Source organism: Lepisosteus platostomus, chromosome 19, assembly GCF_059453375.1.
Source record: "Lepisosteus platostomus isolate fLepPlt1 chromosome 19, fLepPlt1.hap1, whole genome shotgun sequence".
NCBI classification, from domain to species: domain Eukaryota; kingdom Metazoa; phylum Chordata; class Actinopteri; order Semionotiformes; family Lepisosteidae; genus Lepisosteus; species Lepisosteus platostomus.
The window spans coordinates 17375966-17613407 of record NC_142629.1 but is presented as its reverse complement, the minus strand read 5'-3'; the positions used below and the strand labels follow the sequence as shown (position 1 = coordinate 17613407).

General features: G+C 43.1%; 10 protein-coding genes and 9 long non-coding RNA genes across 49 annotated transcripts; 12 read left to right on the top strand and 7 right to left on the bottom strand.

Moving 5' to 3' along the window:
• Window positions 1–427: 427 nt before the first annotated feature.
• get4 (guided entry of tail-anchored proteins factor 4) lies at window positions 428–8858 on the top strand. The gene is made up of 9 exons (XM_088612525.1): window positions 428–616; window positions 3123–3201; window positions 3975–4056; window positions 4742–4891; window positions 5542–5680; window positions 6192–6332; window positions 6706–6781; window positions 7646–7718; window positions 8298–8858. The coding sequence occupies exons 1-9, from the start codon at window positions 474–476 to the stop codon at window positions 8381–8383; spliced, it is 969 nt and encodes a 322-aa protein (XP_088468651.1). The 5' UTR covers window positions 428–473; the 3' UTR covers window positions 8384–8858.
• A 7211-nt stretch (window positions 8859–16069) lies between these two features.
• LOC148645309 (alpha-1-acid glycoprotein 1) lies at window positions 16070–19795 on the top strand. The gene is made up of 6 exons (XM_088612609.1): window positions 16070–16371; window positions 16940–17079; window positions 17498–17565; window positions 18173–18280; window positions 18779–18877; window positions 19678–19795. The coding sequence occupies exons 1-6, from the start codon at window positions 16261–16263 to the stop codon at window positions 19746–19748; spliced, it is 597 nt and encodes a 198-aa protein (XP_088468735.1). The 5' UTR covers window positions 16070–16260; the 3' UTR covers window positions 19749–19795.
• Window positions 19796–22743: 2948 nt separating this feature from the next.
• On the top strand, window positions 22744–30206 carry LOC148645308 (hatching enzyme 1.2-like). The gene is made up of 12 exons (XM_088612608.1): window positions 22744–23167; window positions 23546–23647; window positions 24333–24578; window positions 24716–24752; window positions 25382–25432; window positions 26001–26156; window positions 26393–26510; window positions 27531–27709; window positions 28273–28354; window positions 28938–29065; window positions 29200–29322; window positions 30095–30206. Exons 3-12 carry the CDS (start codon window positions 24513–24515, stop codon window positions 30121–30123), a joined length of 969 nt encoding a protein of 322 aa, XP_088468734.1. The 5' UTR covers window positions 22744–23167; window positions 23546–23647; window positions 24333–24512; the 3' UTR covers window positions 30124–30206.
• Window positions 30207–31917: 1711 nt separating this feature from the next.
• Window positions 31918–33087, bottom strand: LOC148645307 (uncharacterized). Of its 2 annotated transcripts, none has more exons than XR_015928278.1 (3): window positions 32888–33087; window positions 32481–32583; window positions 31918–32292 (listed from the first exon to the last, which is right to left on the bottom strand). It is a non-coding gene; the product is annotated as an uncharacterized LOC148645307 (long non-coding RNA). The 2 variants fall into 2 exon arrangements; XR_015928277.1 differs by having other exon boundaries at window positions 31918–32295; window positions 32888–33086.
• Window positions 33088–33244: 157 nt separating this feature from the next.
• LOC148645306 (uncharacterized) lies at window positions 33245–36672 on the top strand. 2 transcript variants are annotated; one of them, XR_015928285.1, is made up of 4 exons: window positions 33245–35419; window positions 35612–35644; window positions 35800–35850; window positions 36390–36672. It is a non-coding gene; the product is annotated as an uncharacterized LOC148645306 (long non-coding RNA). The 2 variants fall into 2 exon arrangements; XR_015928284.1 differs by having other exon boundaries at window positions 33245–35644.
• Window positions 36673–37381: 709 nt separating this feature from the next.
• LOC148645296 (uncharacterized) lies at window positions 37382–161227 on the bottom strand. Of its 15 annotated transcripts, none has more exons than XR_015928259.1 (16): window positions 161155–161227; window positions 159941–160138; window positions 158567–159400; window positions 155479–155541; window positions 153162–153230; window positions 151881–151997; window positions 146247–149120; window positions 146014–146163; window positions 143930–144017; window positions 142831–142907; window positions 141077–141231; window positions 139008–140189; window positions 136417–136572; window positions 136199–136279; window positions 135927–135983; window positions 135011–135419 (listed from the first exon to the last, which is right to left on the bottom strand). XR_015928259.1 is itself a non-coding variant. In XM_088612389.1 (7 exons), exons 2-7 carry the CDS (start codon window positions 160136–160138, stop codon window positions 149276–149278), a joined length of 1296 nt encoding a protein of 431 aa, XP_088468515.1. In that variant the 5' UTR covers window positions 161155–161227; the 3' UTR covers window positions 149238–149275. The 15 variants fall into 15 exon arrangements, 3 of the variants coding, with proteins under 3 accessions (XP_088468515.1, XP_088468514.1, XP_088468513.1); XR_015928261.1 differs by having other exon boundaries at window positions 146014–146072; XR_015928258.1 differs by having other exon boundaries at window positions 146014–146354; window positions 146862–149120.
• Window positions 52306–57634, top strand: LOC148645305 (hatching enzyme 1.2-like). Its single transcript, XM_088612604.1, has 10 exons — window positions 52306–52659; window positions 52811–52847; window positions 53432–53482; window positions 53933–54088; window positions 54407–54524; window positions 55554–55732; window positions 56292–56373; window positions 56848–56975; window positions 57100–57222; window positions 57472–57634. Exons 1-10 carry the CDS (start codon window positions 52594–52596, stop codon window positions 57498–57500), a joined length of 969 nt encoding a protein of 322 aa, XP_088468730.1. The 5' UTR covers window positions 52306–52593; the 3' UTR covers window positions 57501–57634.
• LOC148645304 (uncharacterized) lies at window positions 57972–59777 on the top strand. Its single transcript, XR_015928380.1, has 3 exons — window positions 57972–58305; window positions 58607–58679; window positions 58798–59777. It is a non-coding gene; the product is annotated as an uncharacterized LOC148645304 (long non-coding RNA).
• LOC148645303 (uncharacterized) lies at window positions 59534–60343 on the bottom strand. The gene is made up of 3 exons (XR_015928379.1): window positions 60172–60343; window positions 59771–59873; window positions 59534–59585 (listed from the first exon to the last, which is right to left on the bottom strand). It is a non-coding gene; the product is annotated as an uncharacterized LOC148645303 (long non-coding RNA).
• Window positions 63166–64663, top strand: LOC148645302 (uncharacterized). The gene is made up of 3 exons (XR_015928460.1): window positions 63166–63630; window positions 63786–63836; window positions 64381–64663. It is a non-coding gene; the product is annotated as an uncharacterized LOC148645302 (long non-coding RNA).
• On the bottom strand, window positions 65374–83044 carry gde1 (glycerophosphodiester phosphodiesterase 1). 6 transcript variants are annotated; one of them, XR_015928274.1, is made up of 10 exons: window positions 82445–83044; window positions 78230–78405; window positions 76681–76786; window positions 75747–75839; window positions 74935–75146; window positions 73940–74351; window positions 66721–66880; window positions 66507–66587; window positions 66263–66315; window positions 65374–65798 (listed from the first exon to the last, which is right to left on the bottom strand). XR_015928274.1 is itself a non-coding variant. In XM_088612392.1 (6 exons), the coding sequence occupies exons 1-6, from the start codon at window positions 82709–82711 to the stop codon at window positions 74204–74206; spliced, it is 1002 nt and encodes a 333-aa protein (XP_088468518.1). In that variant the 5' UTR covers window positions 82712–82980; the 3' UTR covers window positions 68368–74203. The 6 variants fall into 6 exon arrangements, 1 of the variants encoding a protein (XP_088468518.1); XR_015928271.1 differs by having other exon boundaries at window positions 66725–66880; XR_015928275.1 differs by having other exon boundaries at window positions 66745–66880.
• On the top strand, window positions 84775–103762 carry ccp110 (centriolar coiled-coil protein 110). 5 transcript variants are annotated; one of them, XM_088612384.1, is made up of 16 exons: window positions 84775–84997; window positions 85702–85802; window positions 86064–86227; window positions 87308–87460; window positions 91163–91291; window positions 92998–94120; window positions 94835–94962; window positions 95455–95614; window positions 95988–96097; window positions 96700–96816; window positions 97313–97414; window positions 97705–97821; window positions 98116–98192; window positions 99715–99780; window positions 100322–100381; window positions 100840–103762. In XM_088612384.1, exons 4-16 carry the CDS (start codon window positions 87323–87325, stop codon window positions 100913–100915), a joined length of 2403 nt encoding a protein of 800 aa, XP_088468510.1. In that variant the 5' UTR covers window positions 84775–84997; window positions 85702–85802; window positions 86064–86227; window positions 87308–87322; the 3' UTR covers window positions 100916–103762. The 5 variants fall into 5 exon arrangements, with proteins under 5 accessions (XP_088468510.1, XP_088468509.1, XP_088468508.1 ...); XM_088612383.1 differs by lacking the exon at window positions 86064–86227; XM_088612382.1 differs by lacking the exons at window positions 85702–85802; window positions 86064–86227.
• Window positions 104390–124391, top strand: vps35l (VPS35 endosomal protein sorting factor like). The gene is made up of 30 exons (XM_088612423.1): window positions 104390–104535; window positions 106034–106133; window positions 106380–106547; window positions 106691–106813; window positions 107357–107381; window positions 109123–109199; window positions 109647–109775; window positions 110134–110218; window positions 110719–110775; window positions 110877–110973; window positions 111637–111684; window positions 112289–112382; window positions 112999–113199; window positions 113324–113370; window positions 113642–113753; window positions 114169–114285; window positions 114684–114737; window positions 114944–115024; window positions 115265–115327; window positions 115566–115651; window positions 116684–116764; window positions 117571–117634; window positions 117733–117831; window positions 118419–118496; window positions 118730–118844; window positions 119642–119781; window positions 120608–120773; window positions 121280–121398; window positions 122225–122371; window positions 123635–124391. Exons 1-30 carry the CDS (start codon window positions 104519–104521, stop codon window positions 123731–123733), a joined length of 2889 nt encoding a protein of 962 aa, XP_088468549.1. The 5' UTR covers window positions 104390–104518; the 3' UTR covers window positions 123734–124391.
• On the bottom strand, window positions 128641–129886 carry LOC148645298 (uncharacterized). The gene is made up of 3 exons (XR_015928397.1): window positions 129679–129886; window positions 129101–129219; window positions 128641–128803 (listed from the first exon to the last, which is right to left on the bottom strand). It is a non-coding gene; the product is annotated as an uncharacterized LOC148645298 (long non-coding RNA).
• Window positions 132631–134301, top strand: LOC148645297 (uncharacterized). The gene is made up of 3 exons (XR_015928377.1): window positions 132631–133268; window positions 133424–133474; window positions 134019–134301. It is a non-coding gene; the product is annotated as an uncharacterized LOC148645297 (long non-coding RNA).
• Window positions 161225–189091, top strand: iqck (IQ motif containing K). The gene is made up of 9 exons (XM_088612393.1): window positions 161225–161347; window positions 162129–162256; window positions 164515–164647; window positions 167053–167150; window positions 170368–170420; window positions 171006–171083; window positions 171818–171902; window positions 182763–182877; window positions 187684–189091. The coding sequence occupies exons 1-9, from the start codon at window positions 161296–161298 to the stop codon at window positions 187845–187847; spliced, it is 906 nt and encodes a 301-aa protein (XP_088468519.1). The 5' UTR covers window positions 161225–161295; the 3' UTR covers window positions 187848–189091.
• A 1910-nt stretch (window positions 189092–191001) lies between these two features.
• gprc5bb (G protein-coupled receptor, class C, group 5, member Bb) lies at window positions 191002–223247 on the bottom strand. 2 transcript variants are annotated; one of them, XM_088612391.1, is made up of 5 exons: window positions 222399–223247; window positions 207537–207710; window positions 205617–206643; window positions 202476–202588; window positions 191002–200280 (listed from the first exon to the last, which is right to left on the bottom strand). In XM_088612391.1, the coding sequence occupies exons 3-5, from the start codon at window positions 206638–206640 to the stop codon at window positions 200236–200238; spliced, it is 1182 nt and encodes a 393-aa protein (XP_088468517.1). In that variant the 5' UTR covers window positions 206641–206643; window positions 207537–207710; window positions 222399–223247; the 3' UTR covers window positions 191002–200235. The 2 variants fall into 2 exon arrangements, with proteins under 2 accessions (XP_088468517.1, XP_088468516.1); XM_088612390.1 differs by lacking the exon at window positions 207537–207710 and having other exon boundaries at window positions 222399–223246.
• On the top strand, window positions 221473–228284 carry LOC148645293 (uncharacterized). Of its 5 annotated transcripts, none has more exons than XR_015928282.1 (7): window positions 221473–221596; window positions 221911–222003; window positions 225674–225772; window positions 226965–227115; window positions 227255–227341; window positions 227509–227560; window positions 228038–228284. It is a non-coding gene; the product is annotated as an uncharacterized LOC148645293 (long non-coding RNA). The 5 variants fall into 5 exon arrangements; XR_015928281.1 differs by having other exon boundaries at window positions 221911–222107; XR_015928283.1 differs by lacking the exons at window positions 221473–221596; window positions 221911–222003 and adding an exon at window positions 223537–224774.
• Window positions 228285–228991: 707 nt separating this feature from the next.
• LOC148645292 (uncharacterized) lies at window positions 228992–230904 on the bottom strand. Its single transcript, XR_015928551.1, has 3 exons — window positions 230035–230904; window positions 229829–229879; window positions 228992–229274 (listed from the first exon to the last, which is right to left on the bottom strand). It is a non-coding gene; the product is annotated as an uncharacterized LOC148645292 (long non-coding RNA).
• Window positions 230905–237442: the final 6538 nt, after the last annotated feature.

The following is a 237442-nucleotide window of genomic DNA, read 5'->3' as shown; positions in this document are numbered from 1 at the left end:
TTTAAAGACATTGAAAGTCCACTAAATTCCGTTAGTAACCCTAATCCCTTAGTTTAGGGTAAGTAAATAACAGCCCTAAATAACAGAATTGAGAATAGACCCCCCAGTGTTGTGCAATTACAAATTATAGTTGTCTTTGCATAAAAATGCACGATAGCTTAATTCTTTGGGGTTTTGAAGTGTCTTAACATTATGTACAGCTCAACAGTTGAGCAAAAAAAAAAATGACTTCAGTTAACGTGAGCATTAGTTGCTCAAGTACCAAACCGAAAATGCAAATGGGTTTGAAATTGCTAGGGGCAGAGCGCTACCTTCACACTGGTCGATAATATTTATCGCCCACCTCCCTAACTTTGACCCTACACGTGTATCAAGCCTCACTCCCCACTACGGAAGCCCGGGTGTGCCAGTTCCGTTTTGTCGTTTTCTTTTTTGTTGCTGCTGCGATCAGCCCAACCGACTGGGAACCGACAATGATGTCTGAGCAGGAGGCTGTGAAATGCTCAAGTGCCCGAAACCGAGGAGGTGTACAGAGGGTAGAAGGCAAACTTCGGGCCAGTGTGGAAAAGGGGGATTACTATGAAGCCCATCAAATGTATCGTACTTTATTCTTTAGGTAAGTGTCAGCCATGTGCACAAAAAATAAAAAAGTGTTGTAAAATACAATACAGACAAGCGTTGAAGGCCTTGGTTTCCAGATCTTTCTTTCAACCTAACAATCCCCTTTATGCTCCTCCTACCTCCCCGTGTGATTGGTTAGTCGTGGGTGCGGATCCGGTTCTTGAGGTCGGTTCTGATCTCTGATTGGGCGAGACTCATGTTCATCAACTGATAGCTGTCATCTAGGTTGGTTTTGCAGACTAACATTAAGGAAGGGAAAGGGCTTTTTTTTAAGTCAACGCTGCTATTTTGTATTATCATCCCGCAGTCACAAATTATATTTTTAAATCGCAGGCACGCTATTGTTGTTGTTTCCTTCGTTTTGAATCTTGTGGTTTGGTCGGTTGTGTAGTGATCTCGGAATTGCGACCGACACACAAGTCTCCAGCAGAGATAAAAACCCCCCAGCAGCAAAGTAAACCGCAAAAGACATAAAAAATAATAAACGAGGAAAATTGAGGAGAATAGATCTATAAATATTAAGATCAGCGGGCAAAACTAAAAGAAAAACCGTATGCTGACAAGCTGCAGATTGCGATGCAGAAGCAACACTGTAATCCCGTTGTGCTCGGTCTAATACAGGGAGTATTGATGTATTCAGTGTAACTGATTCTTCTGACACATTAAAACACCGAAAACAGAGCCCCCTTTTCTGAGTGCTCATCCTAGATTACTGCGGGCACCAACGAGTCACCTGTGTGCGGTTACTAAAAACGGGCCTACAATATACCAGGGGAATAAGGCATCTAGGCAACAAAAAAAAAAAGTTATAGTTGCAAAGATAAGACATTTAGCAGAAAATTAAGGATCCAGGTTTGTGACTTTTGTCAAACAGAACGTTAAAACCGAAAGGCTTGTTGTTGTAACGCTGCAAAGGGCTGGATTAGCAAGCCTGAATAATTATGTAACTGTATCCTACTGCAATGCTGTGGATCAGGGGTGCCCAGCCAGGGTGCAGAGTCTCAGTCCACTTAGGGTGCCTGCAAGTTATTGATCAGCTAAGCAACTAATCACTTTCGATAAATAAAGAGATCTCTGGTCATCAAGGGGTGAAGGGCACTCTAAGAGTCTGGTCCCAGATGATCCCAGATGATCTTTAAATTGCATTGTGAATCAAATCACTTGCTTATCTGATCACATTGAAATTGCTCCAAGCCTTTAGAAATTGATAACCTATAAAATCTGCTGGTTTGGGGCTCTACGGGACCAGGGTTCGAGACCATTGTAAGGTGCATCCTGACAGTTCATTAGACTGCTATGATATCTATTCTGTGAAAGGAAAGGGGCTTTTTTCATTGTACACCTTTATATATATAACAGTAGTTTACTATAGAGATTAGCATGATTAAGAATTCCAATGTACATGTACATATAGCAGGGAACTCCTCTACTCTACTATAGTAATAGTATTTTGCTATATATTAGTAAAATGGCTGTTGTTGTTTTTTTTTTTTAATACAGCCATGCAGTCTGTATGATGATTTCAATGTTGGTTGCCTAAGAATAAGTGCTCAAGAATATTGGACTCAATATTTGTCACGCTAATTGGAAACTTAATTTTATCCCTGCTGATTAGGACGTCCTTCGTATTTTCACTAGTTTGGCTGACAGAGTTGGCAATTAATGTGAATCTTTATCCTACAGAAGCTGTGAGATTCACCTCCTGCTGGTGCGTGTGTTTGGTGGTTTTGTGTGGTTTTGAACAGGTGGTCTGTGAATCTTGACTGCCTTAGGTAACCTAGTCTAATGCTGAATTCCTGTCATAATTACTGATGTTCGTCGTTCTGGAAGTTCTCCAACAAATGCAAAAGTATACATCTGCTCGATTATGTAGGTTAAGATCAGACCAAAAAAATGTGCTTGTCTACAATAACGGGCAGAAGGACAGCATAATTAACATCATTTTGCATCAATTCAGATTGCATTATGGTTTTAGATTAAGGATAGTGGTAATTGTTTAACACACTAGCACTCACAGAAATGTTTTCTAGGAGTTAATCTTTTTGCCTAATGTGTCCTTATCTGTCTGCTTTTAGTTTTTGGTCCAAATTGTAATCGGAGCAATGTAGTATTTGTATTCTGCACATTAAGTCATTGCAGAGTGTGGGGAAGAAGAGCAATTAAAAAAAATCTGTAATGTACACAATCTACTAAACTCTCTACAGGTTGGGCTAGGCTAAAAAATGGAGAACATAATGACAGGACTGGCGTACTCCACATCCTCAAGCTTCATAAACGAATGCTTCTCTGGTTGTTACTTAAAACTCTGGAGGGCAGAGCCCTGGGCTTGGGCACTGGAGGACTCTGTCCAATATACGATAACAGTGTCATAGTAATGAGCAACTGACTAAATGTTGACAAATGTTGTCCGTTTACATAAATTGTACATTTAAGACTAAATTATGGTGATTGGCATCATGTAAATATTTCTGATACACTCATTTTATTTTTCCTCCATGCAGGTATATGTCACAAGGCAAACATGCAGAAGCGAGAGAGCTAATGTATTCAGGAGCCTTGCTCTTCTTCAGTTATAACCAGGTACTTAGCTACAGAGGTTTGCTCAGTTCTTGTTCATTGCTTTACCTCCTGTAGTATTCTGTCCACCTGCTGCTTCCCAAGGTGCCAAGCTACACTGTCATTGGTTCTTGATCAGTGTTGTTTTACGGGGCTCTGTATTGACCCTTGGATGACAGACTGAAGAAGAGGTTGGGGATTGTTGGAAATTGAGGGTAAAGTCAGCTCTTATGTCCCTTAAAATTGGTCCTTACAGGGCAGTGCTTTCTAGTTTTGCAGGGTGGGTCTTAAATTGTGTTCCAGTATCTTTAACTGAGGAGTCTCAACATAAAGCCAGCCCCTAGAGGACTGAAGGGCACTTGATCCCAGATGAGCTGTAAATTGAAATTGTTCCAAGTCTTGGAAATGATTTAACAGTGACCTAATAAGGGTAGCTTTTTCCAAAAGAAATGTGTTTTTAACCTCTATGCATGTAAATTGTGGAATTTAAAGTAATTATTTTGATGCAAAGTCTCTTATGATAGCTGAATTTGTGTCAACGAGTGGGAACATAGGAGATGGTAAAACAGTGGGTTACTGCTTCATGCCATTCTGAAGGAACTGAGTTTGGCAGCAGTGCAGGTGCAAATATGAGCAGTTTATACCATCTGCGTGGTCCCAGGCTCCTCGGAATAAAATGGCTCACTGCTGCAGAGGATCCTCCAACCACTTGTAATTTTTCATTGTGTTCTGGAGCTGCGGGGGTAGCAGATTTCCAGGAAGATCATGCAGTTGTATTTCTTTATTTCCATCCACAGCAAAACAGCGCAGCAGACCTCTCAATGCTGGTGTTGGAATCACTGGAAAAATCAGACACAAAGGTAGCAGATGAAATTTTAGGTGAGTGGAGCTAGTTCTGTCTGACTTCTTAAATTATCTGAAATTAAGAATCCCAGTATGTTTTGTATTCAAGCATAGAACATATTTGTTTATTATCAGTGTAAGACTTTCACTGGCATCTTGACGTTTTTTCCCCCGATGAACAGTTAACATGGTCTTCACTGTCTGTATAACTGTCTGACAGTACTGTTGCCACACAGTAGCCGGATCTGGTCAGACCTCTGGGGACAAGCAGGCACTGTGGTGGGAGACTGCTGAGGAAAACTTTGTTGTTGCTCTAAGAGGTGTTGGTAAACCTAGAGTAGGGTTGTTAACCCCCATGTCCTGACTAAATTAGACTCTGATTTGCACAGTCTTGCATACCTGATTGGTCAGGAAGGATGAAAGCTTGGTTTAAGAGTACCAGCCAGCCACGTTTTCAGTGTGGCAAGAATTAACCAGAGAGGCAATAAAGGTTGAAGCCAGGAGGGCTGTGTGGCAAAGGTACAGAATGGCCTGACTGTAGTCTTCATTATTCTCATACTGCGTGAGCCTGCGAGGAATGTAGACCGACACAATGAGCTGACAGGGTCAGCAGCTAATTTTTCCCAATCATAGCAATGCAATATAATAATTACAAAAATGAGTTTCAGGATGTAGCGGTTTCCCCGCCGGACATTGGCATAATATTGTGTTGGCTTTGCAGAGCACTTGGCGAAGCTGTTCAGCCTGATGGACCCGAACTCCCCAGAGCGAGTGGCGTTCGTGTCCAGAGCCCTGAAGTGGTCCAGCGGCGGGTCTGGCAAGCTGGGGCATCCCAGGCTGCACCAGCTGCTCGCTGTCACGCTGTGGAAAGGTAGTGCCAAGACACAGCCCGGACGCCGGCTTCTGAAAGAGACATCCTCTTCCAGATTTCAGTAGGCTGTAAAGGCACAGGCTTTATAGCAGCCAGAAAGCACTTTATTGAAGAAAGTTTTGCATAACATGTACAATAATACTTTTCTGAATTCACTACCCAAATGATCATGTATGCAGGTCATGTCTTAAGTGGAATTCACTGTACTGCTGCTATTGTCAGAATTCTTTGAAAATTATTTAAAGGTCATAAAGAATCCATTTGTGATTGCATTTTTCCTAGACCTCATTCACAGCTTCATTACTTTGCAGTCCTTTCTTTGAAAGAAATACCAGTTAAAGATGGTATTTATTTCCATTTCTAACTGAAATTTCAGAGGCCAATATTTAAAAAGGATATTGCATCACGACCCAACCACAGCTTGATCACAATGATCTAAATGGCATTATGAGGTTTTACAGCATTAAAGAAATAACACTGTCATTTTTCTTCACAGTGGCTTCGCAAGCCACCCAGAATACGTATGGTCTCTGTCGTTGCTTTTTTCCCCCATTTCTTAATTGTTCCGTCTGAATCGGCATTCCAACCGGCAACTACCGTACGATATAAATACCAGTCTTGGGGTTTATGCGTTTTGTTTTTCTGCGCAGAACAAAACTACAGCGAATCCCGCTACCACTTCCTGCACTCCTCTGACGGCGAGGGCTGTGCCAAGATGCTGGTGGAGTACTCGGCGTCGCGGGGGTATCGCAGCGAGGTGGACATGTTCGTGGCCCAGGCCGTCTTACAGTGAGCTCCTCCCCCGAGCCCCGTCGTCCGCGCCGCCGTGGCGTCAGGATTGGAGATCCGTCGGGTTTAATTGACTTCTGAACCCGAAGTGGGAAACTGCTTTCTCCTCAGGCCTGCTTTCACCGTGGATTAGGGTCTTATCAGTAATTCAGAGGAATGGCTTAAGTCTCGAATTGCATTGGTAGCACAGTGTCAAGCAGGAGATACTTTGTTCAGTAAAATATCCGACAGTATTTACTGGAGGTTTTATACACCTGCGTCAATCTTAAGTATTTTTTATATGTAATTAAATGCGAAAAGCTAAATGGGAAAAAGTCAAATAAAATAAAGCAGATACTTTGTTGGCAGTAAATTTAAAGTCGGTATAGAGTGGGAATCTGACATTTTGGTAGTACCATGCAGAGCTTAGATATGGAACATGCTAAAGAACATCTTTACCTTTACAAAAATGGCTGTTTGCTCTTGTTACATTGCTATAAAAGTGAATGTTCTGTTTTTTTGTACCCCTCAGGTTTTTGTGTTTAAAAAATAAAAGCAGCGCCTCTGTGGTCTTCACCACATACACACAGAAACACCCTTCAATAGAGAGGGGCCCTCCCTTTGTACAGCCCTTGTTAAATTTCATCTGGTTCCTGTTACTCGCAGTGGATGGGTAAGTCCACTCTGACATGAGCCCTCTTTTACAATAATATAAAACATGAGACCACTAATGTAATCTGCTTCTTATATGCCAGATATGAATCCCCCTACAGAAGCAGCGACGAATTTTGGAAGAGCTGTTTGGGTTTGCAGTTTGCTTTTGTTGTCTTCTCTGTTAAGAATCAACTGTTTTCAGAGCTGTCACTGCAACACATCCGTCTTGCATCTGAACATAAAAGACCCTAAACTTGTCCAAATATGGCATATTGTCTCACAGTGAATGCTGATTCTCACTGGGGGTGAAAGTCGGTTGTAGAATTGTAGTGTATGAAGATTGATTTGATATCATTTACATTGAAAAAGCTTGTGTTCTGTCTCTGTTCCAGGGGTAAGCTAACCGTTTTTACAGTGTTATGTGAACAGTATCAGCCATCATTGAAAAGGGATCCTATGTACAATGAGGTATGGCACTGGATTTTTTGGCTATGATTCCTGAAAAACATGTATATTGCTTTCAGTTATTTAAAATCACCATTATTATGATTTATGCAGTATATATCATTATTACATGATGCCTAATGAGACAACTGAATGGTATGCTATTAGAATAAAAAAAGGTGAAGGATATTCTAAATTGCTAAACACTCACATTTAAGATAAACAGGTTAGAAAAGTAAATTAACAAACCTTATATAGAGTATGTAAGAGGGTGATCTTTATACTATTTTGTATAAAAATGTAAATAAAAAGACAGACTGCTTATGGCACAATTCAAAATAATAATATAAATATAACTTCAGGTACCAGTTGGGTTGTAATCGCTTGTGTGGCATATACATCCATGAAATACTAATTCTAAACTTTTTACAAGACAAACATCTACAAGCAAAGTACAATGAAGTTTTGAAATAAATCTACAGAAGTCTATAACGTAATATATAATATACTTTTTTATTTTCTCACATATAAAAGCTCATTTAAATGATGTTTCTTAAGGATTCACTGCCACCCGGTACTTGCTTTAAAATCTGGTCGATTTCCAAAGTGATTTTTACATTTCTCTGTCTTTGCTCACAGTATTGAACCAGAATGGAATGACTGCATGCCATTCCTGCACACTCAAGGAATTAAATCAGTTTAATTGTCTTTATCCCTGGATTTTGTGTTGACTTGAACAGCCATCTTTGGCATCAAACATCAGTGGGAAGCATTTTACAATCCATATCACACTGTAACTGGGCAAAACAGCAGTTCCAATTAATAACATGCTGTTGTTGACAACTGAATAACTTTATTTTGTTTTTGAATTTCTTGCCTTTATTACAGTATCTTGACCGAATAGGACAGCTCTTCTTCGGAGTTCCTCCCAAGCAGTCGTCATCATATGGTGGATTGTTAGGTAAGGGAGTCCCTCTGTAGAATGGGATTTGGGGATGCGCTAGGTAGAGGTGGTGAGGAAACGTTTAACTTTGTTCATTTTCTCAAACTTTATAAAACAGTTTGTATATTGCATGTGCAAATAATCCATATAATCAAAAAAAGGATCTCATTACTGGTACTGTAAAATGATGTGCTTGTGTTAGTTTCGTTTGTCATAAAATTATTGTTTGGTTTCAGTTTTTCACATGACAGCTTGAATAGTCCTTTTAGGTTACAGTATGATGAAGAAAAAAAGGGACAACAGATCCAAATGTTAACTTTCAAAGAAAAGGCAGTTAGACAGTTGTCATTCTTTGTGCAGAGCCATTGATATTGGCACGCTTTAGTCATTTTTATTAGTTTAAGTTCACAAAGACTAATTAATGATTGATTACAGCTGATCAATCAGGATGGACACTTAATAAATAAACACTTAGGACTGAGGGTCCCAGATATGACTGCCGATAGAGAGTGTATGAAGTCAGAAATGAAATACATTGTGCGACTGACCGAAAGTCTTGAGTATTGACCTCAAATTCTTCCATTTCCCTTCTTCCAGGTAACCTGCTCAACAGCTTGATGGGGGCTGGAGAGGAGGAAGGGGATGAAGCCCAGGAGGACAGCAGCCCTATTGAGCTGGACTAAAGCAGGGCTGTGCTGGAGGGGTTAAGGCTGCATGGATCAGACAGGTTACTCTAATAAAAACAAGGCCATTCCAGGCTGGCTTCACTGCATCTGGAAGAAAGGACTGGTGTTTTTGTTTTTTTAGCTTGTGGGCTCGAATGACTGGCAGTTAGTGTATCTGGGACTTGGACACCTGACATGAGAGGAAAACTGCATAAATAAAAAATCATCGGGGGGAGATGTTGGTGGTGGGTCTCCCTTCACAATCTGGAAAAAAAAATTGTCGGTTTATGTTATTTTGCGTGTGGAAGAGAACACCTGTACACATACAGACCTGACGTTTCTGCAGTTCTATTTTAGGACTGATCTACAGTTGGGGTTTGCTCATATGAAAAAGCTTAAATGTTTTTGGAATCCCATAGATCCACAGGCTGATTGTGAAGTCGGCCTTTGTTTTGCAAAAACTATTCTGTTGCAATAAAGAGTTTGGGTGTGATTGTGGTGAAAGTACAATTATCTTGAACTTAGTGGCACTGCTAGATGTTTGGTTACTTTAAAAAAATATATCTTTTTGAGTACGTTTGTTCTGGTAGATGATCCAGTGAAATGAGGTTTTGAAAAATTCTGACAGCACAGCAGAAATTTCAATACTGATTTGTCTTTATTTATAACTGTTCTTTTAAAATCACTGTCCTCGTGATGTGAGGAAAAGGTCTGTGTTTTCAACAGATAAATCATTCGTCCTGCTCCTTTAATTTGGAAATGGCGTCTGTTTTTTTCTAAACCCAGCCAGTTCGTAGTCGGAATTGTGGCTGTAATTCTGCGCTGCTCCGGTATTACACTGTACACTGTACATCCACCCGACTGGAGGCACGTCTCTTGTAGACACTGAGGTGGCTGTGTTGCTGGAAGCTGACATGGCCCTCTCCAGCCCCAGCTAACATCCACTCTGACCCATACCTACTGTGCCACAGAAGGCTCGTGAGTTCACCCAGGCTTGAGCTGGCAGTGCCTGGGTCGTTGTCCTCCACCTGTGCTCTGAGCAAGCAGCTTTGTTGATCAGGGCCCCAGTGACAAAGAAAAACTGTTTAGTTCACATTCATCAATGACGTTGCTTGGCAGTGATGTTTCTTTATCCAACACGTTTCTGCACTTTCATTTTACATGCTGATCTCTGACACCTGAATGATAATTCACATGTATAATTCATTCATGTAGGCTACAAAACTGGCAGTACTTTTTAGTCTATAAGATGTGGTAGCCTTATACTGTATATGTTAGGTGTAAAATACTGCCAAAACTTTTGGTTTGAAATCAAAGGTATATTTTCCTTTTCACTGTTAATGTGTGCATATACTACTCTAAAATCTATTTGTATAAAAGCACTGGGGCCAGGATTTTCACACTGGTAAAATTATTAGAAAACTCCATTACACGCATTATTTTGATTTGTCATGCATGGCATCCAATCACTGAAAGCTGACATCTTGAAAGATTATAAAGAAAATACATTTTATTAACTGGACAGTTCTGTTCATGACTCCATTATGTCACACTTGACATCAGTTTTAAAACCATATGAGAAAAGCCTCCTTTAACTACAAATAGTAGTAATAAATTAAATGTGTAACATTATTGAAAAGCATAATAAATCATAAATACAGGTATCTAGGATATCTGCACAGCGTTTTGAACACATTTGAGTGACTAACAGTATGTGCAGGATCCTACTAATGACTTTCTAACTTCCTTACAAATTAATTGAAATTGGTTAGGGTCATTTGAATTATTGATTTTTCTTTAGATCAAGTATCTTACTGGCATTCCTTTTGAGAAGAAATCATTTGAAAGCTTTATTTTTTAATGGAACCTGAGTTTGAGGAGTTGTACAGTAAGTTTAAGTATGTCATAGAGTTGCAATGCGTCAAACACAAGTTGCATTCAATGTTGAATGTTCTAATATCCTGTGTGGTGTTGGGAAAATCGAAGGCCCCTTTCTGATCGCAGTGTTATATTGACTTAAAACAACCAAGCCTGCCAAAAGACACACTAGAGTTGTTTAAAAATGATCCCGAAAATAATCTGTTCCCAAATCTACGCGTTGCGATGAGTTTAATGACCATTTTTGTTGAAAAGGTGGCCCTTTTTGAGCCATGTCTGCGACCAAGCGTTCACAATGCGAACACGAAATCGGCTCTGGCCCTGCCGACAGCACTGTCCTCTGCAGGGAGCCCTGAGCTGAAGCATCTCCCATTCTTACTGTGACAGTATCACTGACGTCGAGCCTTGACAGGCTGTTACTACATGTTTGCATTTAAGGACGGTAAACTTTTTTTTTTTCAACTATTGAAAACACTACATCGCATTCTCGTCACTGGAAACAAAGAATAAACTATTTCGTTTCACCCTCTCGCCTCCCCCAAGGTGCCAGTGACATACGCTCCAATAATTGGTGTCAAATCAAATATTTCTTCTGCTACTGCGTAGGCGTTACGATACAGTGTTTGACCATTTTAAAGGATAACTGGGCTACTCCTGTCTGATAGTGTGCTCCTTTTTTGATAGTGTCAAGCCATCTTCTAGCCAGTTTGAACATTGTTTTCTAAACAGGACGTACTCCAGTTTAATGCTGTACCCCCAAAAAGTGAAATACGTACCTTATGGAGAGATTTCAAATAATTGTCTGTTTTGTGTGCTTCCTTATCCAGTGTCATATTTGCGAATCATCATGTCATCATGCAGTAGTTTCGAAGATACATGTGCCAGTGCATGTGTGACGAGCAATACAGTCAAGTGTCTGACTGCTATGAGACATCGATACTCCACATCACCTGTTGTCTGGTGGCTTCAGCCATAGCTTTTCCTGCTGATCTTTAAGAGAATCAAATACATACCCTGTGAGTGTGTACTGTAGAATGTCAGACTTAAGTTCTGTTTCAGTTTTCCCTGAATATGATCTTTATTTGGCCCTACGCCTTGCAGCTATTTTTTTGCTTTCAGAAGACACCGTGATTAAACAATATATACTTTTTTGGTTTTTCCAAGAGGAATTGTTCTTTTTTCTTAAACACTAGTTAATGAACTTACTCTGTAAAGCAGACCATCGTATTTTGAACATGGACTAGGCTTAAATTATTTTTTAATCTGCTGTAATACCAACCAGTGTGTGGCGTGAACAGGTGACAGGAAATCTTTTATATGTTTTCAAAAGCAGTGTTCATATTTATAACTGGCTTACGTTTAAATCCATTTTTTTTGTTGTTTAATATTCTATTAAACTCCTATTTTGTCTAAACTGTCAAAAGATTTTTTTCGTGCTTATGTTTTATATACGTGCTGCAAAATTGAGAGCCTTAGAAAAGGAAAATAAAGATGGAAATATGACTTTTCTGAGGATTATCATTTCATTACATCCATCCATTTTCTGAAGCACTAAAGCACCTGGAGGAAACTCATGTGAACACAGGGAGAAAATATAAACTCCACACAGACAGCACCCCATGTCCAGAATTGAACCCAGGGCCTCAGTAATTGAACCCCAGTGGGGGACAGTAATGCTAACCACTGCACCATTTATTTATACTATCCATTTATTTAAAAATGTGCATACAAAGATTTCAAAACGTTGAATCCTAATAAGCTCAAAAAGACATCTCATAGTTTTGCACACCTGGCGGTATTTTCATGCATTTAGTATCAAGAGAAAACATTGATGTCCTCCTTTCCTTATAGCAAGAAAGAAATCTCCAGCTTGATTTAGCAGAGTCGAGTGCTTTACTGAGAGGGGTCCAGCACCAGGCTCAGGGGGACCTCTTGGTCTTCAGACCCCACTGGAAGGTTGCTGAGGTTGAGTGAGACCAGCTCTGGTGTGTGCTGGGCCCAGCTGCGCTGTCGGGGGGCTCTCCATCCAGCCCAAGCAGAGAGAAGTCCAAGCTGCTCCTGCAGAACCAGAACGTCTGGCAGTCCAGTCCACCTCCAGGCCTGTGAGGTCTCCCCAGGGGGGGACTGGAGTGGGGTGGTGTACTCCTGCTACTTCCGTTATTTGCCCCTTTTAAATTTTAAACCGTGTATTTTTTTCGGCAGAAAGAAGGAAAAATAATTTAAAAGAGTAGAAATACACATTCTATACACATTCATTGTGTGGAAATTCTATAATAATAATAATAATAATAATAATAATTATTATTATTATTATTATTATTACTATTATTATTACATTTATAATAATAATAATTATTATTATTATTATAAATATAAGTAATTATTATTATTATATTTATTATAATAATAGTAATTATTATTATTATCATTATTATTATTGTTATTATTTTATTCAATAATATTTAATATTTAGACAATTAAATCGTTAACTGCTCGGCAGTTGGTTCGTCAGCCCGGGATTTCACGTGGATAGCAGTGGGAAATGACTCGTGTGGCAATCCTAACTGCAGTCAGGTGACGGGCATTCCTGAAGGACTATAAATGAGCAGATCAGGCCGTGCACTAGCAGCCTGCGTCTGGGCTTGGTAAGGTAATAGGTTCCCTCTCTCGGCTGCTGCCGTGTCAGCGACGCTGAAAAAGCTGAAGGTTTCTTTTTCTTCCTCGGCTGCGTCTTACTGGCCGAACGGGATCGGCCGGGATAAAATAGGGTTGTTCGAGTAGCAATGCATCCGTTTGCGTTAGGAAACCATGTGAGATCGAGGTCTCGATTGCATGAGGAATAAGGAGAAAACGGCAGACCAATGAGGGACGGAAATCTCTCCCGGTGTATTGAAGCCAGAGTTCTCTCCCTGAGAGATCCAGCAGTAGGGGAGTTTGTGGGCTCTGCGGTTCTTTTTAAAAACGCCTTCAGTAAAGAAAGCAATTCTGGTAGCTTTCCTTTTGACTGATCGAGTCGGGCATGTTCTGATTTGCCGTTCCCGAGCTCAGAGGATGAAAGGAAGGATTCCTCAATTTCTTTAGGGTTTCTAAGCTGTTAAGCATAGAAAAGCTACTGTCATTTTATAATGTAACGACGCTTGAATCGGTCTTCAATCTCGACCAGCGTTTGAATGCGAATGTCCAACAAGACGAGCTTGATCTACCCTCATTAAAGGGGGTATCGCTGGTCGTAGAAAGCTTGTGTTTTGGTGTAGAATTAAACGATTTGAGTCGTTTGGAGTAAAGTGCAATACATTTGAGAATACCAGCTTGAATGCTGTAGGTTAATTCAGCTCAAACATGATCTTGTCAATTCAACTTTATTTGTCATACTTACACGGGTGCATAGTATAGTGAAAAGTGTTTCTCATTAGTCACTCGGGTGCAGTTTATAAATAGAACAGATTACAAGACAATAGTAACACAATAATAGTGTAATAACATAACTGTGCAAATATGCAAACAGAAAAAAGAATACAACAGGACAAAAACAGTGCAAAAATAATATGGTGGTTGATAAATATTACATTACAATTTTGGCTTACATTCAGTTGTGGTGTGTGTAGTGGTGTTGGAGTACAGTCATTGTGGGTACAGGAAGAAGTGAGGAGAGATCAGAGTATGATGGGAGGGAGTGGGGGCGTCACCGGCTTGAGGGCTCAGTCTTATCAGTCTGTTACACAGTGTGAACCATCGCAACAGGAGCTACAAAACCCATCAGGCAGAGGGAGGAGAATTTGTCACTTTTTAGTATGTATTACTTTAATCAATGTCTTTTTTTTCTTTCTATTTATGGACCCCAAACTGGAAACAATTTTGATCAATCCAGGTCAGCACTGCTATCCTCATCACTAACAGTTTTATTCTGTACATGGTTTCTCCTTTATTGAAACATGTACTGTACATTTTGGGCAGTTTTCTCACTAACCTAGGGTGAACACAAGAGCTCACAGATGCAGATTCCTAACAGTACACAACCTTATCACATACCCTAATATATCCATGATACTCAATTAATGAATGTTCCCCAACTTATGCAAGGACAGCGGCAATAGACTATTTTATGTGTTTTAGTATGTTTAGCTCATCACAGGCCTGTAGTTCACTTGTCTTTTGTTTTTTTTCCTCATTTGTCCTCTCTCGTAGACAGTCAATCACTGCCTTTATCCTCTGTTTGGACAGTCTCTGTAACCTAAAGACAGGATCAATACTTCAGCATGATTGAAGTATTTACATTTAAAATTCCTTAGTAGCACCACTTACGGGCACTGGAGAGGCAGAAATCTGGAAAACTGGGAGAAGGACAGTGATCCAGGCGAGAAGCTCTATGTCTGAACGGATCGGAGCAGCAGTGAAGGTGCTGGGGTGAGAGTTCAGCAGCAGTCTGGCTGGAGGTGAGAGCTGGAGGTGTCCAGTGTCCCAGGGTGAGAAGTGAAACCCCTTATAGAGCCCCAGAGAGCCCCAGTTTCGTCACCTCTGGCTTTTGTGCCTGGGAATGGGAATACTGACCTGGTAGGAAAAACAGGAATGGTTAAAACATGTAGGAATGCAGGCAGGTGACAATTCGCACCACAGTTCTAAAAGATCGACCATGGATCCTTTCACAGCTCTTGAGAAATGTGATTTGGGTTCCATCTCTAAATATGAAGCCTGTAGGAAAAAAAAATACATTGGTGGCTACTGCCCACTACTTCAACAAACTTCTCAAAGTGCAGACATTTCATGTCTGTGGAAAAAATATCAAAGTTTGTAAAACCAACTTTGTGTGATGCTTTCCCTGAAATAGTTTTACTGAAAGAAGTTAGACTTTTTTTTTGGTATAAATGAACATCTTTAATTGACTGAAATGAGTCTCTAATATGGTTTCCCCCACAAACGTGTTGTAAACGTCTCCTCATGTCCTGCTCTTTAACTTTTCAAGCAAGGTGGATAAACTTGTTTGAGAGAAGATAAAAGTTAGGCCTTAGTTTAAACAGATTCTCTACTGTCATTTCATTAATACTCACTGATGTTCATGCTATCAAACTGATTAAATCATTTCTGCAAATCTTTGGAAGGTTCATTATTCATTTAAATGCAGGTAACTAAAAACAACTGACATAATTGACAATGTATTCTTATTGTTGAAATTATACCCTTTAGTTAAATTCATCACAATCTCAATACTAACACAATATTTTTTAAATGGTCTTCCAGTCAGTTTTAGCCTTTACCTGCACTTATAGAGAACCTTTAAAATCCTGTTCTCTCTCAATGCTGTGGAATTATGTGTCCAAGTGGCTGCCTTGCTTTCTCACTGCATGAGGACTGACCCTGAAACAACCCCATGCTTGGACCAGGTGCAGCCAGTTAGCCATTGTATTGACACCTGAGAAGAATGAGTGTGTCCTCAGCACTGGGTTCAGCGATTCCTCAATGCAGCTTCTTTAGCAGCTTTGAAATGTAGAAATGCATCCTATTTTCTTAAACTGAGAGAGAAGAGAGAAGAAAAACCTCTCTAGAGAGAACTCAAGCCTTCCTTGAGAGTAGGGAAGAGATGTTTTGCTCAGGAAATTGTGTAAGGCCTCTAGTTACGACAAAAACAAACGTTTGCCTTTTTCTTTGAACTTTTCAGTCAGTCCAAAATTTGAACGTTTCTTTCAGGAAACCGTAACTTATAAAATAATGGTCAAAACTGTCCTTGGTTTCTCAATAACTGGCACGAGGGGCTACTGTTTGTTTAGGAGATAATGTGTACACATGGGAATTTTTCTTTTGGAGACACTCTGGTGCTTGTTTTAAAACTTTCTCAAAACGGCACTCCCAAAGTGAGTTCACATTGGAATTTTCTATCATAAGATCCAGTTTCTGGTAAAAAATGAGGATTGCAGCAACAAGGGATTTCTGGAACCACTTGCAACAACCTTGAAACGAGAGTATAAAAGGGTTTCCTACGTCCGTTTCCAGCACCACAACGGATACTACTCACTCTCGAAGCCATGGTGTTGCTGTACTTTGCTGCCGTTTTCAGCATAGCGGCTCTGAGCTCTGCAGCCCCTCTGCAGTGTGAGGGGACAGTGAAGCCCTTGATAATCGAGGATCCCACTGAGGTGAGCTACTGGAGTAGATGTAGAGAGACTGAGATGTTCCATCATATTAGACCTGTTGCTTGGGATTAATGGAACAAATGATGCTGTTAGCTCAAGCTTTGAACAATAATTGTGTGATATCAATTTTCAACTGTTAATTTAAAAATTTTGAATGAAAGCAGAATACAGTACATTTTGATGAGCTGTAGACCTGCATGCAAACCTCAATTTAAAATTCCCTCTCTAACACTTTGTTAAATTTTATAACATTCTTTTCTCCAATAATAGGTTTTATTTAGTGCTTTAAATCCAAATATGAAATGTATGACTTATTGTTTTATTTAGGCTGATGTTTCAGTCAATGTTTTGAAAAAAGGATAATGTCCCAACTACAGCAGAACATTAATTCACAAGTCAGGCCTCAAAGGAAATCCTATTAAATATTGACAAAAAATCACAGAGACTTGCTGGACAACTGTTAAAATAAAGTTTTACATAACATGCTTTGTAGGTCAGGGTGTAATGTAATAACTTAGAATTGACTGTCTTATACCAAGTACTATTTCTTTTTTTTTTTGCCTGCACACAGATCTTTGGAAAATGGTTTCTGCTTGCAGCAGCTACAGATTATAAGGTCTACCAGGACATGCTGAAGGACCTGCAGAGCTCCTGGATAGAGTTCTCACCTTTAACTGCCAATACAACGGTTTTGAATCAGGGTTACAAGATGTAAGTAGGTTTGCACTGTCCACTGTAAATGTTTTATGATGACTTGCCAGAGGCACAGGCTGGGCTTTATTCATATGGCATATGGCATAGTATGTCACTCTACAACTCTAGAGTTCTGGGTTTGATTCCATTTTGGGGAGTCTGTGTAACTTATATATATATGTGCCTCATGTTGGCATGGCTGTCCTGAGCGAACTCTTTTCCACCCCCCAGAGACGTGCAGGTTAGACTTGATTAGCTATTCATAATTTCCCTCCCTATCCAGAAGGAGGGTTCAAGCAGAAGGTAGTGGGTTTTTCCTAGTACAAGCTGGACTGAGTAAAAGGCTCTAGAGGAATAAAGGTGCACAGGTGTTCTATGCATGCTCTGTACAGGTGTATGCTGTTCAATCTAAACAGTTCTTATTTTCTGATTACAGGAACACGTGCATTTGGACATCTACAGTTATGAACATGATAAACAACAGTGGGGTTCTAACCTTGGAATGTATGTACTACCTGTTTGCAAATATTCTGGGGGGAGAGGAGATATTAAGCATTAAGTCCTAGTTAACAGAATTACTTCTATCCCACTACAGTTCTTTACAGACCGTACACTTCCTAAAAAATATATAAATATTCTAATAGCAAGAAGAATGTCACAAAAACTAGGTCAGAGTGTGTGTGTATATATATAAATAAAAAGTGGTCTTCTAAAGTATGTTGCAGCTTCTTCACTTATCTCCCTGGAGGCGTTCACCATCTTTAACATAAATCATGGGATTTCCAAAGAAACCAACAGCAAGCATCAGTAACGAGGGGCCGAATTAAATGATTCTCTTTAGGGAAAGAGAATAGCAGGGATTCCTAGTAATGGCCCTCGTTATGCCTGTCATTTAATGACAAATAAGCCTGTTGGGGAAAAACTCACACAGCTCCCTCTCCTCCCAAATAAATGAATATAGTTTGTTGTAAATGTACTTGGAATACCAGAGTAATCTTCTCACTTACTCCAGGTTTCAAAATGCTTTTTTATGTGATTGTTAAAGGACAGGTTGTTCATGGGGGGGGGATTTTAATGGAAAGTAAAATCCTTTGTTCTGATTTTGTTGAAGTGCTTGGCAACACCACTGGCACAGTCATGGAGACCTGCCCCGAGTGCCTGCTGCTGGACCTCACCAGCAGAGAGGGAGAGCACCTGGCTCACTCCTTCTATATCTTTGGTAAGTTCTCCCATCGTTTCATCACGGATAATGTGTTACTGTACAAAACCCTGACTAGAATAAGACAGCAGTGAAATTGTGGAAGGCCTCCTCATGTGCCCAAGTAGGCGTCCACTACCAAGAGGCAAAACCACTGTCTCACGGAAGTGCCTTTAGTGCAGGAGAAGACTAGATGGGTCAAATGGCCTCCTCTCGTCATCTGTCTGATATTTAGTTTTGCCCAATGATCTCAGCCTGGCTTCTTTCCAGGAACTATAGGATATCGGCTCAAAGGTTGTAACTCTTTGGGTAAAGAAAAAGCAGATGTTCTCGGGTTTTAACTCCACTTCAATTTTACTTAAAACCAAAGCTGGGCATAAATGTACGCGAGCCATTATAATGCTCTTGTTATGCTCCTACAAATTACAGAGTTGCGAAATTATCTTCTGGTTACCTCTGCATAAGCTTGCTTTGTGTTAATAATATGGTTAGATATTTATAATGTGTATTTTTTTTTAGCTAGATCCCGAGAGCTTCGTTTAGAATACAGAGAAGAGTACCTGAAGCAGTTGTATTGCCTGGGACTACCTCCTCCAACTTACGTTGACCTAGACAAAGGTGAGTTTTCACTACTGGCACTACTATACACAGGGTGGCTCAGTGGTGAGTAGTGTTGCCATGCAGCACTGGGGCCCCAGGTTCGATTCCAGACCTGGGGTGTTACCTGCTTGGAGTTTGTGTGTTCTCCCCGGTTTCCTCTCGGCGCTCTGGTCTCTACCAGTTTCCTGGTAGGCTAATTGGCCTCTGGGGGAAAAATTGGCCCTACTGTATGTACAGTATGAATGCATGCATTTCTGTGTCTAACTTGCAAGGGACTGGTGTTCTGTCCATAGTGTATCCTGTTTGTTGAGATAGGCTCCAGTTCCCCTGCAACCTAGAATTGGGGAAAAAGGTCAGCAAATGAAGGTATTGACTGTTATACACTACTCGGTACTATAGTTGAGAAGTGCATACTGTATAATGGACAGAATTTGAGTTAGAGCCCTGTGAACTGTCCTTACAGGGACAACATTCCCTTGAGAATTATTTTTAATCTCTTGCAAGAGCAGGGACTGAGTCAGACCTTGGTAATGCTCTCAAACAAGGTGCTCGTGATTTGTAACCCCTACTGGACCAGAAGGCACTGAAACCCTCAGGTACCTCAATCTAAGGGGTACTAATATGGTGTACTATTCCACATCTATCATCATACAATATGTTCATTCTTACTCAGTATACAACTACAGACAGTATTTTAGTAGTATAGTGCTTCTTTCACAGCCACCTGTCTTTAGTAAGCTGTTACTCACACAGATGAATGTTGTAATTTTGTTAAATTCACTTTAACTGAAATGACCACTTTTTGTTCTCTTCCCCAGAGCTATGTCCTTACAACGAGAAAAACGCTTCATCCACGGATGTCTCAAAAACTGGACAAAGATTAACTTAAACTCTGTAAAACCTTCCTAGCTACACAAATAAACAATACAAACAGGTCTCATCTGCTAATGTTTTGTAAGTGACGGGTGATCCTTTTCGTGCCATTTAACATTTACACATACGCAAACCTGTTCTCTTAACTGCACTGTGTGAGGTCATTTCCTCTTTAAATGCTGTTGAAGCAGTGTTACCACGAGAGCTTTACCAAGAGATGCCTGCTTTGTGCTACACAAAAGGAAACACTTCCCTAAACCTATTTGGAATTGAAACTTTAAGTAAAACCTGTAATTGGAGAAGAAAAGTATAAAATTGAACAAAGCATTAGAGAGGGTGTTTTAAATTGAGTCTAAACCTTAGCCTACAGTATACTGCTCAATTAAAATGCCTAAAAAAATTACCAGTTGAAAATTGAATACTGCACATATTTACTGTTCAAAGCTCAAGCTCACAACATTGTTCCATTTAACTTCAGTATCTCTACATCTGCTTCAGCAGCTCACCTCAGTGGGGTCCTTGATTATCAAGGGCTTCACTGTCCCCTCACACTGCAGAGGGGCTGCAGAGCTCAGAGCCGCTATGCTGAGTGAGTAGTCTCCGTTGTGGTGCTGGAAACGGACGTAGGAAGCCCTTTTAGACTCTCGTTTCAAGGTGTTGCAAGTGGTTCCAGAAATCCCTTGTTGCGGCAATCCTCAGTTTTACCAGAATCGGTATCTATCTTGTGATAGAAAATTCCATTGTGAACTCGGTTGCCTTTTTTTACAGATTATTTCTGTCAGTGACAGTGTTTCCCAGTAAAGAACCAAATGGCAGGGCAAAATTAAAAACAAATCTATTTTGAGTTTGGGAGTGCTATTTAGAGATAAAGTTTTAAAACAAGCACCCGACTGTCTCCAAAAGAAAAAATCCCATGTGTACACATTAAGTCCTAAACAAACAGTAGCACCTCATGCCAGTTATTGTGAAACCAAGAACAGTTTTGACCATTATTTTATCAGTAACGGTTTCCTAAAAGAAATGTTCAACTTTTGGACTGATTGAAAAGTTCAAAGAAAAAGGCAAACGTTTGTTTTTGTCGTAACTAGAGGTCTTACACCATTTCCTGAGCAAAACATCTCTTCTCTACTCTCAAGACAGGCTTGAGCTCTCTCCAGAGAAGTTTTTCTTCTCTTCTCTGTTGTCCGTTTTAGTGTCAGTCCAGGCAAACTCCAACTGGCCCAGTCAATCAATATAAATGTGAGATCGCAGGAAAGTGAAATCAATGCAGCAGCGAGGCGAGAAGTAAAGGCTGTAGAAATACAAGGGCCTCTGGGTGAGGTGACTGAGATATAAGGTGTGGAGCTGAGAAAGAGTGACTCCTCACTTCTGAAGGACAGAACTGGCTTCACGATATTGTCTGTGATACAGCTCGTGAAAGCCAGTCTAAAAAAGGATATGAGGTTTCTGACTACTGATCTGAATCTGGTATTTAAAGTTTGAGGAATAAAACGTACACAACTATGTAGCAAAGCTGCGTCTGTCTTATGATACTTCTATCTGGTTTCCAATTGTAGGCGTTTTCAAATGGAAACACATTCTGCATCTGATTCCCTGAACTGAGTAGGCTCTCGTGTATTGGGCTTGCAGTAGAGGATTATTGGTGACAAGCACCAGAAGGATTGTGGATACTCTCGAACCTGGGACAACTGGCCAGTCTGTCTCAACAGACCTCTCCCCTTAAAGAAACAGTTGTGACTGTGCAGCTCAAGCTTGTTTGGATCAGAAAATAAATTAGATGCAGAGAAAGCACAAAGGCCCATATAAGAGGCCTTGTGTCCAGAGCAGAACCAGACCAGTGCTCTACAACTGCAGCTACACAAGCTTCCTCCAGGCCAGATACAGACACGGTCTCCCGTACAACTCTATTTAAGTCTGTTTCACTCGCACACAGAACACAAGAAAGAGTCCCAGCTCTCTAGTAAATGGGAACTAAAAGGGATGGCAGTATAAAATGCTACTTTATATTTTTGAAGGCTTTTCACATCAGTTTGAGCCTCATAATGTAACTAACCAGCCGACCAGAGGTTTAGTCCTGTGAAGGTCCTGTCCACTTCACCACAGCAGTACGTTGTAATCTGGTCTTCATGGTATTTTCTTTCATTTTGGAATGTCGTGGGAACTGCAGTAGGGTCACACCTGCTGAAGCTCTTGTTTAACTACAGTGTCACTGTTTATATTGCTAAGTGATTAGTTCAGATATGCATCAGAGGTCATCAGGAATAGAAATCAGCAGGTGTCAGGGTTCCAAGACTTAGAACTGAGAGCAGTCTGGATGATTGTGCCCTGAGCTCTGTACATGAGCAAACTGTAATTAACCAGCTACCCAACTACAGTAATCATAGCCCAACTGGTCTTCTACACAAGAGGAACAATGGCCTCATGACCTTATCCGTCAGGTCATTGTTTCTAAACTACTTTTCAAAAATGGTCAATTTTACGATAGTGACCACACCCCTTCACTCAGGCTGTACATTCTGCTGTATCTCAAATCTGCATCATGTGTTGTTACTGGAATGTCCTGATTACCTCAGACTGGTCACACCTGCCAAAGCTCTTTACAAATGACACTTTTAAACAGGTTCCACTGTCCTGCACTAATACAGTACAATGTGCGTGAGTTCATGTCCATCTTGTATTCTTACTGCTGCCAAGGCAATGTATTCTAATTTAGAGGTACAGCATATATTATAAGTAGATTCAAAACTCCCCCAAAAACTCTCTCACAAAGATGAAGCAGAAAAAGGGACCATTTTGTCCAGATTTACAGAAATGTTTCAGAGTATTTGACTCAAATGCCTTCACTGTTTCTTCTGCACAAGGTGAAAAACATACTGTGAAAATATTGGGACAGTGAGGTAAAATTTGACATTTTTGCCATATAATAATGATAATTTTAAGGAAAAAATATGAAGCAAAAGTACAAAATTGTAGCTCTAGGTATTATTTTGTATACATGTTAATCCATGTTAGAGCAATGTTATTTGTTGTGTTCAGTCAGGTGAGCATAATTACTGGGACAAATGGCTGTCAGCTGTTTCTAATAACTCAGGGGTTTAATATTGCATGATTTGGCAAAATTTGGAAGAGCTGTGAGTATTTAGTCTTGTTTTCAAGCTTTGGAGTTTATTTTTGAATCTACCCCTTGAGTTAAGGCAGGAGATAAGAAGATAAGAGCTGTCTGTGATGAAAGAGCTAGCAAACGTGAAGATAAGAGCAAAGTAAATTCCAATTGCAGAGAGATTGGGCATTGCAAAATCAGTGATACAGAACATTTTGAAAAATAAAAACTGCTGAAGCAGTAAGCAATTAGTAAAGCCCAGATCATCCAAGGAAGATGACAGCAGTTGGTGACAGAATAATCATTTGAACTGTGAAGGCAAATAGTTCAGGGTTGTAAGTATTTTGTCTGACTATGACAATAAAAAACAAAGATTAAGTAGAAAATGGGAACATTTTGTTTTGTTATGATTTACATAAGTTTTTCACAGTATTTGACTCAAATGCTTTCACTGTTTCTTCTGCACAAGGTAAAAAACATACAGTGACAAGTAAAAAAATTGGGACTGAGGTGAAATTTCACATTTTTGCTGTATACTAATGAAAACTATTTATGCAAAAATACAGTGATTTATTTCTTGATACTATTTTGCATACATGTTAATCTGTGTTAAAACAAAGTCATGTGTTGTGTTCAGTCAGGTGAGCATGAGTCCTGGGACAAATGGCTGTAATAAAAGAGCTGTGATACATAGTCTTGGTTTTTGGTTTCAGTCCTTGAAGATAATTTTTGAATCTGCCTCTTGAGTTAAGAAAAGAGAAGACAAGATGACAACTAGAGAGCTGTCCATCACAAAGAAGGTAACATGTGCGAAGGTAAGAGCCAGTTAGAACCATTGCAGTGGGTTTGGGCACCAAAAGGTCAACGATACAGAACATTTTGAAAAAGAAAAACTACTGGAGGAGTCGGCAATCAGTAAAGACCAGGTCATCCAAGGACGTTGATGAGAGAATAATCAATAGAACTGTAAAGAAAAACATTTTTTTGCTAACATGGTTTCTAGTGCAGTAACTGCTAATTGCCTTTTAATGGAGGTGTGTGGCTGTGGATATTGGTGTCTTGGGATAAAGTGCTTATGAATGTTTATGGGTAAGTCAACACAGAAAAGGATATTCAATTTTCTTGTAGCACCAACCATGTCCCTTCTTCAAGTTCTCAGACTCATACAAAGATTTCTACAAAAACATTTTTGCAGTATTATTTCAATATTTTTCTTTGAACATAGCCAGAGATGCTATTTGGCTGAATATTTACAGTAGAGGACAGAGGCAGAACAAAATAAGGCAGCCATCTTGCACTTGTGTGTTGCTATCTGTACATTAGTATGCAGATGTGTTAGTCTAAAACATTAGTTGCTTTGGAACTTTACATAGTATTGGTTAAGGATGACTTGGGTTGTGATTTTGATAGGGAAGAGCTTGCAGTCTGGACTGGCATTACAAAGTGACAAGCCTGCATTCCTGCATCTCATCAATTCACCATTCCTGTTTTTCCTACCAGGTCAGTATTCCCATTCCCAGGCACAAAAGCCAGAGGTGACGCAACTGGGGCTCTCTGGGGTTATATAAGGGCTTTCACTTCTCACCCTGGGGCACTGGACACCTCCAGCTCTCACCTCCAGCCAGAGTGCTGCTGAACTCTCATCCCAGCACCTTCACTGCTGCTCAGATCCTTTTAGACATGGAGCTCCTCGCCTGGATCACTGTCCTTCTCCCAGTTTTCCAGATTTCTGCCTCTCCAGTGCTGGTAGGTGGGGCTACTTGGGAATTTTAAATGTAAATCCTTCTCCAATCATGTTGAAGTATTGCTCCTGTTATTGGGATATTGGAGACTTTGTAAAAGCCATGATACTCATCTCTTATTTGTTTTGTAATGTCTTTTAGGTTACAGAGAGAGTCCAAACAACAGAGGATCAAGGTGGTGAGTGACAATGTCTTAGAGAAAGAGAACAAATGAGAATAAACAACAAAGACAAGTGAACTACAGGCCTGTGATGAACTAAACATACCGAACACATAACATATTAGTCTATTGCAGCTGTCCTTGCATAAGTTGGGGAACATTCATTAATTGAGTATCATGGGTATATAAGGGTATGTGATAAGGTTGTGTACTGGAGTGTTAGGAATCTGCATCTGTGAGCTCTTGTGTTCACACTAGGTTATTGTGAACACTGCACAAGTGTACGTTTCAATAAAGGTTTATACTGTACATGGTTTCTCCTTTGTTAGATGAGGATAGCAGTGCTGACCTGGATTGATCAAAATTGTTTCCAGTTTTGGGTCCATAAATAGAAAGAAAAAAATGACATATTGATTAAAGTAATACATACTAAAAAATGACCAATTCTCCCCTCTCTGCCTGGTGGGTTTTGTCATTTTGTTGTGATGGTTCACACTGTATAAAACACTGACAAGATCATGTCTGAGCTGAATTAACCTACAGCATTCAAGCTGATATTCTCAAGTGTATTGCACTTTACTCCAAACAATTTCTCTACACTCCACCTCTTCGGAATTAACTAATGTTTTTGTGCCCTGTTGTCTCAGGCGATGAAGTTTCTGCCATGGAAGTGATTATTAATGTCAACTCTGTGGAAAGTAAGTGTCATTCATTATTCTCAAGTGTCAGCTGGCCTCCCAGAAGGACAGGATGAAGCAAGTAGTTTTAAGAGACAGTCACTGCTTTAGAATATTGTCCACTTAAGAACGTTTTTCCCCCAAGTTGCCCAACAACTGAAGATGGAATGAAAAACTCTGTCAATGCTTTGCTAAAGTGATTTAATGGATGTATTAATTAAATGGCATTTTAGATGGTAGACTTACAGGGATATGCGACTTTAAAGCACCTCATATCAGGTACTTTTACTTACTCAGTCTGGCGGCACTTAATTGCTTAAATGTGACTTAAATGGCAAAAACTAGTGCATGTTAAAATGCTCTCATGAAGAGAAGACCACCAATATTGAAAAAGTAAAGACAAACAAATTAAAATTTAACAACTGGTTCTGATGCCTGTAGCAAATACACGGCAGTTTCAGTTGTGTAAAAATGCACATATTATATCTCATTTCTTTAACTTCAAAGGAATGGTCAAATGACAGGAAACCTCAGTCTCTAATTAAATTGAGAGAATTTAATGGACTCTTCCTTCTGTTTTTTGTTCCAGCAATGCCCTTCACATCACGCCACTCCATCAGATTTACAGATATTGCCTACTCCAACCAGAGGAGCGCTCTGATCTGTCCCAGAGGTCGACAGTGCTTCTGGCCCAAGTCCTCTGATGGAGCTGTGTACATACCATACGTCATAGACCCAGTATTCTGTGAGTACACCTTTACATATCAATTTCAAACTTTTCATTCAGACGAGGTACAGTCCAGTCTTACACAGTACCTCATCTCCTTTGAGGAATTTAAATCCCATTTCCAAATAGCTTTGTGCCCTTGTGTTAGTTATGAATCTGAAATGACTATACACAGTGATACATTAGCATAATCAGTCTTATGATTCTTTCAAGGAAAAATGACCAGGACTTATTTTTCCCCTTTTATTCCACAGCTGTTCCTCAAAGAGTACAGATCAATCAAGCCCTGTCTGCGATCTCCACTGTCACCTGTATCGTCTTCACTCCCCGATCCAGAGAGAGAGATTACTTAAACTTCCGCTCCCTCGATGGGTGAGTTCAATATTATACAGAATCCTTTAGTCAAATTCACAGCAGAGCAGAGAAGGTGGCTCTGAGGTTGGAACTCCAAAATTTACTGAAGATGTTTTTTTATAAAACATTTGCCCATCCTATTTAAACAGGAAAAGCTCCCTACAAGTGGGAAAATGCATATAACCACTCTCTTCATTAAGACTTCAATTTCAGGCATTGTAATAGCAAAGTTCTTTGTTGTTCATAGACAAGCAATCACCTAAACCTCTAAGTGAAGAAATAATACTTTTACGCCAATGTTTATAGATGCACGGCATGAAAATTTAAAATTGTTTAAATTTTATTTCAGATTTTGCATTGCTTTTTTATGCAGCTATTTGTTTTTAAGCTAAATGTTGATTCTGGCTGGTCTGCGTTTTGTAATACAAATCTTGAGCGGTAGCAAGGGATAAATGTTAACACCTGGAAAAGACTTCCATAGTAAATGTAAGACTTCCATGGTAAATGTAGTGTATCGGTCAATATAGTGTTTAATGATTGATGCACAGGTGTCGAGTTCTTGAATTTTGGATGATTCTGATCAATGTGAATTAAATTTTTTTGACAAGCTTGGTTTCTTCTCCCCAAAACTAAAGGCATTGATAAAACTGGTGATGCTCATAACATACAGTAACCTGTATAAGACTTTGAAGGTTTTGCACTGCAGAGTATATTGAACAAAAAACATTATATTATAAAAGCTTAACTCCTGTCCTGAGACCACAGAACCCCAATCAGTGGTGTAAAATGTTGTCTTTAAGAAGTGCAAGGATACAAAAGTTCAGAGCTTTTTTTTGGGGGGGGGACAGTTTCTAAGAAGTCACTTAATAAATATGTTTTTCTGGTACGTTACTGTCAAATGAGATCTGCTGCTATTTTGTGTCACTGCTGTGGGACCAGTGATCTAACAGAGGATCCAGATGAGCACAGGAGCGTACATTGTCTTTTCATGTTGCAAAACACTGATTTCTGGTCTGTTGTGTGTCTTTGGTTTGGAAGCTGTTGGTCTTCCCTTGGACGCACAGGAGGGCAACAGGACATCTCACTGTCCAGGACTGGCTGCGTGCAGAAAAACATCATCAGCCATGAGATGATGCATGCCCTGGGCTTCATCCATGAGCACAACCGGGGCGACAGAGACAGCTACATCAAGGTCCTGTGGGATAACATCACGCCAGGTGTGGAGCACTTACTGTCAGGGGTCGGTTACTCAGGAAGATAATTAAAAAGCTAATTTGTGCATAAAAGATGCAATAGGTCCAATTTTTCTTAAGGACATTTAGCTAGCTGTATCAGAATTTCCTTAAGAAAAACATGTTTTGACGTGTTTTTAACACAGTAAGAGCAGCACTACGAAGGCTGGACCTACTGTAGATTATATTGGTCTGGTATTGGATTGGACCACACCTATTGAGGTTGAACATAATTTTGAAGTTTTCTTTTGATCTCCTTTGGGATTTTTATATGAACCTCTTTATCTTAAGGTTTTTGCAGACGCCTCCCTCCAAGGTTCCTGTTTTCCTGAGTAGGAAAACTGAGAAAATGTCTGTTGGCAACATAATCATGACTAGTTAGGATGAAGACAAAGCTGTGTCTTGAAACAGAGGAGCAACATTCGTATCTGCTGTCCTTTGACCAGTTTTCTCTTTGGTGCTGGGGAGCCTTTAAACCAAATAAAACCTGACCCATTGAGAGGCTGTAACTTACTGCAAACTAAATTAAATGTTTTCTGTTCCGCAAGGTTTTGAAAGTGACTTTGTTAAGAGAGTCACCAATAACCTGGGCACTCCTTATGACTATGACTCAATTCTGCATTACAAATCGTAAGTGAAATATTCAGTTTCTTCTCTTTGGGAAATGAGATGAAGGAATCTCACATGTTAAACAGAACTTTCTTCTTGTTGAAGAAAACAGGCAGTGTAAAAGCTGAATGTGATCAATGATGAAATGTCTTTACAACATCTGTCATCTTCACCAGGAGCCCTTACTGATCTTGCATTTGTTCTATAGGGAGAGGTTTTCTTGACTGTTATGTGTTTAGATCTTATGATCCTTTTCTGAAAGGAGAAGAGCATATTCTCTTCCTCAGTGTAACAGTAAGCACTTTACATGTACACAGTCTCTAAAAAATAATCTCAACTGATTTTAATATGTTCATTATTTATTAAATAATGGGTTTTCATGTATTGGTTTTGCAAACCCCAGTAGATTCTTCTTGAATAAGCACAGTGATTTGTTGATTAAACCTTATAACATAAGGGCTCTTATCTTCTCATCTTTTGGGTATTTCTCAGAAAGGAAAACATGGTTCCACTTGTTCCACTGGTGTTACATTGAGCTGTTTACAGTCAGAAACATTGATCTATGATAAAGCTGAAAAATAATAAAGACTTTTTTTCATTTCAGGGGATTTTTTGCTAAACACAGTGGTTTGAAAACACTGGTACCTATTCCGGACAGCAACAGGAAAATAGGTCAGAGCAGCTGGCTGACCACTACGGATATCCTGAAGATCAACAGACTTTATGAGTGCAGTAAGTCTCTTTTCAGACTCCATTCACTGGTTTTCCCTTCCTTTCACATACCAGGTACTGAACCAGGGCTTCAGGATTTGTCTCCTGGGTGGTCATTTCAAGGCTTAATCTGTTCCTTTCCCCCATTTCATCAGAAGGAGAATCTAAGAGCTGGGCTTCCACAAAAACCCCTACAACCAAGACAACTGGAACAACCAGAAGAGCCACTCGTCCTGTTGTTGGCCCCACCATTGAGCCCAACACCCCCACAGGAACAGGTAGATCTGCTTCTTCTGAATGCTTGGCAGTAGAACGCACAGCCCACTCCCTAATACTCGGTTACACTAGTCACCTTTTTGACATTGAAACAGATTTCATTATTTCCCAAATCCATATATTTCTTTACCACTTTAGAGTGAAGTTATCAGGAATCTGTGACACAAGGTGCATAACAGTTAGAAATAGAATCAGTGGGCTGGTAGACAACCGCGTGAACCAGACAATAGGCTTGCTGGGAGCCTTTCAGGATGCAGGAACAGTGTTTCTCCTGCAGTAGACTTGGAGCTTCTTAAAGGCACAGTGGACTCAGCACATGGCAAATGTCCACCAGCTTGACAGTGGGCATTTCTGAGGGGTGCCCACTACTGGCTCAGGGGTCAGGGGGTAGAGCTTATGCCTTAAATAGCCATTGGAAATTGAAGTAATACAAAAAAAAAAATTCAAATGAAATCAGAGCATATGAAAAACTGAAGATTATACACCTGAATTCAGTTTGCATGTTCCCAGGGTACAGCAGGAGAATCTGACAGTTGAATGGAAGAATTGACAAATGTTTAGATAGTTCAGCAGAATATGAAAATGAAAGGATATTACTTCTGAAGGTTATCTTCATTCTATAGAAAATGATATTGTGACAAAACAGTTGTGTACTAATGCATACAGTTCTGTCATCTTCATGATTTGTATCTTTCATTGTCAATTCAGTGTGAAACCCAATGGCTTTGACTGAGAAACTCCAGGTTTTTCATTCACTCTTGTTCCCTTTTTCAGGTCAGCCTGGGGAAATGAACAGAAAATGACCTGCTCTCTCATGAAGAGGACCCTGCTCCACACTCAGCTTCCGGACACAAGGCAGCTCTCACCGCCAAGAACTAAAGATATTTGTAGGGTGTAAATATTCCTCGTTGTGAAATAAACATTAGCCATGTACAAATCAAGTATCTTTCATTGTTCTGTACCTTCAATTCCTCACACTAGAACTCCACAGGGATTCAGGTGCACTGAAGTACTAACATTGTCATTATATTACAGAGTGTGAATATCTTACAGTATAAATTGCAATGCTCATTTTACATCAGGCTTGTTATTTCAGTTCAGTCCTATAATTGAAGGTTTTACTTTTACCCTAAAATTAAACCATTATAATTCTTAATATAAGTAAATTGTTAGGGGGGAATAATCTAATGGTGAAATATGGAGCTGGATAATTTCGATGGAGCGTTGGTACAGCAGGTGCCGAAGGGGGTGGAGCTCATCCTCCTGAGGCAGTTCCTTCAGCGGGAGAGGGGAGAGAGAGCCGACAGCATCTACAGTGCAGTAAGTGTAGTGTACCTGGCTGTATAAATCTCTGGGAAATGATGTTTAATCGTGTGGAGTCACATGCAACGAATTTTCGGCTTTAGCAGGCGGTTGCGGGCTAGTTAATACGGTACAATCTGGATTTAATCTCCAGCTCTGAGCTCAGCTGCAACTGAGAAACGTGCGGAATTAAGCTGGAGCCCAGCTGAACTTGTGCTCAGTGCGGCGCTGAGCGCTCAGCATCGCCGTTGTTCTGATTAGCACGAACTGCAGCTCTGAATCAGAACACTTCAACTCATCCCAGCAGTAAGTTCATATGTAGACCGTGATTACTTTGTTTCGTGTCAGTATACAACTGAAGAGAGGCATTTGATGTACCAGATAAGGGTACGTATTAACCAACGATAATAGCAAATAGGCACGAAGCTGTAGGTTGGTTTATGAACATGTGTCCTATAATAGAAGCATTTATTTCCTGGGATAAATGATATGAATTCATAGGGAGAGCCTTCTGACTAGTAAGCGAGCAGATGGCTGTTTTGATTTTATGTATAAGTAACATTTGTGTGCAATGATGGAAATGTACGTGTTGTAATTTCAGGGGCTACATTTGTTGCACCTCCTTTAAGAGTCAGTGGTTGTGAACGTTCTCCGTTAGAGGCATGTTAAGCGATGACTGACAGGGGCATGTACTACAGTTCTTACAGCCTAATGGCGCTCACTGAAGTTGCTCCCCCTTCAAACCCATCGTATTCGTTTGTGCGGCTGGAAGTGGCGGTTGTGTTGCTTAGATTTCCGAGCTGTATCACTTTATTTCTGCGGAAGAATCCCACCGCCAACGGCGCAGGAGAACTGAACCGCTGTGACTCGTTATTGCTCCATTGCAACAAAAACGGTACGGTTAGGAGCTCCCGTCAGTAATAAGAGAACAGCTTACCCTACTAGTCCCACGTCACTAGTGGGTGACTTGTGTAACCTAACTCATTTGACTTTTCAGAATGAAGTCTGGTGACGCCTACACTGGTCTTGCAGAAAAGGCATCTTCATAGGGTTGATGTTGCAAGGATAAGGCTATGGCTATTTTCATCTGTGCATTACCAATGTCAACAGCAGAACAGAAACCACTTTGGTTAGTGCTTACCTGCACATGCATCCCCAACTTTCCCCTCATTAAATGGGGGAACGTTTTCCTTCACATGGCATTGTTGCCCACGAAATCCTTCTCCCCAAGGCATGGTTATCAAGGACTGTCCTCCGACTGAACCACATCCACCCCAACAGTTCGTAGAAATTAATTACGTCCAGTGACACCTTGACTTTATTGCTCAGACAATAGTTACAGAATCATGACAGGTCAGAGGATCACCATACACACCATCTTTGTCCCACATTACTGGAGCATGTCCCATTCCTGTTGGCGAGCTTCTGCCACCCATCTCTATTCTTCCCCATGTGATCAACAGGGCTCCTTTTTCGGCCAAGGTTACATGAAGTCCTGAGTTTGCTGGTCATTGTAGCATGGTCTCAATAACAGTTCAATAATATTCCCCCTCAGGCCACTCTGACTCCTTCTTCAAGCTTGGAGAGCATGAGCTGCTCAACCTTAGCCAGATCATGAGCCGCCGTGGGAAGTCCTCCATATCTTCCCACTGACTTGTCCCAGTAAGGTACTGCTGCAAGAAAGCAACAAGACTAGATTGTTACCGATTTTTATCCAGAGTACCATCCAATTTCAACAGCCGAGGCAAGTACAGCAGTGCCCCAACTGGGCTCTCTCCTCACTGGCTATGCAGCAGGATAAAGCTGGGTTTGTGTCCTAAAGTCAAACACACTGGGCTCTTCCTAGTATACAGCTTACCTCAAGAGCTGAAAGACAGTCCTTTGGAATGGGATGTTTGTGGAATCTCACTTTGCCACAACAGCATGCTGTCAAGATGGGATGGGTTTTCCGGGCATCCTGCCTTTAAAGACAGATCAATTAACTTTAATTGTGCAGAGGGTTTCATAGTCCTGTGCTTAAGGACATACTGCCTCCAGAGGAAGTAAAGAGCAGCCAGCTAACCCCTCATCTATAGCACATCAAGCAATGAGGAAAAACTGCACTTGACACAGGTAATACCCTGAACATGTCCTACATTCAGCATCACCAACTAGGAATTCCACAGTGGCAGTTCACTCAACTTCAACTCACCCATGAGCTGGCTCAAACATCCTTTTCATACACCATCTCACATGTGGCTCCCCCTACTGGACAGCATTACTTACTGCATTTCCAAGCTACAGCTCAGCTTGTCAAGTCCCACAGAGGATCAACTAACTGGCTTCAGGAACAGTGTGCTGGTTGAGTTTTCCAAGCCACTAACATTTCACTCTTCTCACCAAACAGCTCCCAGTATTCTAGAAACAGGAATATTGGCAACACAGCTCACAATGAAAATTCTCATGTTCATCTTCTACTGAAGGTATAATGTAGAAGTGTTTCTCCCAGGCTTCACTTTTATAAGCCTCTTTGTTAATTATGGGGGTTTGGCTAAATCCATGGGAACCAATCCCAAAAGCCCTAAAATCCTCATGTGGAATGGCCAGGTGTGTCCAGCTCGATACTGCACACCTGCTTCCAGATCCCTGCCTGCTCAGAAGCCATCTTGGCTCAGAAACACCACAGCCTGGGCTTAAGCCAAAATGGAAGGTGCCTACAGAAGCCTTCAAGGACACTATGACATTGCTTTAATACATTTTCCCTGAACATTCAGTGTGTTCTTTTTAAACCCTTCAGCACAGCACACCTCAATCTATTTCAGAAATAGATTAAGAGAGAAAGAGAATGATTTGATTATGGTTTATACAGTTTTTACCTTTATACATATACAGATTTGTGATTTATAACCCTTACACATTCGTTTCAGTGCCCAATATTATTTCTCTTCCTATGTCAGAACACTTGTTGATGCCTGCTATGATTGGAATGGTGCTCTCAGTCGATGTATCGCAAAGGAGAAAGTCAGTGTCCCAGACCCATTATAAAAACATGCTTTGCTAATAGAGTCCTCTGTATTTAAAACAATAACAATGTTTGATGAGAATGTTGTAATTTTAGTTAACTAAGGAGATTGAGGCATTACTTTGAGAGACAGAATTCCTTCCAGTACTTTAGATGCCCTGTATTGGCTGATGTTTTATTAACTGATTTTTCATGTTGAACAGCCTCCTTCTGTTTTCACGGAGAACTGGACTGGTGCTTTGGAAAGTCGACATTTAAACAAACTAGCAGGGTGACTTTTTTCAATCATGACCTGAGCCTGAAATAACATTTTATTTGTTTCTGCTTAGGGTCTCCTCATGTACTCAGACAACCCCATATATGAGTTTCTCATTTTACTCTCATGATTTCTGTAAACCTCTTTTTAGCCCTATAAATGTGGCGTCACCACTGTTTCCTCCTGGTCTTCCCTTCTTAGGCACCTGGAAACCCAGGGGTTTGGCTGGTCATGAGAGATGTGACGACGTGACGAGCCTAAGGCATGGTCTCAGAGCAGATCGGAGAGGACCGAGAGTCCAGGGGCTGGAGGTCCAGACATGTCCTCCACATGTCCAGGGTCTCCAGATGAGTGGGCTGTGATCATCACCACTCTTGGGGGAGAGTGTGTGTAAAGAAAGAAAAACTGGGAAGACCCTTCCCCAGCAGGCTGTGAGGGGTGTCTGGAGAGTCAGTTCTGCCTGTTGGTGTCCATAGTGGCAGCCACTACCCTCATGGCCTCACACACCTCTTCAGCCAGCTTTCCTTGACTGAGTTCTTCCTCCCTGCTGCTTTCACCAGCTCCCAGAGTCTGCGCCTGAGCTCTCGCAGTACTTGGGAGTCTTGTCCTGGACACCATTTGGCTCTGGTGCTGATCCTGCTCTAGACCTCCTTAGGAAATGGTTCATCTCCTGCCAGGTAGGCTCCGACTCTTCAAAAGCACTGGTGGGGTTACTCTGAGGCTGAGAATTTTGAGTTTATTGGAATATAACATGTACTGTACCTCAGTACACTGCACTAGTGTTATGCTAATGAGTCAAGTAGTTGCTGCAGTTAACCAGTTAAAAAAATTGCATGTAAAGTAGTATTTACAACTTTGACATGACCCAAGGGAAACGTGAAAGGATGCCATGGGGAACTGTATTTAAAAGTTCTTTACACAAAGAGTTGTGGGAGAATGGTACAGGCGATCCAGACATTTTTTTAAATCAACATACTGTTTTCTTTCGAGCAATGGCTGCATGAGATTATCCAATCAAACTGATATCAGTAACCAAAAGGGCTACATGGATCAAATACTGTCCTCTTATTTGAACTTTCTCATGTTCCTGTAACTTATTACATGAACACATCAGCTGCATGACTAATAAGAAGTAGAAAGGTGGTAAATTGAGTGCATGATAAATGTTTACACATGTAAAATCTGACATCTTGGTGCAGAGTTTAGATCAGGTTATAGCACAGTGAGTGTCCAAGACCCCACAGCTCTCCTGCATGTTTCTAAATCCTTTCATTCACATTCCTGTGGCTCTCAAACACTAATAGGGATTTCATGCACTAACTGTGATTACTCAGATGGCCATGGGAAAAAGGATATTGAAACTTGTAACTCATGGGGGCTTCTGTAAACATGCTCGATATCTTTAATAAGTTTTCACGTGGAGCCAAGAAAAAAGCTGCCTGTAACGTCAGTCTGTAGCCACGCCCACTCGAATGACATCTCTCGCAGGCCACGCCCCGCGCACCTGTGCGCCAGGTTCTGCTGGAGAGAGCGGAGCTGAGTGCGTTTGTTCCGCGTCTTTTATGGTTATTTTTTATTTTTCCTTTATTTTAATATAGATAAAATTTAACGTATGTAATTATGTAGTCTAAACCTCTCAGGAAAAATTGATACAAATCTCTCTTGCAACGAATACTTGTTAGTTTAGATGGTCTTTAAAATCTAAATTCCGTATTTGTGTGTCTTCAGGCAGGACATGTTTGGCTCAGCTGCTGCAATTATCCAAGTAAGTATAAACGTTATACTAATTTCTTTACACGTATCTTTTTTAAATGTTTTCTGCGCTATCTAGCCTGGTGAAAACGCTATTTGCTACTAAGAAACCTTGGTTTAAATTATCTTTAAATAATCGTCTAAATACGTGTGTTCTTGTGTTTCCAGTTTGGTTTCTTCGGGCAGGACATGCTTGGCTCAGCTACTGGAATTACCGATGTAAGTATAAAACTTTTTATTCGTTTACACGTATCATTTTGAAGTATCTCCCGAGAATTGTTGTTGGAAATGTGATGCACCTTGTCAAAAAAAGACTCAAACTAGGAGATACTTGATTTCTCCCCGGCAGAAATGGTTTTGACCCGACAACATTGTAGGCCTGCTGTTTATAGAAACCGTTTTCTGCGTCTAATAGAATATTCAGAAACCGTTTAGGCTTTCGAATTGCATCACAAAACGACGGAGCCTATAACGATATGGATGAATAGTTTGTGTTAACTAAATTGTTTCAGAAAAAGAATGCGAGTCTGCAATCGACACCCCGTAGCTGTATTGTGCTTTGGGTATTCACACTTGAAATGTAACTGCTTCAATACCCTCTTTGAACAGGAGCATTTTCAGTTACACCAGACTAAGCGCTTTATTCTTGTAAATGTTCTGAACGTGTCCGTTCAATACAGAAGCTCGGTCTAACTAGCTGGGATCATTTCGAGATTGTTTGTAACCGAAAGTTAATACTGATTTTTGTTTTATTGCAGGAAATGCAACGAAGTTCCAGTCTTCATTCCGGTCGCTGCCTCGACTGATAACTCGGAGAAACAGTAACGTGCTGTGTGTTTCTGTATCTTAACTTGTAGTTGTTTGCAAATGTTTTCTTACTCTGTTGACTTGTAACAGTATTTTGCGTTAATGTAGCCGTGCTTTGACACTTTGTAATTGAAATGCATGTTCATTTTCACTTTGAATCCTGTGCATCCGACGTATTGTAATGCTTTGTTTTGTATGCTATTTTCGCTCAATAAATTGTTGATTGAACCTTGATTTTGTTCTTTGATTTCTTGTGCAGAGTTCTGTACCCCCTTGGCCCTGAAAAACCCCGGTGTTGGTGAGTTTTTTGGCGGAGAGATTTTGCTTACAGTTTGTGGCCGCAAGGGGACGCCCTATCGCTTTTTGACTTAAAAAGGTCAAAGGCTACCCCCTTTTTAAGCGTGTCCAGATTTTCCCGCCAAAAAACTTAGTATCTGGGGTTTCTCTCGGGGTCTGGTAGCAATCAAGCCGAGCCTCGCCCACCCCCCCTCATTGGAGAGGGGTAGGCGGGGGCTGGCTGATTGACCGCAGCTCTAGCCAGGCCCACTCGCTCCCGGCAGGAGAGGATGGCAGGTTGGTGGTGGCTTTGGTCCCTGCAGAGAGGCAGGTCTCCTGGGGTGTGGACTTAGAAAGCTGTCAGTTGCAAGCTGTGACTGATAGGCTGAGTCCGCCCTGGGTGCCTCCTCTCTCTCGGGCCGAGGCCATCTCCAGCCTGCCTTCCCCTCCTGCTGGGAGCGAGGGGGCTTGGCTAGAGCTATCCTCCCTTCTCCTCCCCCCAGGGCTAGACCCACGCTCCCTCCTAGGGACCCTATTCCCCCCCAGACTATCTAAAAAGGCGGGCGTCCTCGCACTTTTCCAGGTCAGTGCGATGGGTTGTCGCCTTGCGGTGCGTGGCGCACGCGCAAGACAACACTTCACACCTTCGAAAATACAGGACAATGCAGACAATGAAACGAGAGTTTTTATTGCAGAATTCAAAGCACATACAACAGCAGCAGTCAACAGAAAACATGCAGGTCAAGAATAAAATACAGCACTGAATCGGGACATTACAGATCAAGCCACTGGTAACAAAAATCAAATGTAACAAAAAGCACACATTGTTGAGAAGAACTTGGCCAACGCTCGTCGAGTTGCTGGAGTGGAGCTGGAAAGGAGATCGCCGGAGCGCAGAGAACCAGGAGCCGCAGAACTGAAGGCAAAAGAAAAAGGATCAAGTTAACAGGATATCGGACTTGCAGAATCGATTTACTTAACGTTCTGAAGTCTACTAACTGTTTAAATAAAATGCGCGAATAAAGATATATAAAAACACAAATTGAACAAATTGAAATCACCAATACATCTCAGTCCTACGTTTTCGTTACTAAGAAAATACGTTCAGCCACATTGAAATTCGATGCTACAATACAAGACCAGGTAACACAGCGTGTATAATATTCAAATAAACTCTGCTTTGAAAACCATCGATAAAATGTGTCGGCATTATCCATCTTTACCCAGTGAATTCAATAAATGAATAAAAGTATCATAAAAAAAGAACCAGTGCCTTAGCGTTTCTTTTTCTATTCAACAAAAACACAACAAAACAAAAATAAGTTCTATAGTTAGTATAAACCCGTTCTGAGGTTAAAATGTTGGAAATGCGCATTGTCTTTCATATACTATTTAAATAGTAGAGTGCAAACCAGGAATAGAACTGACCTTGGAAAAAACACTTTTTCATAACTGAAGCCACGTTTCTGATATATTTTGTCACCTGGAGATATAAAAAACAAACGAATTAGTAAATTAAACCTTTACAATATTTTATCATTTCGGAGTGGAAAGCGTTATTATAGCCCGAATCCGACAAGCGGAGATTTCACAGCTGCTGACTTTAGAAAGCAAATGTTTGAAGATTAAATAAAACCCCTTTTTCGTTAAAAGAAACACACATTGTCTTACAAAACATACTTACATGAAAGGTAGTATAAGAACGCTGAATGCAGACTTTTAAAACTTCGAGAGCACGCTCAAATGGACAGAACACTCATTTCGGCGTCCTAAAACACAAATTAAACAAAAACAAATGCAATTAACAAATGATGCAAGGGCAATACATTTTATCAAGCCTTCTACAAAGTGAAATTTGAGTTTTTGTATTTAAATTAAGAAAATGCGACATTAAACGCAAACGGACCTCACGCCGCAGAAACTCACCCCGCCGCCATCTTGCCGGGCGCACCTGTGGAACAGGTGGACGGGGCGTGTCCGCTGAGGAAGGTCACTCTGGGGGCGGGCTCGGCTCCTGAATGACAGCTGTGCGCTCGGTTACAAGGGCTCAACACTCACGGTACTGAAGATAAATAGAAACCTGAACTCACCAAATCACACATAAAGTATATAACGGCTAAGAATTTTCATAGAACCTAACACAGTGACATTCTCCTACAAAACTGTTCGCCCGACTCGTTTAGCTTGCGGCCAGCTGGTCGAATCAAGAGAAATGTACTGGAGAGAGACCCCTGTCGCTCCTAGTTAGGACTGCACCTCTCTTTCACTGCCAGTGCCACACCTGCCCTGCAGGTGTCTCAGTGGTATAAGGGGCTGCTTTTTCGAATTGAATTCCGATCTATGCATTTATAAAGGACTTAAACCCCCCATTTTCCCTGTTTTGGAAGGCCCCGAAAATGGAGCCCCCCAAAACGGCCGGCGTGGTAGAGAACAGCCACTCCGACAAACTCACCCCGACAGCATGAGAGCTTCACCCGGGGATTAGGTCTCAGACCGGGAATTAGGTCTCAGACTGACGGGGAGGCTCGGGGCTCGACTTTAACTCACACGACTCTCCGGGAGTCGATCTGCTCTCTGAACTTTAGAAGTGTCCGATGGTTCAGCCCGCGGAGCCACCAGGCCGGCCATGCAGAAAACCGGCCATGTACATCTCTTATTCAGACTAAAATCAAGTCATAGTTCCGAGATGAGGCGGTTCCCCAGTCTTATCTCTCATCAAGCATTAATTTATTTTTTAAACAAAATGTCTTTAATGATTCTAAAGACAACTTTAAAAAAACTACATGGACGATTACATTGGTTTACATGTTTTGTACTCCAGCTGGTGTCCGGGCAGAATATCCCTTTAGTTCCTTAAGAACAGTAGGTGTCTCGACATAGTATATTTATATTTCCATGGGCGTTTGACAAGGTTCCACATAGAACTTTAAAGATTAAAGATTTGAAAATAAAAAGCCATGCATGTAACTAGAAAGTGAACTGGTGTATTCATTGAAAACAGAACAGTGACAAGGATGTAAAAGTTAGTTTTGCAATCAATGGGGCATCACATCGCTTCTTATTATTACTATGAGAGACGCTATTATTTCATGTACTATAATACGTGAAAGTTATGGTAGTCAAGTGCACAGTGCAGGTAATGAAAGTGTTGTTTAGGAATATCCGACAACTGACAATAAACTAGTGGAAGCAGAGTGCGACAGGTGTTTAGGAGATTTGTATTAACTCATAAGTGTAATCTCTAAGAGACGCAAATTAATTTTGATTACTTTAAAAAGGCATTAAAAATCTATACCGTATTATACACTGTATACACAGGTTCTACAGTTAAAAGGGAACCACGGTCAGTGAGTGACGTACACTACAGTAATCACAGTACAGTAATCACAGGTGAGACTGACTGTCAAACACTAACAGTATAATTCTTACTGCTTGACCCAAAGCTAAAAGACGGGAATTCTGAAACTGTTTCTCGTGTAAGGGTGTAGCTACCTTCTAACCTTTTACTATTGATGTTAGATGGGGATGAATATTGTATTTTGAATTAAACTGCAAACAAATCCTAAATCCTCAATTAAAGTTTTAATAAGGTTATTTCATCAGCGGTGTAGTTAAAAGTATGGAACGGGATTAACTCCAGTTACTTGTGTCGGAAAGACTGGGGGATCCATGTCAACTCCAGGATCCAGTCCATGTTTTACACATTTCTAATTAATTAACAGTCCAGAGCCAGGTGTGATTAATCTTTATCCGCCTTCAATTAGTCTCCCTTAAAAATTGTTCTGGCAGCAGTATTGCGTCTTTGTCCTTAAATACCGGCTTTGCACCGATCGCTTTATTTGGGTAGCAGAATGTTTAACAAGTTTTCTTCCTTTTTAGATGGGAAAAGTTCAAAATGAAACAAGAAAAGGCATCAGAGCTTCAAAATAATTAAGAAGGCGACAAGTAACTGCATTTTTAAAAAAGGTTTGCTGGCTTTCAAAGAGACGTTGAACTCAAACTAAACCAGTAACTTTCTTATCTTTTAACAGGCGAAATGGAACGGATCGTTGTTGCTACTATTTAAAATGGCTACCTGTATCTTTAATGCTTGCTCAGGTCTGTTAGTGGTGTTCCAGCAGGTGTCTTATTCCCTAGTTCCTCCTCTCCAGCTCCCCGGCCTTCCTGTCCTCTACAACAGCCTGGACGCCGAAACGCAGAGCTCCCGTGTGGCGTGAAACTGGACAGATGAGCGGTCAGTTTGAAGGTGAGAATCCAACCGGTCTGCACTCTGCTTGCAGAGCCTCTTGCTTTCGGGTTTAAAGAAAGAGCTTTGTGTTTTAGTCGGAGAAATCCCAGGACTAATTGACTTTTCTCAGTATGGCAAAGCAGTAGATTGTGAAGAAGCCCACAGCTGCGCTCACTTAATCTGAGGGTGGGGGAAATACCACAGGGAAATGGTCAGTACGGGTAAAACACGGTTTCGCTCCGTTGAACACCTCCCTGCTAATAAACCTTATTTTTGCTTTCCAAATGTGCTGTTAACTGTGTAGGTTAAGGCGAGAGGCAGAACTTGCGACTACATGTATTAAAAACGCTTTTTCTCAACTGTTCGAGCAGCCGGATTCGCCTTGCGGACCCAGGTGCCCACCGTCTCTCCGGCCGGCTGTCCTGACTGGAGCGTTTCCTCTCCCGGGGCTCCAGACTGCGGACCGGCGGAGCGTCTGGACAACAGCCGCCCGGGTTACGACTGTACGGTTTCTTTTTGTTCAATTTTTGCAATAAACTGGTGTCCTTGGATTGTTTTCTTAAACCAAATTGTTTGGGTATCTTGGTGGGGTCACTTTTTATGTAGGCAGAGAGCATTTTAACAGGGTATTATTCTCCCGTTTGTTTAACGAGCTTACATGCGTTTCCTTTGCCCGTGCAGGCTGCTCGGGGTGCCTGTTAGTCATGAATTTAGGGTGCTTCATGGCAGTTGTTGTACAACTCCAGCTGTTGCTTGAATGTGCACAAGCAACTGGGTGATGGGACACCTCCTATTGCTAAAATAGTTCTTTAGTGATGCTTGCACTTTCTTAATATCACAGCCCCCTCTAAATGACTATTGCTCTTGTCCAGACTGGGTCCAGCACTAATAAGGATCTGGAAGAGCAGCTCTAGTCCTGGCAGGTTCAGCTCAGTCTAGTCCTGCTTGCAGCTTGACTCCTGAGAAATGGAAGACTTGAGAGAATCCCATGTTTTTTACAATGGGTTTTGTGTAGACATTTCATGTAATTGGCAAGAATTGAAAGAGAATGTCAACCCATCAGAGAGGTTTAATGTGCTTTCCTGGGGCTGAGCACATGATCAGGAAAACAATCACAGTCCTGAATGAGCAGAGCAGCCCTGCCCTCTGAAAGAGCATTATAGTTAATTAACACCTGTCTGGTGCTATAACACACCATTCCATATTTATGGAGGCATTTTGAGGACAGACTAAAGAACAAAAGATTAAGATACACATATTTAAAGGAAGAAACACTCAAACTCTAAAAAATATGTAACTAGCAGTCAGTGACAGAGAAAATAAACACTTTCAACATTTGAGGAATTAACTTTTAATCTGCAGGAAACAGAATCTGTTTTGACAGCTCTTCAACATATTTACAGTTTACTACTTTTAGACAAAAACATATCAAATGTAAATCAATCTTAATGTCTATCCAGGTCGCTGAGAGATCTGTTTAGTCCCCACAGCATAGACATAATGAAAGGAACTGGAAGTTTACTCAGAAAAAGACATTTCATAAGGTAATCCATTCTTTGTGTGCTTACAAAGTTAGTTTACATTTCCTTTTTTTTTCACAAAACACTAAACTATCAACTGATTCCTTGAAAAACAAGGGAAATGAAGAGATTCAACATTTGTTACTCAAAGTGCAGAGCTATTTACTGAAAACAGAAAATGTGTATCAAGTGATAAAATGATCACTCTATTATTTTGTTTTCATATCAACATTTCTTAATATAATTAGGAATGTGATATCTTTTAAACCCCTGAATGACAAAACCCTGCATCATAACTCCCTATTAATGATGTAAGAGCTTGCTGTTCAGAATGACCTCTCATGCAGGTGAGGCTGCAGACTGTGTTGAGTGTCCAGGTGTCCTCGTGATCCCCCCAGCTCAAGGACTCAGGGGAAAGGCCTGTGATCATCAGCACTGTTGAGAGTTGAGAAATACAATCAGAAATCACTGAAGATATAATCATTCTTCCCTCAACAAATATGAAAACAGATTTCACTATGAAACAAGACTACTTACTGTAGAACCAAACTGCTACAGTATGTAACCATTTCATGTCTGTTTGGTGTATATATAATTGATATGGAAAATCATTATGAGCCTAAAAATCAGTCAGTTTCACACAAGTAAAGGTTAACCTGCCCAACACCCCTTTGTGTTACTCAGATAGTTACTGGCCTTCCCAAAGCTAGTTTTACAGTACCCCAGGGCACTAATATATACTGGGGCTTTGGTATGGAAATTATGGGCCACAGGGAAGAGTGCCACCTACTTGTACACTGTTTAAAAACATGTGAACAACAAAACACACCTTTTCCTGAAATCTTAGGAAGTCGCTAAAATAAAATAAACACAAATCAATCCCTTCAGTTACAGAAGACCTTAAGATCAGCTGTGCTGATGAAGTACTGTTCACCCCACAGGAGAACAGGACACTTCACCCACAGGAGAGCCCTTCCTCCAGCCTCAGGGGTGACCTGTCGCAGCTGCTCACTCTCCACAGACCAGCTGGAGGAGTGAGAACAGGCAGAGAGCGAATTCAACAGGAGACTCTGGGAGGCCAGACTGTTGCTGAGAAAATAAGAAAGTGAAAGTCATGTCAGGCTTTCTATTCAAAATCGAAAAGCTAGACTTCAGATTGAAACACGTTGCTCTTAGGTAGGAAATATTCCATGTAAACTAAATGACAGTGTGATGCCGTGGGGGTTTCAGTCATCTGTCGGGTCGATCAGAACCAGACCAGAACACACCTTAGGCAAATAACAGTTAAAAACACAGGTCTACCCTGATCAAATAAAACAAACAAACACTGAGGAACTTGTCTCCAAAACACCCTGGAGAACAAATAATGTACCCATATGAAAAACTAAATTTCTTCTCAAAGTAAAAAATAAATCTTTCCATGTTCTCCCTCAAAAATTGATCCAATTATGTCTTCTCACCCGTACAAAACAAACCTCCCTCCTTGAATTCAAAAAGTAACTGTGTGCTTGTTAAGCCCATTTTAACTTTCCCTTTTTTCTCTTTCAGTCCCTTCTAAAGACTATTATGACTTCACTGAATGAATTAACCTTTATTGCCTCTAAGAGAATTTGTCTTGCACATCAAGAGCTCATAAACCTATAGCCAATAAACTGTAATGTAACTGTAATGTACAATGTAACTGGACAGAAATATTTGAACTTAACAGGTTATAGATGTTTAAGATATAGTTATGCAGATGTCTTCCACAAACTCAGAACTGTATATCCCTCCAGTGGCTTTTGGAATAATTTAGAAAGTACAGGACTAAGCTCTTCATGACTTTTTCATTACTGCAAAGTATTGCCTTCCAGATTTTCCAGGCACGTTCATTTTTGAGTCCTTAAAACACAAAAAACACGCACTCCACTTGTTTAGATGTTACAGTAGTAGGTTCTCCTGGTTCTCAGTTCATTTCCCGGGGGTGGTGCTGAAGCAAGCACACATTACTTAGGGGCACCTGGCCAATCATGGTTAAGATCCTACACCACGCCTCCTGTACATTATTTCTATTCATTAGTTTCTCCACCTTGGACTTGTAATCTCTTTTAGCCTGTTTCAATTCTTCCTATATCTTCCTCTGAATCACTTTCCCCTCTCAATCTATCACAGCTTTGAATTCCTGCTCTTTCTTTTTGGATTAGATCAGATGTTGGTGGTTCGATATGAACTTTACAGGCATTCTTAATGTTACCATAACAGGGATCTAACGTTCTAGAACCTCTTGTGTAGCCTTTTACAGACTGATCATCATTAGGGAGAACTGACTTAAGCAAACAGCCATTGAAATCTCCCTAAATTAAGTTCTGAGGCAGTTTTATAATCGGCATCAGGAGAAATCTACAGAGGAGTTGCAAACGCCTGCCCAAACTCCCATGGCAGGTAGCGAGGTCATAAAGAAACAGACAGGAGTCCTCGATCTGGTGAGTTAAAGGATTGTAGATCTGTCTGTTTTTTACTTTTTTATCTTATACTATCTGTTCTTGATTATTTCTTTACCTTTTGCTTTTTCTCTCTTCTTCCCCAGCCCTTTCTTTGTTTTGCTATGGTTTATTTAATACAAAGTCTTTGTTTTCCTGTTGTCTTCCAACATGTTCCCTATGTCCTTTTCCAAATGGGAAATCATGTACTCACCATATCCAGTCAGCTGTAGTTTGTGTGCAGCTTGGCTTCAGTTTCTACTCTGTCATCTCTGGGTTTGATTTATGTGGCCTGTGGGTACGAGTTCTCCTCTGTTTCGTTCCACTTCTACCATCATTGCGGTGCTTTATGTTGCAGTACTTCAGTTCCACGATCTTAATGAGATCAAAAGTCTGAGTGAAATCTTAAATTACCTCCCATTCAGTGCAGTGCCCGTGGTGGCATCACAAAAGTTATACAAACAGAAATTCGTAGTTCAAAACATAGTGATGTGATAACGAACATCAAAAGTTTATCTTCCATGAATAAACATTTTACAAGAACATTCATACATTCTTCCAATGAAGCAGGCGGACAGAGTGATACTTAGAGAATCCAGTTTACGTCCAGACACTACTGGAGGACAGGTGCACACATGATTACGACAGAGACAAGTATACACGAGGGAAGAGATGGTATTTTACAAAGCGCTTTACATTTGACAGGTGCTTTGTGCAAAAGAGCCTGTACTGTAAAACACAGGCTGTGCGCCGGCAGAGCAGAGATACTCCTACCTGCATTGTGGCAGCTGTGTCCTCCAACGAGCTCAGTGTGCAGGATCTCTCCTTCCCAGAAGAAGAAGCCTTCAGGTCTAAAATAATCCAATTGAAACTGGAGAGAGTCCTTTCATTAGCAAATGAACACTAACGTGTTTCTTTTTCTCTCATCAGAAAGTCAGCACTGTCACAGATATAGGGATTCCTAAATTCTTTCATCTCTCGTCTCACACACTCATGGTGCAAACTTGGCATTCTGCTGATACTCCCCTGTATCAGGAAGTCAGAGTTTTCTTCATGTTGTGTCTTGTGTTTGAATGAAGATGTAAATATGATTCAGAGGATAGAAAATTCCCTTCTATTTAATTTATACAACTGTGTCTTCCTGTAATCCTACCAGTTCTGTACTTTTAAGAACTTCAAACATATCCGGTTTCTGAGAGGAGTGTTTGAAGATCGTCATCTAGAAAACGATCTGATTGGCTTCTCAGCTCCCCACGTCTGGCCAACAGGAATTGAATAGATGCCTCCCCTTATTGACCAATAATAATGCTTGCAATAGAAGCAGCTCCCCAGTATAATAACCAAGTAATTATATGCCTGCCCCCACGTCCCCTCCACAATGCCAAAGTAGCTATACAAAATAACTGAGGTAGAATGGTAACTGTGCCCTGTACCCATATTAAATAAATCAACAAAAGATGCTCTCTCACTGCACTGTAGTAACAAAACCCAATATGCTCTAGATTAAGCAGAGACTGTCTCAACCCCATTTTGTGGGAGGCTGAGCTCTGCAGGTTCCATACTTGCCTAGTAAAAGGTCAGTTAAGGACTTGGACCAACCCTCCAGGTGACGTACAATTCTGAAGGAGTCACAACAAAATGAGAACCCTTAAAGGAGCTCCTGTCAGTGAGTGATCAATTAACTTTACTGCACTCTCGCCCCAGTGCTCCTGGGTAAATAGTGGAGGACCTGTAAGACCACTTCAATTGGTGTTTCAGGATGAGGTCTATAGATGCCTTCTTCTGCAGTTGCACAGATAAAAAAGGCAGAGACTTGCTTTACAGCTGTGACAACTGAAGCTCCTTGGTTAGTGCAAGGTACCATTCATCTCTTAAAACTGAACAGTACATGAGAAGATACAGCAATTTCCCTCCACTTTGCATTGTAGTCCAATGAAAGCTACCCCTGAATGTATTGATCTTCAGTTTCAATAAAGCATCGGGGACTAACCATTGGCACCAGTACGGAGGACAGAGTTCAAAGTTAATGGCTGTACAGGAGACTTCCACTGACACCTTGGCTTTATTGTACAGACATGACATAGATGTGACAAGAGCAGGCTCAAGGACATGACAGAAGGTCAGAGGAGCCCCATACAAACCACAGATCTTGGTTCCACATCACAGATGCAGTGCTGAAGATCTCCCCTTCCTGTTCAAGAGCTTCAGTTGCCAGTCTCTGTTATTCCCAGGGCAGAAGAAAAAGGCTTCCCAGCACACCTCTCCATTCTTCCCATGTGATCAACAGGGCTCTTTTCAGAAGTGGGGAAAAAAAATAAAATACCAAGAGCACACCTCTCCTGCACCCCTTGAAAGGAAAGCTAGCATGACCACGTCCTGACACCACACACTGGACACTCGTACCCAGGCCTGTCACACATTGGACTCCCAAGCATGGAGAGCATGCTCAACCTCACCCAGATCATAACCATCGTTGAAGGATGGTTTCCATCACTGTCCAGTGGAGATACTGCTGTGAGGAAGCAGCCTTTAGCACAAAAGGACCTACAGGATGGATCAATGCAAGGTACTGTACGAACCCATGAAGACTCAATTGTGCAGAGGGTCAGTCCTGTGCTGAAGGACCTACTGCCTCCAGAGGCAGTGCAGCTAGCTAACCCTCATCTAGAGCAAGTCTAGAAAAAACAGAAACACCAATGTGGAAAAACTTGTTTTTGCATGGAACACCCTGAACAGCTCCTGCTCAGTGCTGCTGAATGTAGTTCTGCAATGCCAATTTACTCCTCAGCATCAGCATAGCTTATCCATGAGCTGGCACACACACTTCTTTTACACAAAATCCCAGCACATGTGGTACTCCCACATGACAGCATCACTTACTGCATTTCCAAGCCACAGCTCAGCTTGACAAGTCCCACAGAGGGGCAACTGGCGTCAGAAAAAGATCTGGTTGAATTTTCCAAACCACTGACATCTTGCTCCTCTCACCAAACATATCTGAGTATCCCAGAGCCACAGGAACATTGGCAAAACTCACACTGAATAATTCTAATGATCCTCTCCAATTCAAAGCACAATATAAATGCTTTCCTTCCAAACTTCACTTTTATAACCCTCTTCATTAATTACAGGGGCTGGGCTAATTCCATGGGAACCTATCCCAAAAGCCCTACAATCCTCATGTGGAATGGCCAGGTGTGTCCAGCTCGATAATGCACACCTGCTTCCAGATCCCTGCCTGCTCAGAAGCCATCTTGGCTCAGAGAAACACCACAACCTGGGCTTGAGCCAAAATGCAAGGTGCCTATAGAAGCCTTCTAGGGACACTATGACGTTGCTTTAATCAATTTTCCTTGAACGTTATTAGTTCCTAAACATTTCACCATACCTCAATCTGTTTCGGAAATCGTCGAGTAGAGAAAGATAAGCTCCACTGAGGGTGGAGGTAGTTAGCATTGGTGACTGGGCGCAGGAATGGTGTGCTGTCAGCTGTCTGTGCAGAGCCTACTGTAGGACACGACAGTGAGGCACTGAGAGGTTGTGTGGTTCTAACATGAGTGTGTCAAGGCTCAGCCTGACACTGAGGAGCTGGAGACTGGGTGTAATGAGTGAGCTGAGTCTGAGTGTGAGAGTGAGACTCTGGAGACTCTGGTTTGTGTGAGACCCGGCCCGGAGGTGTCAGGAGATGATGTCAGTGGCTGGAGGAAGCCAAGTCGGCCTTCCATTAAGGCAAAGAAGGCGATAGAGCAGCTCTGGTCAAACTGGATTGATCAAGTCAAAGGCGTTTCACTGCTTCTCCCTGAAAAGGACTAGCCAGAGGGTGAGAGCTGGTGGTGAAGCTCATTGAGCTCAGGACACCACGAGTGAAGTCAGCATTGTGAGGGGCCTAGGGCTTGATCTCAGAGGAGATCAGAGAGGAGAGAGGCATCAGCGACAGAGTAGACTCTGAGCCTAAGTTGTCCATAGTGGCAGCCACTACCCCCATGGCCTCACACACCTCTTTGCAATCATCCAGCTTTCCTTGACTGAGTTCTACCTCCCTGCTGCTTTCACCAGCTCCCAGAGTCTGCTCCTGAGCCTCTCGCTGAACTTGGGAGACTTCTACTGGACAGCATTTGGCTCTGGTGCTGATCCTGCTCAAGAGCTTTTTAGGAAATGGTTCATCTCCTGCCAGGTAGGCTCCGACTCTTCACAAGCACTGGTGGGTCTGTCTGGTTTAACGAGTGAAGCCGTCGTCTCCAGCTCCTCCTGGTCTCTGAGGTTGCAGTATAACCTTTTATCCATATATAATGCTTAGGGAATGGTCTAAAGTTTAGAATTGGGGTTGCACTGAGGCTGAGAAATTTGAGTTTTTTTTAATATAACATATACTTCAGTACAGTGCTCTAGTTTGATGCTAATGAGTGAAGTAGTTGCTGCAGTTAACCATTTAAAATAAATTTGAGTTGCAGTCATACAACGTGGACTACTTTGACATGAACCAAGTGAAATGTGAATGGATGAGGAAGTGTATTTATATGTTCTTTATGCAAAGAGTTGTGGGAGATTGGCACAGGCAATCCAGACATTTTGTTGAAACCAACAGCCTCTTTACTTTCGAGGAACGGCTCCATGAGATTATATAATCAAACTGATATCAGTAACCAAAAGGGCTACATGGATCAAATACTGTCCTCTTATTTGAACTTTCTCATGTTCTTGTAACTTATTACATGAACACATCAGCTGCATGACTAATAAGAAGTAGAAAGGTGGTAAATTGAGTGCATGATAAATGTTTACACATGTAAAATCTGACATCTTGGTTCAGAGTTTAGATCAGGTTATAGCACAGTGAGTGTCCTAGACCCCACAGCTCGCCTGCGTGTTTCTAAATCCTTTCATTCACATTCCTGTGGCTCTCAAACACTAATAGGGATTTCATGCACTAACTGTGATTACTCAGATGGCCATGGGAAAAAGTATATTGAAACTTGTAACTCATGGGGGCTTCTGTAAACAGGCTCGATATCTTTAATACGTTTTCAGGTGGAGCCAAGAAAAAAAACTGCCTGTCACGTCAGTCTGAAGCTCTTGTTTAACTACAGTGTCACTGTTTATATTGCTAAGTGATTAGTTCAGATATGCATCAGAGGTCATCAGGAATAGAAATCAGCAGGTGTAAGGGTTCCAAGACTTAAAACTGAGAGCAGTCTGGATGATTGTGCCCTGAGCTCTGTACATGAGCAAACTGTAATTAACCAGCTACCCAACTACAGTAATCATAGCCCAACTGGTCTTCTACACAAGAGGAACAATGGCCTCATGACCTTATCCGTCAGGTCATTGTTTCTAAACTACTTTTCAAAAATGGTCAATTTTACGATAGTGACCACAGCCCTTCACTCAGGCTGTACATTCTGCTGTATCTCAAATCTGCATCATGTGCTGTTACTGGAATGTCCTGATTACCTCAGACTGGTCACACCTGCCAAAGCTCTTTACAAATGACACTTTTAAACAGGTTCCACTGTCCTGCACTAATACAGTACAATGTGCGTGAGTTCATGTCCATCTTGTATTCTTACTGCTGCCAAGGCAATGTATTCTAATTAAGAGGTACAGCATATATTATAAGTAGATTCAAAACTCCCCCAAAAACTCTCTCACAAAGATGAAGCAGAAAAAGGGACCATTTTGTCCAGATTTACATAAATGTTTCAGAGTATTTGACTCAAATGCCTTCACTGTTTCTTCTGCACAAGGTGAAAAACATACTGTGAAAATATTGGGACAGTGAGGTAAAATTAGGCATTTTTGCCATATAATAATGGACATTTTAAGGAAAAAAGATTAATGTGAAGCAAAAGTACAAAATTGTAGTTCTAGGTATTATTTTGTATACATGTTAATCCATGTTAGAGCAATGTTATTTGTTGGTTTCAGTTAGGTGAGCATAATTACTGGGACAAATGGCTGTCAGCTGTTTCTAATAACTCAGGGGTTTAATATTGCATGATTTGGCAAAATTTGGAAGAGCTGTGAGTATTTAGTCTTGTTTTCAAGCTTTGGAGTTTATTTTTGAATCTACCCCTTGAGTTAAGGCAGAAGATAATAAGGTAAGAGCTGTCTGTGATGAAAGAGCTAGCAAACGTGAAGATAAGAGCAAAGTAAATTCCAATTGCAGAGAGATTGGGCATTGCAAAATCAGTGATACAGAACATTTTGAAAAATAAAAACTGCTGAAGCAGTAAGCAATTAGTAAAGCCCAGATCATCCAAGGAAGATGACAGCAGTTGGTGACAGAATAATCATTTGAACTGTGAAGGCAAATAGTTCAGGGTTGTAAGTATTTTATCTATGACAATAAAAAAACAAAGATTAAGTAGAAAATGGGAACATTTTGTTTTATTATGATTTACACAAGTTTTTCACAGTATTTGACTCAAATGCTTTCACTGTTTCTTCTGCACAAGGTAAAAAACATACAGTGACAAGTAAAAATATTGGGACTGAGGTGAAATTTCACATTTTTGCTGTATACTAATGAAAACTATTTATGCAAAAACACAGTAATTTATTTCTTGATACTATTTTGCATACATGTTAATCTGTGTTAAAACAAAGTCATGTGTTGTGTTCAGTCAGGTGAGCACGAGTACTGGGACAAGTGGCTGTAATAAAAGAGCTGTGATACATAGTCTTGGTTTCAGTCCTTGAAGATAATTTTTGAATCTGCCTCTTGAGTTAAGAAAAGAGAAGACAAGATGACAACTAGAGAGCTGTCCATCACAAAGAAGGTAACGTGTGAAGGTAAGAGCCAGTTAGAACCATTGCAGTGGGTTTGGGCACCAAAAGCTCAACGATACAGAACATTTTGAAAAAGAAAAACTACTGGAGGAGTCGGCAATCAGTAAAGACCAGGTCATCCAAGGACGTTGATGAGAGAATAATCAATAGAACTGTAAAGAAAAACATTTTTTTGCTAACATGGTTTCTAGTGCAGTAACTGCTAATTGCCTTTTAATGGAGGTGTGTGGCTGTGGATATTGGTGTCTTGGGATAAAGTGCTTATGAATGTTTATGGGTAAGTCAACACAGAAAAGGATATTCAATTTTCTTGTAGCTTTTACATCAAGACCACCAACCATGTCCCTTCTTCAAGTTCTCAGACTCATACAAAGATTTCTAAAAAAACATCTTTGCAGTATTATTTCAATATTTTTCTTTGAACATAGCCAGAGATGCTATTTGGCTGAATATTTACAGTAGAGGACAGAGGCAGAACAAAATAAGGCAGCCATCTTGCACTTGTGTGTTGCTATCTGTACATTAGTATGCAGATGTGTTGGTCTAAAACATTAGTTGCTTTGGAACTTTACATAGTATTGGTTAAGGATGACTTGGGTTGTGATTTTGATAGGGAAGAGCTTGCAGTCTGGACTGGCATTACAAAGTGACAAGCCTGCATTCCTGCATCTCATCAATTCACCATTCCTGTTTTTCCTACCAGGTCAGTATTCCCATTCCCAGGCACAAAAGCCAGAGGTGACGCAACTGGGGCTCTCTGGGGCTCTATAAGGGGTTTCACTTCTCACCCTGGGACACTGGACACCTCCAGCTCTCACCTCCAGCCAGACTGCTGCTGAACTCTCATCCCAGCACCTTCACTGCTGCTCAGATCCTTTTAGACATGGAGCTCCTCGCCTGGATCACTGTCCTTCTCCCAGTTTTCCAGATTTCTGCCTCTCCAGTGCTGGTAGGTGGGGCTACTTTAGAAACTTAAATGTAAATCCTTCTCCAATCATGTTGAATTATTGCACCAGTTATTGGGATATTTTAGGGGGTATTGAAGTCTTTGTAAAAGCCGTGATATTCATTTCTAATTTGTGTTTTGTAATGTCTCTTAGGTTACAGAGAGAGTCCAAACAACAGAGGATCAAGGTGGTGAGTGACAATGTCTTAGAGAAAGAGGACAAATGAGAAAAAACAACAAAGACAAGTGAACTACAGGCCTGTGATGAGCTAAACATACCGAACACATAACATATTAGTCTATTGCAGCTGTCCTTGAATAAGTTGGGGAACATTCATTAATTGAGTATCATGGGTATATGATAAGGTTGTGTATTGGAGTGTTAGGAGTCTTCATCTGTGAGCTCTACAGTACACGTTTCAATATAGGTTTATACTGTACATGGTTTGTTAGTGATGAGGGTAGAAGTGCTGACCTGGATTTATCAAAAATTGTTTCTAGTTTCGGGTCCATAAATAGAAAGAAAAAAATAACATATTGATTAAAGTAGTACATTCTAAAAAGTGACCAATTCTCCCCTCTCTGTCTGGTGGGTTATGTCACTCTTGTTGTGATGGTCCACACTGTATAACAGACTGACAAGATCATGTCTGAGCTGACTTAACCTACAGCATTCAAGCTGATATTCTCAAGTGTATTGCACTTTACTCCAAACAGTTTCTCTACACTCCACCTCTTCGGAATAAACTAATGTTTTTGTGCCCTGTTGTCTCAGGTGATGAAGTTTCTGCCATGGAAGTGATTATTAATGTCAACTCTGTGGAAAGTAAGTGTCATTCATTATTCAAGTGAGCTGGCCTCCCAGAAGGACAGGATGAAGCAAGTAGTTTTAAGAGACAGTCACTGCTTTAGAATATTGTCCAATTAATAAGAAATAAGTTTTTAAAGTTGCCCCATAACTTAAGATGAAGTGAAAAACTTCATGTCAATGCTAAAGTGATTTATTGGATGTACTCATTAAATGATACTTTAGATGGTAGACGTTCAGGGATATGTGACTTTAAAACACCTGCCACAGATTATTATGCACATTTAAATTAACCTACAGTACGAGCATCTCATATTGGGTACTTTTACTTAGACTTAGTCGCGTTGCACTTCAGTTGTGTATAAATGATCATATTATACTGAAGCTCACTTTCTTCAGCTTCAAAGGAACGGTCTCTTATTAAATTGAGAGAATTTAATGGACTCTTCCTTCTGTTTTTTGTTCCAGCAATGCCCTTCACATCAAGCCACTCCATCAAATTTACAGATATTGCCTACTCCAACCAGAGGAGCGCTCTGATCTGCCCCAGGGGTCGACAGTGCTTCTGGCCCAAGTCCTCTGATGGAGCTGTATACATACCATACGTCATAGACCCAGAATTCTGTGAGTACACTTTCACCTCTGTATATGTCAATCCCAAGCTCTTCCTTGTAATGTGTTGCAGAAAATTGAGGTTTTGTTATGTTGGATTCAAAATAAACAGAAAGTGCACAACACAAAAGTAAATAAAAACTTCCACCACATCTGCTGTCAAGTTTGAATCCTGTTTCAAAAGAGCTTTACACCTTTTTGTGTTAGTTATGAATCTGAAATATGACTATGTAGAGTGACATTAGTACAGTCAAACATCAATCAAACATCTTTTGATTCTTGCAAATGCAAAATTATGACCGGGAATAGTTTTTTCCTTTTATTCTCCAGCTGTTCCGCAAAGAGTACAGATCAATCAAGCCCTGTCTGCGATCTCCACTGTCACCTGTATCGTCTTCACTCCCCGATCCAGAGAGAGAGATTACTTAAACTTCCGCTCCCTCGATGGGTGAGTTCAATATTATACAGAATCCTTTAGTCAAATTCACAGCAGAGCAGAGAAGGGTGGCTCTGAGGTTGGAACTCCAAAATGTACTGAAGACATTTTTTTTTAAAACATTTGCCCAACCTTTCTGAACAGGGAAATATCCCTATAAGTGGGAAAATGCATATAGCCTTCACTCTGTTCGTTAAGACAGTGCAATTTCAGGCATTTTCTTAGCAAAGTCCTTTGTGGTTCATACACAAGTAATGATCTACACCTATAAATTCAGCTATACCTCTAGACCACAAAATGTTTATCTGCAGGATAAATGTACTTTTTAAACTGTTTAAATTATTTTCAGTTAGTTCTTGATTTAATTTTTTATGCATATAGTGATTTTGTAGCTATTTCTTTTTAAGCTAAATGTTGATTCTGGATGGTCTGCATTTTCTAATGCAAATCTTGAGCTGTAGTAAGCGATAAATGTTAACACCTGAAAAAGACTTCAATATGTTATGGAAGATGTAGTGGATCGGCCAGTGTAGTGTTTCATGATTGATAAACTGATGTAGAGTACCATGATTTTTTTAATGATTCTGATCAATGTGAATCAGAGATTGTTGAATGACAAGCTTTGTGTCTTCTCCCCAAGACTAAGTAAAAGTATTGATAAAACTGATGATGCTCATAATATTCAATAACCTGTATAAGAGGTTGAAGGTTCTTACACTGCAGTATTGAACAAAATCCATTATAATATAGTCTAACTATTGTCCAGAGACCACAAAACCCAAAAAGTGGTTTAGAATCTTATCTTCAGGAAGTGCAAGGATACAAATATTCAGAGCATCTATTTCTGGAAATTTCTAAGAAGTCACTTAATAAATATGTTTTTCTGGTACGTTACTGTCAAATGAGATCTGCTGCTATTTTGTGTCACTGCTGTGGGACCAGTGATCTAACAGAGGATCCAGATGGGCACAGGAGCTTATGTGGTCTTTTCATGTTGCAAAACACTGATTTCTGGTCTGCTGTGTGTCTTTGGTTTGGAAGCTGTTGGTCTTTCTTTGGCCACAAAGGAGGGAAACAGGACATCTCACTGTCCAGGACTGGCTGTGTGCAGAAAAACATCATCAGCCATGAGGTGATGCACGCCCTGGGCTTCCACCATGAGCACAACCGGGGCGACAGAGACAGCTACATCAAGGTCCTGTGGAATAATATCAGGCCAGGTGTGGAGCACTTAGTGTCAGGGAACAGTTACTCAGGAAGATAATTGAAGAAGCTAATTTGTGCATAAAAGATGTAATAGGAGCAATATTACTTAAGTAAAGTTAGCTAGCCTAGCTACTTTAGAATTTACTCAGGAAAAACATGTTATGACATATGCTTTCTGCAGCACTACAAAGACTGTACCCAGATTATATTGGCTTGGTATTGGATTGGACCAGACATATTGAGGTTCAACATAATTTTGAGCTTCTCTTTTAATTCATGTTGTAATTTTGATCTAAACCTCTGAATCCAGATATATTTGCAGACACATCCCTCTCTAGTTCTTGTTTTCTTGAGTTGGAAAACTGAAACTGTTGTCTGTTGGCAACGTAATCTTGACTAGTGAGGATGAAAACAAAGCTGTGTCTTGAAACAAAGGAGCAACATTCAAATCTGCTGTCCTCTGACCAGTTTTCTCTTTGGACCTGTGGAGCCTTAGACTTCAAACCAAATAAAACCCTGACCCGTTGAGTGGCTGTAACCTATTGCAAACTAAATGCTTTTCTGTTTTACAAGGTTTCGAAGATCAGTTTGTAAAAAGAGTCACCAATAACCTGGGCACTCCTTATGACTATGACTCAATTCTTCATTACAAATCGTGAGTGAAATGTTCAGTATCTTCTTATTGGGAAATGAAATGAGGGAATCTCACATGTTATTCAGAATGTGCAGAAAGCTTCCTGTGTTGAAGAAAACAGGCAGCGTAAAAGCTGAATGTGATCAATGATTAAATGTCTTTACAACATCTGTCATATTCACCAGGAGCCTTTACTGATCTTGCATTCTTTCTATAGGGAGAGTTTTCCTTTGTTATGTATGTTTAGATCTTATGATCCTTTTCTGAAAGGAGAAGAGCATATTCTCTACCACAGTGTAACAGTAATCACTTTACATGTACACAGTCTCTAAAAAAAGAATCTCAACTGATTTGAATATTCTCATCTTTTGGGTATTTCTCAGAAAGGAAAACATGGTTCCACTTGTTCCACTACTGTTACATTGAGCTGTTTACAATCTGAAACATTGATCTATGATAAAGCTGAAAAATAATAAAGACTTTTTTTCATTTCAGGGGATTTTTTGCTAAACACAGTGGTTTGAAAACACTGGTACCCATTCCGGACAACAACAGGAAAATAGGTCAGGGCAGCTGGCTGACCAAAACGGATATCCTGAAGATCAACAGACTTTATGAGTGTAGTAAGTCTCTTTTCAGACTCCATTTACTGGTTTTCCCTTCCTTTCACATACCAGTTCCTGAACCAGGGCTTCAGGATTTGTCTCCTTCAAGGCTTAATCTCTTCCTTTTCCCCCATTTCATCAGAAGGAGAATCTAAGAGCAGGGCTTCCACCCAAACCCCTACAACCAAGACAACTGGAACAACCAGAAGAGCCACTCGTCCTGTTGTTGGCCCCACCATTGAGCACAACACCCCCACAGGAACAGGTAGATCTGCTTCTTCTGAACGCTTGGCAGTAGAACGCACAGCCCGCTTTCTGGAAAATGAAAGGATATTACTTCTGAAGGTTATCTTCATTCTATAGAAAATGATATTGTGACAAAACAGTTGTGTACTAATGCATACAGTTCTGTCATCTTCATGATTTGTATCTTTCATTGTCAATTCAGTGTGAAACCCAATGGCTTTGACTGAGAAACTCCAGGTTTTTCATTCACTCTTGTTCCCCTTTCCAGGTCAGCCTGGGGAAATGAACAGAAAATGACCTGCTCTCTCATGAAGAGGACCCTGCTCCACACTCAGCTTCCGGACACAAGGCAGCTCTCACCGCCAAGAACTAAAGATATTTGTAGGGTGTAAATATTCCTTGTTGTGAAATAAACATTAACCATGCACAAATCAAGTATCTTTCATTGTTCTGTACCTTCAATTCCTCACACTAGAACCCCACAGGGATTCAGGTGCACTGAAGTACTAACATTGTCATTATATTACAGAGTGTGAATATCTTACAGTATAAATTGCGATGCTCATTTTACATCAGGCTTGTTATTTCAGTTCAGTCCTATAATTGAAGGTTTTACTTTTACCCTAAATTTAAACCATTATAATTCTTAATATAAGTAAATTGTTAGGGGGGAATAATCTAATGGTGAAATATGGAGCTGGATAATTTCGATGGAGTGTTGGTACAGTAGGTGCCGAAGGGGGTGGAGCTCATCCTCTTGAGGCAGTTCCTTCAGCGGGAGAGGGGAGAGAGAGCCGACAGCATCTACAGTGCAGTAAGTGTAGTGTACCTGGCTGTATAAATCTCTGGAGAAACGTTGTTTAATCGTGTGGAGTCATATGCAACGAATTTTCGGCTTTAGCAGGCGGTTGCGGGCTAGTTAATACGGTACAATCTGGATTTCATCTCCACCTCTGAGCTCAGCTGCAACGAGAAACGTGCGGAATGAAGCTGGAGCCCAGCTGAACTTGTGCTCAGTGCGGCGCTGAGCGCTCAGCATCGCCGTTGTTCCGATTAGCACGAACTGCAGCTCTGAATCAGAACATTTCAACTCATCCCAGCAGTAAGTTCATATGTAGACCGTGATTACTTTGTTTCGTGTTAGTATGCAACTGAAGAGAGGCATTTGATAAAAATGTACCAGATAGGGGTACGTATTAACTAACGATAATAGCAAATAGGCACGAAGCTGGAGGTTGGCGTTTGAACATGTGCCCTATAATAGAAGCATTTATTTCCTGGGATAAATGATATGAATTCATAGGGAGAGCCTTCTGACTAGCAAGCGAGCAGATCGCCGTTTTGATTTTATGTATAAGTAACATTTGTGTGCAATGATGGAAATGTACGTGTTGTAATTTCAGGGGCTACATTTGTTGCACCTCCTTTAAGAGTCAGTGGTTGTGGACGTTCTCGATTAGAGGCACCGAGTTACAGGTATGTTGAGCGATGACTGACAGAGGCATGTCCTACAGTTCTTACAACCTAATGGCGCTCACTGAAGTTGCTCCCCCTTCAAACCCATCGTATTGGTTTGTGCGGTTGTGTTGCTTAGATTTCCGAGCTGTATCACTTTATTTCTGCGGAAGAATCCCACCGCCAACGGCGCAGGAAAACTGAACCGCTGTGACTCGTTATTGCTCCATTGCAACAAAAACGTTACGGTAAGGAGCTCCCGTCAGTAATAAGACAACTTACCCTACTACTCCCAGGTAACTAGTGGGTGACCTGTGTAACCTAACTCTTGACATTTTTGCAGAACAAAATCTGGTGATGCCTATTCTGGTCGTGCAGTAATAGACCAGAATACCTGTACATTCATCCCCAACCTTCCCCTCATTAAATGGGGGGAACGTTTTCCTTCACATGGCATTATTGCCCAAGAAATCCTACTCCCCATGGCATGGTTATCAAGGACTGTCCTCCAACTGAACCACATCCACCCCAACAGTTCGTAGAAATTAATTACGTCCAGTGACACCTTGACTTTATTGCTCAGACAATAGTTACAGAATCATGACAGGTCAGAGGATCACCATACACACCATCTTTGTCCCACATTACTGGAGCATGTCCCATTCCTGTTGGAGAGCTTCAGCCACCCATCTCTCTTCTTCCCCATGTGATCAACAGGGCTCCTTTTTCAGCCAAGGTTACATGAAGTCCTGAGTTTGCTGGTCATTGTAGCATGGTCTCAATAACAGTTCAATAACATTCCCCCTCAGGCCACTCCGACTCCTTCTCCAAGCTTGGAGAGCATGAGCTGCTCAACCTTACCCAGATCATGAGCTGCCATGGGAAGTCCTCCATATCTTCCCACTGACTTGTCCAGGTAAGGTACTGCTGCAAGAAAGCAACAAGACTAGATTGTTACCGATTTTTATCCAGAGTACCATCCAATTTCAACAGCTGAGGCAAGTACAGCAGTGCCCCAACTGGGCTCTCTCCTCACTGGCTATGCAGCAGGATAAAGCTGGGTTTGTGTCCTAAAGTCAAACACACTGGGCTCTTCCTGGTATACAGCTTACCTCAAGAGCTGAAAGACAGTCCTTTGGTATGGGATGCTTGTGGAATCTCACTTTGCCACAACAGCATGCCGTTAAGATGGGATGGGTTTTCTGGGCATCCTGCCTTTAAGACAGGACAATTAACTTTAATTGTGCAGAGGGTTTCATAGTCCTGTGCTTAAGGACATACTGCCTCCAGAGGAAGTAAAGAGCAGCCAGCTAACCCCTCATCTATAGCACATCAAGCAATGAGGAAAAACTGCTATTGACACAGGTAATACCCTGAACATGTCCTACATTCAGCATCACCAACTAGGAATTCCACAGTGGCAGTTCACTCAACTTACCCATGAGCTGGCTCAAACATCCTTTTCATACACCATCCTCACATGTGGCTCCCCCTACTGGACAGCATTACTTACTGCATTTCCAAGCCACAGCTCAGCTTGGCAAGTCCCAAAGAGAATCAACTAACTGGCTTCAGGAACAGTGTGCTGGTTGAGTTTTCCAAGCCACTGACATTTCACTCTTCTCACCAAACACCTCCCAGTATTCTAGAAACAGGAACATTGGCAACAAAGCTCACAATGAAGATTCTCATGTTCCTTTTCTACTGAAGATACAATGTAGAAGTGTTTCTCCCAGGCTTCACTTTTATAAGCCTCTTCATTAATTACAGGGGTTTGGCTAAATCCATGGGAACCAATCCCAAAAGGCCTAAAATCCTCATGTGGAGTGGCCAGGTGTGTCCAGCTCGATAGTGCACACCTGCTTCCAGATCCCGCCTGCTCAGAAGCCATCTTGGCTCAGAAACACCACAGCCTGGGCTTGAGCCAAAATGGAAGGTGCCTACAGAAGCCTTCTAGGGACACTATGATGTTGCTTTAATACATTTTCCCTGAACATTCAGTGTGTTCCTTTTAAACCCTTCAGCACAGCATACCTCAATCTATTTCAGAAATAGATTAAGAAAGAAAGAAAATGATTTGATTATAGCTTATATATATATTCCTTTTTTTGTGGTTTTAGCACATCAATATTAGCACTCAATATTATTTGTCGATGCCTGCTATGATTGGAATGGTGTTCTCAGTTGATGTATCACAAAGGAGAAAGACAGTTATAAAAAAATGCTTTGCTAATAGAATCCCCTGTATTAAAACAATAACAATGTTTGATGAGTGTTGTAATTTTAGTTAACTAAGGAGATTGAGGCATTGCTTTGAGAGACAGAATTCCTTCCAGTATTTTAGATGCCCTGTATTGGCTGATGATTTGTAACTGATTTTCCTGTTGAACAGCCTCCTTCCCTTTTCACTGAGTCTGGTCTTGGTCTGGTGGTTTGGTAAGTAGACATTTAAATAAACTAGCAGGGCAACATTTTTTAATTATCTGTAGAGTCTGAAATAGCATGTTATTTGTTTCTGCTTATGGTTTTGGTTTTTCCCTCATGTACTCAAACAACTCCATCACCTCTGGGTTTTCATTTTCATCCCTTGATATCTGTAAATCCTTTCTTCTCTTACAAATGTGTCATCATCAGTTTCCTCCTGGCCTGCCCTTCTTAGACACAACCCATTATTAATTAATTAATTATTATTAATGAACTGCTCTTACTGCTTCTACCATTTTGAAAAATCCAGGGATGGGAAATGGACCATAAACATCTTCCTCCACAATGGTCACATATCTCCTCTCAGGAGGACCAGAAACTCTCATCAGATGTCTTGTTAGTGTAATCCCTGCCAGAAGACAATTTTCAATAAACGAACACAGGAGTGTGAAGTCATATAACCCTCATTTTTCATTTTTCATATAACCCTCTGAGATTCATTTGATTGTTTATGTTCTTTTTCAAATCTGCCCATTTGTCCCAACAGGTTGCTTTAGTTTCCCAAAGCTCGTTCCTTGTCATCCAGATCCATCTGGATACTGCACTTACTTGCTTACTGACCTTGGCCACTGACTTTTTCTCTGCTGCTTGTTTGACACCAAGCAGCCCCAGGTCTCTCCAAAGTGACTGTCCTGCAAATCCCCTACAGCTGGGAGACTCTATTCTCTCATCTGTTCCGCTGACACTCAAGGGGGAGGGACTGAGCTCATGTGCCTCCTCTATTCTCTTCCCCAGGGCCCTGTCAGTTCAGTGAGGGCTCCCTGCTTTGTGTCTCTAACCCAAAGGACGATGTCTAGCCTTAGCTAGATCTAAACATAGATCTGTGAGCTCCCCTTTATTTTGCTTTGCACTTATTATGATCTTAGAAATGATGCCAGCATGTTCCAGGAAGGCAGACACTTCTGAAACTCCACCCTTTTGAACAGATGTATCGATAAAATTGTTGTTCAACATGAACCTAGTCAGCCTACTTGCTAAAATTGCAAAACCAATTTGACTTTCCACATTGAGAACTGAAATGTTTTGGAGTTGCTTGAGATTTGTTGAGTTATGCTCTTTGGTAAGAAGCTCATGTGGTGTCATACTGCTTTGCAAGAAAGCAGAGTTCTCTAAAAAGGATTTCAGGTTACTATGCGACCAGAGCTCAAGAGCATAGGGAAGCTTAGGAGATTCAGCTGGAGGATGATTATAAGGTCAGGATAAAAACTTCCCTGGGAGAACTGAAGCCAGGCCATCAGCAGTGAGTCAGTAGCAGACAGGAGGAGATGTGAGGTCAGGTCTCCCGTTAACATGAAGGCTGAGGCAAGGCAGTGAGAGGCGCTGGATCGACCTCCTCTTTTGTAAACTGCAGCTTTCCTGATCTTTCCTCCATATAGTTTAGTGCTTAGGGTAAGGCTTAAAGCTTAGAATCGGGGTTGGGTTGGGAAATCTGAGTTTATTTGAATGTAAAATGTACTTCAGTATACATGTCGTTCACAAGTGTTGAAAACTATGCTAACTAGTTAAGAAGTTGCTATAGATAACCAGTTAAAAGATTAAGTTGCAGTGATTCAGTGTGAACTACTTTGACGTGATCCAAGGGAAACATGAAAGGATGTCAAGGGGAAGTACATTGAAATGTTCTTTACACAAAGAGTTGTGGGAGAATGGCACAGGTGATCCAGCCACTTTGTTTAATCCAACAGTCTGACTTCTTCTGAGCAATAGCTGTGTGAGATTATTAAATCAAACTGATACCAGTAACTAAAAGGACTACATTGATAGAATATTATTTGGACTTTCTCATGTTCTTTTAACTTCTTAAATGAGCACATCAGCTGAATGATTAATGAGTACAAAGGTGGTACATTGAGTGCATGATAAACGTTTACAGAATATAAATATGACTATGACTTCTTGGTGCAGACTTAAGATAGATCAGGTTATAGAACAGTATGCGTCCTGCAAAGAACTTTAGACCCCACAGCTCGCCTACATATTGCTCAATTCTTTCATTCATATTCCTGTGGCTCTCAAACACTAATAATGATTTAATGCATTAACTCGGATTACTCAGCTGGCCATGGGAAAAAAACGGATTTTGAAACTTGTAACTCATGGGGGCTTCTGTAAACATGCTCGATATCTTTAATAAGTTTTCACGTGGAGCCTAGAAAAAAACTGCCTGCACCGTCAGACTGTGGCCACGCCCACTCGAATGACATCTCTCGCAGGCCACGCCCCGCGCACCTGTGCGCCAGCTTCTGCTGGAGAGAGCGGAGCTGAGTGCGTTTGTTCCGCGTCTTTTATGGTTATTTTTTATTTTTCCTTTATTTTAATATAGATAAAATTTAACGTATGTAATTATGTAGTCTAAACCTCTCAGGAAAAATTGATACAAATCTCTTGCAACGAATACTTGTTAGTTTAGATGGTCTTTAAAATCTAAATTCTGTTATTGTGTGTCCTCAGGCAGGACATGTTTGGCTCAGCTGCTGCAATTATCCAAGTAAGTATAAATGTTTTACTCATTTCTTTACACGTATCTTTTTTAAATGTTTTCTGCGCTATCTAGCCTGGTGAAAACGCTATTTGCTACTAAGAAACCTTGGTTTAAATTATCTTTAAATAATCGTCTAAATACTTGTGGTCTTGTGTTTCCAGTTTGGTGTCTTCGGGCAGGACGGTCTTGGCTCAGATGGTGGGATTATCGATGTAAGTATAAACCTTTTTACTCGTTTACACGTATCATTTTGAACTACATTAGATAATGTATCTCCCGAAAATGCAGAAATGGTTTTGACCCGACAATATTGTAGGCCTGCTGTTTATAGAACTCGTTTTTTGCTAAACTACGACCAATTTCGGTTTTCTTTCTGCGTATAGTAGATTATTCAGAAACCGTTTTGGCTTCCAAATTGCACAACAATTAAAACAACGGAGCCTATAAAGATATGGATTAATTTTGTGTGTTAAATTAATTGTTGCAGAAAACAAATATGCTCATCAAAATGGAAAACGTTAAAGAGCACATTAGTAGTGGTAGTTCCTAATCGACACACTCTAGCTGTATTTTTTCAGTATTCACGCTTTAAATGTAACTGTTACACCAGGCTAATCGCTTTATTGCATCTGTAAATCTTTTTAAACTGTTTCATCTTTTGAACGTAAGAATCGATTCAGAATATCTATCTTTCTGGGATAATTTCGAGATCCTGTTTGTAACCGAAAATTAATTCTGATTTTTGTTGTTTTGCAGGAAATGCAACGAAGTTCCAGTCTTTTTTCCGGTCGCTGCCTCGACTGATAACTCGGAGAAACAGTAACGTGCTGTGTGTTTCTGTATCTTAACTTGTAGTTGTTTGCAAATGTTTTCTTACTCTGTTGACTTGTAACACTATTTAGCGTTAATGTAGCCGTGCTTTGACACTTTGTAATTGAAATGCATGTTTATTTCCACTTTGAAGCCTGTGCATCCGACGTATTGTAATGCTTTGTTTTGTATGCAATTTTCGCTCAATAAATTGTTGATTGAACCTTGATTTTGTTCTTTGATTTCTTGTGCAGAGTTCTGTACCCCCTTGGCCCTGAAAAACCCCGGTGTTGGTGAGTTTTTTGGCGGAGAGATTTTGCTTACAGTTGGTGGCCGCAAGGGGACCCCCTATCGCTTTTTGACTTAAAAAGGTCAAAGGCTACCCCCTTTTTAAGCGTGTCCAGATTTTCCCGCCAAAAAACTTAGTATCTGGGGTTTTTCTCGGGGTCTGGTAGCAATCAAGCCGAGCCTCGCCCACCCCCCCTCATTGGAGAGGGGTAGGCGGGGGCTGGCTGATTGACCGCAGCTCTAGCCAGGCCCACTCGCTCCCGGCAGGAGAGGATGGCAGGTTGGTGGTGGCTTTGGTCCCTGCAGGGAGGCAGGTCTCCTGGGGTGTGGACTTAGAAAGCTGTCAGTTGCAAGCTGTGACTGATAGGCTGAGTCCGCCCTGGGTGCCTCCTCTCTCTCGGGCCGAGGCCATCTCCAGCCTGCCTTCCCCTCCTGCTGGGAGTGAGGGGGCTTGGCTAGAGCTATCCTCCACTCTCCTCCCCCCAGGGCTAGACCCACGCTCCCTCCTAGGGACCCTATTCCCCCCCAGACTATCTAAAAAGGCGGGCGTCCTCGCACTTTTCCAGGTCAGTGCGATGGGGTGTCGCCTTGCGGTGCGTGGCGCACGCTGCAAGACAACACTTCACACCTTCGAAAATACAGGACAATGCAGACAATGAAACGAGAGTTTTTATTTCAGAATTCACAGCAAATACAATAGCAGCAGTCAACAGAAAACATGCAGCTCAAGAATAAAATACAGCACTGAATCGGGACATTACAGATCAAGCCACTGGTAACAAAAATCAAATGTAACAAAAAGCACACATTGTCGAGAATAAATTGCTGGAGATTGTCAGAGCGCAGAGAATCAGGAGCCACAGCACATACAATAGCAGCAGTCAACAGGAAACATGCAGGTTAACAATAACATAAATCGGTATACAAAGGGTACACTACAGATCAAGCCACCGATATCAAAATAAAATCCAAGGAAAAGCACACATTGTCGAGAAGAACCTGCCAACGCTCGTCGAGTTGCTGGAGTGGAGCTGGAAAGGAGATCGTCGGAGCGCAGAGAACCAGGAGCCGCAGAACTGAAGGCAAAAGAAAAAGGAGCAAGTTAACAGGATAGCGGACTTGCAGAATCGATTCACTTGAAGTTCTGAAGTCTATTAACTGTTTAAATAAAATGGCGAAATAAAAAATATAAGAACACTCAACCAATAAACCATCGAGAATCACCAATACATCTCAGTCCTACTACTCCAATATTTAGAAAATACATTCGGCCACACACCTACAGCGTGTATATAATTCGAATAAACTCTGCTTTAAAACCATCGATAAAATGTGTTGGTATTGTACATCTTTACCCAATGAATTCTAAAGATGAATAAAAGTAGCATAAAAAAGAACCAGCGCCTTAGAGTTTACTCCACAAAAGCACCATGAAACGAAAAGAAATTATCAAGTTGGTATAAAACTGTTCTTTTGTTAAAATGCTGGGAAATACGTGTTGTTTTATCGAGTGTTAGCGGAAGTTAGGAATAGAACTTACCTTGGAAAAAACACTTTTATAAGAGGTCCGTTCTTGAAATCCTTTTTAATCACCTGGAGAAATAAAGAAAAACGAATCAGTCAATTACAACATTTTATCATTTCTGAGCGGTAAGCGTTATTACAGCCCGAATCCGAAAAGGAGAGATTACACAGCTACTGACTTTAGGAAGTAAATGTTTGCAGATAAAATACAGTCTTTTTTCGTTAGAAGAAACAGACCTTATCTTACAAAACATACTTACATGAAAGGTAGTATAAGAACGCCGAATGCAGACTTTTAAAACTTCGAGAGCACGCTCAAACAGAACACTCATTTCGGCGTCCTAAAACACAAATTAAACAAAAACAAATTGAATTAACAAAAGTTGCAACAACAATACATTTTGTCTAGCTTTCCTCAAAGTGAAATTTGATTTTTTGCATTTAAAATAAGAAAATTAGAAATAAAACGCAAACGCACCTCACGCCGCAGAAACTCACCCCGCCGCCATCTTGCCGGGCGCACCTGTGGAACAGGTTGACGGGGCGTGTCCGCTGAGGAAGGTCACTCTGGGGGCGGGCTCGGCTCCTGAATGACAGCTGTGCGTTTGGTTACAAGGGCTCAACACTCACGGTACTGAAGATAAATAGAAACCTGAACTCACCAAATCATACATAAAGTATGTAACGGCTGAAGATTTTCAGACAACCTTATACAGTGACATTCTCCTACAAAACTGTTCGCCCGACCCGTTTAGCTTGCGGCCAGCTGGTCGAATCAAGAGAAATGTGCTGGAGAGAGACCCCTGTCGCTCCTAGTTAGGACTGCACCTCTCTTTCACTGCCAGTGCCACACCTGTCCTGCAGGTGTCTCAGTGGTATAAGGGGCTGCTTTTTAGAATTGAATTCCGATCTATGCATTTATAAAGGTCTTAAACCCCCCATTTTCCCTGTTTTGGAAGGCCCCGAAAATGGAGCCCCCCAAAACGGCCGGCGTGGTAGAGAACAGCCACTTCGACAAACTCACCCCGACAGCATGAGAGCTTCACCGAGTTTTTTCACGGGGCTTAGGTCTCAGACTGCCGGGGAGGCTCGGGGCTCGACTTCAACTCACAAGACTCTCCGGGAGTCGATCTGCTCTCTGAACTTTAGACGTGTCCGATGGTTCAGCCCGCGGAGCCACCAGGCCGGCCATGCAGAATACCGGCCATGTACATCTCTTATTCAGACTAAAGCCAAGTCACAGCCCCGAGACGAGGCGGTTTCCACTGTTTGCCCGCTAATCAAACGTTAAATTAAGGCTACTGATACGCCCTTGTAATGCGCTTTTCTAGCCTTTTTTGTGATTGTTCATCTTTTCGATTGACAGTAAAAAATAAAGCATCAAAATATGCAGTAGACTTGGGGGAGTCTGTGTCTGCTTTGCAACCCAGCTGATGTCTGAACAGAGTATCTCTTTAGTTCCTCTATACCAGTAGGTGTCAATTTCCACGGGAGTTCGACAAGGTTCCACATAGAAGATTAAATATTTAATAATGAAAAGCGATGCATGTAAATGGAATGTCAACCGGTGTATGCACAGAAAACAAAGTGATCGGGATTAATAACTAGTTTTGCAATCAATGGAGCATCACTTCGCTCCTTATTATTAGTATTAGAAAAGCTTTTATTTAATATACTGTAAAAGTCAAAATGTAGTCAAATGAACAGAGGGGGAAGGCGACAATGTCTTTGAGTATCAGTCGGCTGGCAAAGAACTAGTGGAAGGTATTTAGGAGTTGTATATTTTATATTTCTAAGAGAGAGATGCAAATTCATTTTGATTAATTTAAAAAGTAATTAAAATTCAATATCGTGTTATACTGTACACCGGTACACAGGTTATACAGTGAAAAGGTTTGGGTAACCACTGTAAATAAGTGATGTACAGTACAGAAATCATAGGTGAGATTGAGCGCAAACAGTACAATTCTTACTTCTTGACCCAAACTTAAAAGGCATTCCATTCTCAAACTGTTTCTGGAGCAACATTGACACTAATTTCTAACCTTATCCTCTTCCTGACCTGAATCCCTGGGGATGAATAAAGTATGTTGAATTAAACCGAATTGAAAACACAACTCCTTTTTTTAATGTTGTTATTTTTCATTTTAATGTTCAAATAAAATTTCAAGAAGGTTACTATATCAATACTTCAATACAAAGACATGGATAATGTGATCTATGTTCAATCATTTTATGTGAAAATAACATTTTCAAACACTCGCGAGGTCTGCATGTGTGAGACGATAAGAGTTTCCAAAGTTGTTTTGGAGATGTGTTATTAACTTCCCAAGTCAACTCAGTACATAGTGCCCCCTTACAAAACAATTTCCAGGTTATTTTACACGTCTCCGAATCTGCTTTGCATAAAATAGTATAGCAATGGTCTTGGACTACAAGAAGTTGCTAATTCTATTTTCGAAAGACGAGACGAATCTTTAAACGTCCATTGACATACTTTAAAACGGACACAATGAAAAACGAATTACTTCTGGTCTAAAAAAAAACTTGACACAGCAACGAAGTATTCAAACGTGCTAATTAAAGCCTTTTTTTAAGTCGTTTGCTAATATTCGCTTTTTGAGGCTAAACCCGCAACTCGTGATTACGGTATGATGACGGAACCAAACTCGAGTTTCCCGTTCACACCAACCACTCATGCTGAATGCAAAATCAACCACTCCCCGACAAACAGAGAAACAAAATTGTAGACATACAGTACTTATCCTTGCACCAGCAAGTGCTTGAACTTTCCATACAGCGTTACTAGCGGTGACTACCCGAAAAAGAAAGGCGCTATACAGTATCTCGGGAACGAAAGCAGCTGTGAAGCTACTTTCAACACAGACTGCACAAACGCAGCCCTAATGAATGCGTTTGATCGTCTGTGTGGGGGAAGCAACTTCACAGAGCTAAAGAAAGATCTATTTTTTGCGAGAATCAGCCTGAAACTCACTTTACAACCAATTTTTCACCTCAGCTTAAGTCTTTCAACGACGTTTAATGTTTAGAACCATAACATCCCTCGCCCCCCACCTTCTTATCTCACGACGAAACCTTTTTCAACTCGTTTTTGAAATTTGTGTATTCTGCTTCTTAATTATCTTTGTATTTTGTATCCAATGTGCAATTAGCTTAAAGTAAATGAATTGGTTTTGGAATAGAAACAGTGTCACAACAGTGATGAGGACACGCACTCGAAAAATCGTCTATCAGGAGGCGCAGTCGAGATAAGAATGTGTTTTTTTTTCCACCCTGACGCAGAGACCCCCATCCTTCCAAACTATATCATGATGGTAGCAGCTTCATGCAATATAAAGTTCCAAATAAACCAACCGCAGCCTCCTTATTATTTTTCAGTTACAGCCATGAGTTAAAAACTAGTCTGATGGTATTTACAGATATAAAATGTTCTTTCGATGAATGGACTTTAGTCTACTACCATTTCCAATAACTTAGCAAGAATAAACCAATTAAGTATTGGGCCTAGCGTTACATGCACCAAATCAACAAGAACTTGCGACTATACATTTCCTCTCCATTTATTTTTTTTTTGCGGTGCAAAGATCCTCAGGTTTGATTGGCAAACAACGTCCAGTTCCATTTCGCGGTGATCTCTGAACCCCGCCCTGAAAGAACCATGTTTACCAGGACAGACAGAAACACTGGCAAGTAACCAAAGTTACTTAGATTCCCTCTCATCTCCACTTGCTCTTTGCTTTGAGTGATAGCTGAGAATAATAAGTGAACAGAAAAGAGTGCATTGGTTCTTGTTATTTTTTCCAGAATCCAAAGCAGTAATTTACGTTACATCTATCAATATAGTGTCTTGATCTAGAATATTTTCTAGGGCTTAAGGCTGTTTTAATGATATATTCTCAATGAAATACTGTTTGAGACAAGGAGTTGAAAGAAAATCAGAACTGCCACACTGACTGCGCCTTGGATGGACTGGCGAAAAATAATGTAATCGTCTGTTGTCCTGTCCTGTCACAGATTTGAACGCATTCGGTGGATTCCAGTGCTGGATTAACCTCTGCTTCTTCCTCTCGCAGGCCAGATGCAAACACAGATCTCCCCTGTAAACCCCAGTATTCAGAACATTTACTGTCCTCCTCTGAGATTTAAGGGAGTCCAGGTGAGATATTTTGGGTTATAAGCTTTCCCCCCTGAATTCATTATGGCAAAAGTCTCCAAACCTCGTCCTGGAGAGACACGCATACCTGCCACCACAATTCCAGCCTTAATTGAATTTGCAAGTCGCTTCTGTTCGTTTTTCCTGTGAAACGCGCCCGTTAAAGGGCCATTTCCAACATGTTCAAGAGTGGAAGGAGATGCAACTGTTTCTATTACGAAGTCAGTTAGAGGTTCAGTTGTGTAAGTCAGGGCTGGGCTGGAACAAAGCCCAGCAGAAGCATGAGCCTCCAGCCCCCCGACCGACAGGATGTGAAAGACACCAGCTCTATTCTGAGAGGGTGTTCTCCTTTCTCAGGGTACGGGCACCACAGGGTGACATAATATGGAGAGCACAAGTGATGGGAGGGAATATGAACACCAGTGTGATAAGAGAGACTGAAACAGTTCTCCGTTTAAGCACCCAGAATGTTTCTAGTGTGCCAGAGTAACAAAAGTACCCTTGAAAAGAAGGGGCGTGTGAGACTGGCTACTGTTCTTATCAATGCCAGGAGAGGAAATCGAGCGATTTTGCCTTAACCCACACATCTTACCACAGCACACGACTCAATGGGTGGGCTGCGGCTCAGCACAAGCTAAACACAAGCCTGCAGTCTGTGAGAATGCTGACGAACACGAGAGTCAAAACTGTCTTTTGGGACATCAGATGCAAATGGGAAATATCTCGGGCTGATCTCACTCTGTTGATCTCTTCCGGGGAATCCGGTTTTGTCCGAAAGACCCTCTTGGCAACACTGCAGAAGTTGTTTTGACCTGCTTAACAAACGGGGTAAAACAGTTGATTTAAATACATGCTCATTATGAATGAAAATCGAGACTTGGGATGCACAATTCCTATTGTCCTTCTATGTATCCTGATTTATACTGATTAATGCATCCTTGATTATACTTCTGTAAATTGGTGAAAACTGAAAATAAAGAAAGCTTAGGTCAGCAGTTTCAATATTTCTCACATACTCCATACATTTGAGCCTTAAGAGGTCAGTCATTCATCACTGAGTCAACCTAATCTAATTACCATTAATAAGAAAAAAAATTAACTTAATAAATTGCTCTCAATATTTATATCTGAAGATCATTACAGATCGTAGATGAAATGGGCTTTGCAGCTCTTGGGTTCAATTGCAGGTGGGGACACCTTCTGTCTGTTCTCAGTGTGTTCATATAGCTTACGGCACAGATGTCACTAGAAAAGTCTTCTTCTGAAACTGAGCTTTTAAGACATAACACTTGCCACAGATGGATGTTTTCTGCAACTCTTTTTTTCTTGAATGTTATATAAAAACCTGTACATTTCATAAGCAAGAATAAGATGCAGTGAAAAAAAGTCTGGGCTTGAGGACTATAGAGTACAAATCTGTCATGTTTTAATCAATGGTTATGACACGAATTAATGGCACTCAACACTTGGAACAAATGTATATTTTTGTGATTCATTTATTAGGTTATTGCTGGTGTGTAGTAATCTAGATTCTGCCTTAGTCAGTACTGCTGATGAAGTTGTTCCCGTGTTAGAAACCACAAGATTTGTTTTTAAAATAAGGTGAAAAGTCCCTCGTCCAACGTCACACATAGCTCAAACAGATGTCTGTCTGAACACCAGTACAGTACAGTTCCCCAATTGTAAACAGGCAGGTGGTCGCTAAGGCCACCTTAACAAGGTTTGTTTCTCAACTATTTTCGAGTTATGCTCCTCGGGCCCAGAATACTCTTTCTAATAAACCCAGACATTAACCCTAGATTTCATCCTTCATTCACAAAATGAGAGGTATCTCTACTCATGGCAGCTGCTTTTTGCTAGGGACCATTCTGTCTGCATGACTGATGTAGAAATGAAATCGAGCCATCTCAGATTTTCTTTCTGAATAAAATCAAACGGCAGAACTCGTTCCTATTAGTAACAGATTAACACATCTCTGGGAGCTCCAGTTTCCTCCCACAGTCCACAGACAAACTGGCAGGTTCACTGGCTTCTGTACAAATGGCCCTGGTGTGTGTGTGTGCCTGTCTGTGTCTGTGCCCTGTGATGGACTTGCCAGAATAGGCTCTGGCTCTCCTGCGTCTCTGTATTGGATCAAGTGGTTAGAAGGCGGATGGATTAGATTTGAATCGAAGAACAGCCTTCCTTATTTGACCAAATTGGGTCTCGCAATAAAATCAGTAATTTTACTCTGTTTTCTATATTTTAAAGCATCATGAGGTCATCGAACCCCAGGCAATACTCTAGCTAATCTCCTGGTAAGGAAAGTGTGTCACCCAACAAGTCCTGAAGCATCTGTGGGGATTAGTACACTGAACAACATAAAATTCCTGAAGATTGCATCACGGAAATGGAGAACAGACCTTTTTAGTCTACAATTTCAATGTACATAATGGGAGTGAAACTACAGTATAAGCTTGACCGGAACACTTAATGCCTGAAAAACTACATTTTTCCTCAGAAAGCCATCAACAGCTGGTGTGAGACAACAGCTTTTAATGCCAGGGTCACTGCTTTGCTTACATGTTGAAATGCACATTTACCACATTTATGGTCATCCTCGCCGAGATTCAACTACGCTGGCAACCTAAGAAGTTGTGACAAGTATTTCCACCTAATTAAATACAAAAGAGACATATTTAAGTTGCAGTGTAGTCTTGGAGATCACGGTCCTGCTAGCAACGTGTTGAGGATGTCTGTCTTTTGAAGGGACACACGGGAACCTTCCTCATTCTCTTGGGCCATGACCTGAAGAAGCCATGGCCAGTCAGCTCATTCAGGGGATTATTGGCGCAGGTTCTCGGGGGGCATTTAAGAGCTCCGGTGAAGACTGTGCTGCCCCTGAACGTCGTAGACAGAAGTAACTTTGTTTTGTTAAGTTCGCTGTAGAAACGTTTTGAAAATACAGCTGCGAGCTGGATATGCGTGCCAGCAGGGGTCGCGTCTTCGGACAAACCTCCTCGAACACAAACACAAAACGCGTTCGACAGCGAATAACCCCCTCTCCCACGTTTCCTCACTGGTCACCCTCCCTCTGCAGCCACACATTTACAGCACCAGGGCAGTAGCTCAGAGTGAATGAAACTCTCAGAGCCCCCGGCTCGCACATACAGCGCCGAGAAGGGAGTGGGCGGACCTCGCAGATCTTTTCAAACACACCGCGTGTCTTTCTTCCGAAGGAGGGGGCCAGGGCAGGATGTCAAAAGAGTTTTTCAACGACCACCACCGGCCGCGTGGGAGGGCTTGCGTCCTGTGTGTGGGACGTCACCGCGGAAACCGGAGATGCTGGGGGCTGCGCTCAGGGGGCCGATTTCATAAACCCCAGAGCCATGACCCCACACCCCCAAAAAAACACCTACTGGACTGGGCAGCCGCAAACGCCTGGGACTCGGCTGGGAAGTGTTTTGTTCTCTTCCTCTGCCTGTCCAAATCAGGGTCAATTTTTGCTTCCTAACCCTCATAAAGCCCCGTCCCCAGTACCTTAGTGCACGGTCACTGATTCTGCCTGTGCTTGACGGGGGGACGTCTCGGGGTCCTTGGTCATGAAGAAAGGTTATATACAAGACATAGGAGGCCATGTGGCCACGGGGCATCTTGGGAAGGTTGGGACCAGGGGTCTCGCTCACTCTCGGTCCTTCGATGAGCAGGCTGGGGGGAGAGGTAAGGCCGCGTGCCTCGGTGATGGAGGTCAAGTCCAATGGTAGCGGTCCGCCAGCCGCCGGCTCAGGGCTGCCGCTGTAGTGCTCAGTAGTGGGGCTCGCAGTCCTCCACCAGGCTGTCTGTGATGTAGCCGATCCCCAGCAGCTCCTGGTAATACTGCTTCTCGGCCGAGGTGTTGATGGTCCAGCCCACCACCTCGACGCCCCGCTCGGCCCAGTACTGCACGTAGTCCCTGCCGGGGAAGAGGGCGACGCGCCCGGGGTTAGACACCATCGTTTCCTGTGTGCTTCCCCTGGCCAGTACTCAAACCTCCCTCACCAGCTTGGCGCTGAGCCCTACGTATGAGCAGAGAACGACAAGCGCAGCACAGCTGCAACTCCGATCGGAGCCCCACATATTATCATTCTGAATCTTACTGTGTTCCAGCTTACTAGGGGTACGACTGAGTGCACACTCCACTTCACTGCCACAGAACGTAGGAATGGTCTCTGAAACACTGCCCACTCAACAGAACACGGGATTTAATGTCTCCGTGAACTGTGATACTCTGGACCCCCCACATCTTGACAAATACATCCGTTATTCCCCAAAGTGGCTTTTACAGAACAGATTCCAGTCACAGATACTCTAAAGGAACAGGAGTCTCTGCGCTACAGTGGCAGGTCGGCTGCTCAGCTCTGCAGGTAAAGGGGTCAAAGAGGTCAGCGAAACAGGCTAACGGCTGGCGTGACGCCCTTCGCCCACGGCCTGCGAGTCTTTCTTCCGTGGACCGGGGGGAGTGCAGAGCAGGCCTGTACCCCGGCCCCCGTACTCACGGCGAGATGAAGTTCTTCTGCATGAGGAAGGCCGACACCCCGCACAGGTGCCACAGCAGCTGGTGGTGGCTCCAGTCCAGCAGCACGTCCAGCAGCTGGAACCAGTGGTGCTTCCAGGGGGAGGAGAAGCGCGGCGCGCCGTCGCCCCAGCGGCTGAGACTCCAGGGCCGGTGGGTCAGGGCGGTCAGCACCTCGGGGTCGGCCTGCCGCATCTGCAACAGCCCAGCAGCCCGCGGTAAGGAACCGCGGGAGAGAGAGAGCACAGCCTTCCCCCCTAAACGGGTCCTGAACCCAGTGTCTGTGCCACTTCCTGTGCTCCTGGAGGTGACTGAACAGGCCGCCGTGTTCGATTATGAGCAGTTGCCACAGGGCACATCACTGGCCTGCGGTCACCTGCACATGAAAGCTCCGACACACACAGCATGGATGTGTACGGTAGTGGAGGATCGGAGAATTAACTTTGCAAAAATCGTAGGGTGCTTCTCTGAGGTTCATGCAATAAGTAAGAAACCTTTCTTTCACGTGGAGACGAAACAAACCCTGCCAGAAAACTTCATGTCAATGTCTTGGGGGGCCACATTTGTGGGTAATGAGCTAGAAACTAAGAATATGAAAAAGACGGGCGTAACTGAGACCCAGCGATTACACGTTTCTTGGGCCCAATCTGTTTTCTGAGTGAAGGCCTGTACTACCCGCTAGCCCACTGGAAAACCTACAGCCAAGACTCCAGGTGGAATATTCCTTTACTGAGCTTTATGAAAACAGGTAAGCAATGCATTACAGTACAAATAAATGACCATGTCAATCTGTACCTTGTAGATGACCTTTGGCTCAAAGGAACAGACAATGCTGGTGTTGTAGAGCACAGGATATTCTTTGTAGATTTCCTTCAGTGCTGCAGCAGCCTGAAATTGCAGGGCAAGGTTAAAATGTCACTAAAGTTAACCAGAAGTGCTTAGCCTGTCCTTCCTTTAATCTCCTAAATCCAGTGATTGTGTGTTCCCTGCAGATTGCTCAGCCAGGAAGTCTTCAGTATCTGCCCCTGAAATCTGAGCCTCTACTAAGATACAACAGGATTTCTAAATCAGGCTTTCCACCTACTAGTTCAAGTAGGGAGCTGCGTCAGCATGCGTAGGCTGCAAAGGAGCAAGTAAAGGTTCATTCCTGCTGAAAAGAGAAGAAAAAAACCCAACAACGTCACCTGAAGAAGGCTCCATTAGCCAACATTTTGTGTTTCTTTTCTTCTTTATTCAGCATGGAATAAACTTTTACTTGTGCCTTTTCACCTACTAATTCTGGCATTGGGGGTATACTGTAATTTAGGCATCAGCTAACGTTTAGAGTACTATTTTTGAAATGATTAGGTAAAACCTGCGTTTTCACCCTGCAGTGCGATTGAGCTGCAGAGGTCCGAGAAGAATCCCAGATTAATTTCACAGAGGGCCTGCTCACTAAAGCAGACCAAATAAGCTCAGTGCTTTTTCTCTCCCTGGAAGTCAGGGTGCCAGTTCTGGTACTGTACGTGCCACCCATGAGGTCCGATTGAGCTCCGGTGGCACCAGAACGCACTGTGCTCTTGGCGCAGTTCACCAGCCCCGATTGCAGGTTAAGCGTGGGGTGGCTCAGTTAACCTGTGGCTTGGAGAACACCACCCAGCCTGTGCAGAAGAGCGACTTCAAGCCCTGGCTAACAGGAAAACCTTTATCCTTCGATAGCTTGTCTCTTGCCCGTGAGCTGCTGCCACACCTGGTCTGCATGGCCCTTGACGTCGAAGTAGATGGTGAGCTCGTTCTTGGTGCACTCCTCCACCGCCTCCTTCAGCGTGGGCACCCTCTCGCCCCGGAACCTGTCCCTGTAACCAGGCACACGCCAGCTGCCGTCACACTTCACCATAACCGCTGCATCTCCAGGACTGGTTCAAACCCGGCGGGTGACGCGGACGTTGCCGACAAGCACAGAGTAGTACACGCAGGTAGCAAAAGCAAACTACAGATACAAACTGGGACACGCTGAGCTTGAAGAGGCTACTTATGATAAACATTTACATCTTCTAGACACTGCGGGGAGGCACTTAAATTGACAAACGTTGCCAGGATCTGTAGTTATTCTGTCAAAACTGTAGTGTAATTTGAATCCAAGGGTGTCATGTCAGGCCAGCACAGTGGATCTGTGGTAAGCATTGCTCAGGGGCCCAGGGTTCGATTTCTGGGGTGCTGTCTTTGTGGAGTTTGTACAGTATGCTCCCCCCCATGTTTGCTTGGGTTTCCTCCGGTTTTTTCCCCACAGTCCAAAGACTTCCTGGTAGGTTAACTGGCTGCTGAGCACTTGCAGACAAACACACCAGGGCCAATTTTCCCGGCAAGCAACTAACCTGCCAGTATGTCTTCGGACTGCGGGAACACACCCAGTTGAACCCAGGGAGAATACATTCTCCCCACAGATGGCACCCAGGTCCAGAACTGAACCCAGGGGCTCAGCGATGTTAACCACTGTGCCACTGAGCTGCCCTATTGAACAACAGTACATTCAATTTACCAATCATCATTTTTTATATTATGGTCTATCTGTGAAACCCAGGTGAGGAACAAATCAATCGGAAGTACTGCAAGTTGGCTGTCTGAATGCGATACTGGCCTGGTGGAAACACTGTCTTTCCTTCTAGTGTCGTGACAGAGTGGTCTGGGCCACATATAGTGACTGTTACAGTGCAACTGCCATGCGATTTGTGTATTTCGAGGTTAGAAAGAATGAGCAAACTGTACTGTAAACGGTACACAGCGACGTGTAAAACATCACAATTGACTTTACAAAATAGTCTGGTGAAATGTTGCAGCCCTATGACACTGTAAACCAGCAGGCATGTGAAGACATCTCTTTTAATCCCAATAGAAATATTGCTCTCGACTTCCAGACAGTTTTGCAGACAAATAGTTCTTAACTTGTTCACTCTGCATGCGGATCACGTGGGAACTTTCCTGCGGTGAACTGTCTGCTGCACAACCTGTGCTTATTCACTCGCACAGCACAACACATCAGTCATCACAGGGACTAGTGAGCAGGAAGGGCCGCGTCACGTCACAGTGCTCGTGAGCTCTCGCTCCCGCCCAGGGCAAGACCGGCGGTTTGCCACAGCATGGCGACTTACAGTCCCTCCACGCAGTTCACGGTTTTGCGCTTGGTCCGAAATTTGCTAAACATTTTCTACGCCGTCCGCGAGTCCATCTGGTTTCCGAGACGGAACGGCAGGACCGCGGTTCCGCTTTGACCGCGGCTGTTCCCGGCGCGCTCGGCCTACCTGAGCCGGTGCTTGGCGGCGGCGTCCAGCCTGCGCACGTCGGCGTAGCGCAGCCGGCTGAGCGGCCCGCTGCCGTTCGTGGTGCGGTCCACCGTCTCGTCGTGCATCAGGATGGGGACGCCGTCGGCCGTGAACTCCAGGTCCAGCTCCACGCCGGTGGCGCCGTTCTCGCGAGCCTGGAGCGGGAGAGAGAGGGAGACGCGGGTCGCGGCCTCTGACAGATACCGCGAGAGAAATGACACTGAGCCCGTCCCCAGGTCTTCACCCTGTTAAACTCACACCTTCTAGACTCAGACACGAACAAGGTGATTTGTGTGCCGCCGGTCGGGCCGGAAGAGAAACTCTGCCATGTTGTTTCTATAGACTGATGGAAAAAAGCAACGCGGCATTTTCTGGAATGAGAACACTATAGTTTTAGCTTATGTACTTCCACAAAAAGTTGTCATTTTGTTTTAAGCCCCCTGACCAGCAGTACAGCTTGTGCAGTGAGGCACTGCAACTTGCCAATCACACGAAAGCTCGTTCGGTGCACTTTTACCCAACGAGGTCCAGGTGGAACAATGTCTGATCAGGTCACCTTTAAAAAGGCCTTAATTCAGAGCTCAGGTCACTGCAAGAAAAAAGCCACAGTTTTCTGTGCATCCCATAATGTCTTGAATGTCACTAGAAGCAAGGGAGAGGGCCATTGGCATTCTGCAGGCTGGTATGTCATGTGCCAGCGTTGCCAGACACTATGGAGTGAGCCGCTCCACTGTGTCCCGACTGCAGAGGAGGTTTCAGCAGACCGGCAGGACAGATGACCGTCCAAGATCCGGTCGCCCTTGAGTGACCACACCAGAGCAGGACCGACACATCAGACTGGTCCACCTGAGAGATCGTTTCAGATCTGCCACGCGTACTGCTGCTGAAGCTGCCGGCAGACAATGCCTGCATCAGTGACAGAGAGGCTCCATGCTGCTGGCCTTAGAGCAGGGCGACCTGTCAGGGGCCCTCTGCTCACACCTCCTAGACGTCACACCCGACTGGCTTGGGCCAGACAGGGGCTGCGATGGACTCGTCAGCAGTGGCATCAGGTCCTCTTCACAGATGAGTCACTCTTCAGCCTGTCCCACACAGACAGGAGGGCCAGAGTGTGGAGTAGGAGGTGTTGCGTTTCTTTTTTCCATCAGTATATATACAAAGTTGTTCAGACTTGCAAAACTTTACAATCTTTAAGTGTTTTTAAACATGAATGTTAGATTTAAAAGGAGTTTCATGTTATGTTTGCTTGGCTAGAAGTAATTTGGAAACAGAACCTTGGTGTATAACTAATCTGTTGGTAAACCTGGCTAGATATCACATTCACAAAGCACTGATTAACCTACAGGTCTGTCTTTGGCCTGTGGGAGGAAACTGGAGCAGCAAGAGGAAACCCATGTAAACACAGGGAGAACATACAGTACACACTCCAAAGTCCATGCAGATCAAATCCAGGGCCCCATTCTGCTCAAATACTGACAAAATATAAATTAACTCAATTGCCTAGCCAAAAATAAGTAGCTTGAAATACTAATAATTCAATTAAAGAGAGAACTACACGAGCCAGCTTTTTAAAATTACAAGCACCTACTCTAACAGTGAACTTGGTGTGACCACATTATTTCTGTATTATTTATGTCATGGCCTTTGTGTGCTCATCTTTTGTTTTCTCCGATTTTGCTTTAAATGTTACAGATTCACACCTAATCGAGAGGAGGCGTGGTCTGTGTGTTCCATTAGAATGGGAGAGGCTGACCTTCACTATATAAGATCCGCCAAAGCGCATGAAACAGCTTTGTGCTCTCACACAGGCTGTTTCCTATGGTTTGGCTGCCTTGTCTTGGTCATGGACTGTTTTTTATATGTTCATTGTGCTTTTTGGGTTTGTTTTTTGTTTTGTATGGAAGTTAGCTTGTTTTATGTGAATAGGGGAGTGTGAGTAGTCAGAGGGTCTGAGGAAAACTTGTTTTGGATAAGTTTTTTTTGGGGTGGGGGGTCCTAAGTTCAGTGTGTTGGAGTATATTTGGATAGCGTAGTATCCTGTTTGGAGAAAAATGAAGAAAAGGGCCTGTTTCGTTTGTAAAGCTATTTTATGTTGAGGCTTTAGTTATGTATGATCTTGTAACAAACCCGGGGCTTAGGCCATAACATGCGGGAGTTCGTCCGGGTTACCGAAGTTAGTTTGCTGTGCCGGTATTTTGGAATGCCGTATATTTCCAATCAGGCGTAACCTGTACTGCCCGGAAGGCTGAACTTAAAGCTCAAATAGTTACTGTATTTCTCTGGTTAAACGTAAGTTACTTGTTTTTGATCCATCATCGCCTGTTAAATTGTCTAGCGACGGTTTTCGAATGAAACAACTGGAGGTCGAGTTAATAATGAAGGCGCTAGATGGAAACGAAACGGTTGGAGAAAATCGCTACGATTGGAAGAGGTAGCGCTGGAAGCGAGCAAAATGTGAGCTACTCCGTCTGGTGGGTTTGGTGTAGGCCGGGATATTCGTCTGGTTTCACCGAGAGGTGGATCAATATTTTGCTTACTTGAAGCGTGTAGCTACTTCGCATGAATGGGCAAAGCTTGGTCTTTACTCCCAGAGTGTGCTTGGTAGAATCAGAGACGCTTATTCCTCTTTAACTATGGATCACAGTCCTGGCATGTGAAGTGGTTATAAAATACCATTGAGCGGACATATAAGCTGGTTCCTCAAGCTTATCGGGCAGCGTTTTCGGCGATGCAAGAGGGGAGACGGCAAGATGAATGTAGAAGTTGCACAAGAAACTGTTCGGTAAGTGGTGTGCTTTGTTGCAGGTAAAAGCTGTTGATACCGCTTGTGCAGTTTAAGAACTGCGTACCTCGGGAGACTGGCACGTATTTAAACGAGGGAAAAGGAGCTGCGGGTTTCAAAAGTTGCTGTTTTGGCCAACGAGTTATTTTCGACTCGTAGAAACGCATGTATTTAAGGTGAGGCTCCTGCGAAGCTCAGGTTTGCATGGTGCAGCGGAGGTACAACCGACTGGTTCTGCAGTTGCTGTAGAACATCCTGTTCGTTAGTCTAATGAGCATCAGAGGAAACTTCCTTGCAATTATTCGGTTATTAGAGAAACGCTTTCTTTTTTTTTTGCTTCATTATTTTGAGGTTTAGGTTTCTGGACCTTCACCTTGGATATCTGCCGCTGAACATAACCCACTAGTAGCGTCTCCACCGAAACAGGAAGAAATTGAAATCGGAGACTAACGCGAAGGAGTTTTACAAGCGTCTTGTCTTGATATCCGACATGTCCGAGGAGGAGACGATGTTGGGGCAGGTGCTTTGTCTCGAGTGTAAGTGTGTTTTTATTATTTTAAAAAGTTCACAGATTTAGGTAAATATAACTTGGAGGGTACTTTTTATGTTTTGAAAGTGTGGGAATGTCCTTTACGTGCTCATTTTCCTCTGCTTTTTGTACAGGTGGAGGGGAGGTCTGTCGGGTCTCCTCAGTCTCGCACAGGGCTTGACTGCTTGTGCTCACTACCGGACGGGCTCGCAAAGGCCTGCGTTTTGTATGTTAAACTGTTTCATGTTTTTATTCCAACAAACTGGTCTTGGGCCGTAACAAGTCTAGTTGCTCCAAAGCAGTTCCCCCCCCACAGAGATCAAGCTTAAACCACTTCTCCACACTAAGGTTTTAATCCCGTGGGTCATTGCGGCCCTATTTAGTCCCCTTTTCACTCAAAGTGCTTAAGTGAAGTGCCCAGGTAGTGGGGAAACGACCCTTGTTTGTCATTTAATGCATCAGACAATTTAAACTAGGCCATTCCTAGGCAGGATGCCGCCGCCTTGCGGCCGCAGGTGGGGATGCACTATGCTCTTTCACGCTCTCCTCGTACAGCACAGTCTGCTTGGGTTTCCAATCCGAGCTCTTTCGTATCTGGATCTAACACTACTGTTACTAACGGCACGCATGAGGTTCCTCTAGTGAATGATGTGAAGTGTTGTGTAAGTCCGGTCTGCTGTCCCCCCTCATTAAAGATCTGGAAATTTCGCATCTGTTTCCCTTTCCTTGGGGCGAGCATGCGTCGTGTCAGGCGGTGGACGCGTTCAAAACACCCGGTCCACACACAAATTAAAACCCTCCGTTTTGTTCCGCGGTCGAGAGAAGGGGTGGGGGAAGACAGAGTGGGCGCCGGGGTTTGTCCATGCTGAAAGCGGGGACTCACCTTCCGGATAGCGGCCAGGGTGTTCTCCGGAGCGTCATGGCCCCCGCCGCGGTGCGCCACCACGGCCACGCCGCCGCCGGCCGCCCGTCGGTCGGGGCGCAGCACCCTCTGGGCCCGGCTCGCCGGCACCGGCGGGTACCGGAACAGGACCAGGAAGAGGTAGAGAGCCGCCGTCCCGCCGGTGGAGCACAGCGGGCTCCGGGTGCCCAGCAGCAGCACGAAGAAAACGACGGAGAAGAAGGCTAGCCCATCTCCTAGCTGCAGCATTGTGGCGGACCCGTGTGTGTGTGACGATCCGGCTACCGCCGAGGCACGGCTCCGTGTGCCGGCGCTGTCAGCTGGGGGTGGCGGTCGGGACCCGGCGCTAACAGCGCTCTTGTGCCTGGCCGTCCAGCCCAGCGCGCAAGCGTCCTCTCCGCCCGGGGGAGTGGGCAGGGCCGGGCCCGCAGGACCCGACCAATAACAGCGCAAGGCGCACTTACCCCCGGCGGGGCTGGGAGACCCGGCCGGCGGGGGGCCTCGCCCGCGCAGGGGGGTAGGGTGCTCGGCCGCCTTGACCCTTGACTGTATTGCAAGCCAGTCGTTTTGTCTAGGTGAGAATGAATATTAATTTAGATGCTGGAGGGGATTTGTTAGATTCACCTACTCCCCCCTTCCCAGTACCATTGTCACTGGCGCTAGCTGCAGAAATCGAAAATAAACCTTCAGTCGGATTTTATGAAGTGGTAAATGGTTCATACAGGGAAGTTAAACCATCCAAACTGGACGCTGTTTGTATTACTGAGACATTTTTCTGGGCCACGCCCAAAATCTAGTCCACGAAATAACTCCGCTCGATGAAATAGAAACCCCCAAACAATATAGTGTATAATCGTTCCCTCAATGAAGGAGTACTTTTCCGGATACTGAAGATATCGAGTCCGTTTTTGAATATTGATTTATTGCTGACAATTCAGCTTGTTCAAAATTAAAGGAATAACTGAAACTGGTGCTTTATTGTACTGATTTAGTCCCAGAAAATGACAGTGGACATAAACGATGAGCTGGAAAAGCCTGCCGTGAACTTTAATGACGTTAATAAAACAGTTTAACATTTATTTGCTGTAAACGTGTTTGATTCTCAAAAAGACGACAAAGCTGTGCCCATTTTACTAGAGCAGGCCAGTTTGTAAGAGGACGGCTTTATCAGCTGATCTGCATTAGAGGATAATTAAAGCTGCTGTTATCTGGACATAGTCTCACGGAGTGGTAATTAATTAATTAGGTGATTGGTGAAGGGTTTAGAGGTCACATTCTCACAGGGGGATCAATCAGTACTGGTTGGTGTATATAGCGCTCAGAGGGGGGAGTGGCAGAGTGTGTGTATTTGTGTTAGGAGTCTCCTCAGCTGTTCTGCCTGAGAGCTGCTTGTGAGTTTTGAAAGCGTTTGGACCCTTTGAGCTGCCTACCAGGAGCTGGGGCTTGTTGCAGTGGACTACAATTGTTAACCGCTGTTGAGAGTTGTCAACTCTCTAAAAGTAGACTGCATTGTAAAGGCTGTCCAGAGCTTCTTTGTAAAGCTCTGTTGTTTGGGGGTGTCAGAAAAGCAGCCCACTTAATAAAGTAAGACTTCAATCCGTGATGGCTGTGCATGTGTGTGTTTTACTTGCAGTTGCTTTTCGCACGAGGGACGTGCTCATCCTTCACCTCCCAGCAGAGAGCAGTTCTGAAGCGAGGCCTCTGAGAATGATTTAAATGATGGAGGTGGATTTGCTTGTTGTGCCTGATGTTTGCTGTGGGTGAGGGATGTGAAGATGGTTGTAAATGTTTTATCCTCAAAGGTGGCTCATGTTTAAGTGCTGAAAAGCTAAGGGGAAAAACTATCTGAAAAAGGCTTGAAAATGGATGTGCTAATGTGCCTTGGGTCCAATGCCAGACCTGGGATGCTGTCTGTGTGGAGTTTGTATGTTCTGCCTGTGTTCACCTGGGTTTCCTTTAGGTGCTCTGGTTGCCTCCCTCAGCCCAGAGCCACTGGCAGGTTAATTAACTTTTGGGAAAGTTGGCCCAGGTGTGGGTGTCTACAGGTCTGCCCTACAATGGACTGGTGCTACCTTGAATACATAAGGATAAGAAAGTGGGTGGATATTTGTTCGATAAAATGACGGTGCAGCTGCCGGAGAAAGATTGTCCCCTGCCTCATAAACCTAACAGATTCACACAGAACTGTACCAAGTGTTAAAAGTTCCTCTGGTGCTCAGTGGACGTGTGAAGAGGGGATGTCGGTGCATCTGCTGTTGCCCTTTACACAGTGAGTCGGCTTTTCACGGCCTCCCGGCAGTGGGCGGGGCTTAGGGGTTGCTAGGAGGCGCTGTTGCCGCCGGAAGATGGCGGCTGCTAGGGAGAGGCGGGCGTTGGTGTTTTATGCTAGAAACCGACAAAAATAACCATGTTGACGAAACCACCGTATTCGTGCACACGTAGTATAACCGATTTACGATCTCACCGACGGCATTTCTGTGAAATTTAAGGAAAAGTAGGCCCGTTTCTTCGTTTTGCGTGTCATTTGGACGTGAGGTAAGGAGGGGGCTTTCTCATGATGAACTGTCACAATCATTACAGCAAGTTCATTATAGCGGGGTGTTTATAGCTGGGCTGGTTGCCGTTGGTTAACAGCACCACTTATTTCGTTATAAGATAGTTTTCAGTCTTTGATAATCCTAGACTCTTCACGTGTACAGCATTTCGTACAGTGGCGAAAAAATGATAAATTTTGCGATTCCAGTACGGTTTTATGCGGAGAATGGTTATTACCGTATTTATACGATTTAGTATACAGTTTAAAAAGCCCTCGGATATTTTATGACAGTATAAAGTTGTTTTTCATTTATCGTTTATCTTAAAAGGCACGGAAGAATACAGCAGGATAGGAGAAAGACTGTATTTAACGAGCTCAGCCGTTGCGGGTGGAAACGCGTTAGGAGTCGGAACTGCTGGGGCATTATGGTCCAGGAGACATTTCTGGAAAACTGTGTTTTGTTTTAACAAGTCAGAAGAGGAAACATGGGTTGCTACACAGTAAATAAAAAAAGAAATGCACTAAACCACAGGTTTGCCCCCATAAATTTGTTAATTAATTTGGAGTGAAAGGTTATAGCGTGAGTCTGGGTTGTGTCAGAGAAATTGCAATGGTCAGGCAAATATAATCTGTGTACCTAATAAATAGTTTTTTGCAATAATAATTAGTCGTTTTCTTAATGAGTACATTCATTTACTCACAGCCTTTGGTTTGAAAATACTTGTTCCTCTGAAGAGTTGGCCCGTGATCGTATTTTACTCATTACCTTCCTATCTTGGCTGGGTTTTTCTGAGGTAAAGATTGGTAGGTAGAACATTTAATTTGATTCAAAAGGCTTGAAAAACGTTTGACAGAGGAAATCAGTGTTAATTTGACTACTTTACTGTTAGTACCTATTATTTACCACCTTAATCTCTACCCTACTCTTTTTTTAAAAAAAAGCTAAAATATGTACTGTATGTACTGTACCTGTACTTTTCTTAGAGGCATGTGAACTGTTTACAGATGTATCCGTTTAAAGATACCTACTGTATAATCAGATTTTACCTGTCTAATTCATCACAGCTCCTTGGGAATGACAACAGTTATTGGAAACTTTTCCCATTTGAAGGATAAATACCCTCTCATTTATGACCAAATAAGTCTACAGACTCTGGCTGACTACGAGGACCACGCGAAATGTTTTTTTTTAAAGATTTTTTTTTAAATTTGAGTTCACCTTGGAGAAGGTATTAGCACCACTTGCTCTTCATGCAGACGTTTATATAGATTTTTTGCCATACATAGCGGTCAGCATTGCTGCCTCGCAGCTCCGGAGGCCTGGGTTCAATTCCTGCCCCGGGGGCGCTGTCTGTGTGGAGTTTGCATGTTCTCCCCATGTCCATGTGGGTGTCCCCTGGGAGCTCTGGTTTCCTCCCGCTGTCCAAAGACGTGCTGATAGGATAACTGGCTTCTGTGACGCAGCGGGTCCTGGTGTGACTGTCTGTCCTGCGATGGCCTGCCGCCCTGTCCAGCGCGTCCCCTGACTTGCGCCCGTTGCTTGCTGGGAATTTGGAAGAAGTAGTTAGAAGATGGGTGGTTGGATAAGTTGCCATATTATTAGTCTGTATGGTTGTGTGCAGAATGGTAACGGGTGTATTAAATGTTTTAGCGAGGTTTTCTTCGTTGGCCTGTCGGAGGTGGCCGTGGATGGACCCCCTGCTCTTGCACTTCTGACTGAAAGGAAAATGACCGCCTGGTGTCTTTGAAAGGGGGGTCAGTTGAGAAGGTGGGGCTGCTTTGTGAAGCTGCTGTTCGCATTGGCTGTTCCCTGCAGACACTGCCACGAGCGATGACTTCATTCTCCCTGGGAAAAGGAGTTTGCTGGGAATCCAGCCTTGTTCAGGGGCTGTGTTACAGTCAAGTCAGGAGCTTGTTACTGGGTAACGAATCAGACTCCCTTTCAGTGTGCATTTTGTCTATTTAGAAGTTTGTGGCTACAAAGACAATCTTAGGTAAAGGAAATTTCAAGTTTGTGCCCTTACATTTGGTAAATGGTCATATGTAGATAGGTGACTTTAAAAATGTTTTCTTTTTTGTTTCTTCGTTGCAGTTTTTGTTCTGATGAAGCTGCCTGCAACTTTTGTTACGCAAAATGAATGCCGGTGCTCTGCAGCGGGTGTCATGTTTGTTCCTGGGCCTCTGCAGCTTGGCATTCTTGTCCAGTGAAAGACATATGAAGCACTACAGCCTGGTGCTTGCTTTGCTGTGCTTTGCTGTGCTGTCAGGAGAGAATGAACATGGCTGTCCCCTGTGTTGCGTCTCTGCAGTTTGCCTGCGCGGGGATGGAGAACTACGAGGACTTCTGCACACGCAGCTTGGCACACCTGCAGGCGCAGGGGCAGACCCACGGCGTGGCCACCCACCAGCAGGGGGAGCTCTCCATCATCCAGTTCCATGGAATGCCAGTACTGTCACCTCTGGTAGGGAAAGCAAAATGTCACATATAAAGACATCTGTCTTATTTACTGGGTTGCTGGTGGTTCCAGAAACACATCCAGCCTGTTCTCTTAGGGATCCGCTTCGACCCCATTGCTTGGTGGTTTGTTCCACACAGTTGCAATCAGTAGAATGCAGAGACGCTAGCCTAGTCACCATCGTAATAATTCCTTGCTTATGTCAGACTCTTTTCACCCTTAAGGATCCCAAGCTTTTTTGCACATAAAAGGGGACCCACTTCATCCATCATTGGCGTACAGCACCTGCCTGGGTGACCAGCATGCCCAGTACATAACATAAATCCAGACTAAGTCTCGTCTACGTCTACAGCTGGTTGCTCCGATCTGCGATGCAGCCAATCAAAGCTTTAAAAAATATTTAGACTGAACAATATATTTTGCTGAAGGATGTAGTATATTGAAGAAACCTAGACAGAAAGTGATGTAAGGTGTGATGGCCAGGCTGGAAAACTGCTGCTAATGTCCTGAAAATGCTCCTTAAAGTATCTTGGCCTTCAGCTTTTCAGTTTGTGTTTATTTCTAGCAGGGATTTTTATCAATAAAGCATAACGCATCTTCTGAACAAATGTCTGTGAGGTGTCCTTGCTGTTTTATTTGATTAGACAGAGCTGCCCATTCCAGATTGCTTTTAGGTTCTATAGCGGATGACTGGCTGTTGTAAAACGTCAGTAGAGTATTGCTACAATGTGGTCTAAGGAGCAGGGCCGCTCAGTCAAGCGGCGTTTTTTTTTCTGTGTTATTGTTGATGTCACTAAGTAATTGTAGCTGGAATGATCTGGCTGCAGTCTCTGGTCACATCAGCGTGTGGCCTGCGACTGTGTTTGGATTTCAATGTGCATGGTAACCAAGGGGAATACGCTGGGGGTGGTTGCTGTTTACAGTAGTAGTAATAGCGTATGCTCCATGTGCTTAAACATTTGCACTCGGAGACGGGAGGGCTCGTTTCTGTCACCGGCGTCAGCATCCAAAAGGAACGGAAGAATTACAGGACGCTGGCTCAGATTAAACTGTGATTTGCTTTCTGGAAGCGGGAAGAGTACAGGAGGTAATTTACACTGTTAGAAGGATTGCTTATACCGTGGGACAGGATACACAAACCACATTTCTGGAAGATTTCGGAGTGCTGTATTTGCAATGTAATACTTAAGTTTGTAAAACAATATTCTTGTGCATCAAGCTATAGACACCTAGTTTGACATCTGTTATCCTGTACATTGTAGATCTTTTTGATCACTGTGTGTTTCTTCCAGAAGAGAAAACATTTCTAAGAGAATCACTACAAGCTGAATAGTGTGCTCTTAAACCCTCAGTGATATAGTGCTTTAGAATATGGTGTACATGTCTATTTAACTGTGAATTAAAAGAAATTCATTTTCTTTTATAAGTTATTGGAGGAGTAAAGTCGTTTGGTGCAATTAAGCTTAAATACATCTACTGCATATACTGTACATGGTTATCAAGTTTAGAATCAGGTCAGTATATCTTTTCTGTCTGTAGATCTAACCTATATATTATGGCTTTATTGGTCAGTTGAACACAATACTCTTGGGATCAGATGTTGAATAAAAATGTATGTTTCTTTTGGAATTATGTAATTATAGTGTCTAGAATTATCTAACATTTAAATACTTACATTCCAATGTTATCCAATGATGTGGACTATGGACATTGGAAAGGGGTGTGTGTTCATCTATACCTCCAAGTCAGACCCATTTATGGCTTATCATGAGTTCTTCTTCATAGAGAAGAATGGAGCTAGGAGGGAGCTGAGGATAGTGTCAAGTTATTTATTGTAAATTAACTAGAATGGAAATGAACAAACTGAGCTGCATCTGTAACAGTCAAGGAATTAATTTAAGAAAACGTGTAACCTTCTAAATGCTAGGCTGAATGTCTAATTTATATGGCCTTTGATGTCCAGTTTAATACAGTTTACAATACTGAATGCAGTACTTCCTTAAGGCATTTGATCGAGTGTCTGTGTTTGTAGAAATACTGTTATCTTTGTCTGGCAATGTTAGACTGTAAAGAAGGTCAGGTGAAACAAATGACCTAGGGTAGCTATATATGACAAAGAGATCATTTGACTTGATTATTTACCTAGCTTTTTTATAGAAAGGGAAAAAAAGCATGACCTATTAATGAGTAGTTTATGATGATGTTATGGAGGTTCTCTTTTTGATTTTACATTGTGATTTTCATAACAAGGGTGTAAATAAAAAGAATCACACAGTGGATTTTAGAGGACACCTGTGAGAAATTGTTCCCACTCCACAGTTTATACTCGGTTTGTGTCAATTTGCTTCTTTCGTGCGATGCTCAGAAATGTAATTTTTAGGATAAAATGATGTGGCAGGAAATATGAGGATACAACACTGAGATTTTTATTCAGGAAAATCTCAACCAAGCAACAGAATGACACAAATACGTGACTAGAAGAACTCATGCTTGTGGTCATCGCATTCAGCTCCCTTACATTGCAGGCTAATTTAATTTGCCATATACTTCTGAAAGTTGCAGAGCTATAAAGCAGAGTTCCTCTTTCCTCAGGTCTGTCACAGCACAGTTCTCAGAATCACAGCCCCAGCTCGTTGCTTGAATCTTCCCTTTTCACCCTGAGCTGTGGCACATAGTCCGAAAGTGTCTTTTTAGCTGTTCAATCCAATTCCAAACTGATGGATTTTACTGGTTACGTGTAGATCATGGTTAAGTTGAAAATCCAAGGGATTGTTTGATATAGTGTAACATGTTATAAGAATACCCTATCTTATTACTTGTTTGTTCTCTTATTAATGTTTTCCTGGATCCTTTCTTTTTCTGGGACATATTTAACAGTATAATAGTCTTCATTGAGTGTGCAGCTGAACAAATGTTATTTGGACCAGTTTAAAGCAAACTAAAGCTGGTAAGCTGAATGAGAAAAATTGATCTATTAAATATGGTTTATACTGTGAGATCCAAACAAGATTAGTACAGTGCAGCACATGTGTACATATACTGTACACGTGATCCACTGTGTCTTGAATGAGTTGAGTTTTGGAGTGTTTGGAATAAATAGAAGGAAAAATGTGTATGTAGTGATAAATAACTATTTATCTTCTGTACTGTACGTCACAGCTGAAACAATAAGTTAATTGACTTGATCCGTAGTACTTTTGCCTGGATGCTTCCTTAGTTTGTCTTAAACAGGTTCTGAGCTGGAAATGAACAGAAATGAGAAAGTGCTTATTATCTTGGGCACATAAATTGCTAGAGGGTGCTGACAAACAGGATCCCAGAGTGTTATTTACAGTATCATTCACCGTTACGTTGGGTGCTTTGTCCTTGAGGCACGTGTTAATTCCTTATTCAAGTGACATCGAGCTTGTCTTAAATAGAAGATTAATCTAGAGCTGTGGGTCTGCTGCAGTATCTGCAATGTTCTTACAAACCGTAAGAAAGGCCGTGATGTTGACCTCCATAAGCACGGTCAAAATGACAGCTCTATTGGTTGAAGCCATTGCCCATCAGCAAGTCTGCCAGCTCCACCGTGTTTGCTGGTCATATTACCAGCACAGATGGGTGAAGCACGTGAAGGTGGGATTTCTGAACGGCAGGGCGGGATTCGGGCAGAGAGGCGCTGCCACGGACTGCTCCCTGACCCCCCCACCCCCACCTGTGTTCCAGCTGAGCCCGGAGCGGCGGCAGGAGATGACGCAGTACAGGCAGCGGGCCGCGGCGCTGGAGGAGCAGCGGCTGAGGCTGCGCCGGAGCTCCCTGCTGTCCCGGGTGCAGGAGATCCTGGACAGCGCGCAGGTGAGCGGCACCAGACGGGGCGCGGCGCGGGCGATCAGGGGAAGCGTGTCGATCTGGTGACTGTGAACCATGGGATTTTATATCCTGGACTGAACGATCATTAATCCCTTCCCCTAACCTGCTGACATTTGAAATCCGTTGAAAGTAGTGAAGTGCTGTCCTAGCCTCTGACATTATATTCCTCTAAGATAAGTGTAAGCTCGCCCATCTGCCATAAAATGAACACACCAGCTGCCTGATACTCATCCGGAGGGACTTGTATACCAATGCTCATCTGTCCACGGGGAATTGTGAAGCCTGTGTGATTTTATTTTTTTTAGTCACAGGTTGTGCAATGTGAATTGGTAACCGTCAGCCTTGTTTGTCATTGTGTTTCTTGTGCTGGCGAAAGAGTTAAAGCTTCAGGAAGCTTGTTGTTTACCACTAACCCAACCCATCTCCCCAGCTGGGAGCGGGACTCGAGTCTCTGTTGACATTTTCTGCTTGGAGACGGCTGGAGAAGCATTGATCTCAAGCATCGGAACAGCCTGCTGACTATTACAGACACAACCCCTTCAGACTGACTCAAACTGGCTTTACACACTGCCTTTTGGAGCCCTAGGTCAATAACTATGACGCAATCTGTTTACAGGTGCATAGTTTTTCATTCTTTTTACGCTTAAGGATAGATAATCTTAATTAATGTGTAAGCTTCGAAGTAGTCTAGGGTGGATATGTATATTAATCCTCTTTAGGAATGTGCCACTACTGCTTTTTCTGTTTGACATTGCTGTGGCTTTAGAAATTGTAGGGTGTTATATAAACTGGTGATGAATTTGAGTAATCAATGACTCTGTTTAGCATTTCATGTGGTTACAAAAATGATCCTTTTGAAGATGTTATGATTGTACCATTCCTACAGTACATCTTCTGCAAATTAGATTTCTTTTTAAAACTTGCCTAAAAGTGTCATCATGTAACTCTTAAAACAGTGTAGTCAGTGGACTACTTAACAAAACCCTGAAGATGGATGAGTATTGGACCATACAGTATGTGACAATTTTAAGTGCTTTTGCTTTTTAAATCTGAAATGTTCCTGGGAAAAAAAAACATTTAAACTGATGAAGGCATATTTATCAGTAATGTTTTTGTCTTTGGAACACTTGTGTAATGTAGTTCTTCAGGTTTATCTTTATTGATCCATTCAGAAAACAGGATAAACAAGATTCCACTGTAACAGAATGACTTTGTTTATCTTCCGATTCTAATAAATCCTCTCCGAGATTACTCTGGAAGATATTACAGTAAACAGAAACTGAATGTGTTAAGGATTCCTACATGATTTGTGCCAGTGAGCAAGATTGCAAATACATATGAAATACAGGTGCAACTATATTAGTGACTGAGTTCCACATTTGTTTTATGGATCATCATTATTAATTTTGTCTTCCAGATTCTGTGAAGTAGATCATCACAAGGGAGTCTGTTTAAAATCTTGTGAATTTTTTGTATAAGTACAATTTGACCCTTTGTGAATCTTTTCATTCCTGTCTCCTGTCTCTATGTCCTTGAGGGATTCAGCATGACACCATTGAAATGCATTGCCCTAAATCTAAATCGATAACTTCATAAAGTGAAAGCTAGTTGTAGAGGTTTTCGGTCACTGTAGATGGAGCAGTGAGATGTCAGGGGGTCTGTGGTGCGTGACGCTCTGTGTGTCTCTGCAGGTCCGCAAGGTGCCAAAAGAGGGCGACTCTGTCTCCAGCAGCTGCTCCCTCAAACCGGAGGCCAAGAACGGCTTTGCCCTGCTGCCCGACCTGAACGGATTGCCAAAGGGGAAAGTGTCTGCTGGGGATGCTGCGCCCCTGAGGACCAGAGAGCATCATCCCCTGCAGCACAATGGTGCCTCACTTTGGCCAAAGGGGGAGGAGGCAGAGGACAGGAGCTGCTCGCTGAACCTGCAGAGCCTGTTGAGGAAATCGAGGGAGTACCTGGAGAGGGAGCAGAGCCAGCGCGGCTCGCGCAGCAATCACAGGGCAGCTCCGTGCCTGGGCGAGAGTCTGTCGGACAAGGAGAATGAGAGTGGGGATGGGAGCGTGAGTGGGGGGTCAGGAGGGGAGCCCACCCACGGGCCTGGCCGCAGTGGCGGCTGCAGCCCCAATCCCCCCCCGCCGCCGTCGGGCTCCGACTCCGACGGCCCCGACTCGCTGTCCTTGCTGCCCCGCAGCCTGACGGGCTCCTACGCCCGCCTCCCCAGCCCCGAGCCCAGCCTGAGCCCCAGGGTGCACCGGCGTCGCCCACGGCCCCTGTCTGCCGGACACATCGTCATCACGCGCCCGCTCAGCGCCTGTGAGCTCAGCCCCTGCCTGGACCGGCAGGCCGCACGGGGAGAGGAGACCTCGCCGCCAAGGGTGTTCCCTGGGGACCCGGGTCCGGCAGAGCCCTCCACCCTCGATAAGAGACACAGCAGTCCTGTCCCGCCCCTGGATGCCCAGGACAGGGAGGCCCCAGTCTTCCGCAGACGCTCCCAGACCATGGACAGCCACCTCTCGCCTGCCGGTCTCCGAGCGTCCCGGGAGAGGGTTCCCGGGTTTCTGGGCGGTCTGCCCTGCCGGGGGTCCCGTCGGCGCTCACCTGCCCCCCTCAACCAGTCTTACGACGTGGAGAGCCCCTCGCCTGTTCTGCTGCGCCCCTGCGTCGGCAGCCCGTCGCCCGAAGCGGGATCCGTGAGGAGGAGGCTGGAGCTGGAGGGCACTCGGGGGTCCAGGGAGGGCCGGCTGACTCCCAGCCAGCCAGCCAGGCCGGGGGAGGAGCAGGGCAGTCAGCCTGAGTCACCGGGCAGCAGTGTGGGTGAGTGGACCTGGGTTAATAACACTGCTGTCTTAGGGGAGAGACTCTGTGGCTGTAACCTTTCGCCATTTCTCCGTGGTATGCTGATAAAGTCTATGTATCCTTGTAAAAGTAAATTCAGCATCTATAGATCTGTTTCTTTTCTATATGCGGATTGTTTCACAGTCAGTGGGTGTTCTGCTCTGACCGTCACTCATCTCTTAGGGGTGTATGATTCTGCGTGGAGCTCAGTCATAGACATTTCTAATTCCCTTTAATGACTCTGTTGTGTCACTTGCTTTGAGGGTACACAGCAGTGTTCGCTTCGTAACAGGCTTGAGCGACGCCTGAGGTGTGGCTGAGTGCCATACTTTCTGTTGGAGTTAAACTGCAGGGAAAGGAATGAAGGGAATAAGATTCGGGTTTGATTTGATATAAACCTTATGCACAATACCTAGAAGTGTTTCAGTGTCTTTGATGACAGTGCTTTATCTGCAATATTTACAAGAGGCTGTAATTAACGGTGTTGTGTGTGCATTAGTTCATGTAGTTCATGGGAGTGCTAAAAGTAGTAGGGCTGATGTGTTTTGCATCGATACAGTGCTGTGTCTACAGTATTTAGATCTGTATAGTCTGTTTTCTTGGCGGCTGTTCTAGTTTCCGTGTGAGATACCTTTGGGGTCGTGAGAGAGCTACCTGCTTCTATACTGACGTGTGGCTGACACTGCTTTGCAGGGGAGGAGCTGGTGAAGCGGCAGGTCCTGGCTCTGGAGGAGATGAGGCGCAAGCTGGAGAAGGAACACGCCCTGCAGCTGTCACTGCTGATCGCCGAGCAAGAAAGGGAACAGGAGCGCCTCCGTCAGGTCGGGCAGCTCACTGCGCCACACGCACACTCACACGAGAGAGTGCCTGTGATTCCCGGAGCACTGGCTGATCGGACATTCATGCGCATGTGCACTGACCCCTTACACGCTTGGGAGCGAGTGCAGTGAAACCTTTGCCACCTTTGAATTCCTCTGGCTCCCACAGAGAGCTGTAAGGACAGCGCATGACCACACGCAGCTTATGATGGAATGCTAAATGGTCACCAATCCAGGAATGACAGAATTTTGAATTATCAGCCACAAATCGCATTTTAAACCATCCTGAAAACATTGAAAACCTATATTTCAAATTTCAGTAATTTCAGAAAGGTCTTTAAATGAAGCACAAATGAACCTCTGTGCGTGGCGCAGGCCTTTGCCGGGTTTTGCAGACGAACGAGCACGCTGAGCCGGCTCCGGTTAGCTCCTTTCCGGATGTCCTCTTGGCTCCAGGGAGCGCGGCCCCCGGTGACAGTGTGTCTGTGTGTGCAGGAGCTGGAGGAGCAGGAGAGGCGCCTGAGGGAGCAGGGGTCTGATCTGGCCCAGGCAGGGGACGAGGGAGACGAGTGGCGGGGCATCAGCGAGAGCTGTCCTGCGAGCACCACTCTGGTCCAGGGAGAGAAGTCCTCTGTTCACGCTGCACACAGAATGGGTACGGCACACATTGCTCCTTGAATGATGAATGAAGGTGGCACTAGTTTTCCGGATATTTTGCAAGCACTAAACCTTAACTCTTTGCTGGCCTGTTCATCATAGCAGTGCCATCATTGGTATGGAAACATACTACTTGGTTTGTCAGCCTTTGCTTAGGGAGATGTCAGCTGAAGGAGTCTGCAGTTTTTCTCTTCTGATTTCTCTGTCAACGGCAGACAAAAGATGAGTTATTGCCATCAGTGTGCAGAAACTAAATGATAGCAGTCGGATTAATTATGGTACGCTTTTAAGTAATGAACAGTATACAGTTAACAGTCCAAGTTAATGATTTCTCATGAAGCTGCTTGCCCTTTTGTCACCTCTCTGTTTAGGGTTCCCTGCGCAGCTCAGCTCTCGCGCCGTCCAGCCTACAGAACAGCCTCCCTTCTACCTTTGGGCCTCGCAGCGCGGGGGCACTAAACTCAGGGGCAGGATGGCACAGGTGAGAGACGTTCTACTTCACACTTCTACTCTTACTTCAGGAGCGCTGGTCTCATTAGGTCCGAGGTTCGAATCTGGGTCTCTGCCCTCTCACCAGTGGAAGGAAAGTGTCCCTGGTGACATTGCGGAAATTCCCTGAATTAATAGCTCAGTTGTAGGTGCTAATCTTTGTTATAGCTGTTCTGTTCTGGGAGTTGTAGGATGGGCTGACAGCGTGTGTGCCGTTGAGCTGTTAGTTCATACAATACTTGCCACATAAAAACAAGCAAATCTCCCAGAGATACCAAGTAAGAAATTCAAGCACAATACAGAGGGGACACCAAAGTAGCAATATATATTAAACTGATGCAGATCTTAATTTGGAAGGATCTGAATTTTATACCCATGGTATAGAATGTTTTTTTTTTAATGGGACATTTCAACTGTATTTGGCATTGTAATCTGATAGTGAAGGGATTAAGAAATAAAATGTGCATGTGCTGATGAGACGATGTGACATTTACGTTGTACCTGTGAGTCTGGGGCTAACTTTGCACATCAGCGGGTTTGGGCCTCATGGAGTACGTGGATGAGATGTTGTTTCTACATGCTGGTGTCTTCCAGTCTGTCCCTCCTGAGCTGCACAAGTGGCTGTGTAGGCTGACCGCTGTGGCCAAGGGCTTCCTGACGCGCAGATTGCTGCAGACAGAGAAAGTCAAGCACCTGCGGCAGACCGTCCAGGTCAGAGCCCGACACCCCCGAGCTTAAGCCTTCTCACTCTCACAACAGTGCGGCCCTTGCATGTTTTTTTTTTAATCATAATAGCAGCCTCTGAGCGACCTCTCAGACAGTGAGAGTGTGGATGATTTCTGCTTTAACTGTGATTTTAAAATGAATTCCTTTCTGTAAAAAAATAATTTTTAATCACATTCTGAGGTACGACTATGAGTAATTCCATTACCAATACCCCAATCAGGACATGACACCTTACTCCTATGCCAGAAGTAGTGCTCCTGGGAAATTAGACTTAATTGCCCGATTCCCACACCACTACTTTCTCCTAAGCCCATCCGCAGCACTAAGCAAGAAATTGCTTACAATAATCCACTTACTGTCAGAAACTTGGTGATTCCTGTGGCTAAGGGTTACTGATCTGGATGGCACCCCAACCCATCACAGGCCCAACATACCCCACACAAGCACACAAAGGCACCCTGACAGTGCGATGCGTTTACAGGACACCAAGGAGTTCATCAGGACCTTCCAGAGTGAAGCGCCACTGAAGCGTGGAGCCATTTCTCCCCAGGACATGTCGCTGCAGGAGAGAGTACTCGCACAGGTACGAACCAGAACAGTGCTGGTCTGTGCTCACTTCTTCCTCTCTACTGTAGTTCTCTGTTAGGTGCACTGATCAAGTCTACGCTGATGATGAAGAAGTAGTTCAGGGACCACATTGTGTTTTATACTTTCATCTAGTAGATCCATACATCATGATTGGGGAAGATACAGTGCTTAAGTTGCCTTGTGTATGTGTTTTACCTTTAATAATCAAGATGTTCTCTACAGACAGATTGTGTGTGGGCTGTGTAGTGTCCAGAGGGTCAGCGTGCCTATGTTTGTCTCCTTTAGCTGCGGGCTGCTCTGTTTGATGTGCACGACATCTTCTTCGTGATGCCACTGAGTGAGAGGCTGGGCCTACTGCAGCAGGACAGGCAGCTACGCAAGGAGAGGAAGCTGAGGGAGATGGTATGAGCATCAGGGGGCTTCTGGGGATCCTAACCAGCAGATAGAGATACGGGGGCTGTCTGTTACCTAAACCATTTATTCTTTAAACTAATTTGCCAAAATTATAGAAAAGTAAAGGGTAAAGGAGGAAATTGGATAAGGGTGCTGAAAAGGCTATTATAAAGGCTTTTATATTCTGGGGTGTATTCTATTTTATCCTGTAAAAGATCTTCGGGACTGTAAAGATTTGACCTCGCACCTATTTGCAGGACTGTGGATTTGAGTTGTCTGAGTACATCTGTTGATTTTCCTCAGGAAAAGGCGAAGAGTCCTCGAGAGAAGGTCACGTTGTCAGTAGCCACCCAGAAATCCCTGGACAGGAAGAAGCAGAGGTGAGCATAGATACTGGAGGGAAAGAAACGTTTCACCAGTCCCAACTCTGAAGAATCACAGCACATTAAGGCCTGCTCTAGAACTGTATTAGGACAACCAACCATTGTATTTTTAAATAGTCTATACTTGTCAAGGATGAATTGATCTATAATGCCTTGCAAAAAGCATTTGCCCTCTGTAAAGTTTCTAGATGTTGTTGCTGTTGCTTGCCATTATGACACATTGAAATAGGATTTTATATTCAAGTTTAGTGTGTAATCAGAGTGGGTAATGTAACTTCTTTACCCAGAGGGCTGTGGGAGGATGAAACATGCTACCCAGCCGTGTTGTGGAAGCCGAGACCCTGGTTTCTTTTTAAGAAACAGCTGGATGGAATCCTGGGGTCAGTTAGATACTAATTAGCAAACAGGCTGGGTGGGCTGAATGGCCTCCCGTGTTTTTAACTTCAGACTGAATGCATATCTGCCTGTAGGTTCCCTCAAATACTGAATTTCAAGACACAACATAATGATACAACAAATAGTCCACGATAGCCAAGGAGCTTTTTGAAAACAAATCGGAGATAATGTTGTAGAGGGCTGTGGATCAAGAGAAGGTTACTTTTCCATTTGAGTACAGTGAAGTCCATCGTTAATAAGTGGACTCATCATAAATCTCATATACATACTGCAGACATGTGGCAGAAGACTGTAGGGTCAGATGAGACTAACATTGAATTTTTTTGTCTAAATGCAAAGTGTTATGTGTGGCGCAAGCCCAATACACCACGTCACCTAAGTCAGCACCATCCCAACTCTCAGTAAAGATGCTTGACAGGATTGTGGGGGAAATAGAGGTAGCAAAGTACTCAAGAATCCTAGAGGAAAAGCTGTTTGAGTCAAAAGAAGCTAAAACTAGGTCAAAAATTCGGACTTAACCAGGACAATGACCCAAAGCACAAAGCCTTACTAAAGTGGTCTGACAAGAAGAGAACAAATATCCTTGACTAACTTTTAGTTCAGTTTCACAAGACCAATGAGATTTAAAACTCCTTTTTGTTAATGAATATCTCTAGTTAAATTAAAGATTGACAGCTGTTGATTGACATTGCATTTATAAGTTCAGGGTAGCTAAATTAAAAAGTAACACTAAAAAGATAGATCTCTGAGCATCCTATGCTTCATTTGTATTGTGACTGGGAAAGAAATATTGCATCCTGTTATTCGCTTTCTTAATAATGCCAATGTTTTTTTTTAATGCAACGCTTACTGTGACTATCTGATTAGATTTACATGAATATCTTGTCTTATGATTATGTTTCACTCATTCTTGTCTTTGACTAATGTGAATAACAGGTCTGTAAAGTGGACCAGTCTGTGGATCAGTCTGTAAGGACATCCATTCCAGTGTTTTGAAATAATTCATGTATTCCTTTCATTATTAGTCTGGGAAGAAGTTTGCTGAGTCAACCAACAAGGAATGTGCAGAAACAATAGAAATAGAGGTGTCTTGGGCATTAATGCACTATTTTCTTATCATCAGAGTTGGTGACACAATGGGCCAGAACAAGAAGACTCAACAGAAGCCAAAGAGCCCTCCAACCAACAGGTATGATTACTACAGCAGCAGTGAGATAAAGCTCACTGAAAGTGCTACTTCGTCTATTGAATGGACTGGGCAGTGATGGATTAATCCGATTAAAGTTACACTTACAATGTATCCATGTAACCAGTAGGGCTGGATTAATAGTACAGATAATAAATAACAAAGTGTTGTTTCATGGAGGTTAGTAGCTTTTCTTTGGAATTGATATTAAGTTTCAGTTTAATTCAAGTTGGGTTAACTGATGAGTTTGTTTCACAGGTGCATGCACTGTAACGAAGCTGTCTTAATAATTTTTTACTGTTGGAAAATTAAATTAATAGAGCTGCCGTTCATGGTTTTTGCATATTTAGCTGGTTTGTAGGTGAGGTGCAGTGAGTCCAGTGGTGCTGGATTTCAGACTGCTTTATCTAACCTGGTCAACTGCAGTAGTTTCCTGGTAGGATCGGTGCTAGTTTACTCTCGAAAACAGTGGCATATACTGTAGTATCAAAATGCTGGGCTATCTATATCCAGTTTCTTATCGATCCTCCTGCTTTTTTCTTAGGGTCCTTCAACCAAACCAGGGCCAGAATGCCCCAGTTCCTGGTCACCTGCACAGACAGGGGTGAGTGACAGAGTGGGACAGGGCCTTTTTATGCAAATAGGATAAAGCTGTGTTTTGGTGTGTGTTCATGAAAACAGGCAGGTATGATACCATGATACCGGGTTAACAGCCTTGCTTCTGTAAAACGACCTGTGGTATCTTCACCACGCATAGTGCCTACAAGGACCTCAACGAAGTGTCCTATCTAATAATGCCTTTTACAGTACTGGAATTTGTAGCCTAAGGGGAATAGTTCACCAGCACTGCCTCAAGCAGCATTTTGAATTTCCTTGCGTAGTTTGTAAAGCAGTAATACAGTGAGATCTGGTTATAGTGAGTAGGGTGAGAGAACAGAAAAGGAGGGAATGTTATGAATGAACAAATAAACTTTGTTTGTTGTGGTTGGTCCACACGTGGACAGGATGGAGATCACGGATGACTCCACAGCGCCCTGTGACGATCTCCCCTCTCTCTGGCAGGAGTCTGTACAGGAAGAACCCTGAGGAGCGGGTCAAGCGCTCTGATAGCCTGAGGAAGCAGCATTCTCTGGGATAGACGTCCTGCCAAGCAAATGCAGATACTTCCCATTCCTCTCCAAGCGCATAATCGACACAGGGGCCTCCCCACTCCTGGGGAACGAGCCCACAGCTCTGACTCTGAAATGGGGTGTCACGGAGCCCCTGTGGGCAGGTGGCGTCTTCTCACAGTTTTATTCAAAATGTTTAATGTTTACACTGAGTCAGTTTTAAAAAGTGAACAAAGAAATGCACTCTTGCTGCAAGACGTATGTAAATTAGTTTATCTTAAAGGATCAAATGTTTTTAACGGAATGCCAAACCAGAGAGGTGAATTTGGGGGTGTAACACAAGCTGCTTTGAACTGTTGCATTTCAAACTTTCCATGTATTTAAAAGTCCTGTAGTTACTGACAGCAATGCACTGTCTAGATGAGGTATTCTTCACTCAAGTGTAACTGGGTCTTGTGTAGTGCTGCAGCCACTCAAAACAAGCAAATCAAGCCTTCTTTCTACTTTGCACTGACAGTTTTTAGGCCAGGGTTTCAGTCTTTGTCGTCAGGGTACCCTCTGCATTCATTGTTGTTATAAATTGTTTTCTAATTGAATTGTTTTCCATACTTGGATTACAGTTCATGTCATTGTAACCATTACTCTCTCTTTTTCCTGTTTCACAAACAATGCAGTGTGTCCTCAACATATCTATGACATTTCTCTTCACAGTTAGTTCATAGAGACCTGATTGTGGCCTTGCCAGTTACTAGCTGTGTGTTTTTTACATCTGTGAACCCCGTGACTGCAAAGGGGAGGATGAAGACATGTAGTCGGTCTCCCCTGACCCGCCCACCTTCAAGCCACTTGTCTTTCAGTGCGTCACAAGTACCACATGTCAGACCAGTGGTTCTGTGCTGACTGACTGATTTCCTTACCACGGGGAGCACTGTATTGCTGAGAGCCCTGGCCAACTCATCCTACCACTTGTGAAATCTCAGTCACAGTGGGTGTCTTAACTGGTTGAGTTCCTCAAGAGAGCCAATTAAAACCAATTAACCAATTACATCTGATTATATAGCTCTGGTGGGAAGAAAACTGGCAGACAGAAGTGATTCTGGGGAAAAGGTCAGGAAATGATCTTTTCTTGCTGTAACGCCCTACTACCTTAATATAGTCATCAGCAGTATAAGGGATGTCAGTATGTTTCATGGAGTAACTTGTAAGTAGAAAGGATCACAGAGCCGAGGTATATGCCCAGTCTAAGATGATTATGAGGCACTGGCCTTATGTGATAGCCAAACCACAGGGAGCAGAGATGAACTTGTACTGAAGCTGTTCAGCAGGTGAGCTCTTGAATCACAGTTCACTTACTGAATTTCAGGAGTGTTTTTCAAATCTCGGGAACTAGTATCTTTCCAAGCCTGGGCCTTGTATGTGCCTCTCCTTCTCCTGTCTGAGCACTAATGTACTGCAGGAGACACTGTTTTGCCAAGTCTCAGTTTGTCTGTTCTCCAGCCAAGTGCATTATAGTGCAAGTTTAACTTAGTTATAGTATTGCTTTGACTACATATGCAGAATGTATTCCCTAGATCAGAATGCATAAACCACATGGATAGTATTTTAGACTGTATAGAGTTGTTACAAGTGTAGATAATAAGTTAAGATTTGTATAATTGTTTTATGATCTGTACCAGTATCCTCTTTAAGTCTGCTCTGTACCTCATTTCGTGAATTTTGCAGAGCAGTCATTTTTGTTGCAGACTTAAAGTGGATACTAGTACAGTCTTTTAGAGAATGTGGCCCATGCTCTTCTTAGCTTGCCTTTTGCAGAAGTACTACCCTCTCTGCAATTATGATATTGATGACAGAGGTGGTGTTGTATTGTGCAGGACTGTTAGTTTCCATTCCCAAATGAAACAGGCCATGACACAGTAGCTGTCCTTTTAATCATATGTTTACATTTTGCATCTGATTGTATTTAATTTTGGAGTTCTAGAAACATTTTTAAACTAGTAGTTTTTTATTTAAAATGTTTTATTTCATTTTGGCAGCTTGGCTAGAAGCTGTTGCTCTGCACAGAGTGCTACAAATCAAAAGTGGCTTTTGTGTTTTTTTGTGTTTCCACAGGTCAGAAAGGTGTATAATAAAATAGCTTATTTATCCGAGCGTGTTCTAGCAGGCACAGCTTGGTTTAGTTGTGCTGTATTACCTTGGCTCTGACAGCCCTCTGCTTCCATCTGCTGCACAACTAGACAAGATCTGGTAGACTGTGAGAGGAGGACACTAGTTGATCTACAGCTCCGTTTTAATTAGGTGGGGATATCCAAGATCTCAATATGCAGAACAAGAAGGAGCTCATTTTAAAAATCAGCCTGGGAGACTATAGCCCTATAAAATCTGAAATTAGGTCATACTAGGATTAAATTATATATATATAATATTTATCTCAATAGTATTAGTTTAGTTAATATTCTAAATACTAATTGTATAGTATAATAGGGAAACTGTAGGTGAAAAATGTAAAGACTGCTCTTCAATTTCTTTTAATGCCTTAACCCGCCCGGCAGAGAAGAACAGAATTTCAGCCCCCCGTTGTGACGTTTTACGATTTAGTGCCGAGTTGTGGGCACAGCTACGGTACCACTGTCCTCCAAACACCAGGGCCCGTCTGGAGATGCCCGTCCCTGCCAGAAGCCCAGGAGTGCCAGTGTGCCTGTCTTTCAGCACCGCAGGCTTGCTGGCTGCTTACCGCTCCCATGCTGTGTTGCAATGCTGGGTTCTGTTTTTAATTTCCTTGCATCATTTTCTGTGTGTATTCAATTATTTATTCTTTTGTATGGTATTCTTAATTCCTGTTTATAAGCATGTTGAATTAATAATAAAAAAAAAATCAACCTTGTGTTGTTGTTCTTTAAATAAAAACAAATATGCTGTTGTACAGCACCAAATGAGAAAAATAATCTATGGACTTTAGATGCAGAGCTGGTTTAATTAAGACTGGCACAACTACTACTTCTCCAGCTCGTATGAGTATGTCAAGTATGAGTCGGAGTCATTTGTGGGGTTCATCAGCTCAAAAGGCATTCAAATATGTCATTGACAATGTGCCAGTCACAAGACGTTAGTCCAGCTCACACCTTTGTAACAGTTACCCAGCTGAAAAAGAGATGCGGATCCCCCTCCTACCAGGCTTAACAGACAAGTAAAATATACTTAAGGATTTGCTGTATTTTTTTAAATTAAATAAAATATGTAGCTGTATGTGGAGAGACGCCTGACGACTCCAAGATCAAGGTGTCAAAGTTCCCAGGACCCAAGGTCATGCTAACAGAAACGGGATGTGCTTGACATTCATTGCTGTCGCATACGTGCACAACCAAACAGCTACACCGGGTATTTACATAAAACAAACTACAGGTCAGGAATTTTTCAAGCAAATAAACTTGTACGGAAACGGTAGAAGCACAGGTTTCGAAGGGAAGCTAACAAAGCATTTGAAACTCGCCCCCTCCATGCCTAGATGTCCAGTTCCAGCGGGGGCGTTTCTTTTCTCCAGACACAGAGGAAGTACAGCTCGTACTTCATTTCCCAGAATGCCTAAAGGTTAAAGTTGAACTACGACGCCTAGTAGAAGTCACCTGACTGCGAAGATGTCTGCAGTACAGTGGTAAGGAAACAGTTTTGCTGGTTTTAATCGATCTAGGTTGTGTCTCACTGTTCTGATAATTTATAACACAGAGAGCCAGAGACTTTCAATGATGCTGCCAAAAACCAGAAGTTCCTTGTTAGACATTTTTCAGGTATTATGTGTAAACACCAGAAATAGCTGTAATAGGGCGGAGCGGTGGCTCTGTGGCTAAGGATCTGCGCCTGTGACTGGAAGGTTGCCGGTTCAAATCCTGCGGCCGGCAGAGGAATCCTACTCCGTTGGGTCCCTGAGCAAGGCCCTTAACCCTAACTGTTCCAGGGGCGCCGTACAATGGCAGACCCTGCGCTCTGACCCCAAGCTTCTCTCCCTTTCTGTGTGTCTGTGTCTCCATGGAGAAAAGCTGGGGTATGTGAAAAGACGAATTCCTAATGCAAGAAATTGTATAGGGCTAATAAAGAAACATTACATTACATTACAAATGTGAAAAATACATGTAAACTGCAGTTCTGAGTTAAATGCAGCAGATCGCGACAATCATGTTTTAGCATGAAGGTTAAAAACAAATAAAAGAAGGTAATTTTTTTATGATCGTCTGTGGATCAGTTTGAGTGTGCATATGTGTATTTTGTATTTTCGGTGATCATGTGACCTGCTGGACGGTTCTCCTCGGGGCGATCTATAGACACATCTCGGACATTTCGGTGGAGTAAAGATCGCCCTCGAACCTAACATCCCGTTTCAGTCAAAACCCCTGATGCACTGCACCGTTCATATTTTTTTTTTTTATCGTTGCTCCGACCATGGTACAGTACAATGCTACTGTACACTGTCATAATTATGTACAAGCTTTAAGCAGTTCTAAGGACATGCATCTGTGTAAAATTATAGTATGACGAGGGAGTAGTATTTGTATGTGGACTGTGAACTGCTAACACCGTATGGAAATGCTCTCCATACCACTACAGAATTAAATAAATTTTGAGTTTCATTATAGGTTTCTGTCTGGCCAATTGCAGCAGTCCGTCAGCCTCATTAGATGTTAATGTTGTTGTAAGTGTAATGCTGAACAATAAGCATTACAATTCGTGCAGAATATGTCAAGAGGACTTTAAATATGTGCCTGTCCCTTCACTTGTCTGCCTCTCTAGACATAAGAGCTATAGCTGGTTCTGTAATACCTTCCATATGAAGAGGCAGTAAAACTAACGATTTCAGGTGCAACGTTTTCATTGGCAGTTGTTTTAAATACATCGCTTCGATATTTAGCTGTAAGCGGTCTTGGTATTTTGGCCGCTATTCCTCAAAAAGCTGGTAAGTATTTCAGTCAAGCAGCAGGTTCGTTAGTTCGGTTACGGCTTCAGTGAAGTACTCAAGCTCGGCTGGAGTGAAAACCCGGAGCTGGGCACCAGGACCAGGATTGGGAGCCCCAGTTGTAAGCCGTCTTGAACGGGGTCTTGACGGCTTGGTTGTGTGTGCGGGTTTGCTGGCGGGATGTGACGCCTCTCTCTGGTTCCAGGCACTCGAGGAATCGCCCCTATGAAGCCGAGCTGGCGGCGGGCTGTCTGGGGGCCGTGCCAGTCGAGGCTGGGGACTACCACCCACTGAAGCCCATCACAGTGAGTCCCGGCGGGCGATGAGGGGTCCTCTTTCACACCCAGACTGACCCCCAGCTGGCCGAATCGGGCGTCTGTAACATACAGCCCTGTTTTCACTGATCACGAGTGAAAGAAGTGTGTTGTTGGAACTGGAGGCAGAAAACCTCCAGTTTTTGAAAGGTTTCCGCTCTCATTTAAGGAGCTCAGAGCTCAGTTAGCTCACTTTTACAAGGCGCAGTGTCTCCGGTTGTGTCTGTATCCGTGCAGGTGACGGACACCAGGACGCGACGGCCCGGCCGTAAGGGCAGCTCTTCCTCATCCTCGTCTTCCTCCAGCTCGGCCCCGGACCCCCTCAGCTCCATGCTGGATGGCACTGACCCCCTGTCGATGTTCGCTGCCGCCGCCGGAGACGCGTCGGTTCCCACCGCGTCCGGGGTGAGACTCGAGTACACGCTGCCAGATCGCGACCCGCAGGGCCTGAGCGGCTCCGAGACTCTGAGATCGACGGTGTTGCCTGTCGGCTGGCGAGCGGTGGGCGGCGTCGGGGGCTGATCGGTTTTCGTGGATTCTTCCCTTAGGAATCTGGCAGGAAGAGGCGGGAAAAGGAAGAGGAGGAAGGCGTGGGCATCGACTTTGAGCCCTGGGCGACCAAGCGTAGCGAGATCCTGGCCAGGTTCACCACCACTGAGAAGCTTTCCATCGTGAGTGGGCGCCAGTGGGCACAGACGCTGGCCGGGCACCTGCCTGGCATCTGCTACAGCGTTTCCAACGATCAGTGTTTCCTTCAGGAAATGTCCCCTGTCTGCTGTAGTTCCTTTACAGTGAAAAGGCAATATAGCCTTGAAGGGAATTTTTATGCATTTTCTTTTCCTGGGCTGTATGCCATTGAACTTAAAAGCTTTGGCATGACTCTTCCAGATAAAATGTTAAACTGCAGTTCAGTCCCCATCATTCTCATTGAAGAAATCGGGGCACGTTCTGATCAAGCACAGCATTTAAGGAATCTGGCCTCTGCTGTAATGTCTGATAGCGTCCTGCCCAGGGTGTATCCTGCCTTGCACTCAGGGTTGCCTTAGATTAATTCAGTTTGCAGCATGCGCTCATTTAAGTAAAGCCTGCTCAAAACAAGAATGGTCTTTCCCTACTGTGTTTTTTTTTCATGTCCTAGGCTGCTGTGTTGAAAAGTGCTGGATTTTGTTATGTCTCACTGATTATTTCTCTCTCTCTGTGTGTCCTCTTCTCAGAACTTGTTCATGGGGTTGGACAAAGGTGAGAAGAGTTCTGTAATCTGTAACATACGTTGATGAGAATCTGCTTTTTAACCCCGCCGCTGTGATTAGAAGGCTTGAGAAACACTTGGTGATGAACAGACTGATTGGATCAGAAGCTTGGTATTGTGGAAGACAGCTTTAAAAACTGTTGCATTTCTCCCCGTTCAACTTCAGGTGCACCATTGTAGTTAGAACACAGTATAATCTAAACAGAAATTACAACTTAAACTCGGAAAATCCATATATCAATCCAATAGTCATAACTGTCTCCACCCCTGGTCCGGGAGAATCCCAATCCAGTGAGTTTTGTAGGTCACTTGTTCTAAGGACTGGCAAAACCTGTCTGTTCTTGAGGAATCAAACGTATAATATGTGCAGTGAAGAAATCTCTGGTCCTCAATAGTCGGTAGATTTTAGATTAATATATTGTTCTAAACTTTGTGGAAACAAATTGTGACCTCCATACCCTACATGATGGGGGTGATCAGGATCAGGGCGCTGATCTTCAGCTCTCCAGAGCCCCGGGATTTTAAAATCCTTATCTGTTGAAGACCTTGAACTGGTTCAGTTAAGCAAGAGAGAATAGTTTTACAGTTATGCTCACAAGGGGGAACTTTCTACATCTACCCATGAAATTTCATAATGAGTATTGTTTTTTTATTTTCTTGGCCAGTTGGTAAACTGCATGAGTTTCAGTACTGTGAAAACTACCACAATTTCGTTTTCTCCCTAGTTAACTATGTGTTTCACTTTTGCTACTGTGTGTTCTCAAGTATTAATTTTACAAAGAAATGTGTAAATTAGGTTAGAATTAAGACTGTAAAGGCTGGAGGTGTGTGGAGGGTTTTTTTCTTTGTTGTTTGTCGGACAGTCTAGGGTATATTCCTGTTGTGCACGTACAGTTTTAATTCTGTCTGCCTATTGGAGGAAATTCCCCTCCCAGTAACCCTGTGGTACATCAGCCTTGCTCCCAGTCCTGGCTCTGGACGCACACAGGCCTCCGCGTCACACGACTGAACCCCTCAAGGGGAACTATAATCCCAGTTTCTCAGACCGGTTATTAAATCTCGGTTACAAAATAGAAGCGTTGACGGCAGAGTAAAAATTTCCCGCATTTCGAATGAAGCACAAAATCGGGAACTTTGTGAAAGTGCTGTTAGTCGCCATGTTGTGGCAAAGCCCTGGTCTCACCGCGGGCGAGAGTGAGAGCTCACGGGAGCAGCCATTCCTGCTCACTAGTCACCGGGATGACGAATGTGATGTGATGTCCAAGTGCATAAGTACAGGTTGAGCAGCAGACCTTTCACCACAGAGATGTTCCGACATCATCTGCGTGCAGAGTTAGCAAGTAGTATTTGTCGCCAAAACCATCTAAAAATTGAGAGAAATATTTCTATTGGATTAAGAGAGATGTCTTCACAAGTCTGCTGGTTTACAATTTAATAGGGCCGCTTCACCTTACCGGAAGTTTTGTTGCCTTGAATTTCAGAATAGGGCACTGCTCGTACCTGGAAATTTAGTCTATTTTGTGATGTAAATTGGAGATTTCACATGTTACTGTGTGCATTGTGCTTTCATTACAGTTTGAAATACACTCAACAGTACTGATTCTTTCTAACCCCAAAATATAAAAAATAGCATTTGCAGTTCCCCTTTAATTGTATTTCTTAATGACAGTAAATATTTTGAGTAGGAAACAAAACCTGCGAAATGTGTGTGTGTGAATGTGTGATTGACAGGGAAGGCGGCCAGTCCTGGCTCAGCGGTGTCGGAGAAAGTGCGGACTCGGTTGGAGGAGCTGGATGACCTGGAGGAGGTGAGTTTTTCCTGCTTTGTTATTCTTCTCCAAAACTGATGCCTGGTCTTGAGCCAAGGTTACTTCTGTCAGTTCAGCCTGACGGATTCAAGGACTGAGAATGGAGAGATTAGGTTTAAGGGACACCAGTGAGAGCCTATGGCATGTGGGAACCAGGAATTAGAATGAACCCAACCTGGCTTAGCATTAGCAATGGTGCCTATGCTTTAAAATAATTTTGTTTTTAAAACCAAAGGGTCGAGTCTAAAACTTCAGCTTTCCAGGTTTGCAGATATAGCAGAAAGCTGATCGTGACATCAAGTTTTTGACATCAAGCGACAAAACCATTCCTCTTCCGAGCGGCCTGTTAAATCAGCACCGTCGCGGGTTGGACTGAATTTGGGGGATCTCTTGTCGGAGAATGTTGGGCACCGTCTCCCCTCATCTCTGTGCGTTTTTTTTTTCCAGGGCTCACAGAAGGAGATGCTGAACCTCTCTCAGCAAGACTACGTCAACCGCATCGAGGAGCTCAACCAGTCTCTGAAGGAGGCCTGGGCTTCAGATCAGAAAGTCAGGGCGCTCAAGATCGTCATCCAGGTGTGGGGACGCGGGCTGGTTGTGTCTGTTCAGCTGTCTGTCAGCGTGACGCACTGCGTCTGTTTCTGTCTGTATGACTGACCTAAATCTAACACAGCTGGGATTCCATTTAGAGGCTGACTCAACCTGTAGGGTAAATTCCGAATTATAGTAATATACAGGATTTCAGCTTTGCTATTTTCAACACAGCAGATCATGCAGACCGCTGTTAGATATTCTGTATTCTATGTGATGAAATTACTAAGTCAACTGAGTGATTATTTGATATCGGTGTCCAAAGGTTCCTGAGGGTTTCTTCTGCATATACGGCCCAGGAAACTCCTGGTATAATTTGTCTGTGTGTGTGTTTGTGCTGCAGTGCTCCAAGCTACTCTCTGACACAGCCGTGATCCAGTTTTATCCCAGCAAGTTTGTGCTGATCACAGACATCCTGGATACTTTTGGTGAGTATGTGTGGCTCGGTCCACAGGTGTTTGATTATGCCAAAGGATTTCTTTTCAAACTTGTCGTATTTTTCCAGATGTGCGACAAAGGCGCCAAAAGTATTGGAAGGAAATACACCCTTGTAGCCGGTAGATTTCATTGGCCATCTGTTGGCATCATCCTCCAAGAACCATGAGAGTTACCGGACAAGAACATAATTGATTCATGTCACTACAGCTCCCAGAGAAAGGATTTTTGATGACTCCTGGTTGTCTTTCTCTGTTTGTTTGTTTTTGTTTTCAAACTATGGAATTGCCGGTTGTTATTTTATTATCCTTTTTGCTGTTGTTTCGGCTGGCGGCCTTCGTTCTTCGCTTCTGTTCATTTTGTATTGGCTTTTTTTCAATTCTGGATGCGTCCGGGTGCTAACTGAAGGCGCTTTCCAATTTGAAAGCCCTCTCTCGTTTCTCTTGTCCCCCACACACCCAATTCAAGTGGGTATTTCTCTTCCCGTTGGCAGGGCGGCTGGTGTACGAGAGGATCTGGACCATGTGTTCTGACTCTAAGCCCTTTCCAGGTGAGGGCCTGTCGTTGGTAACTGTTTGTCTGTATCTGAAGTTCTGTCAGCGGCCATGTTTCTGTCTTTTTAACTCCTCCCTCCTGGTTTCCTCCTTACAGAGTCCTTTTCCCCAGAGGATGTTAATGACACGGCGAAAGAGACCTGCCTCAACTGGTTCTTCAAAATTGCCTCCATCAGAGAGCTCATCCCTCGACTGTATCCTTGACACTGTGATGTACATCCAGTACCCTCACTGCCTTGACAGCAGGCTTTCCTATCAGTGGCAGCCATTAATACGTTTGGGAGAACATTGTATATCATCAATAAACTCTTACCAAATTCAAAGTCTCCTGGGGCCTCTCCCAGAAAGCACTGGGCACAAGGCAAGATATACCCCAGATGAGACGCCAGTCTGTTGCAGGGCTCCCACACGCACACACACGCACAACGGGGCCAATTTTACACAAGATAATTAACCTGCCAGCATGTCTTTGGACTGTGAGAGGAAACTGGAAGAAAGGGAGAGAACATTCAAACTCAACACAGACAGCACCCCGGGTCTGAAACTGACCCCAGGGTCCCAGGCAGCAATACTAACCACAGACTTCAAACTTTGCACATTTGCAAACTATTATGCTCTTTGGCAAAACCCTACATTTATCTTAAGCTCAGTCAACAGGAGTAAATAAAATTATAGCACTTGTACTGCCCCAGGACTATATATTTTCATATATATTTAAACCATAGGTCAATGGATTTTAAATCTTCACTTAAAGTTGTAAAAATCTGAAGTTTTGTTTTTGGCTAGGCTCTCGGTTGTCTTTCAGCTGCACACAGGTGCACTGAGGTTCCACTGGTTTTCCTTCACGGCGCTGACAGATATGTGGAGGCCGCCATCCTGAAGTGTCACCGGTTCCTCTCGAAAGCGTGGGTATCTTTCCTGTATTGGCATGACCGATGAGGTACTGTGTTGCCAGAGCAACAGAAAAATAAAAGAAGCCTGTTCCTCGGGCTGTGACAGGAGGTCACATATTGGGCTGCAGCTCTGTTGAGTTTCTTCCCTTCTCTCCCACTGGGATTGGAAGCTGTTCTGATTCTGGCAGGTGTGGGGGATTTTGGAGTTTGATTTATTTGAGGGAAAAATGTCCTGGGTTGTTTATTTCATGTCTCTATTTCTGCGTCTGCTTCTCCCTGCTTTTAGTGGGAGCACAGCCTGTCCTCTCTGGACAGCCAGGTCTGTCTGTGTCCAGTTTCTCTGGCCAGGCTGTGGTCACTGAGCCTATCCTCTCTGGGCAGCCAGGTCTGTCTCTTGTCGTCCAGTTGCATTGGTCAGGCTTTGGTCAAGGAAACTGGACTTCTTTATCTTGTCTCTTACCTTCAAAGCTTTGGAAAGAAGTGATTTTCCAGCCCACTCTACAGCAAAGTCCAAGGTGGACATGATTTTTGCTGCGTGAGAGCAGCCTGCTGTCTCCAGTGCTGATTATCCCTGTCTCTGCTGTCTCCAGTGCTGATCCCTGTCTCTCTCCCACAGTGGGATCCAGGAGACTCTGCCACGGCTCACGGCCATGATTCGGGGAATCGGAGATCCGCTGGTGGCTGTTTACGCCCGGGCCTACCTGTGCAGAGTAATACTCTCTCCCTCTTCCTCTCCCCCTAACTGGAACTGTCCTGCTACACCTTTGTGGGAGTTTCCCCCCCCCCCGCCCCTCGAGCCCTGGCCAAAATGAGGGTCTGGAGGCATTCACTGCCATTCTTCAATAAAGCATAATTAGTGTTGGTTAAAGGGGTATCGTGTCTAACTCACCTGTGCTGTGCTGGAAGTCATGGGGGTAGCTGATTCTGTGAAAGCCAAGGGGACCTTGGCGTAATAATTAGCTTTGTAGAGCCAAGAATAGGTGGCACTTCTTTACTCAAAGGGTGGTGGGAGTCTGGAAGAAGCTGCCCAGCCACCTCGTTAAACTTGATTCCCTGGCTCCTTTCAAGAAACAGAGATCCTGGGATCAGTTCAGTACTGAATAAATAATGGGCTGGATGGGCAGAATAACATCTCAGCTGCGGTTCTCTGCTGACGTGATGCAGTCTTGATCTAGTGCCGTCCGAGCCACAGAGCTCAGCCAGCACTATGAACGAGGGTCCTGCTTGTCTGAGCCGCCTGGAAGCCCCCCCACCAACCTATCAAACCTATCAAAGCTCCTAATGTCTGCTCCCCTGGTCATCTGCCATCGCTCTCTTCTCGCGCAGATCGGCATGGAGGTCTCCCCTCACCTGAAGGACAGCCTCAACAGGAACTTCTTTGACCTGCTGACCACCTTCCAGCAGGTCCACAGCGACAGTGTGCAGAACCAGCTGCTGCTGCAGCACGTGGAGATCCCGGCCTATCTCATCCTCTACTCCCCCGCCGTGCACTGGATTCTGCAGTGCGTCTCCTACCGGGCCCCCGAGGTACCGTTCTGTACCGCACCCCTGCACAATCTTCAGGAAGCGCTCCACAGCACGGCGGGTTGACATGCAGCCATTTATTTTAAAAAGTGGCAGGATGACCTCTGACTTTGCCCTTTGTTTGCAGGCCTTGTTGACGGAGATGATGGAGAGGTGTAAGCAGCTGGGGAACAAGTAGGTTTCCTGTACTTTGGTTTTGTAGTCCTCCTCATGGCTTTCAGCTCTTTTTAAGTGGTGTCTGCTATAAGCAATAAAGGTTTTCTTAAGTGAGGTATGTGCACTTACAGGACACTAGTTCCCTTTCTGTTTTTTTCTGTTCTTTTTTTTATTGTGGCTGTGGAAATAAAATCACCTGCACTTGTGTAAGCGTGCTGTTCGCTTGTGTTGAGGCATGAAGCCAATGGGAAACAGGGTCCTGGTCTCACTGAGCTATTCCTCCCCACAGTGCTCTGCTGTTGAACTCGGTGATGTCAGCGTTCCGGCCGGAGTTCGTCGCTGCCCGAGCCACCGACTTCATCGGCATGATCAAAGAGTGCGACGAAGCCGGCTTCCCCAAGGTGATCCCGCCAGAAAACTCACACCCCCTCCGCAATCTGGACATACAGATCACTCATATCGTCCGCAGCTTCTTATGAGTAGAAGTTGGACAACGTTTTTCAGCAGGGAATGAAATCCACCTACAGAGAACCAGGAAATGTGAAGGGGCGTGTTCCATTCAGAGTCCAATCCAACGTGGCCTCTTGATCTGTGCTGTAGTGTGTAAGAGGGTGGCAGGTCGGTCAGGTGACTTAGGGCAGCAGCTCAATCCCCACGGCTTTATGGGAAATGTAGTCCGGACAGGGCCTTCCATTGCCTGAACCTTCAGCCCTCCTGCATGTATAAGAGCCTAAATCTTGACCGGAATAATCTCTCTCTGCCTTTTTCTTTTTTGGAATAACCTTCATCTCCGTTTCTTCCCTCCTTCCTCGCCAGCACCTCTTGTTCGGCTCGCTGGGGCGCAGCCTGGCCAGCGCGGACCCTCCCGAAGCGGACCGGCTCGGTATCCTGAACGAGGCCTGGAAGGTCATCACCAAGCTGCGGAGCCCGCAGGTACCGACGGCCACCGAGACGCATGAACTGAACCACGGCTCGCTGGTGCCGCTTCAACCTGTCGCCAGTAATGTACCTGGCTGATGCTTTTAAGCAGAGTGACTTCCATTTGTACAGGTGGGCATTTTGCTGATGCAATCGGATTGCAGCACCATGTTCAGCAGTACAACAGCTGTGCCCCACCAAGGATTTGAACCCAGAACTCCCCAGTTACACATCTTATGCCCTGATCACTGCATCAGACCGCTGTCTAATGATCCAAGTGCCGCAGCGTCTGTTTAATCCTGGGTTACGAGTGTCGGCTCAGGTCAGGTTTATGAGACCCTGTGGGAGGGGTTGTTTCTGACGGCTCTCTCTTCTTTCTCCTCTTTCTTTTCATCCCGTCTGGCTCCCGGCAGGACTACATCAACTGTGCAGAGATCTGGGTGGAGTTCACGTGCCGCCACTTCACCGTGAGTCCACTAGGGGGCGATGGAGGGACATTGTCTTGTGTCTCAGTTCAGGTTTACAGAAAGAGACGGTATCTTTGTGATTAAACTGTGTAGTGATATAGGGTTATCTGAATATTCCGTGCTTTTTAAAAACAAAATATTCCTCATTTAAAAATGTGTGTCTGACAGAACCAGAATCATTTTTCTGCATTTCTTTTGTCTCCCAGAAGCGGGAGGTTAACACGGTGCTTTCTGACATAATCAAACACATGACGCCTGACCGTGCCTTTGAAGATGCCTACCCCCAGGTAACCTGCAGTTCAAGTCACAAGTGTAGTTCAAGGGCTGCTCTGTCCAGCCTGTTGGTCATAGTGCAGTCCAAGCACTGGTGTTCCAGCCTGTAGGTCATAGGTCACAGGTCAAAGTGTAGTTGGAGGATCATCAAAGATTCTAAATTTATTCTTTTATGAGCTTCTGCCCTTTTTTTAGAGCCACGGTCACGAGCCCCAGGAGAGACAGGCTGGCTAATTGTGTGTTGTGCTTTTCAGCTGCAGTCTGTGATCAGGAAGATTCTGACATACTTCCAGGACTTCTCTGTGCTGTTCTCCATGGTGAGTTGACCCGGATGTTGGTGGGAGAGCTGAGAAGGAGGTATGGGTGGCTGGATTTTGCCATTAAGGCTTAAGCTGGATGAGATCTGCTTGCACGATAGTTATTGGGGGAGCTGGAAATGGGAGGAGCATGAAAATGGAAGATGGACAAGCCTGGTTTTACAGAAGGTAGGGGTTGGGGGGTACTGTGGTAGGTGCTGGTGGGACAGGACGTTGAGAAGGCTGTCTCTTTCCACAGGAGAGGTTCCTGCCCTTCCTGGACATGTTTCAGAAGGACAGCGTGAGGGTGGAGGTGTGCCGTTCCATCATGGAGGTCTTCATCAGGTCTGTGCCTGTCCGTTTATCTAGCAGTTCAGTTCGATTCCCCTGCTTATCGTTTCCCGTCCTTCCTCGTCGCTGTATCCCTCTCCCGCCTGTTCTCCCTCGTGTTTCCTGTCCGAAACCGCGCTCGGATTCCCATCTCAAGTAACGGGTGGATTTCACTGATGCCCAAGCAGGACGAGAGTAAATGATGAACCGTCTTTTTTTTCCCTCCATCCCCCCCAACTTTGGAGGACATCTTTACTTTCAATACATTTTTCTCATCTTTTCATTTCCTTATTACATCTCTTTCCCTTCCTTTACTTACTTAACAATTTTAATTTCCTTCCACTCCATGTATCTTGTATATCTCACCCTCTGTCTTTGGTGTCTTATATATCTACAACTTTGTGTCTTTGGTGCTACTGAGATTTGTCTCTAGGGGGTCCCATACCTGATTGAAATTAAATTATTTTACCTTCTGGTTTGTAAGCAGTCTTTTCATGTTGAGTTTGTGCATGAGCTTCATGAACCCATTCCACTGCAATGGCCCCATATTAATCACCATTTCTGCATGACAGCTCTTTTATCAACAATACAGAGTCGGCATTTTTACCCTGAACTGAAAATTTGAACTTGGACAGATCCCTCAGAGTACGAGTAACAGCCCATCAGTGGGATTGATGTATCACGATGTCTGAGTGTTTCCTGTGCTGTATGCATGATGAACTGTCTTTAAAACATGGAATTAACATATATGACTTATAAGGAAAACGAGACCTTTATAAGGAAAACAAGAAACGGATAATCTCACATGTTGAGAAATGAAGTAAATGTAGGTTCTGCACAGCACAAAAACCGCTCCGTCTTCTCCTTTCCTCTCATTCCTCATGATTCCTCTCCCTCGACTTCCTGAGCCTTCTGCCTCTCCTGCCTCTCTCCTGTCTGCTCCAACTCCAACCTGGCCTCTCGGTCTACGCGTCCGGCTCGCTCCTTGCCAGTCTGGTGTGCGTGATAGGGCTTCACGAGCCTGTGCCAGCCTGTCTGTGCCCACAGGTGCCAGCAGGAGCCCACCCGCGACCCGGTCATCCTGAACGCCCTCCTGCACGTCTGCAAGACCATGCACGACTCCGTCAAGTAAGCGCCACATCCTTTCAGCCGTCCATATGCAGACTTACTGCATGTTTTATTTGTCCAAAAGTCGAGCTGCTGGGTTCTGGTTTCTCTGTCATTCTCATGTTTGCTGGGGAGTATCCTGGCACTCTGGGAGCTCGGCTTTGAACTTCACGGGTTCGTTTAAAGAAACGGAGCTGTTTGGCATCAGGATTAGTTTTCTTGATTGTCTGCTGTTGGCGCAACAGTGGATGAAGCAGAGCACAAATACAAGGGTCTCTGGATTGCAAAACATCCGAGAAGTTTGTAAGTAATGATTAGACCTTAGACAACTTTAATTAACCCTAAGATTAAAACAAATATTGGGATTAAATGTTCCTTGAAGCTTTTACTTAGCTGTTGAGATGAACAGCTTCAATACTGCTTCTAGATTTGTGTGCAGGTCGTAGTTTAAAGTGTCCTGTAACTGGAGGGCTATGATTCTCAAGGACTGCACTGTCGCAGGGTGTGAAGAATGATTTTTAATGTTGGCCGTTTCAACCCAGTCTGCTTGAGATAAGAGCCCTGAGGCCCTGCAGTCCTCAGAATTCACTAGTTCATTGAGGTCTGGTGCAAGGCTCTTATCTCCCTATCTGTGCCTCTGCAGTGCCTCAGGGCTCTTATCACCCTATCTGTGCCCCTGCAGTGCCCCAGGGCACTGATCACTCTCTCTGTGCCCCTGCAGTGCCCCAGGGCTCTGATCACTCTCTCTGTGCCCCAGGGCTCTGATCACTCTCTCTGTGCCCCTGCAGTGCCCCAGGGCTCTGATCATTCTCTCTGTGCCCCTGCAGTGCCCTGACGCTGGATGATGAGAAGAGGTCCCTGGCCCAGCTGATCAATGGCTTCATTCGAATGGTGCGTTCCTGTTTTCTGGGCAGCCAGTGCATCTCACTGGCTCTGCGCCTTCGCCTGGACTGTCCCCCGCTCACCCCATGCCTGGGTCTCTCTGCCAGGTGTCATTTGGCCGGGACTTCGAGCAGCAGCTGAGCTTCTGTGTGGAGGCCCGCGCCACCTTCTGTAACCTGGAGCCCGTGATGGTGCAGCTCATCCACGTGAGTCCAGCAGGGGGCGACACTGAGGGGGGGGGGGGGACGTGCAAGGCCTCATACATGATCGGGTGGGGAGACAGTTTTGTGTTGTTCAATGCAGACATCCCACATCTGACTCATCTGATTTTATGTATGTCTGGGTCTGTTCTAGGGGACAGCACAGGTTAAGGGCACAGGCCTCTGCAGACGTGCAGTGAATTCATCCCGGCATGTCCACCAGCTGTGCCTGTTGTGGGAATATGTGGAATACTACATGTTTCAGTCCTCTTAATGCCACCAGAATTAAGATGGGATAAGCTATAGCATGTTGAGCCTCTGAGCTCAAGTAATTTACTCGTATTTAGCATTTTTAGAAGATGCAAAATTGTAAAAAGTCCTTGTGACGAGCCCTTTGTATTAATTAGTGTAAAGCTCTGTACACGCAGATTTGAAAATCCCGTCGTAGTATTTTTTCTGCCTGTGCTTCCATGGGTACAGAGAGAGCGTGCGTGTAGCAGTGTGTGCGTGTACACCTCTGTGCGTGCGTGCACACCTCTGTGCGTGCGTGCACACCTCTGTGCGCATGTGACGGCGTTGCCCTCTGTCCGCAGACGGTGAACCAGCTGGCCATGGAGACGCGCCGCGTGATGAGAGGGAACCACTCCCGCAAGACTGCAGCCTTCGTCAGGGTTGGTGCCGCGTGCGGCTGGGCCTGGGGGTGGCTTCTGGGGTCTCGCCGCAGAGCGGGCTGGGAAAAAAGAGCGTTTATGCATTCATTTGTGCATGTGCAGTTCAGTTGGTTTGCAGGACCGAAGTTAGTTTAATTTAGATCAGACATGCTGTTTGTGGCAGGAAATTGCCACTGCTTTTTTAACTGGGCCGAGGCTCCATGCTGACAGTCAGTGGCTGCTTGTCTCCGCAGGCCTGTGCTGCCTACAGCTTCATCACCATCCCTTCCCTCACCAGCATCTTCAGTCGGCTCAACCTCTACCTGCTCTCCGGACAGGTGGCGCTGGCCAACCAGTGTCTTTCCCAGGGTAAGTAGAGCGCACTGGGTAACGCAGGAGAGCGACACAGGACCACGGGTTAACATTTTGTATAGCTTTAGGAAGTGCACCCATTGCTCTTTTTATAAATGTTCTTTTTATGAAAATTCGACACAACGAGATGTGTGAATTGGTATTCACGGATTAGTAACTACAAAGAAGCAATACGAAGAAAGATTTTTGACCCCTTGCCAAATGTAGAAAGTGAAGACGTAAAATCGGGGTCCTGACTCTGTGGTCATTAAAACTCCTAGGGCGTTTCTCGAAAAGAGTAGGGGTGTAACCCCAGTGTCCTGGCCAAATTTCCCCCAGGACTTTACCAGTCATGGCCTCCTAGTAAGCCCCATCTATGACCTGCTTCATTACTCTGCTCTCCTCCCCACTGATAGCTGATAGCTGGTGTGTGGAGAGTGTACAGGTGCACTATGGCTGCCGTCACATCATCCAGGTGGGGCTGCACACTGGTGGTGATGGGGGGGGGGGTCCCCTTTATCTGTAAAGCGCTTTGAGTGGAGAGTCCAGAAAAGCGCTATATAAGTGTAAGGACTTGTTCATTAGTATTATTTCTTTCTGGGCACTGTGGGAGCTCTGCAGGATGGTGTACAGAGAGAGAAAGGGTCAGTGTGAAGGGTGCTGACCACTGACCAGAGAAGTCCCTCAAGCAGCAGATCAGCAGGCACTGTGGTCAGTATAGGAGTGACCACCTTGTGAAGGTGCGGTCCTGAGCCGCGTCTTACAGCAGGCTCACCCCCTCGTCTCGTCTCTCCTGTCCCCCCTCCCCGGAGCAGCCGATGCCTTCCTGAAGGCCTCCGTCAGCCTGCTGCCCGAGGTGCCGCGCTCGCTCAGCGTGGACGGGAAGCTGAGGTCCTCCGAAGGTTTCCTCCTGGAGTTCATCAACAACTTCCTGTCCACACTGCTGGTGGTCCCGGTGAGTGCCTCCCCCACCCCCGCCCGTCTGCTCCGGCCCAGGGTGTGCCGTAGGGAGACCGGACAGGCGATCCGGCTGTCAGCCTGGCGTGAGGAGATGATCTTTCCAAGTTCCAAAGCCGAGCCTGTATCTCAGTGGACTTTTCATTCGACGTGACGGCGTTTTGCTCCACTGGGAAACACAACAAGCCCGCTGGATGAGGCGACGGCAGTTTCTTCTCCTCGATTTACTTGTAGTGAAAAACGGTGACTCCAATGAAAGCCGATTCAGAACCGCAGATGATTTCGGGTTTCCTGTGGTGTGCAAGCCCCATCTGCTGAGGAAGAATACGTGAAATTCAAGTCCATCCATCCATTTTCTAACCCCTTCATCCAATTTGGGGTCACGGGGGGGAGTCGGAGCCTGTTCTGGCAAGCAGCCTGAGCAGGACGCCAAACAATCACAGACACACACTCGCACCAGGGCCAGTTTACTCTGCCGCCAATATCCTACCGGCATGTCTTTGGACTGTGGGAGGACACCACAGCACCCACCCATAGGGAAAACCCATGCGAACACAGGGAGAACAGACAAGAAGTATATAGAAATATAGGGGGAAGTTTAAAGGATATGCAGTTTCACTGGAATTTACGTAACCCGTTTCCCAAAGAACAGTTGCCCGTCTTGGCTCCTCTGAGTTTCTGCGCCAGTGGTTTATGCGAGAGAAGGTTCACGGCCGTTTTAAGGTGGAGTATCGCTCAAGGCTCCTCATGCGATCCGAGCTCTGTGGTGGCCTGTTTCTGCCATTAGAAATTGAGCGTGCCCCCCCTCTCGTCTGTGTGGGCAGGACCACCCGGAGCAGGGTGTGCTGTACCTGGTGCGCGGCCTGCTCAACATCATCCAGGACTACACCTGGGAGGACAACAGCGACGCCAAGGTCAGATTGTACATCAGCGCCCTACACCTGCTGGCCGCGCTGAGCCAGGAGAACTACCTGTACTGCGTTCCCAAAGGTATTGGGGCTTTGTGACGCTTCTTACAGTAGCCCCAGCGCGGGGGGCAAGATCTTCAGCTATGCGCTCCGTCTTCCATCTGTATCAGGGGAGGGGCCTCGGGTTTGAGCTGGTCTTGGGGTTCAGACGCAGTGTGACCTCCTCACTACGAGGCTTGATGGTTTGGGGGTTGCCCCTCCACCCCTGAGATGTCCAGATTTCGGACGTCCCCCCTTTTTTGCTTTTAATACCCGGAACTCTGTCTCTGAAAAACGCAGCTAGTATATTTTCATTCGAAATCCATGCAGACGTAAAGGGAAACGAGACGAAGGTCAGACAGGGGCTGTGTGACTCTTAATTTGACTCAAGTCTGGCCGCTGGCTGCCAGTGATGACGCCAGGGAGATTGAGTTAAAGGTGATGTCATACCTCTCGTTTGAGACGATGAGCTCTTACCCCTGTATGTGGTGTTTGGGAAATTGTACGCCTCTTTAACTGTGTGGCTCTTTACTCCCCTCCCCCGGGCAGTGGACTCCAACGAGACGCTGTATGGGGGGGACCCCAAGTTTGTGGCCGAGATCAACAAGCTGTGCGAGACTCTGATCGGCCAGGTCCTGGACCACCTGAAGACCCTGGGCAGAGAGGAGGTGAGCCTGGTGCCAAACACACACATCCGCTGGGAGAAATCCCAGGCCACCCATCTGGATTGATTGGCTGCTTTTAAAACAGAACAGGGGTTTCTCTATGCAACGTCTTTATGCAAAGAGGTCAAGCTACCCAGCCATGCTGTTGAAGCCCTGGACTCATGGCTGGATGAGAACCTCTAAATCAATTAACTAAACCCCAGATATTCTCATTTTCAGCCTTTCTTATGTTCTTATGGTCTCTTAACGATGCTTTATCACAGACCTTTCCACACCCATCAGCCCAGCACTCTTATTCAACATGAGGCAGCAGAATTTGTTCACACAGATGTTCAGAATTCCAGTCTCCACCATCGTTTCTTGAACATGCACAAATATTTCCATGTGTGCTAATGAAATCAAAGTTGTGTTTTTAAATATTAATATTCAAGGACAAAGAAATTGGCGTGTTTAGGGCCTACAAGTAATTGTCACCTTTTAATGGAGAATGATCTGGTCATCCCGTGATGTTTAAAGGCCACTGAAGAATACCAGCAAACAGGGGGTGTTTGTCCCCTCCCCCAGAGTCAGAATAAGAATACCTCCCCAGAAGATGCTCTTGGCTCTCTGCAGAGTGACGTTTCTCTTCCTTCTACTCCTGGAAAGTAGAGAAAGCAGTGAGGGCTATTCCTCCTCTCCTGGGAATATGTGGAAAATGAGTCCTTTATGTCCCCTTTCCCAGACCTGTGTCCTGTTTTTAGGCCTTGAGGAAATTGTAGCTGCTTGCGATTTTTGTTTATGGCCTGTGCTGGGCGTGTGCGTGTCACGGCTCCCCGCGCGTGTGTTTCAGACCCTGCGCAGGCAGAGCTCGCTGGCCTTCTCCCTCTTCAGCAGCCTGGTGGCTCACGCGGACCTGCGGAACAACCGCCTCAACCAGCTGGCCGTCAACCTGTGGAGCCTGAGCCAGAGGCACGGCTTCGCTGACACGCGGACCTCGGTGAGCCCGGCGGGACGGGGCCTCCTCATGCACACATACTCTCACGCTTGCACACGTGCACACAGTTACACACACTCACACACACTCGATTGCACACGTGCAAACAGCTACACACGCTCACACTTGCACATGTGCACACAGTTACACACGCTCACGCTTGCACACGTGCACACAGTTACACACGCTCGCACACACTCGATTGCACACGTGCAAACAGCTACACACGCTCACATGCACACAGTTACACATGCTCACACTTGCACAGTTACACACGCTCGCTTGCACACGTGCACACAGTTACACACGCTCACACTTGCACACGTGCACACAGTTACACACGCTCGCTTGCACACGTGCACACAGTTACATGCGCTCACACTTAAACAAAGTTGCACACACACGCTAACGCTTAAAGCGGGGCCTCCTCGCGCACGCATACAAACACGTGTGCTCTCACGCTTACAGACGCTCACACTTGCACACTTGCTCAAACACATGCACACAGTTGTGCAAACGCACTCATGCTTACACGCTCACGCTTGCGCACGCACTCATGCACACAAGAGTGCAGTGTACTCCTTTTACTACAGAGCCAATCTCCTGCACTTTTTATAGAGCGACTGGATGAAAAAATGAATTATGTTTAAGCAGTTATTTAGCATAGATTAAATGAAAGACCATTCAGACCTCCAGGAGGCTATATCACTGCTTCATAGACGCACCACTTGAAGAAATATACTGTAGATGAAAACACAGAAACTGCTGCTGTGGTTTTGGGATCCAACCATCTCTTATTTAATCTATTATTCCCAGCTCTACTCCAGCACAGTGAAAACTGACAAATCATATAATCTTCCACTTTTAGTTCACATCACTTCTACCTCATGACAGAACATGTTTGATAAATAGAGCAAAATACCCTGACAAAACCAGAAAAACAGTTTTGTGAAATGTTACATGACTGAAATTGAGTTGGTGCCAACTGCAAGTTGGTGCCAATGTTCCAGAATGAGAAGACAAGTTTGGGAAATCGGAGAATAGCTCATGTATGAATTAATCAGCTTGGCCAATACATGGTGTCTAACGTGCTGGGATCCTCCCAGTATCCACGCTTTGACATTGTTTTGGAATGGCTGGAGTCTTTCACCTGCCCACTAGAGTCATGGGAGAGTTGTGATGCGCTGAGTGGCCTGTTCTTGTCATAAAACGTCCTTGTGTTCTTCCCAGACGCGTGCGAATCGGCCTGTTCTTTATTCCTCACAGGTGCGCACGCTGGAGTTCATCAAACAGCAGAGCCGCCAGCCGGACATGGCCCACTTCTCGGAGCTGGCCCTGCGGCTCCCCCTACAGACCAGGACATGAAACAACACCCCCTCCAGACCCGTCCCTATCCCATCACAGACTGCACTTCCATCGCAGGCTGCCTGCATGTGGGCAGCCCCAGACTGGGAGAACTCATGGAAGAATAGCTTGCAAACAGGGAAACACATAGTATAACAATAGATGTTTCTTGGTCGTTTTGTGGTAATCAGGGGGAGGCTGGTTTGAAGGGCGACCTGTGCTGTCATTTGTGTGAGAGGTTTGCAGAAGCCCAGCCGTATCAAAATGAGGAACCCAGACATGTAAATGCAGGAGAAAGTCTGGAATGGGGCTTGCTGGTCTCTCTGGCCTGTTGAAGAAGGAGCTGGGGCTTATTGTCTGTGTGGCGCTTGGTGGGGGACACGAGGAGAAAGCACAGTGCTTGGGCTTTGCTCATTTGAATACAACAGGCTCTGCTCTGCCCCTCGCTTTTGACGTGGCCAAATTTAGAAAGAGGAAGCCCTGTCTCGGCCACTTGGCTTTTTCTCCTTGTCAGTGGTATCACGATGTGAGTTACCCCCCCCCCGCAGAGGGTCATTTAAAAGAATTAGAGGGTTTCAGCTTGTGGGATTGCCTGTTTTTCATCACAAAGCAAAAGAACATGCAGTGTCTGTGACTGTAATGATCCCTGTTCTTCAAATATAAGAATATCTAATAATAATGTTATAGTGATTTTGTTACTTCGTCACGATTATACCTGGAGTGTGACAGGAGGAAACAATATTCTTAAGAGGAATAGGAACTAAAAACGGTAAAAAAAATAATATCAGAGGCAATATCTAACTTATTTTTGTCACATTTGGTAGCAAATATATATTTCCAGTGTCCTGTCATCTCCGCAGAGAAGTGTGCGTTACAAAGAGGGTTCTGAGCGCATGGACCTAGCTCTGTGAAGCCGGCCCCCCTACAAACGATTAATTAAACCCACTGCATTAGTGCTGCGTGTGTGTCGCTTCAAGTATCGTCTTGGGTAATCATGTGACCATGTACGGCGACTTTCACTTTGATAATCGGCTGTCCCGTAACGGGATAGTACATTATCGCATATTGTATGTGATCATCACGCGATAGCACAATTGTCATGCCATTCCCACGTTATCATTAGTTTTAAGCAGTATAATCGATTCCAGGGCACACTGTTCTTGTTTGAGAATGTGTGTTGGTATCCTGATGGTTAAAACTGTGTTCACGGGAGGTACACACTGGTACAAGGTGCAAACTGTAACACTTCATCTTGAATAAACCCCAGGGGAAAGCAGATCTGTGCGCATTGGGCAGCGTTGCATATTGACGGCAACACTAAAGCCACAGTTCAAGTAAAGCTATCGGTACCTAAAAATGTAGGGACTGTCATTGCACAATGTACCAAGTTGTTCATACAAGGAAATGAACGTTGTTATTATTATTAACGTCTTGTAATAGCGAGATAACTTTTTTTTTGGATGGCAGAAATGCGTTTCCGACTTTTTTTAGTGTCCATTTAAATATGAAAATCAAGGGACGTTTAAGGATTCGACCCGTCTTTCAAGCCACGTATTTAAAAATACTAGAATTAGATTTATAAAATTATCTATTTCAACCACAGCAAATTTGGATGCGTGAAAAAAAGAACCAGAAAAGTGTTTTTTAAAGGGGCGCTACGTCACAAGGTTGAACGAGGTAGTTCATAACATATCTAAAAGCAACGTCGGAAACTTCCTGTATCAGACATGCAGAAAATATTTTAATATAATTTGAACTTTTTTGTTTTTTAAGCAATAGCTAACAACTTTATTTTTTTCTTTTTATCAGTTATCAAAGAGACAGCGGTAAAATGCAAAAACGGAATATAATTTTAAACATTTCATAGCTTGTAAATGACGCACTTTTTACTTATTCTCACTGCAATTACGTGATTAACAGTTAGTCATTAGAAATAGTCTCCTGCTTCAGCAAGTCCTACACTGTGGCGACCGCCCTCTCAGTCACCCTAACACACAACTCTAGGCTCTTCCAGCAGTGAAACCGAAACCGATCGAAATCGAAAACAACGTCCACAGCGGTCGGAATAAAACTCGTATGAGATACATTAAAAAAAATGTTTAAATATATCTGCATGCCCATATACACAATATTTTTTAAAAGTGGATTCCGTTGTCAAACATGACACTTATAAGAGCTCTGCTCTAATTCGTTTGTGGTTTTTTATGAAGAAGTAAAAATGATTCAGAGGTTAGAAGGTTGTCTTCTATTTAATTTAAACAAAATGTGTCTTTCTATAACCCTACCAGTTCTGTACTTTCAGTAAATTCAAAGTGTATGAAGATTGTCATCTAGAGTCACCGGCTACCTAATCGACGATATGATTGGTTGCTCACTTCCTTACGTCCGGCCAATAGGAATCGAATAGGCGCCTCCTTCTATTGACCAATAGAAACAGCTCATCAGTTTATGACCAACTGACCAATAGGAACTACAGGTACTCCAGCCCCTCAGCTGACAATAGCGCTCGTCTCCGGTTTCTAAGCTTTGTCCAAGAAGAACTCCCTACCACCCAGAAGCAGGTCTGAAAAAAAAAGAAACGGAATTAATATCTTTTAGCCTGATCTCCTATTAAACATGTCTGAGCCTACCCAGAACTGGTACAGAACCTGGAAATCCAGCCTGTTACTACAAGTGGGGTCGGAGAGATATGTACGATAGGAAGTGCTCTTCCATCTTACCCCTTGCTGTGAGAGGTTCAATCATTTGGATGATGTTTAAGCAAATATAATAAAGATTAAAATGTAGGGGTGTTAGCCCTGGAGTCCTGGCTAAATTCCAGGCTAGACTGACAACATGAGCTTATTGTTTCTCCTTCATTTAATTTCTGACTTCTCTAGCTGGTAGAGGAGATGTTGGTGCAGAGTGGCTGGTGTCTCACCTACTGCTGCATTTGCTTGATGAATAGTCAATTCCAGGCAATCTGTAGATTCCTTCAGGATGAAAAGCACTCTACACAAAAGAACCTCGTTTTGTGCTGCAGTAAAAAGACTGCAGTGGGATAAAACCCTTCTGACCATGAAAATGAGACCGTTAGGTACTGAAATGTTAAGTTACAGATCTGATCTCACACTCAAAATATCTGCATGTGACATTAATGCAAGGTTTGTGAAATGCCCTGCATTCTATATTAATGTTAAATTACAGAGTAACTATGTCAAATATGTGCCATGTCTCAGACGGCAATTAAATCTAATAAATTACTGGAATATTAATCTTTATCATTTTACTTTAGGAACAAGATATATACACACTATAGTAAGCAGATACTCTCAACCCTGCTTTTGAAGAGCCTGAGCTCAGCAGGTTTTATACTTTACTATTAGATTATGTTAAGGAACTGGACTAACTATACAGGTGATGCAAAACTCTGGAGAAGATGAAACAAAAACTAGAACACCCCTCCAGGTAAGGAGCTCTTATCGGCAAGTTATCAAATTACATAACGGCACAACACCCTTTCACCAGAGCTCCTAGTTGAAGCAGTGGATGACATGTAAAACCTTTAATCGTGTGGAGTCATATGCAACGAATTTTCTGCTTTAGCAGGCGGTTGCGGGCTAGTTAATACGGTACAATCTGGATTTCATCTCCAGCTCTGAGCTCAGCTGCAACGAGAAACGTGCGGAACGAAGCTGGAGCCCAGCTGAACTTGTGCTCAGTGCGGCGCTGAGCGCTCAGCATCGCCGTTGTTCCGATTAGCACGAACTGCAGCTCTGAATCAGAACATTTCAACTCATCCCAGCAGTAAGTTCATATGTAGACCGTGATTATTACTTGTTCTATCGCGTGGTAGTATATAACTGAATGTCCCCGGCAATTCAATTTGTAAGACGGAAGAAAGGCATTCGCTAAATGTACGTATTTACGAATGTGATACTCAGGCGCATGTAGTCACGGAACAAACGAGAAAAACATCTGCTGATTTGAGTTTGAACATAGGTCGTATTATAGCAGCTTTTATTTATGCTTATAACGGATATAGCTTCATGAGGAGATCCTTCAGAGGAGTAAGAGCACAGCGCGGTTTTAGTTTTATGCGATGGTTTAACCCACCGCATTCCTTAGTGCTGCGTTTGTGTGCTTTTGTTTTCACGATATAACGCCTCATTTATTCAGTGGCGTGACGCTACCCTGTCCCCCTCCAACGGCGCAGTGGTCTGATTCGTTTGGGCTGCGTTGCAACAAAATACAGGAGACCTTTCAAGCTAAGCATCTCTTACTAGCGAGTGATCACATTGGGGAGCAGCATAACGTGCAGCGTTGCTCCTCATTTATGTAGGAGGTGACTTGTGAATCCAAACTCACTTGGCAATTCCCAGGGTGAGGTATGAAGAGCCCTGGTCTAGGTGGAAATTGATTCCTGGGCAAGTATATGGTGAATGTGTAGGGCCCTTCCAATTCAGAAATACTAGTTACACTACTCACCATTGAGGGAAACCACCCTGCAGTACCTGCAGAAAACAGCCACAGCTGAGGTGGGAACAGAGCAATTCCAGCTAGGAAACCCTGTCACCTCCCAGCTTGGCACCTGCATTACTACAGTAATGGCACTGCAAATCTACAATCCCTTGGTCCTGTTAAGGCTAGTGGTCATCTGCAGTTACAAGGCTTGGGCTTTTTAACCTGTGCATTAAAAGTGTGAACTGCAGAACTGAAGCTCCTTGCATTAACCAAGGTGCAATTGTGTCTCACTTAAGAACAACCAGTACATATCCCCAGCTTTCTTGCATTGTACGTATTCTCCAGGTGGTAATGTTCCCTATGACACACTACTTCTGAAGAATTACAGATTAGTCCTCCAACTAGTCAGATCATTTAAGCATTGGGGAGTATCCACCAGTACCACGGAGGACAGTTCTTAGGAGTTGAAGGCTGTATACACAAACTTCCAATGACACCTTCACTTTATTGCACGGCTTAGTAGGTACAAGATCAGGGTCAAGCACATGACAGGAGGTCAGAGGATCACCAGACAAACCCAGCATCTTGGTTCCACATTACAAATGCAGTGCATCTCTGTTCTTCCCCATGGGATCAACAGGGCTCTTCCTGCAGGTGGGAAAGGAAGAAGGTTACATTGACCAATGTCCTGACACTTTGACCATTATAGTGTTGTCTCAGCAGTTCAATACCAACATCGGTACCCAGGCCAGTCATTTTGTATCCCCAAGGAGCATGAGCCGTTATTGTAGGACTCCCACACCATCCCCCAGACTTGTCCAGTTGAGATACTGCCGTGAATAAGCTCCCTTTAGCACAGAAGGACTGGGGTGTTGGACTGATGCCTGTATCCACAGTACCTTTAATCTCCACCCATTTCAACAGTCAAGTACAGCAGTGTCCTACCTGGGATCTCAGTGTATCTCTCCTCACTGGCTGTGCAGCAGGGTCAAGCTGGGTTTCTGTATCCCACAGACGGCTCTTCCTGGTATACAGCTTTCCTCAAGAGCCTCCAAACCTAGTCCCTTGGAATAGGGTTATTGTCACATCTCTTCACAACGGCATGCTGCAAAGACATACTGGATGGATTCCCCCCCCCCCACCCACCCAGTGTCCATCATTTGAGATGGATCCATGCAAGCTCTTGTACATGCCCATGAAGCATCAATTGTGCCGAGTTTCTATAGTCCAGTCTAGGACTATACTGCCTCCAGAGTCAGTACAGAGGAGCAGCCAACTAACCTCATCTAAAGAAAAAAAAAGTATTTCAACACTAAGCAATGTGATCTAGCTCCGCATATTTTCACATGCAACCCCCCCTGAACATCTCCATTAAATATCAGTGACCAGTAGTTCTATAATGCCAATTTACTCCACAGCTTCAGGTCACCTTAACATGACCTACCCCTGAACTGGCACACATCCTTTTCACACAAAAGGAATCTCCCAACATGTAGCACTCCCTACTGGATAGTTTCACTTACTGCATTTCCAAGCCACAGCTCAGCTTGGCAAGTCCCAAAGAGAATCAACTGGCTTTAGGAACAGTGTGCTGGTTGAATTATCCAAGCAACTGACATTTTGGTCTTTTTTTTCTCTAAACAGCTCCCAGTATTCTAGAAACAGGAACACTGGGAACACAGCTCACAATGAATGAGTCTCCTCTTCTACTGAAGGTGTAATGTAGAAGTATTTCTCCCAAGCTTCACTTTTATAAGCCTCTTCATTAATTACAGGGGTTTGGCTAAATCCATGGGAACCAATCCCAAAAGGCCTAAAATCCTCATGTGGAATGGCCAGGTGTGTCCAGCTCGATAGTGCACACCTGCTTCCAGATCCCGCCTGCTCAGAAGCCATCTTGGCTCAGAAACACCACAGCCTGGGCTTGAGCCAAAATGGAAGGTGCCTACAGAAGCCTTCTAGGGACACTATGATGTTGCTTTAATACATTTTCCCTGAACATTCAGTGTGTTCCTTTTAAGCCCTTCAGCACAGCATACCTCAATCTATTTCAGAAATAGATTAAGAAAGAAAGAAAATGATTTGATTATAGCTTATAAATACATATTCCTTTTTTTCTGGTTTTAGCACATTACTTCAGCACTCAATATTATTTGTCGATGCCTGCTATGATTGGAGTGGTGTTCTCATTTGATGTATCACAAAGGAGAAAGACAGTTATAAAAACATGCTTTGCTAATAGAATCCCCTGTATTAAAACAATAACAATGTTTGATGAGTGTTGTAATTTTAGTTAACTCTCATCTGTTCCGCTGACACTCAAGGGGGAGGGACTGAGCTCATGTGCCTCCTCTATTCTCTTCCCCAGGGCCCTGTCAGTTCAGTGAGGGCTCCCTGCTTTGTGTCTCTAACCCAAAGGACGATGTCTAGCCTTAGCTAGATCTAAACATAGATCTGTGAGCTCCCCTTTATTTTGCTTTGCACTTCCTGTGATCTTAGAAATGATGCCAGCATGTTCCAGGCAGGCAGACACTTCTGAAACTCCATCCTTTTGAACAGATGTATCAATAAAATTGTTGTTCAACATGAACCTAGTCAGCCTACTTGCTAAAATTGCAAAACAAATTTAACTTTCCACATTGAGAAGTGAAATGTGTTGGAGTTGCTTGAGATTTGTTGAGTTATGCTCTTTGGTAAGAAGCTCATGTGGTGTCATACTGCCTTGCAAGAAAGCAGAGTTCTCTAAAAAGGATTACAGGTTACTATGCGACCAGAGCTCAAGAGCATAGGGAAGCTTAGGAGATTCAGCTGGAGGATGATTATAAGGTCAGGATAAAAACTTCCCTGGGAGAACTGAAGCCAGGCCATCAGCAGTGAGTCAGTAGCAGACAGGAGGAGATGTGAGGTCAGGTCTCCCGTTAACATGAAGGCTGAGGCAAGGCAGTGAGAGGCACTGGATCGACCTCCTCTTTTGTAAACTGCAGCTTTCCTGATCTTTCCTCCATATAGTTTAGTGCTTAGGGTAAGGCTTAAAGCTTAGAATCGGGGTTGGGTTGGGAAATCTGAGTTTATTTGAATGTAAAATGTACTTCAGTATACATGTCGTTCACAAGTGTTGAAAACTATGCTAATGAGTTAAGGAGTTGCTATAGGTAACCAGTTAAAAGATTAAGTTGCAGTGATACAGGGTGAACTACTTTGACGTGATCCAAGGGAAACATGAAAGGATGTCAAGGGGAAGTACATTGAAAAGTTCTTTACACAAAGAGTTGTGGGAGAATGGCACAGGTGATCCAGCCACTTTGTTTAAACCAACAGTCTGACTTCTTCTGAGCAATAGCTGTGTGAGATTATTAAATCAAACTGATACCAGTAACTAAAAGGACTACATTGATAGAATATTATTTGAAATTTCTCATGTTCTTTTAACTTCTTAAATGAGCACATCAGCTGAATGACTAATGAGTACTTCTTCTTCTTCTTCTTCTTTTTCACAGCCTTAGTCCCAGACTGTCCTGGGGTCAGCTGCTTTGGTTGCTCTTCTCCATTTGTGTCTGTCGAGCACATCTTCCTCACTCACTTCACATACCTCAATATCTTTTCTCACACAATCTATCCATCTCTTTCTAGGCCTGCCTCTTCCTCTGTTACCTTCCACCTCAAATTCCATAACCCTCTTTGTTACTTCCTCAACGTCCCTCCTCATGATATTCCATACCACCGTCACCTCGCCTCTCGCATCTTCTCAACCACATCCACCACCCTACATCGTCTACGGATTTCTTCATTTCTGATCTTATCCTTCATTGAAAGAATCCATCTCAACATCCTCATTTCAGTTCTTCTCATCAAGTTCTCTTCCCTCTTTCCAACTGCCAAGCATTCAGCTCCATATAGTAGTACAGGTCTAATCACAGTCTTGTACATTTTGCACTTTAACTTTCTGGGAATTTTCCTGTCACAGATTTTTCCAGTTATTTCTCTCCACTTGTTCCATCCAGCTTTCACTCTTTGTTTTACTGCCTCCAGTGTTTCTCCTCCCTTTACCAGTTTTGATCCAAGGTATTTAAAGTCATCAACTTGTTTCAGTTTTCCTCCATTTGTCTCCTCAACATTGGTCATAGTATCTCCTCTTCTCTCCATTACCATTATTTCAGATTTTTCTGCATTCATTTTCAGTCCACCCTTTTCCAGACTCCTCTGCCATTTGAACACTTTCTCCTGTAGTTCTACTTCTGAGTCTGCCATCAGTGCCACATCATCAGCAAAGATGAGTTCCCAAGGCACTTCTGTTCTTACCTCCTCTGTCAGTGTGTCAATAATGTTTATGGAAAGGAAAGGTGCTGATCCTTGGTGTACTCCAACTGTGATTTCAAACTCTTTTGTCTCTCCCTGTTGTGTTATCATCTTTGTAGTTGCATCTCTATAGGTTGCTTGAACTAACTTGAATGACTAATGAGTACAAAGGTAGTAAATTGAGTGCATGATAAACGTTTACAGAATATAAATATGACTATGACTTCTTGGTGCAGAGTTAAGATAGATCAGGTTATAGAACAGTATGCGTCCTGCAAAAACTTTAGACCCCACAGCTCGCCTACATATTGCTAAATTCTTTCATTCACATTCCTGTAGCTCCCAAACACTAATAATGATTTCATGCATTAACTCGGATTACTCAGCTGGCCATGGGAAAAAAACGGATTTTGAAACTTGTAACTCATGGGGGCTTCTGTAAACATGCTCGATATCTTTAATAAATTTTCACGTGGAGCCAAGAAAAAAACTGCCTGCAACGTCAGACTGTGGCCACGCCCACTCGAATGACATCTCTCGCAGGCCACGCCCCGCGCACCTGTGCGCCAGGTTCTGCTGGAGAGAGCGGAGCTGAGTGCGTTTGTTCCGCGTCTTTTATGGTTATTTTTTATTTTTCCTTTGTTTTAATATAGATAAAATTTAACGTATGTAATTATGTAGTCTAAACCTCTCAGGAAAAATTGATACAAATTTCTCATGCAACGAATACTTGTTAGTTTTGATGGTCTTTAAAATCTAAATTTTAATGTGTGTCTTCAGGCAGGACATGTTTGGCTCAGCTGCTGCAATTATCCAAGTAAGTATAAACGTTTTACTCATTTCTTTACACGTATCTTTTTTAAATGTTTTCTTCGCTATCTATCCTGGTGAAAACGCTATTTGCTACTAAGAAACCTTGGTTTAAATTATCTTTAAATAATCGTCTAAATACGTGTGTTCTTGTGTTTCCAGTTTGGTGACTTCGGGCAGGACGGGCTTGGCTCAACTGGTGGGATTATCGATGTAAGTATAAACCTTTTTACTCGTTTACACGTATCATTTTGAACTATATTAGATAATGTATCTCCCGAAAATGCAGAAATGGTTTTGTCCCGAAAATATTGTAGGCCTGCTGTTTATAGAACTCGTTTTTTGCTAAACTACGACCAATTTCGGTTTTCTTTCTGCGTATAGTAGATTATTCAGAAACCGTTTTGGCTTCCAAATTGCACAACAATTAAAACAACGGAGCCTATAAAGATATGGATTAATTTTGTGTGTTAAATTAATTGTTGCAGAAAACAAATATGCTCATCAAAATGGAAAACGTTAAAGAGCACATTAGTAGTGGTAGTTCCTAATCGACACACTCTAGCTGTATTTTTTCAGTATTCACGCTTTAAATGTAACTGTTACACCAGGCTAATCGCTTTATTGCATCTGTAAATCTTTTTAAACTGTTTCATCTTTTGAACGTAAGAATCGATTCAGAATATCCATCTTTCTGGGATAATTTCGAGATCCTGTTTGTAACCGAAAATTAATTCTGATTTTTGTTGTTTTGCAGGAAATGCAACGAGGTTCCAGTCTTCATTCCGGTCGCTGCCTCGACTGATAACTCGGAGAAACAGTAACGTGCTGTGTGTTTCTGTATCTTAACTTGTAGTTGTTTGGAAATGTTTTCTTACTCTGTTGACTTGTAACACTATTTAGCGTTAATGTAGCCGTGCTTTGACACTTTGTAATTGAAATGCATGTTTATTTCCACTTTGAAGCCTGTGCATCCGACGTATTGTAATGCTTTGTTTTGTATGCCATTTTCGCTCAATAAATTGATGATTGAACCTTGATTTTGTTCTTTGATTTCTTGTGCAGAGTTCTGTACCCCCTTGGCCCTGAAAAACCCCGGTGTTGGTGAGTTTTTTGGCGGAGAGATTTTGCTTACAGTTTGTGGCCGCAAGGGGGACCCCTATCGCTTTTTGACTTAAAAAGGTCAAAGGCTACCCCCTTTTTAAGCGTGTCCAGATTTTCCCGCCAAAAAACTTAGTATCTGGGGTTTTTCTCGGGGTCTGGTAGCAATCAAGCCGAGCCTCGCCCACCCCCCCTCATTGGAGAGGGGTAGGCGGGGGCTGGCTGATTGACCGCAGCTCTAGCCAGGCCCACTCGCTCCCGGCAGGAGAGGATGGCAGGTTGGTGGTGGCTTTGGTCCCTGCAGAGAGGCAGGTCTCCTGGGGTGTGGACTTAGAAAGCTGTCAGTTGCAAGCTGTGACTGATAGGCTGAGTCCGCCCTGGGTGCCTCCTCTCTCTCGGGCCGAGGCCATCTCCAGCCTGCCTTCCCCTCCTGCTGGGAGCGAGGGGGCTTGGCTAGAGCTATCCTCCATTCTCCTCCCCCCAGGGCTAGACCCACGCTCCCTCCTAGGGACCCTTTCCCCCCCAGACTATCTAAAAAGGCGGGCGTCCTCGCACTTTTCCAGGTCAGTGCGATGGGGTGTCGCCTTGCGGTGCGTGGCGCACGCTGCAAGACAACCCTTCACACCTTCGAAAATACAGGACAATGCAGACAATGAAACGAGAGTTTTTATTGCAGAATTCACAGCACATACAATAGCAGCAGTCAACAGAAAACATGCAGGTCAAGAATAAAATACAGCACTGAATCGGGACATTACAGATCAAGCCACTGGTAACAATCAAATGTAACAAAAAGCACACTGTCGAGAATAAAATGCTGGAGATCGTCGGAGCGCAGAGAATCAGGAGCCACAGCACATACAATAGCAGCAGTCAACAGAAAACATGCAGGCTAACAATAACATAAATCGGTATACAAAGGGTACACTACAGATCAAGCCACCGATATCAAAATAATATTCAAGGAAAAGCACACATTGTCGAGAAGAACCTGCCAACGCTCGTCGAGTTGATGGAAAGGAGATCGTCGGAGCGCAGGGAACCAGGAGCCGCAGAACTGAAGGCAAAAGAAAAAGGAGCAAGTTAACAGGATAGCGGACTTGCAGAATTGATTCACTTGAAGTTCTGAAGTCTATTAACTGTTTAAATAAAATGCCGGAATAAAGAAATATTAAAACACTCAAATTGAACAATAAACCCTAAGAAATCACCAATACATCTCAGTCCCAATTCTTAAATATTTAGAAAATACGTTCAGCCACATTGAAATTCGATGCTACTTGTCAATACAAGACCAGGTAACACAGCGTGTATAATATATGAATAAACTCTGCTTTAAAAACCTTCGATAAAATGTGTTTGTATTATCCATCTTTACACAATGAATTCAATAAATGAATAAAAGTATCACAAAAAAAGAACCAGCGCTTTAGAGTTTACTCCAAAAAAGCACCATGAAACGAAAAAAAGTTATCAAGTTAGTATAAAACTGTTCTTTTGTTAAAATGCTGGGAAATACGTGTTGTTTTATCGAGTGTTAGCGGAAGGTGGGAATAGAACTTACCTTGGAAAAAACACTTTCATAAGTGGTCCGTTCTTGAAATCATTTTCTTTTAATCACCTGGAGAAATAAAGAAAAACTTACGAATCAGTCAATTTCATCTTTACAACATTTTATCATTTCTGAGCGGTAAGCGTCATTATAGCCCGAATCCGAAAAGCAGAGATTACACAGCTACTGACTTTATACAGCAAGTGTTTGAAAATAAATTACAGCCCTTTTTCGTTAAAGGAAACAGAGTTAGAGATGCCATATCTTAAATAAAACATACTTACATGAAAGGTAGTATAAGAACGCTGAAACCAGACTTTTAAAACTTCGAGAGCACGCTCAAACAGAAGACTCATTTCGGCGTCCTAAAACACAAATTAAACAAGAACAAACGCAATTAACAAATGTTGCAACAACAATACATTTTGTCTAGCTTTCCTCAAAGTGAAATTTTAGTTTTTGTATTTAAAATAAGAAAATTAGAAATAAAACGCAAACGCACCTCACGCCGCAGAAACTCACCCCGCTGCCATCTTGCCGGGCGCACCTGTGGAACAGATGGACGGGGCGTGTCCGCTGAGGAAGGTCACTCTGGGGGCGGGCTCGGCTCCTGAATGACAGCTGTGCACTCGGTTACAAGGGCTCAACACTCACGCTACTGAAGATAAATAGAAACTTATACTCACCAAATCATACATAAATTATATAAGGGCTGAGGATTTTCAGAGAACCTAATTCAGTGACATTCTCCTACAAAACTGTTCGCCCGACCCGTTTAGCTTGCGGCCAGCTGGTCGAATCAAGAGAAATGTGCTGGAGAGAGACCCCTGTCGCTCCTAGTTAGGACTGCACCTCTCTTTCACTGCCAGTGCCACACCTGTCCTGCAGGTGTCACAGTGGTATAAGGGGCTGCTTTTTAGAATTGAATTCCGATCTATGCATTTATAAAGGACTTAAACCCCCCATTTCCCCTGTTTTGGAAGGCCCCGAAAATGGAGCCCCCCAAAACGGCCGGCGTGGTAGAGAACAGCCACTTCGACAAACTCACCCCGACAGCATGAGAGCTTCACCGAGTTTTTTCACGGGGCTTAGGTCTCAGACTGCCGGGGAGGCTCGGGGCTCGACTTCAACTCACAAGACTCTCCGGGAGTTGATCTGCTCTCTGAACTTTAGAAGTGTCCGATGGTTCAGCCCGCGGAGCCACCAGGCCGGCCACGCAAAATATCGGCCATGTACATCTCTTATTCAGACTAAAGCCAAGTCACAGTTCCGAGACGAGGCGGTTCCCCTGTTTTCCCTCTCATCAAGCATTAATTTATTTTTTAAATGTCTGTAATGATTCTGAAGACAGCTTAAACAAAAACTACATGGACGATTAAATTGGTTTAAATGTTTTGTACTCCAGCTGGTGTCCGGGCAGAGTATCCCTTTAGTTCCTTAAGAACAGAAGGTGTCACGACATAGTATATTTATATTTCCATGGGCGTTTGACACGGTTCCACATAGAACTTTAAAGATTAAAGATTTGAAAATAAAAAGCCATGCATGTAACTAGAAAGTGAACTGGTGTATTCATTGAAAACAAAACAGTGACAAGGGTGTAAAAGTTAGTTTTGCAATAAATGGGGCATCACATCGCTTCTTATTATTACTATGAGAGACGCTATTATTTCATGAACTATAATATGTGAAAGTTATGGTAGTCAAGTGCACAGTGCAGGTTATGAGTGTTGTTTATGAATATCCGACAGCTGACGTGGAAGCAGAGTGTGACAGGTGCTTAGGAGATTTGTATTAACTCATAAGTGTAATCTCTAAGAGATGCAAATTCATTTTGATTACTTCAAAAAGGCATTAAAAATCTATATCGTGTTATACACTGTATACACAGGTTCGACAGTGAAAAGGGAACCACGGTCAATGAGCGACGTACAGTACAGTAATCACAGTACAGTAATCACAGGTGAGACTGACTGTCAAACACTAACAGTATAATTCTTACTGCTTGACCCAAAGTTAAAAGACGGGAATTCTGAAACAGTTTCTAGCGCAAGGGTGTCGCTAACTTCTAACCTTTTCCTGCTGATGATAGATGGGGATGAATATAGTATTTTGAATTAAACTGTAAACAAATCGTAAATCCTTAATAAAATTTCAATAAGGTTATTTCATCACCGGATCAGTTAAAAGTATGGAAAAGGATTGACTCCAATTACTTGTGTCGGAAACACTCAGGGATCCTTGCCAACACCAGAATCCAATCCGTGTTTTACACATTTCTAATTAATTACCAGTCCAAAGCCAGGTGTGATTAATCTTTATCCGCCTTCAATTAGTCTCCTTTAAAAATTGTTCTAGCAGCAGTAGTGCGTCTTCGTCCTTAAATAGCGGCTTTGTAGGGACAGGAAAACAATCTCGGGATGTTTCGCTTTATTTGGGTAGCAGAGTGTCGGACAAGTTTTCTTTCTATTTAGATAGGAACAGTTCAAAATGAAAAGAGAAAAGGCTTCAGAATAATTAAAAAGGCGACCATTAACTGAATTTCAGAAAAGGATTTTTGGCTTTCAAAAGAGACGTTGAACTCAAACTAAACCAACAACTTTCGTATCAAGAGGCGAAATGGAACGGATCGTTGTTGCTGCTATTTAAAATGGCTACCTGTATCTTTCGTGCTTGCTCAGGTCTGTTAGTGGTGTTTCAGCAGTGTCTTATTCCCTAGTTCCTCCTCTCCAGCTCCCTGGCCTTCCTGTCCTCTACAACAGCCTGGACGCCGAAGCGCAGAGCTCCCGTGTGGCGTGAAACCGGACAGATGAGCGGTCAGTTCGAAGGTGAGAATCCAACCGGTCTGCACTCTGCTTGCAGAGCCTCTTGCTTTCGGGTTTAAAGAAAGAGCTTTGTGTTTGTAGTCGGAGAAATCCCAGATACTGACTTTTCTCAGTATGGCAACGCAGTAGATTGTGAAGAAGCCCACAGCTGCGCTCACTTAATCTGAGGGTGGGGGGAAATACCACAGGGAAATGGTCAGTACGGGTAAAACACGGTTTCGCTCCGTTGAATACCTCCCGGCTAATAAATCTTTTATTTTCACCTCACCTCGCGGTCCCAGGTGCCCACCGTCTCTCCGGCCGGCTGTCCTGACTGGAGCGTTTCCTCTCCCGGGGCTGCAGACTGCGGACCGCCGGAGCGTCTGTATAACAGCCGGCCGGGTTACGACTGTACTGTTTTGCAATAAACTAGTGTCCTTGGATTGTTTCTTAAATCAATTTGCTTATTTCGGGGTTGGGTTCGGGTATTTTAGTGGTGTCGCTTCATGTAGAAAGAACGAGTCAACGTTTCCTTTGCCCGTGCAGGCTGCTCAGAGTGCCTGTCAGTCATGAATTTAGGGTGCTTCATCTTTATCTACTGTAGTTGTTGCACAAGGTTTTTTCTCCACCTTGCCAGTAAAACTCCACCTGTTGCTTGAATAGACTCAAAGCTATGCAGCCTGTGGACAAGCAATTGCTTGTTAACACAATCAACTTCCACTATTACCTTTGGTAAAATCTCCCATTTAACCATGCTTGAATTGCTTAATATCACAGCCCCCTCTAAGTGAATATTGCTCTTGCCCAGAGCGGTTCTGGCAATAATAAGGATCTGGTAGAACAGCATTAACGCTAAAAAGAACTTTTAATGTGCATGCAGCAGAATCCAACTCAAAAGGTCTTCACAACAATATTCATTTAACACTACTTCAGGGGCAAATAGAGATCAATTGTAAATCAACCTTCATGTCAATCCAGTTTTCCAAGAAATCTGGATCGTACCTACAACATGGACAAAGAAACTGGAGGTTTACTCGGGGGGGAACAAATTTCATAAGGAAAACCATTCTTTGTTTACTTATAAAACTAGTTTACATTACCTTTTTTTCATTAAATAAAACAAACTGATTATTTGAAATACAGGAGACAGAGATACAAGGTACAGTGTTTGCTAGTCCAGGTGCAGAGCTATGTTACTGAAAACCGAGAATGTATCTAGTGATACAAACTTCACTGTTTTCCTAATAATTCAATCTTTTCATATACACATTTAAGAAACTGGGAATGTACATATTTTTTACTCCCCTGAAAGACAAAACCCTGCATCATAACTCCCTCTTAATGACATAAGAACCTGCTGTTCAGAATGACCTCTCATGCAGGTGAGGCTGCAGACCGTATTGAGTGTCCAGGTGTCCTCGTGATCCCCCCCAGCTCAGGGACTCAGGGGAAAGGCCTGTGATCATCAGCACTGTTGAGAGTTGAGAAATACAATCAGAAACCATCAACAAATATAAAAATTAGATTTCACTATGTAAAAAGGCTACATGGAACGACACCTGCTATGTAACCATTTAATGTCTGTTTCATAAATAGAAATTGATCTTAAAAATCATTATAAGCCTAAATATCAGACTGCCCAATGTCCCTTGGTATTTTGCCAATAGTTACTGGCCTTCCCCATGCTAGTTTTACACTGCCCCAGAGTACCAATAACAAAAGAGCACCAAGAAAAAACAAGCTGCCAGACCAACACAACCCAATTAAAGTAGTCTAAAATAACAGCACAAGTGTCAGGGATGGATTTCTGCTAGGACAAAGTGGCCTTAAAGTCATACCATTCATGTCCATACATTTTTATCTCCTCTAGAGCTGCATCAGGTAAGGCTGGACTTGACATGCTAAGTCCAGAAGCATGTAAAATTACCTGTTAGCAATACTGAGTTCCAGATAAAACTCCAAGAGTAGCACCTGTAGGACACAGGTACTTCAGGCATCTTTGTACTGGGGCTGTATGTAAATGTAAGGATGTAAATTCTTAGCTCAAATAACTGTGATAAAAACAAGCTGCCAGACAAACCAAAACTCCAAGACGATGAGTTGAAATGACCTGTCTGAGGCCTGTAGGACCCAGGAAAATTAAATTTCACTCCAGGAGTCTCTGTACTGGGGCTTTGGTATGGAAATGTGGGCCACAGGGAAGAGTGCCGCCTACTCAGACACTGACAGCCACCGTGCAAATAACAAAACACTCTTTTCATAAGATCTGAGGAAGTCGCTAAAGTAAAATAAACACAAATCAATCCCTTCAGTTACAGAAGACCTTAAGATCAGCTGTGCTGATGAAGTACTGCTCACCCCACAGGAGCCCAGGACACTTCACCCACAGGAGAGCCCTTCCTCCAGCCTCAGGGGTGACCTGTCGCAGCTGCTCGCTCTCCACAGACCAGCTGGAGGAGTGAGAACAGGCAGAGAGCGAATTCAACAGGAGACTCTGGGAGGCCAGACTGTTGCTGAGAAAATAGGAAAGTGAAAGTAATGTCAGGCTTTCTATTCAAAATCGAAAAGCTAGACTTCAGATTGAAACACGTTGCTCTTAGGTAGGAAATATTCCATGTAAACTAAATGACAGTGTGATGCCGTGGGGGTTTCAGTCATCTGTCGGGTCGATCAGAACCAGACCAGAACACACCTTAGGCAAAAAACAAGTTTACCTTGATAAAATAAAACTTTTCTTGTCCTCTTTCAGTCTCTTCTAAAAAGTATCATAAATTGAATGAATGAATAACTTTCATTGTCCCTAAGGGAATTTGAGCTCATTAACATATAACATACAGTATATGACACTAACACAACATAGCAACAACAGTGCAATACCATGATACAAAGCAACATTTATAACATTGCTCTGTCAGAGCTCAACTGAGTATCATACAATTAAGAACAGGCAATTAGCTAGTGAAGTGTTTAAAACAATAACAGTAATGAGATCCCTACCTCCAAACAATGTTTTTTGTTGTTCAACAATTGAATGCTTTTAGGTATAAAGGGAGTACAGGTTCTCTCAATCTTTATACAGTGAATCTGGTACCCCCCCCCCAGAGGGTAGGAGAGTCTATTCTAAAAAGAGTGGATGAGCAGGGTCATCTAAGATTAAATAATATGTTGTTCTATCAGACATGTTATTGAGTCCAAGGATGTCCTGGTAATCTTGCCATCAGTCCTGATCACTTTATTCAACTTCTTTTTCTTCTGCAAGGACAAGACACCTCCCCACCTCTGAATACAAAAGGGTAGCATGCTCTGAATAAAACTCTTATAAATAAAAGTGTCATCATTATGCTTTCAACATTAAACCTCCTTAACTTCCTTAAAAAACACAACCTTTGTTGCGCCTTCAAATACCTTGCCTCTGTATCGATGGTCCAAGTGAATTTACACTCAATAATAGTGCCAAGGCATTTATTTTCGTTTACTCTTTCAATATCTTTTCCTTTCACAGTTCAAAAGAATAGAACATTTGTTTCTGAATTCAATTTTCATTTCCTTTGTTTTGAGTTTAAAAACAGTGAATTATCCTGATACCAATTATAAAAATGATTTCTCTCCTGTCTGGTATTGTATGTGTCATCATTCAAATGTCCAATCAAGGTGACATCATCCACAAAGTTGATAATCAAACAGCTGTCATAATGGTTTACACAATCGCTAGTGTAAAGTGTGGAAAGCAGTGGGGACAGAACTAATGTACAATGCACATAGCCTTTGAATATAATTATGGATCATTTCTGAGGCAGTTTTAAATTGGACATCGGGAGAATATGCATACAATAAACCAAACATCACGTTTACTGTCCATGAATAAGCATTTTACAAGAACATTCACGTTCAACCAGTGAAGCTGGTGGACAGAGTGATACTTAGAGAATCTAGTTCATGTCCAGACACTGCTGGAGAAGGACAGGTGCACATGTGATACTGACAGACACAAGAATACACGAGGGAAGAGATGTTATTTTACAAAGCGCTTTACATTTGACAGGGTGTTTTGTGCAAAAGAGCCTGGACTGTAAAACACAGGCTGTGTGCCGGCAGAGCACAGATACTCCTACCCGCATTGTGGCAGCTTTGTCCTCCAATGAACTCAGTGTGCAGGATCTCTCTTTCCCAGAAGAAGATGTCTTCAGGTCTGAAATAAAACACAATGCACACACTCTCGATTAAAACTGGAGATAGTCCTCTCATTAGAAAATGAACACTAATGAGTTTCAGTTCTCTGATTAGAGAGAAGACTGTCACAGATATGGGGATTAGGAATCTCTCATCTTATATGCATGCTCTTGGTGCAACTCTTGTCCAGGTCAAGCTATGCTCAAACATCCTGATATGGGGGAGTCTGGCTTTACTTCATTTTGTGTATTATGTTTGTGAGGTGGCTGCATCATCCCTACAGAAAGTCTACTGGACTGTTCCAATTGAAAATAATCTGCATGAAAGTGAAAGCCTGCTTCAAGTGTAGGTAATAGCTGACAACATTAAATTATTTCTTGTCAATAACGGCACTAGGGTACAAATGCAATTCAATTTTATTACCTTTAAACATTTGTGGCTTTGAAATGACAGAGTTTTTACTTAGTTTTCACTGCATTTACTTGATTTGTAGTTAATCATTAACAATTGTCTCCTGCTTCAGGAAACTGACTGAGTCCTACACTGTTAAAATTATGTGCTAAAACCAGAACCAACGAGTTTGCACAAAAACAACGTCCACAGCAGTTGGAATAAACACCAAACAAGATACATATGAGAAACATTTATATACATCTACATGCCAATATACACAGCATTTGTTAAAAGTGGATTCTGCTGTCTAACATACCTGTTACAAGCTCTGCTCTTACTCGTTTGTGGTCATTATAATACAAAGGGTATTCCCAAAGACGTAAAAATGATTCAGAGGTTAAAAGGTTGTCTTCTATTTAAATTAAACAAAATGTGTTTTTTGTAATCCTACCAGTTCTGTACTTTTAGAAACTTCAAACATATACTGTTTCATAGAGGTGTGCATGAAGATTATCATCTAGCGTCACTGGCTACCTAGAAAATGATATGATTGGCTGCTCAGATCCTTATGTCTGACCAATTGGAATTGAACAGACGCCTCCTCTTATTGACCAATAGAAACAGCTCTTTAGTATATGAACAACTGACCAATAGGAAACACAGGTACTCCTGTCCCCCCACCGCAGCTGAGCTTTGTCCAATAGAAACTCCTCACCTCTTCAGTCAGTTAGCAGATCTGGAAAAAATAAACTGGCGTGACCTCATATTAAGCCACTCTGAGCCCACTCAGGACTGATACAGAGCCTCAAAATCTAAGCTGTTATTGCAAGTGGTGTGTAGGGTGGGAGAGACCTGTAGGTAGTGCTCTTCCATCTTACCCCTTGCAGTAAGATGTTCAATCCTTAGACGATATGTTTAAGCAAGGAACATAAAGATTAAAGTGTAGGGGTGTTAACCCTGGAGTCCTGCCTTTATTCTAGTCTATATGAACAACCTAGGCTTCTTAATGTTTCCCAATTAATTAATTTAATTTCTCATTTCTGTATGTGTTGGTGTCTAACTAGGTACTGCTACATTTCCATGACAGATAAAGTGAATCCCTCCCAATATGTAAAGAACTATCTATACAAAGGACACAGTCTTGTACTTCAGTTTTGTGCAGTAATACATTGACTACAATGGGCTACAAACCTTCAACCCATGAAGATGAGGCTATTCGGTCCTGAAATGTTAACCAGCTCTGGTCTCTCAGTCTACATATTTTTGCATATGTGACACTAATGCAAGCTTTGTGAAATCCTCTGCATTCTGCATTAATGTTAAGTTACCAAATAATTACATGCCTGCCCCCAGCTCCCCTCCACACAGGCATATGTGAAGCAGTTAAACAAAATAGCTAAAGAAGAAGGGTAATTTTGCCATTTACCGGACTGCAAGTAAATCTAATACAGTACTGAAATAGATGTTCCCCATCACTACACTTTTCAGACACTATCTGCTCTAGATTAATCCAAGCCTCTCTCAAGCCCGCTTTTGGGGAGCCTGAGCTCAGCAGGTTCTATATGTGATAATTATTAAATAATATTTTAAGGACCTCTAGGTGAAGTAAACGAGTTGCAACAAAAACTAGAAGACCCTTCAAGGTAAGGAGCTCCTATCAGTCAGTGATCAAATTACTTAACAGCCGAATACGTCTGCCGAGTGCTCTTAGGTAAATGGGGTGATTTATATAACGCAACTCAATCAGTGTTTTTCAGGATAAAGTATGGAGATGCCTGCTCTAGTCTTGTGCAGAAAAGACATTTTCAAAGGGTTAAAGGTTTCTGGACAGGTTTATGGTGGGATTGCAGGGCAGGGTCCTTACACAATTCAGAAATGGCAGTTAAGGTATGCCACACCTTTGAGAAGGAAACGGTCCTGCAGCAGCTGCAGAAAGCTGCCACACCTCAGGTGGGAAGAGGCCAAATCCCAGCTTGGCACCTTGGTCACTGTGCTGTAGCATCACTGACCAGCCTGTGCTCCATTGGTCCTGTCAATACTAGTGTTCTTCTGCAGTTGCAAGGCTCGGGCTATTCAATCTGTGCATTACAGGCGTGACAACAGCAGAACTGAAGCTCATTGATTAGTGCAAGGTGTGACTTCTCTATTAAGACTGAACAGTTTATTCCCCCAACTTTCCCTAATTATACATTTTATGATATAGAAATTTTCCTCCAGGTGGCATTGTCACCCAAGAAAAGCTTTCCCTGAAGGTAGGGTTATCAATTACTGTTCTCCCACTGATATTCAGATCAAAAAGCATCTGAGATTATAGTGTTGTAGTACCACTGCAGGGGACAGTACATAGAGGTCAATGGCTGCATACAAAGAAAAACTTCCAGTGACACCTTCACTTTATTGCCCAGTCACAATACAGTTGTTACAAGATCAGTCAAGGACATGACAGGAGATCAGAGGATGACCATACACACCAAATAGCTTTGTTTACATTACAGATGCAATGTGGAGGATATCCCATTCCTGTGGAGAGATTCATTCTTCCCATGTGATCAACAGAGCTCCAGGCAGGGGAGAAAAAAAGAGGGCATCACAGCACACCCCCAGGTAAGGTACTGCTGTAAGGAAGCTCACTTTAGCACAAAAGAACTGGATTGTTAGACTGATGCTTTTATCCACAGTACCTTCAATTGCTACCCATTTCAACAGCCGAGCTAAGTACAGCAGTGCCCTACCTGGATTTCAGTGTAGGTATCTCTCCTCACTGGCTGTGCAGCAGGGTCAAGCTGGGTTTCTGGATTCAAGATAGGAAAACAGTGGGCTCCTCCTGGTATACAGCATTCCTCAAGAGCCTCCAAGCCTAGTTAGTCCCTTGAAATGGGGTTCTTGTGACAAAGATTAGATTCCACAACAGCATGCTGCCAAGACATACTGTACAAGATAGAACAATGCAAGTCATTGTACATACCCCTTTTTGAAAAATAAGCTTCTAGATTTTGCAGACGTGAACTCCGCTCTTGTCCAGTTGATGAGCTCTATGAGGACTTCCAAGATCCAAGCATCAGGAGCTGCAGAACTGAAGACAAAAGAAATAGGATAAAGTTAACAAGATATCAGATGTGCAGAATCAATTCTCTTAATGTGCTGAAGTCTATTAACTTTTTATATAAGCTGGCTAATTTCAAACTTCAAATAGAATTCAAGAAACCAATAGCAGCTTCAAGAGAAATCACTGATACATCCCAGTGCCACTACTAACAATATTTAGAATATACGTTCAGCCACAAAGAAATTCAATGCTACTTGTAAATTTAAGTATAACGTGTATCATCTTCGACTTAACTCCTTGCTTTGAAAACCATCGTTAAAATGTTAGTATTATCAATTTTTACCCAATGCTTTCAATAGATGAATACAAACCACAAAAATGACCAGCGCCTTAGAGTTTCCTATTTTTATTGAACATAATAACAACAAAACGAAGTTATATAGTTAGTATAAACCCGTTCGGGTGTTAAAATGCTGTGGAATATCGAGTTACTCAAATATAAATAGTACGCTGGAAGACAGGAATAGAACTTACCCAGGAAAAAAAAAAACATTGTTCATAACTGGAGGCCTGTTCATTTTCTCACCTGTATGTATTTAAAAAAAACAAACTTACGAATTAGTAAATTTGATCTTTACAATACTTTATCATTTCGGAGCAGAAAGCGTTATTATAGCCCGAATCCAAAAAGGAGAGTTTACACACCTACTGACTGTGTTTGAAGGTAAATTGTAGCCTTATTTCGTTAAAAGAAACAGACCTAGAGAAACCATATCTTTAAAAAAAACCTACTTACATGACAGATAGTATAATAACACTTAATGCAGACTTTTACATTTCTGCCATTTCCCTCACGTGATCAAAAAAGTACGCTCAAACGGACAGAACATTCATTTCGGATTAAACACAAATTAAGCCGAAAGAAATGCAATTAACAGAAATAGCAACGACAAAACATTTTTGTCTAGCTTTCCTCAAAGTGAAATTTGATTTTTGTGCATTTAAAATAAAATTCGAAATAAAACGCAAAACGCACCTAACGCCGCCGCCATCTTGCCGGACGCACCTGTGGTCACTCTGGAGAGGGGCTCGGCTCGTGAATGACAGCTGTGGACTCTTATACAGGTTCCCCCTGTTTGCTCGCTTTTCAAGCATTAAGATTACCAAGGCGCCTCTGTAATGCGCTTTTCTGCGACTGTACATGACTTGTTTATCTTTTCGAATGACAGTGAAAAATAAAGAATCAAAATTTGCAGTAGAGTTGGGGGAGCCTGCATGTCGTGTGTCAGAAAAATATAAGTATTTTGAGTTCAACTGAATTGACAACAAATCATAAACGTTCAAATAAAGTTTCAATAAGGTAACTTTATCAATTCTTCAATACAAAGAAGTATTTTTACCCTCGCATCCAGGAATAGAGTGCTTGAACTTTCCAGAGGGTTGGTTACTAGCAGTCTTGGTCACGAGACGGAAGGCGCTATATCTTGGGAACGAAAAGCAGGACAAACGCAAGCAGTGGGTTTCAACGTTTGTGCCGTTTGCAGGGGGACCAACTTCACGGAATTCATGTAGCTTGAGAATCTTTGGTTCTTTCTGTTTTCTGGCGTCTTTTTAGGGAGCTATAAATAGGGCTGGGATTGAGCCAGGTTAGTATAGGTCTGGGGTTTCAAATGAAAATTTATTTTGCCAGCTAAATGTAAAACTATCGTGCAAGTACCCTCCTGCCCCAAGCTGTCAACATCACCTGGATGACGTGGTTTTCTGGAGGGAGGCCTTCTTAGAAGGATTAACATTGCAGGGGCTCATTTCAGGGATATCTTGGGTGAAAATGGGGGTCACAGTGATGCAGTGTCCCAGCTGCGCCCTTCATCACCGGTGCTGCCTGCTGCTATAACGGATCTGCTTGCCGGTTTAGGCTTCTCTCCAGGCCTGGGTTTTCAAAACCACCCCAGGGTTTTTTTTGCTCTAGCTTAATCCTGCATTGCAGCCCAATTTTTCAGTTCTTAAAATGTCAAATAAGATTTTCGTTATGAGCCAATCGTTTTCCGTAATGGGTACAAACCCTGTGCTAGTGTGTGAGTTTCTGGACCGGGCTCCTTCAAATGTCCCGGAAACAGAACCTTACGCAGAATTAAAACCCATCAACTCGCTGATCATGTGTGCTGCCTACTTGTGTCTGTTCATCAGCTGATGACCTATTTAGAGCTGCTTAGACAGAAATATGGGGGCAGACTGCACTGTGTTCTGTGATCTCATGCTGTTGTAAATATTACACTTTCATAAGGTATCTTTCAACAACATGGACCTGAGTGCAGGAAAATGTTTAATGCAACAAGCAGATCAGTTACAGGTACTAATGAGCCCTGGTGATGAAGGGCCCAGTTTGATCAAAAACCAGCAGAGAGCAACTGGTGTAAAATAAATGATGCAACATTAAAATGCTGTATTCAGTCTGAAAATGGCTGGAGAATGCAATATTTCACTGTAGCTTCTTTTCAGTGATTTATGTCAAGATTTCCAACCCGATTATCGTTACCGTAGGGCAGCGCGGTAGTTCTGTAGTTGGCGTTACTGTCTTGCAGTGCTGGAGCCCTGGGTTGAGTTCTTAAGGTGTGTCTGTGTGGAGTCTGCATGCTCCCCCTGGGTTTGCATGGGTCTCCTCTGGATGCTCCAGTTTAGGTTATAGGTTAACCAGTGTGTATGTCTGTATCCTGCCCGAGATGGACTGGTGTCCCGTCCAGGATGCACTCTGTTGCTTGCTGGGATAGGCTCTGGCTCCCCCACGACCCTGAACTGGAAAAAGTGGTAAAAAAATCCGTACAGAGTAATGTCTACTGGAACGCATAGAAATAATTTATGGAACTGGTTCCATACCCACTGCTATGGAAACCCATGGCCACCAGATGGTGCGTTTGAGCTTCTGTGGCTGTTCTTGACTCCTTAAAGCTTTACCTTATCCTCTCCTGCACATGACAGCAGCAAAACAAGATGTTGTTTATTACACAGTTACACAGGGAGTCATGGGAACTGCTCAAATTAAATCGAAAACAGTCCTAATTTATAGGGATCGGCCCACGCACTTGGGCATCTGGTCTCTCTTTTTCCATCTCTGTCTCCATTATATAACTCGTTACTTCTGCTGTGTGTTCCACTGAGTGGAGCACTGGCAACACTGAATAGACTGTGCTCATTGAAGCGAACTGCGTGACCCAGAAGTGCTCTTCATTGTGATAAATAGCTCAATAGCTGCAGCCCAGGCCAGCTCTTTCTTGAGGACCTGATCGTTTTATGTGCCCACTTTTCCACAGTGACCGAATGCAGCTCTACAGTCTCGGCATGAATCTCAATGGGGTTTTTTGAAAGGCGACAGGCAGCGAGACGGACAGCTTTCCCCGCGCACTGAACACCACCTCCTTCCAGAGATGCTCCTTTCTTTCGCCGCAGCGATCAGGACGCACGCTGAGCTGAACTGAACGCTGGCAACGAGGGGAGACTGTGGCTGCTGGCGTTCCAGAAGGACGGCGCTCTGTTTGGTACATACTGACCTGTTACAATCTAGATAGAGACTGCGACTGCCCCCACAATCACCTAAAACAACAAACCTAGCCGTGTGTCATTGCTCATAAAGTACATATCTCTTTAGCACCCTGTTAATGAGTCCAATCCTGGTCTTGGGGCAATTTCCCCCGATTTAACAATTTCATTCCCAAACTTTTCGGTGGTGATGCTAAATGAGACAATTGTGGGAGGCACAGTGGCGCAGAGGTCAGCATTGCTGCCTTGCACCTGGGGTCAATCCTGGGCCACTTTCCATGTGGAGTTTGTATGCTCTCCCTGCGTTCATGTGGGTTTCCTCCGGGTGCTCCTGTTTCTTCCCCCAATCTGAAAGCATTTTGCCAAGTTAACTGGTGTCTGGCAAAATGGGGCCTGGTGTGTCCTTGTTTGTATCTGTGTGTTCTGCGATGTTCTCGCGTCCTGCCCGGTGTGTATCCTGCCTCATGCCCACTGCTTACCAGGACAGATCCCAGTTCCCCCCATGACCCTGAATTGGCCAATGCGGTTAGAAAATGAATCGTGGGCAATCTGTGACCAAATCATCTCCACCAAACGTAATGGTTACTTTCTCCTGTGTCTCAGTGAAAAGAGCTCTTTGCCTACAGGCATCCCCAATCCAACCACCAAGTTGCTGGGCTGGGGCCTTTTCAGGTTTTCATTTCTACTCAATTTTGGGAGATCTGTTAAACAACAGTTAAAAGCAAACACTCTTTATTATTATTATGCATGATTAAGTTATTAAAGGTTTAAATATTTAACTTTTGTTCACCCAGACTTATTATTTTGTGTTTTTCACAGATGTATTTGCTATTACAAGGACTTAAATTTAACACAAATAAAAACAAATAACACACGTAAAACAAATAAAGCATTCGGCCTCTTTTACTACGCATGCTGTCCTGAAATAAATGTTTTTATTTTGTAATTAATGTATCGGAAATACACACGGTATTTACACATCAAAAGAAAAAGCACAAAATCCGGGTTTACGTTAACACTTAATTCTCTGTAACGCCCCGATGCCTTGTTCACCGGTATAACAAGCAGGTTTTCCGACATTCTGAAGTAGTGGCTGACTTTACTCTAAAATGCACAGAAACAGGCCCCTGCAAGAGTAAAGTACGCATATGTACTGTATATAAAGAGTATCCCATCCATCCATTTTCTAACCACTTCCAGGTCATGGTCGAGGGGGAACTGAAGCAATGGGCACAAGGCAGGATGCACCGTAGAGGGGACCATCACAGGGCACACATAGTCACAGACACAAGCACATACCAGGGCCATTTTTGCCATACGTCAGTTAACCTACCAGTATGTAGCATACAAACCCCACTCAGATAGCACCCCAGGAACTTAACCCAGGGCCCCAGCTCTGTGAAGCAGTAATGTTAAACACTGCACCACCGTGCTGCGTGTAAACAGTATTCATGAAATCCTTGCCCCAGACTTCTTTCCAGACTATCAGAGCCAAACTGTATCGGAAACAGAGAACAGAGAAAGATGCATAAATATAGGACTTATTTTAATTAAGCGATGTACGAATTAAAAACCAGCTGAACTATAGATACCGTTTACTGTTGTGGTATATCAAATATACACTATAAATTTAATATCAGAGTAAGTATGGATTGCTACACCAGAGCAACCAAGCAAAATTCATGCCAAAGCACCGATTATCTCCAAGTTCTCTGACACCAACATGGGCCACATGGTTTTTTCAGTTCCAGAGGCCTGAGGACGGAGGGCTCTCTGCCAGGTACTCAGTGCGGACCTATCCAGACACTAGTCCTCAAACTTGACAGATCTAGAGGCATGGGCGTCAATGGTGAACTTCTTGCTGGGAGTACCCTGGAATCCCAGCCCTGCTCCTGTCTGCTGAGGATTGAGCCAACGATTGTGGGCGCGCTCAAACTGTCCCAGCAACCCCTGGTTTAGCTGCCGCGCCTCGTCCCGGCCCAGAGCCATGATTGGCCGCTGTGGGCCGGCTCCGCCTACCGGGGCCAGTGATGGGCTGGACTTCTTGAACCCGCCCATCAGCCGGAGAAACTTCTTCTGCTGGTTTTCACTCTCGAAGCAGGTGGTGCTCCACTGTCCGAAACCCACCCCCTTGCTCTGAAACAAAAAAGACACATACGTAGAATCTTTATAGATATTTTTATCCATTACCAGTACATCCAGGCAGCTACCCAAATCATAAGTTTAAGCAGCTGTGCTTCAGTTTTAATTTTTCATCTACTATAGGCGGTGGACAAAAAATGTAAACACCTGTGTAAATGACAGACACCAAATATTGAAAGCAAGGGCTTCCACACACAGGAGTGACTTGCTCATTAAGAAAATAGCACCCCGGCATCTTTAAGGTCACGTATGAAACTTCTGAACAGGACAGGTTACCTACAATTAAGCCTATCTAGCATGACAGCAAGACCTCAGTGATTACGAAAAGAGGGGTGATTGTAGAGGTGCTTTTAGCAGGAGCTTCAGTGACCAGGACAGCGCCCTGCTCTTATGTTTCAAGAGGGATGGTGTGTGAGATGATGTCAGTATGGAACAACGAGGGAAAGACACCACCAGCAAAGGGCATCAGTGGGCAGAAGTGCTCCCTGCACGACAGATACTGACTTCCCTGCATTACCGCAAAGTGCAAAGCAAAACTGGAGAGCAGCTGACTGCAGGTTTCATGGGAATCGGATTGCCAAGAGCTCCGCAGAGCGGGACAGCACAGTCAGGCTGCACTGCACAGACCCCTCAGCTCACCGGGAAAGCATGTGTTAGTGGCACAAAGAGCTCAGGCGATGGATGAGCACTGGGAGCAGGAGCAGCAGCACTGGGAGGGGGAGCAGCAGCACTGGGAGGGGGAGCAGCAGCACTGGGAGGGGGTGGAGTATGTGATCCTTAGTCATCCCTGGTGTAGGAGGGGGGGCAGCGGTGGCACTGTGACTGGAAGGTTGCCGGTTCAAATCCCGCGGTCGGCAGAGGAATCCTACTACTCCGTTGGGCCCCTGAGCAAGGCCCTTAACCCCAGCTGCTCCAGGGGCGCCGTATAAATGGCAGACCCTGCGCTCTGATCCCCAGCTTCTCTCCCCGTCTGTCTCTCATGGAGAGCACACTGGAGTATGCGAAAAGACAAATTCCTAATGCAAGAAATTGTATATGGCCAATAAAGTGCTCTCTTCGGGCAAAGGAGCCCCGGCCGCAGACTTTAGAGTGACACGAATGTGCGCAGCGCTGAGGTGCAAGGAGCTATGTAGCTGTTAGGAGAGGGCGAACACTGACCTTCGTCTTCTCTGTGGCTTGAGGGCGTGACTCTTCATCAATTGCATTCTGCAGAGCTTGCCGTCTCTCCTAAAACAAACATGTCTTAGTGCGCTTGCTTAGAACACAGATGGCATTTTCTATCACAGTCTGTCGCAAAAATGCAAAAGAAAACACTGTTTCAAATAGAGAAGCAAATTAAAAGCAAATTTAATTACCAAATTAAAAACCACAAAGAATGAAGTCAGCTTTGGCGGCCTCCTTGAAGGCAAGTAAGACTTCTGTGGGAGATGCTTTCATGACAGGAGTAATAGAGGAAAAGTCAATTTAGATACGAAGTTTGAATCTGAAGCAGGGACCTTCAAGCTGCAGTGGGGAAACATGGGAAACACTAGGTGGACCAGTAGGTGGCGCTCTTCTCTGTGGTCCAGAGTACGCAGTTTAATGCTCCCAGCATTAAACTCTCAGATAGGACGTTAAACCAAGCTTATTAAAAATCTCATAGCCCTGCTTTTAAGATTTGTTTTTTAGTTCTGGTGTCCAGGCTAAAGTCATATCTGGCCTCCCACGTTCCCATTTAATTCAACTGATTAAGTCTCTTTTAATCTGACCGGTGAAGCAACTTCTCCCTTCTCCACCTGATCTGCTGCTTAGAGGGGCTGCTGCATGTTCCCCAGGTGTGGTCTGTGCTTCAGTGGTGGAAAACCTACATGTGAACTGCTCTGAGATCCTTCAGGATACAAGATGCATGGAAATATATTAATTACAAAGGTTCTAGGCTTCTGTACATGTTAGATTCCTTTATCATACTAGAAATCATCACACTTTCTAAGAAACCTCTTATTTAGTTACTATTTCTGCACATTTTAATGCACAATTACTATTTATTTGCTCAATTTAACAGATTGGAAAAAAATAGTGAATGTGGCATGTGCAAAGGTTTGGGCACCCCGTTGATTCATTCATATTTTTTTGGGAGCAAGGCTTAAATAAGGATATTTCTGAGGTAAAAGAGTTCTGCAAGGAAGAGTGGGAAAAAATCCTAACACAGGAACAAAAAGACTCTTAGCTGGCTACCAGAAATGTTTGGAAGCTGCCAAAGGAGAAGCCTGTGGTTGTTGAGAGGTTAGAAGGGTCAGAGTATTCAACTCTGGAACTGTCTTCAGCTGGCTTAATTTAAGGCCTAACGAGTCAATCACGTTTTGAGGCCTTGAAGTCTGAATCAACTGCCCAAACTTTTGTACATGCCATATTCACTGTTTTCACTTTTCAAGTTGTTACATTCAGCACAAAAATAGTACTTGTGCATTACAATGTGCAGAAATATGTCATGTTTAAGTTTGCACCCTTGCAGAGGTTGTATTAACTTCTTTTCGGTTAGAGATTCAGTGGCACATGCAATTTGACCAAGGGTGCCCAAACATTTGCATACAACTGTAGATTTTCTTTATGGACTATGTAGAAGATGAGTGCCAAACATACAATTCTTGTCAGATCTTGCCTTTTAACAGTTTAGAATAATTTTGTTTCTTATTAAGTACATTCTAGGCTAACAGTCCTGAACATTTTTTTCAGTTGTTGGTTTGTACCTCTGTTCAAATATATTGGAGCTATTTAACTGTGTGAAATGACTGACAGAAAAGGATACATTTAACACATTCTCTGGTTCAACAATTCTAAAATGAAGTCCTTAAAAAACATTATGCCAGCAAAGGGGTTACAGAATCTGTGTTTTCACAGCTCCGTGCACTGGCACTAAAATTCAGCCGTGACAATGCTATGAATTTTAATTACAAACAGTTGTTAAGGTTATTCTAATTGTGTGATTAATGCGAATGAAGCACTGCATCAATTACAATCAGACATGAATGCACAGAGCTAATCCTGTCTGTGCTAAACACTACCGCTTGGACAAAATCCCTTTTCCCCAGTGTGAACGTACACTGCTGTGCAGGAGGAAATATCCACAATCAGCAGCACTCTGAACCTTCTAGGATTCAATCCCAGGACAGGAATTAGACTGACAGCCGGCTCTGGAAGCAAATCTATCTCTGATGGCAGTCTTTTCTTGCAAAGCTTATCAGAGCCAGTGCAAGGAGTGTTTTAAATCTGGTACAGCAGTCATCTGTTAGAGTAAACATCAATTTCTGAAGCACTGAATTCTGACTGAATGACAGAGAAATAAAATGAAATAGCCCTGTGAGCCAATCTCCTTTTCTTGAAACCTGTCTGGCCAGGGCGTGACGTCAGAGGAGAGGTCAGAGGTGAGATGGGCTGGCCTGGAGATGAGACCCCGAGGGTCCCAGGGGTGAAGAGGCTGGGAGAGGCGTGCCCTTACCTTGTCAATGGTGACCTCATCTACGTTTCCGGGCTTCGCCGACACAAACTCCACCTCGGATGACTGGAAAACATCAAGGAGGAAAAGCCAAATCAATCCAGGCGAGTCCGTGCTCCCCAGAGACCTTACACACAGGCGCAATGTCTTCTGGAGTCCACTGTTTGTCCTTGTTCTACCTGTCCTGCCCTGGCTTTTGAGCTGAAACTGTGCCTTAATTAAAATGTCAGAGCAAGTTGTTAACAGTTGGACAAGTGAAGCTGATTTCACTCTGCAACTCCATCCATCCATTTTCCAAACACTTCATCCGACTCGGGGTCACGGAGGAGTCTGAGCCCATCCTGCCAAGCAATGGACGCAAGGCAAGATACTCCCTGGACGGTTAGCCAGTCTATAGCAGGGCACAGACAGAGAAAGACACGACCACACACCGGGGCCAGCTTTCCCAGAAGCCCATTACCCTACCAGTACTGTGTCTTTGAACAGTGGGAGGAAACCAAAGCACCCAGAGAAAACCCACGGGAACTTGGGGAGAACGTACAAACTCCACACAGACAGCACCCCACATCCAGAACTGAATCCAGGGTCCCAACACTGTAAGGCAGCAGTTCTAATAACTGTGCCACCATGCCACTCCAATCTGCAACTCCAATGAGTGATAACAGTGGGGGAGATTCACTTACCTTCTTAAGGCTGAGTCAGGTGTGACTCGTTAGGCCTTAAATTAAGCCAGGTGAAGACAATTCCAGAGCTGAATACTCTGACCTTTCTAACCTCTCTGGACGTAGAGCCTACTCTCAACAACCACGGGCTCCTCTAAGCAGCTGACTGAGGGCTTGGAAATAAAGATAACGGTTTTATAAAGGCCACTGGTACAATTTCTTCCTAACCAGTCAGGCCCCTTTTTATATTCATTGCCTTTTCTCAGTCTGCTTCAAGGGGAGGACAGGGTTCTGAATCAATTCACAACACCTCTTCTCACATTCCTGTCTGAGGCAGGATGGAAAACGGCTTAATAGTGTCTGACTACACTGTAACAGTAGATGCACTAGCAAGACATTTGCAAGGAAAATCAACAGGGCATAGAGCTGACTGATGGGCAGTGATGTACATTGCTCTTGTAGCAAGGAGTGCACCGCCTGAGACGTCTGCTTCCATTTACTCTAATGCACAAACACCAAATAATTTAGGATTAAACAGAATATTTTTTTTACTATGAAAGCCAATGCCAAAAATAAACACAGGTAATTTTTCATTAGCCAACTAAATTATTCAGGGCACAAAAAATAACTACACATTTTCATATTTTCAATCAGAGCTGCATGCTCTAAGCAAATTTCTGTCCCGGTAAAGTAAATGGAAAAAGGTGACCTACAACTATTGCTTTGGGCTTGCAACCCCATAATGACATCTTGGGAGCCATCTTGCAATTTTAAACTGTAACCTTGCAAAGCATTAATAAAACCTTTTCCCTATTAAAAATATTTTCAAGATCCCTTTGGTATCTTGAGGTCTATACTTCTTCTGCTTTCGACTGTAAGCGTATTGATCCCAGATTCTCATCTGAAGTAAGCCCACAGAATCGGTTCCAATACATTTTTTAAATAAAAAGTGCTTGCCTTTATATAGTGTTCCCAAAGACGCTATATAAAGACACTGAAGGTCAGCCACCACTCCACATGACACCAGACTCCCACTGTGGACCCGTGCTGCACATGTGGAAAAGTAAGAAGCTGTTTTAACCGACCACAAGAATTGAAAGGACCGAATCGTTAGGACCCTGGTTTAACATCTCACATGAAGGACAACCCCTCCTACAGCAGGAGTTCCCAATCCTGGTCCTCCATTAGCCCACCCCTGCTGGTGTTCATTCAAGACGAGCTTAATTACCTCACTGAAGTCTTAAAGGGGAACTGCAATGCTTTTTTAAATTTCGGGGTTAGAAGGAAATCAGCATTGATGAGTGCATTCCAAATCGAAATGAAAGTAAAATGTACACAGTAATTTGTAAAACCTCCAATGTACTTAATAAAATAGACTAACTTTCCAGGTACGCGCGGTGTCACGTTCTGCGATTCAGAACGAGGCAACAAAACATCCGGTATCCTGATATGGCCGTACGACACTGTAAACAAGCAAGCTTGTGAATACATCTCCTTTAATCCAAGGGAAATATTGCTGTCGACTTTGAGATGGCTTGGCCAACAAATACTACTTACTTGTTAACTCTGTATACAGTTCACGTTGGAGCATTTCTGCTGTACAACCTGTATTTACTCACTCATAAATCACATTACATATTCATGGGAACTCGAATGCGAAATTGAGACAACATGGAGGCTAACGATACTCTCACAAAGTTCATGATTTTGTGCTTCATTTGAATTTTTTTTCTGTACCTTAAATGAATTAATTGTTTTGACTGTGAAATTGGGACTGCAGTTCCCCTTTAACAGAATAAACAGTTTGCTTGATTGCATGATATTTGAAACTCTTTTTTCTTATCAAAAGTTTGCGGTTTAATGTTACTTATAAAAATGCAACAGTTAGAAGACACATGTTAAACACTACGCGTTTAAGAGCTGAAAAACGCGATGAAAGAGCTCATATTCAGTCCGTTAATGGGTTCAACTGTTCAGCTGGGCTGCATCACAGACCTGCAGGAGTGTCAGCCTCCAGGACCCCTGGCCTACAGCCCAGTGCTTCCTGTCAGCATCCTGGAGCACTGGCTTCCAGCACCACTTCCAGCACTAACCTGGTCTTTGCTATAATTTGCAAACAGTTTGTCTCTGACTCCTTTGCATGCTTAAAAACTTAGAACCCCACAGCTAAAGGTTCAAGACGGTCATCGATAACAAAGAATCTAGAGCTCCATTACAAATCTCAACACCCTCTTTTGCTCCAAAACCCCCCAATGTCTGTCAAACCTACAGGGCTGATGAATAAAACATTGACATTTAGTTCCCCATTTACTTAATAGGAATAAAGCTGCAAAAAACTCACATTTTTAGAAACCCCCGAAAATCCCCAGTTTAAACTTTTATAACACTGAGATGCTGCAAACCGAGAACTGACAAGCAGTTGTTCTCACCTCGCCCCCTGAAAGCTCTTCCTCTGTTTTAAATTTCTTTTTCCTCTTCGTCTTCTTCACGGCTGCGAGCTCTTGACCTGCTTTCCTCTTCGTCTTCGGGGAGCTCGGTCCAGAGTCTCCCCGCCTTCTCTCCTTATTTTCCCTTTCCTGCTCCACCTCCTTCTCCCTCTTCTTTTTTCTCTTCTCTTCCCTGCTCTCCTGGGGGCCTTCCTCGCCCTTCTTCCTCTTCCTCGCTCCACTCGAAGCTGCATGCGCCCGTTTCTCTCGCTCTTCCGCCTGCTGCTGTGCCTCGGCTTCCCAGACTTTTTTCTTTTTCTTCCCCATCTGCGCCACCTCCTCTCCTGGAGTTACCCCCCGGCTCCGCTCCTCTCCAGCCGTCGCCCCCTGCTCTGAACTCTCCCGTTTCCTCTTTTTCTTCTTCCTCCTGGGCGTTTCGCTCTCCTGAGCAGCCGGCGGCTCTTCCACGAGGTTCAGCTTTTCTTTTCTCTTTTTCTCCGTCTTTCTTATCTCCTCTTCCTCAGGCTGCACGCTGGTTTCTGTCTCCTTGACCTCTCTGCCCACGGATGGCTTCTTTTCTTTTTTTTTCTTTTTCTTCTTCTTCTGCCACGTTTCTGTGTCTCCCCCCAGCTCCATGGCCTGGAGCTCCGTGACTACTGCCCCGTTCATGCCCTGCTTGCCCCAGACATTTCCCTGTTCTCTGTCCTGCCCCGTCTGACCACAGTCCCTCTCTCCCCCCTCTTCTGCCACACTGCTCTTCTCTTTCCCATCTTTCTTTTTCTTCTTCCTCCTCCTCTTCTCCACTGCTTCTGGGTTCTCTCCCTCCAGCTGCACCATCTGTAAGAAAGAACGTTTTCAAATCAGATCGTCTGCAGACCCACGACAGCCCCACAGAGACCCAGTGCCGCTCAGCGTTAATCGAATCAGCAGCATCAGGTGGGCTTGTGAGCAACAGAACCAGGCTCATTCGCGGTGAATCAAAGCTTTGTGCTCACCGCCCTGATGGACGTCAGGGAGTGTGGTGATGCACATGTGCAGAATGATGGGCTAAGTGCTGTCCCCCAGCTTTGCTGTTGTTACCAGTCACTGGAACAACGGCTTCCTTGCGAGTTGAGAATGATGGTCTTGTACCACGGACGTCCTGCCGCCCAGACGTGATTGAATATGTGGGGGGTTTGCTGAGCGGACATGTGGCAACTAAGGCTCAGAGAGCAAGAAATGTCACAAGACAGCGTCTGCGGCCTGATGCAAAGTCCTACATCACGGATACTCAAGGCACAGCTTGTATAGCTTCCAGTGGGCACATTCTACTAGTCTATGACTTTCACCATAGACCCCCCTGTTGATGTTAAACATTATAATGCATTCTGATTTTACCTGGAGCTCCGTGGCTTCTGCCCCATTCATGCCCTGCTTGCCCCAGACATTTCTCTGTTCTCTGTCCTGCCCCGTCTGTCCACAGTCTCTCTCTCCCCCCTCTTCTGCCACACTGCTCTTCTCTTTCGCATCTTTCTTTTTCTTCTTCCTCCTCCTCTTCTCCACTGCTTCTGGGTTCTCTCCCTCCAGCAGCACCATCTGTCGGAAAGAACGTTTTCAAATCACATCGCCTGCGGACCCTAAGAATCGACCTGCAGCTCTACCTGTCATGTCAATTCAATAAAAAGACGGTGCTACAAAATGCCATTTTCTTTGTGACGTTATAAGCCATAACCTGGTTTGATCCTCAGTATACACCAGTTGAATGTTCTCTGGAACAGCGGTGATTATTAATGAGCAATTTATTAAATCATTTTGAGTAACATTACTTTAAATCCAATGGGAGTAATCTAACTCTAACGTATTAACCTCTCTATTAATTTCTAAATACACACATTATAGTCTTGCACAGCATACTCAAGTGTGCCTTGTTTATGGCTTGTGCAAATAGTTTTAAACTCATTAAAACTATGAGTTCACACTATGAAAGACGCTAAATATAAAATAATAATTAATATAAACAACAGATTTTCATTCTCCGTTTGGTCCTTACTAGCTCGACCTTTGGACGCCCAGTAAGTCTAGTAATTCAGGTTCTTTCAAAAAGGGTCTGGAGTGACAATGAAATTAAAATACAAACAGCGCTACAAACTACGTATTCTGTGATATTCCAAATGCTCACAAAATAAGAACCACAACAAGTATTTCTAGAAGTATCTTATAACTTTCTTTTGCAGCTATTAATCACAGCTTTTTTAACCAGTGCAATATAGAGGAAGAACGTTGGTCTGTGGGATATTCTTAAGTGAATAGAATGAACAATAATGTTTGAGCATTATGCCAAGCTAATTCGAAGGCCTGAACGAAAAGCAAAGCTTCAGAGTACGACCCAGCTATGTTGTAATGCGTGAAACGATTTACACATAGGAGCAAGCTGTTCAACAATATTTAACACACGACAAGGATGTACTTTCGATTTACCACTCCATTACTACAATTATCTATCATGGTCATATGAGACCTGGTCTAGAGTAAACAAATTTCATTGTTATTAAAGTTCAGAGACATGAAGTATTGCAATTAATCTTTTTTTTCTCCAACCAAAATCGACTCACTTTTCGTCACTCACGTGGAAAGAAACTGCAGCAGCAACAACACCACCACGCCGCTCTGTGACCCGGAAGCGATTGTCTCGGTACCTTAGCAACTCGCAATTTCATTTCCTGTGCTTCCGCGTCCTTAGCAACCGAGGCGACATGGCCAAAGTGATAGCGGATAAGAAGTCTTTGTGGCAACAGATTTGTGAAGGTTCGTGTGCATTACTTTTTTGATCCCATGAGGGAAATTACTGTGTCTTGCGCACTGCAATAGAGAGTCCACAGGGCAGATGTGATGTTTGTAGCTGGGCTGTAAAAGTCAGTGTCAGTTAGACAAGTGTACAGTAGATACTGTAAGTGCAGTGTAGAGCATGCTAGTAGTAAAAACATGAATTCTACACACAGAATTGGAGACACTAAGCTAGAAGACAAAACTTATGAAAAGACTGTTTATGTGGTGATGCTGACCTGTCATTTACATCTTCTTGACAAGGTGTGGAAGCATTTTAAAAAGCAACCTAAACTCTAGGAAAAGCAGTTAAATGCACAACATTTAAATCAAGAGATGTTATGTTTAGATAACATACTGTATAACACATTAGTAAGGCCTCATTTAGAATATTGAGCAAAATGTTGTTCAAAGAAAAAAATATGTAGAAAAGATTTTGCCGCTCTGCAATAAGTTCAGAGGTGTAAGGAATCAAAACGTTTAGTCTTGAGCTGGAAAACCAAGCGAGAAACTGATACAAGTCTTCTCAAAGAAGAGCAATTCTCAAAGGCACTGATAAAGTCAGCCTGGGAGAATTCTTCGAATTAGCAAGGAAACATGAACCAGAGGACATGATTGGAAAAGGTCTCGGCTCAATTAATATCTTACAGCAGCAAGAGATTCGTAACAAGAACAAAAAACAACAATAACGTTTCGGGGGTTATCTGGTGATGTTGCCTGAGGGCTGTGTTACATGTCCAGTCTGTGTTTGTTTGTGTTGTAGAGTATGAGGCGGAGCAGCCCCATGCTCCTGGTGTTGAGCCTGGGGACACGGACTCAGTGGACACTGATGTCTCACAGTTCAGCGCCAGCAAGCACACGCCTGTGTTCTATGGACTCATGGCCACCAAGGTGACACCAGAAGATTGATTTTTTTAATGGGACACCTAACTTCTAACACGATGATACAGCTTTGTTTCCCAGCAGCATCTGTATAGAGTACGGGGTCTGTACAGTTTCTTACAGGTGGCCTAACTTTCAATGTGCAAAAGAGTTTATTCCTGGAAGTATGAAAAGGGATTTGAATTTAAATGCCATGAAGGCACTATTTTTTAGCTTCGGTGTTTATGTTTCTTGATTTTTGTTGCATAGGGTATTGTGTTAAGGGGTTTTTAATTACAAAACATAAAGATCAAAACAATTTTATAAATCTGGTCCCGGCACTAGCTTACTATATAATAAAATGATGAAACTAACAATAATTAAGCCCCTTATAATCGGGGAATACTGAGTGTTACATAGCAATTGCGTTCTTGGCTTCTCTGGCACAGTTTGGTAATATAGCAGTAACCAGGCACCTATTTAATAAGACAGACAAATATTTATTAAAAATACATTACACAATAATGTTTACACTGCCATATATAACAATGCACAACTCTGTGAGTACCAAAATCCTTCCAAGACACAAAACACTTTAAAAAGAGAACAATATCAAAGAGGGATTCAAGAGAATACAAGGATTAAATGAGATTTCCAGGATTAAATGAGTCTTTAATGGGTGGTAAATGACAAGGAACCGATTTCTCTTTTCCAAAATACTGCAACACTAATCAATGAGGGATGTCTTTAAGCCTGTGGATTCCACATTTAGGAGATCAATATTTCCACCAATATAAAAGAGCACGTTCCTTTACTTAAGAGTAAGGTGCTATTCCAGTACTCTAATTACCTGGACACATTCTGGCTTTTTAGTTTGTATGAAGGCGATGTCTCGCTCTCGGCCCAAATCATTTCTGAAGTGTTGTTCCCCTATCATCTGAGTTGTTTCTGTTCCATTTGAGATCTACTGTACCCTCTTAGATATTGCGTGTCAAACAGTATTTATGCTGATTTGAGGTCTACTTTGTTCATGAAGACTGGATTAACAACTTCTCTCAGAATGATCTAGTTGATGTTTAATATTGATGTTCACTGTTAAATAATGATGTTCTAAAATAACGGACTTAACAATTTAATGAAGAATTTACTTTAGCCTGAGTTAAGGATTAGCAGTATGTTTAGTCATGTTTGCTGCCTCAAAGACCTAGGTCAGCTGTGTAAAGACTTGAATATTTTACATCATCATTTTGGAATAGGGTGTTTTTGTTGGGAACATCAAACATTTCTCTAAACCACAGCATGCAATATGTCACACATTTGCCTTACAGTATAGATTCTCAATTTAGAGTCAGTTGAGAATAGTGTGTTTTAGTCATCTCTAACAAGGAATTCCCACAGTTTTAGAGGACCACTGATGCAGGATGGGCTTGAGTCATCTAGGCTATTCATGACTGCTTGCTGAAATTGTGTGACTTCAGTAAAGTGAAGCACATGACTAGTATATAATGCAAATTGCATTTGAATACAGCAACTGAGAGAAAGTCAAATTCAAATCTATGGATATTGTTCACCTTAGAAAGCAAGCATCTTTGTTCCAGCCGTGACTCAAAAACAAAGTCAATGAGTTTCAAGACTGAGAAGAAACACCAGTAATCACAAGTATAAAGAATTCATCAATTTATATCTGAAGGAAAGTGAAACACTGAGCATGACCAGGAGGAATATAACCTTGACGACATGAAAGAAAAAAAGATCAGAAACAACATAATATTGTGAAATGAAGGCAAATAACTAAGGTGTATTTGCAGAATATATATAGTAAAAGAACATGCTACATTATGGGAACTGTGGTGTAGTAATACAGTATTTTTGTATGAGTGAGGAGACAACTGAAAATCAGCAGTTACAGACCAGCAGTGAGTTTAATACCTGCAAGATAGATGATTCTCACAAAAATACTCAACAGGCTAACAAACAGCAGACCAAAATGGGTTCAACACCATGGACGATCTGCATCATGGATCATCATGGATGTTATATCAAATGTATAATAAGTGTACACATTTGAATGTGGTAGGACACTAGAGACAATTAACGATTCACAGTGTCTATTTAGATCAAAGATCAAGTGAGATGTGTCAGTCTACAATAGCGTTAATTTAAAAAGTAAAATGGTCTATTAGAGGGCCCTCTGTCCATGTACAGAATGACTGGAGTAAACCAGCCATGTCATCAAATGCATATGATTATTAAAAATTACTCCTTTTCCCTCTCTCCTCTGTGTCCAGGTGGCAGTAGACTGTGATCCACTGTTGGACTTTGATCCCCTTCACTCTCACCCTGCCTTGGCTGGCTATGCTGTGTTAGAGAGATCCCCCCCTTCAAGACTCCCAGCTACTCACCCCATTGCCCCCAAAAGCTGTAAGTCTTTTAAAAAAAGTATCCTTAAGGACACTGCATAAAGTGCAGAGAAAATGTTTGTAAATCCCCTAGGTTGGTCTTTATTATCCTGTATTTTAGGCCTAAAACATATTTCTGTCTTCATGAAATTCATAACAGAAAATGAAGATAAGCTTATTAAAAACATAGAACACAAATAAACAAAGTATATTTGTATTACTTAGTTAATAAAATGATCTAATAGTAATTATCCTCGTACAAATAAGGATAATTCCTTAAATTAAGTAACTAGTGGCACCTCCTTGAGCAGCAATGACTTCAACTGCATGTTTCTTGCTAAGATTTATCACTCTCTTGCTTTGGTTTTATGAATTTTGGTGTTTCGTATGTATTTCATATGTACATGTATTTCGTTACATAACTATTTAAAGTCAGTGGCATTTCAGTTCAGTTCATTTGTCATATACACAAGTGCAATGAAGTGCTTATTTGCATGTATGCTCCAATACAAGGACATTAAAGGACTCGCCAAAAACAAACACAGAACAGCAGCAGCAACAACAAGCTAAATAACATACAACTTAAACAAACAGTCAGACAAGGCGTGTGAGAAAACAAGAACCTCCGTGTGAGCCAGTGGCGGGGATAGTGTTCAGCAATCTGACACCTTGTGGGAAGAAACTGTCGCTGAGTCTGGGGAAAGTGAGAAACCAGGATGACTGGTATCTTTAGCGATGCCTCCAGCCTTCCCGAGAGAGCGAGTTGTAAAAATGTCCACAGTAGAGGGGAGCTGTACTCCAATATTCTGCTCCAGAATTTTAGGATACAACTTTCAGTTCATGGCGCTCACAATGATGAAAAGCTGTACAGTAATAGCAGGTACTGTACTACAGCAGCAAACTAGCCGCAAGTCAAGATTCTCCCAACACCATGCTTGATGGTTGGGATGAGGTTCTTCTTTTGAAAGGCATTGTTCAGTTTTCTTCACCAAAACATTTCTCATTGTGGTAAAAAGTTCAACTTTTCTCTCATCTGTCCTGTGAACATTCTTCTTGTAGTCTTGTAAACCATCCAGGTTCTCTCTGTTGAATTTCAGATGGGTGCCAGTGTTGTTCTTAGAGAGTAGATGATTCTTTCTGCTTATCCTACCATGAAAACCTTATTAATTAACTCAATTAATTTTCCATTAAGTAATTTCCTGAAACACTAACTGATGAGTATCAACTACTCTTTCTCTTTTGATCATGGCTTGACAAGTTTCCACTAACCTGGATGGCGAAAGACAAACTCACAAAGTTTCTGACCATTACATAGAACAAGGCTCATTCTTTGTTTACTTCTTACCTACTGGAATTATTTCACCACCTGATTCTAATTATCCCCTTAATTGTGCTGATAACCTAGGTGTTCACTCATTATTTCACATGCACTGATTCTTGGTATTCATTTGTTTCTACTTCATACTCATTGCATCTCAAAAAACATTGAATTGGTAAATATGCACAATGCATTGGGAAATATACTGTACACAATAACCATTTGGCTATTTAAAAAAGACTGGTTTTGATAAAACAAGTATATCATGGTAAAAAAATTGTAATTCTCGTTGTTATATTAGTGGTTCAGAGACTTTTTCTCAGCATTGTGTACAGCACGTACAGTGTGTACTGTATATTTCGATTTCATAAATCATGCAGCAATTACATGACATTTCTCCTGGCGACTTGTCTTACCTGGTCTGATGAAAATTAGTACTGAACAAGACTATATCACTCTGTTTCAATGGGCTGCAGTACAGCTCCCAGGCTATTCAGGGGAGAGGGTAATTCTCGAGCAAATGGTTTGGTGAATCAGTATAAAAAAGCCCAATAGGATATACTTTTGCATTGTTTTTTTCTTTTTGTTTGAAGCTTGTAGTTTGAGTTACGAGATGGAGTGGCTGTGGGCGGCTAGTCATGAGTGATGCTAGATAACCATCTGTTATAATAGTTCCTCTTCACAATTTTCATCTGAATGTTTTTATTACAAAATCTCCTACTGAAGTGGTTTTGTGACAGTGATTTCTAATAAATAGAAGCTGAAAGCAACTTATTAAATTCTCAAGTTTTTGTCTTCTTCTATTTTACCTTGATTGACAATGTCTCTGTTAAGATAAAATTAAGAAAACACGTAATTAAAATCTGCAGATTCAGTACTGAAGACCTATGGCTGTCTTGACATCGACTGAATGGATTTTCATAGCATCAAAGACAAAAGCACACCACTTGAACAGAAAAGCATATTTAACTCTCAGGGAGATTTGTGACAACCAAAAGTCACAACACCAGTTTATAGTTAAAGGTGAGAATAAAACACCCCTTAAAGGGAACTATTGCATTCGCTGGTTCCTGTGTACAACCCTGACCTTTACAGTCCTTTCTTCCCAGGTTCCCCTAGAGAGTTCCTGGAGCTTGCTGTGTTCCCTGTGCTGCTGCCAGGTCTGGAGGCCATGCTGAGAGAAGCACAAAGCCAGCACTGCCTGGAGGTGAGCACAGACACTCACATACGGTACCTACCTCGCATATAACATGAAAGTTCCGCAAACGTGCCAAATTAGAGGAATGGGCAGAACTGGAACAAATGCATTTGTCTGCATTGTTTTTTGTCCAATGTGAATTGGAGGCTTAACAAAATTTTTGTGCAGGCTTTCCCGACAGAAGTTTTCACCAGTTCATGCTGCTTGCACCTGCTGTATTATTACCAGAATTGAACCCTGTGGAAGAATTGGCCTCTTGAGCTCAACCTGAGAGAGGCAGTACCTCAGTGGGGCTCTGTGTGGTACATACATGTATTTGTGTGCCATCCATACTTCTTTCCAGTTAGATTTCTGAAAGACTTTCTGCAGCTTTAAGTTTCTCAGGAGCAGTGAGGGAGCGTGGTGTATGTGACAGTTTAAACGCGATCAAAATATCTGAACGACTTGAGGCAGTGGGAAATTCTAGACACTATGACGCAACCCGGTTCTTTACAAAGTCACCCAGGGGCCAAGGTCTCTTTTTTTTATTACAGCTGTGCTTTTTCCAAGCTGCCAGTGAATTGTCACTGGTTGGAGGACAATGCTACTGTCCAGGAGACAGAAATTGGAGCACTGTGTTTCCCTGCCACCTGCTGTGGCTCTAATCAGTTCCCTGCACTGCTTCCTCCCTCTGTCTTTTAGATTAGCACGACTCTCCCAAGCTCTTTTTTATTTTGGTTTTCCGCTAGCTTACTGCATTTTTTATTTTAGCAAACCATATCGAGAAACCTTGACACTAATACAGAACTGGGAATGGCTGATATGCACGAAGGAAAGGAACTAGCCACCCCCCCATAAAGGTCATAGAGAGGTTATACAGTATGGTTATTCTTTTACGTTCATGTTCTTGGTTATTCATTCAAAACCCTAAAAGTCAAAGTGAATACAAAATTCTGCAAGTCTTCCTAAATTACTTAGAGACTGTTTTGTGTTCATTAATGGCAGAAAATCATGATTATATACATTATGATTCCATATTGTAACACAAAATGTGGAAAAGCCCAAGGGGGTTGAATACTTTCAGTAGCTACTTGTAGAACAGACAAACCCAATCAAAGTGGTTCTTTTAACAAAGCTATTGTACAGTTGATTAAAACATTCTAGTAGACTATCCAATTAAAATGTCCAGACTGGTTAAATTCTAGATCCTACTTACAACTCCTCCTAACATGGCCTACCAGACAGTAGGCCAGTGTGTCTCTTAGCGTCAAATTTATAATTAAGTGGCCAGGGAATGAAAGCTGTGGAGAAAAACTCTTCATTTTGCAATCAAATTTTTCTGTGCTTTAATATTTCTCATAATATGATGCTAAACTGTACATTTTAGAACAATAATGTTTAATAGTAGGTCTGCTCTATGTGTACAAATTAAGCCTCCTAAAATGTAAAAAAATCATTGATCTGTTAGTGTAATGTTGTCAAAGCACCTCTTGTCTTCTTCTGGCAAGTCACTACTATAGGCACTAAAAACATTGTAGAACTTTGTTTCTAACTCCACAGTGCAGGTTAGAGGCTTCTCATTTAATATCACTGTCTTCACAAAATGTCTGACTAGAGACCAGTGAGACAGTGAAATCCCCTGGGGCAGTTCTGTATCTGCTGCCGCACACAGGCCCTGTGACAAGTGAAGCTAAGCTGATGGCTTGAGTGAACCCATAGCCGCCCACAGTAATAAGCCTTTTACACAGATTGCTTCTCGCCTTGTGCTTTCAGACAGTGCTTCACAGTAGCCTCAGCACAGCCTTTGAGGTCCATGTCAGGGACTTTCTGTGCACCAGCAGTCCCTCAGAGGCATACAGTCCCGTAGTGTATGTGTCATGTGTCACTGACATCCTCCTACACTTTTGTTTTGATTGATTTATAACATAGCTGTTGCTCCTCTGTAACCGCTTCTGCAATAAATGCCTTTGAACTTTGAACACAGTATATTTTAATTTACATTTTATGTAATAGAAGTAAATTCTCAATTGCCTGGCATTCTCCTGACTGACTTTCCGCCATCCAGTCCTTTATTTGCCTCAACATACCTTTGAAGAATTGGAGATTTGCTACAGTAAATGCCCGGGCTATGGGCTTCAAGCGAAGTGCCAAAGGTGCCTGCGACCATAAAATGATTTATTTTCACAATCCCATAGACATTATCTTCTCAGCAGGTCTCATACTCCTATTGTACTGTGCAGGGTAATTATTGCAGCGAAATGGCATTCCTTGGTTTGACACTGCCCTGCAAAGCCATCATGGTCATTATACGAAAGGCTGGTAAGGCTTCCCTTCGGTTTGCGAGCTCCAAGCAGACAGGATGCAGATGTTTGTTGGTAAAAAGCCAGACCCCCCCCTCTACTCCTCCTCTGCCACAGACATCACTGTGGCAGACGCTGAACTGATACTGTCTCTTCAGACTTTCAGGATGATTCTGAGGTTTCACCAACAAAATAGTTTATTAATATTAATATTCATATGTAACATTAAGGCTGCATCACGTGCAGCAGAATCATCTTGCCATCTCTTGTCCCGGAGACAGCCGAGATGAACCTCACTTGAGCCCCAGCCAATAGTGTGTGTAACCGCATTTCAAATTGCCTGGCAAGTCGCACCAAGCAAGGTGAGGAATAGTACTGCCAAAGACACATTCTGCTCTGTATGACTCCCATAGGAAAATCATTTGTGTGCACCCTAGCAGCTTATTGAGGAAACTCTTTGACTTGGAGTGCAGCAAGGATCCTGACACTTGAAGACTGCACGTTCTTACTGAGGCTCCTCATCTGCCTTGACTGGGCACTTTGACTGGATGGTGTCAAGTGCTGTTGAGGTTGGGAGGGTTATATGCTCTTAGGGGCTCCTTGACTTTATGTGTCAGTATCCTCTTTTATTTCTCAAACCCCTGCGAGGCTTTATGTGAATGCATGGTCAGCCCCCCTCTTTCTTGCGTTTGGGTTTGGAGGACATGAGTATGGGAGCAGTGAATTGGATTGAGTGGAAAATGGTTATTCAAAACGTATACAGAAGAATGTAATCAGAGATTGCACATTTACTAAAAAAACTTGGCAACATTGGAAAATTAGGAATTTGACAGGTGGGTTTTGATTGAAACTAGGCTGCACTTAGCTATTAAAACAAAACTGTTGTACGCTTTACAGTGCATCCCAGATAAGCTGATTTTGTTTGTGTTTCTGCTTCTTGATTTCAGAGGAGGAGAACTAAATTCAATGCTTGTGACTTCCTGACAGAATGGCTTTACAAGTAAGCTGAGAAATAACTTCAGATTTCCTAATGAAACAGGCACACTATAGTTTATGCACAGTGCTATACTGTGTTTGATATCACAGGGTAATGTAGGTCATCCCAGATCACATACTGGGATCCGTTTTGGAGGACACTGAATGTTGGTTTATTTTTCCAGTAAATCCAGTAAATATGAAAATCCAGTTCTTGCAATGGAGGCAAAAGTGGTCCAGAATGGGTTGTTCAATGCCATTCATATGTTTGGTGGACCACCTTCTTACTGTATATGACGTACTGGAATAGGACAGTAATGAAACACTTTTTATTGAACATTTCTAAGGATAAAAATAAAAAAACATAAAAATTTAAACAAAAACAAACAACCACACATCTCTGCTGAAGGCATTTTTAGTATACATACAATGGTTTAAAGTTTATATTATGATGAAAATTTTAAAGCTGTCACAATACCTATAGAAAAAAGGTGTTAAGTGAGGATAGTCAGAAATACTACAAGACAAACCCTCATCCATGCAAATTACAAAGAAAGACCGGGAATTCATGTACTGTATGTAACCTTTGTGTTCCCATTGTCCGTGATAGCAAAAACCCTATCAGACAGGGAGAGGAGCCAGTGAGCTTTGAGCAGATCCCCTTCGTCCAGGATTGGCTAAGAGAGCAGTAAGTACACTACAGCAATACATTGCAATTGAATTACATGTATACTGTACATGGAGCGTACATCACTATTAATAGTAATATTAATTATTGAAACATAAATTATTGATTATTGAAACATAAATCTTTCACTGAAGAGCTGGAGAAAAGGAGTGCAGGCAATACAGGAGCTTTTGTTTTTGAGAATTTAAAGAATGTGAGCCAATTCCTTGGAAAAACTTCAGATTAATATATTCATTGAGTAATAAGTGTTAACATTGTAATTCTAAATTTGAAGGGCTTAGTGTATCTAAAGAATGTAATGTACATACAGTATACAGTATAGCTGCTTGTGTAAGAAGTAATGTTAAGCTATATACAGAATATACATAGATCTATGAAAAAGCTGTTTGGCTCCTTTATAGATAGAAATCAACACTTGGGAAAAAGGGATATTCAGCTAATGCTCATTAACATGGAGAAATAACTGCAGGTACTGCCTCCATGTAAAATGATCAATTTGGTGAATAGGAGGTTTAATGTCAGCCAAGTACAGCAAAATCCTTCAAAGGAAAAATATGCATTGGAAAAAATGTTACAAAACTTGGACAACAATGGTACAGTAAGATGAGGAAAACTGCCATACAGCTTTATCATTAAAAACAAACTTTAAGAATGCATGAGCTCATGTTCATCATTAACACCTAACATAGATAATACAAATGGAAACTCATGCTCTCTCCCCCTCTCGTCGTCAGTCCCAGGCCTCCCATTCCCTTGTCACTACTGCTGTCAGATGATGAGGCTGTGGTGCTGATTCAGGCTTTCTGGAGGGGCTACAAGGTCAGTACACATCATCTGAGGCTAATTCTGTAACCCTACCATGTTAGCCGTCCAGAATACTTGAACAATTCATTTCCACGTGTGGTTTGAAGTCTTATTTCGTGACTGAGTTTTAAGTATACATCCTTGGGTTAGCTTTTTAAATAGGTTTTCAGGATTTTAAACACTTAAATCATATCTCCTCATATCAGTTACTGCTCACTTAAATGTACTACCTACTTAATGTACCTACTGCTACATACTTAAATGTACATGGCATATGGAGCACTCTACTAGATCAGTAAGAATCATTACAATACTGTTCTTGCCCTAGGAATTAATTTTCCAAACAACTAATGTTTGGAAGTAAATGTAACTAAGAACCTAAGTAAAATAAAGCATATTTTCAGCAAGAGTTCAGAGCACAAAAGTTTGGGGTGGAAGACGCTGGCGACCTTTGAAATGGTGTGGCGATACAAGAATAGCTCGGGAGGAATAGGAAGCAGCTTTGTCTGGAAATAATGGCTTCCAGGCCACGCTGCACACCCTGTCCTGCTTGCGGTGTCGTTTTCCTTCTACAGGCAGCGATCATCCTTGAGTCACGCCTACATGTATGACTTCGGTCAACGCCTTGATTGAGTAGTAACAGACACTTTCCAATCTGAGCACCGTTGTTCGATCGGTGTTTTTAAAAGATCCTAATACTCTGGTGAAGGCAATGGCTGAAACGCATACGTACAGTCATTAAGTCATTTTTAGCAGCTTCTGAGTATTTAGGAGTGTTTTTGCATTTCAGCTGTTCTTCTGTATTCACCACAGGGAGCTTGTGGATTGGGTGTAGTGCTTTCTGATTTGGATTTCATTTAGTTAATGACAGAGGTAATGAACACAGTACACTAAAATGTTTTATTGGAATACTTCTTGAATTACAAATAAAACGGATCACAGGGAGAGAGTAATGTTTGTTTTTAACTTATTTTTCAGCTTCTGCATACCTTTGTAGTTCTAGATATGTTTTTAGTACAGAAACAGAACTGTGACTTATCTAACGCTATTACTCAATTGCTGCAAACTTGAAAAGTATGCCAGTATCAGTGTTTGAGAAGTGAGTGGGGTATTGAATAGTGTGCTGTGCTTCCGACAGTAAATTATCATACGAGGGCAATATGACATAGGTCTGACAAGCATTTAATGTTGCTATTGTTACACTGTATTTTAAAATTATATAAAACTATATAAAATGTAAAACAATAAAACTGGAAAACTGTTGTGCAGATTTATAATATCATGGTAAGCATTTATGACGTAAAAAGTAAAGGAAAAACAATAGGATGTGCATTGGTTTATTAATGGATTCTATATATGAATGTTCTGTGTTATGAAAGGTGGCTTACTGTGAGAATGTTTTATGCCATTCGTTTCCTGCACTCTCCTCTCTGCGCACTCACACATACATGCATGCTTATCGGACGTGGGTGTAATTTTGATAGCTCCAGAGCCTATGAGTGTGGGTGCATAGAGAACATGGTGGGTGGCAGTGAACAGCCTTTCATGTTACATTTCTCTGTTCTGCTCAGTAATTTCCAAAAATGCAGTGCAGGTCTTTGTGTGTACAAAGCTTGAACCTGAGCACGCAAGTGTACGAGTGCAAGTGACTACTGTACAAGTGCGTTAAATATGCGGTGCACCGACCAACAGGGAGGCTTATATACTGTTTGGAAATGCTGTTGTTGGAATGTTCATGTACACCTATGAATATAGTAAACGTTTTACAGTATGTGTCAGGATTCCCATATACTTTCATATGATCAAGCTGTTTTTCAATGCTTTGCATTGAAATGATACAGATGTACACTAATCTTGAAGAGCATCAGATGCTTTGATTTGGCCTTTTCCCTTCACTCTGTCATTTCTAGTTTTACCGGAAGAAAGTTCTGCTTATTTTTTTTTCAAGGGGCTTCAGTAAAATTCTTAGATGAGAAAGCACGTCAATTGTGGTCCACAGTTATGAATGTAGAAATGCACACATACATATTAAAAACAGCAAAAAAGGCTTTTTTACATAAAGCACTGTGCAAGCACGCACAGACAAGAAAACAAGCACAGTTACACAAAGGAACATGCGCACTGGCATGTATACATCCATATAACGAGACAACTTTAGAGCTACACAAAGCAATTATTGAGCTATTTTAGTTCAGCTGCTAGCAGGGGTTAAACATGACCAGGGAGAGTTTGGGCTTTTGATTTCCCATTGTCCTTTAGGTGTCAGAATATTCATGTTGTGCAATCAAGTAAAAATTATTTTAATCAAAACTGAATCTACAACACGGCTTGTTAATCGAATACATTCATTAATAATTCTCTGTGTAAAAGCAAGGGTTTTCTAGTTTCACTGCAGAATTTACTATTTGCAAGGTTACGCATAGAGGACCAAGGGGAGTGAGTATTTGTAGGGTCCAGAGCGAAAGACAGCAGGATATCTGTAAGCAGCAGTGTGTGTACGGGCGTGTGGCGCCTGTCATGTGCTGGATCGTTATGTAAGCAGTCCTGCAGCAGGCTTGCTGCTCCAGTGGAAGCGCTCCTCTGTCAGCAGGTTTATATAACTGGGCTGACACAGCACAAACTGCAGAGCTAGACAAGGGCTCTGGATTTAGCAAAGCGAGCTTATTCTGCACACACTCCCCCAGTTTAATCCACTGATGCAGGGAATTCTGCATCTTGCTTAGGGTTCTTGGTTAAAAATACTATGGGTTGCAGAGCTAAGGAAGAGAAGCTGAATTTATATTGCCAGCATACGATATAGTAGAGTTCTATTGTTATGGGATCATCCCTCACTCAACCTTTCTCTGCTCTCCGTTTTGAACATTTTCTGATTTAATTTATCTTGTTTCACCAGTTGAGGTTCCCCAGTACTGATTCCCCTTGTTTCAGATTCAGTCCACTCATTCAGTCTTGCACTCATTGCCATTTTACACCTCATTATAGGCAACTTCATGATTATAATAGATTTCTGGAAATCCAAGAATATCTGTCTGACCAGCAGCACCTTTCACATTGCCACCTTTCACTGCACTCACACAGACTATGATCCCAGCCAGATAGTTGCTTTTGATTCACAAAGCTATTAAATATTTTTGAGAGAGATATTATTCCTTTCCTGCCAGTTTTTGTTTTCAACAATCTCATATCACTACTGAAGTATATGTTACGTGGTACAGTTTTTAATGGTTTATACAAATGCAAATGTCTGATATATCATAGAGATATCAGTAATATGTTGGGTCTCACATCTGCTCTGGATTTTTGGTTAGCCTGCAAATAAATTTATTATTATTTATTTGAGGATATTATATTTCTGTAATAACTACTGCAATTGTTAAAACTCAGTTGGACATCACTTTAAAGACATTATCTCCAGTTCTCAAGGATGGTTAGATTGTTGGTTCTCTTCCTCATACAGATCAAATCTTTTGTTGATTTAGGATTGTGCCACACAATATTTCATTCCCTTGATGGTGGGATGAATGATAAACATTTTGAGGTCTGGGGAGAAGTGCAGAATCTGTTAGTTGTGGAGCCTGGGTGGAACAAAAGCCAACAAGCACAGGATGAACTGGAAACTGTATCTTTATAGGGTCAGTTTCATTTGCAAGCAAATGATGTTTTTAGATTGACAGTAAACTAGTTATATCTAAATATTATTTTGAATGTGCAAAATACTAACATGTAAAAGTACATCTTATTATTTTTCTTCATGTTAAATAAGGAGCAGAGTGTTGAGCAGGACACACCATTCTGCAAGGAAAGGTGATAAGAGGCTTTGTTGCAGTGATGCAGGGATTAAAGCCACAAGGAAAGAAACCAAAGGCATAATTTAAGACCAGGCTTAAGAGCACAAAGTGGAAACAGAAATGCTTATGGTTGCTGTATTTATTAAAACACAACACTTATCCTCTTTATCCATTCTGCCATCGTGTGTTACTGCCAGATTTGTTGATTCAGTCCAATAACTTGGAAAAAGTAAAAGTGAACATGTGTCCTGTGACATGTACTGATTGAATATTTTCACACTGTGATTAAAACTGGAAAAACAAGTAAATGTCATACACACAAGTGACAGACAGCACCCACTGAAACCCACAGGTTGCAGACGCAGGCTTTCTTAATCCTTACTTTCCTAGTCGCATAGTTAAGGAGAACCAACTGACTGCACATGCATCTGAAATGTCCACGTTCTGCTGAATTATTTTGGGAAAATAGGTGTTCACAGCAGACTAGATGCTGACTGGTTAAGAACTACAGCTATTAGGAAATCCCAACCTGACCAATTAATCCAGCTATTCAAGATGCATTGTATAACTTTATTCATTTCAACGGCCAGACCAAATATACTGTACGTGCTATTTATTTTAAAGCAACATGTTCCAAAGTAGCATGCAAAATTGCTGTACACTATTTGAATAAAACCATATTGCAGTATTGTTGAGAAAGGGATGGGTAGACACTTGATCTTTTTCACACATGGTAACTTAATACATTTTCTTAATTTTCACGTATCCATGTGTAAAGTCGCTATTAACTGATGTGCTTGAGTGGTGTGATTGGTCAGGCTGACATCCTACGATTAAGTAGTGAATATGTAAGTAGCTAACAAACCTGCCGAGATGATTAATGCCTTTTACCTTTGCAGGCAGGGAGATATTTTCCAGGGCGGGTGAATAAAAAGTTAAAACCCCTACCAGAGTTCATCCTGGTCTCGGTAGCACTGGTGGACTAGAGAGCACACGACTCCCTCTCCAGAAGGGATACAGAGACTGGACTGGAGCGGCTGGGGAGAAGTCCTTTGCTCACAGTATGACAGCAGTGTCTACAGAAGGCACTTGAACCCACAACCAGTCAGTTATAAGTCCAAAGTCTCACCCACAACGCTATGCACTGGGTGGGTGGATACTTGTTTTGAAATAATATTCCACCCAAGGAAGAAGCTGGGTGGAGGGCGAATTATTCTGTTTCCTCTCTGTTGATTTATAGTTAGAGAACTGATCGTATTCCGAGAGTTATGAACTTGGTCTTATTTCTTATAGATACACGCAGTATAGAAGAACTGGGGTTCCTGAAAAAATAAGCATGGACTGATTTTGATTGAAGCTGTCAGCTTGTGCATAGTGAAATGCCTTGCTCATCCTTCAGTGAAGCTGGAGGAATTGGATCGTGCTCTTAAGAAATCAGATTCTGTGGTATTTTACAAGTGCTGATTTTCCACATGGCGTGACTCAGCCAACTAATGTGACCTGATAGGCAGGATGAAGTGGTACTAGAATAGAAAGGCTGGGAGGCAGTGCAGGGGACTGAGTCAGAGCTGCTAGCCTGTCAGGGGTTGGGTCCTGGTAGATGGAATTCAAGACTATACAGAAAGCACACTGGTCAGTACACTGTTAAGAACAGATGATTCTCAACTGCAAACCCACTTATGGTAAAAGCATCAAAAGTGCATTGAAATTATATACTTCCCAACTTAATACTACAGTGCTACAGATGATAATTTTAGCAAAGTTTTGTATCCGTTCAGATATATATTGTTTGTGAATATTATCTGTTAATAGTTTCTCAAATGTCTATCATGTAATTGCAAAATATTGTACCTATAAGTCCCGACTTACAAATACAGTAATCCACACAATCATAAGACGATCTCACATGACTACCAACAGACTTGCACATTCTTGTGTCCTCAATGACCAGACAAGTACAGTATACAGTATAAAGACATTGTCACATAGTATCAAAACATGGAGAGATGTCTATTTGTAATTGTGTGTGATTCCCACCTTGGCTTCAGTAGATTTCATCTTGCCGATAAATCCTGAATACACAGAGGAAATAAGTTTGACTTTTTTCATTGCTTAAGCAAGTTAACTTGTGTATATTCAGACACACTCTCAAAACAAGACAATTATGCATTACATTTAGTTCTTAAAAATGTTTTACAATAATTGATATAGTTCAGTGATTAAATAGATGCTCAATACCTCATGGAGGCAACTGCTGAAACTTCCTTAAGCCCAATTCTGCTACATCACTTTAGCTTTTCAGATTTGAAGTGGTCCGTCTCTTCATGCAGACTGCGATCCTGACTTCCAAAATGTCTCACTTGCAGGGAAGATACTGAGGCACAGCTGTCTCCCTTCCAGGAGGCTCTTCACAGTGTTCTAGTCAATAGAGATTCACTAACTCTACACTCCATGTTCACTAATCTCCAGGCACTAGATTATCCAACTTTAGTGTTGACTAAAATCACTTCAGCTCAACTCTTACTCAAGCACCAGATCTTCACTAACAATCCATAACTTTTCTCATCACTAACTTTCCCAGCCTTCAGGACATGTGACACCCCCCTCACTACAGCACTGGGGCACTTACTCTCCTTCCTTCCTGGCTGGAGTCTAGACACACACTGAATCCATTTTCCTCCTGACTGTTCTTATAAGCCTATTAACTAGCCAAGAGGAGTGGCTGATTCCACTCAGATCCTATCCCAACTGTTCCTATCCTTCAAGTAGATTATCACTAATTCTAATTTCTAGTGCTAATTACTCAATCAGACTGATACACCAGCTGTGCCTCGGTTTGAAGTTCTTTTTTTCCCATTTAATGTGCTGCTTTCTCACTAATCCACCTCTCATTACCTCACAGTGGTCAAGAAATATATTTTGTCAGACTCAAATGGGTAATAAAGTCGTGGCACAGTCAATAACTGGCCATAATTTACACATAAACTGGATAAGATTTCATCTTGGGCTCTTCCTCTACTACTGAGATATAAACAGCTATATGAAAAAGAATTGTCAGTGTCACATTTTCGGCATATTCTGTTCCATTTAGGTTCAAATCCTAATTAAGATGCAAATGAGTATTGTTTATTTTGTTTCATTTATTTAAATTGAGTATGTTGCATGATTTGGTTGTATTTTAAATATACATTATACAATATACAATATACAAATAGACATAATACATTTCTTAAGTGTGTAGTGCTTTGGAATGTCACACAAAACATTTCCAGCTGCTTTATTTCTCAAGCTGTTTTTCCACACACTATGCGCGTTGTGCTCATAAGCAAAGGAAATGGCATTTCACGTGCTTTGTCTCAAGCCTGTGTTGCATGCGCCCAGGTGTTGTAAGATTGTTTTGTCTGTCCTGTGGGAAATGGTGTACACTAGTCTCTGGCGATGAGAATGCTTCTGCTATCATCTTTCCACATTCAGCTGGAGCTGGAATGCATTTATTGCCAATCTGACTCCTGGAGGAGAAGGATAGCCTCACGCTTGAGTGGACTGCTGCATTTGGGTCGGGTTTTCATTCCATCTAGACTTTAATGACTTAAATTGAACTAATGGAGTAGATGAAGAAATGGAACCAGCATTGCTTTCCAGGTCTTAATCAGGTGGTAATTGAAACCATTAAATAATCAATTTCCAAACACATGGAACAACTGTAGCAATTAAGCATGTGGGGGGTAATCTCAGACCGTTCTGTTGCATACAGCGATGTGCCGCTAAAGTCCATCTACTAACACAAACCTTCAAGACTGGCCACTTCAGGTGGATAAATGCGAAGTGATTTCTGATCAGTTCCTGTATTGTTTTACTGCTCTTTCTCGGACTTGTGGGAGGCAGTAACAAACTTTAAAAAAAAGCAAATAATGAAAGAGGTTCATGTACTGTATATGGCATTATCATTCTGGGATAGTCAATAAGGAGTTTGTAAACATAGGCCTTGCTTTACAAACTTTTTACAAACTTCTTTTTCATAAACTTCTTTGATGAAAATTGTGCAATGCACTAATCAGATCTCATTTAGAATACTGTATATTGTACAATTTTGGTCATAATCATTATACAAAATATTCCTGTTCCTGGAATGCATCCAGAGAAGAGTTAACAGAAACATTTCTAAAAGAGAACTTTTAGTCTTGAACAGAGAAGTACGATTCAAATACTCAGAATGTTCAAAGGGACTGACAAGGTCCACCCAACGGGCTGCTTCAAAATCAACAGTGAAGCACAAGCCATGGAACTGAATGAGAAACAAAGGTGAAGTTAACACTTCTTCACCCAAAGGTTTAAAACAAGCTAACCCAGCCATTTTGTTGAAACTGATACCCTGGCTTCTCTCAGTTAAGTGTTTTTATGAGATTCTTGGATCAGTTTAAAAACAAACAGTCTAGCTGGGCAAACCTTGTTTGTAAACTTTCTTCTTTGTGTTCTGATGAACACAAGATGCTTCCAGTAAAAAAAAAATCAGAGAATCATTCATATCCGAGGAAAAGAAAAATTACCAACATGAAATCTTCTCTGGGGTTAGGTCAATGTTTTGTCTCTTTCTTGTGTGGAAATTACACATGAATCCTTTAATGACCCACTGAGCATGTATTTATCCATGAACTGTTTTTGCTGCAATTACTGTATGTTGATGTGACTTCGATTCTATGACTACAAATGACTGGATGGTGGCTGTTTAATTTGTGTTTCAAAAATGATTAGCGTTTTAAATCACCATTTCCATTTTCAGAACTGAGAAAAGTGGGGTAAAGATTTTTTCCACACAATTGCTTTTACTAAAATTGTATAGATTTTGGACCTCAGCCTGTGATGGATGGCGACATGAATTCAGATTTATTTCTCAAATATGATCCTACAGCATGCTATGTACAGTTAAATCACCAAAACATTGCCAGTTTGATGCTAGCCTTTCAGTTATTCTACAAAGGCATTCGTATTAAGAATTAAACATGGAGATTTAGCATTGAGAGAATGAATTGCACATTTTGCATTAAATGGCTGCTTTTGAATCCTATCTATGGAGACAGAGCAGTTCGCAAGTACACAAGGAAAATTGCAAGAGGAGGCTGGCGATTTAGTCCGTCTTGCTCATTGGGCTGCTAGCAGCTAATCAATCCAAGGATCACATCTCGCTGTTTCCTGGAAAAAAAACAGGGATTTGGCCACAACAACATGGCTGAGTAGCTTGTTCCAACATAATGTGTAAACAAGTGCCTCCTGTTTTGAGTTTTAAATCCACTTCTGCATAGTTTCCACTTTGTCAGTACCTTTGAAGATTTTGAATACTTAATTCAGGACCCTTCATAGCCTTCTCTGTTCAGGACTACAAATGTTTAGTTCTTTTAGGCTGTCAGCACAAGACGTTACTTTATGCTTAGAATGTATCTGACTGCTCTTTTCTGGACTGATCCCAGGGCAGCAATATCTTTCTTGTAACACAGAGACCAGAATTGAACAGAATATTCCAAATGAGGTCATATGTGTTCAACACGTGAGAATTACTCGATTTTGAGGACTTGCTCATTACTTCTGTCCATTTCCTCCCGATGTGGCAACAATTTCAATCAGGAGGTCTCAGTTTAGAAGCTTCATTTGCAACGGCAGCAATACGCTCACACACATGCATACCCACGCAAACAGACACAAAGAAGCACACATACTCTCTTGACTCGATGGCTCTCGCTCTGACTGCTAATGTCTCCTCAGCGTGTGGTCCGCTTTGCTCTTCATTTACATTTTTATTGTATCTCCCTCTGCCAGGAGGGAATTCAGCTGTTCCTTGACAGCCACTAAATTAACAATCACTATCATTAAATAATCACCCAGCGTGGCAGGGAAGGAAACGGGACTGTTACATAAGAGCCGAGCTGGGAGGGAGGCAGCCAGCAAGAGGGAGGCAGGGAATGGCAGTCTTACATCAGGGGATTTTGGAGGCAGAGGCCTTTTGTGTTCGTGGCTGCATCTACAATTATTTAAAGCTGCCCAATTTGGCCTTTTTGGTATCCATCATTAATTACTTAAAAAACAGATTCCACTTCATTGCCATTCCGAACAGGCTTCCATTGTGGTGCTGCTGCTTCTTGCCCAGTATCAGCAGCAGACATGTCATTTCACAGAAAGGGTTGGGGAGGGTAGATGTTGTGTTTGCCCCCTCCGCTCTTGGGTTCTTGGGCTCTTGTACAACATGCTCTGGCCGGGGGGGAGTGGAGGGCGGCTGCGGCACAAAAGCAATCACACTTTGCAGTGCATGCTAGGAATAATGAGTTAATTGGTATGGGGGACCTAAATGCTGAAGTCCTCCCCCAGCAAATGAGCAATTTTCCTATCTGTCTTGCGATGGGGCAGAATCTGATCTTTGTCTGTGCGGAAATGTTATGGAAATTGAAAATGTGATTGCAGAGTTGTCTGGGCTTAATTAGCATTTTGGTGGGGTCTAATAATGAAAATCCAAATATGGATGGAGCCCTGGGCTTCAAGGAACTGCCATACACTGACAGGCTAAAGCATCTCTTAAACACAGACATATTATGAGGTGCTTCCAAAATTCTCAAAAACCAGGACTAAGCCAAGCCAGTGGAGGTCGTCAGGAAAGTCATCTGTTAGCTCAGCCAACACATAAGTCAAATAGCTTAATTGTGAGCTTGAACTGGAATGAAAATGAGCTGACCTGTGGCTCCTGAGAATTTCAGCATCCTGCCCTTGCAGGACAACATTACTAAAATGTTGGAACGTCCAGCCCATGCCTGCAGCATGGCCTGACCATGGATCACCATGCACACCCCACACTACAGGATCAGAGGCTGTGCAGCCCAGAAGTGTGTCGTTACTGGAGCAGGGCATGGCCTGATCATGGATCACCATGCACACCCCACACTACAGGATCAGAGGCTGTGCAGCCCAGAAGTGTGTCGTTACTGGAGCAGGGCATGGCCTGACCATGGATCACCATGCACACCCCACACTACAGGAGAGTGTTATTATTGCAGCAGGACACGAACAGCAGCTTGACCTGAGCTGGCTTGCCTTGCTTTTTCAGGTGCGCTGTGACAGGGAGGTGCAAGAGCTGCGTCAGTGGCAGAGAGAGCTGAGGGAGGATAGCAGGAGCATCCGCCAGAGAGTGGAGGAGTTTTGGGCTCAGCGTGAATCCCGAGGTGAGAAACAGGAGCGAGACTTGACAGATGTTACTGTGGTAAATATGCAGGGAAGTTTTCACTTTTACTCTGGCTTACTTACCTCTGCGTTTTGCTTTCATCCTACTCTCAGTTTGCTTGGATTTTTCAGTTTATCTGAGTTTATCTGAGTTTTACAAAGATAATGCCCAAATTTACAACTTTTAAAACCTATACTACATCACCTCTATGCATATTTATTTTAAATGGCAGTATTATCATAATCTGGTGTTGTGCTCAAAACAAACTACCGGATGCACTTTTTACAGAAGCAGATATTCAGCTGCAAAGGAATTTAGAACAGCAAACAGTCAAAGCTGATACAGCTAGAGTGCCAGACACAATAATACCACAGTGTCTGACTTCCATCAAACAATTCAAATGGTGATATTGTACTAATATCTCAATTCACACCAGGGCAGAGTTTCCTGTGGCATGGTGGAAGTGCGGAACGACCGGAATCCATCTGAAAAAGCAAAATAACCAGTGGGAATTGGTTTTGGGAAGCAGCAGTAGGGCATAAGAGGTGAAAAATTAATTATGCTGATATTAACCACCCCACCCCACCGGTGTAATGTGTCAACCAAGTGTCTGTCATACTGGATATTGATCAACTAAAAAAAATAGAGGAGTAGAATTAACGGTCAGGCTTTAGTTTGTCTTCCACACCGTGATGTGAACTGATGGGACAGGTCAGCAGCTCAGTGTGACCATAGCCAGTAGCACAAAAGAACAACCCCCCTCCCATCACACATCAGCAGGCTGTCAGCTCAGCGGGTTTTGTGTGCTATTGAGTTGGGGGGATCCCATAACCCCCCTTTCTAACATTCAGACGCAAATCCGCCACTCCGTTCAGCTTCCCATATAGGAAGAAGCAGGGGTCAAGCCCGCGCAGTTAAAGGGACAGCACTGAGAATCTGCCAAATGCTTTGAATTCCTCCAAAAAACCCTGATGTATTTTGGGGTCTCCTTCTGTGATAAGGTTTAAAGAATTTGACGTGGTAGGCTCCGGTCCTCTGAGAACCAAGATCCTTGAGATTTTTAAAAACATCCTTACAAATGATGTAATGTAAAAAGATGTTTGGGTTCCTGGAATGTGTTTTGAAGGAACCTTACACCTTATCTGGACTCTTGTTTCTGTTTTAAACATTGTTAATCAATCTATCTGATGTTATTTTTATTTTACATTTTCACAGTGAGTACCATCTCAAAGTGAGATGGTGTAGAGCAAAGTACAATAGATAATGAGGAGGTTTAACATTTTTCATTGCAAGCATTTTCACCAAGTTTCTAGAGAACTTCAAATTTATGCAACTCTCATATTTTTGTTATTTATATTGATATGATCATATTGTAACAAACAGTAAACAACTTGGCTTTTACATCCAGGTAAAGATGGGCTCCCTGCGTAAAGCGACAGTATTTTCTTCTAATATGAAAAAGTGTTCTGTTTTACTCTTTCCTAATTGTGAAAGATATTGTACACTTGATTGCCAGGAATCCAAATGGGTGGGACGATGCTACAAAGCCCAAAACTATGAGCTTCACAAACATAGCCCTTTCATTCTCCTCCCCAGCCTTTACTCTTGTTTACTCATTTTGAATAGTTTTTCCAAAAACTGTCGTTTGAATAATTCAAGCAGGGAGCTGCGTCAGCATGCGTAAGGTATTGGGTTTATTCCATGCTGAAAGAAACAAAAGGAAACACAACATTTCTCCTGTGAAGCCTTCTTCAGGTGCAAGCAACACTCACACCTGAAGGAGGCTGCACAGCCGAAACGTTGCATTTGAATAATTATGTTTTTTAAATACTCAACTGAGGGCAGTTACTCAGCACATGTAACAGGATGATTAAAAAAACCTTTTGGTCTCAAATGGATGGCATACACTGGGAAATGTAAGATACATATCCTATATTCATTCTCTAAAAAACTACTGTAGAAAACTGATGAGTGTGATGAGATGAAGGCTGATGGGTGTAATTAAGCTTGATCATTGTGTGTGATATTGAGCAATTTGTATTTGTATATCGAGCAATAATGTAACCCCACTCTCCACAGAGACAGCCCTTGCTCTGCAAGAAAACAGCTGAGAATGACAAGCCAGCTGTGGACTGTGGATCTGGATGGAATGGCTGTGATTCCCAGAATAGCAGGGAGGCCAGACCATACTCCTTGTAAACACTGCGGTTCCCTAGCGTAGCAGAGCAAATGCACACACGCATCTATAGGCATCCAACGTCCCTCTCACACACACCCATATAAGCATACAAGACAGCATGTGCGTAACGTGCTCAAATGCATGACGTAGGCATAGAAAAAAAACACAGAAACTACACACAGAGATACTGTAGGCGCAGAAAAGAAACCTATAAAAAGGTTTTCACAGGGTTGACCAATTCTGTTTCACCACTTTTTCAAGGACTGAAATTGCTCACTCCTGATCTAGTAATTCCATTAACACAGGTGCCTGAGAGACTCAGCGAGCTGAGGGAATAAAAAAATAGCCAGCATGCGCATCCATACCTGACATGTAACAATTTTCATTTCTTTTGAGGCAGCTTGCATTGAGCACTGCATTTTAACATGTGCGCAGTTTGTACTATTGAGTTGTGAACTGACAAAAAATGAGAGAGTGTATTATTCATAGAAAAAAATGTTCTTAACTGTCTAAGCAACCAAAGTACCACTGGGGAAAAATAGATTCGAATAATTTTATCCAAAACTGTTCTTGATTCGATGATTTTCCGATTGAGCAGAGGTGGTGTGGAGGACTGGGAACCTGATGAATTCCCTGCAGCCAGTTGATTGAAATGCAAGATACACTAACAGCTGTCCGACAGTGAGGTGCATGCTGTACCAGTGACACCTTATACCCAGACAACACGTTTGTTTCTTCCTCTCTGGGACATTGTAACACTCTCTGATGACATTTTCACACCAACAATTTACCAACAATATTCTTTTGGAGATTTATTGGATTGTATTGGAGATTTATGTACTTTACAATATGCACTTCATTTTTAATAAATAATTGTTAATAAATATAAAAGCCATCATATACCCCATATGGCAATGATTAATGATAAATAATGGCACTGTAAAATAAACACCAACATTGTGCACTCAGAAAGTGTGGCGTGTTCAGTGACTGACTGAACAGAATAATTACTGTGTTCTTGCACAAGCAATCAGGCAATGCCGTGAGGTGGTGCCTCTGATAGGACCGTACAATTCTGGTGCTGGAAGGCCCAGTGTATCAGCAGGTTTTCATTCCAAGCCACCTCTTAATGACCTAAATTAGCCTAGTTTGATTAATTTAACACCTTCTCCCAGCTCTTCGTGTACTTCTTCTTTTTAACACACAAAGAAAACCTGAAGACACACTATCCTTCTACCACCAGGACTAAACAGCCCTGTGCTGAGAAAGGCTACTGTTTACTGTAACGGTGACTCCTCTTTTCTTGCAGAACCTGCTTTAGTTTCTTTTTAAGTCTTTTTTTAAGTCTTTTTTGAGCCATTTTTTCCACAATTCCCTGTTGTTCTTCAGGAATGGTCTTTCACAGTATACAGTAGACAGAGGGAAAGAGATACATGTGACTGTTTTCTCTTGGCTTGTTATGAAATAATTAGAGCTCATTGGCTGTGATTGCGCGTACACACTTATGAATAAAGGCTAATCTACTGGTCTTCTCCCTGTAGAGCTACATTAAGACAGAATCAAAATCACATGTGAACAACTTAGTCTGAAGCAATGACATTGGTCTCCATCTTGATTGCCACAATTTGTAGTCTGATAAAGATGTGCGATCAGGTTGTGTTGCAGATTAAAAGAGAGCCAGAGAGGGTGCTGGAGCAGTGTTGCTGAAGCAAGCAGATTGCTTTTTTGCTTAATGAACAGAATCCAGTGCAGGCTCAGGCAATGTGGAAGAGCTGCAGAGAGTATGTTTTTAGAATAACCTTAACATTAGGTAGCTGATAGCTCAACTCTCATCTCATCTGTATTTAAAGGCCTTTTTTCCACCCAATATTAAATACATTTTAGGTAGGTCAGATCTTCTGATGCTTAACTTTGCTGCTTTTATCACATTCCTTGGAGCCCACTGTTTGGAGTCTGGCGTGTGTTTTTGAATCAATATACTGATGTATATATATGTTTGCATGAGGAATTGCATGTGACAAACACCAGTATGATTCCAACTTCTCCATATTGTTTGTTTGCTATCCCGGAACTTCTGCTAAATTCTGCATTTTGTTTTTAAAAGCAGAAATGAACATGAAAAGAAATGGGAGAAAGTTATGTACTGTAAATACAGTAACAGCATTTCATATTTTATTAGGTGACCGAAATTCATTTAAATGTGCAGTTAATAAAACTTCTGCTTCCCTTTGCTTTTGTTCCTTTTGATAGCTGTCTTCTATTACTTTTGCCTGAAGTGCTAACCAAGCCTTTTTTTTTATAACCCATTTCTGGATTGGACTGTGGCATTCACTGTATGTTAACACAGTAACACGGTATGTTTTATGTCTCATCATAAAGACAAACTTCAGCCTTAATCTGGACCTTATTGACACTCAGATGTTGATTTGTTATTTATGGTCCAGAAAAATAACAAACTCTTATCTGTTGTCAACACTCAGGAGCCACCTAATTTTCCTTTGGTGTCTTACGTACTAACCAGTTCCAGACGTAACTATGGTGATATAATGGGATTTGGCAGTATAGGTACAAGCATGATGCTCTGTGTGGTTTTATACTGTACACCTGTCTTTGTGTGTTTGCTCTCAGTGGGGCGAGAAATTGAGGATCCCGAGGAGGCTGCTCAGCCCAACTACTCTGGAGTGTCCATCCGCTTGCTCTCACCTACCCCACAGAACACCCTCATCCTGTCCTCGACAACTCCGAACCCTGCGACACTGTCCCCTTCTCTGGAGAGCTCTGATGAAGTATAAGCCTGTCCACTGCATGGCGTATCTCTGTTATGCTGTCCTCTGCACCTTTGAGTAGGAGTATGCACAATATCTGACTGCCTCAGAACCTCTTGAGAGTTTTATTAACAGTAGAACTATGTAATTTTGTCGTGCAAAAGCAACCTTTGTGGCTGTCTGGATGCCTGTAAGTTCGCAGTGCTTTGTCAGATCCTCTATCTTATCTATGTATGTCTGTGCTATGGGCTTGTAGTGTGCAAAGTGGAAGGCCTGACAAGAACACATGGAAAGTCAAGCTGATCAGGAGTTGGTGTGTAAAGAGAATTAATAATAATTGCATATTCCGAGTTCAAAAGAATCTATTCTCGATCCACTCTTTGACATGTATGTGATGTCTGATTTTGATAAACCTACCTGAGAGTAAGTCTTCACAGAGTGTTTGGTGTGCTTTTGTCTTTCAGGCCCACAGCTAAATAACGCATACACAAAGGAACAAGTGTAAAATCTCTTTTTTAGAATGCAGATCCCTCAGAGACTGGGTTCCCTAGGAACAGAGGGAGACCCCCTCCCAGTCTAGTAGTTTGTAAAAAGTCTCACATAGTGAATCTTCTCTGACAGAACCTACCTGTAATATACTGTGCTGCATTCTGCTTTTAAGATTGTATAGTTTGTATATAAGGCTTTTTTTGTCACAGCTGTGGATTTCATTTTGATCCTGCAGTTTAATTGAGGAATACAGTACATATTTGGAGGTATTTTTTAATGGGAGATTACAGGGAAGAAAGGTTGAGAGTCCCTGTTTTACAACGTGACACATCACATGCCATCAACTGCTATCCTACAGAACAAACCAGACGCATGGTCAGGTTAAATGTTTAGTATGAACTCCAAAGGACAAAAGCAGACCAGCTTAAAACTCAACTAGAATTCATTCTTCCAAGATTTTCTTACAAGTTGTCCACCAAAGGGGGATATTAAAATACAACATTTAGAAAACCTTTAAATAGAACTAATAATTTGTACACATCAATATTTCTGTGTAATTGTACCCTACACCATAAAACCAGACTATAGACGAAAATGCCAAAATGTTCTAGTTTCAGACCATCTGTCCAGCATCTATTGAATTACACAAAGAGGACTCCAAATGTGTCATCACTGTGCCTGTGCAAATATTATAACTAATATCTAGGTTTGCTTACATTTAGCATTTATATTTTTCTGTGCATTAATCTATTAAAACATTAAAAGCATTTATGTTGCTTTAACTTGCTGTATTTAATGTGCTTTTAAATCGCATAGCTGAGATATTGTCTTAGACCTGTAATTAAGGTTCTGACAGAAGGTGTTTGACAGTTCAAGAAGTTGTTTAAACAGCCAAGTCTCTTTATAAAGAGTTAAAAGAGAATGCAAACTGCAAGGTACAGTCTGTTTATCTCTGCATCAGATGATCTCTGTATCTACTGTCCTATTTGTCTCCAAATCAATTTACTTTGTAAAGCCAGCAAGCGAGATGGTCAATCAGACAAGATCATTGTTCCTGAATCAGCTAAATTAACCAAAACAATTTGCTATTCACTTTTTTTTCCTTTTGTCCACTCACAATACTTTGCTACAGTCATATCTGGGGACAGATGACTCACTGAAGTATTCCCATTGTTATTAAGGACAAATGCAATGCAACTCAAATTGTCATTGTGTACTTGTCAAAGACAAAATTATAGTCAGACAACTGTAAACAGTTACCCTCACTAGTCTATACCACTATCTTATAGTTGCTCAAAGCATATCAAAACCCTGAAATCGTGTTTCAAATTCCATCCAACCATTTTCTAACCATTTTATCCAATTCAGGGTCATGGGGGAGCTGGAGCCTATCCGGGCAAGCAACATTAGCAAAGCAGGGTTCACCCTGGAAGAGCCCAGTTAACCAGGGCCAATTTTCCCAATAATATGTAAAGAATCTAGTTGTCCCTTACCTCAACTCGAACGGTGCCCTGTATTCTGTAAAACTGTGCATTACCCAGATAACTAATGCACTGACAATCTGTAATCACTACATAGAAGCGGCAGGGGTACATTCAACAACTTTATAGCATTTAGTGGCTGGGTTACATAAATAAATAAAGTTAGTTTAGACAGTATCTATTAATCTCTCAATTAATGGCCTGTGTTAGCAAATTTAAATTTATTTTCATTCACACTCAATCTAAACTATATCACTGTGCATAATGCTTGTTATCAAATTTTGCGAGCTGTTGTTTAAATTCTTGTCTGACAGGAGCCTGACCCTAAAGGTAAATTATATCTGCTCTCAGCTACTTTATACAGTACAACCTCTGCCAAGCCAGCTGTCCAGTTAATTCCCAACAGGTAGTGCTCAATTTATCACCTGCTGGCTGCAGGGAGATTTAACGTTGTCCTAACACAACTATAAGGGACTCCATCACTCACTTCCGAGACAGTTTCACAGCTACCTTATCATCTTTAAGGATTTTCCGTCATCTGCCGAGTTCTAAATGGAACTGTATTTGTAATCCACGATATCATGAGAACCTGACTCTGAAATACTCTGTCAGTTTAAGGCAGTGTTTATGCCTAGTTAAATATTTTGTTACAGAAGGCACACCAGAAAACGGCAATGAGGGGGAAGTCGATCAAGCTAAAGCCATCACTTGGGGAAAGGAAGGGAACTCTGTACTCGGTTAAACTCCCAACAGAAACACTTCACACAGTCCAGGCAGGAAGGATGCTGCTGGCTATTCTACTGTTGAGATCATATGTGCATTGAAAGTTGGCTTTAAATCTTTTTGCCTTAACAAGAAGCTCATTTCAGTGAAAAGAAAGAGGAAGTAAAGGGGTGGTTTGAAGAATATGATGGCATTATTTGGGAAAATATAATTAGACTACAGGGTGGCATGGTCTTTTTTACCCAGAAGCCATTTACCCATTTTTGGACTGTGGGAGGAAACCAGAGCTCCCAGAGGAAACCCATACAAACGTAGGGTGAACATGCAAACTCCACACAGAGAGCTCTCCCAGGTCCAGAATTGAACCCAGGGCCCAAGCATACATGCAGATCTGCTGTAGGATTCCTTCCCCCCCGAAAGGGTCTACCAGTGTTTGTCAGGACATTTTCTCTGATCTCCAAATACAAAATACAAACCAATGCTGCAAATTACCAGACTGATTTTTATTGAAGGTCATGTGGATTCAGTACAGAACATTAGAGGAGCCCCACCCTTTTGAGAAAACAATATTTGATCCAGCATACTTCGGCACACTTCAAAGTTTCTGCAAGGCACCCCAACAGCATCATCAGCCACCCCGTCGTTATAAGGGCAAAGAAAGGGGAGAGGAAAGGCTTGGAAAACTGTGTGCAACTCACATCACTTCTATACCTATAATTACAACTGCTCAGTTCTCATTGTGTCCTGAGATAAGATATTCCATCCCATGAGTTACTTTAAATCAATCCCCTTTATCCGAGTTGGCTGCCAGTCAGGTCTTCAGTCGTGGTTTGTCTAAATGGTTAATGTTGCCAATTTTCAGTAATGAAGTTTTCTTGGTTTGCAGATTTGTGCAAGAGGAAGCCAGGGGTGACCTAACATTAAAGTGCAGACCCATGGCCCTCTGTGCAAGGGCTCGGCTCACGCAGTCTCTGTCAACACAGAACCCCTGGAGGTACTGGTTGCTTTGAGGGAATACTAGCACAACGAGGAAACAGACCAGGACGTCATTTTGAAAAACAATTCTGAACAAATTGGTCAAAACATTCTGTTACAAGTCATTATATAAGTGAATAATTCATCTTTACTTTGTAGAAGACAGTTCAAGTACTGTAACATTTGTGTCAAGGCTAGATACATTTGTAAATTCATAATTTGTAAACTTTCATTATTCACCGATGTTGGAAGTCATTAAAAAAAATGGGGTTTGTTATGTGGCGGAAACTAAGCATGAAAAAGTTAGTAAAATCTTTAAGGTGGTATTTTTGGTCCAAACAAAAATAAAAGCCTACTGCACCTACCAATGTGTCCTCAAGTATTAGTTTTACAGTGATGTAGGCATGTTAACCTCACCCCATTTTGTTGTACCAACACCCATGAGGCAAGGGGCTAACATCGGCATGCTTGACATTTCCAGCAGCTGCTCTTTATTTATATCACTGTTTGCAAATTGTGAGACCTGACAGGGATCAAAATTGCCTTGCATGGGGGAGCCGACATTAGCAACCAGCTACAAAAGATTTCAAAACATCTTGCTGATGCCATGCATGTTCGTGGAGAGCAGTGCACTGTAGCACAACAGCCATGTTATCTGTATCTATGCAATTGTGCTGCATGACCAGTCTTGTATAGTCTACCATCAAATACAACAGATATTATTGTAGGAGAGAAAATTGATGTTCACAAAAGAGTTTTGTGGAGCTTTCATCTAGTTGAGGGAGAGCAATACAAAATACACTGGAAATTTGTATTGGTCAGAATAGGCTTAAGGAGAGTACAAGCTTGCCTGCAGTGTTTTCTAAGCAGATGTACACACTGTAGGACCTAACCAGCAGAAAAACAAAGTAGAAAATGGCCATTGATCAACCTCATGGTCTTGGATCACAGAAAAAAAAACTTCATTTCTTCTTTTTTCACTCACATTATTGTTTTAATAAAACGCTCCATGTTGCAGCAGTGGAAGAAGACCGAGGCATCACTCACCAAGTAGTACTGCAAGCTCAGAGATGACCAGCAAGACACAAACTGGGGTTACGAGGCCTGTCCAACTTCAAAACTGCAGCAAAAGAAAATTAATATTGAGCACTTCACACTTTAGATTTTGGGTACTTTGCCCTTTTTAAGATTAATTTCTCTTCTTTAGGTTGGGAAGAGACTCGGGCCTATGTCCTACAGTAAGTGAGTAAATCTCTCCTGAGTACTACTGATATAGGAAAATTATCACTGCACAGAAAATATTAACAACATTTAGTGTCTGAGGGATAGTACAGAGGATATTACCCTTTTTCCCTGTGGAGTACAAACAGCATTAATTAAATCTCCACCCAAGGCCCAGAGTCAATGCCCTCTGGCTGTAGTCTTGTCTTCCACTACTTCCCTTGTCTTCTCTCTGTTACCTGAACCACAGATGGGCTTATAAAGCCCACACCATGTGATCTACATCCACCAATCAAAATGTGACAGCCGTGCACTTGGTACGTGTGGCTATCCTCAGATAAAGTGGTCTATACACATTACACGCTGACTGCTCAGTCAAATGATCACTTGGATCACATTAAAGACAAAATAACTGAAAAATAGACAAATCAAACAAACTAAATACCCAAATACATAAGAAAAAAAACAGTCAATGTATAATAGAGGAAAAAATTAGGTAAAAACCTAACTAATTTAATTATGAAAAATTAAGTAATGAACTAGCTGTGCTCTTGCCAGCTGGCCCAAATTCAAACCTACAGTCAGGGCTGAGACTAGAGTAGCCTCTTATGGATGCCCATATTATCTTTATTATAACCATGATGATGTGTTCTTGTAGCTGGTGTATTTTTTAGTAGTGCTGTTTTATGTAATTGCATACCTAAAATTTAATTGTTCAACTGTGACCCTGTCTGTGCAACTACAGCATTACCTTTATGTATCAGAACGTTAAAGCACTTGAAAATCCAGAACATATGGCTTGTGATTCACCTGTAATTATTTAGGGCTGTTTGCCTTGATTTTGCTTTAAATTTGATTCTGCATGTCTCTGTTGTACTTTCAGAGTATCACACATTAATGTAGCTCTATTAGAGCTCATTGGAAGAGCTCCAAAAGCATCTCTCCAAATAAAAACAGATCGATTGATGTGTGCGGGGTCATGTCTGTGTGTATGCACTTCTGGGGAAATACTTCACAATCCCTGCAATGATTTATGCATGTATACTCTCCTTCAGCCTATGTACAGCATTCTTTAGGAGGACTGGTTTCCATTTGCCCTCTTGATTTATTCACTCACCTGCAATTTGTTTAGTAATGAGATCATATTGAAAGTGTCCAGCGCAGCAGATGACATGGTGGCACAGAGCTTAGCACTGCTGCCTCACTGGGGTCCTGGATTCAGTTCCAGACCTGGGGGTCTGTCTGTGGGGAGTTTGTATGTTCTCTCTGCGTTTGAGTGGGTTTCCTCCAGGTGCTCCGGTTTCCTCCCACAATACAAATACATACTAGTGAGTTAATTGGCTTCCAGGAGAAGTGGCCCTGGTGTGAGTGTGTCTGTCTGTCCTATGATGGATGTCCAGGGGCCACCCTGCCTCGCACCCATTGCTTGCTGGGATAGGCTCCGACTCCCCCATTAAGACTCTTGAAAGTCTTAAAGAATCCCTTAACAAAGTGCAGTAATGGTTGGGGTGTTGTGCTTTACATGCCGGTTTTTAAGGATTTTAGTTGTTTTTCTTCCAAGTCCAGAGAGCTTGGTAATCAGAGCTGAACTGCTGCTGATTATTCACAGAACCAGGGTCAGTCCGGGGCTAAATATCCAATCAGCTCTTTCCATCAGTCCTGAACTCCCGCCTTCATCAGTAATAAAAACAGCCCGGAGCACAGCGAATTACGAGTAAGCTTCAGCAGCATCTCATTCCCTGGTGCTTGATCACAGGGAACTCTCCAGTACTCTTCTGAGCAATCCTCCTCCAAATGAAATAGATGTAGCAAGGACTGATGGGCTTGGAGCACTGAGAGGTTTTGCTCTGCGCAGACACCCTCTTCTTTTCTGTGTGAATTACATAAGTGAGCTAACGAGCTCCCAGGATATCAAGCATGTGGTGATTTTCCTCTGCATGCTGGTACACTGTTCTAAGACAATGCCGTGGAATTTTAGCCATTTTAAAATGAATGCTAATCCTGATAGATCTGCATGTCGCAGTAGAGAAAAATAGCCTTTTTGAGGTTTAAAAGGCTTCTAGTGGGGAGAGAATGAGGGTAATAATAAGGAACACCCTTGAATGGGACATCTGGATGTGAATGGTAATTGTGAAGCATTAGCTACAACTGTTCATACAGTCTGCTTACATATAGTTTGCCTTGAGTTGCGATCAGGGTCTTGAAGATTGTGATCTGTGTGAATGCCAGATTTTTGTGCCTACTGTCTTTGCACTGGAGCATAAATAACCTGCAGGACTGAGGCATTGAAAACCTTGTTTTGTAAAAAAAAAACCCACTTTCCTTGCAAGTCTTTCTGGAACATAGGGCTGTCAGTTGCTTAAAAGGTCCTGAAGACCTGTATATTGATAATCAACATTTGTTTACATCAAATGCTTGTCAAAGAAAATCAGAAGAAGACTGTCAAAAACAGTTTTGTATGTGAACTACATCTGCCATTGACAGGTTGTTCTCCTCATTATTATTGTTAAATCGCAAATCAGTCCATAACTTGTCCAGGATGACCATTTCTTTCTACAAAAAAAAACAGCAATATTTGATATAGAACCATTACAATTATATAGTTGAAAGTAATATGTAGTATCAGCAAGATACCAAGGCTGGAGTTTTTTTTTATCAATTTATTTTCCTAGTGTAAAAAAGATTTCTTATTCTACAATTCCCATTTTGCACCGCAGCTACAGATAATGCGGAACACAGAACAAAGTAATTAAGATTTCAGAAGAAGTTACCCTCCATCAGAGGTCCAGGAATGGCACGGTACAATATTTAACCAGAATGATGAGACAGCACGTTACTACCTCACTATGGGCATGTTCATTTCTGGTCTAAGAACCTGCACGCAGTGCCACTCAAGAATCACATCACATTAAAGAAGAACATTTTCCCATTCCCCTGCTGATTATGACAGTAAAGGTGTTTGTCTCATACAATGCACTTTCAAGCACTCAATTCTAGTCTTTGTGCAAAAGAGAAAAGAAGGCAAATACCCCTGACTTCTGTCTGCTGTCTTTATTCCCATTTCCTTCCCTTGAGCCTCTCTGTGTTTTTACATGATCTCTTGGGTGCAAACAGACACTCTGCTCCACTGAACCCAAAGGCATAGAATACAGGAGATTGTAATGGAGAAACACCTGAGGCCTAGCAATACAGTGAAGGCGCATACTTGTATTAATATCTGCTTCGTCACTTTATACGCCATTATTTGTCCTCCACTTAAGTGTAACATAAATATTTATTTTTGTTATTTTATTTCAGAAAGCAGTATCGATCTTTTGCAGATCCGGTTATTTGTTACACAAATTCTTTTTTCTTTCTTAAAACATTATTTCGCAAGTCCGGACACCAATGGCGCCAAAATAACTGTTTCCATTTGTCGAGCATCTTTGATTTCATCCGGGATTGTGATGCCATTTTCAGCAAATCAACAGTTTCGGCAGAATCAGCTTAGAGGTGTACCGCACACTTGGATCACAGGACCAGCTGGAATTCAGCCACAGAGAGGAGACTTCAATCTGAATTCAGGCAGGGAGATGAAGGCAGTCAGATGTTATGCACCCTTGTCCCTTGGGGTTACAACTCCTGTCCTGGAAGGTGCCATAGATTCTTTCTGTCTAAAGAGTCACATGGCCATCTGTCTCATATTACAGGACAGTACAACTGGGTTTGAATTGTGAGGTTCAGAAGGCCAAGTATCACCGGGGACAATGGGACAATGAAAATGAATTCTGGGCAAAGAGATTTCTCTGTGCATTTATTCTATGTTCAGCATTCCTCTTTATGTCGATGAACAGCTATTAAAAAGGTCTCTGTTCTGCTTGGCAAAACTTGACCCAGGCCCGCAACCAAACTGTTGCAGCTAGTGTTGGAAGGGCCACGGTATCATTGAAACCATGCTATCGCCACCTCTGACCCCTCAGAGCATAAGCTAGGAGCAATGAACCAGCCACTTGCCTGGCTCTGCCAGATCACATTGGGTAAAGCTCACCAGGCAACTCTGTCTCCCATGAGCCCCTACTGGTTACAACCCAATCAGTCACCTAAAACCCACAACCTACCAAACAAAGCGAATGTCTATGCAGATGCAACACTGTCCAAATGCATCATCTGCTTTAACCACAGTTAAAGACTGGAACTTCCAGTGAACACAATGGGGCCAAACACACGTCTGCTGTGTGATAAAATGGCTCAGCAGCCCTTCCGAGCTTTTATATGGGCAGTCCTCCTCTTCATCTGCCTGTTGTTTTGCACTTTGACTTGAGGAAGTTCCTGCAGCCTAGCTCAGAGTCAGCTTTCAAAGGTCAGGCTTGGTGTGACATTTCAGTCCTTTCTTTGTCCGTGTGTGTGTCAGTCCTGTGTAATGGGGGTGACAGCTCTTTCCAGACTGGCATGTATCCACCTAAACTTTGCACAAGGACTATCTGAAACGATACTGCAAGCCGGATTAATTTGTCATCTCCTGGACAGCTGCATGTTAGTATATATAGATCTACTCTAAGGTGCAACACTAATAATCTATATCTGTGGGGCATGTGTGCAAAACCAGCTCATTCTTAAAGATATGCTTTTTTTGCCCTTTACTCTTGAACTAGTGTTAAGATGATTTATTTTGATTAATTCAATTTCAATTCAATTCTATTTATTTTTATATAGAACCTTTCACAAGGTTGCCCCAAGGCACTTAACAAAGCTGTGTGTGACTAACAGTACGAGTCCATTATTCCTTCTTCAATGATAAAGGTTGTGTTTTGGGACTGCACACAATAAAAAAGCGACGATTTTGAAACATGAACGATTTCCGTCATGTTCTGCTGTGGTGTTTTAAGAATCATGGGTGCTCAGTCACAAAACAAACACATCAGCTGAAAAGGCAATCATAATGTTTTATCAGAATTTGTTCAACTACTGGTTAAAGAGCACTACAGAAAAAGATATGGGGTGAAATGTAAAAGAAACTACTGATCTTCTTCACACTCCTAATGTCTCTGTGTACAACATCAGCCACACCAGCACTTCCCTATTATCAACGACCAACCCTTCTCATAAGCTTGGGTCACCCGCCATGATTAGTGACACTGAATAAGCTCTAGCCCCAGCACACATGAATTAGAACAAGGAAATGCAGTTTTGCAAACAAACCTAGGAGTTCTCTCTTTTTCATACAGTATCTGGCACACTGCCTCTCGTCAGTTCTCTGGGTCTCAGTTTGGACCAGAATTTATTTTCTGGGGGAAAACTTTGAATCCACTCCAGACTACCATGCTCTAGGCCAAGCAGTCACTGGTTTCCTGGGTAACCCGAATATGGCTGACGTTTCACGATACAAAACTCTACACATATTATCTGCCAATGCGAAAACAGGCATTACCTACAGTATCAAGCGATCTCAGTTTTGTTTTTTAAAAAAATCAACGGTACCATTGTTCAAGTTATTTTTTTTTAATATCAGAGGCTCCAGGGAAGGCACTGTATAAATGTGTTTTTGATTGTGTGAGAAGGGCAAATTGCTGCACTCATGGTCAGTCAGGAGCTCTGACTGCACTGACATACCCCACCCTCCCATTCTATCGCTGTGCCCTCACACTCACCCACGCACACTACAAACGCACAGCAGCTGCTTACATCACAGTCCTCACAGGCATTAAAAAGAAAACAGTAAAAACAGAACAAAAAGAAACATCTATAAAAATTATCAAAACAGAAAGGGAGCTAAATGGCAGCCTGTTTCACTCGGTGACTTGGAGATCCAGTTTACTCCAGTCTTTTCCAAAGGTGTCCTTCTTTGTAGTCCATTCATATCGGTCATGCACACTGCTTTTATTCCAGATCCCAGGCTCTCTCCCAGAAGATTTCAAAGAAATGTGACATCCATTCCAGATAACTCCTGGGATTTTCAGGAATTCTCCTGTGGTGGTGATCGATCCACCACAGATGTGTGCAAAGAACAAAAGTGAACCATTTTCCATTAGTAAAGAAAATATATGTATCTCAAATACAAACAAACCAAACATCAGAACAGCTGAGATTCCAAAAGAGCAGAAACGTGGAGTAATTTGACGGGGTTCAAAGTTCACTGAGGGATGACAGGGTTCAAAGTTCACTGAGGGAAGAAGTAAAAGGTGCAGAAAGAGCTTAAACACGTGCACTTTGCATGAGCAGCAAGAGAAATCCCAGAGGAAAAACAATTACATGGTTTTGTTTTTACAAGAGAAAGCAGAACCCCACTAAAAACAGCCAGACAGCACCTCTCTGAAGTTTCTTCTCTCGTTTCAAAAATCCTCACAAGAATTCACCTTAACAGCGGGGCCGCAACTGGATCATACAATGAGGCAACAGTTTCCTTCACTTAATTTAGTGGTGCCAACCACTGCATGAAATGGGATGGAACTGCGTCCAGCAGCACTGAGGTGAAGAGGAGGCTGGTGCAGTTTCATAACAAATCTGGGAAAGAGGGTGGACTCTGCTTCTGACTTGAATCCACTGGGGCTGTTTTCTGTGCTGAGCTCTTGCTGCTGGACCAGGTCCATTACATTTCAACCAACCAGCCACCTCAAACAAAGCAAACCCAACCCAATGACCGCTCCGTCAAACTCTGCCGCCTGCTCAGTTTGCACCAGAGCTTACTTTCTGGGGGAGCGCTTTTAATTGCTCGGGAAAATCCACTTCAGACTACCATGTTCTAGTTTTTAGAGCTCAGCGTACTCTCTTTTAGCAAGTACTGTTGTGGCAAAATAAAAATGCTTAAACAGCTTTGCCAGTAACAAAGATTAAAGTACAGTATGGGGTTAGCCTACCAAGGTTCATTGATAGTAACATAACGCTTTTTCTGGGTCCTCAAATGCTCAGTAATATGTAAGTAGTAAGTGTTGTGCTCATTACACCCCTTTAAAGGAACATTCTACAACCTGGTGTAATGCACCTTCTGCTAAACGAAGTGTACATGTTTTTATTTCTATATTCTCACCACCCTACTTTCGTTGAATTATACAGTAAGTAGGTGTTAGCCAGGGGTAACCCCATTACTGAGTCACAGCTCACGATGCGATTGAATTCTGTGTCCCATTTCGTGTCCTGTGTTCTGGTATCACAGATGGTAGAAGTCAGCTTTTTGGGTCATCTGCTAGTTTCTCTTTTAGAAATTAAACAGGACTCGGCTTTGTATGGTTCGAATTGGAAACTGGTGCAAATTCAGCACTGCGCTAGAGCAGTTTCGGAGTACCCTCCCTTCCAGGCTCCACACGCCCATCCTCTGCAGTGTTAATGTGTTAGAAGTCGGTTACGAAGCTAAGCAGCAGCACTCTGCCTCCCTGCTCCCTCTCTGTACAGTTCGGCCCGCAGGGTCGGTCCAGAGGATCCTGTCGGCTCTCCCCGTTCCCCCCCCCCACATCGCCACCAAAAGAAAACCCTGCAAGTAGCTCCAGTGCACCGGGGAACTCGCTGGCACCCCCTGGTCCCCCGCAGACTGGTCACCCCCGATCCTCCTGGCTTCACCACAGGTGCCGTCCTGTGTAGTTGGGGGGCGCAGAAGGGATCTGTGAGAGAGATGGACAGGAAGTCAGTCGCCAGCCACAGTCTCTCAGCCCCCGGAACGCCACAGGTTCTTCTTCCCTGCCCACCTCACTTTATTTAGACACTCCTGCTGCATGTGGTTAGATACGTGCTGGCTGGGCTGGTCAGCTCATACTAGTATACAGCTGGACAGCATGGGATGCCTATCCACATGTGACGAGGGCAGATTTCATGGGATTTGATCCCGGTTGATCGGATCTCCTGGCACACCCAGCTCAGCTCCCTGGACAGCGGCTAACTCCCCCAGGTCACAGGACCAGGTCCTCCTCTGCAGCAGTGGTTTATGCTGTCTAGATGTCAAGGCAGGAGTCCTGATACACACACACATGACCACGATGTGAGTTTTGAGCTCCGCTCCAAATGTTGTATCACTGTCTGAGTTATACGTACCCTGTTTTTGAATCGCTAATCATTACTGATCTCAGTTCACAGCACCAGTGCAAGAGGCAAGAAGACTTTTCAGATGAGTCCAACCCCCCAATATTGGTGGCGTCCGAACAGTGCTGTGCTACTAGTCATAGGTAGTCCGGCTCACAGCCAGGTAGTAACTTCACCTGGATTTTTATATAGTGCACTGCAGGTGGGAAGTTTTTTATGCATGACTAATTTGGGAGCTCCTGAAACCATTGTTCTTTGCCAATCATCGTTTTGCTGGGTCAAGGTAACTCTTGGGTGCGAAATAGCTGTATTGACCTCCTGTTGGCGGACAAGAGTGCAGTGATCTAGGAATACTGTTTCTGAAGGGGGGGGGAGGTGGCGGCTGTACTGTACAACAGCAGCTGCAGGAGAGCATCTGAGCAGGGCTGGAGAGGGAAGGCATTTGTATCCCGGTCTGACAGAGCCTGACAGCTGATCCTGGGGCTGCTGGAACAGACTCAGCCCAGGCTGGGCTACCAGGGAGCTGTGAGGTGCCTGTGTGTGCGTGCAGTCAGAAGAGTCAGCAGACAGGCACTGGCAAACTGCTGAAGTGCTTTTTCATTCTCCAGCTGCTACCCCCTCCTGTCCAGACTCTTCGACATCACCTTGTGGAACTCCAAGCCCAGTTGGTATGTGCACCCTGGGGAGCCAACAGACTCTGGCGGCGCACTGAGCAGAGGAGTCAGATCTTGTGTATGTAAAACGAATCTTGAGCACGTTAGGGGCCTGACTCTGAGCGACACATTTTTATATTGTCCAACAATGATTTTTAAGCATTAAACAAGAAAACGACCCACTTTGACTTGCCTGAAAGGTGTGCTGGCTGGTACATTTTATAAGGAACTCATTTTGGTTCTTGAAAGAAATAAAATTATAAAATTACAGTTGAATGACATCTGTATCATTTTAACATTTTAGAATGTTAAAAATTTAAAAATTGGTCTAAGTAATGTCTAAGTATTTTACTTAAATCCACAGCTGGTCTATAGAGTTTTGCTGCAGTATTTTTTTCTGGGCAAGAACACACTGCAAATTAGCTTTTTTTTCTGGACAAGCCTGTGTAGTTTAACATTTCATAATATCATCTGTAGTTCCCTGATTCTAGTTCCAGTTGGCTTTTAGTCATCTGTGCACCTACAGTCCAATTTACCCTTGCAGAATGTTGGCTGGGACAGTTGTATACACTGTGTAACATAAACAACGTGGACTTGAAAAGTTCTTTGCCAAATATAGGAAACACCAGGGACCACTGCTGTCAGAGATGCTTATAGTCATGCAGATCCCTTGAACATAAAATAGCTGGTGCAGTGAAAATCTCTCTGAGAAGGATAGCTATTCTTTTCCACCGTTTGATTCTGACTGCCTTTAAAAAGACGCTTATACATCTGTAAGCAAAAACCAAAACAGATCAAATACAGACTTTTAGGCACGACTATATCTGAGATCATTGCATTAATGCATTGCATTAGAACAGAGAGTGTTGCCTTGTTGCCACCCTTTTCTTACAGTGATTCGGATGCCAGGTAAACTGCTGTAATAATGAGGTGATTGGATAAGCAGCTTACAAAGCAAAGCTGTATCTCTGTATCTCTGTATTTCGTTCAGAGCTTATAGTTCATTAGCCATGTTGGCCCTGGTTACAGAACAGTAGCTTGGCTCATAAATCCCCGCAGATCTGTGTCCACCACCACCCGTCTCTGTCCTTCACAGCGAACAACCCCGGCGTGCTGGCCTTACTCACCGTGCCGCCGTTGAGCACCACTGCCATCTCAGTTGGCTGGTACACATTGCTGCGGAAGGGGACGCTGGGGCGAGAGCCCAGGTTGCCATTGCGGTACCCCCCCGCCCGCAGAGCTGTGGGCACAGAGGAGGGCAGACATCAGCACCGGCACAGCCCCTCTCCCGGACTCGACTCAGGCTGAGCAGCACAGGCCCCTGCTGCTCCATCACCTCTGGGAGTTAACCACAGCTTAAATTTCAACAGATTAACCGAGCACCAGAAGAAGCTGGTCCTTAGAAACTCATGAATTCTCAAAGTTAATATCAGGAAAATGACTGTGTCGCAGGTCTCTGACAATTAAGTGAACCAACTTCCATCCATCCATCCACTTCCTAACCACTTTGTCCAGTACAGGGTCGTGGGGGAGCTGGAGCCTATCCCAGCATGCAATGGGCACATGGCAGGATACACCCTTCAGGTGAGCAGACTTGACATTGGTAAGCTGATGTGTCGTCAACAGGGGGCCTACTGTGAAAGACACAGGTTAGTAGCACATGTGGCCACCGGAAGTAAATAGTCTCATTGATTTTGCAGGAGCAGCAAGGATTTTTAAGAAAAAATTAGAATACCCCTATTTTCACTTCCTGGTTTGGAATTGACAACTGTTAATCAGCTCATCTTACTGCACCATCCCTTGCCCCAGTGCTGGGAGGTCTCAGGCTACATACATCAGTCCTTCAACATTTGCACGGTCAATATCAGCTGTCTTTTCAGCCTGCAAGGCTCCAGGGAAAACAGCTGCCCAAATGCACCAAAGGAAAGAGAGACGAATCATTTACTGATAACAGTGGAAACTCACAGGCGCAGGGGAACCCACAGATGTTTTGTTGCTTGGACAGCAAAAATTCCCCCTGGACATTTCTGGACCCACCCCACACCAAGAGCACGAGGAGCACCCAGGGAAACTCAATCAGACAGAGATTCAGGTCTTCACTAGCTCAGCTTCTACAGAACCTCCACAATCTTTAAAAAAAACACCACAGACTACACTCTTAATGGGCAAAACAGGACAAATCCAATAACAACTGTGCTAGAGAGTCACTGAAGCTAGAGTTCTAGTTTTGAAATTTATGAAGAGGTAAGGAGTTTTTCCTAAAAGTCTACGCACCTCTGAAAAAAGGCGCCTTCTTTTTTTTATTGTTCACAGCACACGCCTTAGCTCATGATTTCACAACAGGATACAACAACAGCTAACAGGGCCTATAGTCTATTGGTGCCTAGCAACTGACTGGCATTAAGTCACTTGATCCAAGTCGTGGCTACTTATATAGTAGCATAAGCAATCAGTTCCGAGCTTTGAAGGACAATTTTACTGCCCAAGTTCCTCTAACAGGTGAGAAAGTACAGACACTCCCTGAGTTACACAACAGATACATTCCACACACCCTCCTGTAAACTGAAATTCATGCAAGCTGGAAGGCACTCGTATATTTTGCACTTCACACTGTCGGTTGTCTTTACACAAGCTTGCACCCTTCTGTTTTCTTCAACTAATTCAGAGTCTATCCCAGCAAGCAACAGGCACCCTGGACAGGATAACCAGCCCATCGCAGACACCCACACTCACACCAGGGTCCGTTTCCCCAGAAGCCAATTCATCTACAGGTATGTCTTTGCACTGTGGGAGGAAACAGAAGCACTTGGAGGAAATCCGGGCAGAACATACAAACTCCACGCAGACAGCACTCCAGGAATGGAACTCAGGGCCCCAGCGCTGGAAGACAACAATGCTGCACCCAGCCCTCCACACAATGACACTATTACAGTATTTGTAGAATACTGTACAGCCCTTAAATAATACAACTGTCCTTTTGCAGAGCAATTGTATTGCACTTTTTTTCAAGCCACCAGCACCTTTCTCAGCCCAAGAAAGCTTTTTAGCCACTACTAAAAATGCAACACTGCAGACAAACAGTGAGAATCATCCCAGATAATGTTAATCGAAGAGAAATATATTCAGAGGCAATGTGGAACAAGACTGGGGCTGCACAGCGCGTGTGTGGGTTTCTGACAGCCTCAGGGCTGGGTGGACTCATGGACTGGTGTCCCATCCAGGGCGTATCTTGCCTTCCTCCCATTGTTTGCTGGGATAGACTCCAGCTCCCCAGTGACCCTGTATTGGATGAGACATTTAGAAAATCGAAGGATGGATGGATTAATGTGTGGAACGAATCTGGGTCTCAGGCTTTAGCTGAAGTCTGTTTATATAATCTGTGCCAATTTTTCAACTGCCTTCAAGTAGGCGACCCAGTTGCAAGTTGGATGCGAAATGTGTGGCAGAGGCAGTGAAGCGATGTGTGACAAACTTGGAACGCCTTCAAAGACAGGAACATGTTCTCCGTGTTCCGGGTGGAACTGCAGATTAATGCAGACATTTTTAGACAGACAAATATCTGAAAAAGACAATTCAAAGAGTCAGCAGCTGTCCTGAGCCGTGGTAGGGTTCTGATCCATTTAACACCTGCCAGACTTTCGGGCTTTTCTTTGCGGAATTAAAGGAAGAAGAAAATAGCTGCTTTTTTGCTTTTATAGAAAAAATCTTTCAGTGAAAGGAGAAGGCTTATAGGCCCCGGCACATCGCTCCTTTGTCTTCGGTGTTGCACGTGACAGAAGGGAGCGGAGCGTTTCAGTGAGTCACCATTCAAGACTACCTCCGCTGAGAGCTAATTGACGAGTAAACCTCTTGACAGCAGACCTAGGCACGAGCAATGCTGCGGCGCGCCCGGGGCATCAAATGAATTTTACCCATCCATCCATTTTCTAACCTCTTCGTCCAATTCAAAGGTCACGGGGGAGCCTGAGCCTATCCCAGCAAGCAACACACAGGCACAAGACGGGACACACCCTGGACAGCACAGGGCGGACAGACACACACACACTCACACCAGGGCCAATTTTCCCAGAAGCCAATCCACCTGCCAGCCTTTGCCTTTGGGCTGCGGGAGAAAACCGGAGCACCAGGAGGGCCACCCTGAGAGAACCACAACACCCCAAGTTCTCACCCCTGCAGCACCCCGCCGACCCCTCAGATCGGAGCCAGTGTTTGACAGGGCTGTGCGGCTCCCCTCTGAACCTACCCGGGCAGCGTGCGCCGGCCCGTACCTGCATTGTGCTCGTCGAAGGAGAAGGCCTGGTTCTCCATGTAGGGCCGGTGAGGCAGGGCCACGTCCTCGTCGAAGCTGGTCTCGCGCAGGCGGGGGGGCGGCTGCGAGGTGTCGAAGTAGTCCGGGGCGCTGGGCGGGGGCGGGGGCCGGACGCAGCAGTGCACCTCGGGAATGGCGTGCAGCAGCAGCAGGGCCCAGCCGTGGGAGACCAGCGCGATGGCCAGGGTGGGCTCGTCCCACAGCGGCGGGTGGCCCAGGGCCCGGTTGCCGTACAGGTAGAAGCCGGACCAGGCCGCCCACAGCAGCAGGGAGAGCAGGCAGGCGAGGACGAGGAAGACCCCGTTGCGCTTCCACTTGCAGAACTTCCCGCACAGGCAGAGCACGGCCAGGACCAGGGAGGCCAGCAGGAGGACCAGGGCGTAGGTCGAAGCCAGGGTGAAGTCCAGAGGCAGGTACCCGCAGGCCGGCTGCCCCTCCCGCACCACGGTGAGCACCAGCCACTCGGTGGCGATGATGGCCTGCACCAGGGTCAGGCTGATGGCCAGCCAGCAGAGCTGCCAGGCTCCCGGGCTCTTTCCCTGACGCGCCAGCCTCCGCAGCCGCCAGCCCTGGGCCAGCAGGCAGGAGAAGCAGAGGGAGAAGAGCACCCCCCAGAGGGCGCGGCGGGCGACGCACACCCTCTCGTCGGGCCGGATGATGTAGGCGAAGCTGAGGCCGAACAGGCCCAGCACGCCCAGCAGCAGCAGCAGCAGCAGCCCCACGGGGCTGCGCTTCTCCGGCTCCGTGATGAAGGGCAGGCGTCCCAGCAGCACCAGGGCCAGCAGCAGGGCGGTGAGGACGCCGGCCCCGGCCACCGCCTCCAGGACGATGCCCCACACGGCCTCCAGGTCGCACAGCGGGGTGTAGGACGCCGGCAGGCCCAGGCCACAGCCGCGGGGGGCGCTGGAATTCTGGGAGGAGCCACCCCCTAGCAGGGAGAGCAGGAGCAGGAAGAGGGCCAGCCACTGAGAACAGCGCGCCATGACCTAGGATCGAAAAGCACCCCAGTCACACTGTGGTCTGAACAGCGCTCTAACAGAGAAGCCAACACGTCCTGCTGCCGCCCACAATGGGAAACGAGCCCCTTTGAGACCGGCCTTCGAGGACAACAGGTAAAAGCGTTCGGTTTCTGTCTGTTACAGTGATTGCTGGGTGCTGCTCGTTTGTATGGAGGTCTAGAGTCAAGGTCAATACCTCGCTCCTTAATGCGACGGTCAAGCTACCCATTAGCAAGGAGTCAGTGGTGATTTAAGGCCCTTCATAGGCTCTGCGTAGGCCGAAATACTGTAGCCTCCCTCTTCCTAAAGAACCGAAGAAACGTGGTTTCGAGTAAGTAGTTTTAATCAATATTGTGTTATCAGGCACTTCTCCATCCATAACACAGACATGGTCTGATGCTTTCATTGATAAACAGTATAGAAGGCATTACCTAAAACCCTGTGCTTATAGTAGAAGGCTCTTTGTTTCCGAAAGAGAATGAAATGACTGGAACAAGTTTGCAGGAGGTTATTTTCCCATCTGTGTTGTGTGTATATGTATGTATACAGTATGCCCTTGCTTTGGAGGACTGATAAAGGGACAAGAGGTGTCTGGTATTGCCAGCTGTCCTTCAAGTTACCAAGGAGAAACTGTATTTCAAGCTCCAAAAACTTGAAATATCACTCGAGATATCACAAATATTTCACCAGCATATGAGAAATAATTATGTCAGAAATGAAGTACTGGATTAATATCATCACGCACAGGTTTGCTTGTAAGCTTGTAACACATCTCTTCAGAATTGTATCAGAATCCACTATAGATTCATGGCTGTTTTTTGCTGCCAGTTGTGGACTTGCGTTTTTCCAGCCGGGGTGCCCCTTGCCTCTTATTTTCTGACCTGTAGCTGAGGCCGTTCAGTGGAAGCTGCCAGGACCTCCTGTCTGACCCAGCCTGCCGCCACAGACCCCCTCCCGTATGTGCCTGTGTGAGGCTGACCCGCACGGTGTGTGCCTTCAGCGAGCCGGGTGTTGCTGACAGCAGTAGACGATGGGCTCTCTCTCGCTGCCCTTGCCTGTCAAGAGTTAGACATCAGGAGTGGCGGGGGGCGGGGGTAACCCCTATTTGAGCTCCGGGAGACTCTTGTGAGCAACCCATGCAACATCACTGGCGCTGCCCACATGAATGTAAATGCATCCAAATCAGCTGGCTGACAAGCAGAAAGGTACCCCTCACCACAAGGGATTCTGGATGTCTGTCCACTTTGCATGCCCACCTATAATTTGCATGCTAAATCTTTCAATTTACATTGGTTTTACTGTCACCTAGGAGATACGGATATAGGTATAGTGTGCTATGGTATTCTTCCAACTACCAATAATACAGAACTGTTAAAATGTATTGGAACACATGCATTGCCATTTTAAAAATGGCTCTGCCAATTGAAAAGACTGCTTAATTAATGAAGGGGAGGAGTGCATTTTATCTCATACCCTTTTTCCTATTAACTCCAAAGTCAGACATGTAGCACAATAGGTTTTAGCACAATGGAAAATAGAGAGGTTGAATTCAAGTGGAATATGCTCAGACAGGCCTTGCCACGATTTCCAGGGTGATAACATGACAGTGAGTTACATTATTTAGCTTTGGAAAGACAGATGGTGCACAAATATTATTCCGCTGGCTCTGTGTTTCTCTTTGCATCTCTTCCTTCCTCGTCACCCCACTCTCTCTTCCCCCTTTTCCAAGAGAAAACCGTGCCTGGAAGCAAAGTGCGTAGGAGAACATTTTCTGGCAGACTGAAGGGAACAAGGTCATCAAGATCAGAAATTCCTACCGCACATGCGCGGTGATTCGGGAAAGATGAACACCCCTGAACTCTTACTGTTTTGGAAAATATCACATGCTGGAGAAAACAAGCTCATAGTTGAATGTGAAAGAATGGAAAAAACTCATTATCAAGCATAGGCTTAAACTTTCTAAGGTTCTCTAGTCTGGTCACAACCTTGACAGACAAACGTCCTCTTGACACGTTAAAGCAAGGGTCTACAAACTTCTGAATGGTCCAGCATGTTTCCTAGGTCACTTTGAAGTACCCACACCTGAAGGACTGATAAAAGTGGTTATATTAGTCCAATTTAGCTGTGACAACCTGATTTAGGCTGTTATATGAGCTGGGAGGAAAATCTGTCCACTTACTCGTCCTCAGGGACCAGGAAAGCAAACACCTACAGCAGGATAAACATTTTCTGAGTTTGATATATAGTTACATTCTGTTCCTTAAACATAGAAATAAAACCCCAAATAGATCGGTCCTTCTTTTACCTCGTTTTTGAACACATTTTGTAGTTTCGCTGCATATTACCTGAGGTACTGTACATTTGGAATGTATTTAATTTTGCACTGCAACGTAAAAGAAAAAAAAAAGGTTATCAGTGACCTGAATTTCAGCTAGCTCAACTTTGCCCCCTTTTAAGAGCGTACGAAAGAGAGGGGGCCACTTGGTTCGCTGGGCTCATTTGTTGGTTACTGTGGTTACTGAAATGATTCAAGGAACCTCATGCTGCTGTTTCATGAAAAGAGGCAAAGTATCAGCTTCAGAGCGGCTGGTTAGCTTGTTCTCGACTCCCACAAGCTCTTGTGAAAAGAAGTGCCCCTGTTCTCTGTTCTCAGTTTTAAATGCACACCCACATAGTATCCACTAGCGTTCTCCGGTTTATGTTTCACACTTGATTCAGAGAAGGCCCACATTGATTTAGCTAAATTACATCCCCTCATCCTTCTCTGGTCAAGATGAAAAAGCCCCGAAATATATCCGATCACACTGCTCTAGACTGATTCCAAAGCAGTTGTGTCTGTTTTGCAAGGTGGTGACTACGAGTGTGAACAATATCCTACAACACGTGTTATTAGTGCATTGCATACCTTTAATAGCATTTGATTTAAATTATGCACTTAAACTAACATTATATCTTACTATTTCATCCAGAAGACATACAGTAAACACATCTTTTTTACAACTAATCTCTTCAAGTCCAGTGTTTCTGGTTCTATATTTATTTTTACAGCAGGTATTTACCTAAATCTTTAGTTAGCTTCTTCAGTGTTTGCTACTTCCCCAATCTTGTGTAAATCTGCTAATTATGCTATAGTGTAGATAGAGGGCAGGGTGATTCATGTCCTCCAATTTGAGCTTTCACTCCTTATCAGTCCTCTCTCCTTTCTAACCATTAACCAGTTCCCAAACCAAACACACACATTACCTTGAATGCTACTACCAGCAATTTAGGAAGTAACCTTAAAGAATAACTTTATCTGAAGCCCTCTGAAAATCTAAATATATCAAATGCTCTGTTCTAGTTACTATTTAGTCAAAGAACTCTTACGAGGTAGTTAAGCAAGATCTACTGTACCTTTTTAATCCATCTCAACCTCCCTTTAAAATCATTTCGACATACAGAAGAGTTTCTAGCTCTAATTATTGTTTCCCTAACCTTAAGAGAAGATTTGCTTTATTGTTACTTTCAGTTTTCTTACCTGTCTGTCTATGGGCTGTAGATTAGCAATTTTCGAGTTAATTTGTATTAACCCTGTCCTGGCTGGGCAAATTTTTGTTAATGGCCTATGAAAAACGTCTCTTGTTTCGTTAGGTACAATTGGTATGATACCATCTGGCCTCGGAGATCTCTCGATCTCAATCACTTCTACTAAGTGTAGCGCTCCTGCCTCTTCCATGTTAATATGATGTACATGGACTTTCCTTCTTCTGCTCGAGGCAGAAGGAATGTGATGTTCAAAAGACAAGTAACGGAGCATTTCTGCCATGCCTGGAGTGCTGGTGGGGGCTACTGTGAGGGGATGAATCGATAGTGCCTCTCTCATCAGATGTACTGTAGTACTCCTCCAAGTGAACCAAACACAGCCTTTTCATACTACTCCAGCACCTTTAAAATGTGGATCTCTTCCACCGGTCCCAACACCCCCGAACCCCCCCACCTGTGCCAGCTGACCCCCACCCACAATGCCTTTCTGCAAGGCTCCTGCCTGCCAGTGGCTTTCTGTTCCTGTACTGTTGCTATAGAAACCCTTTCTTTAGCGGGTGCTTCCCTGTCCAGCGTCTTGTGTAATGTTACGTTGCTGTGCCAGTAAAGAAGAGGGAGCACGAAATCAGAAATCATGGTTTAATCAGCCATCCTTTCCTATGTGGAAGTGAATATCTGTCAGCAGGAGAACCGCTGAAAGACAAAGGAAGTCTGACAGACAGGAGATTGGAAACAGTGAAGATGAACTTTGGCTGCTGTCTGATAGCAGTTTCCCCTCTGCAGCTGAGGAGGAGAGGAAACTCCTGCTTTTGTCCTGCTCCAGCAGCTGGAGGATATGAGGCTCATGTCTTGATGTCGGACAGGAAACGGTTCAACAAAACGTGAACGAAATGTATCAGTCAGCTGACACGGCCACCCGCCGTTTCCACTACAGCTCTGCCCAAATATTTTTCCTACCCTGCTCGGATCGCCTCAGTGTATGATCACCGGAGTCCAGAGAGACTGTATCATGGGTTCCAGGTGATGGCTCAGCTAGTAGATTGAACTGATTTAATTATATAATCTGTGACCTTCATTAGTGCTCCTGTGTTTGAGTTTAATTCAGGTATTTACTTGTTAGGACTGACGTTTTCCATGATTTATGGGAAGCTGCTTCTGAACAAACTATTTTCTCAAAATCATTTGGTGCAAAGACAGTGGAATAAGTGCGCTGTCCGTCCCAACTGAGGAAGTAATGATTAAAAAGACACCTTCTCAGCTGTATTCCTACATTTTCCTAGATGCATCTCTCTTGTAAAAACAAACCGTAGCCTTGAAGACTCAACAGCAGGAGGATCCAGTGGAGTGGAAGCAGAGGGAACTGTCCAGAGTTCTGACAGCAGCAGCACAGTGTTGCTTCAGGGGACGATTCCTATGCTGTCACGATGGATAAGCTGCATTTGCTGAGTGGAATGGACTCCCATGCTCTGTAGCGAAGTTGAGCAAGACGCTAGGAGGCCCTGTAAGTGGGGACAAGCTCTTCCCAGAGTGAAAAAGTCCTTCTCTACCCTTCTACTCTGCTCCTCCTTTCCCACACTCGCCATCCTCACCAGCCCATGTTATACTAATTGCAGGTTGGATTTCTTTGATCTCTGCTCACATGTACAGGATCAATTAGGAGTAGTGATGTATGTACAGGTGTGCTTTTCTGTTTTATATTATGAAAACACACACCATACTTGACATCTGATTGTTCCATTTCACAGTACCTGCCTATTCTTTTTTCTATCTCTTTCTATTTCTTTTCCACTGAAAAAACTCAAAAATGTTTCTTAACAGTGGTCAAGTGGTCAGGTATCTTGCAGTGATATTCAATGGCCACTCTTCAAAACTTTAAATAGCTGACAGCTAGCATAAGATACGTAACATAAAATATAATTGAAAAACAAAAATACACAGCACAAATCTGATGAAGCTTGAGTTTATATGTTGCCCTGGCAAGGAAATACTATATCACGGAACAGGAAAACCGAGAAAGTGGACTTTAGGATATGAATGCTACTAGGCAGACAGATTCTCATAAAGTCAATAGGTGCTGGTACAGCTACTGAACCAAGAGTTCACTAAATTATTAATATGGGCCTGGCAGGCAAATTGCAAACACTGCGAATGCCTTTTTATTGTATGTTGCATTGTTGTCCTACTAGTGTTAACAAGAATCGTTATAAGAAGTGAATCATTGCGACCCCCCATTGAATCAATACCTGGCCCATGAAAAGCAATATAGGAAAGCCTGGCCAACCTGGAATGAGAAATCTTGACATACTGATTAGTCAGCCTTATCAAACTACCAAGCATAAAACAGAGCACATTGATATCTGGTGAATTTGTTATATGCAGTACTGTTCATACTGCACTGCCTAACGCAGGAAGACATAGACTGGGTAAGTAGCTCATTTTTAATAGTTTTAGTGTGGCAGGGTGCTGCTTTTGGGGGTTTATCGTGCAGTACATGATTAGTTATCAAATAATATTGATGAAAGGAACTAAACATTCAGAATGTTTGGGGATGTTTGATCGAAGTCTACAAAACCCCAGGGGTAGATCCAATGAAAATTTACCATCAGTTCAGCTTTCGAACTTTCCAATTAGGGGATCAGAATATAGACAGCATAAACGCAGACACAGATGACAAGAGACCTACCAAACAAATAAGTGGAATTCTAAGGACATAATAAGCTACAATTATTTATGATAAATGAAAGTTAAATTATACCACTTGGATATATCTTCACTGGTTTGTGGGCAATCTTAGATGTTTGTGAAGGGCAAAAGGTCCTTTCACCTTTCAAATAATGAATGTTCAGTAGTATAATTCAACATGTCATTATGTGCTGAGCCATGTCTGCAAAATACTGTGTTTTGGGTTGCCGTTTTTGAGAAATGCTCCTAAATAATTATTACTTTGTCAAGAGCTACAATCAATGTCTTCACTGCTGAAGGACGATAGTAGAACCAGGAGTTTCACCCCTGGTCATGTATGCGCAATCCCATCAAGCACCATGATGGAAAATCCACACTGACAATGCAAGCCAGGGCCCAAGAGAGCCCCAGGCCATATCCTCACATCCTTTGGGAGCAAAGTGCTTGCTTGCCTCTCAGTAGCAAAGCATTTCAAGCGGTTCACACAGATGTGCATAGAGAAACTGAGATCTGGACTGAGAGCCACAGCAAAATGGTTGTTTAAAGCAACATGAGATCTGAAAGCCCTTGTGGAAGCTGAGATGTAGGTTTGAGAACTAATAAATCAAACCTTTTGCCTTCTGGGGGATCACTTGACCTTGAAGAGATCAGCAGTCCAGACTAGACTCATGCATTGCCCTTTGGCCCTCTGGGTCCCTACACTTTCTCCCTGCTTTTTCTCTGCCTCTTGTCTGATTTCTAGCTTATTACAAATGCAAATTCGTGAGTCTTCAATGACTCTTATTTGGGTGGTTGCTCTCTGTGTTTTGACTGCGATTTACCATTCAAAGTGACTGCAGCATGCAAATGCAGATTAAGACTGATCGAGTACTTAGGGCCCAGTCAGGGGTGCCTTCAGCACAGTATGTCAAGAATCCATTCATTGTGGGTGATCACTGGGGTGCAGTGCCCTCTACACTAGGGGTTCCCATACCAGGTCCTGGTTTTCATTGCAGCTGAGCTTTTTACGTAAATAAATCTTTAACTGAACCAACAAGTTACTTGGTTAGAACCTTTAAAAGTTGCTTTCCTGCTCAGAGGTTAGAAATTTCAAGTTACTTAAGAACCACAGCAGTTAAAAGTCACCCTCCTACACATTTAGAAACTGAAAACAATTACAGAGGTCAAATTCATCATATTACTGGGTTTGTTTCGGATGCAGTTATATAACAGCTCAGGTGGAACAGAAACCAGCAGGTGTGAGTCTTCAGGTGCAGAATTGGGAACCCCTGTTCTACACTGCTAGTTTCCTTCCCCCACACGACTTCCTCTCCACCTCTTTGTGAGCTACTTGTGCTGGAAAAGATGGACGGAACTGATCAATTTTAGCAGCAAGAGTCAGATCACACAGCAACTCCCCCTGATGCTTTAGCTTGGCTGCTTCCTGAAAAAATAAAAAGCTGTGCAGCCAACATGACTCAATAACATGTTCCATACAACGCCCACTCTTGTCTTTCTCTTTTTCTCTCTGCCTTAATATCTGGTTCTGGCTAAATATGTTTCTTTCGGGATTAAGTTTGCCAATCGCAAAACACACTCAGATGCCTCCTCTGTTTTTCAAAGAGACCCTTTCTGAAATATCGTACAGACCGCCCCCCTCTTCCTCCTCCACGCACACATACGGACTGTCCCTTGACTGCCACTCACAGGCTCTTACATAAGAGCAGAGGAACCAGTGCCTGCCAGTTTGCTGACATTGCTGCTGCCTCTCTGCTACAGCGGCATCCTTCCCTGAAACCAACATGCGATCACTCCTGCTGCCTGTCTTTAACTCTTCAGCTGCCAATATGACATTTGCAGATGGGAAAGAGCTGGAAAGCCTTTCGATGCGTCATCTACAATGATTCACTCTTTGACCAATGGATATTCAGACAAAACCACATGAACGCCCAACCTTAAAAGACTCAAAGATTTTAACTGATTCATATTCACAAAGTGTGCCCATAGCTCTGCTGATATTACTGCAATGCATAGTTTTCCCTTCGGGCTACCCCAATGACAAGACTCACTAGATGCAATCGGGCAATGCTCATTGCACATTACTTTGGTCTTTTCTTCTTATAATCCACACTAGTCCAAAGACACAAATTAATAAACAATTAAATGGAGTATGTGTGTTCTCCCCTTGTTTGTTAGAATTTCCTCCCATATTCCAAAGACATGCTGATAGGTATGTTTGTGTGTGTCCTGTGAGGGACTGGTGTCCCATCCAGGGTGTACCCTGCCTTGTGCCCATTGCTTGCTGGGATAGGCTCTGGCTTCCCTGTGACCCTAAACTGGATGAAGCAGGGACAGATGGAAGATCACATCCTAGCCTTTTTCTTGGACACCGGGTGATGCAGTTCAACCTTTTGTTAGGAAAAAAACTGTTACATTTCAACTTCCATAAGCAAGAACAAAAAGCAAAGCTGCAAAAAAAGATGCACAGTAACCTTGTTTAAAGCTTACTGTCCAGCAATGCAGCTCAATCTTTAAAACATAACACACACAGGGGGGGGAAAGTTCAATGACATATTTTTGTTCTAATATGGAGATATTCTGGATAGCTGAAAAGATTTGAGCAGGGAGCTGTGCCAGTGTGTGTTGGCTGCAAGGGAGAAGTAAAAGCTAATTTCATGCAGAAATGTAGTTAAAAAAACACCTGACACCTGAAGCAAGCTCAACAGCTAGAATGTGTTTTTCTTTCTTTCAGCTTCTCTCTTTCAGTACGGAATCAACCTTCGCTTGTCCACTATTGTGGATCGTCGTTGATGATGATAGCTATAAAATAATAACACCTAACAGCTGCAAACTTCATTTCAAATATTCAATTTAAAATATATATTTAAATCCATTCTCTTCCGAAACTCCAATTCGGGGCTGAGGGAACACCAGAGCCTATCCCAGCAAGCAACAGACTCAAGGCAGGACACACCCTGGGCAGAATGCCAGTCCATCGCAGGACACACACAGACAGAAACACACACATGCTCACACCAGGGCCAGTTTCCCAGAAGTCAATTAATTTACCACTATATTTTTGGAGTGTAGGAAGAAACTCACGCGGACACTGAGAGATCACACAAACTCCACACAGATAGTGCCACAGGTCCAGAATTGCAGGGTTCACCTGCTTGATACAATTTGTGGAAAAGCACAGAAATTTTAACAAGTCCGATTACAAAAGGTCTGATTCACCCTAGCATTAACCGAGAGCATTTAAAACTGATAATTAGGACTGTTTAATGTGAGCTATCCATATCACTTATGCTAATTAGTTTCCAGTTACTAAGCACGTCGTAATTTAATTATTACATAAATGAACTGAAGTTCCCTTGGGGGCATTTTACATCTGTACAGTTTGAAGCCCTGTGTGTGTGTGTGTGGGTGGTGTGTTTCTGTGTGTGTATTAATGTTAGATTAAACCTCCTTTGTGTATTTAAACATTTATTTGAAAATGTTCAGTTCTGATCTATTCCTAATTCTGAATAAAATTTCAAATCCTTCCTAAATGGCCCTGCATTGGCACATTCTTTGCTGGAACAGTTATCGCATGACTGGTAATGTAAAAACAAGGACTGAGCTCACTCTGGGCATGAGCTTTGTGCTGAATGAAGTTGGAGGAAATCACTTTAATCTGGCCAGGGTGTGCTGTTCGCACTTTGCTGACAAAGCTGGTAAAATGTCAAAATACACTGCTAAGCATTCCAGAAATGAACCGGCTACAGTTTTACAAGAAAAGAAAAAACGCTTTGTCACGATATTGACAATAATTGTCACGTTTGGAGATTTCAAAATGCAAATGAGGTCACTTGAAAGAGGGCAGTTCTGAAACTCAGAGATTACCAAGTACAAACCTCACTCAACTTTTAAAGAGTGGAAAGTGAAATGACCAATATGCCCCAAACAGAAAAACTGAAATCAATTACCTTGTGATTAAGAACTCAGCTGGGAGCAAAATCTGGAGGATTTCCTGCTTTATATCCAGAATCTTGGAAGATTCCAGGGCCCAGACTGGGAATCAGTGACCTAACTGTAAAATCAATCCATTTTATTACCACGTCATCAAATTAAGCTGCTACAGTAAGTTGTATAGTCAAGTTGGATCCTATCCCAGCAAGCAACGGGTGCAAGGCAGGGCACACCCTGGATGGGACGCCAGTCCATCATAGAGCACACATGCCAGGGCCAATTTCTCCCACAGGGAAATTATCCTACCAGCACGTATTTACACTGTGAAAGGAGACAGGTGCACACCGAGGAAACCTTCACAAACATAGAGAGATTGTGCAAATGCCACACAGACAGCAGCCCAGGTCCAGAACTGAACCCAGGGCCCTAGCACTGCGAGGCAGCGATGTCACCCACTGCTCTTCCCTGCTGCCCCTAACTGTTTAATAATCATCTGCACCCTTAAACTAGTGTGGATTATAAAAAGAAAAGGGCAATGTCATGTGCCACGAGCATTGCCCAGTTGCATATTGTGAGTCTTTTCATTGTAATAGCCTGAAGTGAAAACTATACATTACAGTAGTAACTGCAGATGCCCTGCACTAAACCTACAGCAGAGATGAAATGTACATTATGTTTAGAAAAACAATGGTCTCTCTCTGAAGGCAATGTAACAACTTAAGCTAGATATTCTTTTGTTCAGACCATGAAGGCTGATTCTGTCCTGTGGCACACATCAAATTTGTTTTGCACAGCAGAACTGCTCTAAAGCTCAGCAAACTGTTGAACTGAAAAAAGAGGAAATCTGGTGTTCTGTGGCATTTAACAAAAACATGGAAGAAAAAAAGAGGGCCGAAGACTGATGTGGGGGGAAGGAGGGACAGATTATTTAAAAAATAAAAGACAACTTGAAAGGTCCGGAAAATTCAAATGAATGTCCTGAGGTTTTCTGGCGCCGGTCGCGGAAATTCACATTCATTTGTCATGAAGCAAACTGTTGCCTAAGCCACCCAGAAAACAGAAAAACACAGGCCAGTTACAGCTATGCTACATAACTGCTGAATTCTGACAAACATAACAGGGTGCAGGTATTTCATGTGCAGTTCATAAAGGACAGGTTTGGAGATTCAGCTGCTCAGAGCAGGCCATTGGAACGCAGCATACAAAAAATCTCTTGACAACGGAAGTGGACGGAGATCTCCACTTTAATGTTCAGTTGCGTCAACTGAAATTTTACTTTGAGTCAGGGGTTAAAGGTCTCTGAACTCAGAGGCTGGCTGGATCGCTCTCAAGATTTATGACCCCTACATATCGCTCAACTATTATGTGAATTACTGTAGCTGTTCTCGTTTTTTATGACGGGGTTTAATATTATTTTTAGAGAGCCCCTCCAAAGAAATTATAGTCTGCGCAACCAGACACAATAGAATACATGCCCCATGACTACTCTCCTTAAACAAAGAGAGATTATTCAAATGGGGGTAGAGATAATTGCTAGTCTCTAAATAAAGAATACTGATTAAATATGATTTAACCCTTCCATTCGTTTTTCCTTCACACCGTTATCCCCATCGACATGGATAAAATCCCTCCAGACTAGATAAATCGTTTTTGAGGGTCCAAGGTGGTGGTATATCAGACACTTAGCACACTTGCTACACGTTTTCATACACAACAATAAAGGGTCCATTCAAAAACTGGCGGGCCATTCAAGTGTTTTATATATACAGTATATATCAAGATTTGTATATACATAAATAGGCTTAGACATTCTGGACAGCAGAGATGCAATTCAAATGAAACTGAAGTGTTAAGTATGACATGCAAGCAGTAAGAATACACATTTTAAGTATCAGAGCATAATCATCAAACTGGAAGACTACACCTAAAGATATTTAGTGGTTTAAAGCACCACAATTTAAATAAAGCAAATGTTCGTTGTTCATATATAATTATTCACTAGCTTGTAATAAAGTTTCATACAATTAATCTATATGATGTGCAGTATAAAGGAACTCATTTTAGGATCCTGGGTAGCTGCAGTTCCCTCTTTCACAGGAACTCAGTCCTGTCCAGGACTTGGAAATATTACACGTAATCAAGACCGTCAATAATAAAAACATTCAATTCGGCAATTAAGTAATCCTGTAGAATTGACTCTAGAAGACTAATTGGATCTGACAAGAAGTGGAGACGAACACGTTTTTATACGGGGAGGTGAACTGAGCGGTAGCCAATTGACGCACTGAAACTTTGTCGACTACTTCAGGACTGACAATTAAACAGGACTCAGAGGGCAGACATGCAAATCTAGTAAAATTGCGTTTGGAAGCTAACATGCACTGTTGACACAAACGGTCGCGGGACAGCCAAACAACCAGAGCGCCCGAATGACTCTGTGTCTTTTATCATCTGTATTATTATTACTGAATGTCAAAGGTCCGTCCTGGAATAGAAAGTGAATCTAGTTTTTCATTTCGCTTGAGGGTTTTAGTTAACGACTCTCGACAACTGGTAGTTTTCCCAGCTTTTAAATCACAGGTGCTTTTCACGGTGAATTAGCGGGGTCAGTTTCTGGCGTCCTGACAATTTCCCATTTGCCTTTACCAATCATGGCCTCCTAATAATCCCTGTTTGTGAACTGGCTTCATCACTCTGCTCTCCTCCTCACTGAGAGTGTCGCTGCTTGCTGTTATTCCGGAGGCCCTTCCTCTACTTTTCCAAGCTGCTTGTTTTTAAGCAGCTTGTTAGGATGAACTCCGTTACGGCTCTGCCAGTGAGATATGTATATCCTTCTTATAAAAAAGCAGTTTTAGACGAGTTTACTCTGAAGGATTTGTTAAAATAGTCTGATAAGCATAGGAGGGTAGTTGTAGATAATAACGCAGTAGCTTGACAGGAGTTCAAGATCTTAATCGTTCTTAGAGATCTATTCATAGAAGTGGAAATGTGTTGTTGCTCATCGATTTTCATTTATTTCAGTCCATGTATTTTGTAATGCGCATTTTGTAAATGTGAGTTTTGTTGCATAGTATTTTATTCTAAAGGCGTCATAGAAAACAAAGCTGTTATTTCACTATAAAGACGAAAAATACCACGCGACAATTTAAATGCTATACATAAAGGAACGGGAAAAAAATAAATTTACATTAAAGTGTAAAATAGTTTGATGATGTCCATTTAGGGAAAACATATCCATGTGTAATGTTGATAGACACTCTGCGTTTCAAAGGTTTCAAAATCCCCACACACAGTGTTAACACACAACACCTAATGTGGGGGTCCCACCTCGAGTCTAGAGTCTTCTTCAGAAGTGAGCACTCTGCTTGTGAAACTTTCGCGTGGCTCAGTGGAATATCATAGCATAATCTTTGAGCATTCAAAAAAAAAACTTGGGAAGATCTTTGAGTACTTGTGAAGAGCTACGTATTGGTAAACGTAGAGTACAAAATGTCTGAAGTGCAATACCCTTTCAAGATTTATTAACGCACACATAGAGTCAATGAGGTATGTTTAATACCTTTCTGTACCGTTGTGACTGAGTGCTTTTATTTAGAAACTCCGATTCACACAAAACGAAGGAGTGCGTCTAACAGATTAACCTAAAACTCTTAATCTCCACAAGCGACAGTCAGCTTCAAGTAGCCGATTGAAAGCGTTATGCCGATCTGACATACGTACGACAGATTAATTAGGCTCTAAACTGTGACTGCGCACCTGTCTCCCCTCTTTGCCCGGCACCTTTAATTCAACCACGATGCCCTTGCTCGACTTTGCTAGTGCTTTATTTGGAGGGCTGACAACTGGCGTGGAGAAATGAAGAACCGTCTTGTACTTTTCAGATGTGTTTAGGAAGAGATGTCTGTACTTCATAATGGAAGAGCCCAGACTCCCATCGTAGGCAAAGAGGGAAAGAAAAGCCATCCGAGAAGCCGCAGCTCAGCTATAACCTGGGCAGCACTTGTGCCTGAACTGCCAACTGCGCACCATGCGAGTCTATCTACTGCCATAGGCAACCATAATACGGATTTCGTGCAAGGAGTGGCCATTACGAGTTACACCTTCACATTATGTGAAATGGTGTAACCTGCGAGTTGGCAATGGGTGCAGGAGTCCCTTAAAGACTGTCCTTCGGATCTTTATGGGGAGTCTACATGCAATCAGTTATGAAGAGTTTGTCCTAATGATACAGTTTTCTTCGCGTTCCAAGAGAACAAAAATGTTCCCGAAAACACCTTTGGGGAACGAAAGCTAACAGGAAACGTGGCTACGGAACACGGGGGAAATTGGTAAAGAGTACGGCGCTTTCGTCCACACTGACTCCTCCGTTTGAACGATAAAAGCAGGGAGGGGGTTTAAACTCAAGCGAAATGCTGAAAGCCCGCACTAACGGTGAAAACAACTTCAATTGACAGCAATCACGTGTATAGAGCCCAGCTGCTGGGGAGAGACAGCAGGGGAATTCACATAGCTGAACATTCACAGTGCGTGCCCGATCTCACACAGCTCTCTCGCAACAATGTGCGTCCGTCGCTCAGCATGTACAGTACGGACGCTCTGGCGTAAAGCATAGGGCATTGACTTTTTTTTAGAGAGGGTTGTAATGATGTGCAGTGGATTTAGACCTCGCACATCAATCAAACGTTTTATTGGAGGGTGCTAAGACTGTCAAGCCATTTTAGAACGCGTGCGGTCTATTTATACCATGGGGTGATAAAAAAAGACATTTGCTAAATACACAACCTCGAAGCTTTGTCCACACACTACGGTACGTATGAGGTTGCCTTGAGACTGATCAAAAAGATCAGGGAGAAACTATTCCATTATCTGTCAGGTGAATTCGAAAATGAGTTGCGGTGTCCTATTGACTCTCTTCGGGGGGAAAAAATCGATTTCCTTCTTTGACAGATGAACTGTTTTACACTCTTACCTACCACAACCTCGCTTTGTTAAACGAACTCAGGAATACAGCCTTTTATACCTTGGCACGAATATGTCAGTTGCGCATGTTCTTATCCTAAGAAAAGATTCGAGCTGTTGAAGACATTAAAATATGCATCGTGTATTTTGATGCTGTCACAGGGACACCAGACAATTGCAGAGCCGGGATCAGAGACCTCCTTGCTCTGAGGAAAGTCGGGCGAGTAACCTTTCCAGCCGGAGTTGAAGATCAGGGTGAGGACCGAGTGGACAAACACGACTCCTTAATTTATACCGGCACTTCTCCGCGAGTCTGTGAAAAGGGAATTAACAAGACGGTCCCTTTAGCAGGCTCAGAGGTCAGTTTAAAATTCACCGGGAGCTTCTGTATCCTTCTGTAGAGAAGCTGGTTAACAAGCGCTGAAGAAAACCACATAGAGAATGAGCGAGAATCCACAGTCTACTGGCACAACAAATACACGCCGTCCAATTTACATTCCGTGAGGTAGAAAGGATAGTTCATATTAAAAGCCCTTAATATTCTCAAAGCTATACATGCAACTTTACAAAAATTAAACATCCGTCGGATTTTTACTTGATTATTTCCATAGGAGGGAAAACTCAATTCAACACACGGCTTCGACACCTACCTTCTAATCAAATCTCCGACTCCAGAATACTGAATCACGTGTGTGTGTGTATTGGAGGTAAATAGAGTCACATTTCGGTTTAAACCCCCTGCTGACAGTATGAGATCACCGGGACTCCTCGCATCGATCTCGGCTGTAATGAGCACGCCGCTAACCGGGCTGTTTTTCGGGATCTCTCCGGATCTGGGTCGGTCACGCTCCTGGGCTGGATCGGTCCTGCTATAGGTAGTGCGCTTGAGCCAGTCGCTGCTCCGGGGTTTTACTAAGAATGGATTTCAGACTATTGTTCCCCCCGCCGCTTGCCTTTCAATTCTGTTGACCGAAGTGGTGCAATTAACCCCTCCCGAGGAATACGGATTTGAAGAATAAAAATGTCTCGCCAGCGTCAAATCTCGCTGTTCACAAAGTTAGACGACATCAAGTCTATCCCCGGTGTCTGTTTCGGTCCAGATCCAATCGTTCGCGTGTGTCGCCGCAAAGCCCTCCGCACAAGCCGCATTCTTCACCGCGGAAGGAGATGAGATGTCAGCTTTGGGGCATCCACTGTTCCCCTCGATCGTGCTCCTCCCCGGTATCCAAAAATAGCTCCCGGTGGGTGGCTGCCGGGATCGCTCCCCTGTCTTTCACTGCCTTTGTCCCCCCGGAGACACGGCGTTGAGCGGCTCTATTGTCTGGTCAGTGGCGCTTTGTATTAAACCTGTCTGCATTGGGGGGCTTTTAAGTCCGCTGTGTGGTTCTGCTGCAGCAGCGATGAGACGAGCGCTCTCCTTCTGCACCGCCGAGGCTCCCCGGGGTAGGATGTTGTGATTCCCAGTGTGGTGTTGCCGACTGTCTGAGCGCACGTTTTCCCAGCTGTCCAACTCCATCACTTCACAACAAGGCGTCAGCGACACAGGTCCCGCCCCGTGGACAGTGCTCGGCTGAGCGAGTGTCCGCGATGAGGGGAGTGTGTGTGTGTGTGGATTGTGTCTGTCAGGATTATGTGGGTGACAGACGGGGTATTTATTTTCCCAGGCCAAACGCCCGTGTAATCTTACTAAACGATTCACTGCGCATTGAAGCTGCCCGACAGTGTTAAAAGACTCCCGAGTTGCCAAAATCGTAGATTTGTGCATCGAAAGGAGGAATCGGTTTTCCCGTTTTTTTTTCCAAACTTATCCACCCCTGTCGATTTTTTTTTTTATTGGAACTAAATAATCGTGTTGACAGGAATGCGATAGAAGGTACTGTGGCTCTATGGCGTAGGCTGCAATTCGAAAACCAACAGCCTTTCGAATATTAATAATTTGGATCATTTTAGGACGTCGTTGGTATTTCAATGCTGCGTGTCCTGTTGTAATGAGGAGAGAAGGGGTTATGAAAATAACACAAAGCGCTACACAATGAGCCTCCACTCAAAAGGGGACACACACAGGTGACACAACGTCCTCGATGTTAAATCGAGAAATACTTTACGCCTTTTCACCATCAAAACATAAAAAGAACGACGCAAATGAGAAAATTTCACCTGAAATAGCAGTGAAAACTTTTTTTAATCCATTTATTTATCTTTCAGCCTTTAATAGATTACTGTACCTGGAGCGCGGCGGTTATTCCTTAGAGTATTAAACCTGTATTGAAAATATTTGAATTTTATGTCGCAGTTTACGACAGGTTTTTAACCATTACTATTAATGATACTATCGTTACCCCGAAGGTTCCACAGCCGAAACGTTGTGTTTTTTTCCTTCTCTTTTCAGCATGGAATAAAACTATTACTCGTTCCTTAATAACAGTATAGTCTGCACTGTACTGCTGTTCATCCCGAAGCCCCGTTAACCCCCTGGACTGCGGAATAGTTATTGAAATAATGAAGTTAAAACCCCTACAGATTATTAAAAGCAACATGAAAAAAACGTATTCCACATTGACAAATAGAAGTAACGAGTCGCAGTGTCGCTGTTGAGCCATCTTCAGGTCTTAAGTGTGACGCCTGAAGAGGCCAAACAGTCCAAAATTTCCCCCCTTTTACTTTTCAGTACACTTGACCTGTACGTGGTCTATTCGGCTGACGCAGCGCTCACGCACAGTGCTGGAACCGGGCAGTGCCAGCAGGCCACTGCGACGCGCATGCGCCCTGACAGCCAGTCCCGTTCGATTACTCGGACCGGGCAGCACAGAAATACAGACCCATAATCCGACAGTTGCACGATGAGGAAGCGACAGGAAGGAGGTTGGGTGTCAAATATGTGATGAGTCAAGAAGGAGATTCTTTTCTCTGGCAGAAGAAAAAAAAGAAAACGAAAAAGCTTCCAGAGGCAGAAACGAAAAGCAACAGGCGAGACTCCTTGCCTTATTTATGGGGAACTGACACCTGGGGAGTCAAAACCCATACAGGTAGTCAGAGGTGCCAGATTCGGGTCCCTTAGGTTGTGATTCTCAGTCTTGGTTCGGGGTCTGTTTTTATTTATTTTTTGTTGCATCTTGGCTCTTATACACCAGTGTTGATTGGAGTCTGTAACTAATACGGTGGCTTGTTTCAACTTTTTTTCTGCACTTAGGCCTTGGTGTCCAATATACCAAGAGAGTGGTAGATTGTGTGGTCTGTTTTTCGCTCTGTACGAGTTCTTCATTGCAGGGCAATGTATTTTAATGTTCAGCCCGAGGCATTGATTGAAAGAAAAAAAAGTTTCCTGCTCTTAAAAAACGACTGAGATTTGTCGTCTGTGTGTACCTTGTGCACATCAGTGAGTGTCGGGACTGCCCTCCAGCAAAAGGTGTTTCCTCAGAAGTTAGTGAAATGAGAAATGAGTCAAATGAGGAGAGACTGCTTCGAGGTAGGAGTGAGGGCGTTGCTGGAAACCAAGGACTGAGTGCAGAAATCATTTATCCCAGCAGGCAAATCAGATCCAGGCACGGCCTGCAGCATCAGCGGTGATTAGGGACCGTGCTGGAACAGAAACCAGCAGACACCGGCTAACCAGGACCAGGATTAAGAACCACAGATTGAATGCACTAATTTTTCAGAAACGTTTCCAAAAACGCTCAGAAGACCTCGAAACTAGAGCTTCTGCAGCCAGGAACTTTCAGAGATTATGGAATTGAACTTTCAGATGACCCACAAGAATATGCCAGCACAAATAAACCAATGATGATGCACACGAATGGAAATTCGGTGCAAGTTCTAAGTAGACATTAATGCAATCTGTCAGCTCTGTGAATTTAGCCCTCCTACAAACGGCACAAACGATGAAATCCACCACATTCGTTACCTTAGTGCTGCTTTCGGTCCCCAGATATATCGCCTTCTTCCTCCGTGACCCTGCACGGCGTCTTTGACCGCGAGCAACCCCGTCAGGAAAGCTGAAACACTACAGTATATAACTGGTGGGAGGGTAAGTGTGATTGCAGTTTTGTTTCTTTGTTTGCCCTGGGGGAGGTCTTTAAATCTGAAGTAATCAGTTTCTCATTGTGTTTTAAATATGCAAATGAAGGGATGTTTAAAGATTCGACACGTTTTTCGAGCCAAGTACTCAGAAATACTAGAATTAGCTACTTCGTGTAGTACGTGACGTTGGTTCTATTATGTATTTTATGCAAAGCAAATTCGGATTTTTTCTTAAGGGACACTATATACCAAGTTGACCTAGGTAGTTCATAACACATCTACAAAACAGCATCTTAGAAACTCTCAGTGTCTCACACGAACAGACCTCGTAAATATTTGAAACTATTTTTATTTCCACATAACATAATTCATCATATTTTTATATTAAAAAAAACTCATTATCTTTGCATTGACGTGTTGATGAAGTAACCTTGTTGAAACTTGAATTGAACATTAAAAATTTGTTTTCATTTCAATACAAAAAGTCATGTCCAGTCGCAAAAACGGCTAAGAAAGCGCATTACAAAGCCATCCCAGTAGCTTTAATGCTTGAAAAGAGAGCAACAGGCGAACCGCCTCATCTCGGAACTATGACTTGATTTTAGGCTGAATAAGAGATGTACATGGCCGGTATTTTGCGTGGCCGGCCTGGTGGCTCCGCGGGCTGAACCATCGGACACTTCTAAAGTTCAGAGAGCAGATCGACTCCCGGAGAGTCGTGTGAGTTGAAGTCGAGCCCCGAGCCTTCCCGTCAGTCTGAGACCTAATCCCCGGTCTGAGACCTAATCCCCGGGTGAAGCTCTCATGCTGTCGGGGTGAGTTTGTGCAAGTGGCTGTTCTCTACCACGCCGGCCGTTTTGGGGGGCTCCATTTTCGGGGCCTTCCAAAACAGGGAAAATGGGGGGTTTAAGTCCTTTATAAATGCATAGATAGGAATTCAATTCGAAAAAGCAGCCCCTTATACCACTGTGACACCTGCAGGATGGGTGTGGCACTTGCAGTGAGAGAGAGGTGCAGTCCTAACTAGGAGCGACAGGGGTCTCTCTCCAGCACATTTCTTTTGATTCGACCAGCTGGCCGCAAGATAAACGAGTCCGGCGAACTGTAGGAGAATGGCACTGTATTAGGTTCTCTGAAAATCCTTCGCCGTTAAATCTTTATGTATGATTTAGTGAGTTCAAGTTTCTTTTTATCTTCAGTAGCGTGAGTATCCTTGTAACCGAGTGCACAGCTGTCGTTCATGAGCCGAACCCGCCCCCAGAGTGACCTTCCTCAGCGGACACGCCCCGTCCACCTGTTCCACAGGTGCGCCCGGCAAGATGGCAGCGGGGTGATTTTCTGCTGCGTGAGGTGCGTTTGCGTTTTATGTCGAATTTTCTTATTTTAAATACAAAAAAATCAAATTTCACTTTGAGGAAAGTTAGACAAAAATGTATTGTTGTTGCAACTTTTGTTAATTCCATTTGTTCTTGTTTAATTTGTGTTTTAGGACGCCGAGAAGAGTCTAAAGAGTCCGTTTGAGCGTGCTCTCGAAGTTTTAAAAGTCTGGTTTCAGCGTTTTTATACTACCTTTCATGTAAGTATGTTTTATTTAAGATATGGTATCTCTTACTCTGTTTCCTTTAACGAAAAAAGGCTGTAATTTATTTTCAAACACTTGCTGTATAAAGTCAGTAGCTGTGTAATCTCTCCTTTTCGGGTGTTGTAAAGATGAAATTGATTCGTTTTTCTTTATTTCTCCAGGTGATTAAAAATGATTTCAAGAACGGACCTCTTATGAAAGTGTTTTTCCAAGGTAAGTTCTATTCCTAACTTCCGCTAACACTCGATAAAGCAACACGTATTTCCCAGCATTTTTACAAAAGAACAGTTTTATACTAACTTGATAACGTTTTTTTCGTTTCATTGTGCTTTTGTGGAGTAAACTTTAAGGCGCTGGTTCTTTTTATGATAATGTATTATTTATGGATAATACCGACGAATATGTTATTATTTTTATATGTTATATGAATATTATACACGCTGTGTTACCTGGTCTTGTATTTACAAGTAGCTTCGAATTTCAATGTGGCTGAACGTATTTTCTAAATATTGGACTCGTAGGACTGAGATGTATTGGTTATTTTCCATGGTTTATTGTTCAATTTGAGTGTTTTAATATTTCTTTATTCCGGCATTTTATTTAAACAGTTAATAGACTTCAGAACTTCAAGTGAATCGATTCTACAAGTCCGATATCCCGTTAACTTGATCCTTTTTCTTTTGCCTTCAGTTCTGCGGCTCCTGGTTCTCTGCACTCCGGCGATCTCCTTTCCAGCTCCACTCCAGCAACTCGACGACCGTTGGCCAAGTTCTTCTCGACGATGTGTGCTTTTTGTTACATTTGATTTTTGTTACCAGTGGCTTGATCTGTAATGTCCCGATTCAGTGCTGTATTTTTTTCTTGACCTGCATGTTTTCTGTTGACTGATGCTTTTGTATTTGCTGTGAATTTTGCAATAAAAACTCGTTTCATTGTCTGCATTGTCCTGTATTTTCGAAGGTGTGAAAGGTTTTCTTGCAGTGTGCGCCACGCACCGCAAGGCGACACCCCATCGCACTGACCTGGAAAAGTGCGAGGACGCCCGCCTTTTTAGATAGTCTGGGGGGAATAGGGTCCCTAGGAGGGAGCGTGGGTCTAGCCCTGGGGGGAGGAGAATGGAGGCTAGCTCTAGCCAAGCCCCCTCACTCCCAGCAGGAGGGGAAGGCAGGCTGGAGATGGCCTCGGCCCGAGAGAGAGGAGGCACCCAGGGCGGACTCAGCCCATCAGTCGCAGCTTGCAACTGACAGCTTTCTAAGTCCACACCCCAGGAGACCTGCCTCTCTGCAGGGACCAAAGCCACCACCAACCTGCCATCCTCTCCTGCCGGGAGCGAGTGGGCCTGGCTAGAGCTGCGGTCAATCAGCCAGCCCCCGCCTACCCCTCTCCAATGAGGGGGGGTGGGCGAGGCTCGGCTTGATTGCTACCACACCCCGAGAGAAACCCCAGATACTAAGTTTTTTGGCGGGAAAATCTGGACACGCTTAAAAAGGGGGTAGCCTTTGACCTTTTTAAGTCAAAAAGCGATAGGGGGTCCCCTTGCGGCCACAAACTGTAAGCAAAATCTCTCCGCCAGAAAACTCACCAACACCGGGGTTTTTCAGGGCCAAGGGGGTACAGAACTGCACAAGAAATCAAAGAACAAAATCAAGGTTCAATCAACAATTTATTGAGCGAAAATGGCATACAAAACAAAGCATTACAAGACGTCGGATGCACAGGCTTCAAAGTGGAAGTAAACATGCATTTCAATTACAAAGTGTCAAAGCACGGCTACATTAACGCTAAATAGTGTTACAAGTCAACAGAGTAAGAAAACATTTGCAAACAACTACAAGCAAAGATACAGAAACACACAGCACGTTACTGTTTCTCCGAGTTATCAGTCGAGGCAGCGACCGGAATGAAGACTGGAACTTCGTTGCATTTCCTGCAAAAAAACAAAAATCAGTATTAACTTTCGGTTACAATCAATCTCGAAAAGATCCCAGCTAGTTAGATCGAGCTTCTATTGACTGGCATATTCAGAAGATTTACAAGAATAAAGCGCCTAGTCTGGTGTAACCGAAAATGCTCCTGTTTAAAGAGGGTATTGAAGCAGTTACATTTCAAGTGTGAATACCCAAAGCACAATACAGCTACGGGGTGTCGATTGCAGACTCACATTCTTTTTAGCATTCTTTTTCTGAAACAATTTAGTCAACACAAATTATTAATCCATATCTTTATAGGCTCCGTTGTTTTAATTGTTGTGATGAAATTCGAAAGCCTAAACGGTTTCTGAATATTCTATTAGACGCATAAAATAAGCAGAAAGCAGAAAACGTTTCTATAAATAGCAGGCCTACAATATTGTCGGGTCAAAACCATTTCTGCCCGAGAGAAATCTAGTATCTCCTAGTCTGAGTCTTCTTTTGAATTCTCGGGAGATACATTATGTACTTCAATATGATACGTGTAAACGAAAAAAAGGTTTATACTTACATCGGTAATTCCAATAGCTGAGCCAAGCATGTCCTGCCCGAAAACATCAAACTGAAAACACAAGAACACACGTATTCAGACGATTATTTAAAGATAATTGAAACCAAGGTTTCTTATTAGCAAACGACGTTTTCACCAGGCTAGATAGCGCCGAAAATATGTCAATGCGATATGTGTAAAGAAATGAATAAAACGTTTATACTTACTTGGATAATTGCAGCAGCTGAGCCAAGCATGTCCTTCCCGAAGACACTAAACTGAAAACACAAAAATGCAGAATTTTGAATTTAAAAACCATTTAAAGTAGTATTTGTTGCAAGCTTTTTTTTTAACCACAAATATAAGAGCACAAACACACAAAATGCTCTTTAAAGTAATGCAAAAAAAACTTTACAAATCTAAGTAAGCTATTTCGGTTTTAAACATGCACACCCTTGATTGTGTGAACAAAGATAAATAACAAAAATAACAAAATGCTATTTAGCTCCCAACGTAAATTCCTGCTTTAACACTCTCTTATGTGAGATTCAGACTACATAATTACATGAGTTAAACTTTATCTATATTCAAATAAAACAAAAATAAAAATAATCATAAAAGACGCGGAACAAACGCACTCAGCTCCGCTCTCTCCAGCAGAACCTGGCGCACAGGTGCGCGGGGCGTGGCCTGCGAGAGATGTCATTCGAGTGGGCGTGGCTACAGACTGACGGTGCAGGCAGTTTTTTTTCTTGGCTCCACCCGGAAACTTGTTAAAGAAATCGAGCGTGTTTACAGAAGCCCCCATGAGTTACAAGTGTCTACATCTTTTTTTCCCCATGGCCAGCTGAGTCATCACTTTACATTAGTACATTAAATCCTTATTAGTATTTGAGAGCCACAGGAGTGTGAATGAAAGGATTTAGCAATATGTAGGCGAGCTGTGGGGTCTGAAGTTCTTTGCAGGACGTTTACTGTTCTATAACCTGATTTATCTCAGTGCTGTACTTGCTTTGCTTAGAGACCAAAGCAGGGAGATCTCATTGAATTAACAGGGGAAGAGGAAAGAGAAGGTACATAAGCAAATGCTCATGAAATATCAGTCCTTCATCCTTGAGTTTCAGCAAAACGGATGGAGAGAATAGAGTCTCCCAGCTGTAGCGGATTTGCAGGACAGTCACTTTGGAGAGACCTGGGGCTGCTTCGTATCAAACAAGCAGCAAAGAGAAAGTCAGTGACCAAGGTCAGTAAGCAAGCAAATGCAGTATCCAGATGGATCTGGATGACAAGGAACGACAAACTTTGACAAACTAAAGCAACCTGTAAGGAGACGGACGTGAGCTGACCTACATAGACAAGAGTAACAACATAAGGAAAATGAGGGATATGTGTCTTCACACCACTGTGTTTGTTTATGACAAATATTCCTCTGAGAGGGATAACACGAACAAGCTGTCTCCTGTGAGTGTCTGGCCCTTATAAGAAGGGATATAAGTGCCAGCAGCCATGTTACTCTGCAACTCGCATCTGGCAGCCCCCTGGAGCTCACAGGTGTGAGCCTGGTCAGATCCGTGATGGGAGAACTCCTGGGAAAAACTAAAGCTGCTGCTGGAAGAGGTGTTGGTGGGGCCAGAAGGCGACGCTCACCCTGCAGTCTGTGTGGGTCCTAATGCCCCAATATAGCACCGGGGACACTATACTGTAAAAAGGTACGGTCCTTTGGATGAGACATAAAACCGAGGTCCTGACTTTCTGCGGTAATTAAAAATTCCAGGGCACGTTTTGAAAAGAGTAGGGGTGTAACCCAGACATCCTGGCCAAAGTTTCCATTGGCTTTTACCAATCATGACCTCCTAATAATCCCCATCTATGAACTGGCTTCATCACTCTGTTCTCCTCCCCACTGAGAGCTGGTGTGTGGGGAGTGTACTGGCACACTTTGGCTGCTGTCACATCATCCAGGTGGGGCTGCACACTGGTGCTGGAGGGGAGTCCCCATTACCTGTAAAGTGCTTTGAGTGGAGTGTCTAGAAAAGCGCTATATAAGTGTAAGAAATTGTTATTATTATTTTTGAAGGCAGATGTTCATGTTCCATTTCCCATCCCTGGATTTTTCAAACTGGTAGAAGCAGTAAGAGCAGTTCTTTAATAATAATTCATTAATAATGGGTTGTGTCTACGAAGGGGAAACCAGGAGGAAACAGTGATGATGACACATTTTTAGGGAAAGAAAGGATTTACAGAAATCAAGGGATGAAAATGAGAACTCAGAGGTGATGAAGTTGTTTAAGTGCATGAGGAAAAAACACAACCACAAGCAGAAACAAATAAAATGTTCTTTCAGACTCTAGTGATGATTCAAAAAAGTCACCCTGCTGGTTTAATTAAATACCTACTTACCAAAACCACCAATTCTCAGTGAAAAGGGAAGGAGGCTGTTCAACAGGAAAAAACAGTTAAAACATTGGCAGCCAACAAAGAGCATCATGAATATTGGAAGGCAAAGTCTATGTCTCAAAGTAATGCCTCAATTTCATTAGTTAACCGAAATTACAACACTCTTATCAATCATTATTATTTTTCAAAAACAGAGGACTCTACTAGCAAAACGTTTTCACAATGAGTCTGCAGCACTTAGTTTCTCCTTTGTGATACATCAACTGAGAACACCCTTCCAATCATAGAAGGCATCGACAAGTAGTCTGATGTAGGAAGATAAATAATATTGGGTGCTGAAATCTGTATATGTATAAATCAATATATATAAACTACAATGAAATCATCATCTCTCTCTTAATTAAATTCTGAAATAGGATAAAGTATGCTGAAAGGTTTAGAAAAAATACAGTTCTAATAATGCTGAAGGATAATTTATTAAAGCAATATTATATTGTCCCTAGAAGGCTTCTGTAGGCACCTTGCATTTTAGCTCAAGTCCAGGCTGTGATGCTTCTGTGAGCCAAGAAGGATCTGGAAGCAGGTGTGCATTATTGAGCTGGACACACCTGGCCATTTCACATGAGGATCTTAGAGCTTTTGCGATAGGTTCCCATGGAATTAGCCAAGCCCCTGTATTTAATGAGAGGCTTATAAAAGGGAAACCTGGGTGAAAAAAACATTTAGACTATGGTTGGAGGTGGAGAGAAACAGAAGAATGATTCACTATGAGGTGTATTGCTAATGTTCCTGTGGTTTGGGAGTATGAGGATCTGTTTGGGGAGAAGAGCAAGATGTCACTGGCTTGGAAAATTCAACCAGCTCAGTGTTCCTGAAGCCAGCTGATCCTCTGTGTGACTTGACAAGCTATGTTGTGGCTTGGAAATGCAGTGAGTGATGCTGTCCTGAGTTGTGTGGAGAGAATGTTTGTGCCAGGTCATGGGTGAGTTGAAGCTGTGAAGTGAATTACCATTGCAGAATTCCTAGTGGGTGATGTTGAATGTAAATGTGCATGGTGTTGCATGCAAAAACAAGCTGAGCTTGTCCACATTGCTTAGTATATTTTAAAGATGCTCTTTAGATGGAAGAGCTGGCTTCTCTTCAGTATTTGCTCTGTAGGCAGTACAGCCTTAAGCACAGGTCTGAGCCTCTGTAGAACTGAGACTTCATGGGTATATAAACTACCTTGCACTGATCCATTTTTGTATGTCTGGGCAGTATCTGATCTGCCAGAACAGCATTCCACAAGAGCCCCATTCCAAGGGATTAGGTTTGTAAGCTCTTGAGGAAAGTCGTATACCAGGAGGAGCCCAGTGTGTTTCTATCTTTGGGACATGGAAACCCAGATTGACCCTGCTGCACAGCCAGTGAGGAGAGATCCCAGGTAGGACACTGCTGTACGTGGCTTGGATATAAGGGTAGCAATTGAAGGTACTCTGGATAAAAGCATTGGTCTGAAACGCCAGTCCCTTTGTGCTAAAGGGAGCTTCCTCATGGCAGCATATTCACTGGACAAGTCTGTGGGATGGTGTGGAAGTCCTTCAATGACTGTTCATGATCTGTGTAAAGTAAGGAGTTTGGGGAGTCCAGACAGTGACTGTTCTGGGTAGGAATGTTGGTATTGAACTATTATTCAGAGACTATGCCACAATGAGCAACAAAGTATCTGGACTTGGTCACGTAACCTCTTTCCTTTCCTACCTGCAGAAAAAGCCCTGTTGATCACATTTTGCTCACTGTGAAGTCTTCAGTTCTAATTAGGAGGCTAAATGAGCTATTACCACAGTATTATATTCATCTCAGATCTCTCAAATGAGTTGTGTAACCTCTGCTTCAAGGCTAGGAATGCCAGATGTCTCCATAATTCTCTGAGGGAGACAGGGTAAGGTTCAAGAGTATACAGTAGAATTTCTTTGCTAAATAGACATTGTTACTTGTGCTGTAGGTTTTAAAAGTGGTCTTATCCATTCATTCAACATCAAAAAGCTGCTTATATAGTGAAAATTAAAGACCCCAGTTAACCCTGATGAAGTCTTGCATTGCAGGTACATCTAGAGACCGCAAGAACATACCCCAGTCCACAATGGAACCCAAGCTCCAAGTGGGAGGAAGCACAGCGCTGGTCATCCTGTCTTGGTAATATAATTTTAAAGATGAGGATTCAAACATTTTTTTCCCCAGTTCCAATACTTTCTATCCTCATCCTGATATTGTCAATGCATTCCATTAATAAATTCAATCTTCTCCTGTAGAAAGTGTTCAAAAAGCTGTTCAGTCTGATCTGCATGTAAAATCCAAACAGTTTTAATTGGCAGAAATGTGAGTAAATGATGTAATGAACTATGTCCCTTTGTCAATAATTGCATTTCTTAACTGTGATGCTTCCTAAGGATTCCAAAGTTTAAAATGTTTACAAGCCTGATTTTTAAATGTTTTAGTGGTCTTAATTATGAATAAAATACAATGACCTTCAATTCAGCAAAGCAATCAACCTCAGAACATCTGTTCTTTTCACTTTCACTTGAAGCATTTTTTCTTTCCCAAAAAGGTGTCCAGTCTATTGGTGAAACAGTCAACACAATTTCATTGCTCATAATTGTCCTGTGAACCCTTGACAATTGCAAAAGGGATGAATGGTGTTTAGTTGAGAACTAAATGGCAGTGCTTTTTCTCCCTGGGAGGAAATAATGACCACTTGTTTTGCCAATAGCCTCTTAACATTTTTTTTTTTCCTGGAGAAACTGCTGACTTACTGAGGCTGTAATTGACTAATGACTAAGTATAGGAGGAGATTATCCTCCTTTCACAGCCTGGGCTGGTGGCCCGGTAGCTCTGGTTACCTGAGGAAAGTACTTTTGGATTCCTGTGCTATTTTTAAGTTGATTCTGAGAAGATTCTGGCCTGTGTTCAAGAGAACCCTGTTCAGCTATCCCAACCACCACATGCTTGTCAGGGGTTCAAGCACAAAGGGGGCTCACTGCAGGCAGGCTATGCACTCCTCAATCAGCTGTATCAAAACTGCATTTTTTTTTTTGCTGAGAAGTGTTTTCATTTATTTCTTAATTTGATGGCATCTCCACATGTAGACAGTGGGGCTTGAACACCCATGATTTATACTTGATGGCACTTAGGGGCCTGTACAAGCTGTAGGCTTAATTCCTGGGTTCTTGTAAACCTGAACAAGGTACTCTACTTCATCCTAAATTCCCTGCTTGTACAATTACAGTAAGTTGCTTAATCATTATTCATTCATTCCCTAACTCTTTCAAGACAGGGACCTGTAGCCTATCCTAGCAGGGTACACCTTGTACGAGACACCAGTCCATCTCAGGAAATGCATACACAGTACGGGTGCGTGCACACACCTGCACCAGCGCCGATTTTCCTATCAGCATGTTTTTAGACTGTGAGAGAAAACTGATATGCCCACAGGGAGCCCATATAAATATGTGAGAAACATACAAACTCCTCACAGACAGCTCCCAAAATGAACCCAGGCCCCTAGTGCTCCGAGGTAGCAATGCTAACCCTAGTACCACTGGACTGCCCAGGTCTCATAGCCAACATCATAAGGTAAAGAAGTAAGGCAATTAACAATACAGTAGCAATAAACCAACAAATATACATACAAGACTGATTCCTTAATTAGTCCTCATTTTCTATGGTTAGGGAGATTGTCATTCCTTAATAGAGGGCTATCCTCTTATTCTTAAAAGAATATGAATTTAGTACTTGGATAAGTAATAGCAGTGATGGCTGGAAACAGAAGGCCAACCTAGGTACACAGAGTGGTGGGGGTGTGGAACAAAATACCAAGCCCTGCTGTGGAAGCCCACTTCCTGGACAGCCCTGGAGTGACTGAAGATCCTCGGCTCATTTAGCTAGTAGCAAAGAATTAAGCACATGCTTTCCTCTCATTTGTAATTTTTATTATATCTCATATGACCGATCATATAATATTAATCCATTGTCTGTAAATGCATCAGAACACAACAGTTCCTTACAGTAACATAGCATGCAGCAGTTTGTTAGATGACTATGGGATTCTGAAGAGAGGGAGCAATGAGGCTGTTTTCATGGGTCTGCACAATTAGCAGGGCTGGAAAGTGATGCCGTTTGCCACAGTGGGCTCAGTCATGTGACTGTTCGCTCTGCAGCTGAACGCCTGGATAAGAGCCATAGAAAGTGTCTGGAAGAGATAGGCCTGTCGCTTCAGTGAGGTCCTGGAGGAGAGAGATTGGGACCAGAATAACTTTTTCTCCATCTTTTAAGAAGGAAACAACTGAATAGCAGCCAGATCAATGGATCGAAGGATTGGGAGGGAGGGGGGCTGTACTCTGGGCACTGCATACAACCCAACTGGCCTTCCGTCAGGAATAGAAGCTCTGGAAGGGAGAGGGTGGGTTTGAGTTGGTAGACCGTAGAGGGAGAGCTCATAAGTTCTGAATCACATCTTCTAAAAATAACAGCGCCTTCTTGAGTGATCAGTTCTATTAGCCTTGCAGACCCCAAGTAAAAAAAAACAGACCTTTCAAGTCACCCGGAGGATGTGGATATGTAACCAAACCAACAAGGGCTGCTGATGCTTGACAAATTAGGAATTTCCCAGCTGGCTCTCATCTATGCAACCAAAGCAGTTCTTTGGCCAAATGTATGCTATGCACTTACTACAGCCAATTGTTTCCATAAGGTCACACTAATACTAAAGGACACACTTACCTGGCGTGTCACCACAAGTTTACTGAACAGATATAAGAGTCACATTTTGAACAAGAGAAACAATATATTTCTCCTGTTTGACATTCTGTGTGATGTTTACAAATCTTGAACAGGTACGTTCAGGTATGCATTGTGCAATAAAGTGACCCACAAGCCCTTTGATTACTTACAAAACGAGATGCACCCCAGGCCCGAGACTTCGGCCTCGGTTCCTCCGACTTTACACGCCCTGTGCTAAGCTGCAGGCGGCACAGCAACCTGCACCGCGAACTCAAACACGGCAAAGTCGACACTCGCCTTTTCCGTCCGGTCATTTTCTGCAACTTCCCGGGTGCGGGATTGTCAGGGGATTGTCAGTCCCCGACGTCAGAACAGCGGAAGAATCCCACGACCAGCTCAGGGTCTCAAAGAGACTTTTGCGAAACACAGAGATGTGCATAACAGCTCACATTTTAACGCCTCTTTTTACACTAAAAAACA

Coding starts and splice junctions, on each gene's coding strand:
- LOC148645296 (XM_088612387.1), bottom strand. CDS start 160,138: ATGGTGCTGCTGGAGGGAGAGAACCCAGAAGCAGTGGAGAAGAGGAGG. Junction 159,401..159,940: donor CAGAAGCCACGGAGCTCCAG/GTAAAATCAGAA, acceptor TCTTTCTTACAG/ATGGTGCAGCTGGAGGGAGA. Junction 151,998..153,161: donor AAGCCACAGAGAAGACGAAG/GTCAGTGTTCGC, acceptor TTTTTGTTTCAG/AGCAAGGGGGTGGGTTTCGG.
- LOC148645308 (XM_088612608.1), top strand. CDS start 24,513: ATGGAGCTCCTCGCCTGGATCACTGTCCTTCTCCCAGTTTTCCAGATT. Junction 24,753..25,381: donor AACAACAGAGGATCAAGGTG/GTGAGTGACAAT, acceptor CTGTTGTCTCAG/GCGATGAAGTTTCTGCCATG. Junction 28,355..28,937: donor TCAATTCTGCATTACAAATC/GTAAGTGAAATA, acceptor TTTTCATTTCAG/GGGATTTTTTGCTAAACACA.
- LOC148645305 (XM_088612604.1), top strand. CDS start 52,594: ATGGAGCTCCTCGCCTGGATCACTGTCCTTCTCCCAGTTTTCCAGATT. Junction 55,733..56,291: donor GTGGAATAATATCAGGCCAG/GTGTGGAGCACT, acceptor CTGTTTTACAAG/GTTTCGAAGATCAGTTTGTA. Junction 56,374..56,847: donor TCAATTCTTCATTACAAATC/GTGAGTGAAATG, acceptor TTTTCATTTCAG/GGGATTTTTTGCTAAACACA.
- ccp110 (XM_088612382.1), top strand. CDS start 87,323: ATGGAGAACTACGAGGACTTCTGCACACGCAGCTTGGCACACCTGCAG. Junction 87,461..91,162: donor TGCCAGTACTGTCACCTCTG/GTAGGGAAAGCA, acceptor CCTGTGTTCCAG/CTGAGCCCGGAGCGGCGGCA. Junction 99,781..100,321: donor AAGAGCCCTCCAACCAACAG/GTATGATTACTA, acceptor CTTTTTTCTTAG/GGTCCTTCAACCAAACCAGG.
- get4 (XM_088612525.1), top strand. CDS start 474: ATGATGTCTGAGCAGGAGGCTGTGAAATGCTCAAGTGCCCGAAACCGA. Junction 617..3,122: donor TATCGTACTTTATTCTTTAG/GTAAGTGTCAGC, acceptor TCCTCCATGCAG/GTATATGTCACAAGGCAAAC. Junction 4,057..4,741: donor GGTAGCAGATGAAATTTTAG/GTGAGTGGAGCT, acceptor TTGGCTTTGCAG/AGCACTTGGCGAAGCTGTTC.
- gde1 (XM_088612392.1), bottom strand. CDS start 82,711: ATGCTGCAGCTAGGAGATGGGCTAGCCTTCTTCTCCGTCGTTTTCTTC. Junction 76,787..78,229: donor GCCGCCAAGCACCGGCTCAG/GTAGGCCGAGCG, acceptor GCCTGGTTACAG/GGACAGGTTCCGGGGCGAGA. Junction 75,840..76,680: donor TCAAGGGCCATGCAGACCAG/GTGTGGCAGCAG, acceptor CTGCAATTTCAG/GCTGCTGCAGCACTGAAGGA.
- LOC148645309 (XM_088612609.1), top strand. CDS start 16,261: ATGGTGTTGCTGTACTTTGCTGCCGTTTTCAGCATAGCGGCTCTGAGC. Junction 17,080..17,497: donor TTGAATCAGGGTTACAAGAT/GTAAGTAGGTTT, acceptor TTCTGATTACAG/GAACACGTGCATTTGGACAT. Junction 18,281..18,778: donor TCACTCCTTCTATATCTTTG/GTAAGTTCTCCC, acceptor ATTTTTTTTTAG/CTAGATCCCGAGAGCTTCGT.
- gprc5bb (XM_088612391.1), bottom strand. CDS start 206,640: ATGGCGCGCTGTTCTCAGTGGCTGGCCCTCTTCCTGCTCCTGCTCTCC. Junction 202,589..205,616: donor CTTCGACGAGCACAATGCAG/GTACGGGCCGGC, acceptor CTGTGCCCACAG/CTCTGCGGGCGGGGGGGTAC. Junction 200,281..202,475: donor TGGTGCTCAACGGCGGCACG/GTGAGTAAGGCC, acceptor TCTCTCTCACAG/ATCCCTTCTGCGCCCCCCAA.
- vps35l (XM_088612423.1), top strand. Junction 106,134..106,379: donor ACCCACTGAAGCCCATCACA/GTGAGTCCCGGC, acceptor GTATCCGTGCAG/GTGACGGACACCAGGACGCG. Junction 112,383..112,998: donor CCCGGGCCTACCTGTGCAGA/GTAATACTCTCT, acceptor CTTCTCGCGCAG/ATCGGCATGGAGGTCTCCCC.
- iqck (XM_088612393.1), top strand. CDS start 161,296: ATGGCCAAAGTGATAGCGGATAAGAAGTCTTTGTGGCAACAGATTTGT. Junction 161,348..162,128: donor GTGGCAACAGATTTGTGAAG/GTTCGTGTGCAT, acceptor TTTGTGTTGTAG/AGTATGAGGCGGAGCAGCCC. Junction 162,257..164,514: donor ATGGACTCATGGCCACCAAG/GTGACACCAGAA, acceptor CTCTGTGTCCAG/GTGGCAGTAGACTGTGATCC.